Source organism: Columba livia, chromosome Z (assembly GCF_036013475.1).
Source record: "Columba livia isolate bColLiv1 breed racing homer chromosome Z, bColLiv1.pat.W.v2, whole genome shotgun sequence".
In the NCBI taxonomy this organism is placed as follows: Eukaryota; Metazoa; Chordata; class Aves; order Columbiformes; family Columbidae; genus Columba; species Columba livia.
The window spans coordinates 27,868,368-28,151,984 of NC_088642.1; the positions used below are offsets into that span (position 1 = coordinate 27,868,368).

General features: G+C 39.8%; 2 long non-coding RNA genes across 5 annotated transcripts; one reads left to right on the forward strand and one right to left on the reverse strand.

Moving 5' to 3' along the window:
- Window positions 1–5,274: 5,274 nt before the first annotated feature.
- On the forward strand, window positions 5,275–180,162 carry LOC110357399 (uncharacterized). 3 transcript variants are annotated; one of them, XR_010468802.1, is made up of 9 exons: window positions 5,275–5,555; window positions 33,239–33,307; window positions 89,404–89,569; window positions 128,775–128,883; window positions 129,983–130,093; window positions 150,357–150,417; window positions 152,329–152,508; window positions 163,272–163,347; window positions 174,167–180,162. It is a non-coding gene; the product is annotated as an uncharacterized LOC110357399 (long non-coding RNA). The 3 variants fall into 3 exon arrangements; XR_010468801.1 differs by lacking the exon at window positions 5,275–5,555 and having other exon boundaries at window positions 33,010–33,307; window positions 150,357–152,508; XR_010468803.1 differs by lacking the exons at window positions 128,775–128,883; window positions 129,983–130,093; window positions 150,357–150,417.
- Window positions 121,602–194,467, reverse strand: LOC110357400 (uncharacterized). 2 transcript variants are annotated; one of them, XR_010468800.1, is made up of 8 exons: window positions 193,253–194,467; window positions 158,813–158,873; window positions 157,302–157,405; window positions 151,343–151,559; window positions 150,777–150,899; window positions 146,956–147,066; window positions 124,076–124,119; window positions 121,602–122,668 (listed from the first exon to the last, which is right to left on the reverse strand). It is a non-coding gene; the product is annotated as an uncharacterized LOC110357400 (long non-coding RNA). The 2 variants fall into 2 exon arrangements; XR_002411037.2 differs by lacking the exon at window positions 157,302–157,405.
- Between the last annotated feature and the right edge of the window lie 89,150 nt (window positions 194,468–283,617).

Here is a 283,617-nt window from a genome sequence, read left to right on the forward strand (position 1 = left end):
GCCGTGCTGAACATGAAAAAGGAGACATCAAAGAGATGTGCCTTCACCCTGGAGCGGAGATCATCAGCCTGGAGAGTTCATGTCACTGACTTGGTCCTGTGTTTAATGTTTGTGCTAGAAAAGTGATGTGTCCTTGAGAAAAAAAAATTGTCAACTGCCAGCTTTTACATATTGCCCGGAACTTTTCTGTCTTGATAATTAAGGTTTTGAGTCTAATAGACAATTTCCCCTCTTTATGGAAGTGAGCAGAGGACAGGATTGATGTGTTAGTGATGGCCAGGGATACCAAGGGGACATCAGCATCACACAATTTGACATTTTCATGCCCTGGGTATCTGCCATTGCTGTTTTTTGAGAGAGGACTGGAGGTACAAATAACCAATGACTGATTGCGATTTGCCAGGATGTGAAAGGATGTTGACTTTCTCATGCAAGCAAGCATTACTTGGAAAAAAAAACAACAAACAACCAACTAATAAGAGGGAACATGGCACCCCAAGAAGTATAAAAGCCCTCTTAAATGATAAACTTAATTGACCTTTGTTGGACATGTGCTTCTAGTAAGAAAAGACTGACCCTCTGCTTTAAAAATTTGGCTGTAATCCTTTTCTCTGCCTTCAAGTTCAAACTTCACTTTGCTCATCAGTCCTCTGTTTTTGCATTTTGTAAATAAAATGTCATAGCTAAATAATGAAAAGCAATGGTCCAGACATTCTAAGCAATTTGTTCCTGCTTTCTTACACAGCAGTTTTTTTTCCCAATTTTTAGAATTATTACTATGATACGGTTGCCCAATAACAAATTTCTAACATGTAGAAAGGAAGAAAAAATATATACAAAATCTGAAGTTGTAGGTGTCAAACACCATGCCTGTAGAAGCATTTCCAGGCCCAGATGAATATCCTTCTTTGCTACATTTTCAAACTAAGTGAATTGGTAAAAACAATCATTTCAGAGTAAAAGCAACACGCTTAAGGTGTTTGTGTGGCTAACTATGGCAGAACTTACTCAAGCAGGAAAGCAGTTGGCATAAAACTGTGTAGAATGGGATACATCACTCCAGAAATCAGAGAGGGAACCTGCAGAAATGTAGTTGCATCCATGCTCCCTATGCTAAAGGTGTTCCTGAGAAAGGAACTACCAACCCTTTCTGCTGTGTTTTCTCTGTGTCTAATATGAATGGAAGAAGACACCTCTGAGTGATCATATCTACTCTGTGCTGCACACAGTGCTGTACATCCTATGGCACGGAGCAGGAGCCAGGGACGGAGCAACAGTCACAGACACGAGGGAGCTGATAGAGAACGTAATCCAGATTCTCTTCAGGACACAGGAGTATGGAAATAGGATGTAATAAACAAAGCAGATTTTTTGCAGGGTCTATAAAACACTACAGTGGAAGGAGCTCTTTTTATCAGTGTGGGATAACTCTGCCAGTAAAATTTAGGGCAAGAAACTGAAGCTGAGAACCAAGGTAGTTTTCCTAAATGAGAACACATGATGCTACTAATTAGGTAACTAAATATATATATATATATGAACAGAAAAACGGCTTTTTAAAAATATTTGCTGAAGTTGTTGTTTTCTTTAATGTTCTTTCCTCTGCCATCTCCATCTGATGCCATCTGTTGCCTGTTTTTTTGTGTGAGACTGATTTTTGAACCACTTCAGGCAATTATGCATATACATATGCACAATAATATAGCTAAATAAAGTTATTGCCTTCTGCTCCTGGGAAAATTGTATTCTGTCAGTATTATTGTATTTGCTCAATCAAATCTAGTCTTTCACTTACAGGGAAGAGAGTTGGTGGGGAAGAAGCCTCGTGAGCATTTTCTTCCTGTTAAGCAGCGTGTGGAATCTCAGTGAAGATTCCCACTTAGGGTAACCCTGCGCTCTGCTTTTATGTTCCACTAGAAACTTTTGAGCTAGGAGTTTTAGAAAGAGAGGCCCATGACCTGGAATAAACTCAACATTTAAAATACATATGCTACTGACAGGTTAAAGCTGAAAGGAGATGAGATTTTCATTTAGAGTAATTGCAAGGAAGCACCAGAAATCCCTCATTCATATGGTTATGACTTCCTGTTCATGGAGCCCCATATTGTAATGGAAACGTTATTATCAGGAATGGGTGGTTAAGCTGTTTTGAAGGTAAGTGGTGTCAGATCCAAAAAATTATCTGTAATGTTTGCTGAAAATTAATAAAATTTTCTCACTATGCTTGCCTTCTTAGCCTTATTGTTTTCTTAATGTTGGGGAATAGGGACAAAAAGCAACTGTAAAGCAACACTAAGAAGTCAGCAGTCAACTTTGTGGCTGGCAGGTCAAGATCTTACCACAGCTGACATGTGTAAACGTTGCCAAGCCTACATTAAAATGTCTGTGTAGTTGTATAAACTTTTAAAAACTTTTTCCATTTTTTTTCCCCTTCATTGCCTGATGGAGTGAAATACTTTTTTTTTTTTTTTTATCCTAGCAGTCCAACTTTGGATGTTGTTTCCTTTTTTAAAAGTAGAAGCATCTTAAATTAATAAACTAGGCTTCACATGATTATTTTCATAAGAAAAACGGGTCAGTTAGAAGAAAGCTAATGACTATCACTTTTACCAGTGGATTAACATTACTTTTTGGAGACAAAGTGAACAATTACTCTTAATTTTATTGCTAATATTATCAGTTTCTTGTATGACATTAATTTCTGTTTGACTGCAGCCTCTCTAAAATGACCTGAGGTGACTCTTACGCTCTTTCGTTTTAGGCCTTCAGTTATTATTGCCCTTTTTTTTTTCCTTTTGTGAGGTCACCTCCTCCTCTTTAAATTCTGTGACTGATTACTGCCATTTTATGTGTACTGCTTCATGGACTCTTGCTCTTCATTAGCAGCATTAGTGGCTCACAGAAATTGTTAGCCTAAGACTGAGTGTCCTTAGTGAACAGCAAATCCTACTGAATGCCTTTCAGTTTTCTTCAAATTGGAGCTGATGAAGACCTGTGTCTTTTGTCTTTCTCAGGTGATGTCAGTACTTAGTTGATATCTCAGGGGATATGTGTTTACATAAAAAACTCACAAAACGTTAACCCTCAGCTCTCACAGCCTACCCATATGTTTGTCATCACTAGTCTCCATGATGCATGTGCTCCTGCAGCAAGGGCAGGCTTGCAGAAGGCTGAAGTGACCAAATGAAAAAACCAGCATCCAGCTTGCAGTCTCAGGTTAGAGTTTAACAACTATGTCTGGTAAACAGAGGCATGCTCAGGAGTGGTTACTGTGAGGTCTGGGTAGCCTTACCTTCGACTGATGCAGAGAGCCACTGGTCTCCACATACACGTTTCCTTACGTATGGTGCCTGGATGGCCAATGGGTCGTGTTCTTGTCACGACCCAGTGAAATCTGGACTGGTCCTGGTACATTACTGATGCAAAGCTGAGCCTGAAGTCAGGCAAAAATGCCTTTCCCTAACCCTTGAGCTGTGGTCACTTGGATTTCAGTGCAGTGACTCATGGATTGTCACTGTATATTCAACACTATGCCATGTTACATCTTGGAAGAAAACTAACGTCATGAATAATAATAAAAGAGAAAGGCTAGATTCCTCAAATTATTTAGTGAGGTAATGCTGAAACCAAACAAGCCAACTAAGACATATCTCCTTGACAAACTGACTGGAGAGCCCAGCTGTCATGTTCACCCTGGTGGTACTGTGGGTGTCACTGTGGGTGTGACTGAATGTGACTAAGTGGGTTGCTCTTTTTTAAACATTGCTTTCATTAATTGTTCAGGATCTCCAGTTCAGACCAAGGGTGTATTAGTTTTTGTGTCCATTTGCATATGTGCTTCCAGACTTTTATTCTAAACACAATCTTTCTTCTCTTGAGTGGTCCCACGTCACCAGTGTGAGTTGTTTGAATGAAAAAACATGGATTGTCTGAAGCCTTTTGTGCTTACCAGCTCCCTTTTTAGGACGTGCCACAGTCACAAAGGCACTGGCAATGCCAGTGGATTTAAAGACGGGTTAACATTTGAGTTGTGTAGAACCAGGCAGTATGAAATATCTGCCCTTACTCCACAGTTCTAATGACAGAACTATGCAGAGGGTCTGGGCAGAGGAGCCTGGGATGTGACTCACAGCCACCGCTGCATCACATAAGGAGGAGCTGGCTAGGAAGCATGGACAGACGCATAAAGCTGGACAAGGAAACTGGGAAGGGTTCCTGGCTAAGAAAACCTTACTCTGAGGTCACTGCAGACGAGGAACTTTGTCATTCCCATGTGTGCTTGCTTCCACCTTCAGCAAGGCAAGTAAGTTTACATTTTTGTAAGATTTCACTTCTTTTGAAATACATGACATTTTGACGTGCCTTTCTTTTCCAGATGAGTCTTTGTGAAGGAGTTTCTGTTGGATGCAACTGAAGCAAACACAGCCCAATACCATTGTATAAAAACCCCAGAGCCACACTTGCCTTGAAGAGGAGGTGGAGAGAGGCAGAAAAGTTACTATCTATATCAGTTTTAATTATTTTTCTTCAATTTCAGGGAAAGGGGAAAACCCAGCAGTAACATTTTTATTTGTATTCTTGCCCATGTTACATTATGTTCAGATTCTTTGTTTGAAACAAGAAACAAACAGTCAAATTAAGCTGTTATTGCATCAAGGACCTGGCTAGCTGACAATTTATTTATTAACAAGCAGTGTTTTTTTTAATTATGACCCAAGTCCTAACTGTCTATGCCACACTACTAATTACTATTCTGGTTTATAGCTGCAGTAAATTTCACAAAGGAATGTTAATTAAGAAGATGTTTGAACAGTAAGTAGGTTTGTTCGCTTGTTACTTCAGATAACTAACACCCCAGTATGGCCTGATGATGTTTATTAGTATATTATTTGAGAAAGATGGTCCCACTGGAACTTTGGTGTTTTAGCTCCTCAGGTCCAAAGCCAAGATCATTGCAGTTCTTCATGCTCAGGACCATGAGATGACAGTGGCAACAGCATGAATGTTTATGCTCTGGTGAATGGTGATATATTCCTGATCGTCCAAGGCTTGTCATGCTTGAGAAGTACAAGTTTCAGATTTTACTTAATAGATTTTTTTCTGTAAGTGATAAGATCAGCTTGAGTTACTGCTGTATGAAAAACTTACAAGAATCTCCTTTCAGAAAGGAAAATAAGATTAATGCAGATAAAATTATTTGCTAAGCAATAGGAGTTTTCTAGAAAAGACATGGAACAAGGAACAAGGTGGGTTTTTCTGACTTTCTTTGCACTGTAATATCCCACATATAAATAACTAGTGCAATGAGGAGAATGGAACAATATAGAACTGGTCATTTACTCTGTCTTCACTAATGATTTATTTTTCTCTCTTTCTCACCTCTCCAGGACTGCTTCTGGTCTCTGCCTTTCACGGGGGACATCCACAACCTCTTCCAGGACAGCCCAAGGACAGCTTACTCAGCAGACTGGGCTGGGTTGGTCACTGCTGGTGACTGGGATCCTTCCCATCTGACAGATGACTGTCCATGTCTGTATTCACCTGTGAATGAAGTGGTAAGTGACAGAGGAGTCAGTGTCATGGACGCACCTGAAACACACAGGGTAGGCTCTGTGGTTAGAAACCACAATCTTGTAGCACTGCCCAAGGCAAGGTGGCAGCTCAGTGAGGCGCTGCCTTTATGTGCCAGGGCTGGCCATGGCCACAGACACCTCACCAGGCCCTGAGGTTTACAGCAGGGGGATGTTGCAGTGCAGGCAGAATTTGGTGTTTTTTTCCTGTGTTTTTGGTTTGTACACCAAGCTCGATGCAATCCGTTTTCCTGTGTGGCCATTGGGGCTTGCTGCCCAGTTTTAATGCTCCTATCAACAGCTGCAGGCTTGGGCAAAATATCTCAGTCAGGTATTTAGGATTTTTTAACAGACAGTTTAGAAAGCTTTCTCTTGGGAGTGCCTTTCCCCTTCATCTTATAATGCTGGAAGAAACCAGGTTCACTTGACCAGAGCTAGTCATAGAAGAAAATACTTATGTTAATAAAGTAATTATATTACATATAGATCTAATTACACATTCAGATGATGACACATTTGCAAGTTTCAGGCTTCATGGAGGTTGCCGTTGCACATGAAAGAGTGCAGAACTGAACCTGGAGCTTGTTTCCCGCTCATCAGAGTTGTAGACATGTCTGAGGGCCTTCTAAATTCTGGATGCTGGCCTCTCTGAAATAACAGGGGATAAAAAGTGCTGCCTGAACTGTACAGTGCTGCAAAATGAGGAAGATGATTTCATCATATTTGTTAGCTTGTTTTGGGGGAAATTAGAAATTCACTCAGTGGGGGCAACTGTATGGTGCTTCAAAATCTTTACATTTGACTTGTTCTAGTAGACCTTTTTCTTGGGTTGAAAGAAGAGATGGATTCTACCAGAAAACTACACAACTCTACCTTCTGCAGTAAAATAGGTGGGATGTTGAGAGCTAGGGGAAATTCTCAAAGATCAGAGGAGATGCTTTACATAGCTTACCTGGAAGAAGAAAAGATGGTTTCAAAGAAACACTATGAGTAAATTTACTGCTTATTTTTCTTCTTACTGGAACTGGAAATCTCCAGATTTGTTGAAGGTCTTCTGATGCCAGTTTCTCCTCAGGGCATTTCAAGACACTTTTATAGCAACAGTTCATAAAATGCTACTGGTCCTATCCACTTTTCCTTTGTATTTTCTTATGCAAGCTTTTAAACATTTTTCTATTTTGATGTATTTCCTTTGGGACCATCTTCCTAGATGACTTCATTTGAGTAAGTTTTTATGGTTTCCGGGGCTGGAGGCAGACTGCATGCTATTTCACAATAAATAATGAACTTTACCAGCTGCAAAGCAGATCCCTTAAGGATGTATAAATGATGAACCTTCCTAGAGCACCTCAGGACAGTTTGTTTTGGTTTGCGATTTTTTGTTTACCCTGATATTTCTGCTTTTACCCTCATTGAAGGAGGCACTATTCCTCTGAGCTGATTTTGGAAATTACTGGCCTGCCCTGAAGTCCCAGTCCTTTACTAAAACATGTGAATTTGGGGTGATGTGGAGAGGAAAATCATTTTGTACTGCCATCTGGATTGGAGACAATGTAGAGGAAATACATTAAACCTGACACCTGCATAAGGGAAAGGGTAGCTGTGAGGAAGAAGAAAATGTGGGGTGAAGCTTTCCTTCACAAGAAGTTTCTCAACTCATATGAGAGGACAGCAAGTGGTTGGTCAGTCTTGTCTGCTCCCTAAGGGCCTGGATGGGTAAAAGCTCTGTGGCTGGGTATAAGCCTTTGTCTTGGTTTTAATATTGACAACATTTACACTAGTTAGAAATCAAGAAAAGTCCATTAGCAGCTGACACAGCACCCTTTCCTTTGTGCTCGGTTGTCTGCAAAAAATGCTCCCCCCACCCCAATTCTTGTTTCAGTGCAGTTAGTTCATCAGCAGCACCATTAGGGAAAATCACCCCCGCAGATGCTATTGACTGGCCTCTGTGTTGCCTGTCTTGTGCGGTGCCCGTAAGCCATGCTGCCTTCACATGACTGAGGGCAGAGCAGGCAGAATCATGCTTGTTCTGCTGATAAGCAGAGAGCTTAATTTCCCAGGCACATTTGACCCTCAGCACTAAATGCAGTTACCCATTCCAAGCATTTATTACAGCCCTGCTGAGAGAGAAAGCTTTTGGTCACTTTTAACTCTGGCAAAATTATTAATCATATTAGTAGGGCAACTCATTACAGTCTGTACAATTATTATTTTGTCCTAAGTGAACTTTGAATTTCCTGATCCTAGTTTTGTGTTATGTATGTTCAAAGACTCAGTTTTGTTGTTTTAAGCAGCTACTTAAATATATTAGTGGAATTAAATGTACTTAGTAGAAGAGAACTCAGAGGGCATTGTCTGGGATTTTGTTGACCGTTCGGGTCATACCATGTCAGCTTTCATCAAATCCTTCCACTACTGGGAAAGAATCATTATTAGTTGTATTCCTTAGAACCCAGCATCCTAGTAAATTAACAGATTCAATATCTTGGCACAACACTTCGGAGGTTAACTCATCGTGGCCATGAGTTTTTGCCTGTAGAATATATTTGAATTTTGTTGACAAATCCCATTCAAACAACCACTGAAGCTTTGCTACTGGTTGCAATACACGAACCATACAATTTCCCTGTAGCAGTCTTTGGATAAACAACCTCACAGTGCCTTAAAGTGATTTTCTGTCTTTTTTTTGGAAGTTAAATCAATCAAACATACAAAGCTCCTGTCGAATCCAGAGGTGATCTTTTATCTCATATGAACTCTGCTTGTTTATTGTACAAACCATAGTAATATTGTCCTCAAAATCAGGTTCTTGCATAGTGAGGCACACTGGGGTTAATCATCTCATGTTAAGAGACAGCATGATTCATATGAGAGCTTGAAATAACTGCAGTACCATGTATATACTGTACCACAGGTTCCGTGCAAAGCATCCTTGGCTGCCTTACAGCGATGCATACAGTGACCCACAGTTGTAGCTGTGCATCATTTCAGCTCCACAGATCTCTGAATCATTTGGATGGATGTTGGTGTGTGCCCTCATATTTACTCTTCTGGATAACAGAAACAATGTCTGAGTCAAAAATTTTCTGGGCAGGTGGTAGGTTTTGCTCTGTAGCAGACTTTGTAACTAGCCTGGATAACAGTCCATTCAACTAAGTTTTGTTAAATAGATGAATAAGCACTTATAATAGCTGAGAATATGTGACAGTGATGCCTCTTTGCTTGCACTGATGATTGCCATTAGAATCATTCTGGATAATATTTTTACAGTAGTCATTTCTATATTTTAGAAAAAGATGATATTTACTGTTCCTTATTTCCAGGTTCCATAATCCTTTCAATGAGTCTTGGAGAATTAGAGAAGAAGATTCGTTCACTCTTTGTAGAAGGGAGTTTCCATGCTGAGTGACAATATAGCGTGGGCTGGGAAATATTGATACAGGAAAACATCTGTTTTCACATGAAACCTGGACCAGGTGGAAAATGAAATGTCTCCTCTGAGCAGCATACTAAAATTTTCCTGTGGGAGGCAGATATCTTTTCTTCTAGATAAATGGTTAAAGAAATAATAGATCATGGTTCCCGGTCTTCCTTTTTTTTTGTAAAGCATGTACCTTCCCAATGCTTTGCAATGTGCTTTGTCTGGACTCTCCTTGGCTGTATAGTGCTGATCATTGTGGCTGTGATCAGCAAGAACACAGAACAATACAGGACATGACACTCTCTGTTGATAATTACTGTATGTGGGTTTTTTTTTTTTTTGGTTTGGTTTGGTTTGTTTTTTTTTTTTTTTTTTTGTTTGTTTTTTTTATCTTATACTGTCTGAGTTCATTCATGCTTGATTACTCATCTTGGTTTTGACCCATAGCCTTGGAAAATTGTGAAAAAAAGAAAATACCCTCAAGCAAATCACCAATTAAAAGCAAATAATCAATAAAGTGCAATCTTCTTTTTTTTTATAATGAAGAGAATCTATGGGAAGCCAAGTGTGCCTGCATGACCTTGGGCAACTATCAGACCACTTTGCTTGAGTAGCTGTCAGCTGTATTTCTTTCACTCCACAAAGGCACTAGACTGCAGCTGAAATGGTTCAGAAGTGCTTTCCACTACGTGTGGGCTTACTCTTCCTTTTATGAAATATTCCAGCTTCTTTGTGTTGACATGCAGGGGCAAGGGGAGAGGTGGCTTCTTGCCTGCAGGGTGAGCAGAGGGATAGGGGCGCCATGAGCCCCTCTGCTCTGAGCCAGAGAGTGGGAGGGGAGGTGTGACCCGAGATCCAGATTTCACATAGGATTAAAATTCCTGTCTATTTACTAAAAGAATGAAGCTTTGTATGTTGTTAACTGCGTGCGGGCAGCCAGTCCTCTGTACCTCTAAGGGCTGCTGCTGCAGGCATCTCTCTGCCTGAAGTACATTGGAGGAGACATGCAGGCAGCTGATCTTGGCAGTGTCTGTGTGTGAATGTGTGTGTGTGGCCCCTCCATGGGGTCCTCACTTCCAAGCATTACTGACTATCTGTGCATTTTCCACCCTCCTGTGGCCCATTTGTGGGTGACTCCTCCTTTCATGGAGGTTAAATTGTCCTGGAGTGATATGGTGTTATGTAAAGAGAAGATCCCAGTTTTGAAAAAGCCATTTAGGTGGCTGAATCCAGTCAGACATGTTAACATAATGTTTTTCAATTGATTTAGCCTGCTTTTACTACCTGAGCTCTATCAAAACTTTCCTGGATATTGCACGGTGCTGCTTTCTGCTGTGCAGTCTTTGCACTGAGAGACACAAGGTCTTTCTGTCAGAGAGCAACAAGACTCGATGGCTGGATTTGATGTTTGTGAACCTGTAGTTTCTCTTTACCCTTCATGAGAGTTTTGTGGGGAGGAAGATGGTCACTGGTGGTGAAGTGTGTCCCCTGTGTTTTAGCTGTAGGAATAGTGAGAATTCTGTGTGTGTGTGAACTTCAAAATATTGGAAAGAAAAACTGTGGTGCACTCAGGTTTCAAGGTAAATTCTTCTAGTATTATTCTAGTATTCTCCTAGTATTATTCTGACTTACGACTGAAAGGTGTGCTGCTGGTACTGGCACGAGGGCTTTTGGGACTGCGAGTTTAACTGGACCAGCCTCCTGGCAGCGCTGGACACTAATGTCTTGCACTTGGTCAGCTCCGCCACCAAAAGACATAGGATATAGACACACTTCCTGGAGATAGCATCATCTTATAGAGTCCTGTGCTGTCTGTAGAAGAGCGCTGCAGTCTTTCCTTGTTAATCTCTCTTTGCTGGAGCAGGAATGGGATCTCAGCCAGTCTTATACCAGGCAGAAAGAGACCCCCCCAGCTACTCACTGACACACCAGAAAGGCCAATGGCATCCTGGGGTGTATTAGAAGGGGAGTGGTCAGTAGGTCGAGAGAGGTTCTCCTCCCCCTCTACTCTGCCCTGGTGAGACCACATCTGGAATATTGTGTCCAGTTCTGGGCCCCTCAGTTCAAGAAGGACAAGGAACTGCTGGAGAGAGTCCAGTCTAGGGCAACAAAGCTGATTAAGGGAGTGGAGCACCTCCCTTATGATGAAAGGCTGAGGGAGCTGGGTCTCTAGCCTGGAGAAGAGGAGACTGAGGGGTGATCTCACTAATGTTTATAAATATGTCATGGGTGAGTGTCACGAGGATGGAGCCAGGCTCTTCTGAGTGGCAACCGATGATAAGACAAGGGGCAACAGGTGCAAACTGGAACATAGGAGGTTCCACTTAAATATGAAAATAAACTTCTTCACAGTGGGGGTGCCAGAGCACTGGAACAGGCTGCCCAGGGAGGTTGTGGAGTCTCCTTCTCTGGAAACATTCAAAACCTGCCTGGATGCATTCCAGTGTAACCTGCTCTAGGTTTTCTTGCTCTGGCAGGGGTCTGGACTAGATGATCTTTTGAAGTCCTTTCCAATCCCTGACATTCTGTGATTCTGTGATTGTGCCAGCTCTGGTTTGAAAGCTGTCTGCCATGTTGGCATAGCGTTGCATCTGAGCCAGTAAGCTCGTCCATGGGGTTGTTTCCTACAGGGCTGTGCTGCATTTTGGTGACTGACTTATGTTTGTCTTTCCAGCAATCAGTACGGAGGCATTCAGGTATGCCTGCACTTGTTGGAGTAGATGGACGTGTCCTAAGGCTGTGACTGAGTAGGTGACTGCCTTTTCCCTCTGTCAGATTAAAAAAAAGTTGCTTTCTCATGTGGAACTCTGCTTCATATTTCTTTTAGCTTAATATAAAATCTGATTTTGGAGTAGGCTAGTGAAGAATTTCTTCTGCTGTAGAGCCAGTTCCTCTGCATGATCCCTTCTTCATGTCCTGTGCAAGTCTGTAGATGAAATCACGGTATACTGAATGCTACACGAACACAAAGCTTCTCAAGTAAGTAAAGGTGGAGTATTGTTTACCTCTGTCAAATGGTATACAAGTTGCGAGGCAGCACTTGTATAAGCCATGTTTCTGGTTTTAGTTTCATTGAATCCACAGTGCTCTTTTTAATTTTTCTGATTCATAATTTCTCTTTCCCCAGCATCTCAGTAATGCAGCTCCAGAAGTCATATGTTGGATAAATCCTCTGCTATGGATAAATATTGGAGGCCAATGATGAGTGCAACTGCTCCATGTCCTTAGGGGAAATTTTTCTAGGCAGCTTCTGAAACATCTGCTCCAACATCTAGTGCTAAAGGGGATCTTGAACACGGCTACCCTGTGTGTATATCCAAAAGCAAAAAAATGTCTCCTCTATTGCTTTTCTCAGTTTCTTAGAGGTGAGAAACCTCCAAGGCCACCATTTACAACTTGTGATGTTTCCATTGCCACTGAAATACCGCTGCTTCTGGCAAGTTCATTTCATATGCATAACTGAAATGTGAAGGTAGAAGTGGAGTGCTGCTTTCTTTCACTTTCATGTTTGTAAACTTCTTTTGTATTCACAGATATGTGTCAGAACTCTGAATGTGTCAGAACTCTGAATGTACATATGCCCAGGGACATTTTTTGTATGGAAACCTCATGAACCCATATATTTAGACTGGCAATGAAGGATACATTTAAACTGAGATTTCAGGGGAAACATCCAACAGGAAAGCCAAGATGTGAAAACTTAGGGGGAATTTTGCTGCGATAGGATTGCCTCCACTTTTTTGCAGATGAGACAGTTGAAGAGCTGCAATAAGTCAACTTTTCAGTTTCACACTCTTACTTAAAAATTTCCAGCTCTTGTGGTTTCTTTCCCCTCTCTTTAATGTATTATTAGAGGGTCCACTTTTGCCTACTCAGGTCACATGCCTATAAAGGATGTTTACTTCCACTGCTTTTTACGCAGTTGGAGAAAACTACACATCCCTTTCACTCGTGGCACATTTTTCCTCACTTAGCAAATTGTAGCTGAGCCAGGATCATTTGTGAAGTGGCATGTATGGAAGGACAGTTCAGCTCTGGGAAGAGACTCTGTAGTTTCTAAATATGAAGTCATGGCAAAGCTGCTCGTTGGGACTCATGTGGCACAGAGTGGCTTTGTGTACATAGCAGTGATCCTCTTTCCATGACAAAGGACTCTTCCCTGAGAAGAAATTTCCTGTACTTTTGTATTCCATGAAGTTAAAAGATAATTCATGCAGCAGTATGTGTAAGTGCTCTCTTGAAGGCAGAATAACATTGCAGATTCACAGGCTTAAAGCCTACCAACATCAAAGCTTCACCTGAGAAGTGATGAAAGAAGAGCTGAGCAACCTGCTCCCTCCCTGGTAGTGGGGGCATACCTAGAGGAGAATGTTCTGCTCCAAAGCACAGCAAATGCATGGCAGGTCTTATTTCACTCTGGTGTTGTTTTCTTCACCAAAATTTTTGTCATTTTTTTCTCTGCCAAGGCACAGAAAGGATGAGTCTCAGCATCCCCTATGCTGGGGCCTATGGGTCATTAGCCAGCTGCTGTCCAGTTGAGTGCTTCTCTCCACTGGTCTGTCAAGTCACTGGATAATTGCCAAAGCTCTTTGGGAAGGGATCTATTTCTGTGCTGTTATTGCCTCACTTTCCCATTCCTGCTTATGCTGATCTTGCAGCTAGCTGGTTTCTGTATGGAGACACCTTTGCTTCTGATTGATTTGGTGTTGTGAGAGTCCTGGAGGGTCCCACCACTGGTCATGTCTGCTGCATCTTAAGGCTTTGCATGGACATGAGTTGAATTTTGTTCCCTGTTCTCAACTGCTTAAGTTTGAAGAGCGAAGGAGGCTCCAGCCTGCAAATGAACAGTGGTGTGTACCGACAGCCATCATAATAGCAAGAAGGAAATGCTAAATAATATGTAGGACTATTCTGTCTCTTCTGTAGGACTATTTGACTTACCATGGATTAAAGCATCTTGCTGAACATAAGCAGTAAAAACACTGTTGTATCAACAGAGGCTGATTTGCATATATTCAACAGTTTGGTAGCAAACATGCTCTTAAACTCTGTAAAATGCTACCACTTGTGAATTGTCACGACCATGTGCATTTTCAAATATACATCAGACAAATTCATACTCAGAAGTGTGAACTAGTCCTATGGTGGCATTTGGCCAGCGCTGCTGCTCTTTGAGCCTTTGTTATGTGAAGTGAATGCTGCAGACAGAACCTTTTTGTTTGTTTGTTCTTACTCTTCTTTTAACTATTGATTTTAAAGCTTTGCCACTAATTGCTCCTATCAGAATCTGCATCCTTTCGTGGTTATAGTAGGACCCTTCAACTGTTTAAATGGAGCAGACTGATATTGAGGGAGCAAATTTGCTAAATGATAAAATAATAGCACATTTCAGAGCAGACAAAACAACAAGACTCTTCCTGTTACTGACATTGAAGCATTTTTCCAGGCAAAGCATGTGAGACAGTGGGTTTGCAGTAGAGCTGTATATCACCTTAACTTAGTCTCGGGTGCAGTGGAGGCCTGAAAGTTGGGTGTCTGTTATGTCTCTGAACATGAGCAAAACTGTGACAAATTAAAAGGCGGAATAATATATGTCTTTCCTAGAACAGGTCCTTGGAGACCATTGCTATTACCAGATGACTTTAAGAAATGCCTGGACATGTTTTAAAGCACAGTCTAGACTGAAAAAAAGAAAAAAAAATAAGAAAGAAAAAGTTTGAGGATTGATGTGGGAGTGACAAGCCGGTGCTGTATGGTTTTGTGTCTGGGTGGTCTCCAGCTTGCAGACAGAAAAGCTGCATGTGCTGATCAAAAGACTGTCTTGTCCTGTCTTCACTTTTCCTATTATCTCTGTCTGCAGCTCCTTCCCTCTCCTCCTGCTGTATGTGTGTTTCTTGGGAGGGAAATCAAATGGATTGTATTACTCTCTGCCTCTATCTCTTAATTACCTTAATTGCTACTGGAGGGCCAGGCACGGAAAGTTTGAAAACAGTTGTGAATAGGGGAATGCAAAAACACCCTTCTGAGGCTGAGGTGTCTTGTGGGGAGAACCTGCTAGATAAAACAAATGGGATAGCAAAGCGGCTTGTGTATTTACTTTGGGTAGTGTTGCTGTTTTCTTTTGACTACTCATAAGACATGCTTATTTTGGGACTTCTTTTAGATGGCAGAAATAAAAGTAGTCATTATACCTAGAGAAGTGGAATCCTGATCTCAAAAAAGCCAGACATGCCCCTGCACAGCAAGGGGGATCTGGATGCATCCTTGGAATAGGTTTTCTTGGTTCTGACAAGAAACCAACTTCTTTGACTGTAGTCTTGTCTTTCCTTGTAGGAAGTGCATTGGTGGCTTTTTTTTTTTTTTTTCTGACTCAACACACTTGATAAAACTTTTTCAACATTTCTTTAGGCAATAATTTCTCCTTGGTATACTGCAGCAGCCAGAGTTCACATCTCTAAGGCTAGATTTTTTTTTATACTCCTACTAGGAAAGAAGAAAACCTGTGACAGCTTCCACATTACACATTTCACTTCACTGAGAATTAAATTTTAAAATTGACTTGCCTTTGAAACTGAAGCTAGCAAAGGTGGAGGAGCAAAGATTGTGTTAGAAGAGAGAAGTGAACCAGCCAACACAGTTAACACAGTGTTTGCAAAATTAGCAGTGTCTTAAAATAAAGAAAATCATCCTGAGAGTTAACTAGGTTTAGGTATCAATCAGGGATGTGTCTTGCTGGTAGAAGAGAGGCAGGTCAAAATTATAAGAAACACCAGATTTTTCAGAATTCTTCGGATGCATGTTTCTTAGCACTTCAACTCACTCTTTCAAATGTTAAAATCAGTATGAGATACTTAAAGAATGTGAGAAATTAAATAATTTTCTTACAGTTGAACATACACAGCTATTTAAGACTTTTTAGGATAAAAATAAATGGAAATGAATATTTTTAGGGGGAGGAATGATTGAAAGTTGTGGGCATTCGAAGTATCCATAGTTGGTAATTTATTCCATTACACAGCTGACATATTTAAAGAAAAAGAAGAAAACCAATCTGGATGAAATGATATTTCTGTGCAGCCATTAGAAGGTTGGAGCCTTCAAGTACTATTAGCAATTTACTACCAGACATGTGGTGAGCAAATTAAGCCTTAGCTCATCCTTGTAATCTTCAGTTTGTTGTCATTCTATGACTACTGCAATTTGGGGTTACTGGTGGAATATAAAGTATTAATTTTCTGTTTAGATAATTTGGTCTTAATGCATCTCTGTGGAAGCTTATATGTAGACCAGCCAATGTTTGTTAAATATATAGGAAATCAAGATAAAAAACTGCACTGTGCTTTGTAATGTCCTGTTTGTGTGGTTCAATCCAGGCAGACAGATGAGCAAGAGGGAAAACTGTTTACTTCTGCTAGAGAAAGTGAAACTACCTGATTTAGTTTAATACACAGAGAATTTTATGTTAAGAGTATCAGATGTCTGTGGTTCTTCCCTATGCAGTAGCATAGGGAAGTTCTTCCCTATGCAATAGCTCCCCCAGAACAACACACTCAATCTCTAAGTTCCCTGAAAAATCAAGTTTGTATGAGGTGATTTCATGTTTGATTAGGACACAGATTTTTAAAATCTTGAGACTAAACCTTTTTTTTTTTTTTTTTTAAATGCTTTTTTAGACCAATTCCCCTAGATAAGACTATGATTGTTACAGGGGAAATACTACTATGCTCTGGAGGTTTGTCTGACTGACATATGTGGCTAGAAATGAGACTATGGCACCCTGGGAACTGTAAGACACAGGAGAAAGCTATAACAAGTTGCTTCTGCACGCTGGCATGTCTAATTATTCTTTCTGAATGCATCTAAATGATTTGATTAGTGTATAGGAGGCAGCACAGTAGTGGAGTCTGCCTGATGACTATTGATTTTTAATAAGCCTGGAATAATGAATTGTCTTCAGGAAAATATTATAATAAATTTATTTCCCATGAAGAATTAAGGAATTAAGACAGTATGACCCTGGGGCTTTCATTTTAACTTGTTTTAACTCCTTCGAGCCGAAGTCCCTTCTGACTCTGCTATTGTTACCAAGACTACTCAATATTTTCACAGACACTCCTCAGTTAGCCTTTTTAGTATAAGTTGTGCCTATGAAGCTTTTCTACTGTGTATGCAAAACTGTACATTCATGTATTCTGAAGAGTAAAGTGCTGATCTTTCTGGGAAAGCGTTTCCTCCTTGCCCAAGGAGTGAGAGCACCGTTTGGTTTTTCCATTGGTTCAGCCTCATCCCAAGGGTGTGTAGCTGCTGGAAGAGGGAGGAGCTGGTCTGCATTCATTCTTAATGCCCACAGCAGTGGGAACTGGTGGTCCTTTGGGACTGTTGCAGTTCGGGTGTCATAGGAAGTACTAGCTTCTCTGAAGGCAGTACCAGTTTTTGTCTCTGAAATCTGGTTTCTGGTGGAAACACTGTCATGATCTGTCAGAGGAGCTCAGGGAAGGCTTTGGTGGCCCCCAGATCAGCTCTCAACAGCAACAAGACAAGGCTGTGTAAAGACACTTGCATTAAGATAAAAAATAAAAATTAGGTACACAGTAGTAGTCCGAAATTTTTCAGGAACAAAATCCCTAGCTATTTGTTTGTGAGAGCGATAGCCACAGGGAAAAATATTTGGGAAGGTGAAGTGTCCTGAGATTGTTCAGGGTTCTCTGAAGGGGTGGGGAACATAATTGTTCATTCACATACCAAGAGAAAATGAGAATAGATAATCTGATTTCTAAGTCTGCAGAGGACAGAACAAGAAGTAGTAGGTGTGCTGCACTGGGTTGGAGTTGCTGTGGGACAAAAAGCGTGGGGATGTGGTAGAGGTTTTCAGGAACTGGTTGGACAAGCACCTGCCAGGAGTGTCATCAGCATCCTGCCCTGGGCAAGCAGAAACATGAGATGACCTTTTGCAATGCCTCCCAGCCAGAGAGATGAGAAGACCTCTCCTGATCTCTCCAGGCAAAGAGACAAGATGACTTCTTGTGATTCCTCCCAGCCTGTCACTGTGTCATTCCAGGATGGGTGGATTCAGGATGGGAGGCAATGTTGCATGTTGTGGTGCTGGGGAGTGCAGAGGGGACTCAAATTCAGCTCCTTTGTCCTATGGTGTTGGGTGCTTTGTTACCCCGTGCAGGATCTAGCAGTCCCATCCTGTGGCTATAGGTCCCTTCAGAGACTTCCTTAAACCCTATGGGACTCCCCGAGCTTCCGGTTGTGGGGGAAATGGAACACGAGGTACACCTGTGATCCTTTACCTTGCTGGTGAGGAATGTGGGCTATGAGACTGTAAGGGTGGAAATTCAGCAAATACAGGATGTCTAGCAACAGTGCAGAGCTGTAGGGGGACTAAGCAACTTGAAGCTATTTTACCCCATTTGCTCCTGTTTCAAGCACTTCAGGTGAACAGGACTGGTGGAAAGGCTGTGCTGGTGAATAAGCGATCAACAGTGATGGGCCTGGGAAGATGCATGTACTCTCTTACTGCTCTGCAGAGGCTTAGTCCAGCTTTTCCATGTGTCTATATGGGGTTTTGTTATCACAGAATCACAGAATCACGGAATCGACTGGGTTGGAAAAGACCTCAGAGATCATCGAGTCCAACCCTTGGTCCAACTCTAGTCCGTTTACTAGATCATGGCACTAAGTGCCATGTCCAATCTCAGTTTAAAAACCTCCAGGGACGGCAAGTCCACTACCTCCCTGGGCAGGCCATTCCAATGCCTGATCACTCTCTCTGTAAAGAATTTCTTTCTAATATCCAGCCTAAATTTCCCCTGGTAGAGTTTAAGCCCATGCCCCCTTGTCCTATTGCTAACTGCCTGGGAGAAGAGACCAATCCCCACCTGGCTATAACTTCCCTTCAGGTAGTTATAGAGAGTGATGATTGTGCTCTTCATTAAGATACAGGAAGAAACATCCTTTAAAAAATATTTAAATTTTCAGGCAAGCAAACTGAAGTTATCTGTGTGCAAAAAAGATGTCTTGCCACTCCATGTGCTTGTTCTAAAATTTTGCCATTTGCTATTGCATGGTGTTAGCAGACTGTTAGGCTGAAGAGTGACTCCTCTAAGGACAAAACTCGCAGCCACCATCAGAGTAGAAGGTGACTCCTCTGAGCTATTCAGAGGCTGACATTTATGTAAACTTGTGGAACACAGGATCAACTTGCGAGGTAATTCACTGAAATAAGCCCCATGAAACACATTGGGCACCAAGTAATTTTTCATGGTCATCTTGATGCACACGTTTTAGTTTGCAAAACACTTGTTAATTTGAAAATTTTTTTTGGCTGATAAGTATGACAGAAAGTCTGTATAATGTTTCTCTGTCTTTACCTTCTCTTTAGATTTACACAGCGCCTGCAGACAGTAACAGCAGGGTGCCCACTGCCTACAAATGCAAAAAATCTTAGTTCTTGTAAGCCCCATTTTTTTTTTTTTTTCTATACTCTTTTTTTCAGGAAACAGTCACAAACCAACACAACTGAAAACATGAGGTAACAATTTCTCAGGAGGCTTTCTGTCAGCTTACCAGACAGGGAACTGTACGCTGTCTCTGGCTTTTAACATTGCTTCTTTCTTTTACTTGCTTTCCTAGACAGTGATTCGAATGTTGTGAACTCTTGAAAGAGCCACAGCCTGCAAAAATCAATCTCACTCTTCGGGAAATAGCATTCTTCTTTCCCTCCTGCTCCTTCCAGGGGATTCAGATGTGTATGTGACAGTCTGAAGTTGAATATTGACTAATGTAGGTTTTTTTGTTATATGATGGCACTTGTATTTGGTATGCTCACATTTAATCCAAACAAGAAAAGGTAAGCAACAGCCACAAGAAAATTTGGTTTATTTTCTTGCAGCGGATTTGTAAAATTGGCATCTCCAAGAGGGCATAGGGGCTTTTTGTGGTCTTCACCAGAGAATGCAGGATTGTGCTCCTCTGGAGCTGACAAATCACCATCAGGGTGTTATCAACAGTGAAAGTCTCTGCTGACAGCAGTTCCGTGCTTGTTTTGGGAAACAAGATGGTTTCTTAAGGCGGAGGTGCAGAACATGAGAACAGGGACAGGTTAAGCCACTTGTGTCCTTTGGGGAAAATACTGTGTTTCCAGAGACAGCCAGTTTAAATAGAATTTACAAAATATATACTAATTAACAGCCCTGGAAAGATGAGTTTTGACAGAGACACATTCACCTCTTCCAGCTGGAGCAGTGGGAGCTGCCTGAGCAGTCTTGGTAGCACTGTGCAGCTGCTGCTCCATCCTCAGGCCCTGGCTCGCAGGGATTGTGCAGGGACGCTCCCCTGTCTGCAGCTTGGTGCTTGGCCAGGCCTCTGCCCCTGCTTGGGACTGCCTGCTCCTGCTCTCAGGCGCATTTCATCGCTTGCTGGCTTTCTCTACTTTCCCCTGTTTCTCTTGGCAGCACACAGATGCATGCGATTATGTTTCAGCCCAGTCTAAAAAGGTCATATTTACTGCTGGTTTCCAGATAAAGACCTAAATAATGAGTTTGCTTTGAGGGCTTTTTTTCCCTTGGGAATCTTTTCTTCCTCAAGCCTCAAGTGGTCAGTGAGTTGGGCAGTAGATACCCTTGTTTTCCCTGTTGCACAAAAGAGCTTATTCTTCCTAAAGGGGTTAAGGAAGAGTGACTGAGAGGCCCCTCAGCTCTCACAAGGTCTTTTGGTTTTCATGGCTGGATGGAGTCTTGCAGGTAGTTACTTTCTACCACAGTGCAAGAATAATTAGATTCTCCAACTAATCTTGAACAAAATGATAAATTACTTATTCCAGCTATATTTTCTCTGCTGCCTCAAAAATTTGGATAAAGTTTGCTGAATACACAAGTATGTGAGATGAGAACCAAGCACTATGCCAAAATTTAGTGTAATTTTTGAATTAAGTTGTTTGATGTTGTTCAGTGCTGATGGCATTGTTTTTTCGGCTGTGACCATGAAAGTATGTTTTTTCCAGTGAAGTTTCTTGTATCCTGTTAAAACTGCATTAATTACTGGTCTTCTTTAGAAGCAATTGCTTTTCTTGACCACTCAGTAGTAGAAATTGGCTAGTTTTATTCAATCTGTTATGAGTTCTGTGTTTGCACATGCATGGATGATATTGTCAAATCACAACAGTTAAAAATGCAAAGATTAAAATATTTGATTCAATTGTTGCAAGGCATTCTCCTGCCTCTAGAACATCATCACTGTATGGAACTGTGTGTAATACTGCTTTAAAGGGACCTTGAAAACAATCACTGCATCTTGTAGAACCATTGGCAAGGACACCTCACATGTAAAGTGATTGTAAAATTGAATGAGGATTATACCTGAGATTTAATGAGGTTTTACTACTATTTTATTGGTTACCACTTTTCGTGGTTTGCACTGTGTAACTGCAGGATTTTTTTTTTTCAAGACTTAAAGGCTGTTTGCAAATGTGTTCTACTTGTCATATTTTTAAGAGATCAAACAGGACGTAGATGTTACCTTTTTTGCAGCCTTTTGAAGTTTTGTAGGATAAACCTTGTTGAACAACTCATAATGGGAGTGTCGACCTGCTTGAGGTTAGCAAGGCTCTTCATAGGGTTCTAGACTGGCTGGATCATTGGGCTGAGGTCAGTTGTACAAGGTTCAATGGGGCCAAGTTCCAGGTCCTGCACTCGGGTCACAAGAACCCCAGGTAGCGCTACAGGCTCGGGGAAGAGTGGCTGGAAAGCTGCCTGGTGTAAAGGACCTGGGGGTATTGGTTGACATCAACTGAACACAAGCCAGCCATGTTCCCAGGTGCCCAAAAAGGCCAAAGTGTCCTCACTTGTATCAGGAATAGTGTGGTCAACAGGACTAGATAATGATTGTCCCACTGTACTTGGCACTGGTGAGGCCCCACCTCAAATCCTGTGTTCAGTTTTGAGTCCCTCACTACAAGAAAGACATTGAGGTGCTGGAGAGAGTTCAGAGAAGGGCAATGAAACTGGTAAGGGATCTGGAGCACAAGTCTTATGATGAGCAGCTGTGGGAACTGGGGCCATTTAGCCTGGAGAAAGGAGGCTGAGGGGAGAACTTATCACTCTCTACAATTACCTGAAAGGAGGTTGTAGCTTGGAGGGTGTTGGTCTCTTCTCCCAAGTAGCAAGTGATAGGATGAGAGGAAATGGCCTCAGGTTGCACCAGGAAAGGTCCAGATTTGATATTAGGAAACATTTCTTCATGAAAAGGGTTGTCAGTCATTGGAATGGGCTGCCCAGGGAAGTGGTGGAGTCACGATCCCTGGAGTTGTTTAAAAATGTATAATTGACATTCTTAAGGACATGGTTTAGTGCCAGAGTTAGGTTATGGTTGGACTCAATGATTTTAAGGCTGTCTTTGAACCAAAATTATTTTATGATTCTATAAATTTACTGTAGATTAATCGGTGTATCTCAGTTTGTTCCTAATAGAGTCTGTCTTGACAACAACGTAGCAGTTTGTCTTCGTATTTCAAATCCTTGCTGCTCCTCCATATTTGAAAATTATATTGCATGTGAAAATTCAATAACTGAGATCAGGTAGTTTTCTTCATTTTATGTACCTACCTGCTCCAATGGGGTAAGTAGCATTGCAGTCAGGCTGCTGGCACCTCATGCAGGAACTGGGAGCATGTTGAGCTGCATTTGGGATACCTGGTAGTTGGAGTCAGGGCTGCAAATGTCCAATGTTTAGATTTCTCTCTGCAGCCAGAAAGCAAATTCTGACATTTTTCTTTTCTTTTAGAGAAATAAATTTTGTTGCTGGGACCTGGTGTGATGTGTACTGTTAGTTACCATTTCTGTTGACCATCATAATGGGACAGCATTTATCCTGCAAGGAGTGGGTTTTTGTTTGGAAACAATGGTGTGCAAAGAAAGAAGTCACACTTCTTTTCTTCTTTCCAAATCTGCAAAGTGTGGCTGTTATGCTCTTGCACCCACCCTCAGAAATGCTGCTTATGGGCTGCCAGAGCAGGGGGCGTCACAGTGGAGTGATCAAGCCACCCTGCTGACAGCACCTCTCTGCTGCCATGCTTGGTGTGTGGCTCATTTGGTGGCACTTCTCCTCTGTAAGTTTCAACGGATGGTCTCTGTGGTGTTGCACTGAGGCTATGGCTTTACTGAGTCTTTCTCAATTTAGAGTATGTTTTTAGGGTTTTTTCCTGAGTGAACATCACCTTTAGGAGATACTGCTGTGTGGGGGAGGTTTTCACCCTGCAGTGCATTACAGAAGAGCAGGGTAGCTGAGCAGCAGGTAGCCGAGCAGCAGGAGCAGTGCACAGAGACCACATAAGAGATGGTCCTTCCTTCTGTTTGGAGGCTGTAGTTTTTAATGGCATGGGATGACATAGCTAACACATGGTCTAAGCTCAAATAGTCCTAAGGTTAGAATCTTTCTGCCCGTTGAAGGCTTGCTGCCGTAAGTTTTGCCTATCCTGTTTTGCAGACAATGTGACAGAATCCATGGTGGATTGAATTAAATGGGTTTTGTCTCCTCATCTCTCTCCAGGTTAAGATCTGATAGTGTCAAGCCATGGGAAAACTACCATTAATAGGTATGAGGTTTTCCAGGGGCAGAAACTATCATACTTAACAATTATCATTTCGTCTACATCTTTCTGTGTGAACAATTTAAAGAATAGTATGCTGGTTTCTGGATACTGCTTTTGCAAAGGTCTCTGTGGTCTGAAGAGAGATTATCAACCAACACCTTCCAGTGGTAATGCTTGCCAAATACTGATTTCACCTTCCTTTTCAAAGATTATGTAGATATCCAAGGCTCTGAGAAGCATAATTGAAAAGGAGGTTATTGGGCTGAGTTCTTGCTTAAGGACTGGTTGAAAAGAAGAGATATCATGTGTAGGTATGCTTCCTCATCTTTGTGCAGCATATGGAAAGAAGGAAAACAAGATGTGTTTGCTAAACTGGCCATACTGAATATTTTTAGTGACTAGATCAGCAATATGAAATCTCTACAGTAGCAGCAGATCATGCATCAATTTTCTGTAATCAACGGCCCATACATTTTTGCCTGTGGCCAGAGCAACATTTTAGAAAAAAATTTAAAAGTAATAAAGCAGAAGCAACATACACATGAAATACGAAACCCTCATGAGGAGGAACCGGGTACAAAATGCATGAAGCAGCAATGTCATTGTTTTGGTGGCCAGTATCTAAAGTATATTGTTCTGGACCAGTTCTACCCTCTGCTTGCAAGGAGAAGGCATATTAGGGTTTCAGACTTAATGTGATGCAGTTGTAAAAGTGATTCAGGAGTTCATCTGCAGGAGAAAAAGAAAACTGCATGTTAAATGGCAGCTCTGCTTCAAAGTAATTTCTAGGCCAGGGTAAGTGTGAAGTAACCATATAATATATCTGGGCAAGACACTTATCTTTTACTAAACCAGGGTCATTTTTTCAACTGAAATAAGTTGCACATATAAAACAAGAAAAAAACCAGTTCTGATATTGGCATGTGTGGAATACTTTCTGTCAGGTGTTCATGTCTCTGCCTTCATCACCTTGGAACATCTTCTAATGCCAGGCTCTAACTGGTGTCAAACCAGGATGAAATGTGGCTTGAGAGAAAAAGAGCAAGCGACAAAGTAGGTTCTTCAATAATTTCTCCTTTCTTGGTGCTTGCTGAGCATGCAAAAAGCAAGCTTTCCCTTCAACAGTCTCAAGGCAGGCATTTCGAATCACAGCTTATTTCTGAAAAACTTAGCCTGTATATTTTTATGTGTGTATATGCAAATACATTATTTCTTATATACACACATAAATTTATATTTATCTCACATGATATTTATTTCAAAACAACCTCCAAATGGAACACTTTCCCCCCTTTCATCAGTTTCCCTTTCCCATACCATTCCTCTGTCTCTGGCTGTCTCACATGTATCTGAACTCCATCCTGTCTGGCATGTTCTGCCCCTTGGGATTTTCTGGTCTGAAGCTTGGTCCTGATTGATAGACTCACTTCTTACCCTTTCAAAACCTCAGTGATAACATGTGTCAGGTCTGTGACATTTTTTAATCTCCTGCTTACTCCTGGAAGAAAGGGGTTTTGTGTACTCTGCTTGAGCAACTTTGGGCTGGTGAAGACAGTGTATCTGAATTGAAAGTCCTGGGATGTTGTGATGGTGAATGTGAAATGTGGCTGTATTTGTGTTATAATGGTCCTAACTGGTGGATATGTTTCTCTCTTTTCTGAAAATTATTGTTTAATTGTTCCAGTAGTCAGAGACCCTCAGGAGCTGAAGCCCCATGTTACTACTTCATACACTGAAGCAGACGGGGAAGCTTTTGGTCTGCTCTTCCTCCCTGTTGGACTGTGAAGTGACACCCGTTGAGTGGATTTTTGTTGCCTTTGCTTCAGAGAAAGCCTGAGCAAAGCAACTGATTTTTTCTTGATTTGGTCTTCAAACCCTGAGCTGATCCTGGTTCATTTGATATTCCTTGCAATGCTTTGAGGACTCTTTAGACCTTCAAGCTCATGATGAAGTTGTCATGAGCTTGGAGCCCCATCTTGTGATGTGAAGAGCACTTTCATCCAAGTCCAGCAGAGCAGTTGTGTACCTGTACTATTTTAAGGTTACAAATAGTTCCATTACAGATGGTGGGACCATTGACAACCAAAAAGCTACAGGTGCCCTGCAGGATTAAAGTCTCCATGTGGTTTGGAGATTAGTATTTCTTGCAGCTTGATAAACATTTAAAGTTTGGATTGAGTTTAGCAGGGTTTGGGTTTTTTTGACTGTTTTCATAATATCTCCTTGCAGCACCAAAAAAAGCAGCTTCATCAGTTACAACCTATTAGTAGTGTAGTAAATACTTGTAGTAGTATTTGCAAAGTAATACTGGACAATTATTATTCCAGAAGTTGTTTGCATATTTAATAGGTCGTGAAAAGGAAAAGAATACAAAAGAAACCCCCTTGAGCTTGCCTTTTCTGGTCTTGTAGTAGTTAAAAGACCTTCTGGCTGTTAACTGTCTTTATTTTAACCAAAGAAACACAGAGATGAAAGCATGAACAAGAGCCCACCCATACAAGCTTGAAGCACAGCCATTCAATACAGGCTCTGTCAAAGAAGTAAGTGCTGTAGCACACAGTGGCAAGGCAAACAATTACCCTTTTTTGTTTATATAGCGGAAATGTGAGTTTAGAGTGCTAAAGGAATGATAATGATTCTGCTTGAACACCCACACATTGACATGACTCTGAGGCAAGACAGGTGGAAAGTGAAAGAATTCCTTGCTTTTGAGAACAGAAGTGCTACAGATGACCTGAACTGCATTTTTATGTAAATACTTTTGAAGAAAGGAACATGAATTGAGGGTGAAAGTGAATGTGAAGGACAATTACATATTAATTTTAGGGTGGTTTTCTTTTTCAGTAGGCTCTACAGGGTGTAGAAATCTGTTCCATTGCTCTTGTTTGTTTGTTTGTTGTTTTTGTTTGTTAAAAGGGACCTGTGCTTTTATATCTTTGAGGTTAATTCTGAAGACAGGCCTCTAGTTCTGGGGCAGACTAAGTATCTTAGTAAAACACGTAACATTGTGCACTCAGGAGCCACCCAAAGCCAGTTGTCAACCTTTACATATTAATTACAGAACATATACAATGTTTATCATGAAGATGATACTGAAGCTCTCAATTCTCCCTTCTCTTTTTGTTTAAAATATTAGAGAGCACTGGAATGAAACACTCGTATCAATTTTTATTCACATTCCCATAAACTGACTAGTAATGATTTTAGCTGTAAAAGAAAAGATTACAATCCATACATGATTGTTATTTTGGTAGTCAGGTCACCAAAAACCAAAAAATGAATTGAAGGATTTAAGAATTCTATAGCTCCTTGTATAAAAGTGAAAAATGCATGCAATATTCTTGTTTTCTAGTTGGTGTATAAGAACTAGGAGTGAACAAGAGCTGTTGTAGTGTATGCAGTGGTAATACTGGCATGTGAGACCCCATTTTCTATCTCAAATAGAGTGAAGTAATTTAAAACCGTATTGGAAACTAGATTATGCATCACCAGCAAAGCTGCAATTTTATGTGGAAACAGTTTTCCTTTGGAAAACTTCACTGTGACAAGAACTTTGATCCTGCTTCTTAGAAAAAAAAATACACACACACAAACACACACACACACACACACGCACATATATATTTGAGAAGGGCCTTGTAAATTAGGAACACTAACTCATTTTTATAGGCTGAGGCTACTAATTTTTATACTGAGCGCTTTTTCACAAAAATCATTCAGTGCTTCATTTTTCTAAGCCACCAGAGACTGTGAAAGGTCTCTGGAAAACTGGGTAATGATTTAGATGAAAAGTCTGTTTTGTCTCATCCAGCAGGAAGTGTGCTTATCAATGTGCCTGTTAAACTGTGAATTTTGTAGGGAGCACTCCATGTACAAATTTATGACCTTGATCCATAAAAGTGGGTTCTTAGACATGACTCATAAACCTGTCTGTGATTCTAATGTACTCTTCAGTTTTGAGTAAGGGAGCTGTCCAATGAGTTAAATAGGGCCCATCGTGCTTTTATCTATATCCGACGTATGGTGTTAGCCCTCTGATAGGCAGGTACATTCCACATGGTGGACAACAGGTCAGTCCTATGGTGGCTGGTTCAAGAGTAACTGTTATAGGAACAGATCCTAATTACAAATATTATATTTATCAATATGAAAGTGTATCTTCCACTTTTTAAATTCTTCTGTTTTCTGGGAAAATTATGACAATGTTATAAAAAAAATAATTCCCCCTATGTGCATGTAGTGTGTCGATTAACAGGTTTAATGACTTTCATTGTTTTTATAGCCTTCTAAAGTCTTATCTGTCTTCCTGGCTTTTTTTTTTTTTACTTGTTCTAGTTATTTAGAAAATCCTGAAAGGAAGACAAAACAAGAGCTTTTGAGACACTGAAATGAGACAGCTGATTAGTCCAAAGGAAGCTTCAAAGCAGATAAGCAGACTAGGTCAGATATGTAGTAAGGACAAAGATAAACCATTTAAAAGGATCTTTCATTTAGGGGTACAAAGCATTTAACTGGAAGATTTATGAAACTTTTAAGAAAGCATGTTGAGAAACATTTGAATTAACAAATAACACAGCTGAAACTTGCCTGGATGTCTTCAGTTTACAGTTTGCTCTTGAAAAGTGTGGAGTTCACTGAGCTGTGAAGTTCTGAAAAGAGATTTTTGTATCTTCTTTTCTGTATGTGGGATTTTATTTTCTTGTTCAATAACATAACCAATATTTTTGTTTTGAGATAAATGAGCAGCAAAGAATTACAGATGATGATGTTTTCTTCCACAGTGTACACATGGTTTTCAGCATTTGATCTGTGCTTGTCCACATCAATAATATAGTGAGTTCGTTGGGATTTTTCCTCCTCAGACCACTTCTTGAGTTATTCACCCACTGTGGTTAGGCTGCAACCACATTTTTCACATGCTACTACTGATTTTTTGCCTCCCCTCCCTGCTTAATGACAGTGAGTGCAGAAAGTACCAAACATCTGACCAAGCAAATCTTGCTCTTACGAACGTACGGAGTAGTAAGATGGGTAATGTCTTATGTCACAAGTAACCCTTCAAAATGCACATCAGCAAGATTCTGCTTAAGGACTTTGTTTTGAATTTAAGGAGAAAGGAGTAGGTACAATTTCCCTTTTCTGCTGAGGTAGATACTCTACATAATACAAGATTTTTGTAATACTTTAAAAATAAAGTCTTGAATAGAAAATTAGATAATTTAATTTTCAAAGGCATTTTAATTTGCTAAATGTGATTCCTTCCTTTTTATTCCCTGGCCAGCCTCTAATAATCTAGATAGACGTCTTTTTCCTACTACAAGCTGATCTTACCTCTTCTTGCCCCCACAAAGGTCCTAAAGACAGACAGCAGATAAATGCATTAAAACTCAGAAATGAGTTAGCTCTCTGAAACCGGAAGAAAAACGTGTGCCACTACTGACCTTTATTTGCTGTCTACCAAGATGAATTGTGTATTTTTTTCTCCCTTGGCGATAAACACAATGTGAGTCATTAAATCTTCCATTGCAGACGAAATTGTGTTTTGTGCAAAGATACCTACCATGGACAAGCTTTAACATATGTGTTTTCTAAGGACGTAGTGACCAACACCAACAGCTGTGTCTTTAAAAGGACAGAACTCCCACCTCTTCATAACTCACTGCACCTCCTTCAGCAATGTTAGAGCTGTCCCGTCTATATTTGAAAAAGATAGTATCTCTGAGAAAGGTATTAGCTGTGCTTAATCACCACCTAGATGGTTTTCCATGAGGGTTGCTCGACACATAATATTAGACCAGGCAAATTACATTTAACTGCTGCAGCATCAGCACCAAATGGGCAACACTTGCCTGATGATGTACACTTGTGTGTGTCTTCATCTGAGCTGGTCACTCTGTGCTCCTTTTGTTATCAGTGGAGGAAAACAAGTGCTCAAAGGGTATGGTAACTCCCAAAGCTGATGTCTACAAGATGCTAGTTTTTTTTGTTTGCAGTAAAAGTAGTCAAGTCTGACTAGTGCTTTAGATGTCTAAATTATGGGCAGATGAATCCCATCTGCATGTCACTGTTACCCCATGTAATTACGGTGTAAAACCAGGGTATTTCCAAGACTGCAGTGTTGCTATCATGCCACTGTAAGAAAACCTTTACACAGCTAAGGTTGTAGCAAAAATATGGTTATCTACATTATATTCTTCCCTGTATGAGTCAGATTACTGGATATTATGTGGCTGTGGTTCTGCAAATGGGGCAATGCAGGCTCTTCAACTCCTTCTCACCAGGGTTTCCCCATGCCCTCCTTCCCAGCTATCTCCTAACCTACTCCTCAGAGCAAGCTCTTGCCTCTTAATTGGGGTGGCAAAACTGAGTTTTGCTGACAGCAAGCACCTGAGTAAGTTCCCTGAGACATGAAAAAACTTTTAAACTCTCCTTCCTGGCACTGTTTATAAGTATTTTTCCGTTTTTCACTACCTATGTACTAACTTACAAAACCTGAGGTGTAGGATATTTCTCTGGTAAATCTAGAGCAGCCTACTTTGTTTTGTGTTATTTTATTTTATTCTTATCTTACCTTATTTTTTTTTTTTTTTTTACTGTTCATTTAAGGGGTGTTGTTGTTCTGATTCACTTTGTAAAGTGCATAGTTGAACAATAACGCTCTTCAGCATCTTTTCAGCAGATAGGAGTTGTAGGATGTCAGGAAGCAGGCCCAAAAAGCTTCCTCCTTTGCTCTGCAAATAAATCAGAACTTCTGGAAGATGGCAGGCCTCCTCCTGCTGATAAAAGTGAGGCTATTCAAGTCTGGACAGGAGGGAGGGCATTTGATTTACTGCACTGTTTCTCTGTCCAAGCATGGGGTTTTATTCCCTTAGTTATTAAGCTGAAGAAACTCCTGGTCTTGAAGTGCAAGGGCTCTTTTTCTGTAGTGATGTTTTTTCTGATAGGTAAACAAGAATGATGTTACCAGTTTTAAATTATTTCATATAATTAGTCTCCTTTATTTTACTTTCTTGCCAATGTATGTGCATTTCTGAGGGAGATATGTTGAACTCCTTGCCATCTTACAAACAAACCAGGTGTAGTCTCAGGATTGCTGCTATGGAGATGCTGGTGTGGGTGATCATGCAGTGGACTTTTTGTGGCAGTCAGGGATGAATAAATCTCAATCAGTTGGTGGGTTGCAATGTATTTACACAGTGTATCTGCACTTACTGGTGTGCCTGTGAATAAGTTCTGTGCGAGAAGATGGAAAACAGCTTAATTTACACAATGGGCTGTTGTGTTCTTCCTCCATTTCCCAGCCCCAAACGTCAGTTAAATTCGAAGTACATACCATTTCCCCTTTCCCCTTTCCCCTTTCCCCTTTCCCCTTTCCCCTTTCCCCTTTCCCCTTTCCCCTTTCCCCTTTCCCCTTTCCCCTTTCCCCTTTCCCCTTTCCCCTTTCCCCTTTCCCCTTTCCCCTTTCCCCTTTCCCCTTTCCCCTTTCCCCTTTCCCCTTTCCCCTTTCCCCTTTCCCCTTTCCCCTTTCCCCTTTCCCCTCCCCTTCCCTTCCCTTCCCTTCCCTTCCCTTCCCTTCCCTTCCCTTCCCTTCCCTTCCCTTCCCTTCCCTTCCCTTCCCTTCCCTTCCCTCCCCTTCCCTCCCCTCCCCTTCCCTTCCCTCCCCTTCCCTCCCCTTCCCTCCCCTTCGTAATAACAACAGAAAGATAATTTTCAGCACTTAAATATATTTGTATATTTTTTTTCCCTTCTGGCCTGAATATTTTTTCTTGCAGAAGATGTTTTATCCCATGCCACATGCTGGGCTGTCTGCCCATGCCTGTGAGGGATGGTGAGCTCGGCCAGCCCACCCAACCTGGGCAGGGCTTCTGCTGCTCTGTGCTAAAGCCGCTCATCTTGGGAAGTGTCTGCACTAGCCTGTAGTGTTGCCCCTGTATGATTCTGTAGGACTTTGTTTTTATAGCACTCCACCAATCTAGAATTTTTTAAGTGAGCTGTGCTGACATTGCCATGCAGGCACACTTCTGATCCAACCTGTTCTGGAGCTGAAGTTACCAAAAGTGAAAGGTGAAGATTTATGCAACTGAAATGTGCATAAGTCTGTTCCCTACTCCCTGTTTTTACCACAGCAGTTGCAGGAGTAACACCAGCTGTGATGCATCTCTCCACAGATACATCTGTGTCATTTCCCATGTAATCTCCTCTTATCCCTCACTGGTCACAGCAATGCCTATCTTCATTTTGGGTAGCCTGAAGTACTCAACTGCATGCTTTCAGTAAGGCTGTGTATTAATTCCCTGGGACACTAAACTGCATTTGAACATAGCTCTTAATCCTGCAACTCTATGTTCTATTTCTGTGGGGTAGTATGCAGCAGCTGGGGTCCAACAGAACCTCCTTACACCAGGCACTGACTCCACTTCAAATGAAACTGTTTTTCCCTGCACCAGAAGTTTTTAATTTAAGTTAAAAGTCTTATTTGCATCTTTGCGATTGTTATTACAGAAGCACTGCCCCATCCTGAATTTTTGACTGAATCCCCATGTAGACCTTTTCCTACAGATTTCTTCTTGCTTTCCACATATGTACACTAAACTAAGTATATGTGTGCTTTAGTTTGTGTACATTTTAGCAGGTAGGCACTTCAAAGCAGTTACTGTTTCTTTTCCAGTGTTACAATTGATGGGCCTGCCTTATTTGGGGAATCATACAATTATAAATAACATGGTTTTGAATGAAAACTATTATAACTGTGTAGAAAAAGAAAGAAAACCTGGTATTGCTGAAATTTTGACAGGACCTTCTAGAGTTTAATTGGTCTCAGTTCCAGTTACTTTTTTTTTTTTTTTTTTTTTTTTTGGTTTGGTTTTGTTTTTTTTTTCCCCCAGATGGTTCTTTTAGACAAAAAAAAAGAAGAATGTTCATTGCTCCTTGTCCTAACAATCAAGGCATGGAAAACAATCTCTTGTACTTGTAGACCAGGTCTCTTTAAACTTTTCTTTTGGAGTGTCCTATACTGGGCATAGGATTACAGCCAATACCATAGAAAGTAGTCTTCCTTTTTTCCCATCTCTTTATGGCATCCAGATTTTGAAAAGTAAAAAAGATGAGAGTTAATATTTCATGTTCTGCTCAAAAAATAATTGAGGTGTAGACAACAGTTCTTGGATGGATGGATGAGTCCATTTCTAGTGACATGCTTCAGAACATAAAGAAAAGGAAGGACATGAGAATGAAGAGCTAGAAATGGCATTTAGATGGGAGAAGGTGGAATAGGTGCTGGATTTGTCATGAATGATGGGGACTAGACAAAGAGAATTAAGAGCTCAGAGAAAGTTAGTATGGTTTTGTTGGATTTTTCAGAGAATGGCGATAGTTGGTTTGATATTATATATATGAACTGAATCACTGGAAACCATTTATACTGTCTGTCAGCTTTTTTTCAAATGTTACCTCCACTCCCCCCAGTTTGAACATTAATCAAAGGAAGTTGCACCACACAGCCAAAGTTAATTTCTATGCTAGCTGAAATCAGTTGGACAGTTCAGTTCTTGTAATAACATAGCTCCCGTCCCACTGGAGCTTCTTCCCCTGCTAATGCAAAACATAATAAATATTTTGCAGATATTTATTTCTGATCAATTTCCTCTATTCCAGGAATGTCAGCATTGTGGATTAGTGAAGACTTATGAAAACATATGTTTGTTAGAAACATACTCCTATGAGGTAAGAATTTTAGAGATTTCACTCCCAGTTATTTTTATGTTGTGGATTTTTTGGTGTGGTTAATTATTACTAAAATTTTAAATGAGCAACGTTAATTGCCAAATGTGGTACGAATCTTAAGTATACTGACACTAAAACAGTAAGTTATTGAGATTAGAAATTTGTCCAGTTTGCAGGATATGTTTATTAGATTACTCTGAAACTTCTTATTCATGGCTTTTTATAAACTTCGAAATCAGATACTTTTGCTTGTGAAATAGTACAAATAAGTTGGTTAAGATTATCTTTTAAAGGAAACTCCAGTGTAAGAAGTAAGGTAGATGGAAAAAGTGTTCTAGATTTGCTTCTTGATTTTTTGGCATTTCTGTAGAACACCAGGACCCAGGTATGAATGAGACTAGCCTGAAGGCTACTATTATATGGGCTGCATTTGGCACCAGTGTGCCAAGATGGAAGACAAGGATAGTTTTGTAAGAGAAACGTGTTTGCCTTAGGCTGATGTGGGATCTGTAAGAAAGAAGCTTCCTTCTGTTTATACAGTGATTCTGCCTATGATGGATATGCAAGTGCCTTCTGGGCAACTGATTTTGGAGAACCAGGACTTCAGATTCAAAGGGTAGATTTAGTTGAGAGTTTTATACTCTTCAGTCAGAAAGCAGGGGTCTGATTTAAACGCTGTCTTGCTACTTTTCTGCTTATCTCAGCAGATGTGATTAATTTATAACATATGACATAGTGAGAACGACCCTGAAACAAAACTTTCTCATTGTGAATGTGGCAATTTGGTATTACAAAGCAAGACGTTCACCTGCTTTGACTAAAAAACATAGAAACTTAGAATCATAGAATAGTTTGGATTGGAAAGGACCTCCAAAGGTCATCTAGTCCAACCCTCCTGCCATGAACAGGGACATCTTCAACCAGATCAAATTGATCAGAGCCCTGTCTAGTCTGGCCTTGAATGTCTACAGGGATGGGACATCTACCATCTCTCTGCAATGTGGCAGTATTTCACCATCCTAATTTTAAAAAATTTCTTCCTCCTGTCTAGCTTGAATCTCCCCTTCTTTAGTTTAAAACCATTACCCCTTGTCCTGTTGTAACAGGCCCTGCTAAAATGTCTGTCCCCATCTTTCTTATAGGCCCGCTTTAAGTACTGAAAGGCCTCAATAAGATCTCTGTAGAGCCTTCTCCAGGCTGAACAACCCCAATTTTCTCAACCTGTCCTCACAGGAGAGGTGTTCCAGCCCTCTGATAGTTTTTGTGGCCTCCTCTGGACCCTGTTCAATAGGTCCATATCTTTCATGTACTGTGGGCTCCAGATCTGGATGCAGGACTCCAGGTGGGGCCTCACCATACATATAAGGTCTTTTCCGCGTTGAATCATTCTGCGACTCTGTGTATTTATTTTACTTTGCAAGCTGTAGCGGAAATAACAAGTACCACATCTGACTGTTTGTATAAGCCAGGCATCCCTTAGTTGCACCACTGTTTGCTGTTTCTGAAGAAACTCTAACTTTGGCTGAGCAGTCTTTGTAATTTATTCTGATGTTTTCCTCAAGGTTACTACCAACATATGAGCTGTACTTTTTCTCCATGTTTGTAGTTGCTAGTCTTGCAAGGCAGATAGAAATAAAAATGAAAATAGCACTCTGCCTTGTATCAGTAGTCTTTGCCAAAGTCTGTTCTCCCATTGCACATACCACTGCTACTTCCCATCATTTGCTCATAAGAACTGCAAAGAGTCAACCATTGGTTAGGGCCATGTGAGAAACTTTTTTCATACAGTCTCTAAGAAAAAGCTTTTTTGTCTAGGTAGCACAAAGATTTTGTTCAATTCTTGGGATCCTGTTTTTATATTCAGTTAACAATCAGATTATATGTTATACTGCTGGTTTTAGAGGCCATCACACCTGCCTACGTTTAACTGTTATTTTGAGGGTATTTGAGACACGATTTTTTTTTTTTTTTATTTTTCCTGCATTATAGTCTGTTCTCTGAGTTTTATCTGTCTATTTCCACTGACAGTTCCTTTTTAAAGTCACACTATCTCTCAATAGATGCCAGAGATGGTCACACTATGCAAAACAGAATTATGGCAACATTCCTCCCTCCTACGAATCAGCAGCAATGATGAAATCAGATCTCTGCTCCATTCCATGCTCTTCTTAAATCATAGAACCATAGAATCATTTATGTTAGAAAATAACTCATCAAGTCCAGCAAATGTTGAGCTTTTTCCCGAGTCTCTGGTTTGGTTTGCAGCTGTGTCAGCAACCGTGGTCACAGTGCCACTAGGCAGCTGGAGCAGCATTTTGGTGCTCACAGCTCAGGTCATTTTAGGACAGGCCTTTCAGGTCAATTGCACCAAACATTGAGTCTTTCTGCTAGAATAAAGAACAAGATTTTTCAATAAAGTATTTATAAACCAGACTACATTTTGTCTCCACATGAGATGGTAAAATATTAATCCTGCCTCTATGTTGTCAGAGTTGAATGCAGCTGTCAACATCTTCAGGGCAGAACAGAGTTTGGCTGGCATAGACAGAGCCTGTGCTTTAGGGACTGCCTCAGTTCTGTGCTTGCCAGGTACCAGCAAGGGCTTTCCAAACTTTCACTGGTGTGAAAGTTGCAGCTGTTCATGTTTCTCTCTGTGGCTGAGTCCCTCTGACAGTGGGAATAGTTTTACTGAGTAGTTTGTCCTAATGTAGCTTTAGTAAATTTGCAGCTAATTTAATGCCTTCTTTTCAGTTGGCCTGCTTCTGATGCACCATAACATCTTCTTATTATGTCTAAACTGTCATGGTAAAACACATGGAGAGCTGATGTATGTGACAGCATCATTATTTTTGGGTACTTCACATGAGCAATGCCAGGTGTCCCTTGCATCTTCTGTCCTGCCCTGCTCTTATGTCTCCGCACTGCTACATGAGTCTGTGTTTTATATACCACCTATAAAGGAGGAAAATAATCCATTATATATATATATATATATATATACATATATATATATACTTTTTTTTTTCTTTGGTAAAGGACTGACAAGGTTCCTACTCGTCCCAAATCCTGTAACTCTTTCAGAAAGGCTGATTTTTGGGCTCCAGGAGTAGAGTTTTGTTGTTTTTAGTGGGATTTGTCTATCATGTCTACTTACATAAACCTCTGGTGGTCTCTCAGCTGTCTGGTAATCTTTGCTGTTTTCATGTTTCAGTAATGGCATTCTGCAAAGCTGTTTTTGGGCTGTGAAAAGGGAGGACTTGCGCTCAAATACATAGTATAACCAATTTCTGGCTTCCATTGTTGGTTTGACTGAGTTTTACTAGACAGTTTTAAGGGAGGTATTTTAAAAATGCCTAAATAAGAGGCTTGTGAATGGGGAGACCACAGCTAGTGGGAGGAAGGAAGAAAAGGGAAAGGAAGGGAAGGGAAGGGAAGGGAAGGGAAGGGAAGGGAAGGGAAGGGAAGGGAAGGGAAGGGAAGGGAAGGGAAGGGAAGGGAAGGGAAGGGAAGGGAAGGGAAGGGAAGGGAAGGGAAGGGAAGGGAAGGGAAGGGAAGGGAAGGGAAGGGAAGGGAAGGGAAGGGAAGGGAAGGGAAGGGAAGGGAAGGGAAGGGAAGGGAAGGGAAGGGAAGGGAAGGGAAGGGAAGAGAAGGGAAGAGAAGAGAAGAGAAGAGAAGAGAAGAGAAGAGAAGAGAAGAGAAGAGAAGAGAAGAGAAGAGAAGAGAAGAGAAGAGAAGAAAAGAAAAGAAAAGAAAAGAAAAGAAAAGAAAAGAAAAGAAAAGAAAAGAAAAGAAAAGAAAAGAAAAGAAAAGAAAAGAAAAGAAAAGAAAAGAAAAAAGAAAAGAGAAAAGAAAAGAAAGAGGAAGGAAGGGAGGGAGGAAGGAAGGAAGGAAGAAAGGAAGGGGTGGGTCGGAGGAAAATAAGTTCAAGAAAAAATAGTAGAGAAGATTTTCTAAGGGCTATGTAGAAGATTAGAATTAATTTTCAAAGAGCACCATGACAAAAACGTTCTAGATATTAAAGTTTTACTTCAGTGTACTAGTATGTGCTTGAGGGAGCAGCAAAGACAGAAGACCTTGCCAGATACTAAAACTCATCAAAACAGATGTCCAAGTACAAACCATAATACCAAGAAACATTATTTACCTCCTCTGTTCAGGAGGTCAGGGAGCCTTCAGGATGTTGCTTTGAAGAGTTCTGCTGGGCCTGTTTTGACCTTTCTGCTTTGGCAGGTTTTGTGAGTGTATTGCAGTAGCGATGTCCTGTGCCGTAGATCCAGCACAATACTGCAACTAGGACCAGGCTCATAGGAAAGCCAAGTTCCTGCTGAGGTGGAAGTTTTCAGCAGCAACATTTATTTTGACCAGATTTTCAAAAGGATTTGGCATACAGACTGCTTTTCGTCATTTGAAAACAGGTCTCAGCTGTATGTGCTGAGCCTGACTGAGAAGGAGACTCTGGAGTCCTCTGTTATCTTCTCTGTTTCACCTCTGTAAGCCACCATCCCTGTGCTGACATCTCACCATCTGTGTCTTCTTCACAGTTTTCACATCCTCATCAGTAGGTCTGCCTCTGCTTAAACAGCAGGCTTTCCTGAATTTCACCCTTCTTCTCCCTACACAGGTAGGAAGGGAGAGTTTTCTCTTTAATGTAAAAGCTGAGAAAAGCATATATGAATTGAGAAAAAAAACATAATCAAGAATTATGGTTTGTGTGTTCAGGGGACAGAAGATCAGCAGGTAATCATATGCACTGTTGTTATTATTATGCTTTTTCTTTTGTTCTAATAACTATGGGAATAAACATCCAAAAATAATTCTGGTGCAAGTTGTTGTACTAGGGTCTATAGCTGCTCAGCTGAGGCTGTAGAAATCCTTCAGTGAATTTAATGGGACCAGAATTTTTTACAGTGGAAGATACTGTCCAAGCCTTCAGTCATGTGATGGATACAGGTCAGGCTGTGCCTGCATAGTTGACACAATGAATCAGTCACAAGATGTTGCCCAGTGCTCCTCACCTTGACACATGTGATTCTTTGTCCCGAGTAGTACATGTGTGGCCCTTTCTAGCAGAAACACAAGGACTACCAAACTTGTAAAGGTCCAGAAATGAGAGTGAACTGTGATCTAGAAGACCGGCCAAAACTGGCCTTACTCCAACCCCTGCAATCTCAGTAACTGTGGGTCAGTAGGAGCTCTAGATATTAACCCACAGCACATAGCCACTGCTACTGACTTAGAGTAATATTACTCTCCATGTTCATTTAATTACTTGCTTGTTTTGTTTAAAGAATTGTCTTGAATTTATCTTCAAGGTCTTTCAAGTATCTGTTGTCATCTGGCCTTGTATTTGAGTATTTTTTCTACCGAGAAGGACTCCTCAGTTAATAAGCCTGAGCTTTATCCATGCTGTAACGAAAAATGGCTGTTATATTGTTCATTTAGTACTGGTGATGAACACCATCAGGATTTTGTTCATCCAAAATTTTTATGGCAAAGCCTGTCCTCAAAATCGCATCGATGCACATTTTAAGAGTTCACGTGAATACGTGCTATGGCAGTGCCATCCTCTGCATCTTGACCTCGGTGTGCTTTGATAAAATCCAAATGCTGTGGCCTGTTTTTTTTTGGCAGCTCTGTGCCTCGGGCCAGATGGTGGTTGTGAAGGCCTGTGCTGCTGGTGCAGGAAACCGCAATGCTGTGGTGGATGAATGCAGTGGCTCTCCAAAAGCGCTGCCAGTCATCCAGTCCAGATGACATCATGTGGAGCTGCTTTCTGCAAAAGTTAAGCTGTGATCCTTAACCTTTCCAAGTTTTGGCCTCTTTTCTAATCTCATCTTTGCAGCACCTCAGGGATTAGTTGCTTTGTTTGTGTTTACTTCTTACACTTTCTCACACCTTTCCCTAATAATATTTTGCTCCCAGGAGTCTTCCTGTCTGCAATAACTGTGAGAACATTAGACAGCTGCTTGACCAAGCAGGCACTTGTTTGAACTAATCTGTGTATAGATACTCCTCATGAGCTGGTGGTTAATGATCTTACAAGTAAAAAGACCTGAATTTGCAGATATTCCTTTTGGTTCTGATATTGCGCTTTTTCAACTCTTGGATTAAGCCTGCTGAGAAAGACATCCATACCAGTTAGAGGCAGCATATTGTGATTCTTTCAGGAGAGACTTGAAAACGATGTTAATTTTCCACATTAATTTTTATATGTTTTTGACTTCCCTTTCTATGCTAAAATTTTCCTTTGAACATGAGAATGCTTGCAAGCTTATATTTCCTGGACGTGACTTCTTGGTGGAAGGTCTGCCTACAGATCAAAGTCTGAAGCTTGAATAGTTCTTCCCTTAAAGTGACACAAACATGCTTAGTGTGATAGGAGTGTTGAGACATGTCCAGAGAGTTCAGGATCAGAAGCTGGAAAATGAGCATCATGCAGCTATCCTGGCAGTATGTCTCACCTCCAGGCACTGATAGCAGCACATTCATTCTGTTTCTTCAGCCTCCATGAAACATTTTTCACTTTTTCCCATGCTCAGACATTGCAGATGAAACATCTTTTTTGTAACTTTTTTTTTTTTTTTTTTTGGTCTGGTTGGTGTCATGACTGTGAGAAGAATTCAGGGCGTTGCCAAATCCCTTCATAGATAAAGGGATTCCCTTGCTAACAACTGCCCATCAATGTACTAAAAATTATTTTGGAAGTAAATGGCACAGAAACTTCCTAAAACAATCTTTAACTTCAGTGATACCAGCACCTCTGGGACTAAGATACGGATAGGTGGAGATACGCCACTTTCACCTCCAAGTCCCTTAACACTTCTGCACAGAAAACATTGACTGTTCTGATTCCCTTTAGTCACTTATGGCTGGTGATAACTTTAATGCATATTTCAATGATAATTTTCCATTCCTATTGATGCCGTTAACTTATAATGCATCAGTGACACCTGTGACTGTCAAATAACACACACTAACAGCTATGAGTTTTTTTTTTTCCCTGTCAAGTACAATACAGTTTTATTTTCATAGAAGAGTAAAAAATTTGCAGCACCTTACTTGATTTGCATAAATTTGAGTTTTTCAAAAGGTAAAAAAGAAGCCAGTTGATGATCAAATGAGAAGCACAGATTGGATGTTACGAGCTCATCCTTAGAGGTCAGCTGGGGTCCTACAAACCATCTCAGTGTGGATTGATGCTGTGGTGGTCCCTCCTCACAGATGGAGGTACTGGCTGAGCTATGCATTTTCTGGGATGGTGTGCACTCAAAAGACCAGGTGGGCTGGGCCTGGCAGCAGCTGAGGGTTTTTCTAGAAATGGGCCCATTTCAAAGAGAAAGGCAGTAGAGTTGGAAAAGGGAAAGAGAGACTTGTTTGAATGTCATAGACCTTCAAACTACAATAAGTAGTTAAACAGCCTTGCTTAGCTTCTTCCTGCAACCTTCAAGAAAAGATTAAATAGGGTGATAGCATCAGCTGCCTTATCATGGTGCTACTGCTTGGACTCTGAGGGATTTTCTAGAAGAAAACAGTCATCAATATGTAATGTGACATCTCAGGCTTTACCGAGACTTCTAAGGAGGAAATTGCTGTCCTTCTCCATCAGCTGTTTTATTTGAGATGTTTCCATTCCCTTTTGCTTTTAAATTCATTAGAAGCATTACTAAGAGTCTGTTGAGACTTTACTGAAATGTAGTGTTGTGGTCAGAGAGACTGCTTCCCAGAATGCAGTGTTTTTTGCAGTCCCAGAAACATTTTTCTCCCTATAGCAACAATTTTTGAAAATCTGTACACACCTGAAAAACAAGCAGAAAAAGAGAAACAGGAGTATAGCCCAGTCTCTGATAAAAGAAGGAATGTAGCCCAGGCAGTTATTAGTAAGGTGGCCATGAAAATGACTTAGAAGAAGGGGCTCTTAGGCTCAACACTGTCAGAAGGGAAGTTGGAGCCATAGGCAGCCAGTTGTTTGACACTCGCTGCCTTCATAGGTTAGCAGGACTTCCTACATTTTCCATACAGAACTAGGATTGCATGTGTGAAATGCCTTGGATCCACCAGTTTTTCCTCCTAAACCAGACCATTTAACGATGTCCAATGGGCTAAAAATAGCAGCGTGCAGTCAGGCATGGGGTGTAGCGTGGAGATTTTGGATTGAGGTCTGTAAAACTGGCAAAACACTTGCCCGCTCTCATTAGAACAAACATGTAAGTCAGGAAGGCAGGCACTCCTGCTTGCCTCTCCCAGCTTGCAGCGCAACACCTTTCTCTGAGCTGCCCTTGCTGCGTCCAGCATGGAGCACACCTGGGCTCTGAACCTGTGGCTGACACCACTTTCCTGGTGCCTTCGAAAGGTGATGTTGGTCTGTCTCAGGGTCTCAGCACCAGGTCCAAAGCATGCAGTGGCTGTGGGAGATGTTTCCTGTTGCATTACAGTATAACTTCATCGAGAATTTGGTCCGTTTTTAACCCCGTGTGGGTTGACTCATGTGAGAGTAGGACGGTGTCAGCACAGCTGTGGTTCTGTGTCATGGTCAGGAGTGTCACCTGTGAGGGTGCAGGGATGCTACATGGACGCAATGTGCTTGGGCTGAGGTTGCTTACCCACCTTGGTGTTAATCCTGTCAGTCCTAGCCTTTGCCATATTACTAGGCAGGAGGAGGAGTGAGGGAGTTTCAGCTTTTAACATCTACAGAATTCCCTGTCTGAAAGTTACCACTTAAGCATTGTGCCAATATGCTGACCTGTCCTCAAAGAGCTGCATAGACTTAACAAACAATAAAAAAAAGAGAACTTTGGACAGATTTGGAATCTACTGATTTTTCTGGTGACTTTAAAATATTTAATGTAGTAACCCATAGTGTATGTGGACCTCATGTCTCATCCGTGCTTTAACTTGCAATCCAAAGTATTTCCATTTGATAACTGAAACCACATGTGAAAGCAGCGTTTTTTCATGCCTATAATTTAAAGATGAGATATGTATTTAAAACACAGACTTTTCAAATTTTTCTGGAAAAACATTACTTCTGGCTTGACTTTTCTTACGCCAAAACTTTGGGCCTGAGACATTTTTTCAGCCAAAGGTCTAAGCTAGGCCCATTAAAAATTTATATTAATATTGGAAACACAGAACAAACTTGAAGGCAAGCAATATTACAGTGCTTCGTTATATTAGAAGATGTTGAAAATGTTTTTTTGATAGTGGTATTTTCATATCAGAACTACATGTGAAGTTCTCTATAAGAGACAGACTTTTTTGTTAAATAGAAAAAAATTATTCGAGGCAAAAGTCTTCTGTACTGTCTTTGCAAGTCTGAGATTAATGGCATTGCTCTGGAATTGATCCCCTAGCATGTCAGTTCCCTAGCTCTGTGAGTATATTCTTTACGATCTAGGCATTTCTAGGCAGTGTTTCCTAAAAGTTACCCATAAATATTGATAATAAAAACACTTCTGGCTTTAATATAGATATTAAAAGAAAGACGGTTCTCCTTAGGATTCCATACAAAATCTGCTTGTGTTCACGTGTAACTTCTGAGACACACCATGCAGTTATCTATGCATGTATAATCTTCCAAATTGCAGTTTGCTCCCAAGCCTAAACATCTATTTACTCTTAAAAACACCAAAATTTCAAATGGGTTTTTGAAATATAGCCCTCATTCTTATGGGTCACGTTCATGTTAAATTTTGAAGCTGAAGGATTCTTCAGCTGAGCTGTGCTTTGAGAAATCCAGGCACGTTAGCATAACTAATAGTATATGCAAATAATTACAGTATGCTGTGGAGTATAAAGGTCATTCAGAGTACAGTTACTTCAACAAATATATGAGTGGACACAGCAGTGGAAATGCAGTGTTTAGGGAGAATTGTTTTCCTAGGCAAGTGAACTGATTAGTATTGTAGCGTTTAGCTAACATGTCCTGCAAAAGCTCTGATAAACATGTAGCTGCTGGATTTTTTTCAGCCTGGTGATCCATCTTTTTGATTACAGTCACTTATAAATCATATTACTTTGTGCACTCCAGTTGTATTTGCTGATACTCTGTTTTGGCTCCTCTGGTAGTAATAATTTTAAATTCCTGGGTTTTTTAAATGGATATTGAGTTACAACAAAATATTTTCTCTGATTTGAAATAACTTTTAAAAATCCAATTAAAAGCATGTGCCTCTCCAGTGCCAGATAAAATTAACTTAGAAATGCATGTCATTTAGGCAGCAACCTGTTCTTATGATCTTTCACCCTGAATTTATGAGATGTGATACAAACAGTGCAAAAGGTAGGCACAAATATAGGGAAGGAGACTACAAATTTAGGGTGGAAGTGGGGCAACAGAAAAGTGAGCTTTAGGGAAAAGACCTGGAGGACTGAGAGGTGTTTTAAATGAAGAATAAATGCTTATTGTTCTTAGTGGAGATAATCACATGAATCAAAATGCAAGCTTAGTGAAAGAGGTGACAAAATGAAAATGCAGGGAGCAGGTAGGTTGTGCAGCCTGTGACAGAAAAGTGTGGAGGCACACGAGCAGATTTTCTGTCTCACCCATGTGCAAGAGCGTGAGAGGTGAGCATGGGGGATGTGTGATATGCAGGATGGTGCTGTAAAGGAAGAGGGCACAGCAGTAACACAGACCTGAGCCCTGGCCAGCACTGCAGGTTGGGCTGAGCAAGGTTTGTGGCTACACAGGTGCAGTTCTGTGTGTTTGGGTGCCTGGGGGACAGGCAGGAGTAGCTCAAGTCTGCTGCTATGTCCTGTGCAAGTCTCGTCACCATAATTGACTGGTAGGGCACTGATCCAGCATGAGAAAGGTGTTTTCAGCTGTCACTTAAAAAATTGTATTTTGAACACAGTTAGTGAAAGATAGTAATGAGGCGCAGAATGACCTTACAAGCCTTGAGGTTACAAAGAAGGTATGTATTTATTTGCGATGCTGGACACATGGGGAATCATTTCACCTAATATGTGTGTAAAATTACAGTAGCTGTGAGCTTGGTTAAATGCAATAAATTGTTACATATTCATGAAAATTTTAGGAATGCCTATACATATTCATAACCTGTCCCCGAGAAGGCAGTTCTTATTACAATGAGTTCCAGGAGACTATTTCCATAGTCTCCACCGCCGGCTCCTCCTGGTTGCAGCTGCACAGTGATCGTGAACCTGGGTTCTCTTTCTCTGTACATGGTCACCTTTGGTCCAGTGTGATGAGTTGGTTAGGTCTCAGACTGCTGAGCTGGTTAAAACTGGCGTATCTCCTGTCCTGTGCCCAAGTTTCTGTTATCTAGTTCACCCAAGGATGCACCAAGGATGCACCCAAGGACTATTATCTTTGCAAGGCGTCAGTGAAGTCCTGTTTCTCACACAATAAGTTACACAAAGCTAAGCAAGGCTAGGCAATAGTGATGTGGGTTAAAGGGTTAGTTCTTTAAGTGTCAAGTGTTAGTTCTTTAAATGTTCATTAGTTAATTGTCAGTTCCCTGTATCAGTAAGGAAAAGTGAGAGGGCAAGAAATGCAGAACGATACAATACAGGGAGCAGGGAGGGGGTGAATGAACAGAAAAACAGTTGTTGAGGACTGATGCTGATGAGCAGACCTTACTATGGACAAAACCATGGAGCAAGCATTACCCTATCAGGCGTGTTCGTATTAACTTTCTCTTCTTGTTGAGTTCAACAGAAACACAATAATAGTGTCCATGTTGCTTTCAAAATATGTCTTGTTTTCCTTTAAAAGTGCATTGAAATGAACAAAGGTTATGACAATGTCTTGGATTGTATCTACTAAAAGTATGTGTGTTTTTTTTTAATGTGAAGAGTGAGTCTGATACCCTCATCCTTCCTAAAATCATAATGGGGAGAATCTCACCATGACAGGTTGTTCTGGAGTGCACAGCCCCACTGGGCAGAGTTCAAAGCTGAGTTAAAAGGCAAAAGTAAGATTGATCACCCATTGGAAGAACGATTGGTTTCGAATTACTCTGGAACAAAGCTGAGATTTCAGAGCCAGAGGAAGAAAGATGCTCCCTTCACAAGCCCTGTGTTGCACATGTTTGGGCTGTCCAGCTTTCCTGCTTGTTCGCTTGCAATAGCTGCTGCTTGCATCCTTCTCCGCTGGCTACTTAGTGAAATAAAATTATGAGATCTCTGTGAGACACGAAGAATGACTAAGTCTGTTGTACATGATGGAAAGCATTTCCTTGATGTCTTTGTATTTTCCTCTCCTCTGCTGCTCTGTGTGCAGAAAAACAAACTAAACTGCTGATCTGCTTTTCATTCTTCTTTTCAAGTAGGGAAAGGGACAGAGTTAAGGACAAATGCCAGGGCTACAGAGCAAAAAAGAATCAAAATCTTAGAAGTAGGGCTGAGGTCCAGCTCTGAGTGCAACTAATGGGGTGCTAGATGCAGAGAGAAAAAAGTGTCTCAGCTCCACCTATGGTCTTGCTTATCCTGGGGCTTTCAGTGCATTATCCTCAGAAGGTGAATGTAAAGCCAGAAATGTAGATTGGCAAGCAGAAGAAAAAGGAAAATAAAAAAGCAAACAGAAGATTATGCAATTTTGATGAAGCCCCCCGAGGGCCAAATTTTATGGATTTTCTTATTGGATTGGATTCTTATGGATTTCCTGATTTGATTGAAAATGAGCAAAGCCACTGCAAGGAGGAACAGAGCCATGGCAATTATGGAAATGTGGCATTAAAGGAGAAAGTTGATGTGCTTTTGAAGGGACAGTGAGTAATAAGAGGAAACGGTTTTTCAAGGACCTTAAAACTAAGGTGTTTGATTAAAATCACTGTGGCAGTACTAAACCTATGATGCTTGTGCAGGGAAACGGATATGCATGTGAAATACAATATTGCATATAGCTGCCATGTTTCGTTTCTGTGTATAAGAGAACTGCATTATAGCTGTTGAAAAAGTCACAGCCTTTGCATTTTTTGACTCTGTGTGTTTTAAATTCATCATCTTTAATGCAGGTTTTTTTCTAAGCTGTGAATTTTAATGGCTGGATCTTAATTTTGCTGCTCAAAACCCATGAAAATATAATACATTTTCATGTGTATTTATCTTTTTTTCAACCCTATTTACTTGTTTCCTTCATCTCTTTGTATCCTTACCCATCTCACTCCTTTTTCTCTAACTTGTACTGTGATTCATATCTAGGGGAATGAAAATGTTATGTAAACAACATTTACGTTTAAAAACATTATTCCCTACAGTGGCTGTCATGGACATAGGCTAGACGCAAGACAGATCTCAGGCATCAGTTACCATCCTCTGATCTCTACCTGTGCAATGGACTGATAATGCTTATTATCCCAAAGAAGCTACAAAAATTACTTGGTATTTGTAAATACGAAGGTTGAATCCCTGCAAAAAATCTCAAAGGAGTTCTCTGGTGTCTGGGTGGGCAGTGACTAGACTTTTTAGAAATAACAAGTGTTTTCTAAGAACATAGACTTGTAATAATGGCTTTTTTCCTCTTCCTCTCATGGTTATTTTATTGTTTACAGTTCCCTACACAGTCATCTTGAAGCCGTGTGGCTGTCACTGTGGACTTGAGGTGTGTTTGTCTTTATGGAAGCAGAAAACCAGGAAGCCAGCACAACGGCCTTTGAATCCAGTATTGAGAGTGATTGCTTGTTTCCTTTCCAAAACGTTTTCTCAAAAGAGATGGAAAACATCTGGATTTTGATGGCTGCTATTTTATATAATGAAGAATACAAAAGGAAGACAAAGAAAAGAAAATAGGAAAATTTCATTGAAGCCGAAAAAGACAATATATGATTCTTCCTTCAACTGCTTAATGTTTTCTATTGAATATTTTGAGGATGGGAAAAATCATTTTCCCATTACCAGCAACCCCATTGCCCCTGGAATAATCTAGATGTGTCAGTAGGTATCTTTGCCTTCCAGTTGTGAATTCCATGAAGCAACTTAATTTAACCTCAGTTGATTATTAGTCTAGCATTAAAATAATTCTCCACCTCCACACTCTTAGCCCAAAGCTAAAAGATGGTGCTCTTCTTACTAGTGTATGTTAAAAGAGAAAATTTAAATGTCCAGATGTTGGAAAGCTGCAGCTGCATAAATGTTCTCCTCTCCTCCACTTTGTGTCATCACCAGAAGAAGCAGAGGCAGAATGAGGGTGGCAGTTGTGATAGCACTGACAGCACAAGATGGCAGAAAGCCACCAGCTGGGCCTGGTCCAACAAACTGCCCCATCTATAGCATGCAGACCATAGACCTGGCCTCCCTTGCGAAGGGGAGCCCATTCCTTGGGCAGACTGCGTTCGCCTTGACTTTGGTGGCCTTTAATGCTCATCACCACATGTATCGTTCCAGGCTGGCATTTTAGTTTTCATAAAGGCTGTTCATATTGCAAAGAAAAAAACCAACAGTAATTTTTTAATTTAGCATGTGTATGCTAACATCACAAATGCTACTTTCCAACCCCTCTACCTCAGCCAAAGGAGAGGTGGAAGAGGCACCTGGAGAAGGGAAGTAAACAGGAGTTGTTTTCACGTGGGAAGATGGAATATGAGAGAAGGAGCAGTATGAATATGGGGAACAACCTGCGATACAGAGGGCAATGGACAGAAACTGTTTGTGGCTGAGCATCAGACGGGGCATGGGGGTGACAGAAGGGCTATTGGTTGGGTCATGCTGCAGGGATAGGGGTCCTGAAACCCACGGTGTGCACCACCGTGCAACACAGAATGGTGTCCAAAGACCCTGGATTGGGCCTCTGAGAGGGGGGAACACATGGATTTGTCTCTCCTCTGCTCAGACAGTTGTGCACCTGGGATTTTCTGTTGTTCCAATATCCTAGATGCCAAGCTCGAGGAGGCACCAGAGTGCAGAAGCTGCTCCCACGCTCTTTGTGAGCAGCCTGTTCCTCTGCCGCAACACTGCCCTACCCTTTGAAGCTGGGTGGGAAGCAAATGATAGTAATAATTTGCTCCTTGATGTTCTTTGATCTCCTGCTCCAGCTGAAATCCATCCTGGTTGGGGAGGGCTGTGTCAAGCTGTCTGCTCCACAAACATTCTTAACATGGTCTTGGGCAGGCTCTGGCCAGGTGGTGAAGGAGTCTGCATTGCAGCTGAAGCTAGAAACTAAGGGTCTTAAGCTTTTGATGAAACAACAGACTTCACAGCTGAAACTGTAAATTTTAATCTTATTTTCTCTTCTAGGCTGGAAAAAAGCGTGACTTTAATCACTCAGTTCATCACTTGGGTCACTTCACTAGATTTCAGGAGTATTCATAATTAATGGCTCCGAGCAGGCTTTTTTTTTTTGTTTGGTTCATATTTTTGCTTTGAACTCAGCATTTTTCCCTATTCCAGACAGCATCATTTACATAATGAACAAACAGCATATTAATCTTTTGATGTGGACCCATGTTGTTTATCAAGTTTCTCAGATTCTTAAACCTGTCTGTCTTGTCATGTTTCTAAAGATCTTAATCTTTAGCAGGGAAAAAAATGATGCTTTCCCGGCTGCATCCTGTTATACCTGTGGAATCACACAACCTACCCATCATAAAATCCTGGTACTGAAAATGCATTAGAACTTCTTTATGAGGTAAACTAGTAAATCATGGTGTGTCTAACTGATATTTCATGGTAGGTTTGCAGATTTCTGTCCCCAGCTGTGGTTTGATTGCTGCTGATAATTAGTTGCACAACGGTTTCCTTGTAAAAAACACCAGCTTTCTGGGATTGAAAGCAAAAGCTAGTGTTCATAATGAGAAATACTATAGAAATGTTTGCATTAAACAAGGACAAAAACTAGGACAAAACTTAGGCTGCAGCCACAGCTTCTCAGATTTTTTTTTAAATCTCTGAGTAAGTACTATTTTTGCAGCATTTTGGATAAGTAACCTCTCCCTCTTTTTTTTTTTTTTTTTTTTTTTCCCTGGTATGGGCTCAGAAATGCCTGTTTTCCTCTTTTTTGGACAAACATGTCTGTGCATCAGTGACTTGAGTGACAAGCGCTTGTTTGAAAGAAAGAGGTGTATGCTGCGATGAGCAATTGTGCAGTAGGCACCTGCCTGTGTGTTTTGAGTAGGTAAGCCCATTCTCCACATGAGCAGGAGCAAGCACCTTTTGGTGACTAAAGGCCAACTCCCAGTTTTCTGGAAGCCCAGATCTGTAGTCGAGTTTTGGCATGGATACATGCTACATAGTTACTTACTGGCCCGCACTCCTGGTATCCTCAGACAATGGCTTCTCTTTTTGCCCTTGCAGGATATAGCAGAAAACAAGGAAAAGCAAAAGAAAGGAGGGTTTTGTCCTGCCTCCAGACATTTTTGGCAAATACCTTCTGCAGGCAGATCTTCTCCGTTACTCAAGAGAACAGGCACTGCTGACTACACGTGGTCATCAGGGAGGAGAAAGGAAAGAGACGCAATATGACACTCTTAGATTCTCGCCAAAGGATAACTGAGGAGGAGTCCAACAGTTGTTATTATCACCAAAGCTGGTGACTGACCTAGTCAGATGGTCCTTTGCCAACAGTGGGTGCTGCTAACATTTCTTCAGAGTAAAGCCTTATCTGCCAGATACCATCCAGTGGCTCAGTTTCCTTCTGTCCTCAGGAACACAGTGATCACCTTGTGTCATGAGGAACGCAGACTCCTGAGGCCCCTCATATCTTGTCACTCACTTAACTGCAAATTTTATTAACAATATTCACATACATTTCTACTTCTAAAAATATTGCATTTATTTATGTATTTATTCCTTCTTTCCAGCAAGCTGTTTAAAATGAGTTTTCTACATCAATTTGTCTTACTAATTCCTAAGATTGGTTTGTTTTTATGGGTGTTTAAAGTTTGGTCTTTAATTCCAGTAAGTGCATCACAGAGGATAATGGATAGGGAGGAGCTCAGTGACTTTCTCTGTGCTGTATACTATTCTTAATGTATTCTTAATGCCTTTCTTTGGGAAAGACAGGCCAGCAAGTGGAGATGAAGGAGTTGCACTTTATGTGAGAGAACAACTCGAATGTATCAATCTCTGCCAAGAGGGGGTTAAAGAGTGAGTTGAATCCTTTTGGATATAAATTGAGGGACAGGCTAAAAAGGGAGGACATTATTGTGTGTGTTTACTACAGGCCACCTGATCAGTAAGTTGATGAAGCTTTCTACAGACGGCTGGAAGTAGCCTCACAATCACATGCCCTGGTTCTCATGGGAGACTTCAATCACCCTGACATCTGCTGAGTGGGCAACACAGCTAAGCACACATACAGTACAGGGGGTTCCTACAGATCATTGATGGTGATTTCTTGACACAGATGGTGGAGTAGCCAATGAGGAGAGGTGTGCTGCTGGACCTTGTCCTAACAAACCAAGAACAACTGCTTGGAAATGTAAGGGTTGAGGGCAGCCTTGGCAGCAGCAACTGTGAGATGGTGGAGTTCAGGATCCTGCATGGAGGAACTAGGGCAATAAGTAGGATTAAAACCATGGACTTCAGCAAGGCAAACTTTGGCCTCTTCAAGGTCCTGGTTGGTAGAATCCCATGGAATAGGTCTCTAGAAGGTAGGAGGGTCCAAGACAGCTGGTTAATATTCAAACACCACTTCCACCAAGTTTGAGACCAATGCATCCCTATTAGCAAGAAATCAAATAAAGGGAGTGAGAGGCCAGCATGGATAAGTAAGGAGCTCCTGTCAAAACTCGGGTGGAAGAACTATACTTAAATAATGTAGAAAAAGAAAGACCAGCTGGGAGGAATATCAGGTGGATGTTAGAGTGCACAGGGATATGGTGAGGAAGCTTAAGCTCCACTTGGAATTAAATCTGGCCAGAGATTTCAAAGACAATAAGAAGGGCTTCCTTGAGTATATCAGCAGCAAAAGGAAGGTTAGAGAAAATGCAGGTCTGCTGCCCAATGAGGTGGGTGCCCTGGTGATAGATGGTACAAAGAAGGCAGAGTTATTGAATGCCTTCGTTGCTTCTGTCTTTACTGCTGAGAGCAGCACTCAGGAATCCCAGACCCTGGAGGTAGGAGACAAAGTCTGGTGAAAGGAAGACTTTCCCTTGGTTGAGGATAATCAGGCTAGAGGTTGTTTAGGCAAACTGGGCATCCACAAATCCATGGACCCTGATAGGATGCACTCACAAGTGCTAAAAGAGTTGGTAGATGCTATTGCTAAGCTGCTCTCCATCTTTTTTGAAAGGTCATGGAGAACAGGAGAGATGCCAGAGGACTGGGAGAAAGCCAACATCATTCCAGTCTTCAAAAAGGGCAAGAAGGCTGATGCACAAAACTACAAAACAGTGGCCTCACCTTACTCTCTGGTAAAGTGATGGAACAATTAATTCTTGATGTCATCTCCAATCACGTGGAGGAAAACAAGATTGTCAGGAGTAGTCAGCATGGATTCACCAAAGGAAAAAAAAAAGTTTGTCCAACCTGACACCATTCTGTGATGGTATGACTGACTGGGTAGATGAGAGGAGAGCAGTGGATGTTGTCTACCTTGACTTCAGCAAGGCTTTTGACACTGTCTCTCACAACATCCTGATAGGCAAGCTCAGGAAGTGCAGCTTGGATGAGCAGTAGTTACTGGCATCAGTCAATAGTACCACTGAAAATCTTACTATTAAAGTAAGTTCAAGAGTAACTTCTTACACAATAAATTTAGAGATATATTAATACTTTTTTTTTTTTTTTTGGGAAAAAATCCAGTCATTTTTCATAGGTACCTAGATTCAGCCCTCTCTCTCCTCTTTGCCTCTCTTACGCTGACAGTAAGTCCAGTGTGTTAATCCACTCTGGTCCTGCACTGACTATGTTCACACCTGGAGTAAGTCAGCTTCCTTGCCTAGCAGAATGCCTGGGCTTGAGAAATTCTCACTGAAATGCTCCCTCGTCATTTATGTATACCCTGGACAGACGAAAATGATCCTGAGGCAGGTTCAGCTCGGGGAAGGTGGGGAGTTGTTACCTGTTATTCATTCCTCACTTGGGTGAAGTCAACAGCATCCTTTCCAACACAGTGACTCCAGCTTCAGGACTGAGTTTGTTTCAGAGTAACCTTGTGGTCTTGGGCTTTGGCTCTCTACTGTTTTTTTTCTTTACTGTTAAAATGGGTCAACAATCCTCTCTTATCAATCCTCAGAGGGCATTTAGAGGGTTAAGAAAGTATTATCTACAGAATTGGAGATTGCATACACACAAATACACACACAGCTAGTAGCACTGGATCACAGAATCACAGAATGGTTAGGGTTGGGAGGGATCTCTGGAGATCACCTAGTCCAACCCACTTGTTAAAGCAGATTCATCTACAGTAGATTGCACAGGAATGTGCCCAGCCGGGGCTTGAATGTCTCTAGAGAAGGAGACTCCAGAACCTCTCTGGCCAGCCTGTTCCAATGCTCTGGCACCATCAAAGTAGTTTCTCCTCATATTCAGATGGAAACTCCTATGCTTCAGTCTGTACCCATTGCCCCTCATCCTACAATTGGACACCACTGAAAGGAGTCTGATCCCATCCTCTTGACACCCACACTTGAGATATTTATAAGCATTGACAAGATCCTCTCTCAGCCTTCTTTCCTCCAGGCTGAACAGACCCAGCTCTCTCAGTCTCTCCCCATAAGAAAGTTGCTCTAGGCCCCTCATCATCTTCGTAGCCTGTTGCTTGACTCCCTCCAGTAGCTCCTTGTTGTTCTTAAACCACAGAGCCCAAACCTGGACACAGTACTCCAGATCTACTGCATAAACTAAGAAAAGGAGGAAAAGAAGTATTTACTACCTAGATGAAAGCAGACACTTAAAAAAATAAAGAGGCCTCAGAAAAGGTAAGGAAGATAAATACCACTGATACTGGCAAGGCAATGAACTGTACATTCAGCCAGTCTCTGGGGCAGCATGTGTTGGTGCTGCCTGTTGCAGGTGGTGGGAGCCACCGAGGCAGCTCTACGTGAAACCATAGGATAAAAACCTGCAACATGGTGTTGGGTTATCCAGGGACCCAAAAGAGCAAGTGGTCTTGCACTGGGAAACTAAGGGGGCAGAGATAACAAGAGTGAGCCAAAGGGCCCATGGGATTGCAGAGGCTTCCAGCCTAGGAGAACAGAGGGTGCACTTCTCTCCTGGGCTGAAACATCCTGTTTTGGGGCAGGCAGGGTTGTCAATGGTAGGATGGGCATAGGAGGGTTGCTTTGAAACCTCACATGTGAACTGTTATGGCATGGTTTAGGCTGGCTTTCACATGCATGTGAAAGTGCCCTTAAGTGTCCTTCTTGCCACAGAAAATTAGGCTGAATAAGGCACAGGCTAATTCCCTGAGTTCTTATTAGTGTTAGTTTTAGTATCTCCAAAGTACTTAGTATTTACATACCAACAGAAGGTCAGGGGCCAAACTCTCATCTTGCACACAGAAGACTTGTGTGCAGTGCCTGGGGCACCTGAGCAGCTGTGTCAGGGGCAAAAATCTCACCTAGTGTGAAGGGCACAAATGTAACATGACTGGTTGTTACATTATGCATGTAGACTTGACTTCACATGGGAGTAAATGACGACTCATGAGGAAAGCAACTTTCTCCATCTTGCTAATGAGGCCAGGAGGTTGCGGAGTCACTGCTGGCACTAGGACAAGGACTACATCTCTGTGTCTTTGTCCTGCCCTTGATAGACCTTGAAGATGGTTACTCAAGGTACGGCCACGAGCTCTGGGGCTGGCAGGTGCTTTGCCTTGGCTATTCGACAAACTGGTTACTTGCTGGCTTTCCGCACAGACCTTACTCTGTACAGGGGACTTTGTCCCAGCCTTCTATGTCAAAAGGGAATTAAATATCAATGCAAATACAGGTTGCATAGTTGAGGCCTTAAGCCTACAGAAAACTGTGCAGTTTATTCTGCTGCTATGTACAAGCTATCCTTGTTAAATAGTTTAAATTTAGCTGGTAGAGCCCTTGAGAGATTATTTTTGGGACACATCCTGTTTACTGATCTCTGTTAATCATGTTATGTATTAATTCTGTTGTTTAAAAGCACATGCCTAGACCTTGTACAGTGTTTCTAATTTGTCTCCCTGCTACATGAAGCAGAGATCCAAGGAAATTAGAGAATTACTCTGACAATTTCTACCAATCCTCTTTATTAGTGTTTTGAGCAGTAGATCAGATGTGCATGGTCAGCCTGAAACCTGGCTGACCTTCCCTTCACTCCACATTTACAAACACGAGGAGGAAGTTTGCTTACTGAAGATACGTGCTTTGCTGGATGCACTTGCAAATGTCAGCGGTCTGAGATCCCTCATTGCTGTTACTTAGCAGTGCTGTGCTGTTGAGTGGAAGATGTGGTGCTCAAATTGAGGTGGTTGGGAGCACTCTCCTTGAGCAATTTTAGGGAACTCTCCTTGAGCAATTTGTCCCCTGCCTTATCCAATAGGACCTTTTGGTGGAGCCACCCAGTGCTTTGTTTGTTTGTTTGTTTGTTTGTTTTCAGCTTTCTGCCCTGGTGGGTAACCAAGGCAGCCAAAAGGTGAAAGATTGTCTTGGAAAGCAGGTGAGGACATTGTACACATATTACCAGGTACAATTTGTTTGCATCACTGCTGGGGCATCCAGTGTTTCTGCTTGGGATTTAGGTGCTATAAACTACCCCTGTGATACAAAGAGTGTTGTTCTTCAAGCCTGCTGGTCTGGGACACAGTGCTACATGTCAGGAAGGTGCAAGTGAGGCCGTTGAGACTTCAGAGATTGGCTAATAACAAATTGATTCAGTTATAAACTGAGCCTGTCACAGAATAGATATACAAGTGCTGTGGTCATGCTGCTGCTGCTCTGGCTTGTGTGATATGGCTTGTCCTGGGATGGTCCTTGGAAAAGTCACCATGCAGTGTTACATACTTCCATACCATCTGGGAAATTTAACATGATATACTGTCCCTGCTTAAGCTGCCCAGTTACACGTAAGTTTGAAATCTCAGTTAGACCATTCTGGATCCACTGAAAAAAACATCCTTCTGGTTTACTGCAGAAAATAAAACACCTTGGAGAACAGTAGCACTGCAGTGAAACCACCTCAAACTCTTCTGTAAGGCCTTTGTTCCGCTTTTATCATTAACAGCATGACAGCAAAAATATACGGAGAGAAAGGGAAGAGAGAGACAGAAAGGGGAAAATGGTCTCACATGGTTTTCTAAATATATGGAAAATATTTCTATGGACCCATTCTCTTGCCAGCTCTTTTCTGAGTTGTATGGAGGGCTGTGGAAACAGAATAATCTGATTTTTAGAAAAGATGGCCAAGTATGTAGAGGGATGTGCTGCGTTATTGGCGTACTAAGGGAGAAGGATCTCTGTGGATCTGAGCATCATATAAAGTAGATTTCTGAGCAGGGCACTCTTGGGAGGGTGAGACTCAGTGTCAGAGGGCTTCAGTCTGTTTTCTGCTTGCTCTGGGGAAGTTATCTTCATACAAGTGAGACCAATAAGAAGCTTGTCCAACCACTAATTCTATTACTGGATGATATTCCTTTATATTTTATTTTTTATTATAAACTGAGGAAGTTTCTCTTTCTGAAGTAGTGAAGACCAAAGGCATTTTCTAGTTACAGTCACAAAACTTTTATTTTCTTTATGTAGCCTTTTGTAAATAATTGTCCTATGATCGCTTCATGCAATATTACTAAGTGGCATAAAGCAAATAAGTTTGCATAAAGCACAAAAATTGTAAACCACAGCTCCTTATTGGTTAGTGCATTTTTATAGAAAAACCTTAATTCATCTCTTCCCCTTCCAGTTCTTTTATTTCTGTGCTGTTTGACTCTCTGTAATATTGTATCTCTCTCAAAAGAAAACTTTCCATGGAGAGACCTTCATGATTGCAGACTATTGTGGTGACCAGTGACAAATAGAGTGTGAATAGGTGATATTTTATCTGGAGATGGAAATCTCTTCCTCTGGAATATCTGTCCAGCAAAAGGCAGGGCTTCAGTGGGCTTAATATTCAGTTTCCATAATGGAAAAGAGTCATCATCAGTGCCTCCAGGGACAGATTTTTTCCAACAGCATCATCAGCAAGCTGAATAAAAGAGTGTATAGTGAAGCCTCAATGTCTGCAGTTGATATTAAGCTCTTGCAGGTAATCATATATGCTAATGAAATAGAACCCCAAATGAACCATGTAAAACTTGAGTGATCAAGCAAAAAGGTTGCAAATGATTTTCAATGTAGACGAATACGAGGCCATGCACAGAAGAAGAAACAATCATAACCATGTCTACTTGATGCTAAACTTGGAAAGAGATCTTAGAGCACCTGTTGAGGGCTGTTTGTGATTGCCTTTCAATACACAACAGCACCAGCAACCAAAACCCCAGCAAAATATTGGTCAGCATTATAAGGGTGATGAGAAAAATGAAAAAGGCATCATTTTACTGAATGTGTGCAATTCTGGTCTCTACACCACAAAAGAAGGTCTTAGAAGAAAGCAGCATTCGAGATCAATATCTTGCAAAGAGACATTAAAATGCTGGATATTAAAAAGACTCTTTGTCTTAAAAAGGAGGAAGCTGGAAGGCTGTGCATGAAGCCTACAAAACCAGAAAGGAGGTGGACAAGCCTAATGTAGAACTAAATCTCCCAGTACTGGTACTTGAACCACTCAATGGAATTGGTAGGAGATCAGTTTAAATCAGATAAAAGCACTCTACTGTGTTGGGCAGTGAACTTCAGAATGTGATATTGCAGGAGACTGTACATGCACGTGACATCAGCAAATTGAAACACAGATTAGACAATTTCATGGGTAATAGGTCTGGAAACAGATAGTTAAAGTCCTAAGGGACTGAAAAAGAGACACGTATCCCCTAACAACACTAGCATAACAGCTGAGGGTGCTGGAGGGCGGTGTAGAAGAATGGGGCAGGAGTGCAGCAGAGTTTGCATGTGTGACTGGCATCTGTCATTGCAGAGCATTGGGCTGGGTGCACCAGCACTTTGACCTCTCAATTTGTACCCAGCTGTTTGGCTGGCCCACCTCCAGCCGATTAAAACTGCGGCCGGCACTCACAAAAGGGCAACAAGCGATAGAGAATCAGGACCTCACACAGCTGGAAAACACAAACTGGCTTCAAACTGGCTTTCCCCTTTGAGAGCAACTGGTTGCTACTCAGGGCTGCTCAAGCACTGCCAGCTCTCAGCTGAGGCACCAGGCTGGGGAAGAAGAAATGTCTGACCAGTGCAATGGCTGAAATTCTTCTGGACATCTAAATTAAAAGGCAGATAGTTGAGCTAGACTAATTTATACTTATCTTTGTGTGCAAGGAAGATTTACTGAGTTTAAATAGGTCCTAGGTTTACTAAATGAAGGCAAATGAAATCTAAAAGATTGCCTTCTGTCTTCAAAGTAAAAAAAGGGCTGTCAAAGATTAGGCTCCTATGTTTTGTATTTATACATCAGCTTTTCTTAGAAATCTTTAGAATTTTCATTCTTTTAAGAAAAATATACTTTTCCTTAAGCAGAAAACATTTGCTCATGTTACTGAGAGTTACACCTGATGCTTTCATTTTTGTAATGAAAATGTTCATGTTTTTCAACAAAAATATTTTTTCTCTTATAAGAACTGTTGTTTTGTGTTAGAAGTTTTAAGGAAAGGATTTGGCAGGAATTTTTGTTGTTGACCGTTGAGGTCATGCTCTGGTCTGAATTGGTCATTTCCCTCTGACATGCCAAAGCTGAGGACATCTGCCACCTGGGAAGATCTGTTGTGTCACCTGGAAGCCTTGTGGGGAGCTCTGCAGCACTGGGCACCCACAGCAGCTCTTCCCTTCCTGCCTGCCCATGGGCTTGTGGCTGAGACATGATGTGCTTAAAGAGCTCCGTGTGAGCATGTGCACCCCACCTCCACCCTTGAACTCAGCACTTTATTGAAGTAGTCTTCAAGTAGAAGTTTTCAATTGAATTTTGTCCTGTAGATGAAATGAAATGAGGTAAAATTAAAAACAAAGTAAAACAAAATAAAAAAATTCCCCCCCACAATGCCCGCAAAAACTTGATGACAACTCTGTCTATTCTGTAAACTACTGTGACTGCTTCAGCGGCCCAAGAGCTTATAAGTGAAGAAGGCAGCAACGAATTATTTTTATGTGTGTGTGTTTTTGTTTGTTTTGTTTGTTTGTTTTGTTTTTGTTTTATTTTGGTTTTATTTGTGTGTTTTTTTGTGTGTTTGTTTTGTTTTGGTTTTGTTTTGTGTATATATATTTTTTGTTAACCTTATTGGAACTATTTTTATATTATTTCCATCTGCTGTACTGGTCAAGACCAGACTAAATCTAATTTAGAAGGAACGGGAAACCTCTACCTCCAATTTAAAAGATACAGACTGATAGGACATTCCAGCAAAACTGTCTTAAATGAAGTAGTCTCCTGATTCACTGCATAACTTTTCCCCTATTGACTATAGTGAGATTGGAATATGTTCCCTTCCAGCTTCTGCATTTGCACTTCCTTGTAGGAGCTTGTGCAGCAGTTGTCCTCCTGTAGCAACCCCTGTAACATCACATCAGTGGTTGCCTGTCACTTCAACAAGACCTTGACCCTGAAACCTGGACAGGAGTGTGTTTGCCTGAGTAGAAAATCTGGCAGATTCTTCCAACATTATCTCATTTCTTTCTGTTTTTAATATTATTTGATCAGAGCTTCTTTTTTGTATCCTCATGCAGAACATGATGCTGCTTCATACATCCTTGCCTCCCTCTAATTTGCTGCTTCTTGTCTTCTCTCCAAGCATCTCCAATGAGGCCAACATCTCTGCTGCTGCTGTAACAGTGGCAAAGAAAACAGCAGCAACATGAAGAAAGAGCTGCAGCGGAGTCAGCGCACCTGACAATGGCTTAATTTAATTATTGATTTAATGTGGCCAATATGACTGGTTTCACAGCTTTCATCCTAGCATGCTTTGTTAGTACCTGTAGTGGTTTCATTTGTTTTGAACTTTTTACTTGGTGTAGCTCTTGACTGCAACTGCTGTGGAAGTGAGCATAAGGTCCTCCTTCGCAGACTTACTAGTGCTCAGTAGTGCTTGCAGGAACCCTAGACATACACAGCCAACCATAAAGTACCAAGTTCCAGGTCAATAATTTATTCATTTATTTATTTATTTTTAAACTGTGCAAATGATCTTTTAGCCTAAGTATATTTAAATATAAAAGTGGCTTAGCTTCCTCCTTGTCAATCAAAGGTACCCAATTTACCCATCTTAATCATTATTAAGGAAATTTAGTGGAATTTGACTTTAGTAAATTGCAGCCTGCTAGTGCTTGTGTCGCTAGGGATATGTGTATAACTGGGAGAGGTACAGCTCCATCAACACAGCCACAGTTTGTCATTCCCCAGGTTTGAGGCCATGGAGTCACTGATCAATTTCACCAGATTCCCCATAATGCAGGAAGGATGCTGCTGGCACAGTGATACCAAGAGTGCCAGAGCAAATGCTCTGGCACAGACCTCTGAAGGAGTTGTGGTCACTCTCTCTCGTGTGAAGCTTTGCCAGACTCATATGGTCAAGTGCTGATGAGCTAAGGCAAAGCTTTGCTCCCTGGAATGGAGGCCACTAGCAGATGAGGGTCATTTCAAGCTCCTTTACTCTCTTGTCTTTGGTTAATTTTCGACACTTTCCACCTTTTGGTTTTACCAGCTCAGGTGGTGGGATGTAGATGACAGAATTGAAATGACCTTGGACAAAGAACGATAAGTATTTGCACAAACACAGAGCTGTTGTACTTTCAGGATCAATGTACTCTTACTGATGTGAAAACCTCAGACACTATGTGTTTCCTAGCTAGCACTCATATTATTTAAACTGTTTTTGTGTCTGGATCATCTTTATGGCTCTCCAGATGAATACTCATTGAGGTAATTCCTGAGAAGTCAAAATGTATCAGTTTGGTTCCCAAAAGTACCAGGACTTTTTTGTTCAGCAGCAACTGAAATGTCAGAAATGTCTGGAGAGTGATTATCAGGTTTTTTTTAGACTGTCCATTTTGACACTAAATGGCACCATGAGAAGGTCTCTGGGTCACTGTTTAAGATGAAGGCTGCCCTGTGTGCACCCTGTCCATGGACATGTATTTTTAGTTTATATTGAATCTTAGAGCTTTGGAAAAAAATATCTCTGAGGAGGAGTGGCTGTTTGTATCAGGAGGCAGACAAAGAGCAGATAAAGAGAAACATGGTCACTTTGGAGATGGTGTGGGTACAGAGAAGAGCAGTATTTTCCTGGTTCTCCCTTAGACCTTACCAAAACCAGTATTGGGAGGGCTGAAACTCTATAGATTTGGTGTGGGAAGTGCTCCATGGACTCATGTGTGTATGTAATTTTTAGACAGAAGCTGTGTATGACCAGATGAGGTGAGAATTACAAAATCAAGTTGTACATTCTGCATAGAAAAGCAAATAGTTGTCTCATTTTTTCTTGAAGGAAGGATGCAATGTCAATTTTGAAGGGAAAGGAAAACTTGTTTTTTAACAGTGTGGATAAGACTTGTGAACCATATTGACTTTTGGCAGATAAATTATGTCCTTTGAGGGCCATGGCACACTGCAATTTTCTACTGAGGCACATTGATTTAAATCACCATTATTAGTGATATTTTTTTTTCTGGTATAATGTACTGCAGTGACAGGTATTACAGAAAATTGTAAAACACCAAAGATGATCTTAATATTGGCAGACACATTTGTAGAATTTCTTGAATAATCAATTTTATATTTTTTTAAGCATGTGATCTTTTATCAAACTGTTTTAAAAATTTAGATAGTAAGAAGTGGACTAGAAAGAATTGGTTGCCATTATATATTGAGGGCACTTCACATTCACAGTGTTTGTAACAACCCGTTCTACCTTGTTCTCCACAGCTCATTCTAAGAATATCTAGTACCTGACATAATCAAATTCCTTTTTATTAAAGAAAAAAATTGGATTCATATGAATGGTTTGTAATGACATAATGACCATACTTTTCTTTTGTATTCTGGCTGTCTAATTTTCATGTAGTCTTTTGAAAAAAAAAAACCAAAACAAAACAACAAAACCAAAACCAAACCAAACCCAGTGTTTAAAAGTTTTGAAAACAAACCCCATCCATTCCAGCAACTATGTCTTGTCTCATTCTTTGATTATGCCCAATATAAATTCATTTTCTATTCAAATAAAAATATAGATGACTAAATTCTCCGGTCCCTCCCTGCATTCTCTCCGTGAGTCCTTGAGGAAACAAAATTTCTCAGGGGTGGTTTGTAAGGAAGTAGAGGACAAGGGAGAAAAGAAGGGAATTTGTCAGAGTTTATAATTGAAACTGTTGGCGTGCTATCACTACAGCTGGAAAAGCAATGTGCCAGAGAAACAGTGGTGAAGGTGTCTACAGATAAAGTATATCCTGATTGTAAAGGCACGGAAACTGTGTACTCTGTCTGAACTGTTCAGTATTGGGTGACAGAGCACTGGGCTTTTGTAGCAGCAGAAATGTCTGCAGGAAGAGTCACCAGACATGAGACATCCCAGACATCTCTAAATCAAACAAGAATAACTTCAGATTATTTAGCCTATTGAAATAAATTCTTCCCCGTCTACTCAGCTCTTGTGGGACCTCGCCTGTAGTTCTGAGTTCAGCTCTGTGGCCTCCAGCATAAGATGGACATGGATCTGTTGAAGTAAGTCCAGAGGAGGGCCACAAAGATGATCAGAGGGCTGGAATTCCCATCCTCTGAAGATAGGCCGAGAGAGTCAGGTTTCTTTTCAGCCTGGAGAAGAGAAAGCTCCAGGGAGACCATACAGGAGCCTTCCAGTACCTAAAGGGGGCCTACAAGGAAGAGAGGGACTTTTTATCAGGGCATGTAGTGATAGAATGAGGGGTAACAGTTTTAAACTGAAAGAGTGAAGATTTAGATTACATATAAGCAGGTGGGGTTTTTTTGTTTTGTTTTTGTTTTGTGTTTGTTTGTTTGTTTGTTTTTAAAAAAATGAATGGTAAAACACTGAAACAGGTTGCCCGAAGTTGGCAGGGGGTTTGGAAATAGATAATAATAAGCCTTGTCCAATACAAGTCACTGGTAAAATATTTGTTATCTAGATAACCTAGATTTTTTTTTTTAAATGGTTGATCACCTATGGTAATTCTGTCTTATAAGAACTTTTCTCCAAAGTCCTGTTTATTTAAACCAGGCTGACATCAAAGTCTCTTTCTGTAACTCTCGAAGTATTTTTTTGTCTGACCTACTGAAGGAATAATCCTAGTTGAGTGAAATTTTTAAAAAAGCTATTTTCTATTTTGTTTGAAAGACTACTCCATGCCTTTAGAAATTCAGAACAAAAAATGCCTCATCTAAAAGAGTTTTAATTTGCAAAATATTTTAGATTCTGATAATGGCTTTTTTTTTTTTTTTTTTTTTAAATTTCCTCTCCTAGACAGAAATGACCAAAAATTCAGAAGGAAAACATTTAAAGAGTATTTTAGTCTGGAGGGAGGTGTATGGAAAGTCAGCTATAGTGTGTGAGTAAAGGAGAAATAACTTCCTTCTTTCTTTTTCTTTTCCTATCTTTTTTTTTTCCATTGTGAGGGAGGGAATGACAGTAGTTATCTGTGAGTAATTTTTCACTTTCTTTTTAAAGCACATCTCCTTTTTTCATTCCAATTCGCAACTTTATTTACTTTTTTTGTTTCAGTGAAGCAGATGTAGAATTAATCTAGCCACTTAAAGAATTGAAGTAAATTTCAGTTCTTCTGTATTTTCAAATGGTACTGTAAGTCAAGATGTTATGCATGACTGTTAGATTGTATGGTGTGCAAATGCTGCCATTAAGTGGAAGAAGTCTTTCTGCTGTTGAGTCTTACGGAAACATTGTTGATCTCAATAGAGGAACAAGAGGAATGAGAGGAATTGGGTGTAACACCTGTTCTAGAGGTCCTGGACCTGCAGTAGGGAAGAACATTATGGTTTTGCAGCAGCTTAGTGAGTACCAGTAGTTCAATATTTGTTTCCACTAATCTGTGCATTTCTGAGCACTCAGATGAGATCTGAAACTGGAATAAGCACACAACCTCATTGCTGTTGTGTTAGCAAGTGTGAATAGTGTGGTCTGTGCTGGTTGTTTTCTGGCATGGGATCAAAGGTTATACCTGACCTGACAAGGTATTTTGGGGGCAAAATTATCTCTCCAGGTGTTTTGAAACAGATTCACAAGAGCAAGAGTGAGTTAGCACCAATTCAGCAGCTTGCATCGTGCAGCTGCAACAGTTTTGAGCTGTGATTACACATGATAGTCTATATAGTGATCAGAGGTGCCAATATGGGGCTTCTATGTGCCTATGACTGTAGCTGGAGTTGTTGATATGGAAGTACTGAGCTGGGTAAAAGGCCTCTGTAGAGCTACTGGTGGCAGGGAAGATCCTTGAATGCTATTGATACATTTGTGCTCTGGATGCCAGAGGCTTGCACAGCCCGTGCCGCTGGGGTTTTCTGGATGAACAAAAGGAGCAAAGCATAGGTTCCTTGGGACACCAGCACTTGCCCACACAGTAACAACCTGCACAGGCTGCACTCACCCTCTCTGCAGGGGAAGGGAGCATTGAAGCACATGAAACTGTTTTGTGTGACGATTGGCGGAGGAGTGGCCTGTATGAAGTTTGCTCTGCTGAGATAGTACAGGTAGGGCAAGTTTTAAAATGCATCTGCTCTTGTCTCATGGAGTAATTACATCTGTGTAAGGTGTGTTCAGATCCTTATCTGGCTTGGATCACGTCTGTGTAAAAATCTGTCTGCTGTTGTGCAGTGTACTAGATAGGTGTTTTGCTTAGGAATCATATCTCACAGAAATGCATCAGTTCCAGGGGTCTTTTGAAAATTTTGCAGGAATAGTGCAAGTGAGTATAGTCTCAAACGTACAGACTCACAACATAGATTAATGTAATCTCTCATATTTTTTTCCTGTTTGTGTCATGTACCTCGATACATTTTGGATCTAAAATGTCTGTGGTTCTAGTAATAGGTGATGTACCTGGAGAGCTGTAGCACAAACCTTGCTTAACGTGACCCACTGAACTTAAACTTTGTTATAGTTTTACCTGCCTTTGTGGCTAGTAACACAATGAATATAAATATCACCCTCAAAGAGACTCGCTTCCCTTGAGGAGACTTGATCTGGGACAGGCCAATGCTGATGTCAACTGTAAATCCTAATTGAATCCCAACTTGCTAGCAGGTTTCCATTTGTAGCTTTATTAAAGAAACTATTCTCATTTCTGTGTGGGAAAGATATTTTTGCAATGAACTGTGTGTTAAGCCCAAAATTCTATTTGCACCCGTATTTGTGCAGACAACCTCTTTCTTGCTTGGATATTTGTGCAAAGAGAGAATAACAAAAGCAGTATGCATGGCAAATCTAGATCTACGGATGACTTTTTGTGAGTATGTTTGCATTCACTTTTTATTTTCACAGCTCAATTAAACTCAGTGGAGTTACTTTCTGTTTCAATAAGGAGTATCTTAACTTGTTGACACAATGGTGTTTGTTTGTTTGTTTTTTCTTTATTGGTTTGCTCAATTTACTAGTGGGTTAAGAGTCAACAGCTGTGAAAAAAATATTAAAAGCATACATGGTTTTGCATTTTCTCACCTGGTTTGTGGTTTTGGTATTTATGTTCTGTTTGGAAAGAACTGGAATGATGTATTCAAGTCTTAAAGAGGTAGAAAACTGCATTACAATTTATTGGCAGCAAGTGAGGATGTCTGAAGAATGTGTGTTAGAAAAAGATTTTTTAAAATTTTGTTCTAAATAGGTCATTTTGAATAAATTAGGCCAAGAATCTTGAAAATCCTGACTTGGCTGGTCTTTACTTGGCTAGAGTAAAATGTGCTTTATAGTTACAAAGGAGTCACACATCTCTTAGTAATTGTTCAGCTAACATACACTGAAAGTCTGAAGTACCAAAATTTGGAAAAGTGTGATGTCCAGTGTAACTTATAAGTCTAGTGTCTTTTCAAAGGAAACAAAAAAAAAAATATGGGGATTCAATGAAGAGGTTAAAGGATAAGGAATGTATTTAATGGAAACCACCCTGATTTTGGAAGAAGTTGACCACATCAAGAAAACCTCATTTGACTCAGTTTCATTAAAATGCATAGTAATACAATGATCCTATTAATACTGCATAATATTCTAATTTAAAACTAGCTTACTATGTTATCGATAAAGTGAGTAATATATGGATTGAAAGTTGAGCCAAAAACGAAACCTCGCCAACTAGAAATATTTCTAGCATGTGCCTTGTCCTAGTTTATTACCAAGCCTTAAACTACTTTGTGTGTTCATCAATCATCTAGATGTGAATATTCTCATACTGCACCTACCAGTGATTTTATGCTATGAAGACTAGCAGAGTTTTAATCAACGATGAGGACATAGGAGCTAGCTGGAGGGAGGAATCAAGATGTTTCAGTATAGGAGGTGAAATTACACATCGTTTGCTTTAATAATTCAAATACAAACTTCTCTGTGGAGAACCAGGCAATGAAGGCTGTTCCTGGAGCAGGAAATCCAAAACAGTGAGTCTGGAAAGGCTGTAGGGGCTGATCCATTCCTTGCCATGCCTTCCCGCCACAGCCCTGGAGTAGTGGAGGCTGATGCTCTCATCAGAAGAACAATGAGGAGGAAGAAGGGAGAAGAGGGACTGAGGCTGCAATATATTATGCACATCCAGAGTCCACCTAAAACACAGAACAGATTTGAAGACAGTGATGACAACAGATCGAAAAGCTACAAAAGCAACGCTGAAGGGATAGTTTGCTAGTGAACAATTTAAAATAATGCAATCTACTTAACTTAGCAAAAGAGGGCTGAGAAGTAATTCTTTTATATTTTGTAAGTATCTTCAGGTAATTTTTATTTGCCTATACATTACATGCTTTCTTAATGGAAAGCAAATAGCAATGGAGTAAATGAAGGAGGTGAGAATGGAAAATTTCATTCCTTTAAAATAAAACCTTTTTTCTGTTATTTGATAGGTAAGCGCAATCTAGAAAAGTTATGCTTTAGTCAGATGCATGGTTTTGAGTTCAATACAGGGTATTTGAATGAAATTTTATGGTTAGCATTTTATAAATGAGCAGCCTGGATCTTTGAGTGTGGTTTACAGGTCTTCTGTTTTATTAATCTTGAAACAAGAAGGAAAAACATGGACAGCACAATTGTGTCTGAGCTTTCCCTTGAGTAAGGCTGAAATATGTTGTGGACAGCAGGCTCTGTGAACATGTGTGCTACCTTGGCTTTCTTTCAAATACTACAAATAAATATTTGACTATATAAAGCTTACGTAGGTACCAACCCGAAATTCCTTTTCCTCTATTCAACACCAAATCTAATCTGCAATTGATTGCTAACCAAACTGCAATGAAGGCAAGTGAAATAAATTCTGAAGCGGAAGAGAACTGAGGCTGTTGCTTTCTGCCATATGCTGAAAAGTAAGCAGAGATGACACTGCCTTGGGGAACTTTCCCTTCTCTCTTGACTGTGGAAAGCCTCTTTCTTGTGCACTTGTCTGTTGCTGCTGAGCTTCAGAGGCTGCTCTGTGTGCCGAGGTTGCATCCTGGTTCCTCTCTCCATCACACCTGGAGTCAGGGCCCTGGGGTCAGTGGGGAAGCAAAGACCTCAGCCAGAGCTTCAGACCTGATGGGAGGAAGGCAGTAATCAGCTCTGCCCTCCCTTTGCTGTGTGTCCACATTATCCCAGGAGTTGCCTCCACCTGGTTGCTTTGACAGGTGGTCTGATAAGCTGCCTAATAGAACTAGAAGAAATTGTGAAGAGACCTCAGGGTGTCATGAGGTGAATGCAGAGATGGCATGAGCTTGGTTAATTCAGTATGAATATCAAGTAAGGCCATGAGGACGAGCACAAGCGGGATACCTATGTCCTCTGGTTACTGTAGGAAGACAGTACAGACCACCCCGGTACAGCACTTGAGGCCAAGCTAGTTAAACCTGCTGAGAGAGACAAAATGTAATGGCAAGGGTGTATTAGCTTGGGCTTGGTGTGGTGATAACATGGTTACATTACCCTTTTCAAGCTTGGAGCATGGGCAGAGCAGGCCTGCATCTGCCACAGTTTGTGTTGTAAACATTCCCAATACAAACCTAAGCACAAATACACGGGCTTGGCCACCTTTGTGCTGAGAAATCAGCATTCAGACGCTGCTCAAAACACATCAGTTCCCTTGTCCTGGGCCAGTATTGCCATGGGAACATGCTTTGAATCCATACTTTGTGGGTAAAGGTTTTTATGCCCAAATGACTGGGATTTTTGATCAGTACTCTATAGCAAAATAAACTGTACCAAGTCTTAGAAGTATTCTGTAAGCAAGGATTGCTCAAGACTATGGTCTAATTTGATGCGTTGCTCATCTCTGTGTTTCTCTGTGTGACCTGTATTCAGCACGGCTGGCCACTGCCATTAAAGATTATCTCCAAGGTAAAATCTGAAGCCCTATCTGGCAGAAAACACTCAGTAAGTGGATTCTTGCATACTCTCAGAATGATAGTAAAGTCTGCAGGCTTTTGGCAGAACTCAGGATTGAGAGCTGAAATCACACAACAGAAAAGCTCAGTTTCTTCATGTTTTTCCTTCATTTCACAAACAGCTAATTTTGTGGCAGAAAGGTCTGGAACAGCACACTGAAACCTGTCTTGTCTGTCAGCTGAGTTGCTATGTTGGTCAATGCTTGTTATGCATCAGAGAATACAATAGTAGCCACTCCCACGTAAAATTACCTTTGTTTGTGCATTGCCTACTAGAAGACTATAGCATTTAAGCACAAGAATATATCATGAGCAATAAGGACACCTGTGGTGCGGTTCTGCATCTCCTCATTTGACATCTGTGTAGTCTGACTGATTTCTGTGTCCTTACGCTGGTAGAATAAGATCAGGTCTTTAATGTAGAATCTGTTTGAAATGACGCAGGTTGTTTTTATATTTGTGCTCTTTGGTTGAGTGGTTGAGCTTTGCTTTTAGATGTGGGTCCCACAGCAAAAATGAGGCTGTGCCTGCACATGCTTTTTCATAAGTGGGATGTCTTTGTAACAGTGGAAGTCTTAAAATAGCTGAGTAACACAGCATCCTCACACATTCTCTTCTAAAGCTGATACATCTGTGGTGGGATCACACATTACTTGGATATAATTTATTAGCAAAGCAGGGATTTTTTTCTCTGTAAATAATCCCTCTGTATCCTCATTCTTCCCTGAAAATACAGCTCTGGAAAACAAGGAAATTCTATGGAAAAAAATCAGTTTTGCAAAGAAACCACCACCTCATCTGATTTTCTTCTCCCCATTAAAAACATTAAAGTGTGAATTCCTAGCCCCATTTCTCTGGGGTAGACCCTGATAAAGGAAACCAGACCTCTCAGATCTGAGCAGGTCTCCATAGCTGGTACCTAGCAATACACCACTTAACCCATATTGCCAAATAGTGCAAGGTGCCACGCTTCATTTCCATACTGAGGCAATTTACACCAGTTTTATGGAATGAAAATTTTCTTAATTGAATGTCTCAAGGAAAATGGCTATATATTTCTCCTTGTTTGTGGGGAGATACATGATTTCCCAGAGAGCTGTCTATAAGCTGGTTGATTGGGCAGATGTAATAGATAAATCTGTTGTCTTAGAGGACCCTGATTCTTGTAATCACTTGCCTAGTTTTGATGTTAACCTGCAACTGGAAAATGTTCTCCACGACTGGGTTTCTGTCTTCTGGTTCTAATGCATTTCCTGTAAATCCTTACTTGAAAAATAATGTTTTGATCTGGGTGAAATGGGTTTAAGATTTTTGGATAAACAGAGATTTTCTTTTGTCATGTTATTCCTGCTGCATGTGAAGAACTCTGTTTATGACCACATGTGGACTGTTTCCAACTAGAAGGATATTTTAAATAACATATTCAATGATTTATTCTTTCACAGACACTAAGTAACTGACTCAAAATTCAGTTGCTGCCAGAAAAGAACAGTGGAAACAGAGGCAATGAAGGACAAATGAGGTTTTTTCACTACTAGCAGCAGCTCCCTTTGACAGAGGCTACACGGTACTCTGTGCTTGCGTATGGCAAAAGGGCTGCTCTTTCTGATAATATCATGTGGCAATATGTGTCCTCAGGACCTACTGTAAATATGGTTCTTAGATGTACTTAAAGTTCACAGTGTTTCAAACTTGTCAGAAAAATCTGTTAACAAGGTGTCTTAAAAAGAGTAATGAAAAAAGTATCACTTTAACGCATATGCTTATGTAGCAGAGCCCACATAAATAATGAATCAAGTTTCTGTTTCTTCTTTGCTTTTAAGTAAAAAAATAATTGCAGAAAACATGAGGGGAAGAGTATTTGCTTCGGTTCCAGCATTTCTTGAAGACCCTTTGGACATAGGACAATAGTGCAGTGTTAGAGCAATCTTAGTTCCTGCACTAGAGACTGCACTACAGGTTTGCAAAAGGTTTTGATGGGTGTGACACCACACACTTCCTCCTATCCCCTGTGAAGAATCGGCTGTACGTAGAATTATACCAGCTTTACAACAACATCTGAAAATACTTTGGAGCTTTTTATCACGCTTCAGAGACAGAAGTTGCCAAAAGTCTGTAAGATCAAGTAAAAAATCGATGTCCTTCTTCCCTAATAGTTGCATAACGTTGGCATTACATATGAGAAATAAGATTTCCCTCCAGTTTACGATGTTTTTTGCTGGACAAATTTCTAAGCACTTAAAATCCTTCATGAAAGAGAAATTTTTCTGGTAAGGAGTATGTGGTCAGCGTGCCAGCATAAACTACTTGCTTGCACTGACTGCAGGGAAGGCAAATAACCAGGGATGTTAGCTATCAAAGCAAAGATATTAGCCTGAAATTGAAATGTTACTTGAAGGAATAAGGATGTTAAAAGCCTCTTAAAGAAAACGCGTGATGTCAAATTGAAGGACACTTCAATGCTGAAAGTCAGTATAAGTTTTGAGAAACAGTACAGAGAATGTAGAAACCAAAAAGAACATAATTTATTTTCATCTGAGGGGCTGGTGGGCAGAGTTTCAACTTAGATTTCCTTCTCCTTGGAATTTTATGGGATGTTTAAAGAGGAATTGAAGACTGAAGTGCACAAAAGCTTGGGTCTGTCTTTGGGTAAGTAACAGCTAGGCTGAAGGAATACCTTTTTCTAGAAGTCTATTTGAAGGTGAACAGAAAAACTTTCTGAGAAGTCATTAGCATCCCGAGTACCACAAACCAGTCTGTTTAGCTTTGATGTAACCGAAGGAAAGATGCCTTACAGACTATTCCTGAGCACTTCATGTGTAAAATACAATTTAACCAGGAATATTAACAGGATTAGTACCTGGGTTGTAGCATTCATTCATTCTTAGCATTTATTTTGTGCTTTAGCAGAAAAAAAAAAATCCTTATGTGATCTCCACTTGCTGACGTGCAAGAGCTCGCTGAATTACTTCATCTTTGAGGAGAAACTGAAGGAAAGAAGTTGAACTGTGTCATTGTTGTGACCTGTTCTTGCTACTTTGTTTTCTGAGAAAGGGTATTTGCTTGCAGTGTTTGCTGCAAAGTATATTTGCTGGAAAATTGACAACAGATTTATTTTTCAAAGACCACATTTTTAGCCTAAATGATAATAAAACCATTTTCTTCAGTGTTGTGAGGTGGTGACATCATTAGGATATCAACAGCATTATGATATCAACTCCATGCTAATATCATAGCAGTATAATTCTGGTTCTTGTGTATTTGCTGTTTTTAATCTAGATATGCTGTTTGGATCTGCTTTGCTTTGATTGCTCTTTGGATCTTCTTTGCTTTGATTGTCTAGAGTATATTCCTCTGTGGGCGAAATACATCAATAAAGTCTTAATGAAAATTTGATCTATAAATTCTTACATTGGTCTTGGAATACACAGGAAATCACAGATGAAGTTTATAAGAGTTTTGAATTTGTGGAAGGTTCCTTAATGAGATGAACCGGTTCATTTATGAGATGAGCAAGTTGATGGAGCAGGGCAGCATTTAGGATAAACCGTATCATCCATTTACCTCTTTAAATAAAGCCCAAAGACTATAGAGTTTTCCACCTCTTCTCCCCTTCCTTCTCCCAAGTTCCCCAAAGGTGCCCATTGCAGTCTGTTTTTTCTCCTTAAAGGTAGAGGCTGTCCACTTCTTCCCTTAGATGTAACATTTCCCAGCATGTGCTAGCACCCCAGAAGCAGGCAATACAACAATGTGAGGGGCAGGGGGGGTGCAAGCCCCAGGGGAGGGATGCATCTGCTGCTTCCATCTCCAGCCTTTCCCCTTGGCATGTGCCTGGCTTAGGTGCAGGATTCGCTCATCACCATGGCTGCTTGTCCCAGCTTCAAACAGTGAACTTGCATGCCCTTTTGGGATGGTCCTTGGTGGAGGTGCTCACACCGTGCAGACACAAAGCAGAACTGGGCCCTGTGTTTTCATCACAACAAATGCTTCCCCAGTGAGTTTCTCAAAGCCCTTTGCAGCTGGCTGTTGCAGACAGAAGAGCTATTTTGGCTGCCACTGGAGGCAGGGAGGATGCGGCTTAGTAGTTCCCAGGGCTTGCGAGCCTCCTGGCCCTGGGAAGAGTGTGAGCTATGGCTACTCCCTCCTCTGTCACAGTGGGTTATTGCAAAGGTTTGAAATGGATATCATCACAAATGTTAAGGCTTGAGAAAAAGTTCTGAGGTCAGAGCTGAAAGGAGGGATAATGCCCTTTTCCCAAGACTGTCTCGTTCCCACAGGTACCCGTAGATAACTATATGATGTGGAAGATAAGATAATCAAGCTTCTAAAGGCAGGCAGCATTTGAGGATAGATCTGGCAGCTGCTCTGTGAAGTGGCTTTTGTTGAAAGCTGTGTCCTGGTGGTGTGAGCTGTACAAACTGTGCTGCAGAGCCAAGGAAAAACACCTTTTTGGCACAGCAAAGTGTGTGATTCACAGGATCACAAGTAGGTTGTAGCCTGAGAATCACTTTATTAAGCAAAGCTGTCAAAGCAGGTGTTTGTTTCTTAGAAAAATCAATTGCCTGGGTTCAGGTTATATAGTGCAGATGTGTCAGTCCCAGAGGGCAGATTTCTTAGCAGTCCCACAGGTAGCTGAGTTTTCTGGCGGTTGTGCACCAGGATTTCTTTGCAATCCTTAGCCCTATTCAAGACATCTGACTTTTATAAATAGGTGTTTTCCACTGGTAAAATGTTCTCCTAGAAGTTCAGAGTTATTTATCCATCATTTTTTAACTAAAATAATTGCTCCTAATGAAGGACAACTGAAACCCCAGAGCTGAGTCAGCAATTCTCGGGGAGCAAGCAAATTACTAGGTGTTCATTCAAAAAGTAACGTTTCATTTTCTGAGTGAAATTCACACTACCTAATATAAAATTGTAACTTTGGGTGTAACTTTAGGAGTGGCTATTTAAAATTCGGTCCTGTTGTAGAAGGCCAGATTTCACAGTGCTGTCTTTTGTTATTTTTATTGCTTTTTATTATACTTTTAGCAAGTCTAGCAGCCAGATGAGAACTGAATATGTTGAACTGGGACACAGCTGCCTAACAAGACTAGTTAACCAGCAGTGTAGCTCTATCTCAGGGTTTGTTTAGATGTTGTGTTTATACCGACAATGAGAGTTTGTATATATATAAGCATGCCTAAATGTCAGGCAATTGATATTCTTGGGACTCTGGTATATTCCTCTAGTATGTTGCCTTGCCACTACTTTTCCAGGAGGCACCTTAGTTTGTGGATAAGCTCTGATTTTAAATCTGTCTTGTGATCAAAATTAAACATTTATTCCTGTTTTGTTGAACTGGAGAAAACTGTTCTTACCTTAGGACTTTTGTATTTTTTTTTTAACATTTTTTTTGAAACTATTAGGTGTTATTTTCAGAAACATTTCTAAACAAAGTTGTTTTTTAAATTAAAAAATCAAACAATTTCTTAATATTTCTCTTCTCTACAGGCTTTTTGAGCCAAAACTAATCAATATATCATGTGCCTGTCTGCAAATAGTTAAAGTTGCACCCAAATCTGCTTTTTTTTTCTTTTTTTTTTTTTTTTTCAAAAAAACCTATCCTGTGTTGTATGAGGTGATTCTGCTTCTTTAACACTTTGAAAGAAATCTACACCACAGTGTAAATGCAGAAAAGGCATTGGGATGATATTCTATGCGTTTTTGTAGAAGAAACCACTTCCCTGCTAGTCAAAGATTGTTTTCCAGAGCTGTATGAATCTATTCAGACTAGAGTCATATACCTATAACTTTTATTGGCTTGAAGTATAATTAAATAGAAATGAGCCAGTGCATAAAGCATACTGATGGAATTAGGATTTCCAAACAAGGTTTAGAAAAACAAAAATGTCCCGAGATGCTGCCTGTCAGAGCTGCATGTGACATGGGTGAACAACAGCAGGAGTGTGATAGAAAAATCAGTTTCCATCAGAGAAGAGCAGCCTGCTGCAAAAAGAGGAAAAAAAAATAGTACTATTGAAACTTGTCCTGTACACCATGGAGCCTTCTAGGACCACAGGGTAATAAACGAAGTCGCCTCTGGAAGCTGGAGAGATGAGAGGCAAAACCTGACCTTTGGTTGTCCCTTTTGGAGAATGGGGAAAAAGCCGGCTTTTGGTGGCTTTGGTGATCAAAAAGAGCATTACCTCTGTGGAGGTTCCACAAAATGGTGATTGCTGAGTTGATGGGAGGTTCTTAATAGAAAGTTTGTTTATTTTTGGAAATGGTAGGACCACAAAGAATTAGGAAAAAAAGAGGAGATATTTTTTTAAGGTTTCAGTATGATTCAAATGGTTTCAAGACAGTGGGACTTCCTGAAGTGGCCAACTTGGCTAAAATGTATTGCGTGGAAATCTTACCCTACTCCCAAATCTCTGTCCAAAAGCTCAGCTTTGTTAAGTGGTTCCAGGTCAGAAAACCTGGACCTGGTTTTGTGGCATCAGTGTTGGGAGTAGCAGGGATGCTTTTCCTGGGGTGTAGATGGTGGGGCTCCTTTACAGAACTGTTTTTACAGGATTATCTCTAACCCCCATCATTTCACCTATATGACCTATCAGGTAGCCCTGTTCATGTGAGGGGCAGGAATGGGCAGCTAAACAAGAACATGTGACGCTGATGGGAAAACACAGGAGGAGCACTAGGTGCAGGAGAGGGGGAGAACTGGAGCCTCAGGAGAGACTGCAAACAGCAAGGAGGGCATGACAGGACACAGCTAGCCTGGGTGGGGAGCAGCAGGTTTGTTGCCAGTGGAAAACTTGGACTGTGCTCCTTTACTGCTTGTTTTCAGGCAGACTGGCTTGCTTTGACCTCTCAAGCTGAAAGAGGGACATAGGAAGGAAGAGCTTTCTTGTGATAAGAACAGGAGCTTGTTCTCTATGTTCTCCCCATGGATCAAAACAGGAAACTTTTGCCGACAGCGTCTCCTCCTCCATCACCAATGCTGCTCTCCCCTGCCTGGCACTTTGAGGGTGTATTCTCACTTGATCTCCTCCCTTCTGGTTGTCATGAGGTTTACACAAACTCATGATCCCATCATTTTTTTGATTGCAAGAGATTTACATGCAGACTGAAAAACTGCAACATAGATAGAGGAGAGGGGGTTAGTGTAAAGAATAATCCTGCCAGGCTTTAATTTTGAGCTCTTCGGCTTCTCAGACCCTCTCCTTTTTCTCAGTGGCTCAGTATCTAAATTTACTCTTGATCTTGGTTTGACCAAGCCAGCTTGAATCCTCAGTATTTTCTCTGTCCAAAAGCTCTCATCTTTTGATCTTTCAATGCCTGTGTGATGATGGGAAGAGCCATACTCTGAATGGGGATCAAGGAGCAATGAGAGGAGGGATCACCCCTTCTGTCAGATCACTGGCCCTGCTGCGGGGCACTGCTGGTGACACTGCTGTCTTCCCCAGCCTTGCTGAGGACACACTGCATCCCACTGTCCAGGTCATTGGGGAGGATGCTCAATAGCGTGGGCTCCAGCAGGCTCCCCTGAAAAATGTCACCTTGAATCAGGTGAATTGCTGATCACTGATCTTAAATCCTAAATGTCCCACTGGTTTCCCAGCCCATCTTGTGGTTCACTCAGCCTGTCCTTATTTCTACTTTGGATGCAAGAATATTGCATGTCAAAAACCTTGCAAAAGTCAAGGTATACTTTCCTATTGTTATTCTTGACATTTGTTCTTATGTATTTTTTTTTTAAATTTTTTAAAACACCTAAATATTTTAAAATGTATGCAAAATTTATTTGAAAAACAAACAAACAAAAACAACAACTCAAAACACAAAAGCTATATCAAAGTTTGGTAGCTTTTCTGCAAGATATTTTTTTAAGTAGTCTTGCTTGTAATTCTCAGAGGCTTCAATTAAAAGTTTGGGACAATATCATCTCTACGTGGTGGCTACTTTTATATTTGCAGTGCCTAGTGTTACTAAGCAAGGGATAAAATTATTATTATCCCTGACAAATTACAGCCTAGAGACAACCAGGGGAGATGGGGCCCCAAAAGAAAATGCAGAATTACTAAAACTGGTGTTACTTCTTGTTGATGTTCAGCTGCAGAATGAAAGACAAAATGTGAAAAGGTGAAAAATAAAGTAGGCATAATAAAACTAATTAAGACAAAAAGAAGAAAAAGTCAGTATTAATTATCGAGTGTTATGAGTGAGCTTTTGCTTAACAAACTGCCTGATGTTGCACAAATATTACATTCAACTTCGGAGAACTGGAAAGGTAAAGTTTTCATAAAGACCTGCAGTCGGTACTTCTGTGCCAGCTTCTGTCACACCAGCTTTTGTCGGGTCATTTCTAGCCACAGCTGGAGCCTTTGGAGGAAGGAAACATTCCTCATACCACCATCCCGGGGACAGCAGCTCAGGCTTCAGCTCAGCAAAGCACTTGCCTGGCTTGCAGTCTGTGTTTTTGTTCTGCGAGGCACGTGGGTGCCGGCTGGGAAGTGCCCCAGCCCTGGGGTTGCCTTGGCTCTGTTATCAGCAGCGCAGGTCTTGGCCACGTGGAGGGGAAAATCCCACGTCTCTGTTTGGATTGTGGTGAGAGGAAACTGTGAGCAAAAGGAAACCTTCCCTGGCTTGGGGCGTGAGGAGCTGCAGGGAGACCTCCCCTGCTCCTCACCGTCCGTCCCTGCGCAACCAGCCAGTCCACAGCTTCAGGGTGACACTGATGTGCTATCAAAATATGAATGACTACTTGCTGTTTATCTCACCAACATGTTTTTAAGCCTCAGTCTCAGTCAGCGTTCCACACTGTCTGGGTTTTAATCTTCTTTCTTTGTTCTCTCACAGGCAGGTGATGGAGGCCCTCTGCAAGCAAAAAGAAACAATGATTTCTTCTGTCTCTTCCCCTAAACAGTTACATTTTGACTTTGATTTATTTTCTTTTAAGTCACTCTTGCTTTTGCATTGTTTTTAGTTTGAATTGTACTTTGGCTGGTGTGCAGTCTTTTCCAGATACATACTTCAATTCCTCCCTCTCTCTTTCTCCGCTAGACTCTGCTCTCAATACAAAGCCATAGAGATTGAGTCATTAGTCAAAATACAACTTCCCAGCTTCTGGTAAAGCAGAGGATGATTCAAAGAATCTTCCTGAGCTTTACAACAATGTCAAAGCTATTATTTACATTGTGTTCAGCACACCATTTCCACACATGATCACACAGATTTTCTGCTTCATGATGCAACTGAATAGAACACTTTAAGTACCTCAAACAAAAACAGAGGGCATTTCTGGAAGGTTGGAATAGGATCATACCGACTGTAACAGGTCAGTGTTGGTTTCCTTGAAGAAGGAAATGTTTGAGCAGTGGTTAGGGCTATTCTTAGTGCTAGCTCGCACCAAAGCTCGCAGTCAGTCAGGTAGAACTGGGTGAGCGCCCGGAGCAAGTTCCAACAGATAACACAGAAATCAGTCGCCATTGTCAGTGTTTCCAGCAGTGCTGTTGTTTTCTTTACTTCATGGTAAAAGAAACAGGGTTGAGTGGCAGCTTTCATTAAACTACTTCCTGGCAGCAGGCAGGATAAGCTTATTTGGAAACAAATATATTTTTCTAATCCCTGGCTAAGAAAACTGGACATCTATTCCTACACATGACATGATGGCTCCAGCAGATTTTCCTACACATATTGCAGCCGGGCCTGTTACTGCACACGGTGTTGTAAATACATTGTGGTGGCCTGTTTCTGGTTGTGTGTGGTGTGTTTTTTTGTTTGTTTGTTTTTCCCCTCCCCTTTGCTCTGGTATATGTCTTCCCTGCCTGTAATGAAGGGTACTAATCTGATGCATGGAGAGAATGTGGTGTATATATATATATATATATATATATATATATATATATATTCTGTTTTTTTCAGATTCTTCCCTTCTGACCTCCAGGGAAATCCTCTGTGTGAAGACACCTGTCTACCCCTGAGAGAGGGTGTATTTTCTGGCACTGGGAAGAACCAGGCAATCTGAAAAAAATAATTCCTCCTTACCGCATTCCATGACTAAAATATTCATTTTCACAGACATGACATCGGAAATTTGATTTGATGAGTTCTACTCACAGTTGTAAGATATTGTTATGTGGATGAAACGAAGATTCATTTTTCCTTCCCCCCCGGGAGCTGGGATAAAATACCAAACCCCAAAATAAGATAGCTATAGAAAACGCTTTCCTTTGCGACAACCTATTCTCACAGCTTTTAATGTATAAACCTGTAGCAGATAGGAGGTTTTGTTTAAGGTGCACATTATTGCATCAGTAACATGCATGGCAATTTAGTTTTCTACTAGAGTTGTCATAATAGTTTCTTTTCTTTAAATAAGTTTGTAGAACAGACTTTCCTACCCTTTCAACATGCTCCTGATGGAGTATTTTGTTAGCTTATGTTATTCTTGCTTTGTGCTTGATGGCTTAATATGAAATACATTTACCGTGTGACTGAATTAGAAATAGATTTGCAAGGGGGAAATAAAGATGGCCATACATGAGCAGCATGAATAAAGGCAAACTGCAGCAAACCATTACACAAGGTATGTGCCAGAGAGTTGATGGACCATAACCTCTGTGGCACTTGCTTAAAAACATGCTTAATAATAACCCATTGACTTTAGCTGCTATTGCTTTTGTGCAGAATTGTTCACACTGGCTTTGTCCATCCTGACAATGAGAAACATTTGCAAGGAAGTATTATAGAATTCCACTCCTTTAGTTTTGCCATAGTTTTGAGGCAAGGTTCACAGCAAGGGATGGCCTAGCTGATGAGTGGAGGTCAGCAATAAGGTGAGGGGCAGGATGTCAGAGGGAGGCCTGAAGATGATTGTGTGAGTTTGCCTGTGTGCTGGAGATCATGGAAAACCTTAATGACAGGTGCTGGTGTGGCAGGGTGGACCACAGTGCCAGGTGCTTGGGGCTGGGCCAGCGAACAGTGCTCAGCATTTTTCACTAAAATACACAATGTCTTTTATCTGGAGAATGTCCATTATGAGGATTAGTTGTGAATGAGTTACAGCACTCTAATTTCTTTTTTGTCTAGGTTGTGAAGCACTTCCAGATGCAGGAAGAAAGGCAATATTTAAGACCGATGGCTACTGAGTTATCATGCAACACATAGCAGTAGCTGGGTGCTCCAATTTCAGCCAGGACACTTCAAGAATTTGAGGATTTGTGGGATGCCTGTGCATTTACGTAAATGCCCCTCTCTAACCCTAATCAACCCTTCCCTCTTCTCCACCTGTCAATGTTATTTGAGGCAGCTGTAGTACAGAGAGGGATCATCTCATGGGCTGTAAGAACTGTGTGAATGTTCCATATATACACTGAAACCCTCTCTTCTGTGTACTCCTCTGTGTTTTTGAAGATCCTGCAACCCAAGAGTGTTCGGAGGGTTTCTCTTGTGGGGAACGAATCATGGTTAAACTGGGGCACATGCATCAAGCTTATGCTGAACAGCTATATGTTACACAGCCCCAGCAGTGGTGCCACACATATGAGTCAGCCTGTAGTGTTTAACTATGGGTTAGTTCACATCTGGTTGTTCCCTCTACATACAATGGCTATTCCCTCAACAACTGGCATCCCAGCATGTCATATGTTCTGAAAAACCTTGTATTTCTATGAAAACATGCAAAAAGCTGTGTCCTGTCATGGATGATGAAGAATTTAAACACAAACTGCAGGAAAACCAAGACTGACAATTGTATCAGCAGCTGATGACCCTTCCAAAGCAGAAGGCTGCAGATCAGATCCCTGTTAGGGAACAGAAGCGAACTTCTCTAATAGCCCCATTCCTCAGGGTGAAGAAGTGCCTCACATCATAGCTACTTGTAGTGCCAGGGAACAGAAACAAGTATGTGATAAGTAAGGATTTGTTTTTTCCTTTTTTTTTTTTTGTTTTTCTTGAAAAATATATATACAGGGTGAGAATGTATGCATTTTCATTTAAGAAGAGAAGCACAAAACTTGCTGGCCAGTGTGTGTGTGAAGAAAGGAATCAGCCTAGCTTTTGTCTGTCTTCGTAGTGATCCAGTATATGATTTTTGACATATGTTAGGTATACCAAGAGACTTGCGTTATTGTAGCTCACCTGAAGCTATTTGTGGACTGTGGTGCTGTTAGCACCCCAGGGTCTTTGCTGCCTCTATGCTCAACAGAGGACACTTGCTTTCTCAATTGTTCCCCGGAGGAGATCTTCATAGCTTTCTCATGGTGACCATACCCTTTCCTCTGCTGTCAAGGAGCTAAAACTTGTGTGAGCAGTGTATGGACCACCTCTGCAGACAACTGTGCCTGATAATGGGCACAGCAGGTCCTCTGTGCTGCATTTTGCCCATTAATTTCTGCCCACTGTGTCTGGCAAACTCTGTGTTGCGTTCCTCATTCCCAAAAGCAAGTGCAGTTTTTACAAGTGCAATACACAGGTGGTGTTTCCACAGCTTGGCCTCTGAACAAATAGCTCTTTCCCCAGGAAGGGTGGGCAGGACCTGCTGCAGCAGTGGTGGCAGCAGGTCCTGTCTGTGGGCTGCGATGCAGCAGAAGATGATATGTGAACCTCTAGAGGTCACTGACACACTGGGCTGGCGATGAGGGGACAGCCTATTGTGGGCAGGGTGTACACAGCAAGCTGTGTGTAAAGAACAGCAAAGAGCATGGCAGATTTTGTGCTCGAGATCTGCTGCAAAGATGTGAATGAGAGGCAATGGCTTGCCCAGAGGGGATGCCTGAGGCCCACAGAGGCACTGTAACCACTCTGTGGCCGACAGCTTAGACTGCAGACAAGCATTGTGTGGTGGGATGGAGGTTTAATTCACTCGCCAGCACTCAAATGCCATGCAAAGTGCTGCAGCCATAGGAACTAGGCATGAGGCTGATGCCCTGACAAGTGGACAGGGGCAGCAGGAGCCCGCTAACCACAGTGACCCGTGGGTACCATTGCAAAGGATGCCAGTTTTGCTGTGTAGCCATTTCCCCAACCTCAGTTGCCATGTGGTGATGAAGAGTGTTTTTTTCTAACACAAAAACAATGCCTAGATTCCTAAAATCACGAATGTGTCAGGAGAGGGAAGGATTAAATCATTTGTAGAGCACCTTCTTGTGCCACCCTATAAGAAACCCCAGATAGTTGGGAGAAAACAATAACCTGATGATGCCAACCCAGATTAGCTGTGTGTGTGTGTGAAACCACCCCTGGTATTAACAGAGAAAAGTGAGGAAGAGTGTGGTCAGGCAGAGAGCTCTACCCGAGGGTGAAGGAGGGAGCTGTGGTAAAAGGGTATTTGAGCTGTGTAGAACCTGGGGTCCCTGATAGCTGCTGTGGGATGACCACGTGCCTAGCTTGGGCACCTGAAATATGCTGCAATAACTGCAAGTGTCTTTGGAACAGAGAAGCTGTCAAGGTTACAGGAATGTCAGCTAGGGCATGCGTAGTGATAATACATAAGGATTGCTCCCTTTGTAGTTTCTAGAGGTAAGGTCTAAGCAAATGTTCTGTGTTTCCCCTTGAAGTCACAAAGTCGGATGAGAAAATAAAGCTCCGTAGTTCACAACTGCGAATGGGTAAATGTTATTGAAAAGCCAGAATGCGGTGGGGAATAACATCGGTGGGGTCTGTCCGTCTCCGCTGACCTGGGCGTAGCTTCGTGCCTTTCTCAGCATTGTTCCTGCTGCACTCTGAGCTGGGGGAGAGGAACTCCCACCCACGGCCCCCGCTGCCCACATCCCCCCACCCGCCCCTCCTTCCTCACCACCCCTCCGTGTGCGGCTGTCTGACTTCAGTCGGAAAATCTGCTCGGCTTTGCACAAACACCTCCTAATGTAAATATCAGAGCACTATAGAAATGGCCTCTGTTGGTGCCGGTTCTTCTGACTGGTGATTTTAAAGTGCTGACTGCGTTGGTTCTTATCATAAGTCTGTCTCAACAATTAACTTTCTTTTGATCACTTGGGTGTGTGCTTTTTTTTTTTTTTTCTTTTTAAGTACACTTTCAATAGTAGATTGATGTAGTGAGCAAATACACAGACATGATTTTTAATTTGAGGAAAATGATAGTTAACTTCTTTGTAAACTGACCAGACATTATCATGCTTATCCATAAGAAAGAATAGTTTTAAATTATAGTTTTACAGAGGAAAATATTAATGAGGAATATTACATTAAAACAGGTGATTTATGTGTGTGTGGGAACATGTGAAAATTGGCATACAGATTTTGAGTATGATATGTTAAAATTTGATGTAATTTACTGTACTGTTTCACATAAACATCTGTATGAGTGATTGGTGAAGTATTTTGCCCACATAGGTATGGTACCTTGGTACTGGTGTCCCTGAATGTGTGTCTAACTAGGTATGGGCCAGTCCTGCATTTTGTTTCTAAGGACTTGAGCTCCTGACAGCCCAATGTCACCATCAATCTCTGCTATTCAGTCCCAATGAACACAGAAGAGATTTTCCCCCATTAGCAGACAAGTACTTGATGGGACTTACTCCCTCAGCTTTTTTGTCCTGGACTTTTCCTTGTACCTTTTGACAACACTGCATATTCCTGAATGTTTCTGTAACACCTCAGAAGCATTCTGCTCTATGTGGTATTAGACCCATCCTGAGTGAAATATAAGAGAAATGGGGCTGTAAACAAAATCTGAACTTTTGTCTTAGTGTGAAGTTCAGTGCTCACTATTAATGATTCGCATTTTACGAATTCTCAGCAGACTAGAGCATGTCCCATCGTTTGAAGTAGTGAGGAATGTCTGTGGTCTGTTTTGTTGAGCAACACTATATTTCTGGGGTTAGCCCTCATGAGTCACAAGACATGACTTTTTTGATAGAACTATGAATATTCCAAACAAATCTCTCTCATTTTGGGCAGTTACATCACAACTTTCTTGCAGCATACATGCAGGCTGCTTTTTTAACATAACATGTGACAGAACTGTTGCTCTAAACTTTTTGATGAAGATGTGACCAGAATGCTCAGCTTTTTGTGCTGTCAGTGGTACTGCAAGGACAGCACTGCATTTGCTGGTACTTACCCCCATTTGCACTCTTGGATACATTTGCTGGGTGATGGTTTTGATATGTAAATCAGTATTTTTGTTATTTGATGAAGACTAGACATAATTCAGACTCATATAATTAAAAAACTAGAGGATATTTATGTATAGTACTTCCACTGCTCCTCCTTGGAGAGCTTTTGGGTGAAGCTGGACAGGTATTACTATGGCTGTTCCATATTGCTTAGTGTCGATGCAGAAACAGGGCTCCACTCAGGTGCTGCTCACTGGAGGCTTCTTTCATGCAAAACTCAGGATTTTCTTTCTGTAGCATCTCTCTCACAATTATGTAATTTGTAGCTACTATGAGATTTCTTATTCCATCCTCAGAAAATTGCCTCTTTTCCTTCAAGTAGTTATACAAATTCCAAAATATGATTTTGTAACATTCTTCATGGTGGCAACTCACAAGAATTTTCTTACGCTGTGGTAAGTGCAATATAACTCAAGACCAGAAGAATTCACATACGAATTCACTGGAGGTCTAGCAGCCCAGAGTCCTGTTACAAGCAGTGGCCTGCAATAATTGCTTAAAAAGGAGGCTGAGGAACAGGGGTATGGCAAGTGGTTATCCTCACCTCCAGCAATTGATGTTTTAAGAATTTCCTGTACTAAAGTTTGCATCCGGACCATTGTGTCTAATGGCCACAAGTGAGTTTATTCTCCATGAACCCTCCCTCCCCTTTTTCCAATTCCTTTTCTGCTGTGACCTCCACAACGTCCTGTGGTAATTAATTCCACACTTAAATGAAAGAGTTACGTGGAAAAAGCATTTCCTTTTGTTGAAGTCTGATTATTTCTTTGGATGGCTCCTTATTTTTGTATTGTAAGAAGACAAATCAAATATTTTTCATGGCATTTATCACGTTGTAGTCTCTACCATACTATCTTCCTGGTTTGCCTTCATATTATTTTACTTTCATTTACCTCTTTTCTTTAGCTTTGCCAGGCATTCCTCTGGAAGAAACATAAGACTAACTTGATTTAATCAGAATGACAAACTAGAAAGACCAAAGAAAAGAAGAATTAATTTGGTCTCTCCTTTTACAGAAGCTCTTCCAAAACCTACTATCATCCTGGACTCTCCTCTGTCTGCACCTTTTTAGTTTCTTCATACACCACGAATTGTGTTGGTGTGAACTACCTGCAGTCCAGGAAACACATTTGCAGCATTGTTCCGCACACTAGTGTGATTACTTTATTCACTTTGACCTATATTGCTTTCATAAAATTTATTTTATTTGTTTTGTTTGATAATCATTGATCTCTGATGTTTTTCACGTAATAGCTTTCCTACATGCTTTTGGCTAACATAGTCTGTCATTATGCATACCTACTTAAGGTTATCTTTTCCCAACGTGTATTATTTTGCACTCATTAAAATTTCATCTGCTACTTTCTTCAGGTCACTCTGCTGTTCTCTGCTTTGATGTACTTCAGCACACCTTCACGGGTAGTTTTAGGCTGGATAAGCCTGCACCAAATCAGTTTGCTTATTTTGAACAATTGAGGTCAGAGACGCTGTAAACCAGCTTCTTGCCTGGTCTGCTGAGTATATGCAAGCAGTGGCAAAAAGTATGATTTAAGCCATTACTCTTTGCCTTTTTGTTACAGAATTGTCCTTCAGATGTAGATTTATGTGAAGACTGTAATGTTTTTACATGAACACAGCAATCATCTGAAACTTGTCAGCACTGTTCAACCAGGTCTTACTACCAGCTACAGCTTGGGCGAGGCAGAGAAGTGATCCGGATGCAACTTTCCCATTTCTGGGCAATTTGAGTGCAGACAGAGAATTCCTACCTTGGAACGGCAAAAATCTTGCAGTCTTGGATATTTTCAGTGGAGAGGACAAGCATCCAACTCTGACCAACTCTGGCTATGGTTTGATGGGAAGAAGGACATTCCTACTCACTCTTCTAATTTCTGTAAACCTTCCTAGTGATTTTCACATCCTAACACCTCGTTTTGTTTCTGAGTAATTGCATTAAAGATCACTGTACATGAGTTCAGCACATCATCTCGTGCTGATCATTTGGGCTATTTTCATGACACAACCTGTTTCTTTCTGTGGGCAGTGCATCCAAACAAGTGCCTTTCCATGTCACTGTCTGTCCAGAATAGAGGAGCAGGACCTGCCATTGCAGGAAGACCTCAAATGAAAAAAGTAAAGGTAGAAATGTTGTCTTTTAATGTCCACCTGGACCCCCAAACACCTTATGTTTATACTGCTGTAGAAATAGGTCCATGTGCTGTATAAAAGCAGAGAGTATCTTAAAAAGAACATTGTCTTATTGTCTGTGTAGTAGCTTCCCCAGCACAGCGGGCGCATACATCTGCTCTTCCTAATACTCCTTTTGTAGCCACTCTTCATGTGAAAAGGGTTGCTTTTCCTAGCTGGGTCAGACTGTGCTTCATGAGAAGTTGATGTATGTGCATCTCGCCAGCCAAATAGGAGGAGCTGCAATATAGCATGATGACTCTGGCTTTTTTATTTGCTTGTTTACAGGTAGCTTTTACACCCATCATTATGTTTGTGGTTGACTTTTGGGAGCCTAGATTTTAATTTACTTCCCTTTATACTTGTGGATGAGAGGGTATGGTGGGCACATCCTTTTCTACAAAACATTACCATATCCTGGAATGGAAAGAAGAAGTAGCTCTGTCAATATTAATGCACCTAGCTTTCCTCTCCAGAGGCCTGCATGCCTAATACATCATTAAATCCAGTAAGAGAGAAGCACTGGCTCTTCTCTTTTTAAGACCACTATATAAAAGAAGTGATTCTGCGCCATCTGTCATGCTGAGACAGCATGTGCTATAAGAAGTTATGACATGTTATCATTAAATGCAATCTAGAAAGTACAGCAGCTTGACTGAAAATGTATTTCAAGATATTTTTACCTTCTAGTGAACAACATTTACTTCGGCTTGGTTGAACAGACATTTAGAGATCATTATATTTAAAGTAATTACCACTAGTTCAACTTTCATACTAACATTGCTTCCAGATTAAAACAAAACAAAACAAAAAACAAACTTTTTTTTTTTTCCATGATAGATGATGGATTAATTTATGGATAAAAATGAAGGATCAAAACCCTTCAGATCATTTTTCTGTTTCCATGCACATGTTAAATACTGAAAACAAAAAGGTCTATGAGCTAAAGATAAGAAAATCAGAGAAACAATGTACTGAAAAATTCAGGACATGGGTCTTTTTTTAAAGGAATGATTAAAATTATCTAGTGAGAGCATGACAGCATTACTGTGACTGGTGTAGATTGTCTGCATTGGTGGACATAACTGAAAAAGATTATTTTTTGAAAAGAACTTTTAATGTAAACAGAGTGGTAGACATTTTGTGACTTTCAGCCAGGCAGGTTTTCTAGCTGGCCAGTCCAGTATGTGCATAATTTGTTTCCAGCTACTACCCGCTAGAGGAACCTGTTATTCATGCTTCCTATGATGCTAAGTGTATCAGCACTCCTGACTCCTGGAAATACCAGTTGCTAAGAATAATAAGAGAAAATAGAGCCAAAGGGCTTAATGTTTGAATTGTTTGCAAAATGTTCCTGGTGCCAATTTCCCTATTTTCTTCATGAGTTTGTTTGTTTGTTTGTTTGTTTGTTTGTTTTGTTTGTTTTGTTTTGTTTTGGTTTTGTTAAATCCATGTAAATTCTCCTGGCTGTTTCCATAAAATGTAGGTACTCTGTCTGAACTGGAACTTGTCTGCTGTTGCAGGGTGTGGGTGGCAGAACACTGAAATGTCTTTCAACTCAACTCCCCAGAATCATATATATGGGATGACACAATGGACACAGTTTTGGAATTACAATTCCACAACAGCTGTCATGTGGGAAGTTTCTGGCTAGAAATACACACATGGGAATGGCCTAGAGATACCCACCAGTGATGCTGTTGCATGAGGTGTCCTTTTTGACAGCTATGAGTTTGCTGAAGAAAAAGATAACATGTGAAGGAAAGTGATGTGGGAAGAAAAATCCTTTGTAGCAATGGTCCTAGCTGCACTGCCAGTTCCAGAGAGAGGCTTGCTTATTTTGTGTAATCAGAAGAGGCCGTAAAAAGATGATGGCAAGTGAAAGGATTTTAGTGGGAGGAATGAAGCAACCATTTTTGCTAGCTTATATCTGAAAAGATGGATTTGTGTGGCACCGATGAGACATCTTGACCCATTTATAGCTTCCCTTAAGCCTGAAAACTTCTGCCTTATAAGACTTTGTATATACTCCTTGGGCTCTCTGAATGTGACAATGTGATAGTTTTATCAAGAATAACTTCGCAGAGTCCCAACTTTCAAGAGTCAGTTTTGCTAAACATAAGAAAACAGAAATTGCTGCTTGGGCTTATTCCTGCAGTACATTCAATCCAGTCCAGGCTCTCAGTAGCAGTGGTCAGTGACAGAGGCTCTGAAAGTATAAAAGAAACTGGTCCTGTTGAAAAATTTGAGATAACTTGTCTTCCTTCTGCCAAATTAAATGTGGAATCATAAGCTTTTATGTAAGGTAAAAAAGTTATTGCATTTTAAATAATTTAGGGTTTTAGTGTTTTGGTTTCTAGGTAAAGCCTTCAGAAGTTAAGATATGGCAAGCTACTTCTTGCTTGTAAAGTCATATTTACACCCCTCGCTTTTCAGTACATAGAAGAGGCAGAGGACATGTAACAGACCAATCACTGGAATTACAGCCAGGTGGTGTAAAAATAATGGCAGTCCAGTCCATGACCTGTAAAGGGTGTGCCTGAAACACGGCTTATTTTACAGCAATCTCATGTCATATACCTGAGATTACTAAAGTGACTTCAGTCTCTTGAAGTCATCAACTTCAACACCAGGTTATTCAAAGTTTTGCTATTGTTGCTGTTGCTGGTGCATGGCCTCAGTTTTGCTACTTGTTTTTAAACCATACTTGTTTTCTAAATCAACTCAAACTTCAGGTACCAATAATAAACACTTATCAGAAAGGCAAATCTTGACAAACACAGTGCTGCCTCGATCAAGAATAGCTATCAGAACAGATCTCTAGTGCTAAACAATCTGCACTCTGATAGCCTTGCTGTTGTTGGTGTATCACACATGCATGCTCATCCTGATAATGCTCACAGTGAAGGTGTAGTTCGTGTCCTGTGTGCATCAAACTCTTTACTTTGCATTTTCCCAGGAATGAAACAATTGCCTGTATCTGATTCTCCCAGGGAAATGAAGCTGAAGTGCAAGAGGGCAGCAGTCAAGTCCACTGACAAGCCTGTCAAGAAAACGTAATCGTAGCTTAATGTAAACAGGGAATAAAACTGCATCTGTTATCATTCCTGAGGAAATGCATGGCATTGAGAAAACAGGGGTCAGAGCTTAGTAAATATGAGACTGGCCTTTTCTGGGGGAAAACAAAAGGATTAAGTTGGCTAAGCTATATCTTGTCACTCGGAGTACAAAATGAAGGCTTCCTTTTTTTGTTGTTTTAAAATTTTCTTTCCCTGAAGGACTTACAATTCTGTGTAATTATAGTGGGCACTGGAGGGAGGAAGGTGGGAGAGAGAAGTGGTGCATGTGTGTTGGGGTGTTAATACCAGACCACCACAACACTTTAACGCAGTCCAGTAGCAATTGCCGTTTAAGCTAGGGAAGGCCTAGATATGATCATCATATGATCCTGCATTGAGGTACCTTTATTGGAACAAGAGGAAACATAATTTAAAAATCAAATATTCATGATATCTATGTGATCTTTGTAAAGATTTTTTTGTTTGAGTTCAACTGTCTCCATCTCTCCCTCCTATAAGATCAATACTGTGGTTTTTAGTCACCTCTGTGTTGTGTGGTTAATAAGAAGCAGTGTTTATTGTGTTGCTCTGCTCTGAACAAGCTGTGTTGACGTTACATGTCAGTCAATGCCCATCCTGGAATTAAACTCTTGCAACCCCTCTTAAGTATTAGAATTTCTGCACTGGGGGTGAGAGACAAAGTTCATAAAGTAAAAGCCACTTGCCTGTATACTGTATCTTCTTTTCCTCAGTTACATTCGTGTGTATGTTTGATAGTATTTATTTTGCAGCTGTGTCACACTGACAGGTGAATATTACTTGAGTTATGAGTTAGCCAACCTGCGTTAGTGTCTTTTATTTTGTGATCTTAATTTACCTTGATCGGTTGGTGGATTCGTTGAAGTCCCAAAAATTCTTAGGAAATTTTTCAAGTTCTGTTCTTTATTCATGTTTAATATTCAACAAATCTTTAAGAGTCGTCTTGCTTTTCTATTGGAACCACTTCAATGTCGTCTTGCTTTTCTACTGGAACCACTGCTTGTTGGTTGCTCGTCAGCTGCCTTGGTCTGTTTTTGAATTCTTCATGCAAATATGCTCTGACAGCTTTAAAACTGTTGGCATTGACTTAGTTAATGCTTACAATTTTTTTTTTTTTTTTTCTGGTTGGCTCATTATTTTCTTTCTATTAAAGGTGACCTACTTGGGTGGTAGCTGCCACAGGTGAGAAGCATGGCCATTAACTCATGCAGAGGCTTGTGGTGCACAGTACTGATCAGGCATGGCCTAAAATAACCCTGAACTGGACTGCTCAGAAAGGAGCTGTCACTTCAGTGCTTCAACAGGTCCTCCTGAGAGAGGTAAGCATGTGAAAAATTTCCAAGATCTGACAAAACCTGTCTGCGGAAGTAATGTTTTAGATATTCAGCTTCATCTGTGCACTCGCTGTTTTGGCTTTCCAACTTCATTTACAGGCCTGGGATTCAGTACTTTTGAATCTCCAGTTTAGTATGTGTTTTGCTGTCTGGCAAAAATTATAGGAGGTCTCAGTGCATATGAGGAAGAAGCTGGGAGGGGGAAATTAATCAATATTTTCAAGTAGCAAATATTTCTTTTGAAGTCAGTGCTATAAATGAAAGTAATAGCTAAGCCTCAAACACATGTTTGATGACAAACTACCTGAGCCTATCAATAAATCAGCTTCTCTTCTATGAAGATCTTTTTCCCTTTGAAATTGTTTCACAAATAGTGTAGCCTCATCTCATGTGATAAAGAGGGGATGGTGTTTATGCCAAAAACTTCATAAGGCCTCCTCCCTGAGTGCAGATGAATAGATAGATGAGCTAAACTAACTCTAGAAAACAGATTTTACATGAAATGTGAGACACCCCACCCTTACCATCCCTCATATTTAGAATCTGGAATCCTGTTTTCTTTTCCAAAGTGAAATACGTGTTTGTATTTTATGTTAACATTATTATACTGAGTTTATTAGTCTAATGATCAAGGATGTTTTTGAAAGAAAGCTGCAGAGCTCTAATCAGAAGTCGTGATCTTTTTCAGCCTTGAGTTTCCAGGCCAAAGAATGCTCTTTCTTTTACATTTCTGTGAGAGGGTAAAGATTTATTATCTGGATTATGCAAAATTTCAATGTGATGATGAAACATTCCCCAAAACCTTTGAAAACAGTGATGAGATAGGTTAACAGAGAATGGTCTCTGAAGCAATGAGCAAATTACAGTTTTACCTGAAAAGATGTCCCAGACACCTGAAGAGCTGTTAATACTTAATAACTGAGTCTGGCAAAGCATGTATGTCTTATGCAAGGCAGCCCCTGGTCTGTATGATGTGATTTTAAATTTATTGATTTTTTCAACATCACAATATTTTACCTTGAACACAACTCATTTTGCATTTAACAGCATCCAAAAAAGATGTTTTCTTCTTCCACTGAGGGAACCTGAAGAGAGATGGGGTTTTTTGTATATCTGCTCTGTAAACCATATCAATAAGAACTGACTTCATGTTTTCACTTAGGTATTTCACACAGAGACCAATGTCTTAATTCCGAATCTTATTCCTCCAAAAGAGAAAAAGACAAAGCCAAAGTCTAATCCTGCCTCTTGGGCTCAAGGCTGTGCAGCTGATTGAAACCATTATGCCATGTCTGAGATCTAAAGTAGAAAGAGTCCCCCATATAAAAACTAAAATTCTCTGATTAAGTCTTGAAGGCAGCATAGTTACCTGTTTAATGGGGAGGACTCAAGTTTTGGACATTTCATGGCCTCTCACAGGAAAATAAAGAGAAAATTCCTGAAAACCAAATTCTGTTGAAACATAGCTGCCAGTATGACTGCCATGTATTGTTCTTAGGGGGATAGCTGCAAGGTTATTTGTTAACCTAGAAACATCAATCATTCTGCAAGCCCTAGAGAGTTCTGAGTATCTGCTTACAGACAGAATCCAAAGGTTGGGTTTACCTCCAGGAACATCCCCCAGGATGTCCTCAAGACATGAACCCCTTACTCCTCGCACAGGCCAGGCTGTCCTGTCAATTTTTGGTATTTATGGTGAGTGCTTGTGGGAAGGGATATTTGTGCTAATAGATTACATTCTTCACCACTGAAGCTCTTTCAGTTTATGCTTGAGTTCTTCTTTTTTTTCTCTCTGCTTATGTGAGCCTACCTTTGCTGTGTCCTATTTGCCTCATGAGCCCTCAAGCTCTAGGGCAAGCAAGACATGAGATATAAAAAAAAAAGGTGAGTAGAGATTGTTCTATATTATTTCCCATTCTGAGATTTTTTTAAGTGACAGAACAATCTTCAGGAAGCTGAATGTTTGCTTTTTATTCTGTATCACCGTCCACTGATAATTTGTTATTCTGTAGGCATTGTTCATCTTCTCATTTTGAAGTATTTTCAAAGTGTGGCTTGTTTTTTCTTGACAGCCATTTAAGACTGTCCTTCATGGCTATCTTCCTAGCTCTTCAAGTTGCTGAAAGGTTTGTCTGCGTAGAGGAGTCAATCTTGAGCCTTTCACAGCTGTCACAGTCTACCTGTTCTAGACGAATTTAGGGTTTGCAGGGAACATCATATTATTGATTTTTTTTTTTTTTAATACTTGTTTCAGTTCACCTATATGGAATGAAACTATTCTTTCTTCAGAAAATTGAAATGTACTGTCTTCAGAAAAAATGGAATGTGCCAGCAGTACTTGATGCCTCTCTTGGTGCAGTGAAGGCTTAGTGGGTAACAAGTCTAGATAATCCAAACTGACTCAATAGCCCTACTTTAAAAAAGTATGAATGATTCTCCCCCACTACACTTCCTCCCCGACTGAATTGATTACTCATATTTCAAGGTTAATGTTGGGGTAAAATATTTCTATGCTGTCTCACAGTTCTTGGTAGTATCTCCAGCTCAGGCTAGTTAGAAATGTTTATAATAGAACCTAAAAAACCCAAACAAGAACTAACCAAACAGAAAAAGCAGGTCTCAGTCCATTTCCATCTGATATGCTTTAAGTAGAGGTCTACAGAAGAGTCTTCACAATATTTTCCACTGTTGCTCTCCATAAAGTTCCTACGCAATCATCAATGGGTCTTGCTGTGCTTAAAGCTTTGGTCCAAATCTTCTCTTGCATTGTAGGATAAGGTTGGACATGAGATGCCGTGTAACCTCCCTCATAATGCTATGCTGATGAAAAACAACCAGGCTTACTTATGAACTGTCTTTCCAGGAGGAATTATTTGTGACATACTCTATTTTATAGCTTTTCTTCTTTGCTGGAGTACAGGAAGATGAATCTTGGTGATCATTAACCTTTCAGTGCAGTATGCATTCTGTTGGTACCTGTAATCTGTAATGTACCACCTAGCTTTCTGGAGCAAAAGTTAAGAGCGCTGTTATATCAGAAAAAGGTGCAGACAGCCTACCTTCCCTCAGTAAGAATATGTATGTGTGTGCATGTCAGGGGAAAGGAAAGGACAGCAGGGAGAGAGCACTAAAATTCTGGAGCCACTGCCACTTACCAGTATTGAACTAGAGTTTTGCAATGAAGATTATATCAAATGTTTGACTGGTGGATAGTTTGTCTTCCTTTCTTCATCCTACTGGCCATTTTAGATTTGCACTTGGAGTCTGTGCCTTAATGACTACCATTCAAGCAGTTCACAACCCATGCTTTTGTGAACAGCCATTGCCACTGCTTCCTGAATAGGACACTGCCAGGCTGTTAAGAGAGTTTAATATTTCAGACCTGCGTGACTGCAGAGTGGCCACTTAGGTTTTGTTTTGACAATGAAATTACTAACTTGGCAGATTCCAGGGGAGAAAAGATCTAAGTGGTTTTGGCACTGATGAGGCTAAGGTAGGTACACTCAGTGATCAGTGCTTGGGGATTTCCTTGAGAATATTTAAGCACTGTGCAAGCTCTTGTGTGTATGGGATTTAACAAGTCTGCCAGCTCCACGTAAGAAGCCACTTTTCTATTTAGTAAAGAAACCACTCTTGTGAAAGATCAGAACCTGATACCAATTTGAGTGGGATTTGGTCTCTCTTCGTGCTCTGTTTCAGTTCTCTCTTATGTTGCACAACAGACATTATTCAACTACGTTGTCTTAAGCAGCACCATTATTTCAAAACAGACTGGGAATATTCTGCTGCAGAAGGAAGAACCAATGTAGTTCTGAGATCAGTACATGACTCTACATCCTTTCATTGGCACAAAAGTAATTTGTTTCCAGTTTTAGTGTTCAAGTAGAAGACTCTTACGGCTGGGAAACTTTATGGCGAACTTCATGCTCTTCTGTGGTTAGAATGACTGGAAATGATATTACAGACAAAGCTTCTGAATCAGGGAAGCTGCACAGCCACTCTTGGATTTGGACAAGAAGAAAGCTGGGCAGGAATGAGGAGAGGATACTTAAAAGTGTAGAATCCTATGTTGTTTTGTTCTTTCCTATAAAGAACAGCTATTGTGGTGTTGAAATACTTCATTTATGATCTGAGACCCGTGGCATATAAAGAACAAGCTGAAATGTTTTAAAGGTTTTAAATCTTGGTAGAGTCTCAAGTTCAATCCTCACCTTGTTAAAAAGGTCAGGTAAATGGTCTGTCCCCTGGATACAGATGCTATGTTTTGGAGTAGATTATCTCACAGATACAGTGGGTTGAAAAGAAAAAGGATATAAAAATAGCGAAAGACAACATTCAGATACAAACCTAAACTTCTGAATGTCATAAAGATTGTTTTGATCCATAGTAATATTAAGATCAGGAACTGTCTGAGGTCATAAGGAAATTTCAATTAATGTGACCATCTGCGGGATTTGAACTTAAGTTTCTAACATTAGTAAACATGAGCTCTATCACTAAGTGTTGGATTTTCTTCCCTCTTAGTGAAAACCTGGAGAACAATTTTAACATCCACATTATATGCTAGGCTGTAGTAGGGTCTGCACTTTTTTGGCAGGCATAAATGGAAGCCAGTGTTATGAAATTATGTATTTAGATTTGCTGAATGTATTTGTCATGTTTTCCTTTAGATCATGTAGTGCTAGTATTAAGAAAACCGTATTCAGTAGTCATAAACAAATTTATTTTGTAGGCAATAGAGCAAGCTGTGCAGTAACATCCATAACACTTGTGTATTTGCAGTGACTAAGTAGTGTGCTGGTTTTCTTTCTCACACAAATCACCCTTTCTATTATCTCCACCCTTGCTTACAATTTGCCTAGCATAATTGTTATGTTTCTACCTGAAAGAAAAGGGGGAGCTAGAACCACACAATTGTCTTTCCTTGTCCAGTCCTGCTTTTTACCCTTGGTTGCTGCATGGTGTTCCTGAAGAGATGCAGAAATGCTAACAAAAATATCCATAGGCCAAAAATGTCACTGGAAAGACCACATTTTGTAATGGTTTAGATCTTGCAGGGCCTAATTTAAATAATAACTAGATCAGAACTGTTTGTGATAATGACTATGTTTATGATTCAAAACATCTCTGGAAAGACAGGTAATAAAAAAAGTGGAATAACTTGTTGAGTTTTCCTTGAGTTGGTGAGAGAGTGAGTTTGTCTTCTAACCACTAAAGAAACTTGAGGGAGTACTGGCCTTCCTGTGTTCAATAGGACTATGGTTTAAACGTGGTCACATTTTCTCAAGTTTCTATTGCCTCTGTGATGCCTAGCACTAATTCACATAAAGTCCAGTCTACACCATTCTGAGGGTGAAATGGCTCTAATGTGGGAGTAAGTGGTATTTTAAGGCTTTTTTTTTTTTTTTTAAATTTTATTTTATTTAAAACTAGAGCCCCATAAACCATTCTTTAAGCAAAGAGGCATCAGGTCCTAGGAGATGAAGTGTATCGAAACAAAATCAGTAACGTTCCTAGTGGTTTGGCCTGTGCTCAAGAGCAAATGTGTGGGAAAATAAAATGATTGAAGTTGATCTGATGGAGAATAATGGATACATAACTCCGTGATTAAATTCCTTATAAATCATATATCTTCCCATTAATGAGCTACTGGAAGCCCATGACATGACCACATCCACCAGTTCTCCTGGAATGGTTGTGACATAGTGTCCAAACTTGGCACTTTCTCAATGTGGCATTTTGTCGAGATTTTGAAGGGTAAATTCAAGTTTCCAAATTCATGGGTGCAGTCATAACATTGGAGACCAGCACTATAAGATGGCAGCAGAAAAGGCATAAAGCCGTGTTCTGCTTTGATCGTTACACAGATTTTGTGGCTACAGTTCTATAACTGACTCTTAAACCCCCTGAGATGACTGGTTACAATTAATTTTCTTCTTGTGTCATAAACATCAAGCAATGAAGAAAAAAGCCTTAGAGATGTTAAAACATTGCGTAAAAGTTTAAGAAGCACCTTATTTGTCTAAGAATGAGAGATACTTAACATAAATTACTTTCCAGTATCAAAATGGTCCTGATGGACCATTAGTCTTCATGGTCCTCAATTCAGCAAGTAACAAACAAAAGGAAAATGATATTGTGAGATAAATGCTTGTTTGACTCTGCTTAAGCAGATTTTTTGTTTCTTATGAGTGAAATACTGTAAGTGCTATATCAATTTATTTAATATGTTGAATTACTACGTTGCCATGGAGGTTTATGGGCATACTATAAGGGATTTTCTATGCATTCCTTTTAAAGTTGAATGAGTCAGTTTAAGAAATTTTTAATGAGTCACAGAAATACATACATGGTTTTACGTATGAGTCACTACAAAAAAATGATGAAAAATTATTTTTCTTAGTTTAAAAATTTCTTAAGCGGGAATATTGCAAATACATGACCGTGATTGTGCATTTCACAGCCTTCTGCATTCTGGCTATTTACTGCTTCTATTATGGTTACTGCTGAAGAGTAGGAAAGGTGTAGACAACAAATTTATAAACTATATTTCTCAAATTTGTGAATAAGAAAATAATGAAGATCTTAATTTCAGCTAGGTAGGAACACATCGCTATTGTATGGCACTAAGCAAGTTAACTTTGCATACTCTGGTACATTGCCTGTTTTAATCACCTCACCTCTCTCTGAAATGCTATCCAAACCAAACTCCATTATTTCACTTCCAATAACTCTACCACTCTTTCATTTTTAGGGATTTATTGAGTTTAAGAATTCAACATCCCTTTTAGATATAAGCCAAAATAATTAAATTACCCCCGAGAATTCTGTGTTATCTTTTGAGTCCGCACGCCTTAAGACGATGTGAAATGATTATGACAACTGGAGCCGGGACTGACAAAAGAAAGGGCTGATTTCTGTAGAAATTACATCCTGACATCCTAATTAAGACCTTCCTTTCTGATATCCAGTGGTATGTGAGGCAGCTTCCTTTCTCCCCTTTCTTTGACACAACTTGTTGAAGAGGAATGCAAAGGCTGGGTGTGATCTTCCCAACATCAGAGCGAAGGGAAGTAACATACCAAACAGATGATGGCATAAGTGCTGCTGAATCTAATTGTACCTCCACCCCTCTGGGTCACCACTCAGCAATATTTCAAAAGGCTAAAGTCAATAGTAATAACAAAAAGCCCATTCAAGATCTGTGAGTATTAGAAGTGGAGATAGAAGGAGAGCTAATTAAAAACTGAATTTATTTATATACCTCATGTTTTATTTTACTGAGTTAGCTGTGCTCAGGAACTTTGCAAGTTCAAAAGGTAAGGAGACTTCTGCACCAAGAATGCACTGGGAAGAGCTGACTGCAACCCACCTCCATAGAGCTAAGTAAACCTGTTCAACACGAATAACAGTGCTTATTCTCCAGACAGGCTTTATTCTGAACTCAGTAGGTGAGAATTCCCATTCCTGATGGTACTTTCTTTGAGGGAGACAACGGAAGTTGAGACGTTTCCCTCTTTTATTAACTGTTCCCCCCGTGTCACCACCGCCCTGGAGCTTGCTCACATTTCTCATATCTGATGGTGCATTCATTCACATACGAAAAACTTACAGCTATCTAGCAGATATTACTTTTTGACACCACTTTCCTGGAAAGAGGTGATTAGTCAGACAGCGCTCCTGGCGTGTTCATTGCGTTAGGGAGGGATAACACAAGCTGCCTTTCTGGGCAGAGCTACCTCTGCATAGTTTTGTTGCTTTCTGGCTGCACTTCATGCTAAGCACTTCAGCCTGCCTTCAAGTTCCCTTGGCGTCAGGAGTGGAAAGGAATTAAACTAAGCCTTAAATGCGTTGCATGGTCATTTTCTAAATGAGCACCTATGTACTTGTGCAGGAAGCCATGCAGGGCTGTCCACCTGGTGGACCCACTCCAGGTAGTGGTGGTAACCACTGAGCCAAGAAGCCTGTTTAAATAGCTGTCCATGTGGCATAGGCTGTCTTTAATGGAATTATTTCTGCTGTCAAAGACAAAGTCCAAAGCCATGCCTGGCAATATAAACACACAGGCCAGAAAGGCTCAAGCATCTCACATTTGAAGTTTAGTCCTGTGCAACAGCAGAGGACATGTAAGCTGTGATGAAAATAAAGACACCAAGAAATTGTTAAGTCTTCATTAATTACCTCCTGAGGAGGGAAGACCTGCCTATATTCAGGCCAGTTCCTCCAAAAATGATGAGCCAGCCATGCTGTGTAAAATATGTGCAGCTAATGACCCACAACCATGCACATGTATTAGCACTGAGCACCCATTTACATCTGCTACCTTCTGTGCATGCTTTGGTACAGTCTTTAATTTCACGGCAATTTGTTTATGTTTAGTTTCCAAATATGTGTTTTAGGATCCTATATACCAAATTTCAGGAAAAATAAATTGTTTTTCACAAGGTTACCCAATAAAATAACAGTATATTTTATGAATGCTCAATTCTTTTCTAAAGAAGAAAATTAGCCCTTCACTCTTGCACAAGCTGACTATAATGATGATGCACTGTGCATGAATGATGAAAGAAAAAGATTTGGCAAGGAATTAAAAAAAAAAAAAGAGATGAAAAGTACATTAGAAGTTTCCTTTCTAATCTCTAGAAGATGTATAAACCTGGCAATATTAAGATGATTGCTTTGGGTTACTATAATTTGAATATCATTTAATCTCCATAGGTTATATTTTTGTATTACAAGCTTTGATAGCAAAGTCAGTGATAATGAGAGTTTGATGCTTTACTTATGGATGATTTTGCTCATAGCTCAGTGATGCTGCTGTGAGATATCTTGTGATAATTTGTCTGAGAAGGAATAACTCTATAACGTTTAATCATTACTTCTTTGATGTGTGGTATGGTTAACACACTTAACCTACCTGACTCAAATAACTTAGCCTTGATACAGAACTGTCTCATCCTCTAAGTCATATCGATTTTTCCACAGCAAAAAGAGCTTGAACACCATAATGCAAATACATAGAACATGCAGATTTATACCTGTCCACAGATATGCTGAAGTTCTCTAGAGATTCATGACAAATACCAGTATCTAAACATAAGAAATACGAATTAGAATAAATATTTCATAAGCTTTCTGGAAGGAATATAAAGAGTAAGACAACATAATGTGAAGGTACAATACATGGTACAAGGCCAGCTGTAGGAAATGCACTGTGTAATTCCTATGGGCTGATATTCCTTATCTAAATAAAACAGTTTTAGAATCTGTTTTACAGAATTATTCAACAGCCAAGATGATAACAGCAACCTTAAAATGGAAGGGAGGCAGATGGGATCACAGGAGCATAGGAAACAAAATGACATTGGAAAATCTCAAGTATTGCTATGAAAGAGAAGAAGGAATTTCTAAGGTACCTCCAAGGAGTGCACACAACATATTTCAATATGCAAGTAAAGTGGCATTAAAGTTTTCCAATTTTTTTAATTAGAGCGATAACAAAGTCAGAGGGTTTTTTAGCCATGGATAACCAGGGTCAAAAGGACCACTCAGGTGAAACAGAGTCACTACAAAAAGTCAGATTATTTCAGTTGGTATTGATCTTGGAGAAGGGCACTTGCCATGTGGTCCGTCACTACAGAAAAAGAGAACCTAGAGTTTTAACTGTCAATTTAGAAGTTAATTTAGAAAAGTTTTAGATGAAATTCATAAAATGAATAGTAAAAAATTGCCTGGATCAAATGGTATTCATGCAAGAATTATAAAAGGATTCCGATATAAATATTTACATCACTTAAACATAGTTCAGTAGTCACAGAAGGTGAATAGCATGGTGCTAGTCTTTTATCCATATATAGATCCAAAATATGAACCAGAACATAAAAAAGGCTTTGGAAAGGTTCATTATTGAAGAATAGAGACTCAAATTCTCAAAAGAAAAGTGAGCTTATTTTTCTATTAAAAAGCAACCAATTAACAGATAAGAAATAAAGAGTAACAACAATGCGTCATCATTCACAGTAGATAGCCAGTAGGAATGAAGGTCCACCTCCAGCTTCTTTAGTACTGACGTGCTGGCCAGGTTGTCTTAAATGATCTGATATGGGGATAAGCTGTGATTTGGCAAAGTTTGCTGATTACATATTTGTTGGGACAGTCCAACCAAAAGCTGACGGCACAGGGTTGCAGAAAGATTTTAGAGCATTGACCAACAGGATGATAAAGGGACATATTAAATTTAATGCTGGTAAGTATGAAGTAATGCACATGGGAAAAACAGCAATTATAAGTAAACAGCAACCTCTGAATTAGCACTCAATAAAAGGATTTTTGAAAAAAATGTTTCACTAGGGGTTAAACCCCCAATAATACTGTTAGAAATTATGACTAGCGTTTAGTTCTATGGTGTGAGAGTATAAGCAAGGGATGGTTTCCAGACAGAAGTATTAGCTTTGTTGGTAACTTAACTGTGGGAGTTCTCAAATATTATCAAAGAAATAAAGAAGGAAAAGGAAAAGAAAAATAAAAGGAAGCTGCACTGTGCTTCTGTAAAGCCATGATTTATCTGTGCCTTGAATATTGCATGGAAACCTGGTCACCCTATTTCAGAAAAGTGACAATAAAACTAGAAGATAGGTTGAGAATGTTGTCAAAGCTAAACAGAGGTGTGGAATTACTTCTGTCTGAGAAGAAATAAAGAGGATCTCTGCATCTCAGATAATAGCAGGTAATACATGACTGTGGTGGATATGACAGAAATGTTGAAATCGTAAATGGCACAGAGGAAGTAAGCAGAGAATTATTTCTCCCAATGCAAGAGACTGGTGGGGTCAGGTAAAAAGTTATAACCAAATAAAAAATAAACTATCTCTCCAAAAAGTATATAATAAAATTAAGGAGTCTGTTGTAACAGATTCATTAAAAGCAGAAATGGATTAAAAAACAGGCTGGGCAACTTTGCAGATTATAGTCCATTATTGGCACAACTTCCAGCTTGAAGAGTCCCTCAGTCACTGAGGGAAGCTGAGAAGATGTATCAGCAGAAAGGTCACTCTCTTCATGTTCTATTTGTCATGTTCCTAAGCACCTACTGCTGGCTACTGTCACAGTCACTGTGGTGGGGTAGACAGACTGGTGTCTTAATACCAAGTAAATGAATAATTTCAAAATCCGTCCTTGGTAGTGGAAAAAACAATCAAAGATGCCTTATTCTGACAGTATTCCAGCACTATGACTCATTTTTTATCTAAGTCAATCTTCATGCCATTTAATCATGAAGGTTTCTGAACAAATATTTGCTTTTTAATAAGAATGATTGAAATTTGTATATTGAATATGATCTTGATTCTTCCTGTGCTCAGAGGAGCTGACTCACCAGTCAATGCTAATATCCAGTTTGTACTTAACATGTTCAAAATGTAAGGGTGTAAAATTACTCACATTGCCACTTCGTTAATTTACATATTAAATGTTCCTCATCCTTCTGCGGCGAGTGAACAAATACAGAAAATTACAACAGAGAAGAGTTTCTCCTTCTGATGTGGGGACCTTCAGACTTTGCACTGGCCTAAATGACTTTGCAAGGTTCAGCGACTGTGCAGAATTAGACCCAAAGTGTACAGAGAAAGTATGCATATATACTTCTGCACGCTCTCTGGACACCAGAAATTCATGGGCACAGAGAACTGTTGATGTCACCAGGTTGCCTGCAGAGTGACAAAGCCCATAATGTCTCTCAGTCTAAAAAGTGGCTATGGTTTTGCTGTTGCTGGCTTTGCTCATGAGAGAAAAGTCTTCTGGAAAACACAGTTCTTCAGAGAGGTGAGATGGTAATTCCCAAGATAAAGTCCCTCTGGTGGAAGCAGATGGCTGACTCGTGTCTACCAGCTTGAGCAAAGGTGAATTTAGTCCTTTCAGATTCACTCTCTTTCTGTGATTACAGTTTTCTTCTGCCCATGCTGGATCACTGAATGAAGGGTGACAGCTGAGGACAGTTGTGCATGAAAGAGCTGGGGGTATTTCATCTTCTGTCCAGGTCCCTGCCATGGTATATTAGGCTAAAGAAGTAGAGAGCAAACATAAGCTTGTGCTAGGTTTGCACCAGCAACCAGCATCTCTGGAGGAATGAGAAGGCTAGAAGAGAAGGTCATGTACCCTCAGACTATAAAGAATTCTGCAGGTGAACTTTTGTGTTTCATATTTTTTTATGTGAGGGTTTGCATGATTTTATATTTTTAGAGCCCAGGTTGGATTGAGCAAGGACTGTGAGTTCATAGAATTTCTAAGCAATTTTAGGTAGTATTCACCAACAGCACTGAAAGCCACTGCTCTTTATGATTCTAGCATGCACAGCATACATATTATAGAATCAGATAAAACTGTCATCTGTTTGCTAAGAGAAAACTAGGCAAAGACCCTCAATACCAGAAAATGCCCAAGTTTTCTGTGTGACCTGAAGAAAGAGGCTTATGTCTTGATTTCCAAACCGCAGCTCCTGGCTCCCATGAAATGGCTTTCATGTTAATTGTCTCCTCAAGGTTATTTCTCAGGCTCTTGGCATTTCTGTTGGCTTTATTGGCTTGTTACTCAAGCCTGGCATTGTCTTTTGGTTATTCCTGCTATTAATCTTTCTATTGCTTATCTTGGCCTCTCTACTCCCTTTCTCATCCTCCCCCAACAGAGCTGGCACTACTACCTTCCCAAGCTTTTCTCTTAGAAGCTGTGACATTTTCTTCATCTCCCAAGGCACATCTACTAATTCCTCTAGCTGTTTCCTTATCTCTACTAAGTTTCTCACCTGTTCATTTCCCCAAAGCTTAGCAGTGCTACAGCACACCTCTTAGGTATTTCAGGACATTTCTTACCCACTACCATACCTCCACTTCAATTACTTTGTTGTATGACATCTGCCCATGGGTTTAATCTCTCGTGATTTCCTTCTTCCCTCTCCTGGCTTATATGGGAGCTGCTATGAGAAACCCTGCTTTGCCAATTCCACTTGATCTGAGCAACTAGTATTGCAGCTGGGGATACACTACACAGGTACTTACAAGGTCTGGTCTCCCAACCTTCAGGGGCCACGGATGAGCAAACAGAATACCCCAAACTTTGGCCTGTAAATATCAGTAGGACAGGAAATAGGAAAGAGTTTCTGGCTATAGTTGTGCACAGACACTTTTTAAAAATGAAATAAAAATGCATGAAGGTGGATGAAAGCACATTTGCAACAGCAACAAATCTCTAGCAAGGTTTCACCATCATTACACTGCTTACTGCATTGACTCTCCCAAACAGGCTGTCTCAAAATACACAAAGAAACAAAGACACACGTCTGCCTGTGTCCAGGTACGCACTTTCATTGTCCTTTGGCAGCTCCAGAGAGTGAGGTGACTGCTGAGCCCAGTTCCTCTGGAAGCTGCAGATTCATGTGCTCTCTGCGCCCTTTCCAGACCTCCTGGCGGTGTTGCTTCTTCAGTCTTCACAGTAGTTGCCTGTAGTAGTACCAGCCCCACCAGCATCTTTAGCACCAGGATCAGCTACTCTGAAGAAAACCAGCTTGTGGCCTGTAAGCCTGAGCAGCTCAAGGGCCTCCCTAGCCTGGTAGGCACCACTGCAAGTCAACAACATGCAAGCACAAAGAGTCTGACTTCGATCTTTGCTTGGGGCATCTGTGAACTTTTTGCTTTCTCTCACTATTGCACTGCATGCTCATGTTGTTCAGAGGAGGGTGTGTACCCTTCTACTTCTGCTCGTTGCACAGTGAGACCAAAAGTCTCCCTACTTGCATCCTTTTCCATTCTGCATTGCATTTCTGTGGTCAGCAATTGTTTCTTGTTACCTAATATAGTCCGCATCAAAAAAAAAGTATATGCCATGAACAAAGGCTGTTATTTTTAGATAACTTCTTTCCAGTCCAGTTAAAGATTTTCCATGTAATATATTTTCACTGTAGCAGGCACTGATTCCCAACCACCAGTTTACCATGTTCAGATAACCTGTTCTTGGAGTTTGTGTGGGTTGTGACTTTAATTCGCCTATTAATGAAAAAGCATCAATGGCATTTGTGCAGTTGAATCCCTCTGCTATGATGAAAGAATTTATCTTCATATTCAAAGAATCCAATTGTCCTGAGTCAATTTCTGCTAATCAGAACTTATAAACAACACAGTACTGATGAGCAATACTAAGTACAGGGAATGCAGATAATCAAAAGAATGCAACTGCAAGTAAAGCACCTGAAAGTACATGAGTGCTTCTGTGCAGAATACTCCTGGTGTGCATAAAAATAAATACATACAAATGAGAACATTTTTTTTATCACGTAGGAGTTGCAAAAGCACAGTGACTCAGTGGTATGATTAACAAATTTTATTATTGGAGACAAAAATAACATGCAATCATCCAGCAATGAGAAAAATATATAAAATTAACCTTTCCTTGGTAATCTCCTACACAATACCATTTCTTGCTTTGGGCTACATCAAAAATGTTTTACTAAATGAACCTTTTCTAGAAGAGCAAGCTTGTGAGATCTCAAACTCCTAAATTAGAGACAGAGGAATAAAATTCAACTTGGAGGATTTGCTCTACCTTTTCTCTGACAGTAAGGGACTAAGTGAAGGCATCCCTGAGAAAGAAGCAGAAATTAAACCAGATGTCAGGAGATCTCTCCCATATATCATGATAGTGTTAGCACTGCTTTTCCTGATTAGTGTTAACTGGAACTTGATGCTGTGATTTGCAACTCTGTTTTTTTGGCAATGCTAATTGGACCATCAAAGAAGCACATTATGACAGCAAAGCCTCTTAGCATCTGATTCTAGGTTTTCAAAGATTTTTCAGGAGTCCTTCAAAACATTTGAAAAGACCTTACTCTTTCAGTGAATATCCAAATTACAGAAGTCATGCAGTAACAATAATGCACTGACTTCCTTCATATAAAGTACAGGGTTTTTTTGTTCTTTAACATAATTTGAAGCTGGGATAGGATGGTGAGATTCTGAAAATAATTAAATCAAATTTGAAAAAATATTATTCAGTTTACATAGACCTCAAAATTATAGGTAAAACAACAAAAGAAAATGAATGATCTACCTTTTCTTCTTAGGCAGATTAAAATTTCAAGTGGTCAGTAATAAATCATTGTCTTAGGCCATTGTTCAGCAATTCAGAAAAATGAAACCTTTTTGTGCCTTGAGGGCTGATTTTCCTCACTCACAGACATGAATCGGTTGTCTTAACTGATAACATTAAGTAGACCAAAAGGGCAACATACTTAATTCAAGATGACATGCAAAACAAATTCCTCAAATCTATCCATTTCACAGTTCAAGACTTTTCAGAAGCAGTGGTCAGCCAGCACCTCACACACCCTCCTGCAGCCACCCCTCGCCCCAGGGTCCCCAGATGGGGAGGTCCTCCTGCCCCTGTTTTCCCAGCAGCTCCCTGCTCTCTCAGTTTGCAGGCAGACTTCTTCTGGGAGGAGGGGGATTTTAGGTAATGCCCAGATCATATGCAGAACAGTATTTTTAAGCCGAATGATAGTGCCAAAGTATCATAAGGCAGAGGTTTTATCAACGTTCCTTCTGAAATCCCTGCTGTAATAGTAAATTGAGGTCTCGCAGGAGCCTCCTGGGAGTGCCTGAGCTTCAGAGAATGGACCAGCCAGCTCTGTACACTCTGAACTCTATCTCTCAAGCACAAACCCCCAAAATGTGTGTTAGCTTCTGGAAACAAACTCTTCTGTCATACTTTAGGTTTCACAGTGGAGTGATTTTGAAGGACTTTAAAGGCAACAGGGTGTGTGGGGTTTGTTTGTTTGTTTTTAGTTGGTTGTTATTTTTTTCTTTTTTAAATTTTGTTTCAACTCCTTACTGGAACGTCTAGATCAGATATCTGCACTTCACAATGATCATAAAATGATCTCAGCAAAACACGACTCAGCTATTGCTGTTGTCTCATGCAGGCAGGCTCACATAACCTGCAGTTTAGCTGCCTTGAGCATGGTTTGCAGGTTGGCTGCAGTGATGTGGGATTCATTTGGGGCTGAAAGACCTCCTTGGGGGCCCAGGTGAAGGGGTGGTTTGTGCCCAATATTAAAACTAGACCTAATGGGGGTTTGTTGTAGAGACACACCAGTGTTGACACCTCCCTGAGGTGGGGAGAACAGGCTGGTAAATGTAGTTTGACAATGCAATGTGCTCTTGTGTAGACAGTAAGGAACGTGCTCAGCCCTCAGAAATAGCCATGCAGCCCTTGAGATGACAATGGGACTTACACATATAAGTGAGAGAGCAGCTGAGCTGAGATACTGGAGCTGTGACATCTGTCTTAAGCTTTTCCTCTGCTTGGTTACTCATGATCTCCCATTAAAATTTTGTCAGGAGTGCACACATGGGACTGTGAAAGGGGAGGTGAGTAAATCCCATCTCCCTAATGGAAGTGTCAGCCCACGTTGGGCTGTGTGGTGGGTGGGTCTTCAGCTGAGGATTCTCACAGCTATTGCCCAGAACCCCTCCTTCTTGGTATATTTTCTGCACTTGTATTAACTACCCAGACAGCAGGTATCATATTGTCTTGCAAATGGATGAGTTCCCAGTACCGGACAACGGCAATTATCTGGGAAGGAGTAAAGCACACTGTTCTCTCTAAACCATTGCCTGAGAAGTGCAAAGGAATTCCCTATCTGCAGAAAATTCCCAGGGATCCCCAAGGAAGTTTCTCCAACAATGTGAAACGGCTTGTGTTCCGAGTTTATGTGTCCTTATTGTGAGCAACAGCAGTAGCCTCCTGGCCATTATTTATTTTTGCTGCATATGTATAAGGAAGAACACAATACCTTTTGGATATTGTGGTTTAAAGCAGCACTATTCATGTCTTTTCCCAGGCCTTTACAAGCTGGGAAAGTCACCTTGTGTTCAACCAATACTGGGTGTATCCTGCTTCAACTATTGTCAGGGAGCCAGCATTTCATCACTCGGCAAGCACATTGCAGTCACATAATGGAGGCAGGAACTCAGCTGAAATAAAGCAATGCTGAGAGCTTGTCAGAAATGTAAATGACATTGCACCTATTGTCAGCGACGTATCCTCCATTGTTCTCACAGTTGTTTCCCAGCCGAAAAAATGTTGGGGAGCCTGCATGATGAAACCAATGCCTGCTTACTGTAACATGCTCCGTCAGGAAGAGCTAACTGATCTCATGCTTCAAATAGCATATGTTTGTAGCAAGGAAAACTCAGTGCTGAAACCGAGTGTTCATAGCACTGCAAAACTGTAGCTGTGTAGTTTCCACTGGTTGTATCAGCATTGTGGTAAGGCTGAAAACGCAGTTTACCACAGTCATGGGGGAAAGTTGTTTCCTCCTGATCTGTGCTGGAAGTAAAGCTACAAGGGTCTCACCAGCCTTGGTCCAGAAAAGGAAGGGTTGCTTTTCATGGGAAAGTGAAAAAACAATAACTTAGACGAGAGCCAAGCAAAGAAAAATCCTAGCCCCAGAAAGTTCGTAAGGGATTTCTGGGTAGAGTTTGTTTAGCTGTCCTTAAAGAAGGGAAACTTGAAAAGGTGGTGGTTTTTAGAAACTGAGAATAAATATGCAGGCATTTTGACAGATGCATTATTGAGAGAGAGGTGAGATGCCATTTTCTGCAAACATGTTACTTTCAGGCACCTTGCTGTGAGTATTTTGCCCTATTTCCATAGAGTGATACAAGCATTTTCCAGGATGCTTATAATCCAGGCTTTCAAGGCTTGCTTATGAGGACAGGGCTTGCTTGTGTGTATGAATCTGGCTGAGCTGCACCACAGAAGGCAGCCTAACTTAGAATTTTCCCTATGTGATTTTTTGTGATGTTGGAAAAACTTCTTATGCTGAATACAAATGAAAGTACCTTGATCAGCTTACTGAATACATTTTTGTAATAGGTCTTGTTGAAGTGATAGATATTTTGACCTTTTTTGCTCTTAAACCACTCAAACAACTCAAATTTAAAATGGGAAATTGCTTTGGAAAGGAAGGTGAGTATTTCTTGGAATAGTCAGATCAGTTTCCTTAATAAATGTAAATATTTTAATGTTAATATTTTAATGAAGCTGTTTTATTTATTTATTTAAAAAAAAAATTGAGAGTTACTTAAATGTCAGTCTCCTGAATGTCAGTTTCTGCTTTGATGATTCCTTGCTTTCTGACAACCAAACTATTTTGTCAGAAGACATCCAATCTGTTGTACCTGAAAGCATTTGTGCTGTTCGCCAGCACCTTGGGTGCTCAGTCAGTCATTCACAGAGAAGAGGAGGAGTTAGTGGGTCATTGCCCCTCGGACAAGTTTTTTCTCCAGTGGTTCCTAATGAAAAAGAAGTAAGGAAAGCTGGCAAAGAGAGACAAGGGAGAATAAATTCCCAGTTCCCCTCCTTCCTCGCATGGTTACATAATATGAAAAATATGTTACTTTTTCAGATTCTTTTCCCTACCACTTACAAAATTTTCTTTCCTAAAGTTCCCCTCTTCATTTCTTTTCAAATTTGTTTTATACATTCCCTCTACCGGTCAGAAAATTTACTTCTAGCTATTTCATTAGGTCAACAACAATGCTAGATGCAAGTAACAACATCTTGTATGTACATTGCAGAAGTGATGCTCATCACTTTTTAGAGGAGTTTCCCATGAGGTAATGGCATGAGTCAGCGTGGAGGCTGTGCAGCACAGACACAATGAAATGGGTAATTTACACAGAGATAAGTGTAGTTCGTTTTATGTCTGTTGGTTTTGACCAGTTCTCTGGTCACACTAAGACCTATTTTTTTTTTTTTTCTTTCCTAGCAATGATGCTTGCAAAAGAAATAAAAAAGTAGGGACACAGTTCTGTGGCTGTTCATCCCTGGAAGAAACAGTGTGGACTTGACTAAGGAAATGGGTTGCTTGTATGTGCCTGTCAGACAGAGTACACAAGGTCAAATTTGAATTGTGGAAAGGTGCAGGCAACTTGTAGCAGCCTTGGTGGAGAGGACTCATTGGTTCCTGGTTTCATAGGAGCCTGATATATGAAAATGCTTTATTGTAAGAAGAATCCTTTTTTTTTTTTTTTTTAAAAAAAATCAGAAACACCTTCTCAATCTAATAATACAACACTAAGCAAAAATACCCTATGTTTCAGTCAGGTCTTTTTTCCTTTCCATTTATCTCCACTTTGTCTGGCTAGGTGTGAATAGAGCCACTTTCCTTTGACTGTCAAACTTTTGGCTCCTTAGAGACAGAGGGATGAAATGCCAGGTCTTGCATTCACATCAGGTTTGTATAGATCTTGATCTCTTACCTTTGCCCTTGCTATAGCACCAGGATATAGTGTTTCGTTCACGATGGATCTTCTATGCCTTTCATCTTAAGCCTGAATAGCAGAGATATGATACACATATGTACCTTCCTTATTTACAAAACTCAATGCAGATTACTTTGTGATATCACAACAGTATTTTTCTTTTTCTATTTTTCCTTTTTCTTTTTTTCCCCCCTTTTTTCCCTTTTTCTTTCTCTTTTTTTCTTTTTTCTTTTTCCCTTTTTCTTTCTCTTTTTCCTTTTTTCTTTTTTCCTTTTTCTTTTTTCTTTTTTCTTCTTTATTTTTTCTTTTTCTTTTTCTTTTTTCTTTTTTCTTTTTTCTTTTTTCTTTTTTCTTTTTTCTTTTTCTTTTTTCTTTTTTCTTTTTTTCCCTTTTTCTTTTTTATTTTTTCCTCCCCTTTCCCCCCCTTTCCCCTTTTTTATCTTATTTTTTCTTTTTCACCCTTTTTTTTCTTATTTCTTTTTTCTTTTTCCTCTTTAGTTTTTACCTTTTTTTTTTTTTTTTTTTTTTTTTTTTTTTTTTTTAAATTGAAAGCACATTGTTCTACTTATTTGTAGAACCCTGCCCTGTATTGGGTCATTTGCCTGTAATTTGCATTTTATACCTGTCATCAGAGAACTACTTAACAATACCTGTTGCAGGTATCTTTCTGCCTCCATCTCATCTACCTCTTAGCCACTGAGTGGGTGTTTGCCTTTGATTGTAAGAAAGTTCCCAGATGTATCACCTTTCATTTCCAAATACCTAGAAGATAACTTCCAGTCATTTGACCATTTTGCTCATCAGGCCCAAACTTAAGGCCAGGTCTAGAAAAGGAGATTCTGTAATGTTCCCACTGATGATAGGATATATAGGACATTTCTTGACCTGGTGAGACTGCATAAGAAATTTTACAAGAGGATTTGCCATTTGTTTGTGTGGATGAAATTGCCAGGTAAGGCAACTGTAATCTTAAGAAAATTGGAGAGTTTATTTCAATGTTTAGCTAAACCAAACCTTTTCCATGTTAAAAAAAAAAAAAAAAAAAAGAATCACAATTTTATTGGTTAGGTGAACAGCTTCAATGTAATAAGAATGTTTAGTATATGATGGATGGATGGATGGATGGATGGATGGATGGATGGATGGATGGATGGAACGAAGGAGTAAAATGACTGCAGCAGGAGCATGTGAGCACATAGTAGCACTGAACACTTTTGGTTAAGTGTGGCTGGATTCAGATTCACATCCTTTGACAACCCCAACACATAGTCATCTCAATTCTGGTCAAAATGATCCTGTTTATCTAAACTGAATGGAAATGAATGCTACTAATTGAACACGGATATTTTTTTATGTGATCTAGAGTAAAAAGGAGAAGACAAAAAGGGCTATTGAACTCCTTTGTCAATGGTCTTAAATATTTTTCTCATTCTTTACACAAACAGAAATTGTCACTACTGTGTTTTCACAACATTTAAAAAAAAGCCACGCAATGGTGGCTGCCATGGAATTTAGGCAGTTCCGAGACCTCCCACTCCTGTCTTAGCTGACTCTTTTTCAGCACAGAAGAGCTTGTTTTGTACCACAGTCAGACCAAATGTGAGAAAAAAGGTGCATTGTGCCAACTGCATCTGCCAATGGGTATGTTCATGATTCAACTACTGAACATGCTTGTATTCAAAAACAAACAAACAGCTTACAAAGAGAAGCAGAGAAGAGTGCATTAAAAACGTATTTACTGTGAACATGCCCTTCAGCCTCCTATTAAAGTGTACGTGTTTGGATTTGTTAATCTCCAGTTGCTATGCAATGTTTTCTTGACTGTCAGATGAGGCTTTTCTTTTAATGCTGTTGGGCCTGGATCCCATGCAGGAACGTGATTATGCTAAAAGTCTGATCAGTAAAGCAAAGATCCACTTAAACCTGCAAGAACAAAACCACAAGTCTCTGCAGCTTGAGGCACAGAGTTGTCAGGGGGCTTTTGAAGCCTGGCATAGCATGAGGAATTGCAGAGACTCATGAATTTTGGACTTTCTTACTTCATCCATTGACACTGGAATAATTTACAAGCTGGAACTAGGGTTTACCCTCCCACATGGGGGGAAAATCACTCTGCCATGCATGGCACCCACCCAATGAGGGTCACCTTTCTCCTACCTTTGTGGCATCCATGACTTCTCCTTCCTGCCCCCAAGGGTCTGCAATCCCTTGCTGCTGCCCTGCCCTCACTGCTGTCCCGGGGGTCTTACTCCTCCCTTGCCCCACAAACTGCCTACCCTTGTCCTCACAGCGCAGGAGTGGGACTCATGCTGCCATCTGCATGCACAAGGAGAACCTGCTCACACCAGTGTGGCAGAGGACACTGTTAAATCGCTGTCTTTGCAGTCCCTGTATCAGAAGGAGGCCAGTGCCAAGGACAGCAGGCAGTGGGGAGCAGCCCCCGTGGTGGGGAGCAGGATGCTTGTGGTAGGTCTCAGAGTTGGCTCTGCCCAGCAGATTGCAGGGCTTCTTCCATGAGGAGGTGCTGGCTGGTGAGAACAGACGTGAGAAAAATTATACAAAGGCTCAGAGCACAGCTCTCGCAAATAACATTGTGAGCAAGATGTGATTTGCACTGGCCCTGAACTGCATTGTGGGTCTACCTCACATTTTTGCTGTAAGGTAGTTAACGTAACGTAGTCTGCAGTGGCACTTACCTTGTTATGAAGATGACAGAGCAAAACCCAAGTGAATGCCATCCTCTGTTCCACTCTTTCTACACTCGTGGTGCAAAGGACATTGAAAAGTGGTCCATAGAGTGCATTCCAAAAGCACAAATAAAACACCACATTTGGGCTTTGGATTTTAATTTGTTGCACTTATTTTATTGTTTTCACTTTATTTGTTTGCTTGTATATGAGTAAGGGAGAAAGAGAAAAAACTGTGTGATATTAGAATATACCTATAAATTTTATTTCTCTTTTGTTTTTCACATAAACCATGAACTTAATAAAATGAGGTCAAATACAGTTAATAATATTCAAATTTAACCCTAACTTCTACTAGCAGCAACATACACTGCCTTTCTGTCCATAGATTTTTCCTCAGAAAAATCAGGCTATCTTAAGAGTTAAGTAAAACTGATAAATATTGTCTAAATCACTGCAAGGGGTGGGTAAAGTGATTTCCTCTAGGATACCAGCAGAAACTATTTAAAAGTTCAAGGGAAGACGCTTCCACAACTTTCCTGGTGAGACAATCCTGCAGCTCATTAGCGCTTATGGAGTCTTTCCTGTTCTTTAGGCCCACCCTTCCTTTATTTTCTTATAGTGAGATACTAATTTGTGATAGTAAATTATAACAGGAACTGGTCATGTTTGCAGCAAGCCAAAACCCTATGTAATTTTGCATGCTGCTGCTAATGTTTTCTGCTATAACATCCAGTAATTCTTGCTGACTAAATCACATTTTTGTCCTGCTCCATAAGGCAGCACTTTCTTAGGGAAATGAGTTTGCTTTACTTGGCTTGAAATACGAAAAAGAATGAACAGAAACCTTTCTCTGAACCTTTCTTCTCTGTCTAAGCCTACTTGCATGCATAGTAATTCTGTATAAAGGTCACTTCCAATTTTCTTCACCCTGAAGGCTTCCCAGTAAAACCTCAGAAGATGTCCTGACAAGCTTTGCCTCCAGTTTCAAAGCGATGATGACACCATCGTGGTTGCCTCCCTGGGAACCTGGCAAACGCATGAATGTGCACAAAGAATCTTCACTCATTAAAATATACAGAGACACTGTACAAAGGTACTTTTCCCCCTTATCTCCAGATAAGATTTTAAAGAACAGGAAAGGGGGAAGAAAGGAGAAGACCTCTAATGTGTTGTCTTTTATATGAATGATTTCCATAGGACTTTCATCATAGCAAATCTCAAGTATCTTAAGAACTTATGGACTGTTTAATCATAGAATCATAGAACAGAATCACAGAATTATTTTGGTTGGAAGAGACTCACAGGATCATCAAATCCAGCCATCCAATTACACATACACAAATACCATCACCTTTTGACTGCATGAAAGCTGGAGGCCAAACTAATGCAGGCATACAAAGTTTGTGAGCTGCAATGCTGTGAAGTGCAGTTCTAGGGTAATCTGGCTGACACAGGTCATGAAATGCTTGCCCTGCTCTCAGGAGTGAAAGTCACCTGACTTTGGTGGAAACTCACTGACCTGTTTCCCAAGCCAGTCTGGCCTGGAGCTGGGTTTTTCTGCAGAGTGAACAAACCAGTTTACGCTGCATGAACTGTCCCGTGGGAGCAGATGGGCCCTCACCATGCTGACCTCTCTGGACCCCTGTGCCCATGTCCCCACCACTGCTCTTGCTTGCTGTGGTCTGGCTTCTGGAAAATAAAATACCAGTCCTGTCTTCTGCAATTGTCTTTTCCTAGTCTGTTTAACTCTTTTCCTTTTTTTTTTTTTCTTTTCAACAAAGCACCTCATTACATCAGATTAGTGAAAGGAAACAATTTGCCAGTTGGCCAGTTTTTAGCACACAGTGAACACAGTCTTAAATAGTTCCCATAATATTAATGTATAGTGTCTTTGTCCTCGGGGTATTTGCTATTGCCAGATGTTTCTCCCTCCTCCTGCTGCTTGAAGCTCGAAATTGCAACATAAGCTGCAAAACACATTCCTCTGTTTCTTAACTCCTGCACCCACATTTTCACCTGATGTTAATCAGCATAGCTAAAATCAGTCTAGGGCAGATATTCAGCTCCTCTGGAGATACTCTGTCACACACCTGTGTCTGACTGGTTGGTTGCTCCTAAAGCAACAGGGTAGTTTTCTGTGCAACCCTTCCCTCTCCTTCTCCACAAGTATGCAAAGCAGCATTTGTGTCTTCAGAGTGAAGGATTTAGCAGACGGGGCAAAATCTGCTTAATGACAAAGGGAAGTAGCAGATAATGTAACGCAAACAAGGGTGAAAATAATGCATCATTATCATTATAAGGGATAAAATTAAAGCTGTATGTGTCCATATTCAGTTCCTGAGCCTAACACTGCCAAAATGAAGTGGATTTCATGCACTGAAGATACCTTGTTAGCAGGCAGTGAACACCTGAGGTGGTGAGCATGTCTTTGGGACCAGAGATTGTCTTTAGGGAGCCATGCCCACAGAAGGGCTCATGACTGCCAGTGGTTCATCATTGCTTTTCTGCCCTTTGTTGCTGCACAGCACCAGTGGCCTCCAGCACCATTCATGTGCTGCTCTCTTACCTCCCACAGTGAGCAGGAAAATCGGGTGGGGCAGTGTGAGCAGCAGACGATGCTGCCAGGCTTGTTTTCCCTCATATGAACCCCTCTAACAGCAGAAGACTAGAGGTAGCACCCCTGGGTTGTGTGGTGGTGAGCCTTTGGAGGCAATCACCTCTCCTACTGGTATGTTAGGAGCTGGCAGCATGAGTGATTGCCCTAAAAATCTTCTTAATTGGCTTTTCTCAAGAATGGTGCTTTGCAAAGATTACAGCACTGGAAAAAGAAGTCAACAGCACTCCATGGTTTTGTTAAGGTCAATGGGTGTCTTATGGCAGAGACCTTTCGGTGCTTTTATTTTTAAAACATCACATTAACACTGAATTTTCATACTTTCTGTTTCTTTTTTTTTCCTTTGAGAAGTCATAACCTATTCAAAGTGTACTTCCTCATTTTCTGCAACAGTCACGAGCTATTTCAGTCCAAGAGAAAAGAACAACTCTTTCGAGAAAAGCAATGATAATTCCTTCTCAATGTCTGGTTTTCTTACAAGTGGTAAGTCTAAAGGCAAGACCTAACTATGGTCCCCTTGCTATCTGGAAATGTACTTGCTTTCTTAACCCAGGTGTTTGGTAATAGCAGAAGGTGCCTTTTTTCCCTTTCAAAGGGTATTGACAGTTTTCTTCTGCTAAATAAAAAGATCGTTTTCAGTTCAACAGACTGACAAATGAGGCATTGTACCAAACTACACTCATAATCAAAATGAACAGTGCAAAACAGATCTTAGCAGCTCTTGTAATACCTATAAGTGCTGCATTTTGCAACGGAATGAGTTTGTTGGTACCATAACACTTCATCATATCTTAAACAAAGCCTGTGAGGTGATATGAGGACAGATAACAATTTATCTCTGCAAAGAGAGTATCCAGGCCCACAGAACCTCTAGACAACTGAAATTCCTTAAGATTCAAGGAAATTTTAGTCAAGTCTGTTTCCTGAAGGGAATCTTGGAGTAAAATATTAATTTGAAAGTTGTATTGTAAATACACAGATAGCAGAAGGTGTTCAATTATTGTATGAGGTTTTGAAGTTTTTACAATGACCTTTTATTTGAAGTAATGGAAATATTGGAAAAACACTGCTACAAAGCCTAGCCAGAATTTTAATGTATTTGTCTGAAATGTGCTAGATCTCTTTCATATTCATTTACTAGGAATGTCAGGACCCCTGATTGTATTGTGTAAGTCTTCACTGGAGCAGTAGGAAATGATATAGTTCCAAGTCATGGGGGGTCGAAGTCTAACCCATGACTGGTTGTAAGCAGTTCCTGCTGGGGCTGATGGTGCTGAGCACCTTCCTCCCTGAGAGGATGCAGGTGACTGAGGGGATGGGAGACTAGGCACCCTCAGCACGTATGGGGATGACAGCCTGCTGGGGGGTGCTGTGGGACACTGGAGAGCAGTGCTCCACAGATATGCCTGGACACACAGAAGAAAGGGTACAGCCTTGCATTTATGAAATAAATAAATACAGGTCTTGCACTTTATATTTTTTTGCTTTCCTATCTGACTGGAAAACAAAACCCAAAAACATGATTTAAGACACCAGCCACCATGTGGCAACAACATACAACTCTTAAGATCCAGTTACTTCTTGAAAGCTGATGTCATACAATTAAAAATAATTTATCCGAGTGTCTGAATGGCAATGAGGAAAGTACGTCCTCTTGGAAGATGTTTAGGGATGGAGAAATTGTTTGACATGCCTTATTTGCTCGATTCCATTTAATATTTAATACCCATGTGAAATTTGGGATCACAGGGAGCATGAAAACTGATACTTTCATCCAAGACCAATTTCCATTACTGGCAAAAACCTGTGTGACTGAAAGAAACTCAGCATGAGGAAGACACTTGGAAAAAAGATGTTGATAGCAGATAGATGATGTCACTCTTGTCCACCATCCTTGCACTATGCAGTCCCATCAATTCCAGTGACATAGCATGAATAAAGCACCTAGTGCTGGACTACTTTGACTTACATAGGAACTATAATATGCACTAGGGAATGAAGAGGTCAAGAAAAGGAATATTCCATCCCCGAGACTCCATTCTTTACTGCATAATTGACTATAGGTGTAATAGGGAATTATTTCTTATCTTCCTCAGGCTATTTCATTGGTATGTGCATGTGTATATGCATGTATATGTGCATGTGAACTCTTTTTGTTATAAAAGCAGACTTATGTGAATTTCAATAACGCTGGGTCCTTTGTTTATCCATAATTAAATCAGCATTGACTTCTTCTCCTGTAAAACAAAAATATTTGCCCAGAGTGAATATTTAGTGAATAAAAAACTGCTTGGTTTTCAGTTTGAAGGTGTATGGAATCTGTCACAGGATCAGACAAGAGGTGAAACACACTGTGGTCCCCGTCGTAAGTGCCACATTCTTCCGTGCATCCCCAGAAGTGGTGGGTTGTGCTGATGTTGGTTGAGGAGTTCTCTAGACATACCAGACACTCTGAACCCCACTCCTTTTTGTAAGGTTTAAACTGTCATCCATGTTGAGACGAAGAATGCCATGCTAATTGAATTATCTTCAGTGAACAGTCATTTCACACATGAACATGTATGACTGATAGTCGTAAATCAGAGTGTAATTGTTTCTTATTAATCAGCAAGTTTTGGTAAATAACTTAACTTGCCAAAAAATAAAATCTAGTTCAGAGCCATATGTGGTTTGGGTTTTGCTTCCTTTCCTTCTACTGTGACCAAATTGGCAACGCAGGGCTGCCTGTGATGCTGTGATGTGTGCCTGGACCTGCATGCACATAATATATTCACGTGCAGATGCTGCCAGATCAACTAAAAAATGGGACTCTTACTCTTAGCCACAGTCTGTTGGTGAGTTTGTCTACGCTGGTTATGCTTTTTCTTGTATATTGCTTCTAGCAATTTAGCCATTAAGAAAACTACTAACAAGATTATGTTAATTTATACAGTTGCATAATATTTCCCGTGTGTATAATGTCTTTTTTTTTTTTTTTTACCTTTTCCAACTAGGGAAATTATTTTATATCAACTGAGATAAGAAATGTAGAGCCACGGATCATGAGTTACTGTGTTTTCAACAAGCCCAGAAATTTTTGGCTTTGTTTCAAAGAAATATTTCTTTGACCATTTCTTACCAAAAGTAAGACGACAATGGGTGTCCCTTCTTTCCATCTGCATCCGAGCTCTGATGTCCACAAAAGCTTCAACCTGCCCAGGAAGATGGTTCTCCAACAGTTCTTTTTTATTTGCATAGCAAATTGTTTAGCAAAAAGTTTCTGTTGTCTGTTCTTGTCTGCTGGGTGAGGGGGAAGTGCTTTATTTGTGTGTGTTCTGTCAGACAGATCTTGAAGATCAGAGATGAACTTGTGTTTCTGCTGATTTTCCACTAGAGACCTCCATCAGCCCAAATAACTAGTTGTTTGGCAGTTATGACTACTGGGTGTTTCTCAAACAGCTGAGGAGGATATGGCCTTGCCAGTTGGCCTCCGGAAAAAGGCGGAGTCCCAGGTCAAAGGAAAATGTTTCTGTGAACATTTACTTTTCTCAGAGAAATTGAAGTTTATCCAAGCAGGTGTGCTGTGAGAACTTGAAGAGGAAGGAATTTTTATGCCTTGAAGCAATGAGATGGCAAGAATGATATAATCTAAAGTATGCCTATCGTTTTCATAATGCGCCCATGGAGAACTTGAAAGGCTTCCTCCTTCTGAAAAGGCCAGCTGATGTACGTCCAGACATCTTGCATTGATGAACATAAGTGCAAGCATGTTTGATTCCTGTAAACTGAAGAATCTGGAACTAAGATTCCAGGTTTACAAGAATCACAACAATAACAAAGGGAGTGGGGGAGGGTGGCTTTCAGCAGTTAAGGTCAGAGCAGGAGAAGCCTGGACTTCTCAGATAGTTTTGCTGGACTTCTTGTTAAACTTGGGGGCCAAAGTACAGCTTCCTCTGATGAAACAAAACACCTAAACCTGCAAGAACTGCCAGGACTCAGTAAGAATTCCAGTTTTGGTTTTTGCAAGTGATTTGTCCCTCAAGTTTAAATTTGTGGCTTCTTGGGTACACACTCTGAACAGTTAGAATAGATTTGTGCCTTTATTTTGGCGTGAATCTCATCCGCTATATTATCAATGCCAACACTTCCTGTGATTGAAATTTTGTTTGCAACATTCTCAACAACACTAGCATTAGATTTAAAACAAATTCTGCAGTGTGAAAACAAAACAAAATAGCAGTTATCTTTTACAATTCTTATTTCTCTTGAGTGAAAGTAGTTAGGAAGCTGCAAGTTCCTGAAATACACTAAAAAAACCCCTATAAAGTTGTTGATGTGTCATTTCTATAATACTTTGTCTGATCTCCTATTCTTGCAAATGTCCTTGCTCCTTGCTTGTGTCTATTATTTATCTGTTCTCCTAGGAGGCTAAAATATAGCTAAATCAGGAAACTATAGCTAGAACAACTGACTTTGTTCAATTTATTTCTGGAAATTATAAGCTTTACTTGTTGCAGGTAGGCCTTATTGCGAAATTAATATTTGGGCTACTTTACTTGTATTTCAGTTTCATGTAGCAGCACTATTCTGGGGAAAAAAAAAAGATGGTGTTTTTAAGATTTTTCCTTTTTTTTTTTTTTTTAATCTACTGTTGTGGTGTAGTGTTAACTATATACTTTATGCTGAGTAGGTTGTAAGGATGAAGACAGTCTGCATCTACATTTGTCCACGGCTGTTGTTCAACTGTGCTTTCTGATTTGAAGCTTACACTTATATATATAGTTCAATGGAGAATAGTCAGAACTCGGGACAGGGACTTCTTTAGCCTCCTAATCTCATAATATTGTCTGCTATTTAGACAGCTGTTTGTGTCTTCCATATCCTTTAAAAATCTTTCATGGCTTATTGATCAATAATGATTTCCTTAATGTATTACCAATGCTACCAGGTAAAGATCATTCTTAGAAGGTGGTGAATTGGAAAAATACTTGTTCCTATTGCAATAAGCAAAATCATGAAGATGTAGCTGAAAGCACAGTACTGAGTATAGGGGAAGGCTCTCTCAGGTGACTTTAAACATGTAGATGATGATGGCATACTTTAGCCACATGTGCTAGGCTTGCATCTAAATGAAAAGGCGACTGGTATAAACCCCTTTGATAATACACTGGTTGTTTCATGGAATACTGGAATACTCTATTACTTATTCTCAGAAGTGTTCATGGTCTCAGACTGTGAATGATCAGAGATGTGAGAAACCAAGCTGTTTTGGTTGAAATTTAAGTTTTTTACCAGGAGAGTGGGCTTTCAACCTCTATAATGACTTTTCTGAGTGAATGTGCATACATGTTCTTATACCGTTTGTTGGTCTGTCTGAAAAGGGATTTCAAAAGAAATCTTGCTTAAAAGACATATATTTGCCTGAGGACCAGGAAACAATTCAGTGGGGTTCTTGTCAAGAATTTTTTGGCTGCTTGTGGCTGTAATTAAAACTTCTCTTGAGGCTATTTTAAACAAGGCATTTAAACATATGGAATCCAGAAAGTCTGTGTGCAATTCAGGTAATAAGCAGCTACTTCCAATGGTGATGACCAAGACACATGGTCTAGCAATGTCCAGCTATCACTTATCTAGTCCTTGAGTGGTCTGTTTCCTGACTCTTTGAGGCCTCTGATGTTTCAGTTGTCTTTTAAGAGTGCCTGCATGTGCCTGATCATGCATCAGTTTGCCTTACACTGATTTTTGTGGGAGCTGGAGGTGATCAGTGCATGCCAGGGAGAGCTTTATCACATCTGTGGGGCTGTTGACTGCAAACAGTGCAACATTCCTCTGTCTTGGGAACCATTACTGGCTTTGGGAGTGACTGAGACATCAGTGGCACAACAACAAAGACAAGCAGTTGGTGTAAACTTTAAATTGCAAATGAAATTAATCTGACAGTCTACATCCTTGGGAGAGATTAATATTGAAACACATGAATCATGGCACAAGCCCTGCTGTACTAAAAGAAAGTCCAACAAACAATGAAACAGGAGTGATATCAAGAACATGGCTGACAAAAGCCCTCCAAAAGATATCAGCTCTTCCTAAAATGCTAACACTTCAGGGAACTACCACAATAAGTGTGCATGCATATTATGTCAGTAAACCTGGCTGAGATATATCTCTTATGAAATAAACACCACCAAGAAGTAGACAAAGAAGACTCTCATGCACCTGAAGTCCTTTCTTCCCCTTACTTTTATGATATTTTGTGCAGGAGTGTCACAAATTTCATGACTCTGGCATATTGTGTAAGGTAGGTGCCAATAGCATGGTCCTATAAGGTTCAGTCAGTTAAGCTGCACACTTAATATTGCTTGCAATTTTGCTCACTTATATGCTCATAGCAGTGATAAAAAGCATTTATTTCAAGTTATTTTGAAATCTGCAGCTGAGATTGCACTCAGTGATATAGCCCATGATAATAATAGGAAAAGGAATGTTTACTGTGGACTATCAGGCCCCTTCCTCTTGGCCCAAAAGTTGCAGAGATGCCAGGGCTGCCACCGGTTCACACAGCAGGGCAGGAAGCCCTGCCTGTGCAGGCAGGGGGCCAGGCAGCAGGGGAGGTGTCTTTTGTCTTAGTGAGAGAGGCTGAGATGGAAAAATTGCTTAAGCAGGCTGCACATAAAATAGATTGTGTTTTTCTTAGAACTGGTGGATGTACTAAAGTAACCAAGTAATCTCAAAAGCATATGAAAAGCTCCATGGAACAATGGAAGTGCCAGCAATGGGTGCATTGTATGGGATTTCATCCTACAGACCTGTTCTTGGTGGACAATGCAAGTAAAATACTGGGGAGTGCCACGGTTTTTGTTGTACCTTTGACATCTGACACAACACTGTCATTTTAACATCTGATATCACAGTGGGCACACGTGCATTATCAGCCCCTGAATGTACTTTTAAAATGTTTACCTTGGGGCTGTTGTTTATGCAATCTTGTGCTACCACAGCTGGAGTTCCTGGCTGCTTTTAGAGCTTCTGATGGAATGGCATATCTGTGAATGACATGCTTTGGGGGGATTCTGGGTACTACGCCACCTCCAGCATGCTGCCTGGTCTGGCACCAAGTGCGAGCACAGTGTTAGGGCTTAAAACTTGAAATAATCTAATAAAAAGCTGGAGATTGCAAAACGTTATTGAGCACCCTCCTTTGTCCTGGATGCCATCATATGTTGAGTGTTTAGATTCTCAAATGAGTTACTTAGACTCTCAACAATTTCTGACTTGTCCAAACCTTTTATATAGATGTCATAGCAGTACTGCTGGTGTGCAAAATTGTGGTGGCCCTGGCTCTTTTTCCATTTGCATTTTGTTTAGGAAAATGCAGTGAGCCTTTCAAATGTGAGGTATAACAAATTTCCTTTTTTTTCGGTTTAAATTATTTGCAGATTTATTTATTTATTTATTTATTTATTTATTTATTTAACAGGAAAGGCATCAAATTGCTGAGATTGGGTAGTTGCTTTACATAATACAAATGGATTAGGAAAGGGAAAAAGGTACAAATTAAGACAGTCAGAAGGGGCTCCTATGGACTGAGTCATGGATATATGGGACACATCCCACTGTGGTCAGGCTGCTTGGCTTTGGGTGGGCTCAGAAGTCCGTATATTTCACATACAGCATTGATGCCCCTCGGCAGAGTGCCTAAGGAGGCAAGGCAGGCTGCATCCTCCACCTTGTTTTTCTCAGCTCTGCTGTGTTTTTTCAGAAAGGTTGCCTCTCACTGGGTCTAACCACAATCATCCAGTGGGTGAATGACTGCATGTGAACTCTCTTTCATCTTCTGCACATGCAGCTTTTGCACATACTGGGTGCTGGCACCCTGGCAATGTGAGCATGCTGGTCACTGCAGTGCCCAACTGGATCTTAATTTAATTTAGTTTTTGACTTCTGGAATTTGAAAGATGCTGAAACATTTGGACTTCAAACAAAAATGCCTCCTTGATTAATAATTATTCAGCATTTTTTGTTTGCACTTTTGAAGCTACCAGTAAAGCATGGTGAAGCGGGGCAAAGAGAACAGTCATCCAAAACCTGGGTGATTAGTTGTGGTGCTGGTGCCTCAGGGCTGCAGGTGGTGAGCAGTGAGAGCAACTCCCTGCCAGAGGGGCAGCTTGGGGCAAATGGACTAAGCACCTTGCCTGAAGGACATGATTTTTGGGGACTGACTAATTTAACTTCTTAGGAAATGACTCTTCTATGCTATAAGAAGGTGGTATGACTGCAGCCCGTTTCCCAGTCTTTTCTGAAGAAATCAAGGAAATATAAAAGCTATCAATTTTACATGTCCAAAGATCTCATGGAGAATGTGGGGTGGACTGGGTTCATTGTTCTGCAATAGTACATTCCTCCTTCTCTTCTGCTCAGTGACACCGAGACTCAAAAAAGCCACCCATTTTCTTTAGTTTCCTTTATACTTTCCTTCTGGTATTCTGCTCTGTGAAAACAAATTTTAAAGACTTTGAATTTTAAAAAATCAGATCTCTCTAGCCCTCCCTCCGGAGAGTTCTCAGGATTTTCTCTTTCCATATAGATAATTTTTAGTTACACTTGAATTTCAGTCTTTGCATGTTTATTATGGTATTATAACACAATGTCAGCTAAAGGATATGCATTGTACTGTTTTGTGTAACTACAGGCACATTCTCTGAACATCACATTTCTAGGTTACTCCAAGCATTCACAATATTCCATTCTTTCTAATAAATCTTACATATGTTCCTAACATGGGATCTAAACTTCACTGCAATGCAAATGTTTCCACACTGAGGCATGAATACTATTCCTAATAAGTTTTTTCTAACACAAAAATTAGCTCGTTTCTTTGCACAAGTCTTAATAAAAAGCAATGCAACATTTTAAATGAAAATGTAAATAATCAGAAAGAGAAATATGGATTATTTTTTTCACAGCTTAAGTGTATGTTATTAAAATAAGATTAAATGACATATATCTTGCTATATTTTTTCAATATGCTATTAAAGGATAGGTTTGAATAATAAGGAATTTTTTTCAGCGTTGAAGGAAGGAAGTTTATATTGTGTATTTCTGTGCACATGCATTACTTTCAAAAAGTGAGGTGACTGCTGATAGAACCTGTCAAATATGTTCTCAAATATATATATAACCTGTCAAATATATTCTCAAATGTATATATATGCTTTTGTATTTGGCTTTAGATTTTGACCCATTTTTTAAAAAATTAATCCAAACAGGTATATTTCTAACCAGAAGTGAAATGTAGCGTTTACAGAAGAAATTGCATAGTCCTTCACTCTCATTTAAGTCCACCAATTATTTCAGCAGCACAAGGAAGAAAAACTTTAAATAATGGAGCTGTCATGTCTAAGTATTCTTTTTCTTCCAGAAATGGAGGCCTTGTCTATTTTCAACAGATCACTGAAGTGCTGTGAAATGAAAGGTTTCAAGAACTTTTTGAAAACCTATCATTGTGACCAAACCTGGTTTCTCATACTGGCTTTTTACTGTACTGTGGTGTTTTGTCTCTCATGCTAAAACTCTGAAAAAGAACTCTGTAGAAGTTTTATTACAAAAAATTTCCACTTTTATATGCAGGAATTTCTGAAATCAACACACTGCCTGTTGCTCAGTGTACAGCAGGTCCTCACTTGTTGTTCTAAGATATTCCATAACTGGCACACTCCTTCGGAGAAGTGGGAAATCAGAAAGGTCTATAAAACACTTTTGCTTAAATGTCATCCATTTGAATGCTTATTTTCAGCAGAATTAATTAATAGATAAAATAAAATGAGGGATGTTACTATTGGACTAAATTCTCTAGTATTTTAAAGTGCACAAGTTAAAAGAACCAGTTTAGACTTACCCAGAAATATTGAGATATTTCCAATTCTTCTAATTAAACAAATTCTGAAAAAAAAAAAAAAACAAAACCACAACATTGAAAATGAAATATTTCATTCATCTTTTTTTTCCACACTACATTTGAACTCCGTATTTTGGTATTCTTTTCTCTCTATTTTTCCCCCCATATGAATACCTGGAGACTTTCTGACAACCCAGATATTCATTTTTTATTAATTTAAAAAAAATCATCCTTTCCCATGAGGGAGTTAGCTGAAGTTGTTCCAAAAAACTGTCTCAATAGTATTGATTTTGCACACAATGGCACATTTAGGTTCAGTGGTATCATTACTTGATTAATTAATACCGGAGTAACATCTGAAATCAAAGTTGCATTTCAACTGAGGCTTGTATCTGAGTTGGAACTACTGCCAGCCCATATTGGGGTAACCTGGAATGGCTTTGTGCATTTGGCTTAACAGGAATAAGTGCCTGGGAGAACCTCCTTGCCATTTTTTAAAAGAAGAGCATCTTGTGTTGTTTCATGCCTAATCACCTGCAGGAGCTTACTGTGGGAAGGGATTTGGAAAACCAAGTACATTAAAAAATAAATTATTTTTGGGTTTCATATTTTCTTTCATAAAAACTGCCATGGAGCACAGAAGAGTTATTATTTTTAGAAACCATGAAGTACCTGTAAGAGCTATTGAACAGTCTTGGTCTCTGTTTCTCATACCAGCTAACAGTGGATCTATCTGTCGCTCAAGAGTTTTCTTGGTATTTTCTGATTAAATATTTAAGAATAAAAATCCAAGACTCAATGAATTGAATGGAAGCTTGCTCTTTTACTTCAGTTAGGCATTTCCAGTGATTTATAAATCTTCAGAGGGGAATTCAGATAGAAAGCACCTGTCAGTCCAAGAGCACCATGTGAGTTCAGGCATGAAAGAGTGTATTTTCCAGCTACTGTGCCTTCACAAAGCGGGTATGTGCAGCCTGTACCCATGCTGGCTTTGGGACTGGTGACTCGTCCTGCCCTTCCTACCACTGTACAAACGGGAACTTTCTGCCCCAGGGAAGGGACTAACTATAAGCTGAATTGAAACACGTTAGCAGCTGAAAATTTCCAGATATATTCCTTTGCTTTTTATTCTAAAAAAGAATGTTGGCGATGTCTATCTACCTGGGGAATATCCTTTCCACCATGTCACATCCTTTACAGTAAAAACTATGTTCTGTATTTTTTCCAGTTCTTTTCACACACACACACACACACACAGAGGCACACACAGACACACACGTACGCGCACACACACACGCGCACACACACAAGGGCTTCGTTTTGCTAGCAATGTATTTGGAATGAGAGATAAATTTCCTTCCCTCAAAGGGAAATTTGTATCTTGGAAGATAACACCCATGAAAGTTTCATATTGCTCCAAATATATATTTTTTCACCATCAACTTAATTATTTGTACAAAGAAGTTTTATAGACCATATCATATTACACTGGCCTTTTTCAGAATACTTTTTGCTCCAGTGCCTGAACAGGCATAATGTCAGGTGTTCTTCTCATGCCTTCATTTGTTAAAGCATGCTTAAAGCCAAATATCCTCCACCCTCTATGTTTCTCACTAAATATTGAAAGCACTACTCTGACAGAAAGCCATAGCAAGATATTTTGGCATCTGGAGCAAAATGTGCATGTGAACCATTTCCCCCAATCTCTTCCACCCCTGCAGCCCCCACACGTATCCCTCCTCAGAAGGATTCTTGAATACAAATTCACATGGGGAATCACAGAAGCCTTATCTTTTAATGGAAATGCTTATGAAAAATGTAACTCTTGATTTCATCAAATCGTAGGTCACCCTTTAATGATGCTCAAAGATGTTCTTTGCTATCCCTGAACACCTTACAACACCTAAAATTCTGGTGCAATGCTGGCAATATGACATATGCCATTGATTTAGGATGTGTGGATGGGTTCTTAAATATAAAAATCCTTAGGTCAATATTTAATCAACAGTGTCTTTGAGAATCTGATTTCAGTTAGACTATATATACATGTTTCTTTAGAGTCAAAAAGGGAATTAGAAACACCTATTCATATGTTGATGTGAGAAAGTAGTATAAAGTGGGTTTAAGTTGGCACAAAGACAGAACAACAGCTCTGTCACAGGCAACAGAAGGAAGAGGCCTGCAGGAAAATCCAAGAGGGTGTCATAAGATGCTTTAAAGAACAACTGAAAAACAGGCTGTTAGGAGAAATGGTATGTAAAATGCCTGGTAATGCTGCAGTGAAGTTCATGCCTCTTTATTCCTTGGTTTATAGGTAGTAGAGCAGGAGAAAGACAGCTCGCCTCCCCTCTGGGCTTGTGTGGTGGCAATGACGGATGGTGCCAACAGATGGGTTGAAGGGAGGTTATGAAATTAAAATGAAAACCAGTCTATATCTTTATTTTTTTTACCACTTGAAAAAGATCCTCAAAATAGTGTAACTTTTCCCGGTCTTCTTATTGCTTCATAGTACAATTTCTTTAGTGTGACCCTGCCATACATGCTCAGTATGATTTATTGTTGTGCTAGCAGTCCAACACTTTTAAAAAGCCATCTAGGTAAGTGTGAAATTCTAAAAACCTCCCATTTTCAACTTGCTAAGTGCAATTGCATGTGTGATGGAGAAACTGGCTGAGTTGTTATCTAAATACATGCTATACATGTGGCTCTGCACGTTGGATCTTTGCTGGTGGGGTAGGATTAATTATTTAGATGGAGACCGTCAGCACCTGGAGTACAGAAGAAGCTTGCTGTCATATTCACACCAATGCCTCATTTGTGAAGCCCTTTGATGAGCCCAACAAACTGTACTAGAGGCGTGTTTAAAGGAAAATCTTTTATAAACACATTCAACCTTTATTTTAACTTTCTACCAGTCCTCTGAGGCATTAACATAGTATGTGAGCATGAAACATAAATTAGACTCCAGTTTGATAAAGTAATGAGCAAAGTTTGAAGAGTTCACTTCAGTTCAGGCACGTGGTGAAAAAACTGAAGTTTTGCTCGGATCTTCTCTGAGCAGTCCTGGAATCAAATGGGAAATTTAAAAGGACCTAGTTTATTTTCCTCCTGAGATCTGATACATGCTCTCTTCTCAGCTGCTCTGGGAACAGGAAGTGCTGAAGCACTCAGAAAAGAAAATTAACTATAAAGTATTGAATCTGATTTTTTTGTTTGCTTTCAAGTGGTCGTTTGGATTTGTTTATTCGACCCTAATAAATACACTGCACAACTGTTATGATATTTCTGGAAGAAACTCTTCCTCTTTCAAGAAGAAGGTACTGAAGTGGAGAGATGGTAGCTTTTACACATGCTAGAGAGGATTTGCTTTGCTTCTGTTTTTTTGTTATTCTTCGCCTTTCGGTGGTGTCATTGTAGCAGAATGTCATGGCTCTGGCCAAGCAACTCAGTTCCCTACTAAGGGCATCCACAGTCCAGGAGACACAGCCCTGACCTGAACCATGTTGTAGGTGTGCGTGCTCCCAGCCATGGTCCCTGCTGCTCCTGAACTGGTGTTGAGAACCTCTTGACAGGTAGCAGACCTGCCTTGTTGCCTTATTGGCTTGCTCTTGCCCTCAGGTTCCAGCTCACCTTCCCTGATGGAGCAGCCTGGAATGTCTGTGGACCTTTCATGAGTATATTGAGCCCTTCTACTAACCTCGTTGCTGTATGTTTTCTTGGTTGAGGTGAACTTCAAGGACCAGCAAAGTCAACAAATATTGACTAGCTGTTTTAGCTTTTCAGGTGAAACATCTTATGTTAAGGTCATATGAAAAAGCCAATTTAATTAGCTTTCTAGCATATGCTGTGGCTTTTTTGTGTGTTGCTGTTCTAAAAGTAAACTGGTTTTACTTCATCTCACTCCTGATGAAATACTCAACCCCTTTTTACTCAATATTTAACAGACCATTAGTAAATAAAAGCAGAGAGTCCATCCTCTTCCCCTCATCGGGTCAATTTTATCTCCTGAGAGGCACTTTCCCAGCTCTGTCTTAAAGATGCTGCTTGGTTTCTGCCAGACACTTTAATCACTGTAAGCCCTTTGCGTCGCACCTGTGCTCAGATGCTTGATGCTTCTGCTGCTGTCTCATTTGAAAGTCACTGATAGCTTTAGGCTCAGTCATTCCCATTCACTAATGAGCAGGATGTCAATGGGAATAGTGACAATCCCCACAGTATTGGACAGATTCAGTGGTAAGATTCAAGAGGAAAAGGCTCTGGAGCATTTCTTACAGAGTCATTTCTGGATCACAAAGCCATCTTTTATATCTTTTCTATGTTTTTATCTAAGTGTAATAACTGTTATCTCTTTGGAAGAGAGCACAATCAAATACTGTTTTCCTGCCATATTTAGCAATATTTTACTCACTCTCCTTAATTTTAAGTCTGCAGGAGATGTCTGCATGACTTTGGGATTTTTCCTTATTTTGTTAAATAATCAGATTTTTCCTTCCATACTTTTTGTTTATAGTTGATTTTCATTAGAATTATTTTAAAAGTCTCATGGCATGTGCTAGTGATGGATCTTCTCTTCCCTTAAAGTAACTTTGTGTGTGTCCGCAAAACAAATGTTCCAGTGACAAGTTTTCCTGCTGGATTCCCATGATGTACAATGGACCATAAACACTGTCACTGAGCATTTCTTTTCTCTTCTGTGAAGGGACTGGAGATTCTGTACCAAACTGTGCTGTTGGAAATCAAGGAAGCTTAAAGCAGATGAATCCAGCTGTTCGCAAGGCAAATACAAAAAGATCTACAGCTTTATTGAGGTTGCAACTTCTTATTTTCATGAGGAAGTTCATCTTGTGCACATGCAAAAATGTAATAGATTAGCCCAGAGTAAAAAATGTAGTGTCTCTTTTAGCAGTGGGCATACATAGACATTTTCCAGTTCATGCTTTAAGAAAATTAGGCTCCCAACCACATCAGGATCTCTTGTTTCTCTGTAACACTCTTAGTTGCATTGAGTATTAATAATGAGCTAGGGTATATATGACAGGTCTGTAAAGGCAGGAGATTTGAGTAATGGGATGATCTAGTTGAATTGTCAGCCTCTTATATATTCCTGTATTCTCCCTTTAATTCGAAGTTATTATATTCAACTTTATTAAACTGTTGTCTTGAAGAATTCTCACTGATGAAAATACATGCTTATCAGGTGAATGAAGGAGGGTGGCTATGATCTTATAAGGTCAAATCAGATCCAAGTAATTTGGAATTTGGGCTATAAGAGCTGACACTGCTCTATAGAATCACTGATCACAATGCAGGAGGTTCGAAGCTTTTTAGTTGATGGGTTCCTTGATAGAAAATTTTGTAGCAGACATTTGAGTGAACATACACATAATATGAGGATTAAAGTGAAAAATGTAATACAAACCAGTGTCATTTTTTACTTTCATGATAATTATTTATTATCCGTATTCATTATTCATCACCAAGACAATGTTAACAACATAAGAACGTTCAGTTGTGATATTTTGAAAAATTAAAAAGTTAGCTACTCCTTTGTAAAATACCTTTACGTGCCCATCTCTGTGAGCTTGGGGATAGTCAAAGACATGCCCACTGTGGGCTTCTCCTTGAGCACACAAGGGCACACGTAGACTGTAATACATTTAATGATTAGTTTTAAACAGGATCTATGGAACACGTTTCATTTAGGAGTTTTCATTCATCACCTACAAGCTTACAGTGGTGAGCGTGTAGCAATGTGGTGGAGTGTGAGAAGGGCAAAGACAGGAAAAAGTTACAAAGTCCTTTGCAAGAGTATGGCTATTTTTTCCCTGGGGTGTAATACATAAATAATCTTATTAGTATTATTTTGATAATGAATAATTTATACCATCTTTATTTTGCTCTATTAAGCCCCTGTTGTGTTGTGCTGACACTCCAAGTCACTGTTAGGGTGGAAACAGAAAGAAAAACCTTCAAGAATTTGTAAAATTCTGGTGGCGACAGACTCCTGCCGTTCTTAAGGTAAGAGCCTCTCAACCTCAAGGTTAAGTCCAAATTCTGGTCCTGTCTCATTAAGTACCAATTCTGGTCACATTCCTAAAAGTCTGAACTCAAATTTACTCTGCTGAAATCAAAAGAAAAACTTTGGCTTAAAATTGCTATAAATGGTCATGTTTAAAATTAATACATGTTATGTTTTATATTCCATTCATTTCAGATTTCCCACCTGAGGGAAACTGAATCCCTTTCTCTTTCTTCTGGTTAATGAATTTATTTTAATAATAAGAATAGGGAAGATAAAGAAGCTCTTCTATTTTCTGCAGAATAATTAAAGATGCACTGGGGAGAGGGAAGCATTGTGGAGCCCACTGGCTAAGAGATTCACAAAGAAAATTAAAAACCACAGTTTGAACTTCTAGTCCAATTAATATGCATATATTTTATGACAAAAGGAATAATTCCCACTGGAGAAATCCCTATTTTAGACGATTCATTAGTTTTGCAGAGCTGTTAGGTCCCTGCAGGTATCTAAGCTATTTGAACCTGAAGTCTTTTCCCCTGAGATGGGTAAATTCACTTTGGATTAAATGGTTTTGGTAAGTGGACTGCAGTAAGTACATCCTTTTGAGCTCTTTTACCAAGTCAAGTCCTGAATGGCCTTGTAACATGTGGACAGCAGATCTGTACTGGCTGTGCTGGTGATTTGAGGCCCCTTCCTCAGGGACCCATGTGGTCAGCCCTCTGGCTCTCATTCCCCCTGGTTTTGAAGGGTGTTGCTGAGTGCTCAGTGATGCCAACCAGTGCCCTTGGGAAGGCCCCTGGAACTCTCCTTGGCTTGTTTTGATGCTAGGATTAATAATGGTGAAGTATGGAGCAGCCCTGGTGAACTGACAGAGGGAAAAGGCCTCTCCTCGGTTTTAGGCCTGGTCTTTGCAGATGTCTTTCAGCCAAACACCACACACAGCTGGAAAGGGAGAGCAGAAATGCCTGTTCTGCTGCCTTCTTTGTCTTTCATCAGACACTGACAGAGATACACAGGGAAGCAATGGAATGATTTGAATGTCGTTTTCTGTCCTTGTGCTTTCACTCATCTGTGCAGAACTGCAAAAGAGACCCTCTGAATTGAGCATTAACACCTCTTCAGTGTCCCTTCTTTCATCTGAGTACCAGGTTGCCAGCTGCACCCTCAGAGAGAAGCTGTGAGCTTCGAAGTCTATAACAACTCTCTTCAAATATAAGTGTATAATGATACATGAATCTGAAAGGCTGCATTGTGAATTTGTTAATTTCAGAGTAAATTTGCCTGCCTTGTGGGTAGAAGGAATTAATTTCCCTATTTGCTGGTGTTGAAAATCAAGGATCTGAAATTCAAATGGATGTTTTTTCTACCTTAGTAATAAAGGTTAGTACTTTGCAGCCAGTACTTGCATAGACAATTAACTTTCCTTGGTGTAACATGATACATGAAACAGAAGATGATAGTCCATGCTCCTGGAAAGTTTTTGGCTTTTCTCAGAAAACTTTTCTTTTATTTGTAAGGCAGAGAGATGAAACACACATAAGAAATGTGTTGGCAGTGCTGCAGTCTTGCTATTTTTATATAATCGCTTTCAATGAATCAGATTTTTTGATTATAGAGAATGCACAGATGTATGTACATGTTGCAAAGACTAATCAAGACACTTAAACTAGGCATTTATGTCTTACAGGTTTTTCTCTGTCCAAGACATTAAGGAGCTAGGAGAACCTGGAATACAGCTTGAGATACTTTTCAGCTCATACTCTCACATCTGTGCAGAACTTTGTAGCTCTGAACCAACTCAAAAGTTTCTATAATCCACACGTTGAATAAATAGATGTATGTAGGACTAACCTCTGCTACAGCTTATAAAATGGCTAAATCTCATGTTGCTATATCAGTTTTACATCATATAAAAATCTAACCCTTTGAATTAAAAAAAAAAAAAAATCGCATGTCTATATAGGCTCAAAAAATGTCTTTATAGCATGAGTCTCAGCCTGCAGCTTGATAATGACAAAATATCTCATAATTTAAACCCTCTAAAACATTTGCCACCTATATTGTATGCTTTTTCGTGGTTTAAAGAGCTTCTGTGATTAATACCTGAGCCTTGCTCCATATTATTAAAGATCATTATGTGACAAATTGTCAAAATCTAGTCTAAACTTATTTATAGATTAAATGTAATATTCAAATACTTCTGGTGCAAATTTAGATTTTATTAACAGTGTTGGTCACCTTTAGATATCAGGTAATAACAAAATACATTCTATTTTTACAATTTCATGTTGATGATGTTACTCTGCTGTACAGTAGATGCTGGTAACAAGTCAACACTTGCTAGCCATTGCCAAGCAGATAACACAGATATTTCCTGTTCAGTCAGGGATGTCATTGTGTGGGAACTGCTTATGAGTGCTGGCTTGTGATGCCAATCATTCCTACCACTTTTCAGTCTGGTATTCGAGATGCCTCTCAGAGGCTGGGTCCTGCTGAAGTTTCCCTCATTCTATTTCTGGCTTTTACATTGACTCAGGGACAAGAAAGTTGTTTTTTTCCTGCCCTTCATTAATACTAAGTAGATTTAGTAGTTCAAACCAATTAGTAACTTTTTACTAAAAGTATCTTTTGTCTGGAAACACACACACAGCTGCTCGCTCAGCCCCTTGTCAAGTGGAATAGGGGACAGAATTGAAAAGGAGGAAAGGGAGAAAAAACAAACAAAACAAAAAGCGGATTGAGATAAGAACAGTTTAATAGGACAGCAAAGAAAGAGAAAATAATAACAAAAACAAAAACAATGACAACAGAATATATGAAACAAGTGATGCACAGTGTAAGTGCTTATCACTTGTAACACCAATAACCTGTCCATTTCCAAGCAGTGATATTTGCCCCCCAGTCATTGTATATATACCGAGCGTGATGTTATATGGTAAGGAGTACCCCTTTGGCCAGCCTGGGTGAGCTGTCCTGGCTTTGCTCTCTCCCAGCTTCTTGTGCACCTGCAGCCTTCTCCCTGAAAAGTCCTTGACTTTCTATAAATGTTGCTTGGCAACAACAACAAAAAAATAACATTCTTATAGTAAATTGAAAACGCAGCACTATAGCAGCTACTAGGAAGAAAACTAACCCTATCCCAGCTGTAAACAGGACAGATCCTAAGCCAGACAGTATTTTTTAATAGTGAAGAATTTGGGTGCTTCAGGAGCTGCCAGAAATTTTACTGAAGCCTGAATAGGATCTGATCATTAACTGGAAATGAATTTTTGCATTATTCTCAAGAAAGCAGTGGGAGATGCCAGGGGATTGATAGAGTCAGGCAGGATGGTCTGCCAGGGTCTGAGGTATGTGTGGGAGATTCCCACTCCTCCCAGACCACAGAATCTGGCTGGATGGGCATTCGCACTCCTCCCTGTGCCACCATCACCACAAGGCAGGATCCTGGCACAGGGACATTTTCCATCTGGGTGTGAACGGACATAGCTTGTGCAGAAAATAGAACTGAGTAGAAATTTTTATCACAGTGTTTAACCGAGGGCAAAATGCTTTTCTTGTAAAACTGAAGATTTCTCCAGTGAAATACTGACTTCTTTGAAAGATTTTCTTTTCCATTAAAAAAACAAACCAAACCAAGCCAAACCAACCAACCAAGCAATCAACAAAAACCAACAACAACAAAAAAAAACCCAAACCAAAACAACAACAAAAAAGGAAAGTATTTTCTTTTAAATATTCTGGAGAATATCCTAAGTTTTGAGTATACCCAAGATAATTTCTGCTATTCACTCTAAAATACTGATAACATTGTTTTTATTGCCATAGATAGTTTAATGTACTTTCACGTTCATTCTTCTATAATGCAAACCCATGTAAACTGTGTAGGGATGCACTGAGTAAAGGAAACTAAAGAAAAATTGGAAATGGTAGTACAAACAAATGATGTGTGACATCATGACACAGTTCAGAAATCAGAAAATGAGGAATAGTAAATTACATAACTGGATTAAAAATAGTGTGATGTTTCCATACTTTGAAAACCAAGTTTTGCAGTATTTCTATTTTGCGACATTTTTTCAGAGTTTTTAGAACTTTTTTCCTGGTACAAAGCCAAGTGTTAAAATGTTCATATGGATTCACTGTTTTAAGAAACAAATGGTTAGCAGCTTAGAAGTGCCACCATAATTACTAAACTGGCTTTGTATTATGCTGATGTGAGAGCTATTCCCTTGGATACTATACAGCCAAATGTTCAAGCATCTTCAATTACACTTAATGGCCCAGGGCTTTCTGACTCTTCCTGGCAACCCTGGTGTTTGAGTGAAGAGATGAAGCAGTAGGTTACACCAGTCTAATTTGGGAGCAATGTCATTCTGAGTAACACTGGGGACAAGACTGTTTCTATGGCATTTTGGCACAATTCATCTTTTGTCAGGAAAGCTGAGTGTTGGTGCTGAAGCTAGCACAGGATGTTATGCCTGGGTGACAAGCCAAGTGCAAGGACCTGCATGTGTGTCAGGGCAATCCCAAGGACAGGCTGGGCAGAAAATGGAGTAAAAGCAGGCCTGAGGAGAAAGACTTGGGTGTGTTTGTTTATGAGAAGCTCAGTATGACTCAGCAATATGTGCTTGCAGCTCAGAAAGCCACCCATGTCCTGGCCTGCATCAAAAGAAGCGTGACCAGGAGGTCGAGGGAGGTGATTCTGGCCCTCTAAATTGCACTGGTGAGACCCCACCTAGAGTCTTGTGTTCAGCTCTGGGGACCCCAACAGAAGAAAGACTTTATCCTGCTCGAACGAGTCCAGAGGAGGGACATGAAGATGATTAGAGGGTTGGAACACCTCTCCTATGAGGACAGGCTGAGAGAGCTGAGGCTGTTCAGCCTGGAGAAGGGAAGGTTCCAGGAAAACCTTTTGGCAGCCTTCTAGTACCAAAAGGGGGCCTACAAAAAAAGCTCAAGAGGAGCTTTTGCAAGGGTTAATGCCTTTAAACTGAAATAGGGTAGAATTATATTAGATACAAAGAAGAAATTCTTCACTATGAGGGCGGTGAGACACTGGAACAGGCTGCCCAGAGAAGTCATGGATGCCCGATCCCTGGAAGTGTTCAAGGCCAGTTTGGATGGGGTTTTGAACAACCTCTTTTAGTGGAAGATGTCCTTGTCCATAGCAGGGAGTTTGGAACTAGATGCTCTTTAACGCCCCTTCCAATCCAAACTATTCTATGATTCTATTAATTCGGTCCGTTTGTCAGTGTAGTTCCCACGCCTCTCGCACGACAGCATACCCACCATGTGCTGCTTTGGGGTTGCTGCTGCCCAGCTGCCTTTGGCCTAACAGCAGTGTGGTAGGTATTGATCGTGTTCATTTCTCCCAGCCTCAAGTTCATGGTGGGATCTTTGTTCCTTGACATTCAATTTCTTCTGTGTTTTCTGTCACGCTGCATGGAACATGACTGCTGGCAGCCCATGGTGAGAACGTTGCACCATATTTTAACAAGTGCTTATTTACATGCCGTGAGCACATCATCCCTATTAAACCCCATGGAGGAGGGGTAGAGGTTTTCTGTGTCATTTTAGATAATTGGAATAATTCAGCAGTTCAAAAAGGCTCAAAAATATTCTTGCTGTTCAATGGAATTCTTTGTGTCCATTTTCACATCCACACATCTGAGTGGGAAGAAAACTATTTCATTCTGATTCAGAATAATTTACCTGTCACTATGCCTATCTCACACTTGAATAATAAAACCAGGGTTCAGAGTGGAATGTAAGTAGGGGGTTGTTGCAAATGAAGCCATTAATTCAACAACAAAAAGGGGAATACAATATTTTTTTTTCTTGCTAGAATCTTGCAGCACATAAAACCAGAGAGAATGAGAGAACAGATAGTTCTGTGTGCCTTTACCTAATGTTACTTTCTGACATCATTGCTTTTTTCCTTGCAAACAAAACCCATCAAAGAAGAAAAGCAAAGTTAAATGCAAGAGAATTAATGTCTACCTAGCCAATCAGTTACAGACTTTTCAGGTAGTTATGAGAAAGTACAATATGATAATAAAAGAAGCATTAGCTTGCATTTATATAAAGAAAACAAATTTTGCTGGAACAATTATATTGTGTTGCAGCAAGCACTTGGAGAGAAGTTGACAGTAACACCTGAAAGTAAGCAAAGAAGACAACAGCTAATTGCAGATGTAGGAGGAAAGTGACAGGCTAGCAGGAGTTCTGTCTCTGCTCTCTGGGTGTTTGAGATTTGTGTTGGGTCAGGCCATTCCAGGGCTGCCTGAGCACAGAGTGGTTCAGAGTAACATTTCTAAGGAGGTGTTGTGTTATTGTCACCATCTTTGTAAGCAAAGACATTTTGAAACTCTTTGATGCTGGTCTAATTCAGCCTTCACTTGTGCATGATGAAACTAGTGCACAGAGATTTTTGCCTGTTTCTACATGCTCTGAATCTGATCATGAAGCTCACAGAGTTTCAATTTCTGTCATTACTAATGCTTTGTGTGCTTTTTTTTTTTCCAATTCATGGTACCTGAAATAATAAGAGACCTGTTGCAGCCCACCAAAACAGTGTTCGGTGTCTCATGTCCTCCAGGAACATTACTGGAAGTGGTGTGCAGAGAGGCACTCCTAGCACTGACTTATCCATAGCATCTCTCTGGAGGAAATTGTTCCCAACAGTACATTTTAGATTCGCTTTGGAGAACACTGGTGTGGAAGACCGGGGATCAGAAACTGAGAATGACAATAGAAAAAACAGCTAACCTGTTTGTCTTACTGACAGTCCCCTTTAACGGTTCACATCCTCCACTGAACTGATGTCTTGCGTGCCGTGCATAGAAAACTCTTATTTTGGGTTCCAGCATTGGCCTTTCAGTTTTTTCCCCTTGCATCACGTTTGAGTAAAGATTTATCTTTCCCTTGGTGACTCTGTCAGAAATAGCAGACCTCAGTTCTGATTTAAAAAGCTGCAGTAAAGCCTCTGACCAGCTCCTACCTTTCTGCTGACCAGACATCAAGACCTAATGCTACAGCCTATCGACAAGAAATGATATCTGTGTGGGAACAGTATGGCAGCATTCATAGCTACAATAGTGGACTGTGCCAAGGAACTAACATTTTCCTCATCAGGGGTTGCTCGTAGAACAGTTGTTTTCCCAACTGCTTCTTGTGAACAACCACTTTAAACTCACTGTGTTTTGGAGAGCACAAGAGAATGCTCTAAAGTTGGAGCAGGCTTTTGTAATGAAATAGCTGAAAAGACTCTTGTAAGTGGGAGCATTTAGATGTGTATGACAGGATCTCAACTGAGAAATAGAGCAAAGTCTTTCAAGAAATTTCTCCAGAATTTTCTGCTTTAACTAGATGGAGGATGCAAGGAGATGTAAGCATTTGTCAAGAAGTGATTGAGTGTGGACACCATAGGCCCCCTGATGCAAGAGACACAGGCTTAGCACAGGAACTTTGGGCATGCAGCATTTGTGCATTGAAGAAAGGACAATTTTGTGATGGCTTGGGAGAGGGTTTTTGATCACACCCCCAATTTTTATTACTGTAAGGAAAACAAAACATATTTAGGTTGCTGTTTCTTAAAATGTCTAGTACAATTATAGGTGCTTACCCAAAAAACAATGCCAATGTTTTCTTTGATTTATTCTCACAACAAGGGTAGACAATTGTTTCTCTGAATGGGAACTGTCAACTTCAGCTTCAGGTGCCATAGCACAAAAAAACCCCCGTGGGTAAATCATTGATGTGAACAAGGCAGCTGATCTGCCAATGACATTTAACCAAGCCCACTGGATAAACAAGCCGGTATATTGCCCCTACTCTACTGCAGTGCTATTGTTATATATGTATTTGTTCCAGCCACTGGTTCAGCTAGGTTATTTGCAAGAAACAGGTTCTCATTTTTCTCAGTACAATGGAGCTGAACATTGCCATAACAGTTCCTGCTCAGTTTTGTACTAGTGTTGTATAATGTCATCTTTATTCGTTTATACATGTGTATAATACAATAGCAGTCACTGAGGCAGTAAGAGGAGATAGCAAACAAATATTTTACATTTGCTGCTCTCTTCAAAAATATAATTGTAGAAGTAGGAAAAGGTAGCACCTGAATGCTGACAGCTCAATATAATTTGTTTTAAAATTGCTTTTATTTTTCCAAAAGTGTATTCATTTCCTACATGTTGTGTGGATAATGTGAGCTTTACATGACGCTTCAGCAGCCTGGAAATGCAGTACACTGTGGAAAAATACTAACTCTCTGCGCCTCATTAGCGCAGGTAGCTAGATGCCCATTCAGTGTTCAGTGTGACATTTTGTTAATGATGCCAGAAGCTTTCTGTATTTTAAGTTGTATATTTTTTCCCAGTACATTTTTTAAAGTACCCTTTATTTTCTGACAAAGTACGGCAAGAGAAACTGGAAATAATGGTTAGCAGCTTATGGAAAATAACTTGTCAAAATGTCCTTCGTGTGATTCTTAGGAGTCTTAAAGTTGTGATCACAAAGATATTTTGATGAACACAGAGCTCGTGCATATAAGGCTGGAGAGTTGGGCGGGTAATAACCTAATGAAATTTAACAAGGGAAAGTGTAGAGTCCTGCATCTGGGCAGGAACAACCCCAGGTTCCAGTATAGGTTGGGAAATTACATATTAGAGAGCAGCGTAGGGGAAAGGGACCTGGGGGTCCTGGTGGACAACACGATGACCATGAGCCAGCACTGTGCCCTTGTGGCCAGGAAGGCCAATGGCATCCTGGGGTGTATTAGAAGGGGGGTGGTTAGTAGATTGAGAGAGGTCCTCCTTCCCCTCTACTCCGCCCTGGTGAGACCACATCTGGAATATTGTGTCCAGTTCTGGGCCCCTCAGTTCAAGAAGGACAGGGAACTGCTGGACAGGGTCCAGCGTAGGGCAACGAAGATGATTAAGGGAGTGGAGCACCTCCCTTATGAAGAAAGGCTGAAGGAGCTGGGTCTATTGGTTTGGAGAAGAGGAGACTAAGGGGAGACCTTATTAATGTTTATAAATATATAAAGGGTGAGTGCCATGAGGATGGAGCCAGGCTCTTCTCGGTGGCAAACAATGATAGGACAAGGGGTAATGGGATCAAGCTGGAACACAAGAGGTTCCACTTAAATTTGAGAAAAAACTTCTTCTCAGTAAGGGTGACAGAGCACTGGAACAGGCTGCCCAGGGAGGTTGTGGAGTCTCCTTCTCTGGAGACATTCAAAACCTGCCTGGACATGTTCCTGTGCGACCTCACTTAGGCGTTCCTGCTCCAGCAGGGGGACTGGACTAGATGATCTTTTGAGGTCTCTTCCAATCCCAAACATACTGTGATACTGTGATAAATGTGAAATACAGCTGGGTTTGGTTTAGATATTCATTGGTTATTTATTCAGATCTTCAGTACTGACTTACTTGAAAAAGGTGTCTGTTCCTCTGTTTTCTAGCCCTAGGGTTAATTTGACTCTTGAGAGACATGTAGTAGAAACCACAAGACAAGGGCACATTAATGCCTTTAAAGAATATGCTGCTGTCAGCAAATATCTAGTAATTACTGTTGTTAGACCAGTTATATACATCAGGCAATATTCTTTGCAGAAGTATGGACTATTGGAAATCTACATCCTACTCACTAATAGAATAATACAACAGTAAAATCCAGGAGGTGAAAATGTAAAAGAGATATGAAATCCCTATTAGAAAATGGGATCTGTTTGCCTGCTGAATAGTTTTACTATTACTGCAATAGAAGCTTTTGCTATTTCTGCTGCTCTGCTGGTAAGAGCTTTTGTTAGTGCCGTTTATCAATTATTTACCAAATCTGCAGACTTCTGAAACACCATTTTCCAAAATTCACGGGGATTTCGGGGCTGCTGTTCTAATTTTAACTAAGGCCTCAAGTGCTGCCACTGTGACCTAAGTGTTGTGTTGAAGGCAACTTTGAGGGAAAAAAAGCCCCTTCACAGAGGATTAACTGGTAGTACAGAAAGTTCAGATAAGTAGATTTTGCACAGCAATACAAAAGCATGTTGATGAAGGACAGCTTCCTTGTGTAACGACCTTTGTATTTGAATGGAGATGTGCATGATGATGCACAAAATGCTCAAAAGCCTCTCTGCCTTTAAGTTTACAGAGGGGTGGCTGTGACAAGTTTTTAATAGTTTCCATACATTATAAAAATTCCAAACTATTTGTAACAAAGACATGACCAGAGTATTTCCAGTGAAAAGAAGTGCTACTGAAGGCACAATTATGTGCAAGCTGAAATACTTTTCTAAAGCAAGCACCATTTTGGTCTGGTTTTGGATCAGGAACACTGAGATTTGCAGCTGGATGGGAAAAAAGGGTTGTGCTTTATTATCCCCATGTATCTTATAGAAATGAAGCAATGGACCCTGAGAGAGACTCTGGCCTGTTCTTGTACAGGGGCATGATCAGTCTCAGAGGAAGGTCTTGTGTTAGCAACATCAGATTAAAAACTACTGTTTCATGAAAACGCTTACAGGCAGAAATGAATCTGAAATGAATGGGTCTCTGCCTCTGAACAGGAACAGGCTTCTCCAGTTGACCTCTGGGATTAAGCAAAGACAATACTCCTACAAAAGAGCTCTTATAGATCACAGATCCCAAAGCACTATCCAGATTCACAGCATGATATTTGGTGATACAAAATATCACCATGAAGGAACTAGTTTGCATGTGAAGGTACCAATGCTTATTCATGAAAGAAGTGATCACAGAATCACTTAATATTAGGGAATGGAAGGGACCTCAAAAGATCATCTAGTCCAATCTCACCGGCAGAGCAGGAACACCTAGATGAAATTACATAGGAATGTGTCCAGGAGGGTTTTGAATGTCTCCAGAGAAGGAGATCCCACAGTCTCCCTGGGCAGCCTGTTCCAGTGTTCTGTCACCCTCACCGTGAAGAAGTTTCTTCTCATATTTAAGTGCAACCTCCTGTGTTCCAGTTTGTACCCATTACCTGTTGTCCTATCACTGGTTGCCACCAAGAAGAGCCTGGCTCCATCCTCGTGACACTCACCCCTGACATATTTATAAATGTTAATGAGGTCACCCCTCAGTCTCCTGTTCTCCAAACTAAAGAGACCCAGCTCCCTCAGCCTTTCCTCATAAGGGAGGAGCACCGCTCCCTTAATCATCTTTGTTGCCCTGTGCTGGACTCTCTCCAGCAGTTCCTTGTCCTTCTCAAACTGCGGGGCCCAGAACTGGACACAGTATTCCAGATGTGGTCTCACCAGAGTGGAGTAGAAGGAGAGGAGAACCTCTCTCGACCTACTAAACAACCCACTTCTAATACACACCAGGATGCCATCGGCCTTCCTGGCCACAAGGGCACAGTTCTGGCTCATGGTCGTCTTGCTGTCCACCAGGACCCCCAGGTCCCTTTCCCCTATGCTGCTCCCAACAGATTGTTCTCCAACTTTTACCGGAAGCTGGAGTTGTCCCTGTCCATATGTAAGACTCTACACTTGCCCTTGTTATATTTCATTAAATTTTTCCCTGCCCAACTCTCTAGCCTGTCCAGGTCTCGCTGGATGGGAGCACAGCCTTCTGGCATGTCAGCCACTCCTCCCAGCTTTGTGTCATCAGCAAACTTGCTGACAGTGCACGTTATTCCCTCATCCAAGTAACTGATGAACATATTGAACAGTACTGGTCCGAGTACCAACCTTCGAGGCACTCCACTAGATACAGGCCTCCAACTAGACTCTGTCCCATTGACCATGACTCTCTGGCTTCTTTCTTTCAGCCAGTTCGCAGTCCACCTCACTAGCCGATCATCCAGACCGCACTCCCTCAGTTTAGCTGTGAGGATGCTGTGAGAGACTGTGTCAGATGTTTTACTGAAATCAAGATAGACCACATCCACTGCTTTACTATCATCTATCCACCTGTTTATGTCCTCATAAAGGCTATGAGGTTGGTTAAGCATGACTTCCCCTTGTTGAAGACATGTGGACTGCCCCTAATGACCTTCTTATCCTTGATATGCCTTAAGATGGTGCCAAGGATAAGTTTTTCCATCACCTTTCTGGGGATGGAAGTGAGGCTGACCAGTGTGTAGTTATCCAGGTACTCCTTCTTGCCCTTTTTGAAGACTGGAGTGACCTTTGCTTTCCTCCAGTCCTCAGGCACCTCTCCTGTTTCCCACGACTTAGCAAAGATGATGGAGAGTGCCCTAGCAATGACTTCAGCCAGCTCCCTCAGCACCCATGGGTGCATCCCTTCTGGACCCATGGATTTATGGATGTCCAGATTGCTTAATTGGCCCCTAACCCTCTCCTTATCAACTGAGGCAAACTCCTCCATTGTCCTGACTTCCTCTGGGGCTTCAGGAGTACAGGGCTCCTCAGGACAGCCTCAAGCACTACAGACAGAGAAGGCATTCAGTAACTCTGCCTTCTCTGTATCTTCTGTCACCAGGGCACCCACCTCATTCATCAGTGGGCCTACATTGCCTCTGGTGTTAGTTTCATCTGTCATGTGTTTGAAGACACTCTTTCTGTTGTCCTCTTGGAAGGTTTAATGCTAAGGAGGCCTTAGCTTTCCTAGTTGCCTCCCTGCGTCCTCTGACAACAAACAGCCTTATGTTCTTCTCAAGTGGCCAGCCCCTTCTTCCATGATCTGTAAACTCTTCTCTTCCACTTGAGTTTGCCCAGCAGTTCTCTGTTTAACCAAACAGGTCTCCTGGCTCCCTTCCTTGACTTCCTACTTGCTGGGATGCCCTGATCCTGAGCTTGGAAGAAGCGGTCCTTGAATGCTAACCAGCTATCTTGGGCCCCTTTACCTTCAAGTACCCTTGCCCCTGGGATTCCCCCTAACAATTGCTTGAAAAGGCCAAAGCTGGCCGTACTGAAGTCCAGGGTTGCAATTCTGCTTGGTATTCTGTTCCTGCCACAGGAGATCCTGAACTCCACCATCTCATGGTTGCTGCAGCTAAGGCAGCCCTCAACCTTTACCAATTCTAACAGACCCTTCTTGTTAGTGAGGATGAGATCCAGCAGCACTCCTCTCCTAGTTGGCTCATCCACCATTTGCATCAGGAAGTTATTATCATCAATGCACTGGAGGAACCTCCTGGACTGTGGCTGGCTGGCTGAGTAGTCCTTCCAGCAAACATCAGGGTGGTTAAAATCCTGCACAACAACCAGGGCCTGTGACTGCGAGGCTGCTCTCAGCTGCCTGTAGAAGGCCTCATCAACTTCCTCACCGTGATCTGGTGGCCTGTAATAGACACCCACAACAGTATCACCCCTGGCAGGCTGCCCCTTGTTTCTCACCCACAGACTCTCAACTTACTCCTCATCTGCCCCTGGACAGTACTCAAAACATTGTAGTTGCTCTGATCTCCCTCTGTTGAATGTTGAGTATCTTTAATGATGAGTTACTCTGTTATTTTTTTGAGGGACATACCTTTAGGCCAGAACCTAGACAGTATGTTGTCGAAAGTGAAGTTAATGAACTATTCATCTGCATTTCATCAAGTAAATTACTTATTTTAAGGAATATTTCTAGGGAATTGTTACCTATCACAATCATTAGTAAGAGTTTGTATAATCAAAATAAATAAATCCAGATGCTACAAGGACTCCTCATCCCTGTCTTTGGTATTTTACTGTAGCTTTATTTTTAAATCACTCTGAATTCATTGCATAACCATACAACATGGCAATGAAGTTCTGGTTTCCTCTGTCCATCTCATTTTAATTTTTAATTGTGTTAGTTTCTGAAGTGCTAAGAAGTATTTAAATAGAGGTGGGACCCAGATGGAGTATTGAGATCTACATCTGAAGTCTTAACATACTAGCCTTAAGAGTATCTTGGCATCTTGGCATTTGGTGAGGAAATAAAAAAAACCCTCAACCTCTCCTCTCACTCATTAGTATAAAATTAAAATGTTAAATCTCCTCTCATGCATCCAGCTGCACCAGTAAGTGAAAAAGTGTTAATAAGGAAGAGTATTGAGCAGGGTGACTTTTCTAGCTGTGAAAAACAGGATGTATTTATGCATCATTTCCCAATGTAGTTCTAGAGAAGGAGTAGGTAGCAAAACGACCATATGTTAAAAAAAGAGCTGTGAGATCTTGCATGGCATAATGACAAGTGTGGGAAGGCATATTTATTAGAAAAAAAAAAAAAAAAAAGTGAGTAAATGTTCATGGAAAAGGGTGGATTAGAATTTTTTTTTGTCTTGGTTTCTCTCTGGAGCCATTTCCTTCTGAAAAACAAGGTGTCATTTGTCTCATTGGATTTTCTAACTGTGTTGGACTTGGCTTCAAGAGGGAGTTATTGGTAGGTCACTCACAACATAGGTAAACCTGCTGGAAAAAATTGGCAGTACTTCTTCTGAGTCAGTAATGCGACTGATTCACTCCTAAGCATTATCATTTTCGTCTCGCTACTGGAAAGGAGGATTGGCATGACAGCGTGCTGTGAATGCAGAGTTATGAATGCAACTTCAGACTGTGTCATAATGTGAATTCCTATCAGAGGGCAAACAAAAGTGACTTTCTTGCATGAATCGTGGAAGTGAAAGCCTCAGTTTTTAGTGACACAAATGGATAGAGGTTTAATCTTGAGCAGCATTATTAACCTGTGTGAAATGACTTTGCTATCCTATTCCTATTCCCTGGGAAGACTTCATACATCTTTGGCAATCATGGAAAGAGGTGAAAGCATAAATGATAGCAGGCAACGGGCAATGCAGAGGGCTGGTCTGAGGAACTGTGAGGTATTACTAAGCTAATCTGTACAAGTTTTCATTGCAGTTGCCTGTGTCCTCCTGCCTTTGGATGTAAATGTCGATATATGCCTTCTGTTTCTTTTCCACTCTCTGTTTATCACAAACATTATAATTCTAGGAGGGTAAATTCTTTTGCCTGCCTTAAGACAGTAAAACAATTATATAGCAAACTGTGCTTATTCATTGACAAAACACCAGAACCCAAACCTAGTTAGTGTACCAGCTAACTCAATTCAGCAGAAGATGCAAACCTATTTATACAGAATTATATTTGTGACAACAAGCTACTTTGGAGACAGAGAAGCTCATAGCAGTGCATGTTTTCAGTGCAGCAAAGTCCTATCCCTCTTGAATCCAAAACAAACAAAACATCAGCATCATATTTTCAAACTAGTTTTCCCAGAATAGATAGCCAGTTTGTTTACCCAGAGTGCAGACCCAAGTCTTTTAATGTACATTAGTGAGAAGGTAGAAGTAGCAGAGGGTACTTAATGGGATCCTGACCTAATCAAGATAAAAACAAAGTGTTCCCTTGGGTATGTAGATTGTATGTAGGTTAGACATTCATTCATGTTCTCTCATGTCTCTCTCCATGGGGGAGAATATGAAATGGTATGTGGACTTGCATTTTGAAACTACTAAAATCTGAGCTCACAGGAGACCTTTGGCCCTTTATAGGTGAGGAGGCAAGCACTAAACACCACATCTGGCTCTTTCATAGTGGTACTGTTTCTGTCAGCTGTAAAACTGGCTGTTGCTTTGTCAGTTGAACAGAAAAGACTGAAAACGCAGCAAGAGTTGCATCTCCAACGCTACAGAATAATGATTTCTATTCTAATTATACATAATGGCTAAGTTAAAGTTCAGTTTTTCCATGTAAGTCTTCCTCCAGAAGACTTACTTCTGAAAATGTTCTCAATACTGTTTTCTTCCTCTCATCGTTCCTTCATTTCATGAAATGTTCCTTGTGAAATATAAAAAAAAATTTTTGGAGCCTTACTCATTGGATAAAAGGAGGGATGAAAAGTTCATACCATTCATTTTATTAAGCCTCTTTCAATAAACTAGGTCTTCTTTTAAATATTCAGATTTTCACCTGGGTTATTTCTAAATATTCATGGACTATGGATGTGAGTCCAAGCCTATGAAAAGAAAACTTTATATCTTAGATAAAATGTTTATTATAAGTTATAGAAAGGCTTCCTATCATCTCCAGTGAATTGCGAATCTGGCCTCCAGCTTCCTGCAGAGGAGACACTGACCTCTAATGCCAGTCCAATAATGGGAACATGCATGTCACTCGTCAGGCAATATCAGATAATACTACCAGTCTGTCCTTCCAGCTACTTGGCAAAATATGTCTGTGAAATTTGTAGAGATGTTTCAGTAAAATAAGGTGCTGTTTGTCAAAAAAACATTGTAACAACCATCAGACAATTTGACATTTTCCAGCTGCTTTTGTAGTTGTCATGATGGGGTTTATTTTTCGTTAGTTTTCAGTTTGAATCATGGATTGAGGAACACAAAGGGAGCTATAATATTTCAGCAGTGTGACCAGCTCTTTAATGGAAGTTCCATGAGGATATGTTTTGTTGATGGCCTGGGGAGCAAAAGGCAATTGTGTTTAGTCTATTCTTTGTACTGAATGTTCTTCTTGTAATATCAGTACATTTTCTATCCTGTGGCAGCTCTTCCAGCCTCTGTGCACACCAAGGTACGAAAGCAAAAAAGAACACACTGGGCAATAAAAATTTCTGATGCTCGGGTGACAAGTATATGATGACAGAATTTGGTTTCAAGCCAACCTCATATAACATTGCAATGCTTAATATTGCCCCCTATATATGTTCAGGCTCTTCTAAAATGTTGACACACTTGCAGGTGAGTTGCTTAATATGATGCATTAGGAACGATCAGTCAGGAACATTTTTGAGGGAGAACTAGGGCCATGAATGCATAATCAGTAACAAAGTGTATTGTTTTAAAATGTCTTTTTTCTTTTTGTTGTTGTTGAAAAAAAAGAATGTCCCCACATTGAAATACTACAGTTGGGTATGCTTCAGTGGTGACTCACCAGAGCTACTGTTCAGTTACATCATGTCCTTATTCTCTCACATGCACTGGATTACCCATCAGAGCTTCAGCTTCCATAGTGCAGCAGAAGCTGGAAGGCTTCTCCATATTCCTAGATATTATTCATAAGAAAGCTTATTAGTCATCATAGGACATGGAGTCTGTGTAGATACATGATACTTATGTACTGTAACTCATATGAAACACCCAAAAGTTCTTCTGAATAAAAATATTTGGATTTTAGCTGGAGTGTTCCAGCTGTTGAGTAATCATTGAAAAGTTTAGGATTTCAAGAGACACAAAAGAATGTTGCTTATACAAATGCAACCACTTTTAAGTCTGCTTATGTCACAAAAGCTCACTGTGGTCCAGGCTGGCAACTGTGCAAAAGATGACTATGGACATACTGGTGACTTACCATTGCCACAGCTGTGGTATGTCCAACTTGTTTTTACTGCTCTGCTCTTCACCACTGAACAGGACACAAAAGTGCTTTCATCCTGACCAGTTTTGTGAACTGTACAACTGTTTAACTTCTGTTGTGACTCCCTGGAGAGGTGTGAATGCTACAGAGGATACAAAGTTCCTGTACAAAAGTATAGGGACCGTTTGTAAAATAGACCAAGTTATTTATCTGCAGGTATGGCACCTTATGTTTACTTATTAATGAGAATGTTTTAAGCAAGAAATATCAGGGAAAAATCTGAATGATGGAGGCAACCTATTAATGAGAGATTCCCTGGATAACTGCTGGTGCTAAAGATGGGACTCATCTGACTCATTTTAGAAGTTTACTTTGATGGGATTAATTGTGTGGTGCAAGTGCTTCTTTCACTACACTGAGCATAAAAGGAACCTGGTATGACTATTTCAGATGTAAGCCTTTGTATTTGTTCAGTTGAATCTCAGTATCATATGTGAATGCCTAAGATTTTGTTTAACAGGGAATGGGAGAGAATAAGCACTCAGAGCATGTGTAGACATCTATATAGATACAGAAAGGAGGAGAAATAACAAACTGAGGACTGATGTGGGCTTTAGAGAGAAAATCAGTAGCTTTTCTTAAAAAGGAAACAAAGCTAAATAACACCGACCAGATTGTGAACAGCTACCGCTAATGAGCAGTCACATTAGCTATTGATAATGACAATGGGAATGTTTCTCTGAGCAATTGCTCACAATCTGCCCCAGAGATTTGAAGGGTATGCTGGAGGGGAAAAAAAAAAAAAAAAAAAAAAAAAAAGATCAAACAATAAATGGGTCTAGGATAGGTCAAAGAGAAAGAAAAGAGGGAAAATGGGAACAGGAATAGAGCAAAAAGTGTGAACAAATGGTGAGACAGGATGCTGAATTTTGCTCTTACAATCCTTAAGAGGTTATGAGGCTCAGCTGAGAAGAGAATGGATGGTAAAACAGAGTAGATTTATAGAAATTTCATTAGTATAACAGACCATAGCACATTTAGGAAAATTGTCTATTAATTTTTCTTCACAAAAATGACAGACATTCTTTTCATTGAGCCATGTCTAAATAAAACATTTGTAAATACTTTTCTGCATTATTAGATTGGCTTTCTAATTAAAAAAATATAGAGTATTTACTGATAAATTCTTAACTGGAATACCAAGGAAGAACACAGTCATCCTAATTCACATTAGGATTTAAATCTGTGCCACTTTCACGTGTGCCTTGACAAAACTATTTGGATATTTTGGCACAGGATACTCAGAGGTATTCCCATGGTTTGACTAATGCAAGTATACTCACATTGTGTGTAATCAATTCTACTTCAAAAGAAGGTTCAGGGTAGAAAAGTAGTATAAATCTTTGCATTTCCTTCCTGGAGGGCTTGTTTTCACCTCTGGCTATAGAGGGAGACTATCAGGGTGAGTAAGGTGCCCAGGAATGGGTGTCTGTCTCCACCAGGAACACCTACACTTCAGAACAAACAGGTGGCAGAGAAGCATCTCTGGTCTGGGCCTGCAGCATCATGATGGGGCTGCTCTGCTGAGAACGTCTGACATGGTTTCCCTGGCACTGATGGCTCGGGGATTTGAAACTGCCAAGCACATCGTAGCAGATTACCTAACCACTGTACAATCACACTTCTCTGTTTAAACCTTTAGCAAACCTTGATTTGGTTCAAATTAAACCAGGATAATATTGGAAACTGCAAATAGTACCATGAGATGTAAGAATTACTTTATATCCAGCTTGTTTCCGTGGATTTATTTTTTTTTTATCATCAATACGGAGGAAGCTACCTGTCACTGGTAACATCCATAAGTAAATAACTCTACATCTTTGTTAGCAGGATAAGTATAACCAAATAACTGAAAATAATGTAGTTGCTGCAGAGTGTCCTTGATGTATATTTCACACTGCAACAGATTTCTAGTAGCATACATCAGTGGATTTGGGCTGAATGTTTTGTTTGTTTGTTTGTTTGTTTGTTTTTGCTTGTTTTGTTTTGTTTTGTTTTGTTTTGTTTTGCAGCATATGCAATAACATTGGTAACACTTTGACCTTGCAATATTTCGTTAAAGTAGCAGGATTTGGACCCCAATGTTTTGAAAACCATAAGTATTTTGGCTCTTAATGTCTTTCTGAATTGGACAGATTTCAACTGGTTTAAACAAGAATACACATGAGGATATATGACCAATTATTTGGGGGAATCACCAAAAGAATCAGACTTGTATTTTTAGGTCATTCAGGAGACTTTGAAAAGCTCACCAAGTGATTAGTGAATTTTTTTATGAAGGTTGCAATAGGGCCTCTAATATTCAGCTTATAAAAGTAACTTTTTGGGTATTAAATGCTCCACTCCTGATTTCTGTCCAGAAATGAACTGGATCAGAAAGCAAAAGCATAGTCTCTCACTCTAGAAACACAGACTGGTTAAACTGTATTCTTTGATAAAGCTGTTATCATCACTGTTTGCCCATATCTTCTTCAGCATATTCTTGCTGAATATGAGCACTCAAGGTAATATTTGTGCTAGTTGAATTGCTCCCCTGTGTTTTACCCAGCCTAGAGTCATCCCACAGTAAGACTGATCCCCACCAGTTGGTCTGGCAACAGTTTTTTGGATCAGTGCTCTCAACTGAATGAGACAAAAAAATAATATAACAATACTTGCTTCCCAAAAATACAGAAAAAGAAGGAGGGTAGAAGGAGGATCACTTCAGCAGCACAGTTTATTGCACAGCCCTAAGTCAGACTGGCTTAATGCAGAAGCAGAGAATTGCACTAGGAGTGGAAAAAAGCAGAAATTGAGGAAATGGATCTTTCATGATGTCAGCATATGAAATTACAACTTCATTTTTCTGGATCAGAAACTCAAGGTAACATTCTGTCTGAGTGTATTGTAAATGCAGTGCTTTCCTCCCTCATGTGCAGCAAGTACCCTAAGCCTCTGCTGGACTCAAAGGAATGTCACTGGGCCAGGACTAAGCAGCAGGTGAGCTCCCTGACCCTTCCAGTCCCGTTTCACAGCCTTGGTGCAAGTGTTTCTTGCTCTTTGTGGAAAGCCAGCGTGATTGTGTTCTCCCAAGGAATTTTCTCTTGGGGACTTTCTGATCAGACAGTGTTCATGGAGGCTTGCTGCAACGTCTTTGCAACAAAATGCTATTAAATCAACAGGAAAAACATGGTCAAAGAAGCTAAAAAAAGAAAGAAGACCTGTATACATGAATCTTGCCTACATATAGCATCCTGGCATAATTTTTCAGATTCTCTCTGTATCGCTAACTTTCATCTTGATTATATCACTTGTCAGCTGACAAGGCCAGACCTTCTCTCCCAGAGCATCACACTTACCTTGGGCTGAGCAGCAGTCCAGGTGGGGTCTTACCCATCATCACCTCAACTCTCCTGACATCTGCAGTGTGAAGTGGGATTTTTCTCCATGTTCTCCTGCTCTCTTTACCATCCTGAAGCAGTCTGAGCAATGAAATTTTTAAAATGTTATTTTCCTAGATTTTGCCAGTACCTGATGTTTCTGAGAACAGGAATCCATACTTATCCTCATCAACTGCATAAAGAGTTTGGAAATTGAGTGCAGTATATCAGGAATGTGTCTGACTTGGAAACCTGAATGCAGATCCCAGTGTTCCTAGTTATTCACAGCCAAGCTTCCAGTCTGTAACACATCTCTATTTTAATAACTTCTCTTATGCATATTCAACTGAATTTCAAAATTGGCGTAAACATAGATGGATAAATATTTTAGGTTAACTTTACACCCCTGCTAACACTACCTTTTTGTTGTTGTTTTTGTTGTTGTGTTGTTTTGTTTTGTTCTCTGAGGGCTTGAAGCCTGTGAGAACTGAAATACAGCTGGTGATCATTTAATGAAGACAGGTCCACCTGGTAAGGTACCTTACCTCTACTTTGTGTGACTCACATAAGTTCATTCTAGTTGCAGTCAATTCCTTTCATCTTGCACAACTTCAACTGGTATAGAACAAAACAGGGTATTTCGTCGAAGGTCACCTTTATCTGTGAAGCATGTTGGATGCAAACGATGATGTACAAGGTATTGTTATATATCCATCACACAGCTTCTGGAGCATCAACTTATCATCCATCCTTCAGGAAGAGCTGAAAAGAATAGTGTGGAGGATTCACAGAATATGACAATACACAAGGAAGACAAAGACTTCCCTAAAGTAGCAGAGATAACTGGCATCTGTGAGGTTATTTTTCCAAGAATTCATCTTTTTGGCATTTATTTCTCACAGCGCTTAGTGAAAATTGAATTAACATTATTCTTGAAAATTACCTCATTTCAAATTATTGGCTTTTTTACTTACTTTATTACCTAGAAGCACATGCACAACAATGAATACATCTTTTACATTTAATTACTTTCTAACAATAAAGATCAAAAGGACATTTTATAGATAGCATTTAATTTCTATCAAGAAGGAAAAAATAATGAAAGACCTTTAACTCCAGAATTTATTTTTTTCTGAGTTCCTTACTACTATTTCTTCCCAGACTAAACCTAACTATTGTATTTTAGCCAGATGTTGAGCACCAGAGAAATACTTTTTGACTATGTCATAGGCTTTTAAATTGTCAAGAGTGAATTTATTATTTTTCTGGGGTTCATTTCAACCATCTACAATTTTGCGAATTTTTACCTAAGAAACACCCCTTTGTTTTGCCTCTTAGTATATTACTATGCAAAGAGTTGCAGTCTGTGTTAGAAGTGGATTATGAGCAGAGCCTATAAATAGATGAGTAATGAAAACTGGGTGGAAGGAGGTTGTAACTACGGACCATGTACTTTCAAAAGTGAATGCATGGATGGAGGGATTTGGTTTTTCTAATCAATAACATGAGTTTCCTGGTATTCCTCCTTTAGGTCATTTATTTTTTTACAGGCATTTGGAAGAGCTGCAGATTTTGGCTTCCAATTTCTACATAACCCAGATTCCCATAACCAAATCAGTTGCACAAGGATAAGACCCTGGTAATCAGAATGAAAATCAAATAAGTTGATAAAACAAAGGGCTGAAGAAGATACAGCTCATCACAACTCAAGGTAGGTGCTTGAACATTTTCCTCTTAATTGACTTCTCTGTGCAAGAGAAAATCACTGCCAAAAGGATGTGATTCTTCAGACACTAAACAAGAGGCACAAGGTCTCAGAGCATCAGGTTTTTTTCCTGCCAATATCTTTAATGGAATGTTTTTAAATTATGAGAAGAAAAATGTGTGTGAAATTATAATTCAATTTAATAGTTCAGATCAGGTTCAGTTTTATTTGTCACAGCAAGAAGGAGAAAGGAGTTGCAATGGGAGCTGAAACAGCTAATATCTCAAAGTCTAATGGGCAGCAAGAAAAGTAGAAAGAGAAGGGACACTAGAGTAGTTTGCCTACAGATCAGTTCAGCAAGTAGAAGAGATGGTCTCTGAAGGGGCTAGAAACAAACACAGGAAAAGTAACACAGCTTGAACTGAGCCTCCAACATTTGAACAGGTGCTCAAAGAATAATGATGAGTTTAAACAAGAACTCTGAATCAGAAGTTTGCTGTAAAGTGTAAAGCTTGGTGTTCAGAATTTCACTTATACTAAATAAAACATGACAAATGTCATGAAACTTCAAAACCAGCACAACATTTCACAAAAGTTGTTGAAACTAATGTTAACATTTGGCTGGCAAATAAAGTAAGAGACCTTTTATTAGTGAACTGACTGATTACCAATAATAGAATTTGTTTGATTTGTTTGGCAGTATTAGCAACATTGTGTGATCTTCAACTACATAAATTAGGTAACAACTATACAATAGTGTTCCTGACCTCACAGTACAATCATCAGTGACCTCTTTCATCAGCATTCCCTGGTGACTTAAAAATTTTTCATCAATCTCTCCTTTACTATACAGAGGACAACTGCAGTTTTAGATTAATTTTTGGCTTATATAAAATTAAATATCTGATTCAGAATTTATTTGTATGAAGTCCCTCAATACTTTGACAGTCCAGGGACAAAGACAAATTGCAAACTCTGCTTTTGGTGAATAACTAAATCTTATTTCACCTTCACTGTACTTAACCGGTACAAAAATAATTTTAGTAAAGAAGAGCATAGATAGAATCTGATTTTTCAAGTACTGGAGAAGTTAGGGGTCATGGTTTCAACTTGGCTTAGCTGTGCCTGTATGATAAGTTGAGTGGTGCGGTTGACACACCTGAGCGACAGGATGCCATCCAGAGAGATCTGGACAAGCTCGAGAAGTAGGCTCATGCAAATGTCATGAGGTTCAACAAGGCCAAGTACAAGGTCCTGCACCTGGGCTGGGGCAAACCCTAGTATCAATACGGGCTGGGAGATGAAGGGACTGAGAGCACCCCTGCAGATAGGGACTTGGGGGTACTGGATGAAAGATTGGATATGAGCCGGCAATGTGCACTCGCAGCCCAGAAGGCAAATCTTATTGTGCGTGATCAAAAGGAATGTGTCCAGCAGGTCAAGGGAGGTGATTCTGCCCCTCCACTCCACTCTGGTGAGACCCCACCTGGAGTCCTGTGTCCAGCTCTGGAGATCTCAGTACATGAAAGACATGGACCTCTTGGAGAGGGTCCAGAGGAGACCACCAAGGGCTGGAACACCTCTCCTGTGAGGACAGGCTGAGAGAGTTGAGGTTGTTCAGCCTCGGAAAGAGAAGACTCCATTGAGATGTTACTGTGTCCTTTCAGTACATAAAGAGACTCTAAGAAAGATGGGGCCAGACTTCCTAGCAGAGCGTGTTGTGATATGATAAAGGGAAATGGTTTTAAACAAAAGGAGGAGAGATTCAGGTTAGACATGAGGAAGAAATTTTTTACAATGAGGATGGTGAAACACTGGCACAGGTTGCCAAGACACATGGTAGATGCCCCATGCCTGGACAAATTCAAGGCCAGGTTGGACAGGGCTCTGAGCAACCTGATCTAGTTGCAGATGTTCCTGCTCATTGCAGGGAGATTGGAGCAGATGAGCTTTGAAGGTCGTTTCCAACCCCAATGATTCTATAATTCTATGATTGATGAGGAGAGGGTTACGGACCAATTAAGCAATATGGATATCCATAAATCCATGGGTCCAGAAGGGATGCACCTGTGTGTGCTGAGGGAGCTGGCTGAAGTCATTGCTAGGGCACTCTTCATCATTGCTATGTCATGGGAAACAGGAGAGGTGCCTGAGGACTGGAGGAAAGCAAAGGTCACTCCAGTCTTCAAAAAGGGCAAGAAGGAGTATCTGGGTAACTACAGACTGGTCAGCCTCACTTCCATCCCCAGAAAGGTGATGGAACAACTTATCCTTGGCACCATCTCAAGGCATATCAAGGATAAGAGGGTCATTAGGGGCAGTCAACATGTCTTCACCAAGGGGAAGTCATGCTTAACCAACCTCATAGCCTTTATGAGGACATAACCAGGCGGATAGATGATAGTAAAGCAGTGGATGTCATCTATCTCAACTTCATTAAAGCATTTGACACAGTCTCTCACAGCAGTCTCACAGCTAAACTGAGGGAGTGTTGTCTGGATGATCGGATAGTGAAGGGGACTGTGAACTGGCTGAAAGAAAGAAGCTAGAGAGTTGTGATCATTGGGGCAGAGTCTAGTTGGAGGCCTGTATCCAGTGGAGTGCCTCAAGAGCCAGTAATGGGACCAGTACTATTCAATATATTCATCGGTGATTTGGATGACTGAATAGAGTGCACTGTCAGCAAGTTTGCTGATGACACCAAGCTGGGCAGAGTGGCTGGCACGCTGAAAGGCTGTGCTGCCATCCAGTGAGATCTGGACAGGCTGGAGAGTTGGGCAGGGAAAGATTTAATGAAACATAACAAGGGCAGGTGTAGAGTCTTGCATCTGGGCAGGAACAACCCCAGGTTCCAGTATAAGTTGGGGAACGACCTCTTGGAGAGCAGCGTAGGGGAAAGGGACCTGGGGGTTGTGGTGGACAGCAAATGACCATGAACAAGAACTGGCCCTTGTGGCCAGGAAGGCCAATGGCACCCTGGGGTGTATTAGAAGGGGGGTGGTCAGCAGGTCAAGAGATGTTCTCCTCCCTCTCTACTCTGCCCTGGTGAGACCACATCTGGAATATTGTGTCCAGTTCCAGGACCCTCAGTTCGAGAAGGACAGGGAACTGCTGGAGAGAGTCCAGTGCAGAGCAACAAAGGCGATTAAGGGAGTGGAGCATCTCGCTTATGAGGAAAGGCTGAGGGAGCTGGGTCTCTTTAGCTTGGAGAAGAAGAGATTGAGGGGTGACCTCATTAATGTTTACAAATATGTAAAGGGTGAGCTTAACGATGACAACCAATGACAGGACAAGGCGCAATGGGTACAAACTGGAACACAGGAAGTTCCATTTAAATATGAGAAGAAACTTCTTCACAGTGAGGGTGACAGAACACTGGAACAGGCTGCCCAGGGAGGCTGTGGAGTCTCCTTCTCTGGAGACATTCAAAAGCCACCTGGACACATTCCTGCATAACCTCATCTAGGTGTTCCTGCTCTATCGGGGAGATTGGACTAGATGATTTTTCAAGGTCCCTTCCAATCCTTAATATTCTGTGATTCTGTGTTTCTGTGATGATTCTATAATTCTGTGATATTGCATGTGTGTAGAAGATACCACTACTATTTGGAGAGATTGTGTGCTTGCTAGGCACAGGTTATTGAATTAAAGATGGACCTGCTTAAACATTGTTTCCATGATTTTGAGGATGGAAACAGTGTTTAAAGTGTTGCCTGTCCCAGCATGGAACACGACCACCAAGGCTCCCATCATGTGTCTGTTGCAGGGCAAGAAAGAACTCTGCAGAGGAACAGCTACTGGTTCATGCTGCAAACCTCAGGAAGGTTCTCCAACATGCAGAAACAATCTCACAGTGGTTCTGTGCCACAGCCCAGACTCATCTCAGGGCTTGAAGAAAGCTTGTATAAAGGAAGTGAAAGTGTGAAAAGAGAGACAAAAATAAAAATTACCACAGAAAAGGCAGAAGAGATAAAGTGGTAAAAAGCGTTAGTGAAAAAAATGAAGAAATCTGCAGGGACAAGGACTCCAGCTTAAGTTTTTGTCATGAAAAAAAATCCCAGGCAAACAAACAAACAAAGGTAAACACAAACCCAAACCAAACCAAACCAAACCAAACCAAACCAAACCAAACCAAACCAAACCAAACCAAACCAAACCAAACCAAACCAAACCAGAAGAAAGTATTGTCATGCTGCTGTCTCTGGGGAGGAGAAGATTATAAACTTCTGTTTTATCTCACTTCTGTTTTCTGTCTCACATCATGTCCTCTCTTCATACACAAGAACAACACTTGCTCTTTGATCCTCCCAGTGACAAACCAAGATAAAATGACAGGTAGAGATGCCAGTTAATAAAGTAAATTTTAATTTTGAACCTATTAACTGTAGCTTGAATCAATAGCCAGAAAAGATTCTTTGGGAACTTATGATAGGACACAACTTATGATAGGACATAGCTTTGGGAACTTATGATGGCACATACTCTCAATAATGTAATTCATCAGCTGGCTTAGAGATTCTTGTAATTATCCCAAAATGTAGAATTTTTTATTAGAATAACTTCTGCAAATACTCACAGGCTATTTGCAGCAAGTAATTAATACAAAAAGTCTGAACATTGTTTGGAAATCACTATATTTTTTTCTGTTCACTGAGTGGATCAAGACAGAATATATGCTTAAAACTAATTCTAAGTGATTCTAAAACCAACATTCTCTTGCAAATGGTCTCCACTGTTCACTTAAATCACTAGCTTTTGCAAATGTTTCTGCCAGTAAACTGACTCAGTAGTATACTTACAGAAAGCAGAGATGACTGAATTCATTATTTTAATTGGGGTGAATATCCACTAGTATTTTGAAACTGACACCTGGTGCTAGTTGCCAACTGCATTGCAATTTTCCCTACAGAAAAAAAAAAAAAGAACGTAGTATGACCAGGTGTGAAAGTTATGTGGTGAATTTCTCACCTTGCAGCAATTCAAGGAATTAATGGTGTGGATGAGAGTTTTTTCTAATGAATTTACATTCTGTCAACTCATTTGAAATAATTCTGTATGACTTGCCCAATTACTGTGCAAGAACATGCTCTGCCATTGCCTGATGTGATACTTGGCACAGCTTGAGCACATACCACAGCACATATTTTTCATTACTTAAGAATCTGAGAAGTGCCTAAAAATAATGAAGGAGGAATGTATTTATCCCTACAATTTCAAGCGTTTGACAGCTTTCCTAAGCCTTATGCTCAGAAAGCAATCCTGCAAAGCCTTATTTGGTATGTCTTATTAGCACTGTCAGAGAGATACCTTTAAAATATAGCTCAGACTTTACAGCCAGGAGACACCGTTGTGTGGCCTGACTTTCTGCCCATGATTTTATTGAGGAAATTATTGCTCTTTGCCTACTGAAGCATGTTTTAGAAAAAGTATGCTGCAGTAAGGGACAAATGTATAAGAGCAGATTAATCACTGGTGCTTTCTGAAGCTGCTTTCATGTGCTATTTAACAAGTAATTTAAGCCAAACATAACTGAAGTCCACAAGGAAGGGGAACTGCAAAAAAACCCACTTTGTTTGCTATTAATCTAATCTTAATATTTAATATTTTTATATAAAAATCAAGGTAGACAGTAGAATTTAAACTGGTCCCTCTACTTTTCTGAACATTTTAATGCAATTTCCACTTTAGGTAATCTCAGGAGGATTGGAAGAATTTTTATTCAAATCCAGAGTGTGTAAAAAATCCCTGTTCTCATTTACTGATTTTCCTCTCATAGCAGAGAGCTTACACTTTTATACAGTCATGCTAAGCTCCCCTAATGGCTATAGTAGTTAGAGAAAACAGTGATTTCAAAATCTTAAATGCAGAGTCTCCAGATATTAAGACCAATACTTCATCGTTATTTAAGCAGGACAGTCCTGAAACCTCATGCTACAGTTAAAAGACTAAGAATAACCCTTATTTTTAGATTTTGAAACCTGAAAATAAACTCCTTTTCCTGAAGCATCCAGAAAGCCATTTGCAGAAATCATTCTTCATTTGGCTTGAATGAAATAGCATATTTTAGCAGAAACATTTTGCTGAAAATATTCTGAGTAGCTTTTCATGTTACGTCTATAAAAATAGCATACTGCTACTAGAAATCCATTTAATTACATTAATAAACATAGTATGTGAGGCCTGCAAGGCAAGTGAAACCTAACACTGTTGGGAAATATTTTCTGAGCCATTGGATAATGAAGAAGTTCTCTTCTGCCTGTTTTATTGATCAATTATATTACTGTTAATTATATTAGACAGGCATACTTACATCTTCAAGCAATGTCATATTGTGTCTTTCTGTTTCTTGCTTGTTTTTTAAGATCTACGACCTGCAGAACAGACAGCAACATATATTTTGAGACCTGATGTTCCTTAAGTCCCACAACCTAGAGTCACAGTTACATATAAAACTAATGCTTCAAATTTTTAACCAAATAGGAGATTTGATGCTCTGCAATTTAGGAAGAGAAGTAGAAGACTGAAATACACCCAAAATGTTCTAAAGACAATGCCCTAACCCAACTCCAACAATATTCAAAGCATCATGAATCTGAGGAACTTTGGCTTACTCTTGGAAGTCTATGCCAAAGAAGCCCTCCAAGAAGCTTCTGAACAAACATGTCTTCACAAAGCTTTTGCAGGATTTGTATACCTTCTTTATATGATACAGTGAAAAAGGAGATTTGATCCTGGCTTTGCTGCCGGGTGGCATAATTTAGTTCAGAGCCCAAAATTCTTCAACATGTAGTAGTTTCTGGAAGTCATGCATGAGGCAGTCATGGGTTACATTGCCAGGGTCTTTTTAAGCTAGTTTTACCGAGCGCAGATCAGCTTTCACTCTGCTATCTCTTTCTTAATATGAAGGTGTGGTTTTCACCTCGCATGCCAAGGCATAAAGGAGTATATTTTCCTTTTTCCTTTTGAAAGCAACAACAACAACAACAAAAACATTTTTGCTCTTAGTGAAATTGAATTGTAATGGGTGATGTTTTGAGCATTCAGTGGTGCTCAGGATATCCCGTGCCTTGAGGTATTCAGAATCTTGCAGAACTCCTTGGTTTAAGGAGAAAAAACATCTTGGTACTTGACAAAAAAGAAAAGAAGAAGCAAGACGTGAAATGTCACACTGCCTAAAATATACCATGAATCTCCTAAAAAGGGCAGACTTAATAAGGGCAGAGAGATTAACATATTTTTCTCTTAAATGAAAAAATATGATTTTTCTATATACTTAAAATCTCACTTAGAAATTCAGCGATACTTCACTGTTGAAATTTTATCCAGTAGTCATAGAGGAGATCTGCAGGATACAGAGGGATACATATGGAGAATTGAGAAAGCTGAGACTCAGAGACTGCAGGATTCTTTTAAAATGAGGGCTGACTCTGGAACTCAGATAACAGTAATGTGTAGCAGCCTGTGCTGTTCGTTGATGAAGCAAAGGGTGTAGAGTTCTGCTTGGGCTACTATAACATTAACAAAAGTGAGGCAATACATAACTGTGCAGTTATGAATGCTTTACTGGGCAGAGATAGAGCAGCATAACAAGTAGAGAATGAAATAAAAAATGACATAGTGCAGACATTATAGATTAAGCCAGACACAAATCAAATGAAAGTTACTTTTTGATGCCTGGGTTGTAAACCTGATTGATCAACTCACAGTAACGCTTCAGCTGTCTTAATTCATACTAGGTAAAAGTACTAGAAAGTCTACAATTACAGCTGGAAAAGGCAAAATTTTCAGAAAAGAAAAGTGCTGCTTTGGCAATGGCAAAGCCAAAGATGAAGAATCTGAAAATCAACAAATATGGAAGCTAGTGTGGGAATATTGTCTGGTTTGTTGCACTTGGGTTTTGGTGACTTTTGCTTCTTCCCTTCATTTCTTTGATGCTAATCACAGATTACAATTCCAGCAAAGTCAGCTTTAAATACTTGTTTTGATGGAACTCCCCTCTTACAATAAAACCTAAATATTACTGTAAAAAGTAAAACAAACAGCAAAAAAGGCAAGACGTTGTGTGCAGAATCTGCTGAACATCTGATTCATGTTGATGGGTCTCATTTTCTTTGTTTCTTGGCAAATGAGTATCCAGTAGTGTTGATCGGAGGAGTCAGAGCAAAGAGAAAACAATTTTGTTTAATGCATCTCCTTTTTTTTTTTTTTTTTTTTTTTTGTTTTTTGTTTTTTGTTTTTCACTTCTGAAATAGCAGGGGGGAATTGAACCAGTGATTTATTTTAAAAATAAAGGGGAAAAACTATAGAGTTTGATAGGCTAAATCAGAGATCTCTGGAAATAAAAAGGGTAAAAAAGTGAAAGAAAGAGTATAACATGCAAGAAATTACTTTTCTAGTGGTAAAATAGTTTGCCTGTATGCCCAGCTGCTTGTAGACATTCCAGAAGTGTTCTGTATCTCTGGGTGCATTGTGAGTGAGATGAAAGAAGAAGGTACTTTGCAGAGAAGGTACTTTGCATCAATAGACTAACTCTTCTGTGTATTGAATGGAAAGCTTTTGGAAGAAAAAATGGGAAAAGAAAGAAGAATTGGGCTAAAGTTAATTAAAAGGCCCATTGAAAATTCAGATCTTTGCAGGACCATAGTGCATATGCAGATATAAATAGATGCAACACTTAGGTCAACGTGTTCCATGTTCCGAAGATGACTTGTGAGGATTTGAGCATATAGGATGTAATTAAAAACAAAAAGTGTTCACAAATAGACAAAATGAGCATAATTATAACATTTTAATGCAACAAAATAAACACTACAATAAACAATATCAAATATTAATGTAATATACAGCCTATTCTGTATAGTAAACTAGAACTACTACTGTTCATTCCATACAGCTAAGCAACACTCTTAATGTCAATACACAGTAGAAAAATTATCCCAAGCTAATGTTTTCTAAGGGAAAATTTATCTCACAAACCTGGGAGAGTGAACATAAACAAAAAATGAACAGCAGAAATTTTGAATGACTTTCTGGCTGTTCATTCTGTTGTAGCATCTCGGAATCTCAGAATCACAGAAGGGTGGAGGCTGGTAGGGACCTTTGGAGGTCTTGTACAGCCTTCTGCTCAAGCCACCTAGACTAGGTCACCCAGCTGTCCAGACAGATTTTGCATATCTCCAAGGATGACAATTCCACAATCTCCATGGAAAACCTGTACCAGTGCTCAGTCACCTTCACAGTAAAATAGTGTTTCCTTTGTTTGGAGGGAACATTCTGTGGTTCAGTTAGTGCCCATTGCCTCTGGTCCTGTCACTGAGGACCACTGGAGACTGGCTCTGTCTTCTTTACACTGATCCCATTCTTGTTTTATTCTTTGTTCCCAGATTTGAATAATAGTTTTCAAAAATTTATATTTGCTATTCTTTCTATCTAATATCTTGTTAACTTTTAGTTTCTAGCTTTTTGACCAGAATTTTTTTTTTTTAGGATCTAGTTTTTGCTAGATGCTTCTTGCACCTTGTTCAGTGTACTCTGCATGGCTATGATCTTCCTAACCTAATATTTTCAATAACTTTAAAAAAAACAACTCTATTAGGATTGTACAATCTTCTAAATGTTCTATGGATTCAATTTTGCTGTTGCTTACTTGAGACCACGTATTAGTACTGAATGCTGAGTACAATGTATTTTAATAAAACACATTCTCATAAAGCAAACAAAAGTTATTTCCAAGTGAGTTCTACAATTTTCTTTCTGTTGCATGATCAGAAGTGAATCACTGTGAGTGGGAAGGAGGAGGAGGAGGGAGAGAAGTTGAAAGAAATCGGACTAATTCTGATTAGACTTGCAGTTGAAATAATAGAATATTACCATGCCAACATCTTTGTTGTTTTTAGAAATAAACATTGCAGCACTGGAATTTGTCATTAACATTGCTGTGGATTGCTTCAATGCACAGTGTATCTATCTGTGGTGTTAAATAGGGAAATGTGTGAAATATGGAGCAACAGAGTTTAACAATAATAGATGTGTTATATTTACAGAGATGCATGCTAGCATTTGGTACAGGCACTGTTTCTCTAATCTCCTGCCTGTCCTTTCTGAAGGCATTCAAGTTACTGGTCCCAGTTTATCAAAACTGGGTGACCTGAGAGGCCCTTTTGTTTTTGTTTAAGACTGTACCTATTTGGATAGTTTCCTGCTCATAGGTCTTCCTCCAAGTGGAAGGAGGGCTCATCCACTACTCTGTTAACCGTCATTTAGTATTTTTGTCTTTCCTAGGAAACCACTGCTTCAGGCTATTTTTCCTTCTTCAAATTCTTTTCAGTTGTCTCTCAATTAAGTGTCCCCACTTCTCCACAGAAGATGTTTATTTTAAGGATTGCATGCCAAGATTCATAAATCCAGAGTGTAGACAGTGAGAGCAGAAAGGGTGTACTTTCCAAAAACGGGCATGTGATCTTCTTTCCTACTTTACAGCAGTAGGCGATAAATAACTCTTTAGATCAAAGGCAATCAAATGAGGTATTGGTGAACTTCAGCACTCCTGAAATACTCTGAAATACAGTAGTCCTAGTACAAACTCTTAAACAAGTGTGTGAGCAATGGGACAGAGATTGGCAAAATAAAATTAATATGGATAAGCTAAAAATTGAGTAACACGTTGTTCAAATTTTGATTTATCCAAAGAAAACTAGTGTGTTTTAGACTAGAGACACCAATGTGAGAACAATAAGCATTGATCAATTCATTATTAATTGATGTTGCAGAGAGAAAACACTTCTGGTCAAGCCATAACATTTGAAAGTCCACCCAGTGCTAATTTCAAGGATTGTGAATTGACAGGTTTGTTTGTCGTTTTTTTTTTTTTTTTGGTTGTGTGGGGTTTTTTGTTTGGTTGGTCTTGTGGTTTTTTGTTTGTTTGTTTGTTTGTTTTTGTTTTGTTTTGTTTTGTTTTTGCAGGGGGGCAGTGGGGGGGTGCTTGGTTTGATTTAGTTTGTTTTTTTTTTCTTTATTGATAACACATTAAAAACAGATGTGAAGCCATAATATGTCTAACTACATTTTCCAGCTTTAGATGCCAATAGGTCTTTTCCTTTTATAGAGTTTCTTCTCCAGCTGGTAAATACTTCTAGATTGTGATGAGGTCACCTCAACATTTCCTTTATTTTTCTTTAAAAAAGGTTTATTTAATCTTTTCTTTTAATGCAAGTCTCAGTACTTGTTTGTAGCTCCTTGTTATTTAATGAATGAAAGAGACAAACACATACATTTTTGGTGGAATGTGAAAAGCCTTGCTAGATAAAGGAGCAAAAAGATGTGAAGCAATCTGTGTCTTTCAAGTAGTTCAGAATGAAGAATTGGTAGCTAGAGGTTAAACATAATAAATCAAGAGATACCTCCAACCTCAGGTAAGTAAAAGCAGTGTATTGCAGCACTTGCCAGATCTTGTCACCTCCATGTGAGCTGTATGCTAGAAAGAAAAAAGCCTAGGGACAGGAGTTTGGACAAACACTGGCCAAGAAACAGATTATTCTATTTACAAGAATATGGGTAAGAAAAAGGGTCATAAGCTAGTCTGAAAGTAAAGCTGAACATGTGCTTTTGTTGTACACATTAGAAAAGTTCAAGAGTTGATCTGCTACAAAAGGGATGAACAAGGAGATGAGTTGACTTTGCTCAGTGAAACCTACAGGCCATATGGTGTTGATCCCAAGGAAGAAAACAAGTGTTAATTGTGACATGTTTTAGCACAATTACACAAGTTTTGTGCAAAACACCCACTGCACAGACACTTTTGTTGTCTTTACACCCACTCTGAGCCAGAAGTCAGGAAATCTGCATTGGTCAGGGCTGCCATCTGTAGTGGAAAACTGAGGAGGCTGTATAGAGTATTTTTCTGGCCTATTCTTTGTTTTAGTATTCATCTGAGACCAGATGGGGAAAAAAATCAACAGTGCTAGTGGTGGTTCAAAATAGTACAGGCACAGGCCAACTGTTATTGCAAATCAAATCAGAGAGTTTTGAGTTTTTCCTACCAGGTATCTGTGCTGAACTATTAGTTGCCTGTAAGTTTCCTGCATGAACCTGTAAAGCTAAAATTTACATTGTCAAAATGCAGCTGTGTTGCATGCCAAGGGGAAATAAGTCAGAGACTGAACTTCAAACCTGGACATGGGGATGTGAGGCATTTTTATCACTGTATTTGCTATTAGTTTAGTTTGTGATGCCTGCAACTTCTTTCTCAAACCTTTTGGAAAATGCCACCAAATACACAAAATTAATCAGCTCACAGGGGGATTCCAATGAACATTAAAAATGTATGTCCATAGGCCTATTGATGTTTTCATGCTCGAATCAGAGACATTTGCTTTCTGTGGCCCTGAACGCTGTGACCATGGTGTTCCCTGTTGCTTTACTGCCAAGCCAGGAACCAGATACAGACTGCAATGAAAAGCCGGGTCTGGGTTGTCAGTGTTATGTTTTTCCTGAGAGAGGCCTTCCACCTTACCTAAGTGGAAACTGGAAGAACAGCTCCATTGCTCCCTCCCTCCCTAAATAATCAATAACTCAAGTGTTAGTGTGTCTGTGTGACACGTGGAAGACTCAAATGTATGTTGTACACAGATTAATGAGTTTATTAATGGTTATATTCTGATGAAACTATTTTGTTGTGTAGAAATATGTAAACAGCTGGCTAGAGACAGGGGTGGCCTTGGGTTTGTGGAGTCTGAAGATCCTGCCGTGATGGAAGTTTGTGCATAATGGTGTGTGTCCATGGAGAAGTTGAGTGTGGCTCGCCACTGAACAGTCAACAGATTAGCAGACTCAGGTGCCATATGGATGTGAAGCTGAGTTTTTCACTCCTAAACAGATTTACTGCCCTTCATATTGGTCAGAGTGGGACATATTTATATGTCTAAAAATTTAATAATGTGGGCTATCAACCAACAGCTCATGCAGCCTGACACCTGACTTACCATGACAGACTACGGTTACTAGTATGTTAGTACCTGTCAGATTTCTAGACATCAATTAAGCCACATCAACAAACAAACAAATACAAACTGTGCATGCAATATCCAATTGCTTTGTTAGTGAAGGGCATTGGAAGCACTGAGGACTTTTATGTGTTCATCTGGGCTAGAGAGGTACATCGGTTACACCATTTATAAACATTTTCTTTTCTCCAAGGGACACCTCTGAAGAAACAGGGGGTTGATAACTCTCCCAAACCCTTTAGCATTCTTAGATATTTATTCATCTTTGCATAACTGGAGAAGAGACCCACTGTATCTGGATCTTTATATAAAATAACTAAGGCAGTAGGAAGATGAGTTGGCATGTCCAAAGTACATGTAATATTGGTCCTGAAACTGAATGAAAAGTCTATATAAGCTGAAATACATCCATCAGGTTTGGAATAAAACAAAACAAAACAAAACAACCAAACAAACAAAAACCCAAACCCAAATGAACTGGATTTCTTTCAAGCTCAGATGGTGTCAACAATGCATAAAATCAAACTTCACCTCAGGAACAGTATAAGCAAAAAGAGAGAGTATGAAAAAGAGAAAAACAGAAAGGTATGGAAGTTAAAGTTAGGGTAGAGGAAATATCCCCTCATGAGTCTTTCCATTATTGGTGTAATGAATTGGAATATGAGGAAGTGCATGCAATGAGTAATAATCACAATGATCTTTAACTCCTGCCCATTTGATTTCAGCCTGCTCAAGCTTTTCAGTGGAGGTCAAAATAATTAGATCTTTACAGCCTGATCACTACATCTGATTAATATTTACGTCTACCCCACCTACAGGTTGTGTCCTCAGAGTGCATGCAGAAAAGGGGACCGGAGCACTGAAAGGTTATCTTGTATATAATTGTTTCAGTTCTTCCACATCTCTGAATAGCCCTAACTTAGCATCTTGACGTCTTCAGAGAAATTCCAAGAAACTTCTCCATCTGAACAATGCAGGGGCAGAGATTACTGCACTTACAAAGTGTGTATACTTGTAGCTGCCTCCAGGCTGGGATTGCACAGCATATTCCTCAAGATTTAAGGTGGAAGTTTTCAGGATTTTGTGGTCAGTATGATAAAGAAAATCTACCTGGTTTGAACCTTAGCATACTCTGCTGTGTGGGCCCAGGTGTCTGATGACAGGACCCAGGACATGGCATATCAGAGCCCAAATGGCAGCCTAGTCACCCATGGGGGCTGACACTGAGCCTTTGGCTGCTGGATGGTACCTGTGGAAAGCGGCACTCCTGAAAGTGTAAACCCTCATCATCCCCATATGGCTCTGGGAAACTGATGTCACTTACTCAGTTTAATTCAGCTGCTCTGGCATCTAGGTTATATGGCTATGGAGGGCCTTTGACAGTACATTTAGGGGAAAAAAAAAAAAAAAAGAGGACATAAAAGAGGTCATGGTAGCTTCCGTTTTTGGAAGGGAAAGTTTTTTTAATTCTTTTGTGAAGGTGAAGGGGCTGAGTAGGAAACCTGTGAATCAGAAATCCTCCACTGTAGTTGTATGGAGTTTAAAATGATGGATACCTTACCTTTTTAAATCTCTAACTGGGACTGAAAAGTAGAAACAAATTGTTGTGGAAGGTGTAGTTGTGTTAGGTTGGAAATTTTAGCCTTTTTTACTGTTAAATCCTCATCTAAGGAACTGCATCCTGTACAAAGCAGAAAATATTTGCTCTAATCCAGTAGGTAACTTGAGCATGCTTATGTTTGCTAATTCAATGGTTCCATTGGCTCTGACCTGATCCCAGAACTGAACATTAAGTATATGTCCCAGGGATTCATGGGGTTGAGACCCAAATTTTCAGCATCTTACTGTTTTTATCTTATTGTGCCATGTGAAACCCCTTCCAAACACTTTCTTTTACAAAAGAAACGGGAAACAAATCTCATCTATATTACTTATGTGAATCTCCTTATATATGCAGGGTGTGTGACAAATCTCCTCAATAATTTTATCACTAAAACCTTTATAAGAGTAATTAGCAAATTTCCTGGTATGGAAAAATTTAGATAAGGGAAATCAAAGTGAACTGTGATTCCTAAAGTCTAAAATAATTTTCATCTAATTATGGCCTGTTCCATTTTGAAATTTTCAGAATGTAATAGGATGTACTGTTTTTGAAAATACTATCAACTTCAGAAATTATTAAAAAATATAACTCTCAAGAAGCAAGAAAAGAGAATGAATTTTGAGTGTAGAAAGTCAGAAACTAGTATTACAAGTACTGAGAGAAAGGATCATGAATCTTGAGATTCAATAATACATCTATTTTTCCCTTAAGTAATAGACATGAATATATGACTGGCAAGTCTTGTGATATGGTAGTAAACACTATGACTTGCTATGTGATCAAATTTGCATTCAATATAGAAAAGAAGCACTTCTATTCTGCTTTATCATAGCCAGTTTGCATAATTTATTAAAATATTATTAGTTTTACAAAAAAAACACAAGTTTTTTTTATCAGTTGCATGGTTGACCATCTGCCTACTTCTGGTACGAGGATGAAACGTTTATCATCAACAGTTTTGAAGTGCTGAAATGGACTAATTTTTATTCTTTGCTTTAATTCTGTTGTTTGTTTGATATGTTTTCCAGCACATATGGAAGGGTTAAATAAAAGGTATATTTAATGCTTCCTTCAACAACTGTATAAAAAAGGTTTGACAGTTCTTCATTTTGTATTTGGTACCAAAGAAACCTTGGGAACTGCTACTTCATTATCTTTCTCCATAACAAGAGCCGCCTGGCCAGTCTAAATAGAAAAAGCTGAATGAGTCTGAATGTTGCATCCTTCCACTTGCATTTCCTATGACATTCAGTTCATTAGAAGTTAATCAACTTCTTAGGTGATTAACTAAGAATCCTTATTTGCTCTTCAATTTCTCCTTTTTCCTTCTTGGCAGCTATGGGTTTCTGTATTGTTTAGTCATAACAGAGAGGTTGTCTTCTACCTTGATATCGCTGCATCCCCACCTGCAACACTGGCTGCCTTTTCAACACATCAGCCCTCTTCCGTGTGAAGAGGGAAAGAGATGTGGAGATGAGAATTCTGTTGCATTACTCTGAAAGTATATTAAAAAACTAAAAACCACCACCATCACCAACAACAAAAACTAGGGCCTGACATGAGCTTTTACCTTCTCGTTCCCTGGAACTGTGGACTTCTACTTCCAGTGAACCTGTGGTACCAATTACTCTCAAATTTCACAATTCTCAGTAAGCCTTTCCTAGCCTTCTTCATACTATTGCTAACCCCCTTGGAGAAACCAAACCAAACCAAACCAAACCAAACCAAACCAAACCAAACCAAACCAAACCAAAGCCAAGCCAAGCCAAGCCAAGCCAAGCCAAGCCAAGCAAACCTATTTTATTTATGATTGCTCTGTATATACTGATTTGCCAAAATACACAGTAAGAATCCTGAAAAAGTCCTGATACTCTGAAGACTGCCTCTTTTGCCAATCAGTATCATGTCACCATATCCTCCCTTGTTTGGACCTAGCTGTTGTCTCATGACAACTTCTCAACTGGGTGTCATGAACCCCATTTTCATGAAACCTTAACTACCAATGGAAACAGGAGCTGGCTGCAAGAAGAAATTTGGGAGCCACTCGTTTTAAATTGTGAATTTTGTGGACAGGTTATCTTCTGTGTATATTATCATAGAGATCAGTATCTGTGGCTATTTGACACCTGTGTTTCATTTTGGTGCCTTTTTTAAAATGAGTGATTATGATCACTAATGAGGATAATTTTGTAACAGCTGTGAATTAGTAGGCATAAACCTAAGGTACGTAGGACAGAAATGACAAAATTTTGGGGGCTCAAGTACCACATGAATTTTAAAAATCACTGTGGATCCATGTTGGTACCGAGCTTGGGACCTGTGCCATTGTTTTACCACCCCCCAGCACTTCCTTAGCAGAAGTGGAACTGTCTTGACAGTTCTGTGTCCCATGATCAGGAGCACGTACACAGCACTACACAGTCCTAGTTGCTCAAGGAAGGGTAGGATGTCCCTTTGATAAATTGTGTCCATCAAAGAGATTGGGAGGCTATATAATATCCCTTATCTAACCAAGCACTAGCGGAGAAGGTGCAATCGAAGGAAATGGCTCATGGCTTGGATGTATCATTACATCCTGATGAGGAAACTGGGAGCAAACCAGAATGGCGCTTGATCTGCTGCAAGGGAGAGAGCAGCCCGCGGTCAGCGGCTGGTCACCTCAGTTTCCTGAAGCTGCGATGATGGCTGCTCTCCGACCTTGCACTAAGAGTAGCTCAAACACGCAGAGGAAATGGGGGGTCCACAGGGAACTGCTCCAGTCTGCTTAGATCTTATAAATAATCCTGCAGAAATGTCATATGCCTTTTCTCCGATGTTCAAACAAATGTGACAAATTTATATCTGGACAGTATCAATATCAGAAAATCTATTGAATGTCTATTGAACCTTTCAGTCATTGCTGGGAGATATTTTTATCAAATGCTCTTCAATTTTGCAACAAAGGAAGAGCAGAGCTAAAATCATTCTGCACTTAAATAAATATAGATTGTACTGGATAGAAATATCACATTTTGAAGCCACTTTGATATCTTTAATAGCTATGTATTTATCAATTTGTGTGGCCAAACTTCAGTTCTCTTTGTGGCAAAATTAACCCAAATTGTGTTATAATGTGAAATCAGACCAGACTTTTCCTGTTTACAAAACCATGGCCATTACTTCCAATTTTCACGTAGCATCTAAGCAGGCTGTTCTAAATTAAATTTCCAAATTGCTAAAAATATGCCTTGTGAAATGAACTTAGTAAGCTGACCTTCTGGGAAAGTCACTCTGCTGTAAGTCATTTTGAATTTACTCTATTCACCTCCTCCCCTGACTTTTTTGTTATGTTCGTATTCAAATATGATATGTCTTCTCTACCTATAGTGTCAATTGGAGTCATAAAATTGGTTGAATCAAATACTTAAAACCATTAGAACTACGTGCAAAACTGCTAAGACAAAACTTTATTAATTAACTAATTGCTACCTTGATATTTTTATCAACATAGAAAATTAATATTTGTTTCACTTGCAGAAGGACCATATAAGTAAGAGGAGTTCGACTGCATTGTAGCAATAAACTATTATAATTAGATTGGATTTGAAACTGAGTTATGCAGATTTGATACTCTTAATCATCATTACTGACAACCAAGAAAAATTCCAGACAGATTCAAACTTTTCTTTATTTGCCCTTATTGAAAATTATATACAGGCATGACATGCTATGTGAAGATCTATTATTATAAATGTTATTTTTTGGTATACATCTTCAAAATCACATAGGTGCACAGTTTAGCCTTGCAGTTGTTATGACTTCAAGTGCAAACAATAAAAACATCAAAACCACCTGCTCTGTGAAAATTCACAGGGACTTAAAGGTACATTTTGATAGGTTTTTAGATCTGGGCTGTCTCAACAGTCTGTGTCTAAGGACTCTAGCTTTCCTGTACTGTAACTTACTTTATCCTATTTTTGCAACAAGTACCTTTAAATACTTCACCAGAGTCACGTGATTCTTCTTTCCTGTAACTTCCTTTATTCGCACATCCTCTAGCCTAATTACATTTTATCTCTGACAAAAGATGCTGCACACCACTTCCTTCCTACCTGGAGTTTCAGTCCAAGACCTTCCAAGGGAGCAACACTCTCGACTCTCACCCAAAAGGACACAAAGCAGCACAGTGAGATGGAGAGGAAAGAGGTTCCTGCTGCCAAGGGTCACAGGCCACTGCTTAGCAGGAAACAGACACTCTACATATCACGTTTCTGCAGGATTTATTTGGCAGGTGGGACAGAGCCCACACTGCAACAGTGCAAGTGTGGGGACAAGTTTCCTCAAATAAATGTGTGCCATGTCATTCACAGGCACTTAGTGTGCCCTAAGTCTGTGTGTATCTGTTCTCTCCCAAAAGACAGAAGTAAGGACATGTGCTTTGAAATCTGGTCATTGACAAGTGTGGTCTGGAGATCACATTGAAACCTCCCTCTGCTTCTCTTCCTTCATATATTTTGTTTAAAGTGCTCTTTGCAGAGAAGCAGTATGTTTCATTTTTTAGACAATCTCGTTACAGGGGCTGTATTAATGTAATGTAATGTAGTGTAGGATTGGCACAAGTCAGAAGAACACAAGTGTCCTGGTCTCAATTATTTCAGAGAACTCTTGTTTGCTGTGTATCTTACGCATAGATACCTACTCCCAGTGAGATAACTGGCAGGCTGAGATTTGTCATCCATCTGAAAGTAGGCTTTGGCTACCTAAGTACCTCTCTTACCTGCTCATGCGATGGGAAAGGAGCATGGTGATCTGGTCTCCTGAAAATGTTGATACTATTACTTGCTCCATGAACAACAGAAGAGACAGAATTGCACTGAACTAATCACAGAGGAATTCCCAACTTCCTTTTTTTGTTTCATCCACTTTTTCCTGCATTGGAAACTGGAACCTTTTTGAGAAGACTCCATCTAAGAAACCACTGAACCTTTTTGATAATTAGAACAAGTGGAGAATTAAGCCCTTCTTTCAACTCAACTGTTCTCTACTGCAATTAGCACCCATCAATGGGGAGTCTAGATCAACTCCTGCAGAAGAATTATTCACGTTGCTGCTCTCCAAGGAGTTGCTGTTGAAGGGTTAAGGTAGATAAAGGAGACGAAAACCTTCAGAAATGGGAGCTTCATGAAATATGTAGAAGCACATAAAAAGAGAAAAGAGGAAGTTAATAAAACATTAAAACTTTAAAAGTCATGACATGCCACACACAGAAGTGGTTTACTCAGCCCTCACATTGTCCCCTTTTGTACACACATCATGAGATAAGACATAGGACAAAACTCAGAGAAATACTATACCTCCTTTGTAGCTAGCCCCAGTTCTCAAAATATAAGGGCTGCTTTAATCTCTAACAGGAAGATTTTGAAGCCCACAAGTGCTTAGTATGCTCAAATATCTGCTTTTAAGGCTAAGAGGAGAGATGGCAAAGAGCTACTGTTAGAAATAGTCAAAATCCGGCAGCACACTTCGACGTATGCCAGACACACAGCCCACATCTTTGGTAGAAAGTCCTGCTGAGGCACAAAACAGAAATAAAAGCTGTCCTGTAAAGCAATACAACACAATGCTTGCCAGGCAGCTTCTGCCACTTGAGAGTGGTAAGCCATAAAGTAGTACTGGAGGATTGCACTTCCTTCTTAGCTAGTAGAATTTGGGATAAATTTGTTGACTTAAAAAAAAAATCTATTTGCACTGGCTTAAAATTGGGCTTATTGCTATTTTCTCTTTTGGCTGAAAGAAACAAGTTGATTTTCAGCAAAACTACCATAAGAAAACAACACAAACGTGGTTAATGTCACTTTGAATAGTTTGTTTTTCATGGAGGTTGCGTTTAAGATTTTTCAGAGCTTCGCTTTCTAATTTCCTTAGTGTTACAATGCAGCATCAGCTGTGATTTTAGTTGCTCTCAGAGAAAGGATGAGATGTCTGTTTTAGTATGGTATTTAGACATTTGCTTTCATATTTCAGAAAAACAAGGCCCTGCCCTAAAAAAAACCCACAACAACAACAACCAACCAAACCAAACCAAACCAAAAACAAAACAAAAAAAGCAAGATTGGCCTGTAATGGAAACAAGAAGCCTAAAGAGTTATATCCATGTTATATCCATGTTACCAGGTGTTATTATCCTGTCTGGAAAATTTAGGATTCTAGTATGGGAAATGCTACAGATGATGATTAGAATCAATCCTGTGTTTTTTTGATACTTCAATGCTACTGCAAGTTGCCACAAAATAATCACTGGACAGATACTTCTGGCACACTTCAGGATTTCAGAAGTCATGTTTAAAAAATGGGACAGCAAACTGGATAGAAATATGAGCTACTCCATAGTGCCTAGCCAGCAAGACTATATTATTTTGGAAGGACCTTTTTTTAGTGATGAGAAAGACACTGAGCTGTTGTGATAAATAAGCAATCACTAATGGATTTCCAGAACTTGGATGAGCTTCTGATTCAGGATTTTTTTTTTTTTTAAAGACACAGAAATTCTTACAGATCTCTTGCTGTGTGTTGAAATTCTTCCATTAGGTCTAAGCTACTTTGTGATCCCTGTGGAGCAATAAAAAGAATCCAAATGTTCAGAATATGTGACTACAAAGGAGACACTAAGCATACAAATGATCAAGTCAGACATATTAATGCTCATTTTTGTGTGCACAATCACTATACACATATTTTATTAATTCATAGATGGGATGAAAGAATCAGCACAATTTTCCCTAATCTCGTCTACATCACATAATGTTAAATTTCTCTCTCTTATGTCTACTCAAAACCTGATAACTTGCACTTCAGTGACGTACATGTTATACATGTTAAAATTCATTCCAGAAATGTAGTCTGTGCACAAAGATAACAAGAAATGCAGCATTTTTTCACTTCTTAAAAGGTTGCTCCAGTGATTAAATATTCTCACTGTTTAAATTATGAGTTAAATGTTTAAAAGTTTGTCTAATTTCAGCTTATGTAGGTTCACCTCCCAGCCACTGCTTTCTCTTACGCCATTCTCCTGTTTGTGTAGGAGGCTGGGTGCAGCACTGGCATGCCTAGAGACTTTGTGGAATTGCCATCACATCTAGATAGAGCCATGGCTGATCTGACCTGGTGTTGGACTCACCCTTGCTTTGAACTGGACGTTGGAACAGATGATCTCCAGATGTCCCTTCCAGCCAACATGACTGTGGTCAAGAATTATTTGGAATCCAGTAGGTCGTTACAAGGAAAGAACAAATACACAGCAAATGAATTTTAGTCTCTTTCTCCTCTAAAATTCTCAGGCTTACTCTGATACCTCCTCAGAAAGATCTTGCCAGAAACTCAAGCTGAGAGCTAGCAAAGTATTTCTCAGACAAATCTAGCCCATTGGAAACTTTGTGGACTACTCTATCTACTTAAATTCAAAACACATAGCTTTTTCTTCCCTCCACCTGAAACCTGAAGTACACATTGACACATTTCCTGAAGCTGCTGGATTCTTTTTGTGGGACACTTAACATATTTTGTATCAATCTTTCTCACAAAAAAAAAAAAAAAAAAAATCACGTTTCCTTGCTTCAAACAGTACATTATCCCATTATCAATATTCATCAGCAAATACTACTGCAAAAAATATATTAGCCTGTCACATTGGTCATGCCAGCTCTTCCTTTGTACCCTTTCACAGATTTGTCTTTTGTTTCAAATATTTCTCTTTATCTGAGATATATGCCATCTTGTGTTTTGTTTATAAGCTCCTCTAGATAGCACCCATCTTGTTGGTCACTTGTTGGTTGCAGGTGTTGTGTGGTTGATACATCTGGTATTTCTATACACGGAATAATAAAAGGCTGAAGAATGAAAAGGCTGAATTTATGACATGAATATATTCATGATTGTCAAGTGTTCAAGGCATTTTCGTTTTGTAGGGAGCAACTTTGACATTCAGATTGGGAAAAGTCTTTTTCATTAGATCCTGACAAAGAAATAAAGAAGAATCAAAATGCTTCTAAAGAAACCATTATAGGTAATAAACTCATATGCAGGACAACTCAGAACTAGCTAACAAATATTTTTATTTTGTATGCAACAAAGAAAGCAGGTGTTGAGATTTCTGTGCACGTATGTGAGAAGCAGAGCAATCACTTGAAAATAATTGTTTGACTAAAGTGCAAATGATGGAACGAAAGCTTTTTCAACAAGAACTTGGGGGACTGCGGGAAGGGCAAAATGAGATTACAGGCAGTTGAAACCACCTTTGCAAGCCTTTAGGAGCAGCACGTACAGTCAGAGCAAAGACCAGGTGGCCAAGAGCAGGAACCTGCCATGGGGCGGTGGGTGTCCCTACAGGTCTTGGGGTGAGAGGGAACTTGGAAACATTTCAGCTCATATCCTGGCTCCACTGAAGACAATGGGAATACTGTCACTGCTTCAGATGAAGCACTCTAGTTCTGCTACACAATGTAGAGCAATTAAATTTAAATTTAAAATATCTGAATATCAGATATTCTATTTGGAAAAGTGTTCCTAGTTTTAAAACTGGTGGGGAAGCTGAGCAAGATATGGAGAAACAAAACAAAAAGGTGAGACTCAGAGGAGTTGCTCTGAAGACTCGTTTGGGTTGATGGTGTCATTCTCAAGTGGAAGGAATTTTTTATTTGCAAAGACTCAAACTAAAACCTTTAGAAAACTACAGCATTTAGAAATCCCATGTTTGTATTTCGGAAGTTACATCAAACCCAGTGGATAGGCAGCTGTGCTGACTTTCATCCAGATTTATGGGAGAAAAGCAATGGGATAAAATTATTCATGGAGTTCCTTAGCAGAATGTATCTTCCTTGAGAAAACTCAGTAGACTAAGTTCAGTCCTAATTACTCATTTATTCACTAAGGTATATTGAACCTATAGTGGCATACTGCATTCTAACCTTTTTTTAATATATATATGTATTTTTTTACTGGTAGTTTGCTGTCTTTATTTGTAACTTTCTGCTCTTTTCATTTCCTTCTTTTGGTGAAGTAGTAGGAAATCCATTTGAATTATTCAAAGTCTTGTTTCCTTGGAAATCTAAAGTAATAAGAACAAACTGCCTATTCTGCCTCTACTCCTAATAACTTCGGAACTCTGTAGCCAATTTCAAATGAATTTAAAATTTACCGAGACTTTGTAGGAGTCTCAGTGAAAGATCATGCAGATTTTATGAGAACTATACACCAAAAGTATGAGAGATGCTACTAGGAAGGTATCCATCATGATCTCAGCTACCACTAGATATTAAAGATATTCACAGGTCAAAGCAATTGGAAGCCAATGTGTTTAGCTCTGCCTGCCTAGTACTTCTCTGGGGAGGAAGAAGAAGAATATAGAAGTGTTGAATGTGATGTTTAGGGAATGGAAGAGACAAGGATCTCTCTAATAGAAGCAGTTATCAAGCCTGAATTATTTTGAAATTTGAGGTATAGACTAAAATATTTTCATTTTTCAAGGTTCTGACCAACAGTATTTTCAGCTGTCCACGTTTGTATTTGCATGGTGATTACACTAATGTGCTCTAGAACTCATAGTGTGGTTCAAGAGTGAAATAAAAAAGCATTGTCTACTATGGTGGTTCCCTTCTGCAGGTAGAAGTCAATTTTGCATTTTATATTGAAGCTAATTGTAGCCCACAGGCTGTTTAATCAACAGGCACAGCAAGCTTGATGGGAAAGAAAAAAAAAAAAAAAGCAATGCAGTCATTGTGCTTCATAGTATGAATAGCATTTGATGACACATTGCAGAAACAGCCAGAAATAACATGAAAAAAGATTTTTCACAGAACAGGTTGCATCATGAGCTCTAGCTACCAAGCTTAGGAAGCTACAGTTCAACCCTTATTTATATGCCTACGTTCCCTGAAGAAATCATGTGGTTGTGCCCTTTCTGTTTATCTGTTTGGAAGATACCAAGACAGCTGGAGGCAAGAAGTAGGTCGAAGTATCTTGGCACCTGCCACTCTCAGCAGCAACATGAGTACATGCTAGGGACAGACCTGTGATGGGGAGCAATTGTGCTTAAGTGGTGAAATTCTGCTAGGAGGCAGGTTGCTCACCTGGTCACAGGGACCAGCCCTTCAGGCTGGAAAATCTCAGCATTTCCTCTGTCTGTCCTACTGCATCTAAGCAGTAGACTCAGTTGTTTTTTCTTTTTAAAAATTAAATGCATGTTAGTGTATTTTTCTATCTTTTATTAAAGTCTGTGTGGAAGATTGTGCACAGGTTTTTGTTGCTACTCTTTTTGTGTGCTTCAAATAACATAACACATAATGTTAAGATTTTTTGAAGTTTTTTTTTTTCTTCATTCACTGCCACAACTTTTGTACGAAATGGCCAAAGAATGACTGAGTAGAAGTCAGCCTAGAAAGTCACCACTAACAGACCTGTAGGTCATACTTAGATTTTGATATAAAGGGAATAAAGTAAGATCCAACTGAAGAACTTACTTGTCATAGCTGCAGGTATCCTCATAAGACAAATTACAAACTCAGTTTGTGGCAGAGAATCTTAGATAATTTAAGTTATTTTGCATCCCAGTAGCCTAGTAATTTTAAATACTAGTGCTTTGTATTTTCCTGTTACATATTTGGAAGTGGCACTCAATTTGGCAGCTATTGACACATGAAAGCCTAATACTGAGCATAGTAGATCATAAACACTTCATTTTACAGCTATGTAAATAGTAATTTCATACTGCTCCTGTACACCTGTAGCGATGATCAACTTTACAGGGAGTTATATGTGAGATAACTCTGGGCAATAACACACCTGTTTTGGTTTAGTCTTTGAATTCAACAAGCTGAAAGTCAGCTCTGCAGGAAAGGACCTGGTGGTGCTGGTGGACACAAAGCTGAACATGAGCCTACAGTGTGTCCTTTAGGCAAAGACAGCCTACAGCATCCTGGGCTGGATTAGAAAGTGCTTTGCAAGTTGAAGGAAGTGACCCTTCACCGGTACACAGCACTGTTGAGACACTTCTGCAGTGCGGTGTCCAGTTCTGGGCTCACCAGTACAAATTCAAATACAAGAACAACCGTGTAGACAAAAAAATGTGACCAAACACTGGAACAGATTGCCTACGGGAGTTTATTCTCTACCCTTGGAAGCAGTCCAAATCTGACTGGACGTGGTCCTGAGCACATGATCTAGTTGATCTTGCTTTGAGCAGTGGAGTGGGACTACACAATCTCCATATGTCCTTTCCAATGTCAACTGTTTTGTGATGCTGTAATTTATGTTTCTCTATACTCCCCATATGTGAATAGAGTCTCTTTAACAAGTTCACCTGTTTGAGTATTGGGACTTAAACTGGATAACATATTTTAAACAGATGTTTCATCTTCATCAGTTCAACTTAGTCTTGATTTAAAATGAGAGAACTATTTGGATTCAGACAGCTAGTACAACATTTCTTGGAAGAGTTTCAGCAGGTTGAACTACACTAGAAGAGTCTGACAAGGCATGCCTTGCCTTGGTGCTGCCCTGTTGAACTGATCAGTTAAATTAAAACTCAGGAGAACATGAGCCTGTAAAACAATGTCATTTATTCCCAAGACAGCCTGGAAGATATAATTCAAAAAACAGTATAGCCTGATATTGGTAAAGGGCCGGACTCCTTAACGAATTAGCAGATCTTAATAAGGCCCCAAGTGACAAAGCTCAGCCTAAACTATATCAGAAAGTTATTTTACAGGCATTTTGTGGAAACAGGCGTGCCATAACTCCTACCATTTCTACCTTGTTGAGTTCCTTGGGCAATCAAGAATGAGGACTCCAGCCCAATGGGCAAATTTCTGTTTATTATCTCCAGAATATTGTTGGCAGACACCTTTCTTTTACATTTCAATAATTCTTCAAAGGGGAGGACCTCTGTGTACTGCTGAAAATGTGTCTTTACTCTGTTTTTATCACTTATCCAAATAAACGTTGAATGGATCCTATAGTACTTTTTAAAATATATTTCAGGAGATAATACAATGAATCCTGTTTTATAGATTTTTTTTCATTCAGAAAATGAATACGTAAATCAGAGGAGCCAGATTATGAAACCCATGCAGTTTAATATCACAACAGTAGAAAAAAGCTGTTAAGATGTCTGCTTGGACAAGCGTTTTGATATGGAATATTTTGCACTTTCACTGTGATGCAGATCCTGATTCTTCCCTCTCCTTCCCAGTTTTGTCTTGTAAACTAACCTAGCAACATAACTTAAGCTCAGATGTGATCATGTCTATTTCCACAAACTCGTCACTGGAAAGAACATCAAAGCATGAAACTGGAGATTGCTGCCAGAATGGTATGACCCCTCTCAGTCAGCAGGTTTTGTGGACATGCGTTGTTTTCTAAAAACAGGGAAATACCACGAATGTTGTTTCTACATTTGTTCACTTCCCCATAGTGGAGAGGTAGCTTTGTTTAATACAGAATCCGGTTTCATTCACAGGCTCTCAGTAGGAAGTACTGAAATAAAGCACAGGAGATGAACCATAGCATACATATGCCTCCTTGCAGATTTGGAATGACAGCCTGGTATGCTTCCTAATGCAAAATGCAGCTACTTAACATTCTTTTAAATATCTCACAATTACTGTGATCCACAACAGGACACAGCCCCAGGTTACCATTCAGGAAACTCCTGTCACAGGCAGCTGAAGATTCTCAAGAACTTCATTAGGAGAAGGCATAAATTAAAAATATGGGAAGAAATAAGTACCAAGAGAGACACTGATGTAGAAAGCCTTCCAAAAGATGATGAGAGAAATCCAACAACAAAAAAACCAAGGAACTTCTGATATAGATGCTGCCTACTTTTTTGAGTGATGAAAGGAACTGCAGTACACTGAACTTCTTACAGTAAACACTAGAGAAAAGGAAAAAAAGACAAATTTTGAGACCTGTGTCGAGAGTTAAGATTACAGGGTGACAATAAAACCTTGGCAGATGTATTGTTAACCTCCTCTCCCCCCACTTCCCCCTTTTTGCCCCTCCCTCTCCCCCCTTCCCACTCAGGACAGGTGATCGGGAGGGAAAGAAGGACAGAGAGAAGAAAGTTGGAAAAATTAACAACGTTTTACTAATGCTACTGATAAGAATAAAGAAAATAATACAAAATATACAAAACCAATCTTGAAAGTCTCAGCAACTGCAGAGCCGGCACCCGAAGTCCCGGATTAGACTCTGCAGCCAATCGGAGCTGGATTCAGTCTGTCACTAGGCCTCAGTTCGCAGGGCCGACTAGCAAGGTCCTCTCCTAATGTCGGCCGTAAGCAGAAGGGAAAAAGCAAAGGCAAAAAGGGCAAAAGGGACGAGATCCTTGTGATCTCTCACTTTTATATATGAAGTATTCACGTGAATGGAATATTATACACAGTTGGTCAGTTTCTTGGTCACTTGTTTCTCGTCGCCCCTCTCGCGAGATGTCCATTCGTGCTTATCAATAAGTTTGCATTCCGTTGCTAGGTTTACCAAAACATGTGTCTGGTTCTCCAGGAAAATGCAGTTAATATGAAGGCTTTAGCTGACAGGCAAATTCACTGAAAGAGAAACTTGTTTTTAACAAAACCAGGACAACCTGCTTCTGACAAAATACTTTGGTTATTCGTTCAATATTAACTCACTGAATAAAAGTGCATTAAGTTTTGATTTTTTTCCCAGGTTCACTGATTAGCCTGTCTCCCATGATTAACAATGGCTAGTTACGCCTGTGTTGCACCAGAGCAGATCAAAGAGGTAAAGCAGCCTAGCACATCACATGAGATGTAATCCATCCAGAAAACTCTGTCCTCAAGGGATCTGCACAACAGTGGATTTCCAGGCAGAGAACAGAAAGCTCAAGGAAGTGGTGAATTAAAGCCCCCTTTGTAGCATCTGGCACAAGTTCCCAGATCAGGTTTGCATAACCCTAGAGATGTAGGGTCCCAGTATTTAAAATGAGGGTTCTCTGAAAAATTAGACTAAATTGACTCAGGTCAGCCAAATGGTATCCTCCATCAGCCCACAGATGTGGGCTCCCAACATCAGAGGCTGCTTCACCAGGGCTCAGAGATTCACAAGAGCCTGACCAAGTCCCACAGAAAGTCTAACTCTGCCCAGCTAACTCAGAAATGCAGGATGGCACATCCTTGTTAACATCATACAGAGCCTAATCAACCTAGCCCCAAGGAGCCCATGGCTCTATAGTGTTTGTAGGTATCTCCAATATTATTACACAGGATGCTTTTTGCCTTGTCATTTTCCATTCTGCTAAAAGACACACACCAAGTGACACTGAGAAAGAGATGCAAATGTGGCTAAACTCAATTCTGAGGAGACAAGCTAAAGAGAGAGAAGACATCTCTGATAATACTGAAAAATTAAATTCTGCGTTTCAGATATTTGAACCTTTCATTCACTATTTAAATACACAACTACATTCCTTAAACCATTTAATAAAAAAGGTTATGATCCTCCTAGGAGGAACAAAACCCTTGGTCATTACCTTATCAGATTTAAGGTGACAATGCATAAAAGAGCTTCAAAATATCTAATACAGGTGTCATTCAGCTGCTGGGTTGGGTTTGGGTACATTTCCTCACATCTGACTAGCACTGTTCTGAGAAACTTTGTGGGACACAAGTTTAACAATAAGAAAGGATGTGGAGGAAGAAATAAACAGAAAGCTGCAAGTAGCATAGAGAAACATTGTTAGGAAAGAGCAAAAAGACTAGGGGAAAGAAATTAAAAAAATCAGTAGCTATGGTATATTAAGATAATACAGTGAACATACCACCTTGTCCAGCATGCACTGCCAAGACAACAAAAGTCTCAGCAAAATTATATTTCATGCCGAGAAATGTATGCACTTCAAAATCTATTGATCTATCACTAGAAAATTATTCCTCTAACCCATTATAACTGTGTTCTATTTACATGGCATTTAAGAAGTTAATAAAATTCTTCTCTACTTGGCACAGTGTTCGCCTTGTGCAAGCAAGAAGCAGTCTAGTCAATTGTATTGGTTCCAGTGTAGGCATGATTCCCTCAATAACTGATAGCTGAGATGTAATTAGGCTTGTGCTGGAATTTTCTAGAGATATCAAAGTTAAAGAGTTACTTTTCTAATATAATATTTATGTATCTAATATAAATTAATGAGAGTTAATAGACATTAATCACCTCCTGTCTGCAAGTCTTACAAACATTAATGAAATAAGTTGTTAATTCGAGGATAAAGATAGATAGCATAATGAACATTTTGATACAAAAGACTAAAACAAGACAAGATATTCTCTGAATCTGTGAAAGGAAGGTAGTACTCAAAAGACTTTCCACATGAGAGATGCCACATAACAAAGACTAAAAACAAGGGACATTTTACACATTTCTGCCCAAGATAAATAAAACACAAGTCAGATGGTTTGAGAACCTATCCAAAGTGATATAAGACTTTCCACCAATAAAAGTTATGAATAGCACTGGAAGAACAAAGAGAGGAGAGAATGATACCACCTTGCATTTCACTTTTCCTTCACATTAAATCTGGACAATATCAACATTCTGGATATATGCTCTATTTCCCTATTTGCCTTTAGACATCCACCTGGGGATGCTGTTTCTAGTCCTCCAAGGGAGTAATTTTTTTTCTGATTCGGTTTGATTTATATACTAATGACACTAAAACCATCTATCAGAATCAGACATTAATTGTACATTACCTCACTTGCCTGATCCTTTGCTGTACAATAAACAGAATAAGAATGGATTTTAGTCCCCTCAGCTCAGTCAGATAAAAGCCAAGACAGTAAGATCTTCCAAAGTAACAACAACCTGCAAGCAGTCAAAACCCCTGTACAGTTTTATGTAATTATTTATTTTGCCAAAGGAATTAAAAGTTTTGGAAGACATCTGGACATGATTGATCTAAGACAATGTTGTGAAATCTTTTTTGCACTAAGGTTTTCCCTTGGAGACCAGATCAGAGTCATCCATCATTCACAAGACAGGCCACCAAAAAAAATTCTAATTTGGAACGTGCTGAGAGAGCATTTACTTGGCTGGTTAAAGAAGCTTCTACCTAAAACAAAGAAGCTACCACCAATGCATGTAGTCATGATACACCTGCATGGTACCAGCCCCAAGGACTTACTGCATCTGTGTGCAGCTCCTAGATATAAGTTCTGATCAGTTAGAATAAATGATCTGGTGACTACCAGATCCCCAGTAGAGCAGCCAAAATTCCAACAGATCTATTTCTTGTGGATCTTCCCAGATGCACCAGTTAGAGAGCAGAGTTGTGCACTGGACAGAGAAAATATTCACATTCCCAACCTAAGCTACTACTTTTATTTCCATGGATTTTATTAGGAGCCAAGATTTATGATAGAATTTAGTCAATGAAGGCCATAGAATGAACTGAAATCAGAGCCAAAGGGTTATGGTTATTCAGTCAGCACTAATAATAAAGCATCTACATGTGATTGCTGTTTGCAGTAGCCTGCCATGTGAGCAAAACAATTTTTTGAGCTGCATGTGAGTGTAGCAATGCGAGTAGAACATTGCAAGTCACTAAGTTCTTTTCTCAGAGGCTAAAAGGGAGCCTGGGAGATATTTTTATTCTCAGATGAATCTAAAATGGGGAGTGTCTTTCTCAAACAAACTCATCCTCCCAAGGGTCAAGTGAGGTAAGGTGAGAGACCTAATTACGTATGTTAAGTGATGCTGTGTGAACCATGAAAAAACTCTTCCACAGCTCTATACTCACAGGATTTTCTTTTCTTTTTTACTTTTTTTTTCTGGAAGTGATGATGTCAAGGTAAAATACATACAGAGAAAGTTCCAAGATTAAGAGAAAAACAGCTGAATCTACTCTTTTGTACAGTGCATTGTTTATATGCCCTGAAGTCTAGCACAACAAGAATTTCATTGCTTTCCACAGTTCTAGGAGGATCTCACAGCATAACAGTCTGGGAGCAGGGTGCTGGATACCTGCTTAGCAGGTTTTATCAAGGCTAGGGCTCAGAAACATGGAAATTTTAACTAAATTGTTTACTCAGCTTTTTCAATGGAACCAGTTTGAGAGATGTGAATGTGCATGGTCAGATTTACTTATATATTTTTAACCCAAATCTGTTCTTGACAAAAGTCATTAGCAGAAAGTAAATTGATGCATTAGTTCCTCAGTAAAGAAGCAAATAATCAGGTTCATATTCTGGTCTTAAAATGATATGAGTAGTTTGACTGGAAGAATCATACATAATTGGTATGAGGGCCAGTTACAATAATTTTGGTCTCTTTAGTAGCAGCACTTTGTTCTTCTGCATAAAAGCTGTACAGTAGCTGGCAAAAATCCACATATTTATAAGAAAGATCCCATATACAAAGTTGAGTTTAGCTTGCCGGAAAGTGACACTCCCATGCACTCTGTAATAACAGCTTATTTTTCTTAAATTAAATATGTAGATGAAGAGCACAGAAACATTTCTTATTTGTTATGGTACATGTTTATTCTTTCCTTTTAATGTTCAATAGAAGAGCTACTTGTCCTCCAATTATTTTCTTATGTAGAACAGAATAAAACCCAGAAATTTAGCACTTGGGTTGAACGTCACTTCCAGTATCCTGGAAGTACTGTAAAGACATTTAGGTCATACAAGATTACAGTATTGCTCCCATGCTAGCAGCTTATTGACATAACTGGAACACTTCATGCATTTGTATTCTTGTTTCAGTCTGCCTGCAGAATTAAGACTTTGTAAAGCTCTCAGGACTTTCAGCTGAGAAGAAAAATCTTAGGAGGTAAAGCCTTGTCTAGTTTGAGTTTTCCAGCCCCAGTAGCAACATTTTGTGTAGGTGCATACAGCTTACACCAGTGCAGTTCACTCTGCGTTTTGTCTACAGCAATTCTGCACCAAGAGCTGTTTTCTGCTGTTTGCCAGCTACGAAATAAATGGGTGTTCTATTTATAGGTAAACTTCCTGTGACCCATGGAAATATATTCTTTCATTTAGCCTGATGTTTTTGCCTGTTCAAAATCTCAAGAAAGGTATTTCACTTTTCAGCTGTTAATGCCTTTTTTTTTTTTTTTTTTTTGAAATCCATTATATAGATATGCACTAGCAGGGGATTTTTTTAGAGGGATCACTGATATACCTGCATAAGATTGTGCCAGTTAGTTCATAACACCCACACGTTTTTCGATAAGTTGATAAGTTTTCTTCATTTTTCTGAGCATATTCCTTTGACTCATAATACAGCATGGTACTTTTAGCTCACAAAAGGATGCTGGAAACTGAAAAAGAATAGAACCAAGAAGAAGGTAATATTTCTAAGGAAACTCTGTTCAGAGTTTTCAGATATTTTCTGAGTTAATTGTGCCATTCTGTTTTCCCAGGTAATACAATCAACTTGCCTGGCTCAAATGTTGTCTGTAACAATCATTATTTCTCTACTCTTTTGTGTGTGTGTGTGTGTATGTTTTGTTGTTGTTTTTTTTGTTTGCTTGTTTGTTTGTTTTCCCTCAATTTCCCTCCCTTACAAGCAGCAGACTCAACTTCAGCATGTATTTTCCTCTGAGTAGAAAATGGTAGTATAAAACCCTTGGCCAAATGTTCTCAGCATCCTAGCAATAATTATAACATGCAACATCAGCTTTATGACAGTTGGAGCTACCAAAGAACGAAGGACTATGCTTTTGTCTTTGCAAGTCTGTGGTGGTTTTGTTCTTTTGGACACAGCTGTCTACATCTGAGCTACCTTCGCAGTGAACAGGGACAGGTGGATGATCCTCACCCTAAAGCTACCCTACTTCAGGTGCATCTTTCTAAAAAAGAGACAAGCCACAAGTTGAAAGTGTCAATATTTCTCATTTCACTGAAAAATAAACTAAAAGAAACTATGTCAGAAATAATGCTTAAAGCAGACTTTGGTCCTAGCTTGGTGACTGTCAGAAATTTGCATATCTGTATGCATGTTATGAAACAAGCAAGACATTTTGGTAGCTAATCTGAAATACTTTGATGGCTGGTTTTAGGGAACATTATGAATTCCCAGTTGCTATCAGTGGTATGTCAGATTATGAATCTGCTCCACATTTGACTGAGATATTGGCAGAAAAGTCTTTAAGACATTTTTTGGCAAACTTCTCAAGACCCACCAAATTCTTGGATTTTCAACTTGCCTTTGGAATTCCATAAAACTAGTACTAGCCTATGCCTTATGTTCATAACAAATACAAATCCAGGTTTCAATCTCTTGAACTGTTTTTCTAGGAGTTTGCTTTTCGAATAGTTAAGTCAAGACAAACCTCTTACAGGCCAAACTCATCTGGAGTTTGGGACACCAGAGGGACAATATGTTAGCACAGATATGTATATAAACCCCAGTGGCAACATACCCAGGAGATCTGGGAATGACCTGGAATTCTGAAAACAAAAAAAAAAAGAAATAGTCAGCCTCTTTTGCTGAAATTACCCTTAACACCTAGCAGACCAGTCTTCTAGGAGGAAAAACAAAATTCACCATACTTCTTACACAAATATAATGTGAAATCTATAAAAGCAGTATCCACAGAAGTCAGTAGCAGTAGTCAGTGTCTTAAAATATAATTGCAGAGAACCTAGTACTGAAAATTGCCATTGATTTTTTAACACCTAGCATATTCTAGTAAAAATTCCTATCACTATCTCAAAATTCAGAAAAATGTTCTCTACATCTACTGATTTCCAAGTCATAAAAAATACTATATTTCTGGAAAAGGAGTTGTAAGCTCTTTTGTTGCTTTGTTTTCTCTACGCTTTTTACTTCAGAAGATATTAAAATGCCTGTAAAACTTTTCCTCTTTATCCCTTACAATAGTTTACTTGGTAGATAATGCCAATAAATATTTATCGGAAGCTTACTGTCCTTAAAATAAGTTTGCATACCGTGAAGGTCAAACTAGCCTAAAAATAAGAGGATTTGCATAAGCCAAATATCACATGGTTTATCTCACTAACATAAGCAGAAAACCTTCCCTTCCTCCCATCCCCCAAAATATCCAAACTCTTCAGATCTTCAGGTACTAACATGGACCCATATTCTAACTGGTGTAGAACGTACGTTTAAGATACTGTTACTGACCCCTACCTTCATGCAGAATGTCAGCTCTGCTAAATTGTTGTCTGCAGATGTTTGGACTCTGGTGGCAGTTTGAAATGCTCCCATTGCAGTCCCTCCTTTCCTTTCCCACTGCCTTTGCTTTTCACAGAACACCCTGTATACTGAATATTTCAAATACTTTTATTTTGCTTATGCAAGGCAGTTATACTGTTTCAGTGGGCACGGTTTGCCCCTACTTGTCTCCTCACATCTTTCTTGATACAAAGGCTAGCTAAACTACACCCTGCGTTTCTTAGTTTATTAAGCCCAAATGTAATGCCCAAATTTTATTTTATGATTATTATATGTACTTGGTGTTTCTCTCCTGCCTCACCTTCTTTTTTTTTTTTTTAGGGATCCAAAAACTTAAGAACTGGTCAGGGAGTCCTTGGGGGCACCAAAATAAGAATATTTTCTTTTTTTGTTACACATATGAATTTTGCTGCATTACTTCATTCTGGGCAATTGTTGTTATGAGAACTTGACAGATGTTTTGTTTCCTTGGAAATAAAACTGAAACACTCTCATAGGAGAGGAACTCCAATAGGTTTGTTTGCAGTACGTTAAAGCACTACTCTGATACTACTTTATAAACAAATTCTCCTTTGGCTCTATCTCACTTTCACCTTTCCCAAAGGCTCGGGACATGCCCTTGGTTTTCTACAGAATAATTTTACAGCTTTTCTCAGAAAACTTTCAATTTTGGTAAATTTTTTATTGAAAAAGGTATTCTCATTAACCTAATGCAGAGTATTTTGTATGTCTTTTCCCACAATTAGATTTTGTTGGTGTGTTTCCTGCACTTTGCCTTGGTCTTGTGTGCTCTGTCTGTGTAAGATTACACAGGGTTTTCCTTAACTTGAAAAATCTTATCTTTTGTTGATGGGAGTGACCTCACTATTTTTAGAGCATAATGCAAGACCCATCTTTTCATGTGGTCCTTTCCTCAGTAACAAAGAATGACATAATGTCCCACGGATAATCTTAAGAAAATAATCAGACCCTTAGCAACTAGATGTTGCTGATCAAATCAAGACAGGGAAATTGAAGCCTTTTACAAGATACATCTGCAAAAACAACTCTTGCTTATAACCATAGTAAATTTGATTTGCCTAGCCAAGGAACTGATAGTAATGAAATGACAGCAGCTTATGTTTCAGGAAGTATAGACAGGATTGCAGAGCTACTGGGACTTCTTTAGATGACACACATCAAGGCTATGGCTGCAACTGTACTCCTTGATTACAGTACAGCCAAAAGACTGTTCTCACCCACAGGGGATCATGAAGGCCAGCACCCAGGTTATAGGTTGCACAGCCAGCACTGCTGCACCTCTCATCCACCCAGAGGTTGCTGAAAACACACCACACTTCTGCTCAGAGTGAGCGAGCTGGAAAGTAAGTGACTGGCTGTGTGGTGTTTAGTTGCCAGCCAGAGTTAAACCATGACAGACCTTTTTTAGTGCCCAACGTGGGACTCAAAGTGTTCAAAACAAGATAGATTTGATTGGAATATGCTAGATCGCTATTGTTGTTTAGCTGCTAATAGGCCTCTGTGCTTGTCATGAGGCTTGCTTGCTGTACTGTAAATTAGAGTCTTGTGCTCGTTAGTGCCTCCTTTTTGCTTTTGCTGCTTGCTGTATTACTTATGCTCTTACTCTGCTGTGTCTGGGAACATTTTGATAACAGCAATATCCATGCACCTGGGCTGGTAGACGGCCAGGGTATCACTGTTCTCCCTGTGGTGTTGTAATGGACAGGCTGGAACTCCAACATGAACTGAAGCTGAAACAGCTCTGCAAACACAAAGATCAGTGAAGGAGAAGGAAGGAGCAGTAGAAACAATATGTGATGAACTAATCTCAATCCCTCTTCACCGTCCACCTGCAATACCTGGGTGGAGGAGGAGGTAGAGAAAACCACGAGTAAAGTTAAACCCATGATCTGAGTTGCATGTTGTGAATATCACTATAGCAGGAACTCCTTGTTGCTAATGATGCTAGGAGCAAGAAGAGAAGTTCATTGCAATGTTAAAACCTCCATATAACCTGGCCCAAAGGGACTAGGGGTGAAGACTGTAGTGGAAATATCTTTAAATTGCTATAACCCTTTATCTGAGTTGCATCTTATAGGAATCACTCTTGCAGGAACCACCTGATCCAACAGAGGAAAAGACAAGAATCAAGTGCAGCAGTGATCTGAACTGAGCCGGCTTTATGGCCCAGTAACTTCACACAACACAACTCTCCTGTCCTGAGTGACCACTATAACAGATGGAGCCCAAAGTCACGGACTAGATGACCTCAATGGACATTTTGTGGACATTTGTGATGATTTTACAGACATTTCACAGAGGTGGTCCATAGACCAAGAGAATGATATCTGTGTATTATATCAAAAGATGAGAAGGATAGTGCTGAGTAATGAGAATGCATCGGATACAGTGAGACCTGAGCATGACATAAATTATGTAGAATAAAGAGTGCATGGCAGGGATAGAATTAATTTTCTTCCTAGTAGTTGGTATAGTGCTGAGTTGAGGATTTAGCATGAGAAGAATGTTGATAATACACTGATGTTTTGGTTGTTGCCAAGCAGTAATTATGGCAAGTCAAAGAGTTTTCAGTGAGAAATGTGCAGGTGCATAAGAAGCTGGGAGGGGGCACAGGCTGGACAGCCAACCCAAAATGGCCAAAGGGCTATTCCATAACTTATGACATCATAAAGAAGGAAGAGGGGGACATTCAGAGTGATGGCATTTGTCTCTCCAGGTCACCGTTAGCCCTGCTTTCCTGGAGTTGACTGTACATCTGCCTACCAGTGGGAAGTAGCAAATTAATTCCTTGTTTTGCTTTCTTTGTGTGTGCGACTTTTGTTTTTCTTGTTACACTGTCTTTATCTCAACTCATGAGTTTTCTCCTTTTTACTCTTCTGATTCCCCCATACCACTGGTGGGTGGGGGCACATGAGTGAGCACCTGTGTGGTGCTAAACTGCCAACTGGGGTTAAACCATGACAGCTGCCAAGAATGTACGGCTCTGGTCCTAACTTTCAAGACCAAGCATTTTTCACCATAGTGATTCAGCTGCAAAAAAACAGAATTGTGAACCATCTTTATGGAAGCCATAAGACCCTCCTAGACATTTCAGTCACTGTAAGACTGATGCTTATTTTTGCTTCTAATCCCTGCCAACGTTATCATCAAAGCCACACTCTCTCACAATCACAACTAAAGAGACAATGTATGCACTATGAAATCCAATGAGACTGTTTATTTGACAGTGAAACATATAGGAAGAACTCATATAGTACAGTCAGTGTCAGGAGTACAAAAACCCTAAAGTTAGGTAAATGCAGTAGTTAGTCATGTGCTCTCTTCTGTAGTAGAGCAAACTTCTGATTGATGCAAATTAACATTTAGGAGTCTTCAGGCACAAATAGGTTGGTTTATTCACAGGCACAAACAGGTTTATTCACAGAGCAGATTCCAATTGTTTTGCTACGTGAAATTGAGTCTCCTTACTGTGGAGAGGGTTAAGAAGCAAAGGGAAACACTACTGTTCAACCGATTTGGAGGAAGCAGACACCCCTTCATCAGGGACACCGTCTGGGAAATGTGACTGACCTCAGTTACGAGGTTAATTAAATTTTGGGCAGAGAGAGAAATCCAGATGGAGAACTACTCTTTTGACTGGGGACAACAGACTTCCGTCAAGTGCCGTATACATTTACTATGACAACAAAGCCTTATTGACACCCTTTCCTCATTAAGAGATCAGCCATTTTCACCACTTATGTTTCTCACATGAGGCAAATGACTTAACCTCCTTAACTTCAAATATTCAAAAATACACATAGGAAAGGCTTTTCCTCAGTAAGCAAAGGAGCTTATGAGTTATAATTTCTGAACAATGGTTAGCAGGCAACAGGTTCTCCCACTCATGAGCTACAAATACACTACATACCATCAAGAGCTTTTAATAATTTTGTCATCTAGTCCTTTCAAAAATGTTTTTAGATATCTGCAATATGTTCAGCTGTGAAAGTGGCCTGTATCCAATGTTAACAATAGACTCTAAGCTATGAATCATCAGAGGAAGTAAAAAAAAAAATCACAAGAATAATGTTTAGTCATATTTGTTGGAATATATCAGAACAAGCAAATTCAACCCTATACCTCAGTGTTCTAGAGACTAAATCTCTCAATGCAAAATTCCTGAATTCAGTGAGAATTTTGCCAGATGAAATCCTCCTTTAAAATTCAAAGTACCTTGAGACTGTGGCATTTTTGAAAACAAACAAAAATACATTTATGAAATCCTACTGCAGCACTTGGTGAAAATTTTTTTGTTCAGTATTGAGAGTCTTATGATTTGGGGAGAGGCAGGAAGGGAAGGAAGAGCTATGGTATAAATAAACTGCATGTGATATTAAGGACTCTGGTTTGGCTCCTATACCAGTCTTCAAAGTGTGCAAGTTAAGTGTCAAACTGCTTGAATAGTAGATGTCAGAATCTTTATAATAATAATTTCATGAACAAAGTGCTTGTTACAGGGCTGTCTAGAGATAGCCAGCAGGAAAATCTGATTACAGAAATACATCTCATATCAGCTTAGTTCAGGGAGTCTGTAAGATAAAGCCTTTGCCAAGACAGGATGTGTAGCCCAGAACCTTCCTCTTTCCCCTCAAAGTGAGGTCCTTTTTTGTCACTAAAGAGATCTCAGTACGTGTATCTTCTTTTACAACGTATTCGAAGAGCATTCTCAAGTGAACAGGAGAGCCAGGTTCACCTACTTGAGGGGTTTCAAACTCACACATCTATAAGGAAAATTCCAAACTGTTATTTGCCATTCTGCACTAGAAGGTTGCTTCATCTTGTTTAAGCTGTAAGTACTTACTCCTAAGAATATTTTAGGCATTTTATCTACTGGCCTTGGAACAACCTACTGGCACAGGCAGAGCAGCCCATATCGTGGTACCTAGGACAAGATGATGCATGTGGGTTTGAACTCCCTCCAGTAGAGGATACAACTGAACATGGAAGCATCACAATGGCCTCAAAAATTCACCTGTGTTTGCAATTTTCCACCTTCTTCAAATTCCACAGCCAGAACACCATGCTATTAATATCACTCCACAAGCAAACACTACCAGACAGTTAGATCTCTCATATTTATTTCTGCAACAGGTCTTTCCTCTTTAGTAATATTGCAGCCTCAGCAGCTGTAAGAAGCTATCACTGCTAGTTGTGGAAAGGGATGACAGGAGCTGAGCACAAGGCCCCAACCTGTCACTGCACAGACTACCAAGAATTATAGGTCCTCCTAAATGAATTTTTTTGTTTTTAAATAAGCATAGTCTAACTACAGTTTTAATAGTTGTGTTCAGAGCATTTCTTCCCCTACAGAACATGTACCACTCCACACTCTGATCTTAGGACTTTCTCCTTCATTTCTGAGTGTTCATGGAACAGCTGCTGTTGGAAAGAACAGCTTTGAGAAGGCACCAGGTGTGAAAACACCAAAATCACTGAAGGACCTGAAGTCCTAAACCTGTATTTAACAATGTACAATGTGTGTGTTCCTCTTTGAGACTTCAGGGTGGATGTTTGCAAGAACAGGTAGGGCTTTAGTCTGTAAGCCGTGTCATTTCTTATACAAAATCCAGAGAATTTGAACCTGCCTGCCTCGTTTGTCCATCTCTAGGCTCTAACAAGTAAGTGAGCAAGTTTTCAAATGACTAAAGAATCACCTCAGAGAAAAAAAATTACCACTAAATTTCATTATTAGTTTCAAGCTCTAGTTAACTACTAGAGCTTGAAAAATAAATACAAAACGTTTAAATTGTTTCATTTAAAAATGTTTTTTGATTAAATAAACCTAAATAGAGCTAACAGAAAAAGAGGACAAATTAACTGAGGCAAATTTAAGTCAGAGGAAGGCTTTTTAATGCATTGAAAATCCAGGAAAAAAATAGTATTGTCTTACCTTAAAGCCAAACAAGTTTGGTATCAAATGATTTGATGTAGGCTCTCAGCCCTACTTCCCCTCTTCCCTGGCTTTAGAGGCACACAGTCCAGACAAGTATATTGCAAAGTAAAGAGGGAATGTTTTCTATTACAACTTTGGCAGAACACCAGTGGTCAGCAGTTGCTATGAAGGAACCTTTGTGACCAAATTTGCTGTGAAACAGCAGCACCTTTTTACTTTGAAACAAACTGACAAAAGCAATTACACCACCGATGGGAAATTCTCCTGCTGTTAGTATGCATAGTGGCAAGTGTTTGGTTTTAATAATGAAACAGCAAGATGGCTACAAGATAAGCTGTTAAATCAGCTCCCTGACTTATAACTGTTAAGTGCTTCATCCCATATATAACAGCATTCCAAAGTTTCTTAATCAAGTGGTAAAGTAGCATCAGCCCTTACTTATTTAAATGCTGATAATATACTTCACAGGTAACCAGCTGTTATCTCCTTGGACCCATTAGCTTGTGGCTAGGTTTATCTGCTCATATACAGAAAGTCCTGTTGTTCTAAGTCACACTGGATTTGCATCTGCCAGTTCCTCTTCACAGAAATTAACCTTTCCTGGGAACAGCGAGGCATTTATGTCAGCAAGTAGTTGAAGTATGAGTTTCTCTACACCTAGAAATGCTGCTGTGAATAACTGTAAGAGCTAGTCTGAGCAAGAAAATTCCATTACATGGAGCACTTCAGAAGTTGAATTTCAAACCAGCTTCATTGAAAATTGGTTTCCCTCCCCCCTTCCTTTTTAAGGTCAAACCTTTGACTGAGAGTCCTGTTCCAGAGCATTAGCAGAGACTGCCTGCTGTGCAAATACTGAAAAGCCCAGTCCCACCAAATCTGGACAGCAGCCCAGATTCCTCAGAAACCCTGACAGGCAGCCAGCCCAGTGAGGGAACACAAACTGTACGCTTCATTACCTGGCATGTTGAAACTCCAGTGTTCTCATCCAGGAGATTCAGCAGATCCAAATAGCAGAGCTGCAAACATTACGTGCTTGAACTGCTGACTGCAGGATCAGTAATGCACTGGGGATGCTACAGATCTATTGACTCCTGGCAGTCCGGATCCCTCATAACCTGCTTGTTGGGCTCAGGGATGAATACCCTGGCAGAAACCCAGAAAGGGTTCATGCAGACTCCAGAGAAACACTGTCTGCTGACATTTCCAATTTCACAGACTCACCAAGTGTGGATAGGATTGAATTTTTTTTCTGGCCAGTTTAAATTATTACTAAAGCATTGTGACATCAAATCTTTCGCATCACCTCTGCTGCTTAGCACTATTGATCTTGTCTCTGTTACAGGAAGCAGAATTGGCAGTACCCAAAAAACTAAATTGGACAATCTCATATATTTTTATTTTCTTGAGCCATGGTCCATACTCCAGAAAAGACCCAGCTCAAAATTACTTTAAAGGCCAGTGAATCAGCGTATTGAGTTTGTGTGACAAAGTTTTGGTAGCAAGGGGGCCTAAGTGGTGGCTTCTGTGAGAAGCTGCCAGAAGGTTCCCTCATGTCTGACAGTGCTAGCACCAGCTGGCTCCAAGATGGATCCACTGCTGGCCAAGGCTGAGCACATCAGCAATGGTGATAGCACTTCTGGGATAACAGAGGGATCTGGATAGACTGGAAAAATGGGCTGATTCCAATGGGATGAAGTTCAATAAGGCCAAATGCCGGGTGCTGCACTTTGGTCACAACAACCCCCTGCAGCGCTACAGGCTGGGCGCAGAGTGGCTGGAGAGCAGTCAGACAGAAAGGGACCTGGGGGTGCTAATTGACAGGAAGCTCAACATGAGCCAACAGTGTGCCCAGGTGGCCAAGAAGGCCAACGGTATCCTGTCCTGTATCAAAAACAGCGTGGTCAGCAGGACAAGGGAAGTGATCCTTCCCCTGTACTCTGCATTGGTGAGGCCACACCTGGAGTATTGTGTTCAGTTCTGGGCCCCTCAGTTCAGGAAAGACATTGAAGTGCTGGAGCGGGTCCAGAGAAGAGCAACACGACTGGTGAAGGGACTTGAACATAAGACCTATGAGGAGAGGCTGAGGGAGCTGGGGTTGTTTAGTCTAGAGAAGAGGAGGCTTAGAGGTGACCTCATCACTCTCTATAACTACCTGAAGGGAAGTTATAGCCAGGTGGGGATTGGTCTCTTCTCCCAGGCAGTTAGCAATAGGACAAGGGGGCATGGGCTTAAACTCTACCAGGGGAAATTTAGGCTGGATATTAGAAAGAAATTCTTTACAGAGAGAGTGATCAGGCATTGGAATGGCCTGCCCAGGGAGGTAGTGGACTCACCGTCCCTAGAGGTTTTTAAACTGAGATTGGACATGGCACTTAGTGCCATGATCTAGTAAACGGACTAGAGTTGGACCAAGGGTTGGACTCGATGATCTCTGAGGTCTCTTCCAACCCAGTCGATTCTGTGATTCTGTGATTCTGTGAACATAGTTAGGGAGAGGGAAAAAACATGTGCAACAGCAGCTGGAAGAGAGGAGTGAGAATATGTGACAGAACATCTCTGCAGTCACAAAGGTCAGTGAAGAAGGAGGGCAGAAGATGCTCCAGGTGCCAGAGCAGAGGTTCCCCTACAGTCCATGGTGCAGACCATGGTCAGACTGGCTGTCGCCCTGCACCCATGGAAGCCTGTGGTGGAGCAGATCTCCATTTGCAGCCCAGGGAGGATCCCAATCCAGAGCAAGTAGATGCCTGAAGGAGGCCGTGACTGCATGGGAATCCTGTGCTGGAGCTGACTAGTGGCAGGCCTTGTGACCCTGTGGAGAGGAGCCCACACTAGAGCAGGTTTGCTGACAGAAGTTGTGACACCTCAGGGGACCCATGCTGGACCAGACTGTTCTGTGAGGACGGCACCCTGTGGAAAGGACCCATGCTGGAGCAGCCTGTGTGAAGGGACCCACATGGGAGAAGTCCATGGAGGACTCACCCGTGGGAAGGACTCCGTGCTGGAGCAGGGCAAAAGTGTGAGGAGGAAGGAGGAGCAGAGGCAATGTGTGATGAATTGACCACAACCCCCATTTCCCATCCTCCTGTGCAGCTTGGGGGAAGGAGGTAGGGAAGTTGGGAGTAAAGTTGAGCAGCAGAATAAGGGAGGAGTGGGCAAAGTTTTTTAAGATTTGGGTTTATTTGTCATTATCCTACTCTGATTTGATTGCTAATGAATTAAATTAATTTACCCAAGTCAAATCTGTTTTGCCTGTGATGGTAATTGGAGTATGATCTCTCCAAGTCCTTATCTTGACCCATAAAACTTTTGTTATATTTTGTCCCCCATCCAGCTGAGAAGTGGAGTGAGAGAGCAGCTCAGTGGGCACCTGGCATCCAGCCAGGGTCAATCTGCCACAGTCATTTCCTTCTTAAGCTGTTCTTTCTGAGTACTTGTAAGAAGTTTCAAGTCACTGAAGTCCTCTGTTTTTATGCAAGAAAATAATACAGGCTATATAACAAAAGTGACTGTTTTCCCCAGGCGCTTCAGTGAGCTTAGAGGGGTGTAGCTTGTTGACTTTGCATGAAAGCAAGCTGGAGAAGGAGCACCCCCTCCCACAGCAGCCCTCTTACTTTCCAGGTTCTTTTTTGTTGCACAGTAAAACAAGTGCTGTCCCCTTTGGTTATATGAGAATGGAGATGTACAGATTTTGATCAGTTTTTCAGTACATGTGTGAGAGGAAATATTCAATCAGAAATGTGGCTTTTCTTTTTTTTTTTTTTTTTTGACTGGAGCTAGTGCTGCAAGTAAGGGTAAAAGAGCACCTAGGCTCTTTAACCCAGAGCCACTATGTCAGTGTCATACAGTGGTTAAGGGCACAGCGAAGAACATTTATTTGGAATGAGGGCTCTCAGGCTCAGAGCAGATGGCTTGATCTGACATAGCAACGGAATCCTTGCATCTAAGGCTGGTTGTGTTGTCACAGGGTAAAGACTGCCTCATTGAAAAAAAAGAAAAGAAAAATAAGGGAGCTGAAGCCTCCCACTAATCTGGTTGGTTTCCTTAATATGTTTTAGCTTCAGCGAAACAGCATATTTTAATGAAGTCATTTAGGCAAAGTGTTCCCTCTAGTTCAACTTTTCATGCCTGCTGACACATTAAGAATGCAAGTACAGTCAGTACCTGTGCAATAAGGCTAATTCCTGTAGTATAAAACCCTCCCCACTGGAAACAGAGCTGTGATCATGATTAGTTTATTTGACAAAAGGTACAGTGACGCAAGAAAGTGACATCTTAAAAAATCAGCCTTACAACAGACTCCATTTTAAGGTATTTGGCTTTCAGCAGGTTTTATACATAAAATTCTCCTATAAAAACACTTACTTTGCTTCCTTATTCCTCAGGAAAACACAAAGGAAGGTGCCTAGAGTCTATAGTTTGTACTACTGGCTTTTCCATTGCGTGTGCAAGACTAGATTTGTGGTGAATTTTTTTCTGTACTCCTTTGAATATATACCTTCTACTTTAAAAACATGCAAGCAAAATCCAAGTTGCTAGGATTATGGAACATGAAGAATTTGTAGAATGTGGCATAGCACAGCATTTCCTCCTTTAAGAATATATATACCCAAAGCTTTTTTTCATATAACACCCAAAAAATAACATGCCCAGTATCATCTTCCCCCCAAAGAAGCAGATAATATACAGCGTAATTGCGGGGGGAAAAAAAAATATCTGTTTCTATAAGGAGCAGCAAAAAGTCTGAAGGGCAAAACCACACAATAAGTAAAAAAACCCCTCATCCAAGCTTCTTAATTTCAACTCCTCTGTTACACTTCAAAGTGAAGAATACACCTCTCACCTGCAGGTATTCTCCACTGCAGTCACTCAGATGCACAGCTGGGAGCGGGGCTGGGGACAGGTCCCAGCTGGGGCACATGAGACCCCCTACGCCACCCCCGGTCACATGATCCCTTTTTCTGGCAGGAACAGTTCCCTCTGTGCTGGAGGTGACAAACTAGAGGAAGGACCTGTCAGTCACCTGTCAGATTAATTTACTGTCCGTTTAAGTGTGTCAGTCTCTGGATTCATGCACCCTATATTCATTAATATTAAATAGATAGCAGTGGGGGAAAAGTCCAGCAGATGTATGCATGACCCAAGCTGTATTATATAATAAAAGGTCTGCCCTGGATTGTCCACAGGTGTCGGAGGGAAAAGCTAAACAACAAAGACAAGGTTCTCCTTTAGAGATAATCCTAAATTCAGGTGTTGTGGGTACTTCTGCTATTGAAAATGATGCTGCCTTTGGGATAAGACACAAGTCTGTTGACTAAGTGGTATTTTTAAAAGCCTGAGAAACTTTCTGAGAGGAACATATTCAGCCAGCATCCTAGTTAGACTCTATTTTAGGAAAATACGTCATGTGTACAGAAACATATACGTCTTCATCTGGAAGAAGCTGGTATTTTTTCCTCCTTTCCCTTTCCAGCAGAGGTAATGGCCATGTGGTTGATTAGTTACACCTCACTGCTCAAGGCTGTTAGTGACAAGTAAGACAGCCGTGACTAAGGACTTTAAAGCACCCACTCTCTCTACCAACTTCCTCTGCTTAGTACCCTATTTTCCTCTCCTGCTGATTTTTCAATCGCCTCATTCTCCTTTTACTTGCATGTTATTTTCCTCTTTTTCTGGCATTTGGGTGCTATCATTCCCAATTTATGCTATTTATCCCATGTTCCACCTGTGGCCTGTCATATTTCATACCTTCATTTTTTTCTGCCTTTCATTGCATGTACACCAATATTTTTTCCTCTGCTTGTGCTCTGACCAAAAAAGTAAAAAGCAGAAAAAAAACCCAAAACAACAACCCACTCTGCAAGTTCATATAAGCATGTCAGAAAACCTGAGTTTCTGAACTGAGACTCAGTAAAATTTACAAACTTGAGATCAGGACTGTTCTAAGACAGACACACAGTTTCTCCCGCTCCCCAATATGAGTAGAGCAGGGAGAACTTAAATCAATAACTGTTGCACAAGTATTTACCCATAAGGCAGTTCGCACATATGAAACCTGGACTGCTCACAATGATCTCCATGAAGCAAAGACTCCATGAGTATGATGGAATAGTTGCCTTTCTTGCTTTGCACACATCTTAGAATAAACTTTGCCTTTCCATTACCATGACCTGTAGCATAAAATCACTGACTTCTGCTGACAGAATTTTGATTACGGCAGTCCCAGATACTTTTGTGTTGGACCTCTGCCTACCTGAGTATTTGTCTTCTTCAGCCATTTATTGGTTTATTCTTTCTGTTGATAGTACTTCGTTGTGGTCTCACAAAATTTCATACTGTAAGGCTTTGGAACAACTTTGCATTTTTGTCAAGATTGTTTTGAATCCTGATCCTATTCTCCAGAGTGCTTACAGACCTCACCTTTGTTTTTGCCATCTCAGATTTTATGGCTATAGTCTTTCTTGGTTTACTCATTCTGGTATGGAGTTCAGTGGCCTTTGAGCACTAGGAGCTACTATTCAAAGCAAATAAAGGGAATAACATGATTCCCACAAAGTCCAGATAAATATTTCATTAGTCAAAAACTCTGTAAATTGTGTACAATTGCAATCGTACATTTTTACTTGTGTTTAACTGGCCTTAGTGTATTCTTAAAAAATATTAGGAAGGAAGAATATGGATTGCTTTATATGTGGTATGAGGTTAAAGAGCTGAGCAAGTCTGTCAGGAAAAGCTGTTTTGCATTTACTGATTACAACTGCTAATTATACTACAAGTATGTCACAGCTTGTGTGTTGTGCTTTTATATGCTCATTCTTTCATGTCTCTCCTTCGAGCTCCTGATTTAATCCAGATAGCCAAGTGTCCTCACATCTATTGCCTTCTCTAAAAATCATCTGCTCAGCATCTTCCAAGATTAATTCCCAAGCAGATATTAAAAACCAATGAAGAAGTGCCAGTTCTTAGACCATGAGAGCATTGTATATATGACCAATAAGCACTTTTACCTGGGGAAAGACAACTTATATGATACAGAGAGACATGAACCTCACTGGTGCTGGAGAAAGCCAGCTAATCTTCTCAGGGCTGCTTACAGATTCTTTTGCAGAGTATTTCTGCCTGTGTTCAGTTATTGCCTACATGACATACAAGAGAAGATTGCTGCAGTTTATTCTTAAATGGCAGAAATATCCTCATGACGTTATAATTAATTTCATCTCATCCCATAGTAGAACTGTAATCTTCAAGGAACAAGGACGTTGGCCTAGACTCGTTCAGTCTAAAATTAGAGATTATATGGGAGAAGAGCCTAGCTAATGAAAGTGCATTCTACAATCCATAGAAATTACCTTTTACTTATTTTTCTGTCTGTAAACAGCATAAGGCTGACATAATCCTAAGAAATATATTTCAGCTAGGTATCTAATGTTAAGTAGTCTGAATCTGAGTCTACATCTTCAAGATTTCTGTGATAGTCAAGTTAATGTAATGATGAATTTTCCCTTGCTGCTATGATTGACAAAATATGATTAGTGTGTTTATTATTGAATAACTAATCTCAGCTTAAGTAATATTTTTTAATAGGAGTTTTCAGAAAGATAGCACTAAAACTCTACGTGGTTTCTCATTACCCAAAAATATCCCAGATGAGTTTATGTGGCTTCCCTAATCACTACCCACTATGACTGCTTCCCATGCAGTGGAAGTCTGGAAAACAAGATAACAAACTCATGTTGGATCCTCTGGTCATCCCATGAAAATTCTCAACTGAGTTTCATTGAACTTGGGATAATCAAATGAACTTGATGGAATTCTTTCAGTCCTTGGTCACTTGAAGCACTGTCAGCTGATAAAATATTGATGAGATGTCCAACGTCAAGAGAATGATCTCTGGCAAGACAAGCATTTAGTCTTTTCCTCGGATAATGTAACACCTATGGCAAAAAGGAAAAAAATCACAAAAAAGAAGTAGGAAAAGAAACAGACAGGAGGTCAGTGCCTTGTTTGTGGAAAGGAGGTAGTTTTATTATGCCAAGGATTTTTACTCTACTTAATTCTCAAACTTGCTTCAACCAAAAATCAGACCAGTTCTGTGATTGTAGCTATGGTTTATACATATACATGCAGCTTTTCTGTATTTCTATTATCTCCCTAACTGGCGTGTTTGGATTTTACTCTGTTTTCTCCTCTGCTAAAAAGGTGCACAGTTGACCCCTGGGTATACTGACACTTAAGTCAGAGTTCAAATCCAGCTACCAGTTGCTTAAAAATACACACTAGTATTTGCCAAGAGTTGTGAATAGGACTGTATTCATGCTAAAATGCACGCACACATGGTGGGGGGCGGTTTTCCTACTTGAGGTTGGACAGGATGTTGTCTTTCTTCAAAGAAGAGGGAAAAGAGAATAGTCGTTGAAAACTGGGAAAACCTAGAAAAATGCCTGACAATAAAACTTCTTAGCAAAGATGAAGGTTTTACACAATGGACCTTCTTAGTAAATGGGAAGGTTTTAGAGACTTCTGGCCATGTTAAATTCCTCCTCCACTTCCTTGGGCAGACGTCCAAAATCAACAGTAGAGGTACATGGGCTGTAAGTGACTATCAAAGCAGACTGAAATCTGTGACCTTTCTGAATGCTGTAAGTACCTACTTAGCCTGTAAACTGGATTTTGGAGTTACAAGCATCACCAGCAGCTGATGCTTAGCTCTTGCTCGGATGCAGGTAGTTAGCACCATATCCCTTTTCATGCTGTCCCTATTGAATGATGTAAGATATTACAAATACCTATGTTTACACTGTCTACTGAAAACTCTGCAAACATAACGCTAGGAGACTTTTTTGATTATTATATTTCTTGTTCTTTCACAGATCTGAGTTAACATTCCTTCATTTAAAACATGCTGACTCTGCTTCCATTCACACCAAAGGAACTGAGGAGTTGCTTCCTTCTATCTTTTGTTTTGCTTAGAAGCAGGCAAAATTATTGTGACTATGGAATTATTTGTTTAAAGATAGAAAAATATGGCCAAATACAATAAAATACAGTGCATTCAGGTTTCATTACACTTTTGGGGAGCCAAACATTGTCTGTGGATGCTGGACTGCAGACCAGGTAAATACTCATGTGAAATCTCATTAACGTAACATATGCTTGTGTAAGGTGCTCTCTGCAGATGTGTTACTAAAGCAATACAGCTAGTTGTAATCTCATAAGACACAGCAAATCCATCTCATACTTTTATACATTAGTGGCTCTGAAGAAATAGGACTTCATAAAAAAAGGCTATATTTGTACCTCTGTTCCCTCTTAACTGAAGCCTGAAATTAGTAAAATTTCAAGCACTTGTCAAATAAAGCTCCTGTTGTGGAAAATTCATTATCTAAAACATTTCATTTGTCTTTAAGAAAGTTTGCAGATGTTTGAGACCCACTCTGAACTCCCAAAACAACAAAAAATCCTGACAGTTTCTCATTAGTTGAAATAACACATTTTGACAAATTCACCTTTTTAAATATTTGATGTTTTATCTTACAAAAAGCAAAGCAGTAGCTTCAAAACACAACCAAAATAGAAACTTTCCTGAAATTTGAAATGACATTTGTTGACATTGCAGTCTATCTTTTTGAAACAAAACTGTCACACTTTGAAAATGTCTACATTAAATCAGTATGGTTTTATGTTTTAATCAGAAAGCTGTTTGAAAGATATTTCTCAGGTGCAATTCAGAGTCATAGAAAATATGTGGTAGCTGAGGTAACAGCTACAGGGTTTCCCTGACTCCACCGTCATGGGGGACTTGGTGGAATAAGGACAAATGCCTCCTGTTTCTTGGGTCAGTACACAGGACTAATGAATATATAAAATAATGGATGTTTAGAATGGATATACAAGAACATAATACACATGCAAAATTCCTGTTCCCTTAATGAATACACTATGGTAAATTATCTGTGAATATATTTGACAAAAATCTTTATTAAGTTTAGCTCTGTACAGGTACGCTCCATGTATGCAAAACAAACAAACAAAACCACAAATGAACAAAACAAACCATCATCTAACTGTTACTAAGTTTTCTTTCTCTTACTTTTTTAAAGTGTGGATAGGGGTGTGGATTTCGCAGGGGTTGCATCCAAACTGCTGTAATCTGCTGCCAATTAAACACCATTCACTGGGACCCAATGGTTTCTTGACAGCCCCACATCCTGTGAAATTGGGATCTCAGTAACGTGGGAAGAAACATAAATAAAGTAGTTCAAACTACAGTTTCTACATTCAGTTAGGATTTATAATTTTGGGCCTGAATGCAGATCTCACCTGCAGAGAGTAAGTGGTGCCTGCCAGATCTATATCTATGATTCCACGGCAATGGGAAGTCCATCAGTTACCTAAGCAGGGTTAAATTTGGGTAAAAGAAGCATTTCACCTCCTGTGGCCAGATTCACAAAATTTAGTCTGCAAGTGGACACACTCTTCAGTATAATTAAAAATAGAGAACAAGATCATATTTAAAATTAGCTTAGGCCCAAGAACACAAGCTGCTCCGTGCACTGATCAGAAATGTGGTGTGCTCTGGTTTTGAGTCTTTAGGTTTTCAGACGTCTAATAGAGAAAAGACTCAACTGAAACTTTTCCAGTGGCAGCCACAACATCTGCCTCTTCCCATTGAATTCTTTGGAGTGCAGGATGAAGTGCAGTCTCTATAATACATTTCCCTCTCTACTGGTATTACAGTTTCCCTCTGTATCTTATTTTCTGAAAACTAGAAATCTGGAAGATTGGAGATCTACTAATCTCTCACTAAGGAGCAGTATCAAATGATTTTTTAAAGAGCGAAGACAGACTCTTTCCCTTACACTCAATTGCATGTCTCATTTTCATCACACTACAAGGAAATTAATTTAGCATATTTTTCTATTATATGGTGTTGAATACTTTATCTATTAAATACCAGCAAGTACTTGCATTAGTAATATTCATTTATCAATAATTAGATTATTTGTAATTTGCTCTTTGGCTCTACTTACTAAGAATTACCCCAAGTGATCAGCAACTTTTTTCCATTACATGTTTTATTTTAATATGCTTACAGGCATTAACAGCTCAGCAGTTGCTGACAAAGGAGTAATAGAACAGGGTTAAATCATGCAGGAAAATACTAATCAAATACATTGTTCCATGCATAAAGCTATGTTTCAGAAAATGTGTTGTTCATCCAGCAAAATTTCACCACTTCAGAGACATTCTAGTATTTGAAAAAGATCCCTCTGATTTTCTGGGACTTCTTGATTTGAACTTACATCTAATTGTATAATGCCATAAAACACATGAACAATTGCCAAGATCACTTCAGATAGCCTTATTGCTTTTTTTTATTCAAAGAGATAGACCTTCAATAGTGAGAAATATGATATCCAGGAATTCCAGCTTGCCCTCATGTAATCTCCTTCACAAAGCACAACAAAGAACAATTGTGTGAAGCACAATTACCTCAGATGCCTGAAAGATCTCAAGCTATTTATGAATGTGGAGAGACTAAGCATGCATTCAGGATGAGGAAACCTTGACCAGAAAGACCCCATTTTAGTTATGAATTATTTTTGTTTGAGGAAGCTTTAGCAGAAAACAAAAAGTACAAGTACTGTGATAGTAAAGTCAAAGACAGGCACATTAACTTTTGTGTTCTGAGAGTGCATCATGCCTCTTTAGAGATTAGTGAGAGCAGACAAGACATGCAGTGTATATGTCCTTGAGAAAATTCAGGCATGTTACTGTGAGGAGTCCTTGTACACCTCTATCAGTGGAGATCTAAACTAATAAAGTGATTCCTCCTATCATTACTGTAGTAAAAACAGATTACTTTGATTTGCGAACTGGCAGGTCTGTTTATTCAAGGAAAAATAACAACATATCTTGTTGTTGAGTAACTAGCCTATGTATGTGGCATACCGTCAAGCAAGAGAATGCATACCAAATTATCCATGGCAAATGAGCCGTGATGTGTCCATTCCCCAGATAATAGGTACTGATATGTCTGTGATTCTATGTGTGCATGCATATCTGGATAGCCATCTTTTCTAGAGATTGACAATATTTAAAGGAGAATTTGTGGGCTGAACCAAAAGAACTGTCTGTGCTATACACATTTGCTACATTTGTCACGACTTGGAGTTGTAACTACACTTCTGTGATTTACAGCATCTGAAATAAAATGTGTTATCATCACTGTTGTATGCTATAAAAAGCAACATCTCACATACCTTCCACCCTGAAAATTACTTCACCTCTAGGAGCTTTAAATCACAAAAAGCGTTATTTTATTTGGCTATCAGGAAGCAGGAATCACCAGGAAATTTTGCACTGGAAAGAGATAAATGCAGTGAAGGTCAGAAAATATTATGAGAATGTTATATTCGGGAGCAAATGTTAGACAGATTAGGAAGTGAAAAAATAGATGCTTGGAAATGCCAGTCCAGAAAAGGGCAAATTTGAATGTACCCCGTTTTTCCACATTAACAGGGGCTTATCAAGAATAGTATACTGAGAAAGTAAGGCAGAGCCTGTATGTAAGCATTGTGTATAGTTAAAACTAGGCAAATTCTAAATTCTGAAGTTACATCTCCATGTAGGACTTTGTTGATTATATAAACCTGAGCCACTGTGATTTGTGATGTCAAAGATACATAAAAGAGTGCAAAAGCCCTTGAAACTATGTTTGTTTATAACACACAATAGCTTAAAAAAACATTTTGGAAGTACTTCAGAATACATTTTAAGCTTTTGGATGGGGTGTTGTGTCTTTTTTACTTCAAAGAATATGAAAGGCACTTCCATGATGCCTTCCTAACATTTTTGAATAAAAATGGTTTTATATTTAAAATGAAGAACTCTGATTTTTGTATAATTTGAAAGTCACAGTCCTCTTACATAAAGACTTTCACTTTGTGCCTTATCATTCCAGCCATGCAGTAATCATCTCCTGTTTTTACGGCTATTGCACATGGAGTCCTTTCTGAAGCACCATAACTAAATTATGAAAGAGAAGGGATATTTCAGGACATAGAGAATGGAAACATGAGTACAGAATGACAACAAGCTCCGCTAGACACTCCAGAATCTGGTAGTCACAATTGCTACATTTCCAGTAATGCTTAGCTAAGGCACAGTCTTAACTTCATCTAGGAGCTATGGCCATAAAGTCTTACAGTCCCACTACGTGCATTATCATTATTACCCTACTGTGATCTGGTAACTGGATACGACAACAGATAATAACTTTCAAATATGAATTTCAGTTCTCAACAGACAGCCTTTCTTTAAAGTTGTATTCTATTTTCAGTCTGTTTCTGGATTTTCCCTTAATCATACATCAGCCCAAAATAAGGAGTGTGTGATGATATATGGTGACTTCACTGAGGTATCAAGTGCACACACTGTACAAAGACTTAAAAACTGGAAATGTGAAGTCACATCCCTCATATCTGAGAAATGAGAAACAACCTCTACAGTAATAGTAAGTATCATAGATTCACAAAGAAACAGGCAAATAATCAGGTTAGGATGTGAGGAAATGGGAAAGAAAGATAAAGGACAAATAATCTTCTCCTTGCACACCATTCCTGCCTTTTGAAGTAACGTAGTCTCCCTGACCATAGGATTTCAGTATGTTGCACTTTTTAATGTTACTATTCATTGGCACAGGAGATCAATATTTTCTCCACTTTACTTTCCATTGGGTGGATATATAAAGGTCTGCAAATGTATCTAAGTACCTCAGTTTTGTGGGAAAGGAGTAATCTTAAAGACCTTGGAGAACTTAGCAGTTCATGGTACAGTACAGATATGGACCCAGATCTCTTTGGTGGCAAGCCAGTAGCAGATCAAGAGGGCTATGCTGTTTTACTCCATAAAAGCCAATAATTAAGTAAAATAGCTCAGAAGTCTTTCTCCAGATTGAAAGCAAGAGCCATGGTCCAGCTTGTGATAATACAATTAAATTCTTTCCTCAAAAGAGCAGCTGTGTCCACACTCCTCTGTAGGAAGCACATCTGATCCTTGCTAAGCTTTGGACTGCACCTATGAGTCTGTGAAGATGCCAGCCGGGGTGGATCAGAACTGCTATAGTGCATGCTAACAACTAAACTATGAAGACACGACACTACTTGTGCCTATGCCTTGGCTACGTTTAATGTCATAGTGTAGATAACAGCCAATTACAGCAGTTACAGGCCTTCTGAGACATCGGTATTTGAGAAAAGAAATAAGACAGGGAACTGGCCCACAAGGGGGTGGATTTATCTGCTTTGGTCTCTGTGCATAACACTGCACCCAGATTATTTTCTGATAAACTCTGCACAATGGCTATCATGTATCTGTGTGCAATGAACATTAATAGCAAAACACCTTTTCTCTCCTCCCTCCTGCCCCTCAACACACGTACACATGCTCTAACTCATTTCTCAGGAAAAACAAAACAATTCTGTGAAACAAGCCAATTCAAAGCCATACAATGAATCTGCCAAAATAATCTGTAAGAATGACGAAGAGGAAATGATTTCACTTTTTGCTTTATCCAGGGGGTGCTCTTGCATAACCTGTTCACTGTGCACAAGAGCTCAGTTCCAGTTCCATGCAAGACATATTTGAAAGCAATGCTGAGAATATAATTTAGGACAGAAATTGTTCAAAACTCTGTGTCTTCCAGAAAGCAAGAAGAAATTTTCTGTCTTTGTGCCGAAGTGTTTTAAAGTGCTTATGAAAGGCACACAGGAGGGTTGTTTATAGGCAACTGTGAGCCTGAAGTTGATAACCATGTAATCAGGACTGAGAGCTCATAAAGAGCTAAAATGTTTCTAGTTATGACCATGTATTACATCTTAGTGGCTTAGATCCTATTAACTCTGGCTTGACTTTTCTGAATACTGCCTATGTTTTCTGATTGCATTTGATTCAAATATTGCTTACGTTAATTGACTAGGATGACCAGCTTGATCCAGTACCTCCATTGAAAATTGAATTTATTAGGTAAGCTAATCATAGGGTTGGCATTCTCTCTGAATATCTCCATTATGCTGCAGAAAATGCAGTATCCATTCAGTATCGATGCTGACAAATTATTATCAACCTTGCCAAGAATACGGTTTTAAGAATTTTGAAATAGCCACAACAATCATGAACGTAAAGGCACATGCATACAGGAATTTGTGAAAAAGCACATTTTAAACAAGACACTTCAGCTCTCAGAGGCATGTTTGAAAGCAGCGATGTCCCTTTCTCTCTGAGCTTCAGCTGGGTGGCAGCAGCATGCTGCCCCCCGGCTCAGCAGGAGTGACAGAGCAGCCAGCTGACACTGAGCACTCCGTACGGCTGTGCCAGAGCAGCCTCAGTCACCCTTAGCCCATGTCCAGACACTAAACAATAATCCCATTTTCTATTTTAACTTTTCTAATCCTTCCAACCTCCTGCAGGAAAGTCAGTTCAGTAAAACCTGGAGGGTGTTCCTCCTCTGAGGTTTTGGGAATGAAGGAACTAAGGAGCAGTGATGCTAGTATCACCCACCTCATACAACTGCACAGACATGGGAATAAAATGAGCCATCTCCTTAAGTGACCCTTTGTTAATCATGGGAGAGTTTTGGGAAAGCAAACAGCCTTTAATATTTCTGGAAACTACACATTTTTCTAAGTCTTGACTGTAAGCCATTTACTAACCTCTTAAATTTAGTTTCATAAAATGAATTTTATTCTTTTATATGTTAGAAGGTCCTGCTATCCTTAACAGAATTTTTAAATTTTCTTTAATTACTTAAAAACATATTAGGGCAATGGGCAGCAAGAAATTTTTAGCTTCTTTTGTAAGCTCCTTCATTGATTTCTGAGATGATAAGCTGTTTGTAATGTACCTATAAATACACTCATTAAAGTGAAGATTACTCATAACAAGATCCAAATCTGAGTGCAGTATCCATCTATCTCTCAGAATATCATAATGATTCTCCTTCGGGGGCAATATCCTGGCACATTACCATAAATTCAAAGGCATACATAAAAGCGTAAATAAAGCCATGTCTTTTCTGCTTCCATTGCTTGTCTGTCTGTATTCATTGCAACTCAGCAGGTGAATTAAATATCTTAGAGATGTTTAGAGACTACTGGATCAGAAAAAAGAAGAAATAATATGAATGATTGTCCAAGGTGAAGCAGATCTATGCCCTTTAGGCATTCTGAAATAGTGCAATATATTTGTATGGAATGATTAACTTCCATTTTTATGAACTCTGCTTTTATTCTTTGTCAGGACCAGAAGATGAGCAGATAGAATGTAGTCAGACAGCCTACCTTCTGTACTGTTAGTGCAATGAAATGAAAGGAGGAAATAAACAGGAAAATCTGAAAATTACATTCCTGTGTGATCTCCAGGTTCATGTTCCTGGTCCAGAGTGGCTAGCAGTCCAATGTATTTCATTAATAGGTGAATGCCAAAACAAGCTAGATAGTTTTAGATAAGCACTGACATTAAGAAGAATAAGGCCTTTCAAGAGACTCCCAAAATTCGTTGTTCGGGTTCTGAAATAAAGATTCATCTTTATGTCAATCTCCCTAACTTTTATCAATTAACAATGTTTTCAAAGTGAATGAGGTTTTGATTTGGTGTGGGAGAGCACTGGTACATGACATGTGACAAGCCAAATATTTTCAGCTCCCATTATCTTTAAAAGGAATGATGTAATTCTCAGCTCCAGCTGCAAATGCCTAAAGATTTCTATGTGTTTAATGCAGACAGGATCAAAAGGTTAAAATTACCCTGTTCCTGTGTTGTTGATTAAAAAATTCTTTAAATCCTACAATGCCTACAGAAAATTGATGGATGCACCCTTTTGTGATGATTTTTGTAAATATTGCTCTCACTTCTTTTATGAATGTTGTTACAGATAGGCGTTTGTGTTATATTGACTAACTATCCAATTCCTGAGCAAAGGAAAATTGCAGTTTGTTTAATAGGAGGTGCAATCAGAGTTGCATACGAACTGCAGAATAGCAATTATTATCTGCAGAAACCTGAGAATGACTTCAAACAAGTTTAAGAAATATATTCACTCTTAAAAAAATCCTGAGAGATTTAGATTAAAGTAAAATGTAAATAGAAACCACAACTGTAGTGCCATGAAGTACAGCAAGTTAATGACAAATGGTGGAGTCTAATAATGTCTGTCCTTACCAATCACATGAATTGCATTTATATTCATTCTATGAAAAATGCCACAGTAAACATATGAATAATGAGAAAGTAATTTGGCTTGGTTTAATTGGAGGGGTGGGAGGAAGCTGTTTGTTTTGTTTTTGTTTTTTTTTTTTTTACTGTTAGCTACTTCAGGAAGAAGAGATTTCACATTAAAGAACTGACTTTCGGAAAGTCCAAGATATTTAATTCAATCTGCATTGGAAATTTTATTGCATAACTTATAATTGTTTTCCTTATGTGCACAATTTGAACTTTTAACCATTAAACAGATTAATTTATGAGTTAAGCTAGGATATGGAATTGCAAATTTACCTTTGTATTAAGTTTTGCTATCTTAAACAGTTTTCATCACCTCCCCATTGTCCATGAAGTTTGTAATGAATTCAAAATGTGAGGACTGGTATCTAAGCAAACAGATTCTCCTGAAACAGTACATAAAGTGTGTGTGGCTTCCTTCACTATAGTTAGTTGCTGTTGATTCCTTTTAGCAGTGGTTTCTTTATTGTTAGATTTTTGGGAAGCCTTTATCAAGAATATTTTCTCTATTTGCCTAGGAATAGAAATGCATCTAGTAATAAGTCCTCCCATGCTCTTTCTAAGCCAATTTTGGTCAACCTAATAGTGAAAAAATTCAAAGAATTGTCTCTAACATCAGGGCTGATTTAGAAAGCAGTGCTAGGCTCCAACTCTCTTCTTTCCCACGTAGTTACTTTTGAATGAGAATTTATTGAAAGGCTTAGAGTTCTGTTTAGTAAAATCTTAGTTGTTTTTGTTGTTGTTGTTTTTGAATTTTCCCCAAAGGTTTTGCTGTTCAGAATTCACATGCTTGTATCTTAAAGCAATTTCTAGTATATTTTCATGTGCTTATTGACCAAATTTTCAGGAGGGTGCACTCCCTACTCTCCAGCAGCATTCTACCTATCAATGGGGCCCCCAGATGTGCTGCATGACTCTGGCCCTCATCCCAGAGCAGGCTGGCTCCTGAGTACAGGGCTGCAGCCCACTGCACCAATTGCAGCAGCCAGAAGTTTCTTCCCCTTCTCCCATGATTTTAAATGTTCTCAGAGGAATTTTAAGAAAGAATTTTAAAATTCTCCTTTTTATCTTCAAAAGTCACCTGGAAACTGGACCTGCCTATGCAGTTTGGGGCTGAAAAGCCCTGCTGCTTCTCACAACCCATTTCAGAGTAGGAATGCAGGGACAAGGCTCAGTCTGGGTACAGGGCTGGTGCTCTTCTGACCATGTTCTCACTATGATGCTAAGGGGTCCCTTTTATTCACACTCAGTCAACCTTGCCTGTGTTTTTGCACAGTGGTACAGTGACAGCAGGTAGGGAGGCTTCTAGTTTGGTGTCTGGGGTACTCCCAGGCCTGATATTGGAGATTTGACCTCCTCAAGGTAGTTTTTCAGGCAACTTTCTACAGTAAACACTGGACTGCTGTAAGTAAGGTAAATTCTGACCATTAAAAACAGTGGAAACATTTTATTTGAAAAATTAATACTTCTAGTGTGTAACATTCTCAAAGTGCCTCAACTCAGTTGGGTCACTTAAAACATTTTGGTAAGGAATACTTATGGTGATAATCATATAGTCTAATATTGTTCTTTGGATTTAAGTGTTTTAAATTGACCTTCACTGGCACAAGTTTCTCTTCATTGACTATAAGAGGAACTTCAAGCAGCTTTGAACCCCTGAATTATGCCTTTATTATGTACTTAAAGTACAGAGTAGGACTAACCCCTCTGGGTTCTGAGTTCCACTTAAGGAGCTGGCACTTTGGTCAGGCTGCGGTCAATAAGAATTTACACAGAACGAGAACTGTGAGTGCCTGGAAAATGTCTCAGGCCAGTGGAGATCAGTGCCTTCAGGGCTTACTTTGAGGTGGTCTGAGTGTAGAGCAAACAAGCCAGGAGTGGTTGGAATGAAAGTCTAACCATAGCTAGGAAATGACATAAAGTCTTCCTACTTGATAAAGATTTCCCGTCATAGAATGCCATTCATATCATTTGCTGTCCTCTCACAAGTGCCAAAAATTTCAGCAAAAGACAAACAAAAACCAATTCTATAGCCTGTCTTTATGCCATGTAGAAGCTGAAATGGGATGACGGCTAGATGCTAACTCCATGTAGAACTTTGCATCTGACAAACCGTTTTAGGAAGAAGAAATTCAGACACTACAAAATAGGCAGCTATGTAAAAGGTTTGAGGGATGTTTCCACCTTCATGCAGGAACCTGCTTCAAAGACTATGAACATCGCCCAACTAAAAGAGCACTACAATTGTTTCACCTACTGTGAAGGTTCCATCCTATACTGATAGTGTTTCGTGCAGACTATGGCAGGCACTAGACATTGTGTTTAGTCAAGACAACAAAAATGAGTTTTAGGATGGATCTGGAAAGCGCATACTTGGCACAGCCTGCAAAAGTGTATGTTCTTGCAAAATGTTAGGATTAACCACTAGTAATTTTAATGTTGTATAATAATACACTGAAAAGCCCACTCTCAGTACGTGTAGACTGGAAACTGAAATGAGTGGGAAGACTGAGTAAAGCAAGTGACCCAGATCAAACTACTTCCTAGCTATCAGGCCATCAGTCTCTGAAGTATTCCAAACATTCACTGAAGGCAACAGGAAGTTCTGGTCCAAGGCAGTAACACTGAAAACAAAGATGTGTTCAAAGTGCACTTACCGTATTACTGTAATAGTAGAGCATGCCTCCATGATTTAACTGCGCAGTTTTAAAGGCCTGCGCTCACCACCCATTGCAAGGTAAAATATCTGTATTGATTACAACTTGGCAGTAAGTGCTGTTGTTACTGTTGCCATAGTTCCCTTCCCACCACATAGCATCATGCCATTTACACTCTTAATTAAATACATTTATCCAAATGAGTTCTGATTACAAGGATAAGACAAAGGTTGATTCATTAAACTGGTCCAGGGTGATTACTTACATTCTCCACGTCATTCACACTAGTGCTTTCAGTGTCAGTCTGGTAAAACCTGCAAAGATTAATGAAAGAAAAATAATTTTGTTCTTACTTTTTTTTTCCCCCCATCAGTTTCAGGGCCATCAGCAGCCTTTACAGTTCCTTTCCCCCTTTATAATTATTTAAAAGAGGATTTTTTTTTTCCTGTTTGTAGGCTTCATTATTATTAGGTTATTTGAATTATTCTCATAACTTCGTAAATGTACAAAGTCCTCGATAAAAACTAGTTGGTTTACTAAATTTCTTAAATTATAGAGCATATTCTTAGGACATAAAGAAAATTCAGAAGGAAACCCTGAAATACCTAAGAGAATAAAACAGATTACATGCTGTATAACTATAAAATATCAGTGGCTGTAATAATGCTTCAAACTGAAGGGATTCACACACTGTTTAAAAAGGTTTGACATTACCTGATTATTCATCTCTCTTAGCTCTGAGTGACAGGTTTCATACAGAAATTTTCTGGAAAAAAAATCTGGAAAAATTACAGGCAGTGGCAAGATCAGGCAGAGTTGGGAAAATATTATTTAACCAGTTTTTCATTTGCAGTAGAGCTTCATTGCCAAGGTCTGGAATACAGTTTGAGTTTAAAGATACCTACTGATATTTCCTCATTTAAAAATCTGTTTTGAGAACAAAAGATAGTTCTCAAAAGACTAAGATTATATCATTCTTCTAGTGTAGTAAAAGGCCTTGTGTTTGGTTGCAGAGAACAAATAGAGCCAGTTACAACATTTTCAACTAAATGTATCTTACTCTAAACAGACAGTTTCATTGCAGTGAAATTAATTTTAAATAATCATATCTGTTGCAAGAAACGTTTAAACAGGAAGATTTAAGAGGTCATGGTTCCTCTAAGCATTTCTGACCAGAAGGGAGAAAGAACCATGCTGAAAACTTGACATGTGCTGGATGGGAACAGGTATTTTGGGGCAGTTCTGTTAGTAAGCATATACCTGAAAGATTTCATTTTTGTTCCAAAGCTGAAATTGCGTTCTACCAGCATGTTCTAGTAATACTTATCAATGTTCAGACTTCAGATAAACCGGGGGCCAAACCAGACTAGAGCCATACAGGGCTCTGTGTGAAGGGCCCACACAGTCAATGACAAAAAGATACAGAGCAGGCAAAGGACAAATAGGAGCCTGTGGCTCAACTCAGGGTCCTCATTTCACTTCTCACTGGACCTCCCACAGCTTCCCATAACTCTGGCACTGATCTCAGGGAAAGAAAAGGTGGAAGAATGACGTATTTGTGTTTGGCAAATAGAAAACACATTAGTTTGGAGATTTTATTTTTGAATTCCAATGTTGGCCACATCAAATAAATGGTGAAAAAGCCAAACTTTGGCCTGATTGAGAGTGTATGGGTCAGGATCAAGGGGCAGGCTGGCAGGGGTGACACTGTTGTGGGTGTCTGTTACAGGCCACCAGATCAGGCTGAGGAAGTTGATGAGGCCTTCTATGGGCAGTTGAGAGTGGCCTCACAGTCACAGGCCCTGGTTGTTGCGGGTGATTTTAACTTCCCTGATGTTTGCTGGAAGGACCATTCAGCCAGCCAGCCACAGTCCAGGAGATTCCTCCAGTGCATTGATGATAACTTCCTCATGCAGATGGTGGAGGAGCCGACCAGGAGAGGTGCACCGCTGGATCTCATCCTCACTAACAAGGAGGGTCTGGTCGAAGCAGTAAAGGTTGAAGGCTGCCTGGGTTGCAGTGACCATACGATGGTGGAGTTCAGCATCTTGTGTGGCAGGAACAGAATAGCAAGTAGAATTGCAACCCTGGACTTTAGCAGGGCTAACTTTGGCCTTTTCAAGCAATTGCTGGGGGAAATCCCATGGGCAAGACTGCTTGAAGGAAAAGGGGCCCAAGATAGCTGAATTGCATTCAGAGATTGCTTCTTCCACGCTCAGGATCAGAGCATCCCCACACGTAGGAAGTCAAGAAAGAGAGCCAGGAGGCCTGCATGGTTGAATAGGGATCTGTTGGGTATGCCCAAGCAGAAGAGGAGAGTTTCAAGGTCATGGAAGCAGGGGCTGGCCGCTTGGGAAGAATATAAGGCTGCTGTTAGAGGATGTAGGAAGGCAGCTAGGATAGCCAAGGCCTCCTTAGAATTACAGCTGGCGAGAGGGGTCAAGGACAGCAAAAAGAACTTTTTCAAATACATAGCAGATAAAACTAACACCAGAGGCAATGTAGGCCCACTGATGAACGGGTTGGGTGCCCTGGTGGCAGAAGATACAGAGAAGGCAGAATTACTGAATGCCTTCTTTGTCTCTGTCTACTCTGCTGGAGGCTGTCCTGGGCAGCCCTGTACCCCTGAGACCCCGGATGAAGCCAGGTCAATGGAGCAGTTTGCTTTAGTCGATAAGGACTGGTTTAGGGAGCAATTAAATAGTCTGGACGTCCATAAATCCATGGGTCCAGATGGGATGCATCCGCGGGTGCTGAGGGAGCTGGCTGAAGTCATTGCTGGACCACTCTCCATCATCTTTGCCAAGTCTTGGGAAACGGGGGAGGTGCCCGAGGATTGGAGCAAAGCAAATGTCACTCCAGTCTTCAAAAAGGGCAAGAAGGAGGACCCGGGTAATTATAGACCGGTCAGCCTCACCTCTGTCCCTGGGAAAATAATGGAACGGCTTATCCTTGGTGCCATCTCAAGGCATATCAGGGATAAAAGGGTTATTAGGGGCAGTCAGCATGGCTTTACCAAGGGTAAGTCATGCTTGACCAACCTCATAGCCTTTTATGAGAATGTAACAAGGTGGATGGATGATGGCAGAGCGGTGGATGTGGTCTACCTTGACTTCAGTAAAGCCTTTGACACAGTCTCCCACAGCATCCTCACAGCTAAGTTGAGGAGGTGTGGTCTAGACAATAGAGTAGTGAGGTGGGTTGCAAATTGGCTTAAGGAGAGAAGCCAGAGAGTGGTAGTCAATGGTGCGGAGTCTAGTTGGAAGTCAGTATCTAGTGGAGTGCCTCAGGGGTCAGTACTGGGGCCAATATTATTCAATCTATTCATTAACGATTTAGACGAGGGAATAGAGTGTACTATCAGCAAGTTTGCTGATGACACTAAGCTGGGAGGGGTGGCTGACATGCCAGAAGGCTGTGCTGCCATCCAGCAGGACCTGGACGGGCTGGAGAGTTGGGTGGGGAATAACCTAATGAAATTTAACAAGGGAAAGTGTAGAGTCCTGCATCTGGGCAGGAACAACCCCAGGTTCCAGTATAGGTTGGGAAATTACATATTAGAGAGCAGTGTAGGGGAAAGGGACCTGGGGGTCCTGGTGGACAACAGGATGACGATGAGGTGTATTAGAAGGGGGGTGGTTAGTAGATCGAGAGAGGTCCTCCTTCCCCTCTACTCTGCCCTGGTGAGACCACATCTGGAATATTTTGTCCAGTTCCGGGCCCCTCAGTTCAAGAAGGACAGGGAACTGCTGGAGAGGGTCCAGCGTAGGGCAACGAAGATGATTAAGGGAGTGGAGCACCTCCCTTATGAAGAAAGGCTGAGGGAGCTGGGTCTCTTTAGTTTGGAGAAGAGGAGACTAAGGGGTGACCTCATTAATGTTTATAAATATATAAAGGGTGAGTACCATGAGGATGGAGCCAGGCTCTTCTCGGTGGCAAACAATGATAGGACAAGGGTTAATGGGATCAAGCTGGAACACAAGAGGTTCCGCTTAAATTTGAGAAAAAACTTCTTCTCAGTGAGGGTGACAGACCACTGGAACAGGCTGCCCAGGGAGGTTGTGGAGTCTCCTTCTCTGGAGACATTCAAAACCCGCCTGGACATGTTCCTATGACCACCTACGCATTCCTGCTCCAGCAGGGAGATTGGACTAGATGATCTTTTGAGGTCCCTTCCAATCCCAAACATACTGTGATACTGTGATACTGTGATGATAGCTGCTGAACACCATTTGGAAGGCAGAGTCTGAGTGCACTGCTGCTTATGCTTTTACCTCCAATCTCTTTCACTATGCTCCACTGTAATTAAAGCAGAATCTTCATTGCACAATAAAATCTGTGAGTTGATTAATTTGTAAGGACTATAGGCATATGTATTTATTTATTTATTTATTTATTTATTTAATGGCTGTAGTAAGTTGACATTGTGAAACTGAGGGACCAAACCTAGCTATCTCTCACCCCTGACTTAAAGCTGAAAGTGAGTGCTCCCTGGAATGTTTGGAAGAATCACTCTTGGGAGGTAGGTGATCAAATTAACACAGCATGATATGAATTGCACTTCGTAGCTTAAGAATACATTCTTTAAGCAAACAGCTTAATTTTGATTCAGGTGTCCTTCAATAAGGTGCCATATAATACAAAATAATAGGCTTTCATAATGACAATAAGAAGACAAGAAGCAATCATTCCAAAGCTTTTCTTCCATGAGTAAAAAGGACAACAGAGAACTATGAGAAGTAGCTAATAAAATTAATACAATAGTGAAATTATACAGGGAGCTAATATTTTCTAGAAGCTATTGCAATAATGATAAATGGTACTATATGAGACTGAAATGTGTCTAGGAATTGATGAAGACCAAAAGGAGAGGGGTCTGACAAGTAATGTGATGTACAGATTCTTTCAATATGTTCCATGAAGATTAAATTGCTTTACTGCAGTGAAATATCTACAGTAGTATGAAGACCAGAAGCAGCTACATTCGATGCACTTTAAAAAAGCTTGTAAACCTAGCTATCATGAGAGGAAAAGCCGCTGAATTTTCCACAAACACAAGTGGAAAAGCCAGAGCAACCCTTCGGAATACAGGGTACACAGTCATCCAGAGATGACACAGTCTGCTGAAACACATTGCTATAAGGGTTAAGCATCAATCTGCTTGAGAGCTGGGATCTTCTCCTCTGTGCTTTTTTGTGACAACTGAGACAAAAACAGATATTATACTTTTGGTCAACAGCATTTACAGGAGATTACATGCTCCTGCTACCACCATTCCAGCAGAACTCAAGAAGTTTATTTTTCCTCACTGCATGTTGGAAAGCACATCTACCACCTCAGGTGAGTGAGAGAAATTGTGCTGCATGAAAAGAGATCTGTTACTGTGCCTTTTACTGTGATAGTGCTTAGAAGCATTAATCAGTAACCTAGGCATAACTGCAATGACAGCTATGCTCAGTTTATTAACATATTATTTATAAACTTGGACCTGAATCCTGCCATCACTTTTGCTTGTGCACAGATCTCCTGTAAAAGAAAACCTCATGAGTCACTAGTACTATTCACATCAAAAGTTAAGTGACTATTGAAGAATTAATAGGACTAGGACACTGGCACACTGTTTTTTATGTAATGGCAGATGACAGTAGCTCTAAAAAGGTTCTGCAAAATACCTGGAGGAAATTTTCTAAGTAAAGAAAACATAGACATTGAAAGCCTAAGTCACACCTGGATTTTGTCAACATCTCTAATTTTATAAATACATCAAAAGCTAATACTTCGCACTCTCAAGCACTTCTCACTTTTTTAGCACACATGACTGGGAAAATGGAATCACAGAAGCTTTTACGGGGAAAACTGCTGTGACTATATGTTCACACAGAAATAGCATGTGAGGGATGGTCCCAGTGGCTTTTTTTTTTTTTCCTAGTAAGGCATAAGTATGTGCCTTAAAAGACAATCTTGTACCACCCCTATTCAGAAGTCAACTTGTGTGGTAGCTTTCCACTGTCTTCTTATAACAGCACCACTGCTTCAGCCTCCAGGTACATAACATGCATCTCACTGAAAGAAGACCTACTTGTTAAGACCCCTTACTGATCCTGTAACATCAGATCTGCTGTTACTCCAGTTTCATACCACAGAATCAGTCTCTGAATTGCAGGCTCCAAATAGAATAGTTCAACAATATCTTTTTAATCTTCTCGTTATACCTGAATTCCTTACAATCTTTAAGTATCACAAGTGTACTATTTCTTGTCCACAATAATCTTCTCGAAACAGAGGCAACACAAAAAACCCTAGTGATAAGTAAAATGCTAAAAATAATATAATTAGGATGCATGCAAATTAAGATTGTCAGAATTAACTAGTTTCTTTATGTCCTACAGGAGGAGCAGAAAACTTACTGTTGCAAAGTTCATCACTTCAAGTTTTTGTTAACAAAGAAAGAAAGAAAATATCCCAGAAAACAAAATGACAATGGACAGTTAAACATCCATCATAATTATTTTGCATGAGAAAGTTTATTTCACTTAAATATAGGAGTTCCAGAGAGTTGCCATCTGTTTATAAACTACATATAGTTAATATATAAAATCCAAAAACTTTTGAAAATAAAATCAAAACAAACCAACCAAATAAACAAATCAAAACACTTTTGAAAGCGTAAAGAAAACAGTAAAAAAATAAAAACACACTTAAAGTTTCTAACAAGAATCTCTTACTTGGCCAACAAAGCTAAACAAAGTCCCTTCCAACAAACAGTCTTGCAGAAGTCACAAAATTTGCTGCCACTTAAAAAGTGCTACGGGGCAGTTTCCACTCTGCACTGGCCTGTAACAAGGCAAAATACATTAAGCATCCAGGGGTGCTGAATTGCTGTGGTAGTGAAGCCACAACCATGGAGCAATGATGGAGAACGAGAACATCTCTGCTCCTGCCTGTGAGTGAACAAGCCACTTGGAAGGTCTTACAAGTTAGATCCCTTTTTACCAGACATTTTGCTGGGAGAAAATGCAGATATGGATTTGGGAGGAAGTGGAATATAAAGTAGAGGGACATTACTGAGGAGAATGGCACTATAAAACAATGGGAACAATGAAAAAACAAATGTTATTAGAAAGTTTTCTTACACTAGAAAAGAAAGTCAAAGAAACCTTGTCTGAGAAGACAAAGATTAAACAGAAGTTAAAATGACCATTTTACCTTGCACAGTGGTATTAAAGTATGCAGCAGTATAAAATGACCCAAAGAAAACTGAAGCCTTGTCACAGGGCTTGTCACAGAAAGTTTGGTAAATTATAGAATAATTTTTATATTAGATCAACTAAGAAAAGCTTGCAGTAGAGTGGTTTAAATGTCTTGAAATTACAGGGTTCATCTAAACTGTATCTATGAGGTTTTGTTTAAACCCCAAATCCTAAATATGCGTTTGAGAGAAGGAATAAAACAAAAAGATTTAGCAGCTCCAGATGACATAGCAATCAAGAACAGGCATCTACAGAAATTCAAGTAAGAGGAATACTTTTCTAGAGTATCAATGGGTAAAATAATTGAACTATTTAGGCAGTTCCCAGTATTGTTAATAGGCTATTGCAATCTTCATGTTCCATGTCAGCCTCATAAAGGTGTACTTGGTACCTTCCTCCACTCCACTGCTGCTTCATCTCAATATGCTATGACCACAAATATTTCTTAAAATAATTTTGAGCTGCTCCACCCAGGATGTGGCAAATTGAGATATGCAAGAGTACAAAAGACAACATTTATTGGGGAAGAATAACAGCTCTGCTTCTTTCACAAATGAATTTGAATATCAAGCTGAGAAGGAACACTGAGCATGTTTACCCATTTTGGAATTGCTGTGCAGCTTCTGTGATCTCCAAAAAAAAGCACAGCCTCAGCAGGGATCTTGTCACATCATCACTTTCAGTCACAACACCACGGTTATAAAACCCAGGGCATTTTGGCAATAAGGGCCTGGGATTTGGGAAGTGTCTGGATGAAGCTGAATGTTTGTAACCACATCCTAGCATAACCTCTAATTAAGGGTGCTGGAGGGACTGTCCCTGACTCTGTAAACACCAATCTGTAATTGCATGTATGTCATCACTTTGAAAGGCTTTCAGTCAGTGGGATTTAGTGGAGACTTAATCTCCATTTTTTACCTCATGTGTAGAAACTTGATTGCACTTCAGAAACAAACCCTTCAAAAAGGTGCACATTTTTGTGTGTACAGCAAATTTGAATCGTTTGACTTTTCTTATAGCTCCTGGGCAGCACTGAGCACAGGCCTTTGGGATGATATACAATCACAGTGATGAAAGGCTCCCTCCTTCATTTCCTGTCTGAAGGGTCCCTCAGGGGAACATACATCTTACAACTGAAAGAAAATCAAGTAATGTCAGCACCTTGACTTCTGTGCTTCAATAGAAGAATAAATACACAGCAGCTTGATCCAACATCAAAGATGAGTTACAAGAACCATTACTCACCAACACATTCCCGATTAATATGAAGAACTGCACTGAAATCAAAAGAAGGTGCAGTTCCTCTTCCCATAGTAATAAAGTCTCCACTGCTCTGCCTGCCAAAACTCTCACCTCTGTTTTCCAGCCAGGTGACTGGAGACCTAATTATTTGCCTGTACATTGAAGGTTTCTCTGTGCATGTGGTCATTGCACTCACCGCTACGTAGCCTCAGCTACAAAAACTTCTTCAGCTGATGTGGTAAGCACAGATTTTTAGGTACTTTAGGTACAAATGTCTTTAAGATTCCCTTCGGCTCAATTTCCCTGTCTTAGAAATCTTCCCTGAACAGCACTGTGTGTTGGCTGATCGTGAAAATCTCATGGATGGCCTTGCCTCCCCAAGGACTTTTTTTCCCATGCCCCCCAAATGCAGAATGAAAGGGACGAGGTATTTCTCTGGCAGCATCTGTGGCCCCAAGAATGCCTTAAGCTGTGTTGATCCTGCTGCTGCCAATTAATTTACATGATGTAAAATTGCTCTAACTCAGCAGAGAATTCCGACATTTATCTTCATGCTGCTATGAAGCAAAGCAAAGAAAAACAAATTCTTCACAATAGGTTAAGCCCTGAAACTAGTGCAGAGAGGCTGTGGATCTGCATCCTTAGGGATTTTACGGATAAAGGCTGGGGTAACTCAAGTCGAATTTGCAGTTAGTCCTGCTCTGAGCAGTGGTCTGCACTAAGTGCCACCCAGATGTCCCCTCCAAGCTAGATTGTGCTATGATTCTGACTTTTAAAGCAGAATTTGCCAATTAAAATGCATAAATCTGGTTTCTGCTGTGCAAGGGGCGTGAGGTATTTATTTTTAATGTGATGTACTCTTCACATGATACTCACTGTGACCTCTGAACTTCCCTCTGTTTCAGTAGTATCCCAAATAACAATCATCATAGTAAGGCAATGTTTTAAGGGGTCCAACATACCTCTGAAACTGAAAGGAACCCAACCGTACAGTGACAACTACAGCAAGTACAGTTGCCATCAAAACTCATTTTGTAGAATTTTGCAAAGGTCATTTAATCCTAAGGAAGTTTAAGAAAACCGCTGGCAAACACAGCCTGGAAAGACTGAATTCTCACTGTCTGAAGGAGTGTGACGTGAAAAATCACGCAGAAAATATAGGAGAGATGACCCAAGATGAAAGTCACTTTCTTCTATTTTAACAGTGAATGTTCACTATTAAAGGTGTCAGCACCTATTTAGAGTAACAGTAGCAATACCTGTATTCTTCTAGACAATGGTACTAAAATGATTGTTTGCTATATAAATTCATTTAAATCAGTTTAAATTTGTTGTATGCTCATCTGTTATGGATGCAAACCCATCTTTGAGTTACACTGTATAGAATATAATCCTCTGCAGTTTGCTACCTCTGCTAAGTTTTCCAGCATAGCACTTTACAACAGCATCACATGGCTGACTTTCAGACTTTTCTTGGGTAAGCCTGTTATTTCTATCAGATAATCTAGGAATACAAGGTAGATGAGTTTGTTGCTAGAATTTTAGTTTTAGTGCTCACCAGGGCAACCCTTAGTTTTGAGGGTTATATAATGTGCTGATACAGTGATAGAATAATTTGGATCTTGACGTAACAGCTGCAGGTAAAATATAATCTGTCTCTAATTTCTGTTGCATATGAAATGCCATTTGCTTTCCTTGAAGTCCAAATGTTTTAGATTAAAATCTGTTTCTCACCTGGGGCAGCAGCCTTCTTTTTCAACAAGCTAGCTAGATCTCTAGAAGATAATTTATGAAGATATTTAGCCAAATGACACTGAGTCCTTGGATTCTTAGAACAAGCCATTTTAAAATGTTTGGACAGAGTGAGTATTGTGCTACTCAAGAATTCCCAGCTGCAAAAGGGTGTTTTAGCTTCTGGTTTCCTTTTTCCATGTAATTCCTTACAGTGAGCTTCCTAGCTTCAACTGTATTGACATATTCTTTTTGAGAAAGGTTTCTCAGTGTCACATCAGTGAAGAATTTTCCTACAGCCACATGATAGAACATGACATGGCTCTGTGAAAATGAAGGAAGTAGTACAATTGCTCCTTTGCTTTGCTGCACTGAGAGGGGAGATCTATCAATGTATGGGGAAGCAGGAAGGAGAAGGAAGGAAATTTATTTGCAACCCATTAGCTTCTGTCTCCTCTTGGCAGAAGTGACACTGGCCTCTGCACACCTGTCGGTATGAGAACAAAAACTGAATGATGACAGGGTTGCAGCAGGGGAGCAGGAAACGGGAGAAAATAAGGTCTAAGAATTGTTTCTATGGCTGTGTCATGCTACTTGTGGGACCTCACTGCCTGTGGCTGTGTGCCTATGCAGCTGCCTGATACCCCTCTGGTAATGACAGTGCAGGGATACTGGGCACGTCTCAGCACCGCCAAAGGACCCATGTGGAAATGATGACCATTTTCCCATCCCAGGTCACATGAGGGCTGTGTCCAGCTCTACCTGAGACTCTTGACCTAAGCTGAAAGCATCTGTGTAGTGTGCAGACCTAGCCTCATCAAGATGACTAGGCAAGTTCCCACTTGCTTAAGCTGTAACAGACTCCATTTGTAGTAAACTTGTAATTGTACCTGGGCTTCTCTGCAGTATGGATATGCAGCCTGTGGATATCACCAAGCCCACCTGCCAAGTTTTTTCATAAGAGATGATGTCTCATGTTGGAACTTTTACTCTACAAGCATCATTCTGTAATAAAATCTTATTTTCTAACTCCACATGCTGAACTGCTCTCGGATCAGTTTTTTTACTTATGTCTGATTAAATATACTTTTCATTTCACTTTTATCTTGCTGGAGCATTCAAAAGTTAATGTAACTCTGAAGTTTTAAAAATTGTCATTAGGCACCTTTTCCAATGAATCATGTATGAACATACACTGATAAAACTTCCTTTGGAAAAGAGAAATTATGAATGACCCCATTTGCATGTTTCAGTAATGTTTGTTTTCAGCTAAGTGAAAACAGTGGTTACTTTCTCTAATGCAATGATTTCCAGCTGTGAATTTGATACACAGAAAAAAAATGAAGTAACCTTAGACAGATTAATATTGCTTTCAAAAGAACTGCCCAGGTAAAGAGGTTTTGTGAGGGCGTGGTATCTATACTGCAAGAGTTCGTATTGTAATTGGATTATCTGTTTGTGCAGTGCTGACAGGTCATTTCTCTTGGAAATGTAATACATTTTAATAGATACAAATAATAGTAGTAAAACATGCTCTCCAGCAATTGCTGCAAAGGTTGAAATATTTGCTATGCTGAAGACAGAGAAAAATTTGACCATGATATCACCGGGATCAGAATTTCACTGAGACAGTTTTTTTGCATCCTAAGTCAACTACAAGCTTTGGTTACTCAGAAGGGTCATAACTTAACTAGCCTGATTGCACTTCAATTGAACTATAGGTTGCCACATAATTGTCCAGTGCACAGATTACAGTTACACCAGGGTGCTCCAGCTGATCTAGGTGGGAATTGAAAGCAGCCTACCCAAAGTAGCTGGAAACCAACTTAACCTGCTGAGAATATCACATGGAGCTAGCTTGGGCATGTCCACACACCACTGCAATGTGCAGTGTGGACACAAGAAGGGATCAGCTCCTGGCGGTTGGCAGAGTCTCACTGTGGCTGTGATTCAACCTCACAACTTCTTCTGTGGCTAAAATACTTAAAGAGATTTCTGTCCTTCCCCCTTCACTTTCGTCCAGCTTCCTCTGTGAAATGATATGGACTAAACTAAGCCCTCCAAATAACATTTTTGGCTTGAATTTCATTTTTTAAAAGTAAGAATTTCATTTATTGAATTGATTCCATGATTAGCCTTGTCATTCTGATGAATGGAGTCAATTGGAAAAGGGAGGGGTGGGAAAGTCTTAACCAAGCTGTATATCTGGAGGAAATGTCCATGGAGTGGTCTCTCAGGTGTGTGTGTTGTTCATAAGGAACAACTTGAAAAACGAGGTCATTAAACCAGCCTCTGGATCTGCTTGTAAATAATGTCTCAATGTGGAACATAGAAAATTAGTTCTTACTGGCAATGTATGACTGAATGATTTGCTTGGGGAAACAGTATGATTGAAGTATATTTGAAACGTCTCCTTTGTTTTCTTTATTGCCTATTGTCTTGCTAGGGAAATATAAGTAAGCACAGCGGTAAGATTATTTGCAGAAAGAATTAATATTAGAAGTGGGACTGCTTACAGGGAGAGTTAATACTGGAAGATGTTAAAATAGTTTTTTAAAGCTATGGGAATAACACAATTCCTTCAATTAGGAGGCATTTCTTTTGATAACTTCATAATTGTGGCTAGAATTCACTGAACGTCTGGCAAAAAGATTAGTAAATGAGTGCTTTTGGTTTGCTTTATGTGTCCTTCCTGATTAGTTTAGGCCCTGTGCTGTCAGATTTTCATACAACCATTGTGACATGGATTGCATTTTTTGCGTGCTCCAGATGGAATTTGGTTTAGATATCTTTATGGCTGTAATGCTAATCAATGATGTTGTTATCTGAGCTACTGAAGATCTTTTTGTAGTATATAATTAACAACACCAAGATACAGAAGAACTGTATGATACTGCTGTTGCAATGATCCAAAGAAGATAATATTTCTTCTCATTAATATTTGGTATTACTAAAGCAATTGACAAACAGTCAGAATCACGTGTTTCTGCACTATTTTAAAACCCCAGAAAGAAAATAGATTCTAAAAAGGAGATCTGCTCTTTTCCCAAATGTAACAAAACCTAGACTGGATTTATAGAGCTGACTTGTGTTTTGAATATATAGGGTGGGATTTGACTTGTTCAGCCAAGCTCCAGTTGCTTTCTGGTCCTCTCAACCTCTGACAGCTCTTCATTTACTGGTGGTTCACATGTCATAATGCTTTGACATATGGAAAAAAAAAAAAAAAAAAGCTGTCAAGAGGAAAATTGTACTTTGTGAGGTCTGTGACTCCTCTGATACCAAGGAAAGTATATTTAGTATTTTTCTGGTTTAAATTTAAAAATACACTGAACAAAAGACATTGGTGCCACTGTAAATAACACAATGTTCCTCAAGTAAGTATTCAGGCAACCATTTATGGAAACACCCTGTGGTCAGCTTGCTGACAGATCTCTCCAAAAAACTCGAGCCAGAAGCTGTTTCTCAATTTATTGGTCTTTTGTAATCCTAGCCCATGATAATGGTGTAGAGACAGCATTAAAGCACTGATGTGACTCATCGTGTTAGCATAGCTTCTCACTGCCTAACCAACATCAGAGACTAAACCTTAATGACAGACTTCTGGAGCAGCATAAAGCACTACACACTTAACCTCTTCCAAGTTAGATACTTTGATTTTTGTTGGTGTGATCTGTAGCTGATGTTACAGCACTGCTTAGGGTTACGTGGCACTTGTCAGAATATTTTAAAAGTTGTAGCTTTATTAAATTTTATCTACTTGATCTGAAATTTTCATTCCTAAAGATATGATCCAGTTCAGCAGTATGAGGATCACTTCACTCAAAATTGTTTGCTCTCTGAGAACAAGACAGAGAAAAGGTATCATCCTCCCCATGTTATAAAATTCTGGAAATCCTGGAAGTTTTTGTTTTCTCTTTAAAATCTGTCAAATTTGTAGCATTTATACCAAGAATGTGACTTGTACTGTTATGGTAAAAATGTCCTAGATGTTCTTCCTGCATATGACCCAGTCCAGAACTGTCTGAGACAATGTCCCACATTGTAACTGTGGGATACCATGGACAATATGCAGTAGAGATCCAGAAACCAGAATCAGAAACTGGGACACTATATTGCTAGTGTTTCCTCTGAACTCATTGTTAGGTGAGGGCAATGAAAAGGAGGTGGAAGACCCCAGTCGTGTATGAAGAAAATACAAGAAGCAGATGTGAAGAACAATGCAAACTGCACGGAGAGAGGCCTGATGTTGTAAAGCTGTAAGAAAGATCCATGGAAGAGCAAGGAAGAGACTGAGGCTGGACAGGGAGAACAGAGAAGGAAGATGGGCCTGGATAGGAAGCATATGTGAAACATGAGTCCAATAAACCAATGATATGAAAGGTCTACAAGGGAGGCAGACAAGCCAACTGAAACGGAGACTGCCCAAGCCGAGTGATATGGACTAGCTCCATGCTGCTGAAGAAGAGACTGAAACAGACTAGATGTGAAAACTGTTATGAGGACGAGCGTCCTGGAAACTGAATAGCAACACATGCTGTTCTAATATAGCTTATTTTGCATTTATGACATTGTGTCATAACCAGTACATTAATGTATAAAGTTCAAATCTGTGTTCAAATTTCAAAGCACAGAGAACATGGAAAGAAAGGATGCATAGCAATTCTGGCATTGCTGGCATGTAAATACTTAATTTGGGTAAGAAATCCTCCATCTCTGAGACTAGGATTTGCATTCATTTATGAAATGTAATTAAATAAACCCTAGATGGGAAGGAGGGAAAGAGGGAGGGAGGGAGGGAGGGAGGGAGGAAAGAAGGAAGGAAGGAAGGAAGGAAGGAAGGAGAAAACCCAACATAATTCAGCCCTTTGTCATCAGTGTAAAATGACAGTTATGTTTCCATAGCAATAGAAACCAGTGAATAAGCTACTCACACTGCATGCCAATTAACATATCCAGCTCTTTGACTTGACTTTAGGTTGCTATAGCAACCATTTTTATATTGGTGTATCAGGTTATCAAAATTAATTTCAAACGGTATCCAAGGCATTGTAGCTCTCGTGATTTTATTAATCTCATCATATTCTCGTACGTTTGCGGATTGAGAGTTTGTAAATGTAGAAAAGGCACACTCGGGAGCAAGATCCCAGTATCACAAACATTAATCTATACTAACATCCCAGGCTGCAGGAGCTGCATTCTGGAATGATGTGGGTCCTGCTGTCAGGACAGCCATGGTCCTCGGTGCTCCCCCTGCAGCATAAGCAGATGGAAGAGCTATTGCTAGTTATCTCAATAAATTTAACATTTATGTCTAAATAGGTTACAATGTACAGGGAATCCTGAGGGATCTTATGTTCAGTTATGATTTTAACTCAGAATGTAGATCTTTAGGAAGTACAGTGACCTAAAGAAACAGCACTGAAAAGAAGATCTTTTGTTACACAAACAGAGAGTAGTCATACAGCATGTGTGTTTGACTGAAGGCGAGTATCTTAGTCTGGTTTGCTGGGTGAGAAGAGACTGAAAGATCAAATTTCTTTTTCTTTCTTTCCTTCTTTCTTTCTTTCTTTCTTTCCTTCTTTCGTTCTTTCGTTCTTCTTGTATAAATAGGGCTATTTCATAGCAACATCAAGCCTCCAGTAAACCCTTCAAATCTTGCTGGTGCAGCAGATCTGTTGCTTTGTGTTGTGCTCTGTGCAACGTAACTGATAGAGGCAGGCTGAGGTTCCAATTTTCAGCTTGGCAGATTACTTCACAATCTAAACAACTTCTGCAACACTGCACCAGCTTCCCTTGAATGAGACTTTCCTAGATCAATTTAAGAGACAACACTACTGTTCATTCACTATAATTGGCATGTGTTTTCTCTCTAATCTGAGGCATTTGCTAAGTCAAACAGATTTATGACTCCTTTGTTCATTTTTTCAGCTTTGTGGAAGTGTCTTTAGCCTTTTAATAGAATCACAGAGTCACAGAATCACAGAATCACAGAACAGTGGAGGCTGTAAGGGACTTCTGGAGGTCATGTTGTCCAACATGCCCCCTCAAGCAGGGTTACCTGGAACATGTTGCCCCCAGGACCACATTCAGAAGGCCTTCAAATATGTCCAAGGATAGAGATGCCACAATATCTCTGGTAAATCTGTCCTAGTGCTCGGTCACCATCACAGTAAAAAGAGTGTTTCTGTGTACTCTGAGTAACAACCCCTCAGGATTCCCAGCAAGAGTGCAGATTTTTGTATATATATACACACACACTCGTAATAGCATAAAATTCCAAAGATGGAGCTCATCTACATAGGAACTTTTTAGCCATAACGCAAATGCTGATCCCCAGGAACTGAATGCCTAATATATCTTTAAGTCCCTAAAGCCAACTTACAAAGTCTTTATAAATGGTCTGCAAAAAACACCTTAACTGTGTCAGAACCATGACAGAACTGGATAGTCATTAGGATACCATGCACATTGTTTTGACTAGCTGTGTCTTCGCCAGTACGGTTGTGCTAGAGCTCAAGAAGCAGTAGTCAATCAGAACCCAGAGAGCTCTTGTCATGGTTTAACCTGAGCTAGCCATTCAAAGCCATGATAGCCATTTGCTCACTCCAAACCTCCCCAAAAAGAAAGAGAACCGAAAGGGCAGGCAGAAACTAAGACAAACACAGTTTAACAATATAATGAAATAACAGAAATATACATACATACATATATACATACATACATACATACATATATATATAATAGAAATAAAACATAAAATAGAAGATACTCAATGCAATGCCTCGCAAACTCTGTCCACATCGAGCAGCCAGTCCCAGGAAGAAGCACCCTGGTCCTGAACAGCTGATCCTGGAGAGAGAGGAGACAGAAAGGCAAAAAGCCCCAGAGGCCTCTGCAAAATGGCAGAACAGCAAAAGGCTGAACTAAATAAACTCCTAAACAGAACCCTACTGAAAACAGAGCAGAAATCAAAATGGGTCTCTGCCCCTGTCTGTTCTTCTAGCTGGAACGCTGGAAGCGTGATACTAATGTCATGGAATATTCTTATTGATCAGTCTGGATGTCAGTCAAACTCTGCCCCATCTATGCCCCGCTTCCTCGCTGCCTCACACCTGTGGGCAGAAAGCTCAGAAAGTCCTTGGCTTCCAGACAACAACAACAACAAACTTTAATTCTGTCCCAGGGTGTTGCCTTCTTGTTCTCAAACTAAATGCAAACCATGACCATGCTAACTACAATAAAGAAAGGTTTCTAACTGCATGAAGGAAGTCTACTGGCTTTCAATTAAAGCAGCACAGCTCTGCAGCTGGATGTCCCATATCCTCCAGCCCTACTTATCATCCTGCCTAGTAGTAAAAAGTCACTGTAGGTGTCCCATATCTATGGATTTGTTTAGACATTTTGCTCTCCAAGCTTGCAGAAGACACCTGACTGGATATACAGATCTAAAGTGGTGCATGTATTCAACAAAGGGAAGTGAAGTGATTCCTCCCAGATCCAGCCTTTGACCTCCTGTTTCTAGGGCTAATGGTAGAAGAAAAGCTGCAGAAAAGTGGAGTCAGACGTGATGCAGTCCTGTTCATTATGCCAGTGGGAGCAGTCCTTGGCACAAAATAGTCCCTAAATAGCTCCTGAGCACTATCTCAAAGGCAGAGTCAGCCTGAGCCAAAACCATGACTCAGGGTATGCCCACAGTTAAGCATCATGGACACATAACAGTACAGTGTTCAAGCTTACTCCCCAGCCCAACACAAAATGGCACTCCTTCTGCTGTAAAAGGTTGCCATTTGAGAGAATAATCCTGGGAAATATCAATGTGTTCTCATCCCATTCCTGTAGTTTTTCCAAAGGATTTACTATTGGCAGGATACTCAGCTAGGTGGACTGTGGTCTGGCTGAATACAGCCATTCTTACATTTGTTAAGTTGCCCTGCATGCACGTAGGAACCCTGCTAGAAAGCCTTGTTCTGACACTGAATTAAAGAACTGACTCCAACTGAGCAGCAACAATTTCCTCCCTTCTAGGACCACACTCGTTATACTGTTCTGAATAAATCTGGCAGCTGGCTGAGGTCTTTTGTTCCTGCCCACATATTTTCTTTGGTTGAATTTCTAGGGCATCCCCACATGGCAGGAAAAGAAAAAGCCTTCAGAGAGCACAATATCAGCATTAACTAAGTATAATTCATAACTATTCATGGTCCCAGCCTACTTTGCATCTAAAAAGTGAGCACTCTACAGAGGGCATATTGTATTTCTATACTTTCCTGAGATGTATGAAAAAATGTCATGTTCTTCTAGCCACAGCCTTAACACACATGCTTTTTAACTAATGTTGTTTTAATGTTTGACCCTTGTGCTCCGTCTTCCCTGGAGGCCTGAATCATTAACAAGTCGAATGCTGCAGCTAAGTGTTTTAAGCAGGCTCTGTGATGTGCTGTTTCAGTCTGCTTGTAGTAGCCAACCTGTTTCTGTAAATAGTGCTGAAGGTAATTTTGTCCTATTACTGAATAGACATTCCTCTTTTATCCTGAGCATCCCCCTTGGGAAACAGCCCAGAAGAGGATGGAGGAGGAGAGAGGTGGATCCCCCAGATTACTGTATCTGACTCTACTAATATCTCTCATAGCTGTGGTTCTCTAGATACTTTCAGTGACGTTCTTCCTTGTGTTATCTTATTGACATGCCAGATGCCTGGAAAATGCAGTTGTTTCACCATGACAACAATGATACAAACATTCAGTTAACGTTTATAAAACTCAGGTATCTCTATAATGGAAAGCACCATAGAGAGGTATAGTGTGGTGAAGATTTCTGACTAGGATGTGAGAAATTATACAGTATGGGCTAATTTACACTGTTGCCCAGGGCTTCATGCTCTACAGATATATCCTAAATGGTTAGTGCACTGGTAGGAAAAGTGTCTTCTCAAAATGTGATTTAGAAAAGTCAAGAAGAGATAGGACTATGTGGGAGGGATGTTAACAGCAACAACCAAAAAGCAGCACAAAGAAAAAAAGCAACCTTAGCTGTACACACATAAGTGTTTTTTTCAGTGAATATACCTGGCTTTACTGGAGTGTTTTATTATGTATTATGTCATCGAGGCATGAAGGTCAGGGTACAGGTATTCTGGAAATAGTTCTCCCTAGTCCTTAAACATGTCGAGAAGCCACAAGGCATCATGGCCTTTTAGGTTAGGGGGAACCTCTGGATTGTTTTTCCTGGGTGCCTTTCTGTGTGTCAGAATTCTTAGGAGCCAATGCACAGTGTACACACACACAAACATGTATTCTTTTTTATTTTTTTGAAGAAAGCTCTATTCTATTTAATAAATCCATGTTCTACATATGATTACATTTAAGGAGATTATTTTGGTTCCTCTTCCTTGTCTGTTGGAGAAATAGAGAGGGTGAACACAAGCCAGACCTGAAACTTTCACCATGGCTTTTTAGTTCAGTATGGAGTTACACTGCCAGAAGCTCACAAAAGTTGAGATTATAATTCTTTGTTAATTTCAGAGATGTATATGAATACACTGGGCCCTCTTTAGTTTCTCACAACAAATACCTTAGGACAAGCAGCTCCGATTACCAGTTTCCTTCCTCTTCCTCCTTCTGTGAACAAGTGGCCAGACTGGCACTGCACACTGAATAGAACAATGGAGTTGTGCTGGCAAAAAAATTGGAAGCTTTGTAGTAGCAATGCTTACCTTCTGCACTGAAACCATGAAAAAAAGGCAGACTTCTTTAGAGCAGCTGGTATCACACAGACATATGCTGGAAACAGCTGTGAAATCTTCAGAACATTAGCTGCAACTAGAGAAGTAAAAAAGATGTGTGTGCAAAATGTGACTCTTCACAGTTCTCCTAAAAATACATCAGCAGGTTGCATTCATGTTACTGAGTAAAGCAGCATTGGGATATAACAACAAGGTCAAAAAAGCTGCTCATCTATGCTATTCAGCTGTTACAGTACATGTGGAACCTGCTCCAGGAGGACTCTATGTAGATTCACAGGCAGAACTTTCAGTGTAGCTCACTATAAGCTATTATATGACCCACCTCACAGCATGGGCTTACCTCCAGAAGAGCTGGTGCCCATCACTGGATGTAACTTCCAGATTTCCCACCTGCTCCTACTGGGGTGACATGGGATGGAAAGGACAGCATGGGATTCTTATGAGTATCTTCCAACAAAGGGCAGGAATGTCACCTATTGAAAAGGCAAATAAAACCTAGTTACAGGAAACTGGTGCTATGATAATAGTTTACAAACGTAATTAAAGACCTGCTTTTTACTCCCTGTTTTTCTACTACCTGGTTCACACCTTTCACTTGAAAAGTTTTACAAGTATTTGTCATGCTTTTTCCCAACATTGAAAAATAAAGTGTCTGACTGGTCTCGTTATGAAAGTTCATGACTTAGCACCTTCAAGACAGAGCACTGGATTTCAGTTTGCAAAACCAAAATGAAACAAAAAGCTTATTCACTGAGTCACTAAAACAGAGATGTCAGTTTATAGGAGAACACACCCCTTGGTACTGTAGAACAAGCAAAAGCGAGAGCCAAAGTTGTAACTCAAGTTGCAGACATTGATGTTAGAACAGAGCAGTAGAAATATGGTAGTGATTAACCCAGACAATTTTTTAAAACTTGCATAAATTTCTGATGAGATTACAGAGGTTTTCTTCAACAGAGAAGTTACTAGATCTTCTTTTCATGTCAGGAGATAAATAATGTAGCAGCCTTTAAATACTTCCCCTTGACCTATCCAGCCTTGCTATCAGTGGCAGATTTTACATAAGATATCGAAAAATATCAGCCAGATTGCTTACTTCAACTTTCATAAGCCCTGCTATGGTAGTTCATACGTCTTCCCTTACACAACAATATGGAAAAGAGAAGGCAGGCATAAGTCAGAACACCCTTAGGGCAATATTAACACATTGTGCTATGGTTGGTAAATCTAAAGCATATTTTCTCTTAACGTTTTTTCTGATATCATATTTTTGATCTTTCAGAAGAAACACATTCTTCTGTCATTTGGAAAGTTATACTGGATCCTGTCAAATAAATGCATTTTGTAGTAATGAAAATAATACTGGAAGATCATTCAGCATATATTCATACATTTATTACACAAATAATAGTCATAATAATCAAATGATCACCATCATTTACCATTAAATAAATGTTGCTGTTGATATTGTGACAAAGTACATTTATGTTAACTGGCAAATTCACTGCAGGTCTAGGAGATCCATTCAAGGCCACAAAATAGACATAGGTCAGGTAACAACAAATCTGAGGAGTACTAATCTTCAGTTTTCTGGTCAGCATATAACAACCTTAATTTTCACCCTTCATTTTCGCAAGATATATCCTCCTTGTCCCAAAAACATTACTGACAGAAAGTTTTATTTCAATTAAGAGATATATAAAAGCAAACATTGACAGGTGTTGAGCTGTTTGGGATACTCCTCACACTCTCCAGAAAAGACAGCTCCTGGTTCTAATAATAATCTGAGAAAATGAATTACTGAGTCAGAAAGTGAATGTGAGTATCCCCTGTGGTCCTGGTAATGTTGTAAATTTCCCTTTACACAAAGGCCTTGTTATCTTCAAAGTTTACAATGAATGGACCAGAGCAAATTTGCTAAGAGAAATATATTTTCTTAGGTTTGGGAAGCTGTTTTCAGCCTGTAGTGAATGAAAGGTTCATTTATTGTGAATTATCTGGTATTCCATGAGCATTACTTGAGGCTTTGAAGAAAACAGGTTTTAGAAGAGTGTTAAGGAGCTCTAAGCTACAGTAAGAATAAAATTCCCCTCTAATATTTTTGTGCACATTTATGAACTTTTCAGTGATAGAAAAACACTCGGAAGATTTCTTTCTTCACTGTGCTGAGTACACAGAAAACCACTTAATCTTGTAATAATAAATTAATAATTATTTTTGCTATTTAAACTACTCTGAACGTAACAGTAAGTGTGCTAAGTCAGACTGTTCAGTACCTTACAGAATTTAGAACTATATGGCATTAATTTAGTCTCAGAAATCAGTGAAGTTACACCAGATGTAATCCGGAGGAGCTGAAACCAAAATTATTTTTCCCGCACTCTTTTTCTGTCAGTGGATATTGGCACAAGTTGCTCTATTGAAATCAGGCTCTTGTGCTGCAAAGAATACAAAATTCAAGGGGACAGTAAGACAATGAGAAACCAGCATGACTTAAGAATGAATAGAGGGTTGGTGTTTGGACTGGATTACAGGCATTGTCTTACCGTCCTGCTGCTAGTACTCTAAGGATGCTGAAGGCCATGTAAGCAATTCCACTCCCCCAGAGCCCATGCAGGGACATCTGGACCATTCAGAGTTTCATAAACCCTGTGGCCAGAAGAAAACATGACCTAGCTCTTCCCCACCCACTTTCTTCCCTTAGCTCCCATGAAAACATTACACAGCCAATTAGTATCTCTCAGAGGCTGCAAAAAACCCAGCCTAAATTTTTCAGAGAAGACATGTGACACCTTTGTTTAAAATATTTCAGCTTGCAATGTGCTCATTATCTCCCTCTATAAACTGTTCCACATGCCTAATTTTTCCTCAAAGACCTGTCAGGAAGTTTCTTTTTATTTCAAAGTTAAACTTGTCCAACTTGACTTTTTGCTACTGAATTTTGCGATGACTTTGTAAGCAAGACTGAGAATGTCCTGACTGACAATTCTATTCCATGTACAAGTACCCGACACACACAATGGCCAAGTCATCTGTTTGCCTTTGCTTTGATAAGCTGAACATATTGGCTTTCTTAAGTCTCATATTATATGGCTTGTTTACAGCAACAGTTTATCTGTAAATACATTTGTGAATCAATTCATCCTTTAAAAGGACATCAATCTTGACCCTGCTTTTCAATGGAATGCTAATTTTGTCTTTGTGCAAATGAGAGTAAAGACCCCTAGAAGACCTCATCACTCTCTATAACTACCTGGAGGGAAGTTATAGCCAGGTGGGGATTGGTCTCTTCTCCCAGGCAGTTAGCAATAGGACAAGGGGGCATGGGCTTAAACTCTGCCAGGGGAAATTTAGGCTGGATATTAGAAAGAAATTCTTTACAGGGAGAGTGGTCAAGCATTGGAATGGCCTGCCCAGGGAGGTAGTGGACTCGCCGTCCCTGGAGGTTTTTAAATTGAGATTGGACATGGCACTTGGTGCCATGATCCAGTAAACGGACTAGAGTTGGACCAAGTGTTGGACTCGATAATCTCTGAGGTCTTTTCCAACCCAGTCGATTCTGCGATTCTGTGATTCTGTGATTCTGTATATTTGAGCTACGAAGACTTCACAGATTGAACTTCTTGTGTCTGAATTTTTTCTATTTAGAGTCATTCAAGTTCAGGGAACATTTCTGAAAGTTTGTCCATTATTTTCAGCACTAAAATCTATAAATAAATTTTCTACTTTCTGTTTAGGTATGGTATTGAAATAAGAAAAGTATTATTGGGGAAAAGATGGGAAAAAAGTCAATGAGAGTGGGAGGGGCCTGACCAGCGTATTTGGTGGTTTCCATGACACCCTGCCTAGACATCTAAAGGCAAAGATATTTATGCCTGAGTCCAAGTTTGAGAATTTCATCCCTGTTGCAAACAGTTTCTACATCTTTGATAAATGTAGTCAGCTTGGGTTATGTGATTATTAAACCAAATTTCTGTTATGAATATGAGAAACAATAAATGCTGTCAATTACAATAAACACACCAAATGAAGAGAAATATAGTAATAGAAAGAGCTTGAAAGGAGGATTACCATAAAATATGATCTATTGGAAGGGCCTTAAAAATTGTAGTTATAACCATTTTTTCCATTTCATGTGATTATGACACAGCACATGATTTTAGTCTAGCTGACTTTGAAAAGTGAAGAATATTTTTAGAAGAGGCAAGAAAAATGGTATTCCTCTGTTGAAACATGAAAAAAAAAGGATGTCACACAGACTTTAAGAGTCCTAACAGTAAGATTTATCTCACCTATATTTGTCTGTCTGAAAGTATAGTCCAGACTAATTGTCAAAACCAGACTTCTGAAACAGACACTTGTAGAATGAGGCTCACTAATCTATCCTCAGCTTCCTTTAGATCTCCTGAAGTGTCTCACTTTGTGTATGTACCCTTGATCATGCCTCATGATGTTTTTTGTACATTAGACCTTCCAAATATCTTGACTGGAAGGACTATTCAACTTCAAAAGAGTTTAGGAAATCTTAAAAAAAAAAAAAAAGAAGGTTACTAATACCAGGAATCCATTGAGTAGATCTTGGACTGATGTCTTCCGTCAGTTCTTCCGCCAGTTCTTCTGGAAATTGAAATATGGACTCTTTATATTCTGGACAAGACAATTTATTGCAGATCTATTGGGACTTTCTTGGGCCATAATATTAAGGAAATCTGTTGCAAACCACCACCACATTTTTAGTGGACTTGATTGACCAGCTCCTTAGCACAAGTGAAGGCAGTGGTTAAGGAGCACCTGAGCATAGAGGCTGAGAGGAACAGAGCTGCCGAGCGTTCCCAGGAATGGGATGCTTCCCTGCATGCCGACAAGGAAGAACTTTGGGGAAATCTTAAAGATGACCGTCGAGGACGTTATGAAGTTTAGGTGCCTCCAGAGTTAAGCAGTAAGCAGAGAACAGATTTCAGAGTAGAAATTTTCAACATAAAGACCTTTACTCTGCCTGTATTCCATATTAGATATCTAAAGCTTAGTTTGGTATGAGTATCTAAGAAAACAGAGTAGGTTTTGGGGAACGTTGTCCTAAGTACTAAGGCACTGAGAGGTTTCAGTAGCAGCATAAAATGCATGGTAACAATGCAAATTCCCAGGCCCTGTGTCATTGTATTTTCCTGTGCATGTCACCCCCTGCACCTTTGTCATTCTGCTGTTTAATAGTCTACAGCTCAGTCACACCAGCTGAACATCTAAGAAGACTATGGTGGATATAAGTCATGTCAAAGCAAGTGACCACAACTTCTGGCCCAGGGAAAGTGGTCCAGGCTCATGATGTATCCCTTTGGGTTTATTCTCCACTAAAAATCTATTTCAGTGTTTGCGTACACAAAAGACAAGCAAAACTGCCTGAGGTTTTGGTGATCACAGATATGACTGATCTCTAGCCACTTCCTGAGTGGGTTACATTCATGCCAAATGAAGGAGTTGTTCACAGTCACAACGTATATTTTCTTCAGCCCACATGAATTATCTAGCTAGTTTGAAGACTTTAATTTTTATATTTTAATAAAGAGAAAGGTGTATGAATGTATTTCTAATGAAAATAAAAACACTAAAAATTTGAGACTGCATCTGTTTGTATAATTTTATATCCCTTTCCAACTAAGAAATTCTGAGTGTTATCTTTTCAATGCATATTTTGTGAGTAAACCCTCACCCATGCCCCATTTGAGTGGGTAAGTATGAGGCAATTTTGCCCATGACAGTACAAAACCCCCCATCTCTTTGAACAACAAATCTGATGACTTTAAGCATATCCTTTCTTCACAAATTCATCCTAGCAAGAGAGATTAGCAGTACAGTTATTTTCAACTGACTGGAAGCCTAGAGGAGGAAACATCTCTACGTTTTGGGAAGGTAAAAGGTCTTTCTGCGCAGAAACAGAAGTATCTAATTCTAATGCATAGTTCAAGAATGCAGAACAGGTGAAGATTTAGATTTTCTTTTTAGTTCATTTGTTCTCTGACATGAGACTTGAGCTGAACATATTGGAATAAATTCCTTGCAGCTTATCCTATAATTATACTTTCCACTATAAGTGGGAGAAAAAACAGCATGCTTTCTCAAGAGTTGCTCTAGTAACATTCCTTAATGACAAACTGAGACCGCGTCTGAGGGGAAAAGAATCAGTCAAACTGAAGGCACATTTTCTGCCGTCAGAATCATTCAAGGTCAGCCGAGGAAAGCAAAACAGCTCACTGTTTCTTTGAATTTAAATCTTCTCTATCCAGCTGGTCTTAAAAAGAAGTCAAAATGGCATCTTAGAAAGTCAAGGATTATATTTCCCTGTTGATATTTTTCATGTATCTTAAAGAGAGGTTAGGACTACAGTCTTACATTAGATAAATCAGGTAGAAATCTTAAACAACAAAGCTCGTCAAGATGCTGGTGGTAGTTTTGGAGTCCACATTTCTAATGAGACATCACTTTCCCCCCCTGTACCTTGTTTTCCTTAACCTGAGACTTACATAAACTGAGGCCTCTCCCACAGGTCAACTGATTTGAAGTCCACTAAGGTCTTCTGCATATTACTGGCCATGTAATTTCACTCAGTTTTTCTGTATGGAAGTCAAGTTCATAAAATCATAGCTCAGGGCAGGATGTGTCCCCTCTTGTTTATTTTCACTAAAAGCTGGTTTTCATGATCATGTATGTAGCAAACAACCTTTTATTTTTTAACTTAAGACAAACCATGCAATCTGCTATCTGTAGCCTCCAACCAATAGAACTGAAATTACCAGTTTTGCCCAGGCTTTAATCCTAGCAAGGTTATCCACACAACAGTTTACTCAACAGGTTAGATTGTATAGGCAATGCACAGAGATCACTGACAATTTGCCAGTGCTTTTTCAAGAAGATTAGATTTTTTTTCTCCACATGGGCTTCCACTTTTAACAGCATCCAAGATCAGTCAGGATTGTACATATTAGTAATAGTGGTACCCATAGGAATGGTTCAGGGATCTTGTGTAGGTGTAAAACGGAAATAAAGCAAAGATGAACTCAGGACATAATTTCCAAAAGCCCTGTTACCAACATTGTGAGTTTAGGATTAGCCTCCACAGCAAAGATCCAAGCCAATCTCCTCTTAAACGTGTTGGTTTGCTATTTAGTCTTAGCCTTTGCCCAGTGGTTACAGTAACCATTAGGGAAGTAGTTGTATGTTGCTCTGCTCTGTCATGGTACACCGCCTGTGACAGTCCCAAGCTGCTCCAGGTCTTCACTGGAACATTATGGCTGGTCACGTATCTGCCCCATGTCACTCCATGTTTTCCTTCTTCCAGGCTTGTGGGAAAGTTCTGTTGTGGATTACTGGCCTTGCCAAACTAATTTCCTGGCAGCAGGTCAGCTCATGTGCATTTACTTGCCTTAACTGTGGCCAAGAGCTACTTCTCTTTTGAAAGCAGAATTTCTTTTTCATGACTCTGCATAAGCTGCTGCCAGCACATGTTGGCAGCATTTTGCTTTAGATGATGCTTTGCGGCCAGGGAAAATGGAGGCAGCAGCTCCCAGTAGTCGCAATGTAGTCGCAACAGCAATGTAGTCGCAACAAATGAATGAGGATGGGAGAGGCCTGCCATGGAGCATGGTTGCTGGGTGAGACACACTAAAACACACACTTCTGAAAACCCATTGTTCTGAACAATGCAGTGAACATCAGTTCACCTAGAACATATTACTAATTGATGAAATAGGCAAAATATTAATATGAAAGGTTATTATGAATATTTTGTGAATATGGTATTTTGGTGAAATATTAATAGCACTAGAAGAGGATTTCACCCCACTGTCTTGACACCAGAACAGATGGATATGACAACCCACATCAAGATGTTATTTCACTGTTGATGGAAGTGAGCAACCCCGCAGCCTGTGGCAACAAGCCTCATGCTGGTGATGGGGTCATAACTATGCAGAGGCGATGAACGCTATACTCTCTTCCATGCAAAATAATGGAATTTGCATTTATGATCTTTCAAGGGTGGTAAGTGTGATTAAGTAGGTGCATTCCCATTCAGCCCTCTAATTGCAAAGTGCTACACCAGGTTCTCAGATTTGTTTGGAGAACTCATGGACTATTAATTCAGGACACTGTCAGATTATTATATAATCACTAGCACAAAGTTGTAAAAGGCACCATATGAATTAGGATATTTGGCCAGTAGAAGCAGATTAAATAAAAGAGCATACCCTTGAGCACTAAGGCAGTTGCCTTATATTTATACTTATATTTATATTTAATATTTGTGTGTGTATCAATAGTGTTTTCCCCTCAGCTTTATTAAAGTTTGCTGATGCTAAAAAAATGTGTCAGATGCTGAGCTAAAGTGGGAAGTTCAAACATTAGACAGCTTCTTATCAGCCTTAACAATCATAGGTATCCCTAGTATATAAATTGTGATATATTTACTGAGAATAAGGATGATGCTAATGCTATAATGGCCCTCCCTCAGTATCTGCATTTCTGTCCACATCATCAGCCAGTTCCTCCCTCTTCCTCACTCTAGGTCCTGGTGAATCAAATGCTGTCTGACCTATTCCATGTAGATAGCATTGGGGCAGACAAAACTTGTAGGCATCTTTGTTTTCATGGACTTTCTTCCTTGTTGGTTGTATGAGTTGTATGAGAATACAAACTAATCTTACCTTAAACATTATTCCTTTTGCTTTTTCATTTTGGCACTAAAACTCTTGTCTGTTCACAATTTTTCCTGCAGAATAATTTTGCAGGAAGAATTGATCAGCATCATGTATAAAAAGATTTTGTAGGGGCAAGGATGGATGAGAGACCAGTTATTCTTTGCCAGGGTAGGAATGGTGTTATGAGTCAGACTGCTGCAGTTTTCAATTATGTTGCAGCACCACATATTCCAGAGCAAGATGAAAGATCAGCAGCTCCAAGCAGTGGGATAGAAATACTTAGTATCCCATGCACTATGTGATTTTTCAGATAGGCAACACGGGGTGGCTCCAGGGGCAGCAAAAGCAAGCTTGCACCTGAAAGGTATCTTGAAATTTGTTTCTGTTGCTGGATGTTGCCACAGCTTATGTATGTTCCTTTATATTTATCTGACACTTTGAACATTATGAAAAGGAGAGTAAGGAGTTGTTATAATTGTGGGAAGGGACGTATGCAAATATTTTGTCACACCTTTTGTAAGAACAGTAGCAATTGAAGATATATGTCTTGATTCTTTCTGCTTTTCCCTTAACTACTTGGCTGAATGAGATAACTATTTGTAGCTGGCACACAGTTCTAAACTCAGGTTCGTACTTGATTTCCAGATGAGTTCTGACTTTAAAGGAGCTCATGGTCTTTTAAAGATGCATAATTTCAACAGAAAAACCAGCAGCTGGAGAGAAAAAGAAATTGTGTCACTGACTTCACTCTTGCTTCTCTCTGCAGTGTCAAATAGTTTCCTTGATACTGCACTCTTCTCACAGCTTCTTAGAGCTCCTAGATCCAGTGCATGCATTCTCCTTCTAGAGCTCAAGCGCTGAGTTTTTCCCTTTGGTTCAAAGCCACCCCAAGGGTCTGAGGTGTTTGTACCAATAAATAGTTGCACTTTGAAGCATAAGCATTCATGGGACCACTACTCCACATAAAATACTGAAAATACATGAAGCATACTAAAAGCAGAATTAAGACCAAGAATGTTGAGAAGGGGGATATGAAATTCTCATGAAGAAGATCTGAGACATCTGTACATGGTGACTCAGGCAGTTGAGAGAAAGATAACAAGAGATGAAAGCTACCTCTTGGCCTTCCTGGGACACAATGGGGTGTCTGTTTTGCCACATGGTGTGTGCGTGCTCTCTGCCTTAAGAAGGTAAAGCTCCTCAAACTTCAGTGAATGTGTAGCAAAGGTAAGATGTTGCACTTGAAGAGCGGAAGCACTTAAATGTGTAACATGAAGGACCCTTTTGGGAGATAAACTGTTAACTCGAAACATGTCTTACAGCTAAGGCTTGAGTTGCAAATGCATGGGGATCGACTTAATGAAGCAGTCTCACTCATCAAGCTTCTGAATAAATCTAAGGGTGTTAACAACACATCAAGGTCACATATACCCTCAAGAAAAGCTACTGCATGCAAAATAAATGGAAAAGAACCTGTACTCAAATTATCCTGCAGCCCGGGATAAAATGTTTAGACAGCAACAAGCCAACGTCTGTAAAGGAACCTAACTATGCTACACACTGAATGGATTGCTTTATAGATTTTCAAAAACTTTAAACAAATCCTAGGTACAGGACATGAAGGGCTTTTTTGAGAAGTGCTTTCGTGCTTTCAATATTTACAATGCTTTTTGAAATGCATGAAAGAAAAGTTACAATTGGTAGGTTAGTAAAGCAAAGCAAGAACAGAAACAAAAGACACATTAAGTGGCCACACATGGTGAGGTGGAGAATTTCCAAGGAAGCTCTAAGGAAGAAAAGTGATATCTTCATATGAAACAAACCAAGCCAAACCAAACAACAACAAAAAAAAGCCAGTAAATTGCTTAGGAAACTATTTTAATTTGTTAGGCCAACTTCAGAATCTTCCATTGCAACACCACTAACTTCTTTAGGATGCAGAACAATTTTCTGTTTGACAGAAAAAAAAAATCTCCATGTAAGGAATACAGATTACAGGAGCTGTGAAGAAAAAACATTTGGTAGCAACAGGAAAATCATGTGGAAATAGGTGACTGGAAAGAATAAAACAGTCTTAAAAAAGAGCCCCACAAACCTGGATCTGCCTCACTCTTATGTAGCAATGGTTTGGTTTCTAATGAGGGATAGTAGTTGCTGATATCCAGTAGTTATTATTTGATAAATGCATGGACAAGAATGGATCACTCTCATAAAAGATTACATTATGGGTGCTGATCTTCGCTATCTTTTCTATTTTCTAATTACATGTAGTTCTCTTGTCCAAGGAGAGATTCCCACCAATCATTTTCTTTAGCTTGTGCTCATCACACCGCTGTATTTATAGGTCATAAAATGGATTGGCATAAGAGAGAAAACCTGTGATTATGGCACCAGACTGCAGGAGGAATTCCTGGTTCTGGTCACTGGTTTCAGATTGATTTCTGTACCTTATGTCCAGGTTAGGCCTGTGAGCAGCAGCAAGAGCCCTTATTTTCAGACAGCTTTCCTAACCAAGAAGGTTTAGTAAAATTCCTTGGAGACCATGGTCCAGTGACACATGTAAATGTGCTGCATTCCTGCACTGGAGCATCCAGTGCAAAATAGAGCTGTGGGGCATCAACACAACAATGTGCTCGAGCACTGATGACCTGAGTTTGGACCTGAGTCAGACTAACGAATAATGTGCTCTTGTGTTGCAGAAGGATATTCTCAGTCAGTCTGGTATTTGTTGGCAAACCATCAGTCATCTCAGGCTTGTGCTCTGTCGGTGACTACAACCCAACTACTGGTAAACTTTGTCTTACCTGAGGGGAACTGGGATACTCAGAAAGCATTCTATGAAAAACTTGACTGTTATCTAGGAAATTCATATTTTTCAAAGTATCTGAATAGCCTGAAGTAAACAGAAAATTGTCCTTTTTTTCTTTTTTAATAATTCACAGGCCAAATCACCTCCTTCCTGTTGTGAGGTGAAGCAGATGACAACTGAATAGCTGAAGAGGTGAAGACAACCTTCTGTTCTTGGTAGTCATAAGTACCCTTTAATCAGCTGTAAACAACTTCCGTTTGTTTAGTATATACGGTTTGAAAAGAATGGGACTTATGGATTTTTCCTAATGGAATGTTGCTCAAGATATTTAGATATTTGCACTTCATCCTTTCATTTGACTTCACTCATTTTATTTTCTGCCAAAAATCTATTCTGACTGGTCACTAGAAATTTTATCCCATATTGAATGACTTCTCTAGATACCTTTAATATATCAGTTACTAATGCCAGTTTCGTTTCTCTGTGGACCATTGATAATTCTTCCTCTGCAGTTAGCAAGGTCTTATATCTGCTTTTTCATATAAAGTCATCTCATTTTTAATTTCATCTAATCACATATGGGGAATCTAGGAGCTTGACTCCCTGTAAAAGTTTAGGGAAATTAATTTTGGTATAAGTTTGTAGTCATGAACTTAAACATGACAGATTGGCTATCACTGTTTTGGACGTTCAGTCAGTCTGGAAATATTCCCAACTTCTCCAGCTCCAAAGACAGGAAATACAACTGGATCAGAATGATTGTGATATCTGTTCTATTAAAACAAGTTGGTATTTCTATATTCATCAGTCTCAGGAATCTTGCAACAAAATCTCCTGATTCTAATGCAGAGTTCAGGGCTAGTTGCCCTAGCATGAGTCTACCTGAAGGTGTAAAAGATGAAATGGGTATAGCAGGAGCTGAAAGTCATATTAATGTCACAATATTTATCTGCCCCGTTAAGGTCATTGATTAACATAAACTATTTCAAAAATTCAGTTTCTGTTTTATTTGTGCCTCTGTTAAGTGGTCTGCAGCATATTTCAAGATGCAGGCATAGATGACAAAACCATTAATTGGATTATATAAATGAATGCACATACAGTTTAATACTGTATGTTTACGTTCAATTGTATTAGTGAAGAATGTACCCTCTGCTCTATCCAGGCTATCAATTATACTGCCTACACCAAACCTGAGATTTCAGGCTTCTGCCTTTTATAAATGAAGAAAAAAAAAATCCACACTTAGATGCAAACAAATGGTGTGTGATTTCATAGTAATAGTGATATTTTTCTCAAAACACAAAACATTATTTTAAGCTCTTATGTTATCATTTTAATAGGAGGTGAAAACTTAAAAGTTCTCTTTTTTACTTTAAATGTAATATTTTCAGAGGGACATCAACCTTTCTGTTTGTTTGTGCTATATTCCAGTTGTATTAGTACATGTGAAGTGTGCAAAATATCCATTACATGGACACAAAAACCTGTAAAATCTGCTTTTTAACAGATGGTGGAGACAACATGTGCTTTTGATCTTGGGAATTCTGTGTGCGGGCTTCTGTGTTAAGACAAAAAAAGAAAAAATGTCATCAGTGTTTTCAGGTGCTAAGTTTCACCAGGCTCACAGAGCAGCTCTGTGCACATGGATACCAAGCAAGGCTGGGACGACCTGTGAGGAGCTCACCTCCCTAATGTACTCAGGGGGAAATTTCTCCCCATTACATGGCCAGGTCTGTGGGCAGGTGTGCTGAGACCAAACACACTGAACTGGGCTTCTCAGAAACCACAGGCAGAGAAGTGGCATCACGTGCTTCCGCAGCCACACACCTAGGGCCCTTAGCTGGAAGGAAGTATGTCTAGGCTTTAGTAGGTGCTCTGGGAATATCTGAGTAGTGTTTTTCTATTAACTATTAACTATTAACTATTAATCAGAGAAAGAAACAAAAATTCTGTCTTTCATTGCCTGCATTAGTGTCCTAATGAGGCTGTAGGGTCATTCTCAAGCTCTCTTTTTGCCCTCATGAATATTTCACATGTGCAACAGCTAAACCAGTAGTGCACGGTAGTAGTCCAGCCCTGGAATACCTCCCAGCCAGATAATGCAGCAAGAAATGTCAGTTCACATCATCCCAGAGGAAGAAGGGAGAGGAACCTGTGCTCATCTCCTCCAATGTGTGTGCTGCAACCCCAGGCAGCCAAACAGGAGTCTGGTCAGGCCATGGCTCTCCTCTAGCTTTCTGAAGCAGACCCTCTGTCAGCCAGATCAGGCAGATTGCTGAGTAAGTTAGCCTCAGCTGTGCTTAATTTTCCCTGTTTCTTCAAGCAGAAAGAGTCACTGGGCACCCCTAGTACCAGGTGAGGACCCTGCCAAGTGGCAGCTGTGGGCTCGTGCCTGAGCTTGGAACAGAAGATGCTGCCCTTGTGCTCTCCTCACACAGCTGTCATGTTGTTTGATTGCAAGGTTTCCCTCACACACCCTATTCTTATCTTGGGTTTCACTGACCTTCAAACCTTCCTTCTGTATTTATCTAGTCAGTATTGCCAGTGCCTGTTTAGCATCCCTGCACTGGGTGCAGGTGGCAACGTTTAGAAAGCAGAGGGTTTCAGGGGTGAAGGGTTGCTGGGGCTGCCCCATTATGGACAGAGTCATTCCCAGCTGGTTTCAGCCATCTCCAACATACCTACCACAGGACACGGCTGAGCCCCTCAGCCAAGGTGGTGGCACCTCAGGGAAAATGTATTTCAGAAAGGGCAAAAATTCCAGGGACTAGAGAAGAGTCAAAAAAGCCCCGAGTGTTAGAAGCAGCAAAATGAACACCAGCATCAGAGAGGGAGGTAGAAGAGGAAGCTCTCCGGGTGTCAGAAGAGCCTCCCTGAGGCTCACGGAGAGGAACCCCATGCTGGAGCAGATAGCCACACTGTAGCCTGTGGATGACTCCATGCCAGAGGAGTTGGATGTTCCTTGAAGGGACTGTAGTCCTGGGGGGACCCATGTTGGAGCAGCCAGTGGAGAGGACCCACTTTGGATCAGAAGTAAAGTGTGAGGAGAAAGGAGTGGCAGAGAGGAGCCATTACAGAATGACCACAGCCCCCATTTCTCATCCCACTGCACTGTTCAGGAGGGGGCAGTAGAGGAGTGAAGAGGGAAGGACTGAAGTTGAGCCTGGAAAAAAGCAGGGGTGGTAGGTTTGGTCTTTGATTTTGATTTCATCTGTGGTTTTTGTTTTTTTTTTTTCTCCTCACTGTCCAAGTCTATTTTACTTGACAATAAATTAATTTTCACCAAGTCAAGTCTGTTTTACCCATGACAGTAACTAGTAAATGATCACCCTGTCTTTGCTATCACCCATGAGGTTTTTTGTCTTATTTTCTCCCCTATCCTGTTGAGAAGTCGGGGAGAGAGAGCAGCTGGATGGGTGCCTGGCAGCCAGCCTCCACAGTCTCGTAGTCCACTGTTATGAGTTCATCTAAGACCATGTTCCATATGCAGAACCTATTTTTCAGGAACTTTTAATGGGATTTTCATGCTCCTGGCTATTTTGTTTCCCCACCCAGACACTGCTGCATTTACAGTTAAGCTTCTGAATTGTTCTAGTCAATATCTTTAAACACAAATGAACTAAATTCAAGCCTATACTTGAATAAAACCTGTTCTTTTTGTTTCATTCTGAAGGAAAAACCCTTCAAGGATTAAATGCTTTGCAGCTGCTCTGCCTGCATTTTTATTAGGCTAGCATATAAGCATTCCTAGATCTCTTTGAAAGACAGAAACACCTTATTGGCTGAAGTAGCAACAAGCTCACATTTATGGCTTTAATTATTAGAGGCAGTTTGCAAAATTCTGTGGCAAAGATTAATATTTTTCATAGTCAGAATCTGAGTCATCCTTCTTCAATGACAAGGTGCAGAATATACAATGCCCATCATTTGCCCTGTGTAGTATGAAGCAATAACAATGTGCAGCTGATTGTCACTGAACTGGTCTTTGTCCCTCAGAAATAAAGAAGTAATACGATAAAAATATGTGTTTACATTTACTTATGTTTATAGAATATATTTTTACCTGGGTATCTACTATTATAATTTATTGGTTTTGCATAAAACAACATTGCTGTTTTTCACAGCTTGGTTAATCCGGGCAGTAACTGAATGTTTAAAAGCATAATATCCAACATTCAGCTATAGTAAGAGATAGATTATTTAAAGTTAATAATTTTCTTGGCAACACAGAAAATATCACTTCCAATTTTGTCTTACTACACGCTTCATGTGTCACCTTAGGTAAAATACCCTGTACCACCATGTTTCCCTTTCCCTGTGCAATAATTAAACAATGATCTTGACATTGGATATTAATTTGGGAGGTTTTGTTCAATTTGAAACTGATATGCTTAGATAAAAAGTACAAAGTGAGTATAATCACAGTTTTCTGTGTAGTAATAGTAGCTGTTCTGGCATCAACTAAAAAGAATGGAATTTTAGAAATTCTATGAATTTCATTAACCAGATCTTTGCTCTTTTATTTCAGAAGTCACAATTCACCTTTCCCATGTAGTTTTACTAGCCACCCTTGGCATATCATAGAATCATGGAATCATAGAATAGTTTAGTTTGTAGAAGACCTTTGAGATCATCAAGTCCAACCATTGACATAGTACTGCCAAGTCCACCACTAAACCATGTCCCTCAGAGCCACATCTATGTGTCTTTTAAACATTTCCAGGGGTGGTGACTCAACCAGTTCTCTGGTGACTCAACCAATTCCAATGCCTGACAACCTTTTATGTGAAGAATATTTTCCTAATAGCCAATCTAAACCTACCCTGACACAACGTGAGGCCATTTTCTCTTGTCCTTTTGTCTGTTACTTGGGAAAAAAAGATCAACACCTTCCATGCTACAACCTCCATTCAGGCAGTTGAAGAGAGTTATAAGATCTCCCCTCAGTCTCCTTTTCTCCATATATGTCTGTGTTGAAGCTGCATTACTAGTACTGTTCTACTTTCATTTCCCACTTCACAAGATTCTCTTCATACCCTATTATATTATGTTAGTCATGTCGTCTGGTTATTTGGCCTGCTTCAGGTTCTACATTACATTTCCTGCTTTTTCAGTTAATGTAAAAAAGGATTGCAGTAGAAAATAGAGCAGCAGTGTCTTACGTAGTACAGGTATACACTGAAGATGAATAGGAATTAACTACAGAAGATCCTGTAAGTCAATAAGAGGTGGATATACTGATAAAAGCTGTCTAAAACAAACTACTGTACATAAATTCTGAATCAAGTCCTTCAGCTCTTAGGACATTGGTCACCAAACCTGGGGTTTGTAGTTCATCTACTAGAATAACGAACAGCTGTCATTGCAGTTAACATTTTGGGGGTTTTGTATCTGTTTGGCAAGAGACCTATACACTGCACCAGGCTACATATACACCAAGGCATTGAGCAGGTTTGCTGCAGCGTTGGCTACAGAAGGATAGATGGCACAACCAGCCCTGCTACTGCCTCTCATTGTGGGGAAGCCCAAGAGCACCAGCTTGTTGACTCCTCTGAGGGTATATCTGACTCAATTCAGCTGTGAAAACCCCTAGCTGGGGTTTGTGCTATGCAGCTGCTTGATCATCTCTGTTCTTACAGAGCACATGAAAAAACTCTACTCAGCCACACTAACATGGAACATCTACAAACTGTTCAGGAGTAGCTGGTTTTGTATTTTTTGGTGTGTGTGTTTTTTTGTTTGTTTGTTTGTTTTGTTGTTGGTTTAGGTTGGGCTGGGGTTTTGTTTGTTTGTTTTTTAATTATTAATTTGCAATTACTCATGAAAAAAATGGGGCAAGGCAATTCTTTACTGGGATAGACAGTTTAACCTATGAATGTAAAGAGCATAAGCTGAAGCTTTGGATTTAGGTCCTACAAAAACTACACTCCCACATCTTCCCAGTCAGCTATGCAGATCAGATATCATCACACACACGTGGATGGTTAGACACTGACATCACAGCACCTGTACAAGTGCCTGTTTTACAACCACATTCCAACTATTTGCATTAATATTTTAGACACAGTCTGTCTTCTCCCTTGAGTTCGTTATCCCAAGACCTGATATGAAATTAAGCAGTTTAAAAGAAACCACAACTTTTAAAATTATTGTCCTCCCAAGAGCCACAGTCACATCACATTTTGCTAAACTCTGTGAAAACAGACTCCAGAAAAAATGTTGTCGCCCCAAAATATCTGTAACCTCTCTATAGAGTAAAAGGGAGGGCATATGTGTGAGGTGTCAGAAACCATCAGATGACACAAATATTTGAGTTTTAGAACCAAGTTATTTTGGCCCAGATATGTTTTTTCATAATGTACTTGATGATTTATGATAGTGCAAAATGGTGTCCTTTGTTTGTTTGTTTGTTTAAACAACAACAAAAAAATCCACGAAGATATTTTACAAGCAGTTGTCAAAGGAAACAAGGAGTTTTGCAAAAGGGGATGAAAGAGGAAAGGGAAAAACCTTGTGAAAACATTTTAAAATTTCTTGAAGGGCTTTTCCAGTAAATGGAAGGCAGTATTGTCCCTCTAGGTCTGAAACTCTGATATTTCCATAATTCAATCCTGTTGAATGGTATTAGTACTGATTTTATGGTTTTCAGTCACTGGTTTTGGCAGGATGGTTGTGTGCAAAGCAATTCTTAATCATATTTTAATCCAGGTGAGGAAAGATTTTCAAGGGCAAAATCAATGTTTTGTCTCCAGGTCTCAACTATTTCAAATAAGAGTTAGTCACGTGATGGCCAGGGTTACTTTTGAGAAACTTCCTCCTTTTTCTTTCCTTTTTTTTTTTTTTTTTTATTTAATGCATTGTTATTTTCAGTCCCTTCAGTTACAGGAGGGGTACCATCAGCTGTCTGTTTGTGAGGATATTAAGAGCACTCACTGTCAGACTAGTAGAGTCATGCAAGAATGGGTTTACCAAGGGAGAAAGACAACTAGGAAATTGAGCTGGGATAATAAATAATCCGAATCCTCCAGAGCTCCATGCAGAGAGACACATCTGCCATTCACACTTGCTAAACAAGAGCTGAGTGGCTCTTGGATCCAGCCTAACCACTATCCTGAAACACTGGAAAAAGACTCAGCAGACATTTCTTCTCTGGATTCTGTGGAAGCAGCACTCTGACTGCTTATTTGTAGCTCACTGCTCTCATGATACCCTTCAAGTGTTATTTGGCTCATATTTCTTCTCTCTTACCCAATGCTGTACTCTGCAACTGGATCCTAAAGACACAGCTTGGCAGAGAGAGGTATGAGTCAGACTACAAACCAGCACACAAAATTTACATGCACTGTCCTACCATCCTGCTCCTGTATAACATGCATGTGAGGCCTCTGCCTGTTACTCAGCACCATAAGTAAGTGGCAAAAGCAAAAAATATACTTTATATGAACAGGACAAGAAATTTCTCCGAGATTTCCATACTCATACAGGTAGAATACAAATAAGAGATTAAAATGTAGTAGGGACACAGGAATCACCACAATGTATCAGCACGATACTTATTTATCTTAGTATCCATTCGTTGACACAGTACATGGAGAAGCTAGAACTTCCCCTTAGAACAGTGCAGCTGAGAAAGGGAAATGTATACATTTTTTTCTACATAATGTTTTGTTATTCAGTCACAGTTCATTGAAGGACATTATCAGATTCTTTGACTTGTAGCAAAGTGGATATAGAATCATAGAAACATAGGTTCATAGAGTAGTTTGGGTTGGAAGGGATCTTCTAAGGCCATCTATTCCAACCCCTCTGCAATGAACCAGGATATCTTCAGCTAGATCAGGTTGCTCAGAGCCCCATCCAGCCTGGCCTTGGATGTCTCCAGGGATGGGGCATCTACCACCTCTCTGGGCAACGTGTCAGTGTTTTACCAGCCTCATTGTAAAAAACTTCTTCCTCATGTCTAGCCTAAACCTCCCCTCCTGTAGTTTGAAACCATTACCCCATTAACTGTCATAACAGGCCCTGCTACAACATCTGTTGCCATCTTTCTTATACGCCCCTTTTAAGTACTGAAAGGCCACAAGTCTTTCTGGACCCTTCTCCAGGCTGAACAACCCCAACTCTCTCAGCCAGTCCTCACAGCAGAGCTGTTCCATTCCTCTGATTATTTTTGTGGCCTCCTCTGGCCCCTGTCCAACAGGTCCATGTCTTTCCAGTGCTGAGGGCTCCAGAGCTGGATGCAGGACTACAGGTGGGGTTTCACCAGAGCAGAGCAGAGGGGCCAAATCACCTCCCTCGACCTGCTGGCCACACTCCTTTTGATACAGCCAAGGATGCAGTTGACTTTCTGGGCTGTGAGCTCACATTGTCAGCTCACGTCCAGTCTTTCATCCAGCATTGCCCCCAGGTCCTTCTCTGCAGATCTGCTCTCAGTCCCTCTGTAACTGAAAGTCTGGGTTTCCATGCCTACTTGCCTCTGTTATTTTTGCTGTTTTTCACCATGCTGAACTAGGATTCTTCACACTGATATCGAAATATGGATTTGGAAACCTAGTGTCAGCTAGATACATTAGAAAGCTTTTGCCTACCAGGCACACAGAAAAATGTAATTTAATTGCATGCTACATCTCTACTCCCAGTAGCTGCCAGATTCTGATTTACCCACTTTGCCTTTTTGTCATTTTATTTCAGCTCAGACTTGAATCTTGCAGCTTCTTTTTCCAGAAAAGCCTGAAATAGAAACCAGTGTTGTTATATCTGAAGTTTACTTCAATTACTACCTCTGATGCTATAGTATATTGACCTCTGACTTCAGCAGCTGGGGAGACCTCAGCTGTTTAAACAAGATCACAACTGAAACCTGGAAAAAAAAATGCAAAATATTACAGCTTTAAGGTCTGGTAATTTGCCAGCTGCCAGGACCAGCAGCATCGCGGGAGATTAGTTGCTTTGTCAGAGGATGCTGCTGCTGTCAGTGTGTTGTGTGAGTGAAGCTAAGAAGACAGAGAAGGTGTAAATAGGACAGAGACAACTCCACAAAGGCACACGAGCGAGTCTTTCTACATCTGGGCCAAAAGTATGTTTTCCCAGAAAATAAATACCTAGTCCTGTACTCACTCACAGGTAGATTTCAGATAGACTAGGATGGAAGAAAACAGATTCTAGTGTGACAAAGAAAGTTGTGAAAGGCTCTGGGGAAGCTCCCAGAGTATGGTGAATTACTGAAGTGTAGCAGCAAAGCTGCTGGTGAAGAGGTGGCAAAGGAAAAAGCACCCCAACTAATTCTTACCAAAGCATCAGACTTTTACTGAAACACATTATATCCTCTCTAATTGTGGTTAAAGCAGGTCAGTAGGCCTCAGATGAGCCAGGACTCTGACACAATGCAATAATCTCTCATTATCATGAGTGGTAGCATTCACACAGCATAATCACCCAGACTATTCAACTGCTTTTACAAGACAATGAAGATCAAAACATATTTATGTGATGTTATTATACATTAATAGTCTGTACTGAGAGAAATTATATCAAAGGAAAAAAAGGCTGTGTCATGCAACAATCAAAAAACAGATATTTGTATATAAATTTAAGGTTTCTGGTTGCCTATCTTCTGATCTTAACAGAGAAAACACTCTTGACAAGAGACCATTTGAAAGCATAATCTTGCTAGTTCTTAAGTAGCTCTGAAAAATCAAGAAAAACATAACTCAGCTGATCAACTAGCATGCAGTGTCAGGAATATACACCTACTGAGCTGACTTAATGCATTAAGATGAGTATGAAGAGGTATTGGAATATCCATTTAATACATGAGTGACTTACAGGTACTGTCTCTGTCTGCCAGTGTGCAGCCAGGCCTAGCAATAGCAAGCATTTCATAAGCTTATGTACAATTTTCTACTGCTGTGAGGGGAGACAAGAAAGGGACTAGGCCATAATATTGCATCAAATCACTTAAAGTATCATCACAGCTACATATAATTATTGTCCCGAGTAAGTAGCAGTTACCAACATCCAGTAACATTGGATTTAACAGAGGTAGTCAAGACTGCAGATGACTCGGCTTTTCCAAAACACTAATGATTAGGGTTTGTCTCATAATAGCAGTTTTATTTCAACCTCTATTTCTCCACACTTCTTGTTAGGGATCAGGTTTTAATTTAGCTGAAATAAACACATATTGAGGTTCAATCCAGCAGATAAAAATGACAAGTGGGGTTTCAATTCAGCAAGTTCCTAAAGCCTCACTTTCAGCACACAAGTAATCCCTGCTGAATCCAATGGCACCACACAGGTGCTCAAAGCTAAGCAAGTTTAAAGCACTTTTCGAAACTGTGTTTTTCTGTTATATGTGGTAATGAAGTGGTCGCTAAAATAAAAATAAATACAACAAACAAACAAAAGCAAAACCAAAAGCAAAACCACAACCACCCAAAAAAACAAAAGGAACCTTTCTTGTATTGTGCTTTATTTATGGATTTATAAGACTGTGCCATATGATCTGCAAAGCCAGGGAACACACCAGCCCTGGATTAGCTTAATAGCCTCAGTTGCCTAGTCATGCAACAGACACAGCGTAGCCAAAGGAATGTTAATGTCTCTGACCTAACTATTTTCATTGTTGCAACATAAGCAAGGTGCTACTGAAATAATCCCAAAGGTATTTTCAAAGGAGTGGGGCGATGCTGTTTTATAATGTCTCTAACGATGTGCCTGTCTTTAGCCATACCTATGGAGAAACTTCAGCACTAACTTCAGGAGCCACACCTCTGTATGAAATACCAGAGTATAATAATAATAATTAAAATACAAAAATGTCTTTTCAATAGTAAGACTTGCGTTACAAGCCTCACAATCTTCTTTTACTTTTTGTTAATGGTATGTGTATGATTGTAAAGAAGTCTGGGACCAAAATTAAAGTATGTCTTGGTGAGACAGCTCTCACTTGGTTTCTGCACAAATGTGTGCTCCATCTGCAGTCTATGAAGAACACCTTAAGCCATTTGTAAAATGCTAAACTGTGTCCTGGAACAGTGATTTATTAGGTAAATCCCTCAATTAGTTTCTAAGCCAGGACTCCAACACATCCTAGTCTACAGTTAAAATGAAAGAGATGGTCTTTTTTTCTGAGTCACAGATTGATCTTGAATTGGCACAGACTTTTTTAATATCAGCCAAAGTAATTGTAACTTTGAAGTCAGTCTACTAAAATTGGTATAAATGGTCTATTCAATAACAGTATAAAGGGCAAAGAAATGATGAACAAATGTTAAAAGCACAGAGTGGACCAGTCCCTCAGGAAAAAACACAGTGAGACTGAGGCTATAAACAAACTGCTGGATAACAGGACTGATTTTTAAAATGTTGTTTCCTGTAGGAATAAAAAAATGCTGTAAAGGTGTCCAAATGGAACATCAAGGTAAACCTGACAGCTATCAGGGAGTGCGGGCTGCAAAGCTGAGCCTTCAAAAGCCAGTTCCACTGCCTTAGCACTTGGATGCTGTGAATGACTTACATATGCTGCAAATTCAGAACCCAAACGACAATTCTGGGTCTTCATCATTCAACAGCTTTTGGTTCTATATATGCAACAGGGGGTATAGCACCCACTACAATGGAGATACTGCTTCTGAAAAGTGCAGCGTTTTTTCCTGTCAATCAACATAATTTATCATAGCAGCTGATATGATGATCCACAAAACTGTCAATTTATTTGCATGAAATTGCCCTTAAATATTCTTTCTAAAAATGCTTTAATTTATGTAGCAATTAAGATGCTGTCTGAAGTTGTTGTATGATGATATTGTAGCAAGTATGTAAGAGACGAGACAAGTGTGAAGGAGAAACAAATGAGATAAACTGTTGTAGCTCCAAAGGAGAGTTCAGAGCTTTTTTAGCTAACCAGTAATTATTTAATAACAGGACCTACAGAAATAACAATATTTTCTTCTGGGTTAAAGCATCAAATGAAGGCTAAAGTGAGCAATTTTAGGTAGTCTAATCATTCCCCATCTCTTAATGATTTTTATTCTCATTATATGCATATTTTCTCTGAATTTGTACTACTTGCTAAGAAAATTGAGAAAGGAATGTTATAAATTGTATTCCAAGGATCATTTCCTAAGGAATTAAAATTATTCTGATTTGTAAAAATAATATTAATTAAAGCAGTGGAAGTACATGCTCTAGAGTGTGTGGGAATGCCCAGGCTAAAATTTGGCCCTGTGCTGAGCACAAGCCACTGCATCTGTCAGTGAAATACACATGCAGATAATATTAAATATTTAACTGAGATATATATATATATATGGTATATTTCACATGATTCTCTATGAGGATGTTTGAACAAACGGATGACTTTTCTGATGCAACACAAGCTGACCAAAGGCAGGAAAATTGACGTATAAGAATCAGTCTGTAACATCAGAACAACCTCTGAGATAAAGTCTCTCCACCTGATTTTCCAACTTGCGTTAGTTTGTGAATTTCCATGTCACATTTACTGTCCTCTTTTAAGACCAAGCTTTTGCAGCATATATAAAAAATAAAATATTATACATATATTAATATATAAATAATATGGACGGTACTTCTTTTCTCTTCCCTTTGTCATATGCCAGGCCCTGCTGCCATGGTTCTCTTGACTCTGAAATTATAAAACTGCCTAATTTTCTAGATGGATTGAATTAAGGCTTAACAATATTAGGTTTGAGCATTTCTTTTAAAGAATCTAAATAACCCAACAGCTGTGCTGGGAATAGAGAACATTATTGCCTCCTCAGCAGAGTCAGTGTCTTTAGAATAATGGGACAGAAGTAGGAAATAGAAGACCTACAGGTCTGCATTTTCCTAAGTGTATGCAAGGCTCTGCTGGTGACTTGGAGAAAGAGACATGCTGAGGAGTAGAGAAGACAACAGAAAAAAGGACAAACCTACATCAAATAAATATTTTCTCCCCTCAAAGCTTTTTTTTTTTTTTTTTTGTGCAAATATTTGAAAGGAGAATCACTGTGAGAGGAGCAGGACTTAATTCAGTAGTTTTGAAATACTTACCTGAATGCAAATTATTGTCATCTGCTTACTAATTGTTTTCATTTCTGATTATGTTGCATAAAATTCATGGTTACTGGCTCTAATTAATAACATGAGAAAAATAATTTCCTGACTCTGGCTGTATGTTTATTATTTATGTACCTGAATAGAGAGGAATGTGTGTTTCTTGTATGGGCACACAAAGCAACTATGGCCCGTCAGTGCCTGGGAACTATCAAACCTTAACCCCCGTATGCACAGAAACTGAATGTTTTTTCCAGGATGTGATACCCTGACGGATGTTTACAAGTAGAACAATGAATTCATCTAAGAAATACGTTTTGTATTTTCCACCTAATTGTTCTCAGGCAGCTATTTTTGCAGTTAGTAACTTGCAGATTTACATTTTTTTTTTTTAATCCAAGTAAAAAATAAATAAAAACAAAACAAAACAAAACAAAACACAATTTAGAAACATTTTGGATGGCTTTTGATTATTGAGGTCATACCAGTGAAACAGGACTGCTAAAGTTCTAATGCCGTGCTTGCTTATTTACATGCATTACTTTGTCTTAGCAAATGAAGCTGCAGATGGAGGGAGAAATAATTTACCAAGGACTTGGCTGAGTGAGACATAGCCTAGGAAGGTACTGGGCAAATTACTCAACATTACTCAAACAATGTAGCTAATTCCTATTCTACCACACCTTTGTTATTCCAATCCCAATAGTCTCTTGAGCAGAGTCTTCAAATTGCAGTGTATTTTGCAATCAGATTGCATGCCCAACAGACAAAGATGAGATCAGACTCTGGATTTGGCCCGAGTTTTTTCTTTTCATTTTGAGTATCTAGGGATGCCCTCACCTTCTGTGTTATTCATTCATTGTAGTTGTTCAACTGGTCAGAAAATGCAGCAGTAGCCTCTTTAAGCTTTTTCAACCTTTCTGTCAGGATGGATGATTTAGCTGTGTAATGGGATCCACAAGCACTCTCTCTTGGACCAGGATTTCTAAATTTAACTTATTTGAGTATTTCAGTCTTCTTGTTCTGACCTACAACCCTGGACTAACACCAGTGGAAAAGTCCTGAAGGATGGGGACATCCAGTTGGAGGGATTTCACTTTACAGTATGAACAGATACACATACAAAATTCATCTTTCACTAAAACCAAGTTCAGGTGAATCCAATTGTTTTGTCTTGCAAAAATCAAAAGCAATAGCTCTTCTGATCCTCCTGTCTGATGCACATAAGAAGAGCCTTCCTTCAGGTGAGGAAGAGTGGAACTGTATAGGACAGAAATAACTTCTCACTCTTGGTGATCAAAAAATGTTTCCTATTGCATTACAAGAAAAAAAAAAAAAATACTACATTCTTCCCACCTAAAGGCCCCAGAGTCCCTGAGGCTGAGAAATGCTGGTTGATCCTGTGTCTTATATCATGTACGATCAGTCAGGCAGTCATGGGTGTCAGATGCCTTTTAGCTTCCAGTTGACATCCACAGCTATAAAGAGATGAACAGATAGAAACCAAGGAAAAAAACATTGTCCAGACACAACTTTTTTGCCATGACTTCCAAGGATGACTGGGATTTTTTGACAGATTCATATTTTGTTATATTTTCCTGTCATTTATTTGACCACAGCAACTATATAAGAAAATACTAATAAACATTTTAGCTACTTAAGTAATGCCACTTCTACTCTCCCCACACCCCAAAAGTAGTTACATTATAATGTGATATCACCTATGTCATTCCACTGGCATGGGAGCAAAATGTGTTTCCACTCCTGCCCATCCTGCAGGTCATCATGCCAGTGTCATTCTTCAGGTAAGAATTCCAATTTTTACTGATGTTTACAGGATTCAGAATATGCCAGATAAAAGATTAGTAGTGCTTAAGTGCTTTGATATACAGGCTACTAGCACTCTTACGAACAATGGAAACACAAGATCATACCCATGCACCCCTGTAATACAGTGTTGCCACTACGAGTCAAGCTGTAAGATTTGTGCTGAACTTGTGAGGCCTCAGGAGTAAGGCTTGTCAGGCTTGCTCAGCCTGAACTTTTCCTGACCTGCCTTCAGCTTGGGTTTACTTGCTTTAACTGTGACAGTAATTTCTCTAATTGACCAGATGTCTACAGCTAATTTGTTTTCCTCTTGTTATCTTTATGTATTCCAACCACAGTTTTATATCGCTAGCAGTAACAAACAATTATTCTCTGGAGAATGAGATGTTTATAAGTCTAACAAAGTGATGTGGTGTAAAGAAATGTAAGTCCAGTATGACAGCAGTAGCCTTGAGAAGCGGAGGCGCTGGATATGTCATGGAACAGTATGGGCACAAGATGATAAGAGATGAGGCACAAGGTTGACACTGGAGACACTTCAGCTATATACAGTTTCCCCATGGTCAGTTAAAGAAACACAGGCATGGAGCTGGACAAAACTATTTTTAAGAGTAAGAAAGAAAACAAATAAATAATATCTGACATGCATAAAAGCCACAATATACAGTTTACTTTGATGTAATACAGAGCTGCAGGTGAGAGAAGAATGACAAGGTGCAAAAGTGTGTTAGCAAATACATAAAAATTACCCCAGCACAATCCTGGAGCAAGGAGAAGAAACCAGCAAAAGACTCCAGATGCTAATAACTTACTGCAACATCACCACCACCACAAACAGAATGAAACTACCTACCTTCAGATCAGAAGAGCAGTAAGGGCGTGAACATTACACCAGGAGAAGGGATAGAAATTAATAAGTGTGTATATAACAATTTCAACTATATTATTGAAATGTTTTCTATATAGAAGCATTCTAACTTTATTCTTATTCTTCCTTTTTATGTAACGATTAGACATGGACTAGTAATGATTAAAATTTCAGCTACATTAACAAAAAATTCTTGACTGCATACGCATATATATAGAGTGTGCTTCCTCTTTGATCATAAACAAGATTTTGAGTGTAACAGTATGACTGGTAAAAGTGGGATCACAGCTGCAACCAGTGTTGTAATGCTGCTGTTCCTGAGATATTTATCTTGGGGTAGGTATGTGGTCATCTCCTGTGTGGAAAGTATCAGTTTGTTAATTTCAATTTGTGAGTGTGTGGGAGAAATCCAACAGACATGAAATACAAATGAGACAATTACATGTTCAAAAAAATATTTTATCTACCAATACAGTCTGGAGAAAAAAAGAAGTGAAGAAGAAAGCACCATGTATTCCCACAGCCAAGTGCTGGGCCTGAGGTCAGTAGTCTCTGTCCCACCACAGCACTGCTGAGTGCTTCCAAAACACATTGCCTGGCAGGGGTTCTCTGTATGTGGGGAGAGGAACATGTTCACGGTCGGCTTCAGGTGAAAGAAAAGGGTGGAAACAGGAGCTCTTCCATCCCTCAGGCTGGAGGGATGGGTCAGACTCAGCTGGCTCACAGGGGTCCCTGACCCTGGCCTGGGACTTGTCGTGCCTGGCTACAGACAGATGGCACCCTTAACTGTTTCCAATAGAGCACCAGAACATACTCTGTGACTCAAGGAAGAGGATTTGCCATTCAAAGATGGAAAACCTCCACTGACCTAGGGAAAGCATGGCCTGTACTGTTATGGAAAGTCAGGGTGGAGTCTGGAGGATTTCCCTCTGGAGACACTGCCATGGGAGACACAAAGGGAACCCCTGTTACTCTCCGTCTCCTGCTGAGGAGTAAAACTGCCAGACAAATTGCTTACTTCTAAAACAGAGTCCGGACTTTTTATTCCTTGAGTCCCAGCTGCAACAGCAAAACATCACTTTTATGCAGTTGACTTCCCCAAGTGCCCTCCTTATAGGGTGGCTCATCCAAACTACATATTGGGAACAGGTCCAGGTCCCTCTTGAATACAAGATGAGGCTTCACCTGCAAATACGCTAGCTGACCTAAATCAAAAGCATGCCAGCAACCATGGTCACAGTACAGATGACTGCATGTCTGTGTCAAGCCTAAGGTGTGACTACATTTTGTTTACTAGTACAGAGGCAAACACTGAGATACATTTTACACTGGTTTACACTGTAAGCAAAATCACTGGGAAAAATTTTTCTGTTTCCCTGTAATTTAGTTGAGCCAAGATGATATCATGCTGAATTCTGAGCTTCTCTGGCTATGCTAGCTGTGCAATAAAAAGGGAAACTGCCTGAAAACTTAGAGCATACTTTGCCTCAAGACTGATCTCTCTGCTATGTCATAAGAAAGGCCAGGCTGCACTCCAGTGCTTGTAGAGCAGGGGATAGCTATTGCTGGTTAGAATTATTGGTACTTATCTGTCAAAGGGGAGGGGTAGAAGAGCCTCATGTAAAAATTTTTTCTCATTTAGATAAAACTGTGACCTAAAATTACTTGTGACTTTTTCTGGGTTTTAGGTCAACTGGTAGAAATGTTTCTGATACTTAGACAATTCATAAAGATTAATGAAATGACTCACCCAGGCAGCATAAGACTCACATTTATATTCAGTTTTAACTCCTGACCTCAATAACAATATGTTCAGAAATTTATTTTTAAAGTAGCTATAAATGCATACACTCTCTGTGATGCTTATGAATATGAACTTAAACATTGTACACACCTCACAAAAACTTCTTTGCTTATACTGGGGCTTCGAAACAGTATTTCTAGAATCTGGGTCAAAAGCCACAGTTCTGCACCTTGGGGCTAAACAGAGCCTGTGTCCTCTGCGAGTCCACATACAGCAGGAAAACTGTACTTCATGCCTTATGTTACATCAGTAGGATTCATCTGTCCAACTCTAGCCACTTTTTGACCAGATACCTGCAGAGCACAGGACGATGAGCACAGCACCTCATCTGTCCTGGTACAAGGGAGGCACATTGCAGCTCCTTTGCAGAAAGAAGAGTGAGCCTTCACCCCTTTGCCCATCACTGCTGAGGCTGGCAAGCCGTGCCTTACCTTCTCCTGTCACACCTCAGAAAAAGAAGAATGGCAGAGGAAAGCTGTCCCAGATCGCTCAGCAGGGCTGGCTTGCCCTGCACAGGGCAGTATAGACCCAGGTGGCACAGTACTGTTGTCTTCTAATAATGTTCGTCTTGTTGATATCATGTGAATTTGTAAGCATGATACTACTGCCTCTGACCACATCATCACCGCTTTCATCCTGTTTGTGTGCAGTGCAGAATGGTACAGCCTTAGGCCCTCTTGGTAGCAACTGTTAGTCTGTATTAGAGGCAGTAAACAAATATCTGAATATCTGGCCAATTTTAGTCTGCACTGTAAGCAGTGAGTGCAATTTGCAGAAGGACATTAGGTGGCTGTGACAAGGGAAGAGAAGCTGACAAGTCCCATCTGTGTGTGTGTGCCACTTCTGGGTTTGAGATTTGCTCTGTAACTTACATGAAGTCTAGCTACTATCTAACCAAAGACAGAGAACCTCACCTATAGCCATCTTCCAGATTTCTTGTCTATGGGAGTCATCTAGTGATGTGGATCTGTTAGCCATGGTGATACAGGGAATTGACAATTAATTTATTAACACTTAATAACTAATACTTAAAGAACTAACCTTACCCCACATCACTAAAGACACTTAGAGAGCTAACCCTTTAACCCACATCACTATTGCCTAGACTTGCTTAGCTCTGTGTAACTTATTGTACAAAAAACAGGACTTCACTGACGCCTTGCAAAAATAATAATCCTTGGGTGCATCCTTGGTGCATCCTTGGGTGAACTAGATTACAGAAACATGGGCACAGGACAGGAGATATGCCAGTTTTAACCAACTCAGCAGTCTGAGACCTAACCAACTCATCACACTGGACCAAAGGTGACCGTATACAGAGAAAGAGAACCCAGGTTCACGATCACTGTGCAGCTGCAACCAGGAGGAGCCAGAGGTGGAGACTATGGAAATGGCCTCCCGGAACTCATTGTAATAAGAACTGCCTTCTCGGGGACAGGTTATGAATATGTATAGGTGTTCCTAAAACTTTCATGAATATGTAACACTTTACTGCATTTAACCAAACTCACAGCTACTGTAATTTTACACACGCATTAGGTGAAATGATTCCCTGTGTGTCCAACATCGTAAATAAATGCATACCTTCCTTATAACTTCAAGGGTTGTAAGGTCATTCCACGCCACAACGGCAGAACCTCTACTGCTCTTGCAAATGCCCCTTTAGACAGTGGCCTTGACCACAGAAGGTGAAGCATCTACAAGTTCTTCTTGGAGGTGGAAGGATGGAGGGAATATCTTGGAGCTTTGGGCAGACAGATTAAATTATTCCACCAAGAACAGTGATGTGTGTCAAAGCTCTCAATACTATAGTAGTCTGTAGGAATAAACTATAGAACATAAAAATGTCTCAGACTCAGCTTTTGCAATGCTTTTCTCACCAACTTGTACAAGCAGTTCCAGAAACAGTCTGTGTGCTCCAAACTGGATAAAATGTAAGAAGGAAACAAATAGCAACTGTGGTGAAAAGTAAGCCATTTTCTTACCCTTCCTTTATAAAACAAAGTTCTAAAGCAATATTGGTACTGAAAGTTTGAAAGTGTACTTTAAATAAAATAATTTTAAAACCAGAGGTATCTTCAAAATATATAAATCTTGCACTATAAGTAGTGAAACTGAGAGTGTTATCAAGTGTTATAAAACACTATACAGTAAATCCTTTATCACTTCTGATTCAGAAATGCAGGGAACAGTCTCACTTCTTTCCATAAATTCCTTCTGATGAGATGTCACTTATCTCCAATAGCAAGATGTTTTCAATTAAAAGGGGAAAAGATAAATCAAAATTATATTTCATATCTGTTATCTTTATTACTGTAAAAGTCAAATACTATTTTTCTACTGTTTTCAGTCTAGCTCACATTCTTAGCAACCAGATATATAAACTTTAAAAATAAATATTTATTGGTAGCTGTCTTGACCACATTAGTTTTTATTGAGCTCATATAATAATTTTACTTTCGTGACTAAAAAAAGAAAAAACCTAATTTGGATAATACGTTCTTATCTAAAGCAAACCTTTCTTACAAATGGTGGAGTTATGTCTGTGAACTGCCCCACTCACTAATCTTCAAAGACAGATGCCAGGTATCAGATAATAAGGCAAAACAAAACCAAGTTCTATGAAATTTCTATGAGTACCCAACATATTTAATGCTGTCAATTTTTCAAGCCCTCTCCAATTATAGCTTCTCCAAGCTAGCTGTACAAAACTGAATTCATCCTGTTAAAAAAGAAAAAAAAAAAAGTGAAAGCTTATGTTTTATTTCCTTTTGACTCAAAAGGATTCTGTACTTTTTCTGCACCAGTGCTAGTAAAAAAAACACCATTCTGAAATGAGAACACCATGTCTATTTTCCTTTATCATTTTCACTGGAATAGTACTTCAAAACACACAGGGGAACATGTGCAAACAGACTGGTGAGCCCCGTGTATATAATCTGCTGGAGTTAACTGAAGAGAAGGAAATTATTGCCTTATAATGCCCCACACCAGCAGTATCAGCACAGAAGTCGGGAAACACATCGGGGAGCAAACAGAGCCACATACAGCAGAACTACCATGAAGTTCTGTTAGCAGCTTTCCTCTATCATGGGCCCAGAATCCACTCTCAGGAGTTATCAGTGCTTAAAAGTCTGAGCTCAGGGTTTGACTTGACAGCAAAACTGTGGAATATTTCTGGGTTTTCACATCCAGCTGCATGCAGGTAGTGGTTTCTGGAGAATTTATACAGACAGAAAAAGTCTGTCCGCTTCTCCTGCCCCTCATCTTTCTCTCCTTCTCTTTGTTTCTTTCTTTCTTTCTTGTTCTCTCTTTCATTCTCTCTTTCTCTCCTGTTCTCTCTTTCTTTCTTTCTCTTTTTCTTTCTTTCTTTCTTCCTTTCTTCCTTTCTTCCTTTCTTCCTCTCTTTCTCTCTTTCTCTCTTTCTTTCGCTCTTTCTCTCTTTCTCTCTTTCTTTCTCTCTTTCTCTCTTTCTCTCTTTCTCCCTTTCTCCTTTTCTCCCTTTTTCTCTTTCTCTCTTTCTCTCTTTCTTTCTCTCTCTCTTTTCCTTCCTTCCTCCCTTCCTCCCTTTTTTCCCTTCCCTCCTCTCCCTCCCTCCTTCTCTCCCTCCTTCCCTCCTTTCTTCCTCTCTTTCTCTCTCTCATTCTTTCTCTCTCCCTCTCTCTTTCTCTCTTCCTTTCTTTCCCAACATCAAGCTGCAGTCCTCAAATAGCACCAAGATGATCATCATGGTGATGATGAGGAACACTTCAGCGAACAGAACCAATTGCTTTTAGTTACAAACTGAACTATTGGATTCAAGTTTGTTGTCCTCTTCCAAAAATTATATACAGTGCATTAATTCGGACCATCTGTAAGGATGAATTAATAACATTGGAAAGAAGACCGGAGAAGCTAATTCATTCCTTTAAATCCAAATTTTATCTTATCTTTACTTTTAAATACTTAAATGGTTATGACAGCAACCATGATTCCAGAAAAAAAAAAAAGAAAATCTGCCTTTAGTTAATGTGTACTACTCCAAGTGAAAAACAACATAACTATTTGCAAACACCTGCTGATTTAGCTCTTTGGATGGGATTATCAAAAGAATCCAAGAGCTAATTGTCTGGTTTCAGGAAGACTGAAGTCCCCATTCCATTATGCTTCTTGGAAATGTTAATCTTTCTTAATTTAGTGACAATAATGTCTTTTTTTTTTTTTTTTTAAGAATCTTTAAAAGAATTGACATGCATCAGACTATCCCAAAAACAGAAGCAGTTTTCATATGCTGTGAGTACAAGATCAGCTCCTCTAGAGAGATGGTGTGCATTATACCTTTTTATGCATTTAATTTAAAATACACTGAACTAAGCTTCTGAGAAATGGTGTACCGTTCTGCAAGAATAGTCGTTCCACAATTTACTTTGAACAAAATTAATCCTTTATCCATTAAGGTGTTTATTCTCATACTGAAGATATAAAATGACCTATTAGTTACAGAAACTTCCCTTTGCCTATTTAAGGATCTCAAGTCTGAATATCTCTAAAGTGAAAGGAAAATATTTCCAAGGCATAGCAATGCATTTATTTGTTCAGGTGGTTTTCTTTCCTTTTTCTCCATTTAATTTTGACACAACAAAGCATTATAAGAATATGAAGGCAACAAAAATATGAAGGCAAGACTGAAATCCCGATTCCTGCACTTAGATGAGTGTACCAATGACCATGCTGCTGATAGACGCTGCTTTAACTCTCCTGCCTTGGTTCCATGAACCTTGCACTCAATTCTTCAAAAGGCCTAGGTCTGATAATGAAGGTGAAGAACAGAAAACTCACATGCTGTTAAATGATGAGGGATGTTGTGCCAGGGGTCAACACAGGTTGGTTTTGCTGTAGGGCACTAAAGGGAATACCGCTGTGATGTCTTCACACTACACAGAGAAGGGAAACAAATGCACTGAAGAGATCTTAGCCAAGTGCCTAGACTCCACAGGAGTGGCAGGATGTCAAGGACATGTCTGTGTTCAGTATCTCCTATTTATCCTTATTCAACTTGAATTGCTGAGATGGTTCTTAAATGCCTACCTCTTCTCAAAATTTAAGCAGGAACCTGAGAGTCTAACTTTGGTTTCAGAGATCTAGTCTGGGGATCAAAGAGCTAAAAGCTCAGCGTCACATTCCCTGAATTGCAGGGTGCCATACCTTCTCTGGATTTGTCTCCATAAGTTTATCAAATCTTTTATCAACAACAACCATTTTTTTCCAAGCCCATAGCCACAAAAGCAGACAGTGAAGAAGTGCCAAAGAGAATAGTAACTAGAAAACTCAAAGTCAATTTAAACAATAATGGAAAATCTAGCAGGCTGAAATACTTCTCCATGTAACTGACAAGAAGTAACTAAAAAGGGAAAGAAGAACTGGAGTAACCATCACATTCAAAGAAAAGTTACAAGATAAATTCAAAATCATATATACACTGTTCGAAAGAGTCACAATAGTCTGAATTGGGCTGCTTTTTCACCCAGTGGGCTCAGGCTGAATGCAGTGCTGAAATCACAGTACTGAAGACAGGAGTCTATACTATGAAGCACACTGTAAATGGGGCACTACATCACAGCAGCTTTAGTACAAAAGTATAATACACACAACAGGAAATGACAGCAAAAGTGTCAAATGCAAATTCTATTCAACATGCAGAGTAATCTCTCTCATTTGTTTTAACTTTGGCTCCAGTTCTTCACAAACTGCTCTATTAGCTGTGTGTGTGTGAAGAGCAATAGATAGAGGGTTGGAGGAACTCTTTATAGGGACTTTCTTGGTATATTTTTGAACCACATTAATGGTGAATAAAATTCAGAACAATAAGCAAAAGATGCAATTAACCATCTCAAGGCTCAAAAGGGGTGTCAGAGATACACAAGACTCATACTTGCCCTCCCCTTAGGGTCAAGTGTCAGTTCTGAAAATTACCAAGGACTTTGGTATAACCACTCTGAGCCATCCATTACTCTCCCCAAACCTGCTGTCTAATAGCACATCTGGACCACTTTTCTGCAGTCTGAACTGTCAGGGAACTTCTATTGAAACACAGATCTGGAATATGCAGCTTAGAGTGTAGTTGCAGCTAGGCAAAATATGCCTTGTACAGGAAACCATGAATCCTCTGTCTCTGAACTTTCAAATGCAGCTGTGCTGAGCCAGTAGACAATGCCATGACTTGCCCAAATTTGTAAAGAGTTCTTATTTTTATTCGATGATCTTGATGTCTATTGCAGATAATGCATATAAAGATTTATTCTTGGCAGTGATTTTCTTCTCATTAGGCTGTCAATCTGCAAAATGATTGCCCCCTTTTACCCAAACTGGTGTCTGTATCAGCTGAAAGAAACAACTAAGCTCTATGGAATAGAACTGACCCTAAAAGTGGCTTGAAGCCCATAATGACAAAAGTCAACTTGATTCCCAGAAAAAAAAAAAGAGTTCAGGACTGCTGCCAGATTTATAGGCTTGTGATCACACAAGCTCCTGTGAAATCCCATCCTTTCTGTGATGGGTTTGGAGCCTTCCTATGTACCCTAAGGGGTAACAGAAAATTAAGATCTAAGACAATGTAATTGCTTTGTGTAGAAATTACACTAGAGGAACTGCAAAAGGTTAAAAGATGCTGACGCTTGGGACAAAGGTAAGGAAAAGAGTCCAGGGAAATGGATTGATGTTGATCATGGTGCGTGGCTGCAAATTAAGAAGAAAGTCTCAGGTTGTGCAAGAAGAAGAAAGGCATGGAAATGAAGCATGAAGAAAGAGAAGGGAAAAAAAAAAAAAAAGACTATGTAAGAAAGGATGCAAATGGGAGGAAGAAGAATCTAAAGACAAAAGATGAGAGCATTGCATGAGAAAGCAAGAATATAGACTGTAATTAACTAAAAGGAATATAGAAACAGAACAAATGGCAAATGAGATGGCATTTTTCGTGATGTTTTTATATGTACTATGTTTATTACCACAGCTCAAAAGTGAAAGAAAGGAAGGGATATTTCTCTTGTCTTTCTTGTGTGGCTGCAACTGGACACTATCCACATCCATATTTCCATTCATAGTACTGCAATTATTTTACACTCCCTCTCCCAGGCAGCAATGAACCTATGCAAATCACATAAGCATCTTATTGATGTATCTAGAGATTAGGTGCAGACTATCAGTAAGCCAAGAGGAGATGTTCTATGCCACAATTTCTAAATAAACCTACAAAAGCTAGATATGAGATTCCTCTTTAAATCCATTGGAATTAAAATACTTATCACTGTTTTCGGAAATGCAACTCAGAAAATATTGAATAATTGATATATTGTTACATGAAAAAGGGAGTAAAATAGTAGATATATTATTTATCTTCTATTAGTGTCATTAAAAGATAAATATTTGGCAATGTGCTATTGAGTTCCTTCCTTCAACAACTAAAGCAAATCTAGGTGGACTTAAACATTAGGGTCACAGCTAAAATCCCAGTGATGTACAGAGGCAGCTCTTTGCTGTCTGTTATCAATAATCTTTTATCTTCCCTTTGAAGCTAATCAATCCATCAGGTTGTACAAACCTCAACATATTTTTCTGATTTCATTTTCAGAAAGGAAACAAGAATTTTTTTTTTTATTTTTTTTTTTTATACTAGTGGAGGCTTTCCTTCTTTTCCTGCTGATCTTACATATTTGGAGTACTGAGTTACAGGCACTCATGGAAAGAAAAATGACAGCCTTTGCTGATCTCCTCAAACATTTAGAAAATATCTTTAAAAAGGCAAACTACTTCTACATTAGTGGCACTCTATCTAAACCTTTAAAGTACTGAATAGAAAAATGTTTGAAAATATTAACTTTTCATTCTCCAGACATGAAGCATAAGGTAATACAACTTGGATGGCAATAGGTGACTGCTTCTTGGGAGAAAAACCTCTCAGGTTTGGAGCTGAGGATCACAGGATCACAGAATCACAGAATGGTTTGGGTTGGAAGGGACATCGAAAGATCATCTAGTCCAACCCACCTGCTAAAACAGGTTCACCTGGAGCAGATCACACAGGAATGTGTCCAGCTGGGTTTTGAATGTCTCCAGAGAAGGAGACTCAACAACCTCCCTAGGCAGCTTGTAATCTGTTCAAACAAAGAGCAGTCAACAAACACTTCCTCTGAGCTTTGAACAGACTTTGCTTATATTTTTTTTAATCTCAAGCAGTTTGCTCTGTTTTCTGCAAGCTTCACTATAACCCAGTTCTGGCATGCAAAGAACATATGTATGTTCACCCTGATATTTTTCTGACTTGTAAGATAGAAGCAGAGATTTCCTGAGAAGGCCTGATCCCACATGCAGTATGGTGCATGCTTTTCAATAAATCTCATTGCACCACCTTCCACATCAGAGTTGGTTATTTTGTAGGAAACACAAGATATCTATTAATGCAAAATTTTATAACAACTTTACCTTTTACAAATTTTCTCACCACACATCATGTTTAAATGATTGGAAGTAGTGGATTAGCCACAGAACAATGACACTAAAAATATAAGTGAGGAAAAGCACAAGGAAAATGAGTCAATCAAAATACATTTCTGAAAATCTACTGAGTAAAAACAAATGAGAAAAAGGGACACTTTTTTTTTCCCCTTCCTTAATTTATTTTAAATTTCAGACAATTTAATGCTACGAAGTTGGAAGGGGCTTGCTTACAGCTCATTTAGAATTAATTGACTTTCTGCTCACTGGGTGTCAAAAGAAAATTTTACTTTAGGGACAGTATAGGAATTTCCAGCTGCTTTAGCTTAACTTATGCGAGATACTAATGGAAACATGAATTTTAGCTGTGAGGTCACAGTTTTCAAAAGGAACCTGTGAATAAACCTTTGTGACCAGCCTACTCTATAGAGGCAAAGAGTGGTTTTATGCTGAAATATATATTACAACTGGGAAGACCAATGAGCTAAATGAAGACTGCATCCTCAAATAAAGCTAAGTTAGACTGGAAAGCTAGGCAGAAGAGTATAAAAGGTTAAAGTTGTAGATACGTGAACAAGGCTGTCTACAGTCTGGGTCATTTCAAGATGCTGCAGTTTACATCTCTTTCTATATGGCTTCTCAAATTTACTATTTCTAAAGCAGCACAAAATAAGCAGCTGAAATATCTTTAAAATGAAATATGGTTTGTACTGCTGCAGAGAAGGCATAATGTTGAAGACACCATTAGAAACATGGGAAAACAGAAAATAGAACCTTTACTTAATTTATAAAATATAATTCATCACACAAAATACTTTAACAAGCCATTGTGATATTTGTAAGAAACTTGCTCACAGTTCACAAATCATTTAAATGTCGTGGGCCACATTACCAGTAGGAATTCTATGGCTGCTCAATGTAAAGGTGAGCGTAGAAACTGAAAAAAATTGCTGCTGTGTGCATCTTACATGTTCTGGGTGTTCAGTGTATGTAGTATCCAACTTGAAGCTGATAAAGTTATAAAAACAATAATAATGAAAGATTAATTTCTTTTTTGCCTAAATAAATACATTTCATTAGTAAAGTGAAAATTTCTGAAAATCTTATGCAAGCTGCTACAATTGGCAAAATGGATGCACTCCGGAAGGACATGTCTACACACATAAATATGTGGTACAAGGCCATGCATCAGTATTTCTCTGAGCTATTGAGAAAAAAACCCAAACAAACAAAAGCAAACCAACAAATAAAAACAAAACAAACAAAAAGCAACCAAAACAACCAAACAAACAAACATAACTCTCATTTGCCTGAGTCAGTAAATAAGGAGAAAGATCCCAAAACTTGAAACTAATTATCACCCCTGTTTTTCTAAAGCAAGAGATTTCTTCTACGGGTTAACAACATTTCTGGGGATGGATAACATATCAAGTGATCGGATATGCTGAGCACTAAAGTTGACAGTGCCTACAGTCAGCAATGGAGGCGACTCAGCCTGAAACTGGAGGGAAACTTTTATCTGCACAGTAGCTACTTGTTTTGTGTTGCAGATGTCATTACAGACTCCTGATGCAGATCGGCCTCCTCTGAAACTGGAAGTTAAATGAGTAAGTGCAAATGTTGCAGATGCAGCAGTTGTGCACATTGGGAGCCTTGTGATTACTCCAAGCTGCTTTCCTAGTCTAAACCTCATTCAGTCACAAAGACAGCTTGTCCTTTTCTTCCTGAGAGGCAAGTGACCTCATTGAAACATTCACAATCTGCTGCTGCCCTTCAGGGACACGCTTTCAAAGCAAAACACCCAGTTCAGGCTTAGAAAACCTTTGGTCTCTGTTCTGTGCTCAGTCTGCTTCTAAGGTGTTTTTAAAAAAGGCTGTGAACATTGTGTATCTCAGCTGATTTTTGTGTAAGTGCACCAGCTTAACTTCCTTACGTCTCCGCCCCACCTCTCTGTTAAGATACAACTCCAAACGTTTTCAGTGGTTCAGCTTGTGTGACAAAAGGAACCAGTTACAATTCTGTTATCAACTACCAATCTTTCAAGCCCCTCCATTACCCAGCTACCAAACGTCCAACTATGTGAGCTACCATTTACTCAGCTATGGACGCTTTTGTGGTCCTTCAATCCTTAGGGCATCAAAGCCATTAATTCAGTGACGTCACCACTGTTTTGCTGCACAAGGACACGAACCTGGTTTTTGTGTCACATAGAGGCAGTCCTCAGTATCTCAGCTGTGGCAATGGATGTCCAGCCACAAGAATGTACAACAGTGCTAGTTTACAGTGTAAGATGTTGCCAGAGCTGCACTAGCAAAACAGATAGACTGAGAGTGTTGTGGAATAAAAACCTCCTCAAAAACATAAAAAAAAAAAATACCCTTGCTCTGAGTAAGTGCTGAACTTCACAAGAGAAAAAGATTTTTCTTCACTCAATAAAGGCAAACATCCTCAGAAAGAAGGCTTTGCCTTTCAGGGAAATGTTTTCCCTGCATGGAAGTATATGGAAAGAGTTTCCTCTTTCTAGCTTGATGTCATTCACACTAGCCACTGTAATTATTGAAACAGTCATGTACTAAAAATAGCCTCATTGTCCCTCAAGCAGAAGAAAAACGTAAGCAAGTTGTTTTGTTTTGCTTTGTTGTCCTTTGGAGTAATCTAGTCAGTGATACATATTTAGTCTTTCATGACAAAGGTTAATGGAGAAGGTTATTTCACTGCAGGTCCCTGTGTTTCTCTGGATTCCTCCTCACTGACACCAGCCTTGATCTAAACCTTTGGGTTCAACACAGAAATAGCATTGAGATGCATTTGGTGAAAGAAGATGATGATGGACAATAATCTATTGCATCAGTTGACATTTTCTGAGAACTTGAGTTCTGCTGAGCACAGCACACTGCTGACAACTCTGGCAGGGACAGAGAAGTTGGTTCTATGTCTGGGGTCTCAGAGGTCTGCATGCATGGGTCAAAGAGAGCAGGCAAGAACTGTCCTGCCCAACAGACAGTCCTGTGTACTCTTGGTCCTCTCTGATAATATCAATAAGGTGACATAGGAAGGATTTTTTTTGTTTGGTCTTTTTTTCGCTGAAGAGAGAAAAGTCAAATTCTTTAATGGCAACTCCCCAGTGACCCAGCTGGGGTCAGGATTTCTGAAAAGGAAAGAAAGTACCTCTTGGTACCACAAGGCAAGTGTGTTTCACAAAAAAACCCCTGGAAATAAGGAGGCAGAATTACAGGTGAAGAAAGCTTTGATTGACTACTGGGAAAGCTTAATAAAAGTGGGAATCATCAAGTGGTGAAATACTTACTTCAAAGCACATGAGGGAAGTTTGAACAGCAGGGAAGGTGGAAGTCATGCTCACAGAAACATCAGAAATACGCACTGTTGTGAGCAATGCTACATGGGAGGGGTATAGGTCAGCTGAGTTTGTAAGCTTTTTCCACGTCTAACTTTAGCTTTAGACATTTAACAAAGCCACACCTAAGACTCTGAGGCAGCCATCACTAATCATGATGTCGACATAGTTACCGTGACTAATTGTGGAAGCCCAGATGCTGGTGATGGAAAAGTCCTATGAGGCCATCAATCCATGCCTTGGAGAATGCCTGACTGAAGACGTTGTCACAGGACGGAACATTTTCTATTTAAAGAATGGGGCTGGGTGTCAGAAAACAAAGGCTCTGTGCCTGGTTTGCTCTTGACTTCCTGCATCAGTTTCTGCAAAGCCACTCGGACTCTTTGAACTTAAGTTCCACCATTATAAAATCTATAAAATCAGCACAACACTTACCTACCTCACTGTGTGGCTCTGAATTCCATCATAGGCTAGAATCCAGAGGCCTTTATTGTGGAAATCACTGTACACAGAATAATTTCTTATTCTTGTTGCGCATTTCTAAGTCCCTTGCCAGAAAACAGTGTCCGAGAGTATGACCTGGCCAAACTGGCTTTGTTGTAAATAGAGATTCTCACCTACTTTTAAAAGATATAACAGATAGTACTTCTCCTGGAAACTCTCAAATCCAAAAGACTATTTTAAATTTTTTCATGAGTGTTCTTTACTCTCTGTTTCCATCACTGGTTTTTATTTTTAAATCACAGTAAACAGTTAATGAGAAACTGAAGATTTCAAGTTATCAGAGAAAACTCATATCTATTTGATAATAGTTTAAACAAATAAATTTAATTATATGCCACAAGGTAGGAATCTGGAACTACTTTATTATATCTGCTGATCTTTGGCAACAACAGCTGCAGTATTCAGAGTTAGTTATATATTTTCCTGACAAGTTACGGTGGCTGCATGCAAAAGAATTAATCAGCCATCAGACTGATGCTTCACCTGCCAATGCTGAACACCTGCTTTAGTGATCTCACTTTACTCCTGCAGACAACATGGCAGCCATAGATATAATAAAATATTATTCCTGTACATCTTCTAAGAGCTCAGTTTCTTAAAAGATATTGCAGAGATTTTATCTCGACATTAGGAACGAGAAATATATCATCCTCACTATTTCCCATTTCATTTTGCTAGCACTGAATCATATTCATATAGTGAAAAATTTATTGTAAGTGATAAAATCTTATTTTATTGGTACTGTCTTATGGTCAGTAAGCTCCTATGATAATGTACTAGTTCAGAAAAAAGAAAGGAACTTTATTTTCATAACATTGTGTCATTAATATAGGGAACCAGGTGATCTTAGTGTGTCAGTGTTTCTGTATTTTTAAAATTTAAAAGATGATCTGCTAAATTTACAGGCCAAAAGCCTAAGTGTGTGACAAATCAATATAAAAATAACTTATTCATCCCACACACTATGAGACTAAAAAAATATAATTTTCAGTGCTAGACAAAATAGTTTTCAATATATTTTATTTTCATTAAAAAGATCTCCCACAGGCCTTTTGGTGGAAAGAAACAAGGACTCTGTAGCAGTGGCTGGATTTTGGGACACATACACCGTCATCTCACTAATGCTGTATATCAATTTTAGTACAAAATGAACCTCCTTTTAGAGGCAGTTTCTAGCTAAAGTAGCACAGACTTTGATATTTAACTTTTAAACATTGAAAGTTATGGTAGATTAATTGCATCCTCAGTTGTTTGTCTGAGGATACCAATGGCCAGATGGCACTGTGGGTTCTATGATGCATTAGATGGAAAAGGATCCTATGTAGCACATATACATGATTAAATAAAAATTTAATTATTATTATCACATATTAATGCAGATTTTTCAACTGGTATTGGGATTCAGGTTGTTATTTAACCCTCTTTGCACCAGAGATCAGTACTTGTGGACTCTTGACGGATATCAAGCTTTGGGCTACCCAGTATAAAAAAGACAATGGCATACAGAGGCAAATAGAGCTAAAGGCCAAGGTAGTTAGAAGACTAGAAAACATTAAATATGAAAAAGAGGCTGAGGGAACTGTTTGTATTTAGTGTTAAGAAGAGAAGGGTAAGGGGACACTTCCTTGCTGCCTATAGCTACTGAAACATGAGGTACAGAGGAGATGAAGTCAAATTTTTCACAGATATGCACCAGGATAGGGTGAAAGGCAACAAATACAAGATGGAACAAGGGAAATTCCAACAAGATGTGAGGAAAAAGAAATGTATTCTGACAGCATATTGAAGAGGAGAGACTCTGTGGAGTTTCTGTGCTTAGTTACTATCAAAACCTGGCTCCATGCTGCCCTGAGCAACCTGTTACCTGGCCCTGCACTCATCAGGGGATTGGGCCTGGTGGCCTCCAGAAGTCCTTTCCAGCATGAATTACTCTGTCATACTAAACTTGGACGTTCATGGACGTTCACCTAAAAAATGAGAGCTTAGCATCAAAGCCCCTTGCCTTCTTACAAGATTTACAAAGTCTTTAAATTCATTGATTTATGTACAGGTGGAAGAATCGTGCCCCCATCAGTCTTACTCAGTTCAATAAAGCAAATTGTACTGGATTGTCTGGAAAATATCAAGGCACTCACAATCCTTACAGAGTGAGTGTTAGTGAGAAAACACATCCAGTAAATAATACAACTGGATTTACAACAAAAAGGATCTGTGTTACCTGTTATTATTAGATTTTATGTTACACTAGCATCCAGGTTAAGTCTACATGGCTCACCAAAAGACTATCAGGATCATAACTTTTTAGATAATTGCTGTACATTTTTATAGTATAGAAATGAATTTTTAAAATAATTTTTAACAAAGTACTTACCTTTGCAATTTGAGGTAGCAATTAGAATCCTCAACGGTACACTGAAGCTTTATCTTGAAGTAATTTCCTCTTTCTTCCACTTACCAGTAGAGGGAAAGGGATTTCTTTTTTAATTATTTTTGCTGATGCTTTTGGTAGTATCAATGTCATCATAAATCCTTTATTTAGCAGTGGTGTTTTTCATCTTTCATACCAACATTTGTCTTTGGGAAACTTAAGACTTTCACTCTACTATACCATACATCAGAAAAAGAAAGACTGTGTGTTTTTGTTTGCCTGCTTAATAACATGTAATAATAAATCTTCATTTAGAAGTAATAGGATATCCAGTGTGGAGTGTCAAGTTCTTACACTGGCGGTGGTTATTACATTTTGTAATTAAAATAGAATTAAATATTACACATATTGAAATGCCTAGAAGTCAAATATTCTGCACCCTGCACAATAAAAATATGCTTGATGGTTAAGCTTGCATAACAAAATGAGAAAAAAAAAAGTCCTTAATAAAATAATATATCCGTTAAGGTGATATCTCTGTGCTTATCAGGAACATAAAATCAGCAGATTTTATGTAAAAGGAACGGTAGAGAAAAGAGGTCACCCTAAATAAACTAAATTGAAGTAATCAGTTAGATTCTTCTGTTTTGCACCCATATTGATTTTTTAGCTTGCAACATTTAATTTGAGCTTAATCTTATGTTTTGTCATTACTCAGCCCTAAAATCCAGGAGGTCTTTCCATATCTTGTCATGTGAGCTGAAAAGGGTATGAACATGTTTCTCTCTCCTTTCTCTTTAGTTTAACTGAGTTTATAGTCCAAATAACTTTAAAATCTCAAATTTCTTTTGAGATTGGCACATAAATTCAACCTATGCTTTGACTTGACAGAAATATTTTGGGCAATGTTACAGTTTCATGTGATTTCACTATGGTTATTTCATCTAGTTCTTGATTTCATGTATTATTAAATCCCTTCTAGTATAATCCTCTTCAAAAATATTATTATGCAATCAGGTTATATCATATTACTTTTTTTGAGAGTGCAACCTTTATTGTATTAGTGAGAGCAAAATCTGGCAGTCCGGATATGATCTGAAACCAATATTTCAGTTTTCATATATCCCAAATTACAAAGGCAGCTCCTAAGATAGTAATTCCTGTCCAGAGAAAATTAAAATTGGTGAAATATATTTCAATTTTTTAAAAATTAAAAATGACTTTTAAATGAAAAATATAATGTTCACGAAATAATGTACTCTATCTAGAGTTTCTCGATAAAGATGTGCAGTAAAGATGAGGTAGAGGAGGCAGAAAAAAGGTCTTGAGTTTGCACTTAGAAGGCAAAGTTTGGTCCACATTTAGGGGCTGCCTGTTAAGCAAATTGCTTTACAGTCGTAATTCAACTCTTTCCCATAAGAGACACGGGCAGTTTATGAGAGTACAAACCTTCCCTACTGTCCTGGTTTTGTTAAAAACAAGTATCTCTTTCAGTGAATTTGCCTGTCAGCTAAAGCCTTCATATTAACTGCATTTTCCTGGAGAACCAGACACGTGTTTTGGTAAACCTAGCAACAGAATGCAAACTTATTGATAAGCACGGATGGACATCTCGCAAGAGGGGCGACGAGAAACAAGTGAGCAAGAAACTGACCAACTGTGTATAACATTCCATTCACGTGAATACTTCATATAAAAGTGGGAGATCACGAGGATCTCGCTTGCTTTTCCCTTTGCCCTTTTCCCTGCTGCTTATGGCCGACATTAGGAGAGACCTTGCTAGTCGTCCCTGCGAACTGAGGCCTAGTGACAGACTGAATCCAGCTCTGATTGGCTGCAGAGTCCAATCCAGGACTTTGGTTGCTGGCTCTGCAGTTGCTGAGACTTTCAAGATTGGTTTTGTATATTTTGTATTATTTTCTCTATTCTTATTAGTAGCATTAGTAAAACATCTTTAATTTTTCCAACTCTCTTCACTCTGTCCTTCTTTTCCTCCCAATCGCCTCTCCTTAGTGGAAAGGGGTGAGAGGGAGGGGGAAGTGGGGGGGCGGAGAGGGGGTTAACAATACGTCTGCCAGGGTTTTATTGTCACCCCGCAATCTTAACCCTCGACACCTACATCTCTCCCTTTCTTTCAGCGTGATCCACACTCCATCCCATTCTACCTTATAGCATATCTCAAGGTAATGGCATAGGTATAGGAGCAATCCACAGCTAAGAGATGCTTCTGCAAAAATAGAGATATTTTATGGGAAATAAATTTATATCTTCCTTATGACTCCAGTGTAGCAGCCTAAATTGTGTTATCTGGAGTACAGTGCTTTAAAATACTGCAGTGTTGTTTATCCACTGCCACCCAAGTGACACCCCTGCGGGAATACACCTTGGCTCCCCCAAAGCAATGAGACTGTGTACCCTTTCTGTGGAAATGTGAGACTAGAGATATAGAGGGATGGAAAGGAGCTGTACAATGCCCAGGCCTTGCCACTGCACAGGCTTGGGATGCAACGTGCACCCAACCCAGAACTTCGGGCTCTTCTGCAACCCAGGCACTGTATCACGGCCCCACGGCGTTGCTTAAAAAATACAGAGGTGCATCTCACAATCACAATGCAAATCCTGATTCTTCCAGTCCCCACAGGGCTCAAGGACATTACCTAATGTCAAGAGTTGACACTTTCACAAGCTGAGTAAAACTCAACGAATTTCCAAATGTGATTTGCAATGCAAATGCTTGTGGATTTTCATTCCTCCCATCCCAAAGCACCAAAAAAGACATATGCAGATATTTAAATTCTAACATTGAATTTTCTCCCTGTCCATGACAGCCTTGACCTTTCCACTCCCAATCAGGAGAATTAAAAAACTTTTGAGTATCTCTACAACTACTCAGAACACCACCACATATAAAACAAATTGCATAAGTGGAACATCACTGTAACTGTTGCTGAAATCAATTTCCCTTCTCATTTGTGAAGCACACTTAAGAAGGAGGTAAAATGTTGTGAGAAGCAGTACATAAAAGAGATAACTGAATTAATTAAAACAAAAAACCTCACAGAGAACTCATGCTGAGGCAGATCACTGATGTGGAGACTCAGGGACTCTGCTGTGTAACCAGATTTCCCAGCAGCCTGTCCCACCTCAAGGTGAGCACGAGCTGCTGGAGAATGAATGAACAAAATAGTTCCTTTGTGCTTTCAATTTGAAGATTTTCATAATCCTCAGTGAGAAAGGTTCATTTACCACACACCTCTGAGGATGTAAAGTATTGCCCCTTAAAGGAAAAGAAAGAGAAAATGAAGCTTCTGTGACCTGCTTAAAGCTGTTTAGTATAATAACTGCTCAGCAGAGAGCAGACTGCAGCTGGAGGAGCTCAGCCAGGTTTACACATCTGGGCGGATAAGGACAGAGAATGGAAGCGTTCGGGCCAGTCAGAGTAGAAACAACAGGCCTGAGAGAACATAGGGGACATGAAATAAAGACAAGTGAGTTTTTGACAGTCGGGGAAAGCAAGAATATGGCACTATATCTCTGCAGGTAAAACACAAGGTGTCTGAGAGAGGACCTGGAAACATAAATGTTTCTGAGGATGACAGCACATCTGAGAGGCTCTCTTTGGGGGTTAGAGGTGAGATGTGGCAACAGGAGTTTCTGTGTGTAGGTGTCAGGCAGTAGTAGAGCAGGCATCTGTGTAGGGGTGAGTATGAGTGTTGGGAGTGGAGGAGGAAGCATTATGAGAAGATGCGGCTTGTATTCTAGGAGAGAAAATATTAGGGACAAAAAGCAACAGAAGGCAAGCAGAACAGCAAGCAGGGGGGAAATAGTACTACGAGGGTGTATGGGGAAAAACATGTTCCACAAATGGGCTGATATTCTGATATTAAAGAAATGAAACTGAAAGATAACTTACAAAGCAAAAGAAGAAGCAGCAAACAAAGGTACCCCTGTAGAGGAGAAAAGTAATGCTGAAATGAAATAGATTTAAGAAACCATAAACAGGAACGAGAATAGTATGAGCCTGCAGCAATCTTCAGAAATTATTCCTTGTGGGATTTATGTAGCTAGGTAGGATTCTGCAAATGTGGGTCTCAATCTGCATAGAAAATGTCATATGATATTTGGGTCACAAGCCATCTGCCTTTATCCCATTCATTTTTCATGTTTGTACTGTATAGACAGTATGAAACATGAAATTCCTCTTCCATTCACAGTACCTACAACAAAATATCTGTAGCTATTATACACTGAATTTTACAAGATGAGGGTGTCTTCCTCCTATAGCTCTGTGCAGTTTGAGTGTCTATTATAAGGAAGAAAATGTACCTGAAATATGCATAATTTTGTAAGGGTGTCTTGGCTGAAAGCAATGACATTGTCAGGAAATTTTGAATTCTTTTATCATTATCAGGAGATATTAATTCTCTCTGATAATTTTTCTGTGATGAAGCGTTTTCCTTCGTAGAGATTATGCCATGACAGGTAATTTCAGCATATACAAAGAGTGTGCCGGCACTCTTTCAGCTCTTGCTGCAGATTTGCTGGTCTGGGGAACCGCCATGCACAGCATCCTCCTACCAGCATCACTGGCAGCTCAGCAGCAGGGATGCAGCTTATGTGTCCCTCCACTCCCTCTCTTACCCCAGAGAAACTGCTGTTAAACACAGAGCACCATGAAGGTCAGACCTGACGTGTGGATCCGCTGCCTGCTCCTGGTCTCTTCTCAGCCAACCCCAGTGGGCAGCTGCCTGAGGCAGTGATGGGAGCAGCAGGAAGGGGGCATAGAGGGGTGTATTAGAAGGGGGGTGGTCAGTAGGTCAAGAGAGGTTCTTCTTCCTCTCTACTCTGCCCTGGTGAGACTACACCTGGAATATTGTGTCCAGTTCTGGGCTCCTCAGTTCAAGAAGGACAGGGAACTGCTGGAGAGAGTTCAGCACAGGGCAATGAAGATGATGAAGGGAGTGGAACATCTCCCTTATGAGGAAAGGCTTAGGGAGGTGGGTCTCTTTAGTTTGGAGAAGAGGAGACTGAGGGGTGACCTTATTAATGTTTATAAACATACAAACGATGAGTGTCACAAGGATGGAGCCAGGCTCTTCTCTGTGACAAGCAATGGTAGGACAAGGGGTAATGGGTTTAAGCTGGAACACAAGAGGTTCCACTTAAACTTGAGAAGAAACTTCTTCTCAGTGAGGGTGACAGTGCACTGGAACAGGCTGCCCAGGGAGGTTGTGGAGTCTCCTTCTCTGGAGACATTAAAAACCCGCCTGGACACATTCCTGTGTAACCTCATCTAGGTGTTCCTGCTCCGGCAGGGGGATTGGACTAGATGATCTTTCAAGGTCCCTTCCAATCCCTAGCATTCTATGATTCTGTGATAGCCAGCATTTTCCAAGTTTAGGAAGAACCTGGTTAATAGAATGACTTTAATAATTTAATAACTTCTGCTGTCTGTTGGAAAGAAATTTTATTTCTCCATGTTGTTTTTTGATTTCATTTGTTTGTGTTTTTTGGGGTTTTTTTTGAGGTGAGAGGGGGTTTGTGTATTTTTGTGTTTGGTTTGGTTTGGTTTTGGGTTTTTAATTTATTTTTTGGGGGGGAGTGGGCTGGTGGAGTATTCAGTTTTACTATGGAAAACAGGGCTCTTTTCTTTGTGTTTCAGAGAAGAGGACATTAAAAGCCTGTGTGCAACGTGTTACGTCAAGAAGATCACACCATACCTTGAAATTCTCTTCTTATGGCACACAGCAAGTGGGATCTGCTCATTCAGTCCTCGGAAAGATACAGCATCCAATTACTCTCAGTGTCAGCAGCAAGGTGCTGCCCCTTGCTCAGTGTTTCCAAGTGGGTAATATCAGTGCCACAGTCCCAGATACCTGGGACATTACGGGGGACTAAAGTGGCATCTTAATCAACTGTTTGAACATGGTTTCTAAGAGACTTGGGTTTGCAAAGAGTGTTAAATTTAGGTAAGGCTGCACTAGCCCTACAAACAGCTTCAAGTATAGAAAAGGAAAACATCATCTTTCCAAAGCATTGCATGACCGCTTTCCACCTGGACTCAGTCACACTTTCAACAAAGGGTTACATGCTTATGCAATGCTAAATGTTTTTACTACTTCAGCTGAAGTTACTAAACTGTACAAGTGTTTCCAGTATGGGCCCTGGCTACCCTGAGACATCCACCTCACAGGAAAGGCAGTTTTTCTGCACATCATCAGCAACTGTAAATTTTACTATGTTTTTGATTAATTGAAGGCAGGATCTCAAGGATCAGAAGGAATTAGAATAAAATTTTCTTAAGGATTAGCATTTGTAAACACAGCAAACTTTGAAAAATCTTTATTAGTACATTTTGAGGAAAGTTATTTTTGCCTAGGAAAGGAATACACATGCAATCCCTGCAGGGCTCTTCACGACAGATGGAGTGCCCTCCTGTAAGAATTGAAAGAAGGAAATCTGTTGGATTTGACATTAGTTTCTGAAAATACAAGGCCTACAATCACTCCTGCCTCTTTCAACAGTTACAATGTAGAGAAAGTCCAGCTCCTGTGAGAGCTTTCAGTGTAAATGTGAAACTTTGTAATAAATTTTATGGTTCTATTTGCATTGCAGCACATCTTGAATCCCTCTTTATGTAATTTGACACCTTACTGAAATAGACACAAGTAACGAAACAGCCAATGCCACCAAGAAGCTTGCAC